Here is a 285,599-nt window from a genome sequence, read left to right as displayed (position 1 = left end):
ATAGCTGTATAAAGGCGTTTACCCAACCTAGTTTAAACAAGCGTAAAATACACCTTGTAGCGTGTTAAGCGAATGACCAAGATAACAGCTACTGGTATAGTTATTCAGACATGATAAACTTTCTGTTCGTATTACAACGCAGAACAGTCAGACGAGCAGACCGAAAGCTTTTGAAGGGAACATTTGCACACGTTTACAACAGGTGCAGCGCTATCATTAAAGTTTTGTGTTCTTTTTAGCTGCACCCGTGCTACATTGGCCGACGAGTAGACATTTTCCACAGGATGTCACCAAGTAGGCGGTAATCAGCTTCTGCCAGGTGAATCAGCTTTTGCCAAGTTTAATTTAAAACCTACTCAACTACAGCTGTTCCGAGTCATCCACAAGGCCACGATTGAAGAAGTTTACCCACGAAGCTAGATTTGCCAAAACGACGCTGCCATGTTGCAGACTCGAAACAAATTTAGATCCATGACCAAAAAAGGTTCGAAGAGGACGCCAGCGGTGAGGAGGTTGTGGTTGCGGCATCTTAATAAGCTTTCGGTCATTCACCTGGGATCGTTTGCTTTACTTTTTTTGTCGGAAAAAGGACTGTAAAGTAATATTAACCAAAAAGCGCTTTGTCACATGACATTATCTCCTCACACCGTGTTGTCCCTATCTGACACTGTAAACGGGTGGACAATACATCCTTTGGTGCTGCCACGGGGGAAGCAATTGTTATGAGAGCCATACTCACTACACTTCATTCCGCCGTTGCCTCGCGACGGAAAACGATAACGTGAAATCAACTTGTTGTACCTCCCAGCCTCTTTATTGCCTGCTTGAACATTTAGGCGTCTTCCTTATCACTAGTTGTAAGCGTACAAGTTCAGGCACACACTGAAACGAAGCCGGAAGAACGCTGCGTCGACAGCAGTTCAAAGGCGCCATAGACAACGAAAATGGCCTTCTACGACAGGCCGACCACTGCAACTTTTACGACACAATTGTGACCATCTTTGGAGATGGCATTCCGTACTCCGCAAATAGAATTCCTGCGCTGTTCTGGCGGTTGGCAGTGGCACACCGAGAAAAACCTTTGCTTGGTTACACTTCCCTTCCCGTCTTTAAAACCACAGAGTTTCGTACTAATATATACTAGATGTAAATTTGCCGCAACTGTCTAGGGGAGCCGCGCTTCGGCGAGCGTTCCGTCATGTACCGGGCACGCCCGTTCCACTTGTCCTTGACGTGGCTCCTGAACAGGCTGAAAAGTTGGCTCTGACTGGAAAAAAGCAACATTATAACTGCAGATGGTTCATCAACTTTGTTTTGTTATTATAAGTTGAACCTCCAGAAAAGATTAACATTTCAGCGATTATGTAGAAGCTTTGGGCACGATGAACAAGAAAAAATATGTTACCCTTTTTTGTTGATTTTGGCTTCGAGACAAAAACGAAGCCATATGGCAAGCTAAGCCGAGTAAGAGAGGAACGTCGCTAGCGGCAATAGCGCCGCCACGGTGGCCAGCGACTGCACCGACAGATTCCCCTCTAGTATATTAGTATGAAACTGTACGTTTAAAACGACCAACGACGCCGGAAAAAGCGCTCTCTAAGATTCGTCTTGTCCACACCTGTACGTGTACTATAGCACTCAATCAAACATTGCTAGCAAACATTCTCGCTCATGATTACAATACCCACGATAACTGAATTTCACCGAGGCAGTTTAGCTGTCGAAGATAAGCGAAATACGTTCAAGCAAGGAATTTCGGAGCGGCAATATTGCATGATTACCGATCACGTTTACTTGACACTTATTATCCCTTCTTTAAAATAAACGTCCTGGGTTTATGGGCAGTTTTGTTTTTCGTAGTGTACCAACTAGCAAAGTTTTGTATTCCACCCCAGTCTAACATGCTTATGAGGGGTGCCATGGGCTTTGAAAACGACAGTGTATATATACTTATATAACGGTGTCGAACCCGAGCCGAACCGAACCGAAAACCGGAATTGGACCGGTATTGTGGTTCAGCCCGCTGAACCACAGCCGGAACTAAACCAAACACACTAAATAACGGTGAACGGTTCGCGACGAACCGGTTTCACCGTCCGTGGTTGAGAACTTGTTGTCACTATCTTTCGAGACTTTTCTCTTTACGCATTTCTCGCATTTATCGCCCAGTTTTACCCTTCGTCTATAAACACGCTTTATACGCTCTCTTCCTGGCAACCACATTAGGAAAACCTTGTGCACAAATATTGCAACAGTATGTTGCTGCCGGTCGCGGTAGCAGGGTGCAAGGCTTGGATAGTGAAATGTCACTCTGGTGCAGCTTGCAGGACGGTTGAAGCACCCAATTGCCCTTCCGTCGGTAAGAATTAGCTGGGGCAATCAGTTCGCCATATTGATGATGTGCGCACTGGCCAAAGACTCCAACCGTAAATGCGCCTACCTGCAGAAGCATAAAAGCTGTGAAGTTTTGGTTAGTTGGAACATAATCGTTAAGAATGTAAACCGAGGGAACGCACACAAGAAGAACGGGACGCACACTTCCACTGACTACAGCAACGATGTGTTAATATTGTTTAGGGCTTGGGATCTGCACAAGTCAGTGGAACACAAAGAAAAAAAAAGAAAAAAAACAGGGAACGGGGGCAGGGGAAATAAGTTTCTGAAACGTACAGCGGGAAACGACGTGGGCCTGGCCATGCCAATACACCAAATATTAGGTCAACAAAATATTTTTGGACAGTAAAAACTTAGTTACTTGTTGTCGGCGGAAATAATACAATAAAATCTACCATCTACCGGAAAACTATTTAATACTTTCATAGAAGGGCGCATGCCTACGGACTATACAAAAGACTCGCAGGTGCCTAAACTTCATACTGTGTATATCGCAAACGATTATGTTCAGTGCGTTGTTGTAGAGAACTTAATTAATTGTCCTCTACCGGATAGTGTCCAGGCCATCATGACGGCACGAATGAAATGTTAATATGTCATCCGGCAAGGCCCCGGGTGAAACAAATTCAGGGAAGTTTGCACTCACCCGCAAGCTGTTACGTGAGCATTGGAGGACGCACAGTTACGTTTCAGTATCGTTGTTTATTAGCATAGCTGAGGTGCAAGTAATCGTTCATCGAAGAGCTCGTAGTCTTCTTCGGGGTGAGTGGTGGACGCAAATTCATCCTCAGCATTCTAGACTTCCACCAGCTCTTCGTCATCGATTCGAGACAACTGTGGAGGGATCTGCATGTCGTCCTGGGATGGAGTGGGACACTCATGCCAAGTCTCTAATTATCCATAATGGCTTCTAGAGAATGTGGCAGCCGCGGATACCACTCCCGAGAAGGCGCCTTTGCAACTTTAACATTAGCGGTGGAGTTCTTTTTTACATGCGCGGCAATGCTTCACGACAGTGCTGGAGTTATTTTTGTTGTTGTTAAAGCCACTACGCCAGCCCGGGTACTCGGCAGCCGCCACAAGGCACGCTCACCATTTTTGTCACTGCTTGGGGTAATTGCCAGGTTTTCTTTTTGCTGAAGGCACTCCGCGTGCCGAGGGCTCTCCACGGTCGGGACGAAGCAAGCGCTCATGGGCGCGCGCATTTCTCGGTATTTTTTTTCTCCAGCGGCGAACTTACGGTTTATAAAACAGCACCACTGTTGAAAACTTAGTCTGGTGATCCGAGCTCGGGAGTTGTTGGGCACCAGACCTTCGAGACCACTGTTTGCCACTGGATTCTTTCGTACTATGTATAGTCTGTTGTACAGAATAAGCTGCTCTTCGCAGGAGGATGCAACTAATTGTGTGTGCGTGTTATCGGGGCTGCGTGCGTGCATGTGTGCGCGCGTGTGCGTGTGCGAGTGTGCGCGCGTGCGTGTGTGCAATATTAGTGGAAGCTATTTTGTAAATTGTATTGATATACGGATGTAGGCAGCGTTCCCTCTTGGTTGAAGATTGACATGGCCGCATGCCCGATGCCGTGGTCTCCGATATTTCTTTGCTGCATTTATTTACATTTTTTGCTTGGGATGGTAAATGGACCATGACGACATAGCCCCCCTTGCCTTATTTGAGAAAGCCGGCTTTTAAAAACTCCCCTATCTCCATTATGGTCTCAGGGATGTTGTTTTCCCCAGAAAAAAATAAGAAACATTAAATAGCGTTGGAAGTTTTCGCTGCACAGCAACAGAGGGGGCGTAGCAAATTAAAATAATCGCGTACTATCTGCATACTTTTAGCGCCTTGTAAGAATTCAAATGGGACACCCCGCGTATAAAGATTCCTGGACGCGGTTTTGCAAATTGAAGTAAATTTCTCCGCCTACTGGAGGCGAAGCTCCCGCCATGCGTGATGTGGCGTCGCTTAGCAAGGCACATAAATGGCTGAGCCATCAGTTGTCAGAGTAATTGAGGTCGATTTGCGAAATCGCGTCCCTGAAACGTTTGACGCCGTGTAATAAAACAAAATAAAAGGCATCCATAAATCCCACAGTCATGTTTACTGGTGTAACCCTTGCGTAGTAACTATAGGGGCTGATGAATATCTGACCTAATCGATTAAACGTGACTTGAAACGCAAACTGCTTTTATGGAAAAAAGGAGTCATTATCATTACCCTATACAAGCCGACTAGAGGGCAAATGCCACTCCCATAGATCTCCAATTATCCCAGTTATGTGCTAACTCCCACCGATTTTTACCCGTAAACTTCTCAATATCATCTGCCCATCCAAGTTTCTGCGCCCCCCTGTCATACGTGCCTGCTCCAGGTGTCCACTGTGTTACCCTTAATGGCGAACGGTTTTCTTGCCTTCGCATTACATGCCCGGCCCACAACCATCTCTTCGTAATATCTACTGGTATATCCTAAAACCGCGTTTGTTTCCGGTCCTACTCCGCTCTCTTCTTCTCCCTTAATTTTAGACCTATCATCTTCTATTACATTGCTCGATGAGTCAACCCTTCTAGCGAGCCTTCAAGTTTCTGCCCCGTAGTTGAGTACCCATAATCTATAGCTCTCGTACACTTCTTCTTCAAGGACAATGGTAGGGGGCAATAATTATCTCAGAATGCCTGCCGAATACACTCCACCCTATTCGTATACTTCTATTTATCTCTGCCTCATGGATGGGAACTGGGGTCACAACTTGGAATAAGTAGATATATTAGCGTAAAACAACCGCTACCTCGCCACCTTTCTCGAACCGCTGTGTTCTCCCGAGGTTATTGAGCATTTATTTTTCTGCATATTAATTTTCTGGTACACGGTTCTATTATTCCTGTCCAGTGGGGTAAGCATGCTTTGCAATTTGTACCTGGGCTTACTTAGCTACGCAATGTCATCAGCAAATCTGAGGTTACTTATGTATTTCTATTAACGCTTACGGCCACCTTTTCCCATTCTAATGTTCTGAATACCTCTTCTAAACATGCTGCGAATAAAAATGGAAAGATTGGGTTTCCTTGTGCGACATCCTTGCTTAAAGGTGTGTTACTTCCTATAGAAAACGATGGTAGCTGTGGAACAATTGTAGATGTCCCCTAGTATTAAGACGTAATTGCTCGCTTTCAACTTGATTCCGCAATGACTACACGACTGCTGTGTTTTCAAGCTAATCAAATGCTTCCTCATATTCTATGAAGGCTATATAAAGGGGTGTAGCATACTCCGCGCACTTCTGTATCACCGGATTGATCGTGGGAATATGGTCCGCTGTTGAATAAATAGCCTTTTGCAAAAACATGGTTGTTCATTATGTTGAATGAAATCTACAGTGGCAGAAATTATGTTGCTAAGAACACTGTAGATGACTCACGGTAAACTGATCGGCCAGTAATATTTCAAGTCCTTCATGTTACCTTTCTTATCGAATAAGATGACGTTCCCATTCTTCCACAATTCCGGTACAGTCACCGTCATTAGGAATTGCGTATACAGGTTTGGAAGGTTTTCTAGTACAATGTGCATGACCCCGCGTCCTTCAATAGGTCGTCCTTGTGTGCATTGCCCCCTTGCATTTCCCTCAACGCTTTCTTTACTACTTCTGTCGTTACTGGTGGGATGTCTATCTCCTCTGAACTACTTCCTTGTTCGGTATTATCCTGGATGTCGCGGCTAGTGTGCAGATCAGTATAGAACCACCTGGCTACTCTAACTTTTTTATGCCTATTCGTGATGAGCATTACCGTGATGTCTAAGAGCCTACATCCGCTTTTCCACCATGCCTAAACGCCTCTTCACCGCTTTCAGGCTGCCATCGTTTTTTTACAGCATACTCGATCGTTTCCATATAATACTTCTATATGTCATCTGCCTAACGCTTATAGATTAGTTTCAAAAGCTCCGCCAGTTCCATTCTGCCAGCTGGGGTGGATATTGACATGCTTTGCCGTTTCCTAGTTAAATCTTTCGTCTCCTTGCAACGTTTACCAGTATCCTGTCTAGCCATCTTACCTCCGACTTCTACTGCACACTCTGCGATAATGAGTGTAACATTGTCGGTGGCTTCCTGTGTCGTAAACCCATGCTACCTCGGTTAAAGCTGAATATCGGTTCTGCAGCGCGATCCACAATTCTTCAACCTTCCGTCTCCATGATAGCCCATTGATCGGCTTCTTTTTCGTAGCAGCTTGTTGCGTTGAACGATGGGGTTTTGAAGAAGGCAATGAATAAATATAATGCTTTAATACTTTAGAGAAAGTAGCGGCCTGAGACCTCTGCCAACGTTTCGACAACGAGATTTGTCGAAACGGGTCGTGGTGCTCCAGTCCAAACGTCAGTAAAATACTGTATTTGTGTTTAAGAGCGATTCAACAAATATATATATATAAATAAATAAATATATATATATATATATATATATATATATATATATATATATATATATATAAATATATATATATATATATATATATATATATATATATATATTGTCACGGGATGGGTATGCACCCTCTAAAGGGAATATGGACACAATGGATTGGCCAGAGCCCGGACATCACTTCCCCGGTCAACGCCGTGGCGAATTGGAGATTGAACTCGGATTAGTGTTCAGATGAAAAATGCAGTTACGAGAAACTTGCCGCCACGGATAGCGGTGACGGCGTTTATGATGCCTGGCCCGGCAAAAGCAATCGCTGCAACCATGACGAAGCACCAAAGGTCCTCGAGCCACGTCGGACGGAAGGGCGGGGGAACACTTCTGGGGCTTCTCTAGGCATAGCTCGTTTCCTCTGGTCTTCATTCAGGTCTTTCGGGCTGGAGAACAAGGGGCTCTGGTCTCGACTGGGCTGGAGCGGCCCGGCGCGCATTTGTTGTCCTTGGCGGCTGCGTCCTCACCGAGACGACGCGATGCTTGGGACAGGATCGAGATGATGAACCCGCCCACTCCACCAAATGTAACGTGGCGGCAGATGACATGAACTATCTAGCCATGAAGAGATGAAATTACATAATGGTGAAGAACAATTTACATCAAGCCATAACCGAGCCCGACCTGGCTGCGTGGCGCACACAGCTCTTCTTCGTCGCCATCCGTGGTGATGGGCCATCGTGCCACAAGGATTGTCATGTCCCGAGGGTGCATACCCATCCCGTGACAATATACACACACACATATATATGTACACACACATATATATATATATGTATATATATATATATATATTTATATATATATATATATATATATATATATATATATATATATATATATATATATATATATATATATATATATATATATATATATATATATATATATATATATATATATATATATATATATATATATATGTAGTGGCGTTGCGGCACCAATATAAGCTCCTCAAGATCTCAGTTTATGCACGTATTACGCCAGCCAGGCGGCAGGAGCCTTGCAAGGCGTTTTCAGGTGGGGTAACGGGATGTTGGCGCACATATTGGGGCACAATCGTTCAACACGAATTTTCCACGTTTGCCTCACAGTTTTTTTCTTTTACCCACTTCGCCTGAAGAAGTGTATAGGGTTATTCACAATTTGAACGACAGGGGTCCGGGATTAGACAACTTTAAGCCTTCATATATCAAGTTGATTGCGCATCTCGTCTCTGAAGCATTCACCCACGTTGTAAATCTTATCTTTAAGACTGGTGTATTCCCATCGGTTTTGAAAAACGCCAAGCTAACACCGGCGTTTAAGAAAGGGGACAGACTTCACATATCAAACTACCGGCCCATAGCCGTATTATCTTTCTTTAGCAAACTTATTGAAAAGCTACTTGTTCTGAGGCTCACAAGTTATATATCAAAATTTAGCATAATATCGGCGAATCAATTCGGGTTCAGGGCTGGGTACTCCACTGAACTTGCTTTAATATTTGTAACTGATAAATTTAAAGAAACCATTGATGCTGGATATCTGTTTGGTGCGCTGTTTATTCACCTGTCTAAACTTTCGACTCTCTGAACCATACCATATTGTTTAAGAAATTAAATGCAATTGGAAGTGCCGGCCCTGCTCTAACCCTAAAAAAAGTTTTTTAATTGATAGGTAACAAACCGTATGCATCTCTGGTACTTACTCTGAATTCAAATTAACAAATATAGGCGTACCACAGGAATCTCTTCTTGGTCCTCTTTTATTTTTAATCGTCATCAATGATCTCCCGCAATGTCTTAAAGTTTCAAGTGGTGTACTTTATGCTGACGATACCACTATCTTTACAACTGATCTGAATTTAGAATCGCTAATTGTGAAGCTTAGTGCTGATAGTAATAATTTAGCTGCATGGTGTCGGGAAAACATGTTAACCATTAACTCGTCCAAATCTCGATTTATTATTTTTAGATCTCAACCCAAAATAATCCCGGAAAACTCTTCGATCTGCCTAAATGGTACTCAACTTCTTTGCTCGGACTATGCTGCTTTTTTAGGTGTTGAGCTTGATAAACATCTCAAATTCTAAAAACACATCTCTTTTTTAACTAAAAGGTAGCATATGGAATACGAATATTAATTAAGATTCGTACTTATTTTGGGTTGAAGACTCTAATTTCATGGTTCTATGCTTTCATTCATAGTCACATTAGTTATTGAATATCGTCGTGGGGCAATACAAACCCGACGCACCTGTCCCCCTTGCAACATATCCACAATCAAGCCATACGGATTATTACGCATAGTCATTTCCGTTGCAGTCCTTTACCGCTGCTTCGTGCACAAAGCATTTTATCGGTTTCTAATTTGGTTCAGTATTCTCTTTGCATCATAGTATTTAAATTCTTCAGCGGTACGCTTCCCATCGAAATTATCACTGCTAACCAGCTTCCCCTTCAGAGCTGCACTCGTTTTGCCCTTCATAACCATGTTTTACTTCCTAAAGCTCAAACTAATTATGGTAAACAAGCTGTTCATTTTTCGGCTGCTTACGAATGGAACTGTTTGCCTCACTTGACAAAAAGTGCTTCAGAGATTTTTTCTTTCAAAATAGCTTACGTGCTCATCTTCACTCAGTTTGAGTTCATCTTGTTTGCGTTTATCACATGTTTTGTTTGCTTTTTTACTTTGATTGCGCACTCTCAGTTTTGTAATATCTGTTTTATCGATTTCAACATAATGCTGCAACCACTGTTTGTTAAAACTTTCACTTGTTGATGCTTGTTTTATAGGAGGTCCCCCTGCAGTCATTGACTTCGGGACCTTCTCCTGTATATATCCATTGTGTGTTTCTTTGTGTTAAATAAACCACCATTGAATCGATATTTCGTGGGATATTCCTGTTTGCCTTCATATTTTCACGAGAAGTCGGTAAAGAGAAAATGCCGCATAGCTATGTAGTGCCAACCTCCCACAACGAAGAAGCGTTGCGAATGCGCGTGCCTGCGCGGGCTCCGTATACGACGCAGCGAAAATAAGCTATAAATACACTATTCCATTCTCTCAAAGTTATTGCAGTCTGTCCTGCCGACACGTAACCAATTTGGATGGATCCGCACACTCCACCAAAGATGTTACGTGGCTGTCAAACCATGATGAGGCAGTCAAACCACGTATTCAAAGCTTATTTCTTACCTAGCTAGAGCACGCAGCGGGCTTCCTCACAGCTTTGTCGTTGTCGGAGGTTGGGACGAGAGAGCTACAGTGCGTTGCTTGCTCATCATCTTCTTGTGACAGTATCCACATTATATTCCGCCACTGCTATCACCTGTGTATATCGATGGGGGGTTAATGCGAGGAGCAGGAAGTGTTCTACGTGTATAGTGAGCACCGTAGTTAAGCGGAGCCAACCGTGCCAGAAAGCAGTGGACAACTTTGCGGCACACAGCTTGCCAACTTCATCATACGTATCGAAGATTTTGGTAGGCATCGGTGGTATACCTATGCACAAGTAGATAGCCCCTGCCACCGATGTGTTCCTTTCTTTGCGAGGTGCATAACAGCTGCGTGAGCGGCGTGCCCGTCTGATTTCTCACGCCGGCGGGACTTGGGCTATGCTTGGGCGGCTCGTTTGGCAGCAGCGGCAGGGGTAACATTCAATTTGTATTGGGAATAGATCGCGTCATAGTCGAACGCACAGCGGCACACGCTACTCTGGCGTCATCTCGTAGCGCCTCACCAACGCCTCGAGTATCTTGAGCGGCCTCGACATACCGCCCTCCCCGTACACTTCAGCCGTACTTTCACATTTGGCTTTCCTGCCCGCTCTATCTCGTTGGCCTTCGGTGTGCTTTTCATTTGTTCGCTCACTACGATGCAGAAGGCAACGCCAAATTCCAGGGGCGGGGGCTTAAGAGCTGAACTCTAGAATAATCCGCGGCTTTTTCTTTTATCAGGCATTAAACGTTGAATGTTCGCTGATGTCGCCCCACAAAGGCAACAAACGCATCTGTTATAAACGCGCGAAGTCAGAAGAGCAATAGCAGTAGCGCCGCACATTGCAGGGAGACCCGGCGGCGAAGCATTGCTTCGGCGGCCTATAACTTAAGGACGAACAACTTTATGCAACATGTTTTTGGGAGTACTGCTGCCATCTCTGGGGGCGTCGTGCTTCCCAAGTTAAAGAAAAAAAAACCGATGGCGGGCTTTCGCCTTTTTTTTAATACAAGTATTTTCTTGCAGATTGGTTCAGATATAGCTGTCAGAAATTTTCTATCACTGACAACCTGCTCAGTATTGTAGGTATGCCGACAAATGGCATCAAAGTGTACAACAAATCGAGCGTCTGGTCCGATCTATTACTTCTTTTCGAAATATTTTCTACATGACAACGGAGACTTCCTTCCAAGTGACTGGTTTCAGCTCCTGTAGCTTTTCGTCTCAAGCAAAGGTTGGACACAACTCTTACATTACAACTCTTACATTTTCCGGATCTCGAAACTACACATTAATGCATACGCCAATTCATTTTTCCCCAAAACAATGAAAGAATGGAACGCACTACCAACAACCGTTATCCAGAGTGACTCTGTCACACAGTTTGAGGACAAATTGAAGCGAGTGATGTCCTAAGCAAGAAGTGCATTGTGAAAAAAAAATTCTATCAAAATGGTTGTGTTCGTTTGCTTATAGATATTGCTGTTAGGTGTGCTCTGTTGTGCTTCTGCGGTGGTAAATTCATACATACCAATTCATAGTGACAATACGGATGTATAGTTTGTATGTACTCTGTTTAATGTATTTCCTTCTTCTTCGATTTGTGCTGTAACCCCACCCCTGTAACGGCCTCCGGGCCAACAGTATGCCTAAAATAAAAAATAAAATAAATAAAATATTCCCCGCACAAAGCCCGAAAGCGGGAATAACACGCTGCCGCCGGAAACGCGGCGTCACCTTTGTCACCTTTACCATTATTTCCCTCTAGAAGCACGCCCATTAGGGTAAAGCCGACTTCCCTATGGGGCATTACCTGTATTTCACCAAATGCACCAAATTTCTAGAAGAAACAAATAAATCTTTCCTGGAACGCAGAGAATAACCAAAACGTATATAACCTTTAGTGGCCACCAGCGGACCCATTAAAAATCCGCACTAACGCTATTGCCGAAAACTGAAAATCATTGCGAAAAGGTGAGGAAAAGCGTAGTGCCTGAGCCCAAATTGTAGTTTCCTCGACACCTATGGCCGTTGCTTGTGCGAAGCCCCACTTAAGTTGGTAGAATAGCTGGGGTATCAAGGCATGCATAACGTGTATGATATCTCAATTAGCGAATTCTTGTTTTTTGCAGTTACTATAGACCAACGATCTAGCAGCCACGGCTACAAATTGCTAAACAAGCACTGCTTGAGCATGCTTGGTTGCCTATTAGAAAAAGTTTACAAAACACTACAAGTTATCAATCAGACTATTTTCAATCTCTATTTCAATTTATTGCAATTTTAATTTATTTACGACTAGTACGTGCATGTCGTCATATCCACAAGGCGTGGCAAAGGAGACCTGTACGTCTCCTTATGAGGCCGCCTCCCCCAGAGTAGAGATCGGGAAGCGGTGCATGAAATCAAAGAAACCAGAACTGTGCGAAAACTCTGCACTTGAGCAGAAAAACGAACTGCTGCTACTACTACAACTACTACTACTACTACTACTACTACTAGTAGTAGTAGTTCAGACACATTTCTAACTAGATTATTTTGTTTCAACATACCTTTGAAATGGGTGCAGTAGAGACACACTTTATCTGCTAACTTGCCTTGTTTTACTGGCTACTGCCTTGTAATCCCAAGGATGATTCCCAGAACGGGCTGGTGCGATTTGTTTTGCAACAATAAATCGAGCACATCCTTCGATCACCTTCACTTCGCTGTTAGAATTTCCCTCCTGCGTGTAAAAATCCCTAACACACACGGACGAAGGTTGAAGTGTAAGCAAGGAGGGAGGGTGCTCGGCGCCTTTTTGAAAGTCAACTCAAACAACCCTTCGCGCTACCTCTTTTGATGAAACTTATTTTCTGCCCATTTTTTTGGCATTTTTTAAATAAGTTCACCCTGTTGCTAAACTGCTTCCTCATGCTTTATATATTGGGCGATTCTGAAAAATCAAGTGCCGTTTACACGCGAAGCCATGTTTTCTCAACGATGTATAAATTAAACACAAAATACGGTACGTACAAACATGTAACCACTGACAGAAATAATTTTTATTTGAAGCACTGCAAAAGCGGCCGGATTTCTATAAATGCTCCAAATAAAGAAACTACAAAACTAAAGGAGGGTTGCTAAGTATGTGGGAATTTTCTTCACACAATACCTTAGAGGGACAGACAACCGGTGTTTGTCGAGTATTTATTCTCTATTCCAAATAAAAGGGCATCACTTTAAGCCCCTTGACTGGAAACGGTTTTGCTGATAACGTCCTAGAACGTTTTAAATCGGAATTTTTAAATCAAGGGGCGAACGTGTTCCTCCAAAAAATAATGCTGGCAACCTTGACATAGAGTAGCTCGGCACCATGCTTTTGTCGGTATGGAAAATGAAAAACGATATTTAAAAGCTCGTCCCCAGCTTAAAAAGTTTGAATCGCGGGATTTCCTGTTCCTTCATATATTTTTTAATGCAACGGTCTGTATGGCATATAATGCGCCAACTGTTGGGATAGACGACAGGTAGAATCTGACATCACGTAGTGGAGGTGGGAAGCTCGATTCTCCTCGAGTGCGTCGTTTCTTTTATGCTACCGTTGGCGTTTTTGGAAACTGAAATCAAATATTTTGTCAGAACAAACGCCCCTGACCTAGGACGTATCGTCAAAGCTCCTTCACTGGGTCTGTTTACTGAAGGCTGCAGTTGATTCTGGGCATGGAGGCTCAGTTAGCCACGCTGAGAGCAACACAGCGATGGCGGGCGGCGTGTCTTTAAAATTTTCAAAATGATGTTGAGAAAAACATATACAATTTACCCTTTTACAAATACTTGTATTAAAAGGATTTCAATACGTAAATAAACGTTTCAGCAGTTACAGTAGCTGCTAGGCTTGCAAGTCACGTGACAGGGACACATAGTGTAGTGTCAAGTTACGACACTACGAACCGCCACCCTTCTGATTTCAGGAAGTTTGCTGGCAAATTAAAATTATTTTCATCAATTTGTTTAGAAGTTGCTTGTGGTTACCGGACTATATAAAACTCTGGCTTTCATATGAGCTAGAGAACATATACGCGAGAAAAATCGGTTATCTGTCCCTTTAAAGTTCACCACATGCGCTTCATATTCCTCACATAAAGCACCTAGCGAAAATTCCTTACTTCTAAGGCTTTGCCGAGATTATGACCTAACTCTGTGTATAAAGGATTCATATTCAAACATTCAATTTTGCTGATGTTGACTAAACTAACTCTCCGTAAACCCCTCCAGTCTAGTGCCGGATTAGATGTTTCAGAGCAAAAAGATCGCAATAGTGCATTGTTGAATTTCGCTCCCCACAGCATCCAGAGGAACGTAAAAGAAGGGGCCCTAAAACTGAGTTAACCGTCCGGTTACTGCTCTTTAGCAAGCAGGCGTTAGGAATGGAGGAATGAAGAGGGGCACCATTACAACACTGGCAGTGGTTTTGTCACCGGCACCCAATCACCCGCAAGCGTAACGTCCCACATTCTGGCAAGAAAGTGGCCTGCGAGTAGTCATTTCTTCACATATGCCTCTCAGTTTCGAAATCATTTCTTTGAAGTTTGTAATAACTCCGGACCCATTATAGCTGAGTCCACCACGCCATCTAACAAACCAAACTACTATTTGGTCTTCATGATCAATTAAAAAACATGATATGCTCCACATAAAAAAATAAAGGAAGGTTATGGAGGACCTATTCAAGCAGTGATTAAGTGTACACGTACAGAAGAGTCACACATGTTCAAATCAAATGCCCCCTACAAAAAACTTTCAAGCACGTTGCGAGGTGCAGGTGTGTCTCGTGTATTTACGGCCTCCCAGATGCATTTGTTACCGTAATACTAAGATTGTTTGATATCAAAGACGCACCGGTCCTAACGGTGTAATTTTGTATCACCCCCCAAGTTCCTCAAACGAAACACTACCGCCGTGTTTGGTGAAAAGATGGCCGTTGAACTGCGTGCAGCCGGTTACATGTGTGACTGCCTAAACAACGTCGATTATGTATGCGTCGCATTCCTGAATACAGAAATCTTATCACTTTCAAATGTACAAAAGGGCAACCTTTTGCATTGAAATAAAACCAAATGTGCACCTATTGATGCAGCTAGAGCTCTCATAGCGCCAGTCTATATTACTGAAGAATTGATATGCCGTGAGCGATTTCGAATTCTTCAATTTGGGGAAAGCGCAGGGTGAAAATCAGGACACAGAAGAGAACGCCTATTGTTTCTTTGGGAGACCGTTATATCGAACACCAACGGACCCGGAAGAAGGTGAATAGGTATATTTTGTTTACAGGGCATGCATTACCTGTGTATTGCGCGGTGGCAGCATGTCCATCGAGCAACCCGTACCCACCGGAGGAGCTGTTGACTAATACAAAGTTGCAAAGTGGACCCTCCAAGTGTCATGCTTTCGACAAAAGAGCACGTTTGCCAACACAGGCGTTGGACTGAGACCGTTGCGTCGTCAGAGCTCGCAGATGCAATAAGCAACACTTCTGTGTCTTGATAGCCAATGATAACTTCCTAGAGCACGTGGGGCGTTTAAGTGCGCCTTGTTAACATCTGCATGAAGAGAAAAAAAACAGCAGCTACAGTGGTAAAACACAAAAGCGTGTAAGCAGGACCCGCGGGATATCAGGTGCACTCCGCGCAACGACGCGCTTTGCTGCCGTATAAAGGACCTGCGATAACGCTATACACTTGGGGACACTGCCGTTACGACACGTGGACGAAGAATGGGGGGGGGGGCGGGGCTGATACACTAGGGTCACCAGATTGCGATTCGAACGGTGTCTGGCGTTCGAAATGGTGTCTAACCACGAGACGTGCGTTACAAATCGCCGAACGATCTGCACTAACTTTTTTTAACGCGATAGGGTTATTAGGACCATTTCTCGGTTTTTCCGTGCCTGCTAGCCGTCCGCTATAATCTGTGCTCATCAAGCGTCCACGGAAGTACGTCATCGATGCTAACAGGAAACAACAACTTAGGCACACAGATACGAGGGCTTGTCCGATTCAGGAGCAAAGAGCAGAGGCATCTACGGGCTCTGTTCTCTACTGCACAAATTCCCATGCAATTCGCCATGTTTTTTTCCGTAAGCATGACGTAAGCACTCAGTGACGTAATGCACCTATAGCTGTGACGACATGCAGTGTAATTTGACGCTTCGCTCATAAAGATGGCAACCAAGTTATCAAATACTGCGCATAAAAGATGTAAACATACTTGGCACATACTATAAAACTTAAGACGGTAGCTGAGGCTTGCAAGAGAAACATTTCTGCAGGTCAAGATTGGATTCAACACCACAAAAAGATGGACTAGCGCTGATCCAAAAGCGACATAAATGCGGATGTTGAGCGAAAGAACATCACACGTTTTTTTTACTGTATCTCTTTATTTCCCTCAATCGCTTTTAGTAGCATAGGCTCTCTACTACAATGCAAGCGTTGTTGCGTTATCACCTTCCCGGCTGCCACGCCGCAACGCTATCGTTTGCTGCTCTGTTACAAGTTTATGGCGTGATCACACTTATTCACACCTCGACTTGGCTATTGGCTTTGCAGTACTCTTTCTATCTCTTGAATGGGATGTTGGCACTAAGTCATATGGTAGTGACCACTTCCCAACCACATTAACATACATAGGTAAAGGCCCGAACAGTTTACCCTCCCATAACAGGTTAAATGAAGCTAGAGCGAACTGGAGTACATATACAGAAACATCCAAACTGCACATACATCCATAACACACCTACCCATTGAACAAGCCGCCCAACTCCTCACTGCGCACATCCTCGCCGCCGCCGAAAAGTGCAGTCCCGAGGAGTCCGATGTTCTGTGCAACCCAAGGAGGCCCTGGTGGAATGAGGACTGTAGGCGTGCGCGAGAGGCCCACAACAAGGCGTGGGGTACCCTTCGCCGGTACCCCACGTCAGATAATTTCATTTCTTTTAATCGGGTCAAGGCTTCTGGGAAGCGAGTCCGCCTTGAGGCGAAAAGGGAGAGTTGGCGCACCTCACTCACTTCCATCAATTCATACACAGACAAACACAATGTTTGGACACTAATACGAAAACTAAAAGGACAACAGACACACAGCCTGCCCCTGGTTTGTACAGCAGGGGGCACACAGGAAGACCAGCCTAACACACTCGGACAACACTTCCAACACGTGTCCAGCTCAGCACACTACACCAACACTTCGAAGTCCTTGCGAGACAGTAACAAGTTGAACTCATCTAGTAACACCCACTTTTCACTTCATGTGCTGAAGGTCGCACTAGCTACTTGTAAACCTTCAGCTCCAGGTGCCGACAAGATTTTATGCACAACGATAAAACCCTTACATGCAGACACGCTTGAAACACTGGTTCACCTCTAGAGTAAAATAGTTCTTTCGGGGCGCCTTCCAGGTTCTTGGAGGGAGGCCATAGTAGTGGCCTTTTTGTAGAATGGGAAGGACCCTTCCTCTCCCGCAAGTTATAGTCTCATGGCCCTGACAAGCTGCCTCTGCAAGCTCTTCGATAAGATGATAAACAGGAGACTCCTGTACTTCTTTGAGTACAACGGTCTTCTAGAGAGCTGGCAGTCCGGCTTTAGGGCGGGACCATCTACCAACGATCGACTCGTTGCATTAGAGTCGTTTATCAAAGATGCTTTCCTCCACAGGCAGTTTTCTATGACGGTATTGTTTGATCTGGAAAAAGCGTACGATACCGCGTCGGGGCACGGCATCCTAAGCGTCCCGAAGTCCTTTGGCATGTCGGGTATGATTCTAAACACGCTTTCCAGCTGCATGTCTGAAGGAACCTTCCGTGTAAGGGTTGGAAGTGCACTATGTAGGGTCCAAGTGCAGGAAAATGGCGTGCCGCAAGGCGGAGTTTGGAGTTGCACTTGATTTATTGTAAAAATGAGTTCACTCAGAAAGGCATCGCCACCATCAATTTCGTCCTTAATCTATGTAGACGACGTACGATTATATTTTAAATTTTGGAACCTGTCTATCTGCGAGCGAAATTCTAGCTTGGTTTTAACAAGCTAGCCAGCTGGGGAGATAGCAACGGTTGTAAGTTGAATCCAGGAAAGTTCACTTGTGCTTTGTTTTCCGAAAGGCGTGGCATCCGGCCGGATCAAGAAATTTAACTCAGTGGTGTCTCGATTTCTGTCAAAAAGGAACACAAGCTTTTAAGTATAATCTTTGACGAAAAGCTCACATTCATCCCACATAAAACAACTAAAGCATAAATGCTTAAAAAAATGACTTACCTGAAGGTTCCCGCGCACATTTCTTTTTTGCTGACAATCAACCTCTTTTACGCGTTTTTACCAGCCTAATAGGTTCACCATTTGACTATGGTAGCGTTGTATATGGGTCAGCCACTAAAATATCCCTCAGAATACTGAACCATGTGCTTCATCTAGGGCACCGCTTGGAGTGTGGTGCCTTCCGGACTAGTCCTGCCGAAAGCCCCTATGGAGAATGCCACAAATCGAGCCTAGAACGTCAGCGAGCATACACAGGTCTTCTTTGTGCTTTTAAACTTTCACCCATGCCTCACCATCCTTTTAAACCAGTTTTTTATTATACATCCATGACTGAACTGCTAACTCGACCATCGCCCTCTGCGCCCGCTCTTATAGAGTTAGAAAAGAAGCGTCAGAGCTTGCGGTTTCGTTTTTAAATACCATCCAAACTTCTGTAACATAATTTATACCACCATGAAATCTCCGCCCTGTATTACGCGACACATCTTTCATACATACAGGAAAAAACCGAGCTCCGAGATGTGCAATTCTGCAGCCCTTCTTGTAATTTGCGGAAAAAATATCAGTGTTGTCAGTTTTATACGGACGCCTGTAAAACTGCCACCTATGTGTCCTGCACTGTGCATGGACCCGGCCTTAGTGTCACTAACACTTTGAATATTAATACTGGTAAGTTTACGGCAGAGACTTATCGTGCACTTCATGTTGCTAATCATATACTTCAAAGCCACATCCCAAAATCCATTATATAAGCAGATTCCCTCAGTATTTTGCGGGCATTGTCGTCAACTAAACTTAAAAAAACGACTTCAACTTGATATTCAAGGGTATTTTTTTCTTTGAATGTCCACAAATTTGAACTGGTCCTTTGCTGGGTCCCTGCCCACTGTGGTATAGACGGGAACGAAGCCGTTGATCGAATGGCTGCTGCTACACTCTTGGATGCAATAGACATAACCGCATCATTCTACACCGACGTGAAGCCACCCATCAGACAACAACTTCGCAAAACATGGCAAACACACTAGAGTGAACAAACAGAAAAGACGTTACACGTTATAAAACCACCCTTGGCACCATATACCACCGACACACGCAAAATATACACTGAAGTCGCCATGGCTAGATTACGGATAGGGCACACACATGCAACGCACTCGAACCTTCTTATTGGATGTCCAAGACCTCTGTACAGCAGGTGCGGACAGGCCCTATCCGTGATCCACATCATCATACAATGTAAGGCAGATAACACAACACGACGGAAACACTTCCCAAAACTACATCGACCACATATTCCACCACACCCGTCATACTTCATAACAGACGATCCTATGTTTTCAATCAAACGTGTTTTTGAGTTTCCTACCGACGTAAAAATTTTACGTCTCATTTCTTACCATGCACCTTGACAACCTTGCCCTTTACACCAGTCATCTTCATTACATTGTTTTACTTTGTTTATTTTTACTGAAATGTTCTACTTTTACTTTCATGTCGCTCTCATGTAATCATTTTTGTTCGGCGCTCTTTGCCCTTAGATTTAATTGCGCCATTAAAATCCAAACATAATCATCATCAGGATTCATTTCTTGAACACTGTTTTATAGATAGCGATTGAGTTGGAGAGAGAGTGGGAAGGTTGTTAAGAACGAGGTTGGAAGGAGGAAAGCAGAGTGGGCCAACAGTCGGTTTAAAGGAGCGAAATAGTGAGAGAAAAACGGAGGTGTGGTTATTGCGACAGGACCCCGCAGGGGAGAAAGAGGGAAGACTACTAGAGGGCCGGGAATGGTTTAGGCTGGGCTGCTGTTATGTAGGGCGACCTCAAAGGAGGCTTCCGGAATGTTTTGGGCAAAAGGGGCGTCTTGTGGGTGCAATGGCAAGGTTACTGAACTGTGTTTAAGAGAGAAAACTCGTCAACAACAGCCCCTATAGTCCGAAGAATTCCGTGTGAGGAGGCCAGTGTCCGTTGAAGAATAGAAGGTGTATCTGCAGGCAAGGTCCATGGGGAGCTTTGTGGTAGATTCAAGGACTTCTTTTCTGTCTTCTTTATTTCTTCCTTTTTCATTTTTGCGTGTGTGTCGAAAGTAGATAGTAAGACCAAATGTCGAATGTCGAGGGAGGCGCGTGCGCTTGCTGGTCGATACCAGCTCGAAGCAAGACAGGAGAAAAAAAACGAAAAAACCGTAATTACCCGATACTAACGCGCACCCTATTTTCCTGGCAAAAAAGCGAAAAAAACTTGCACTTCCGATTGTAACGCGCACGGAACTTTGTGAGCAAGAAAACGAATGCGAGATAGACGGGCGATTTATTTCTCGAAGTAATCTCACCGATCTCCCTCTTCGTCGCTCTCCGCTGACCACAGCATCTCGTCCTTGGTGCCGTCAAGCGCGTTCCCGATGCCACACTTCATAACGAACGTTCAACCATGGTCGATGGGATCGTGGACCACGCCTCGCACGCCCATCCTGCGAACTTCTCCAGAGGCGCACGCCTCAGCCGACCACTCGTTTTGAACGCGGGAGAGCCGCTGTGGCCATTGCTGTTATCAAGTGCGCAAGTGGAACGATTTGACGATTTGTGTGAACCCCGATAGAATAGCCTGGGCGTCTATGCTTCCTGCGTCCGAAAAATTGTTGCTTAATGCTTTGGCCCCATCTTGAGATGACGATGGGCGAGACGAAATTTCCGTTGTTTCGGCAGTTTCGGTTTCGTAGCCGATTCTAACGCGGATGCAATTTTTCGAACTATTTTTTCGGAAAAATGGTGCGCATTAGATTCGGGTAATTACGGTATTTGTATTCAAGTAACAGCTTTGGGGATGGGCAGGCTAGGTTGTTGCAATTTGAGACACCCGCTTTTTGTAAGAGTATTATTTTTCTGTTCGGTTGAGATACCGTAAAGTTTCTGAGCTGCCTTTCGAAGCATCGATTCCACCCGGCTCAAGAAAATTCAATTTATGGAGTCAGTACGAATTTCTCTATTTCCTGTCTCTTGAAGACAGAAAGTTTGACTGCAGAATATAGAACTTGAGATAATCGAAATTATGGTTCGGCTGGCTGAAGTTTTCGCGACTGCTATGAAGGCCCTGTTATGAGTTTCGGCCTGATGTCCAGTCAGGCGTAAGTTCGTAGGTTGACTCGTTCCTCCAATATCCTGCATTTGACAGAGTGAGCATTCTAGCATATACACGATGTTAGAAGAGTTGCACGTGAAGCTTTTATTATTTGGAACGTATTGCCTGGCAGTGCTATTGACAATGCAATCTGTGTGCACATGTTTTTAGGTCTTTCATCTAGGACGGAGGCAAGAGCTGATGACTGGTTCCTGGGTAGCGCTTATTTTGGATGCACTAAAGTGTCTTTTAGGTTCTTATTTCTTTTGTCGGTAACTCTTCGAGCTTCCGGCAACGTCGTTTTAAGTCGGCCATTACTGGCTAGAATGCGGTAGTATTTCCGCGGGATGTTGTTTATGTTAGGGAGCGCGTTTGAGAATTTGGTTATTAAGGCTGTTCGCGGGGCGCTTTCGTTTCGACGTTGTTGATTGAGGACTTTGTTCCTGTCTTGGATGAGCTTGGATGCTCTTTCGTGAGCCATATACGGCGAGCTGACCGGGTGATTCCTGCTTGCCAGGATGCACGTAAGTTCATTAAGGTATTTTATACATTCTGTTTTGTCATGGCATACTCTTATTTGTCTGCTAGCCTGTCCTACAGAGATACCTTGTTTGCAGTGTCGTGGGTGATGCTTAGTGTAGTCTAGGTACTGTTGCTGTCTGTTGGTTTCCTATCAGGCGTCGTTTTCAGTTTACCATTGACAAGAACAACAGTAGTGTATAGAAAGTTAACTTGTTTACCCAGGTACTAGCATGAGAACTTAACTGTCGGGTGCGAAGAATAAGGATGGGAAATTAAAGTTTCCATAGCCGTGCGGCCGTGCTCCAGAATTATGAAGATGTCATCTACGTATATACGGTAAACCATGGGTTTGAGGAGGATATACGTTAAGAGGGAAGCTTCAAGTGGTCCCATAAAAATGTTGGCGTAGGTGGGTGTGAAAGGAGTGCCCATGCTGGTTCCAAAAACTTCCAAGTAGTAAGGTGAGTCGAGCACGAAATAGTTGACAGTTAGAACTAATTTTTGAAAACTAATGTATATTCTCCAACGCATGTTGGCGCCGGTATTCTGCTATGGCCTTTGATGTAGCTTCTATTCCTTCGGAGATAGGATGTTCGTATATAGGGTGGAGACGTCAAGCGTGACCAGAAGGGCGTCAATGTGTATTTGCCTCCCATTGTTTATTCCTTCTATTATGCGGAGGAAGTGTGGGGTGTCGTGAACAAATAAAATTAGAGAAGCCGGAATGTCTGTAAAATGGTGATTCAGAAACACCGACAATGCTTCTGTGGGGAATTTATGTATTTTGGGGATGATGTAGAAACGTCCTGCTTGTTTGTTCATCGTTTTCATGAAGTTTACTTCTGTTGTAGTGTCTAATTCTCCGGCCATCACATCTGCATTCGTTGCAGGGATCGTGATCTAAGGGCTGGTAGTGGAATTGGTTGTTGAGCTGCCTGTAGGCCTCATCTTTATATTAGTCCTTTAGTAATATGAAAACATTATCCTCTTTGCAGCTTTAATGACTATGTCCGTTCTGGCTGCAAGGTTATTTAGAGTGAGTTTTTCTGAAGGGAACAAGTTTTTGCATTTGATTTCTTCGTTGTCATTAATATTTCTTTTGATACTGATTTTATATACAAATCGGGTTATGGAGATTCCTCGGCATCTGTCGTCCAAGTGCTTGGTGACCGCAATGCGTGGTCATTGATATCACTATTGTCTTGATTATCGGAAATAAATTGCTTTAGTTTTATTCTGCGGGAAAATTTGGTGTGATCCTTGTGCATCTCGTAACCATTCACGTGGTTGTTGGACAGCAGAAAGGGCGGCCTCGTTGTAGAATAATTTTTTAGGTTGTCTATAATGCTTCTGAAATATCTATAACGTTGCTGTTACACGTGACGACAACCGAAATGTTATCTTAGAATGAGGCCTCACTTTCTGCCCTACCAACCACCACGTGAATGAATACGAGTTACACAAGGATATCACCGGATTTTGCTGCAGTATGAGAATAAATGAATTTTTTTTCTGAGAAGCAAGACCATAGTGCCGTAATTGACCACGCACTTCTGGCACCAAGCACTTGGATGCCAGATGCCGAGGCATCTCCAGAACACCATTTGTATATAAAATCATTATCTAAAGAAATATTATTGACCACGAAGAAATCAAACAAACGCAAAAACTGACCCGCTCAGAAGAAGTCACTCTAAACAACCTAACAGCCAGAACGGACGTAATCATTAAACCTGCTGACAAGGGAGGTAGCATTGTCATCTTACCACTGTAAAAATATAAACAGGACTATAGGCAGCTTAACAACCATGACCACTACTAGCCTTTAAGTTATGATCCAATAATTGAATACAGTCAAACGATCCTTCGCCCTCTCACACATCGGCTGGCCAGAGAATAAATCACTACATGAGAACTAAACTTCATATGACCGAAGAACAAACAAGCAGGACGTTTCTACCTCATCCCCAAATCCATGAAGTCCTCACAGAAGCATTGTTTTGAGCTGACATTCCGGGAAGACCAAAAGTTGGTAAAAAAGTTCTCCCACCTCCCATTGCGAGAACCCCTGTGTAGGTGCGACGCATAGGGGGTTCCGTTGTTGTTTCCGTTAGGTTGATTCTCTCATCGCGTGAAACGTGCCGTGAACCCCCTGCCGCGGCTATGACGCAACGTGGCGCGGCTATGACGCAACACAATCCAACACAATCCACTTTAATCCAATCAAATCCAAATCCACTTCAAGCCAAGCCAAGCCAAGCCAATCCAAACCAATGACCCTCGCAAGAGAGTGTTCGCTATCGGAAAGGAGGGGGGGTGAGCGGCGAGAGCACAGCTCGCGCGGCGAGGAGAATGGGGGAGGGGTGTGGACGGACAACAACAACGCTGTATGGGGGGAAAAGGCGAGTGAATGAGATGCAGTCACATCTAAACCACTCCTATGGAACCATTGCTTCTGTTTTTGAATGGCCATTTCGCAGACATTGACTTCTTTTCCTTCATTTGTTCAGCACACCCCATACTTCCTCCGCATAATAGAAGCAATTAACAATAGTGGTAAAATACTCAATGGCGCGCTTCTGGTAACCCTCGACGTCTCCGCGCTTTCTACGAACCTTCCCATCACTGAAGGAATAGAAGCTACATCAAAGGCCTCAGCAGAAAACTTGCACTAACATGCGTTGGAAGTCTACATTAGTTTACTGAAATTAGTTCTAACTCACAACTATTTTGAGTTCGACTCATATTATTACTTGCAAGATTTTGGAACCAGCATGGGCACTCCTTTCACACCCACCTACGCCAAGATTTATATGAGACAACTTGAAGCTTCCTACTTAAAGTATTTCCCCTTGAAAACTAAGGTTTACGTTCTATACATAAATAACATCTTCATAATTTGGAAGCACGGCCGCACAGCCTGGGAAGTTTCATTTCGCATCTCAAATCTTCGCACCCGACCATTAGGTTTTCGTGCCAGTACTCGGATAACCAAGTGAACTTCCTAGACACTAATGTTGTTCTTGACAATGGTAAACTGAAAACAACGCCTAATAGGAAACCAACAGACAGGCAAGAGTGCCTGGACTACACTAATCATCACCCAAGACACTGAAAACAAGGTATCCTTGTAGGACATGCTACCTGACTAAGAAGAGTATGCAGTGATAGCACTGACAATATAAAACACCTTAATGAACAAAAGTCCACCCTGGCAAGCAGGAATCAGCTGGTCAGCTCGCTTGATATGGCTTACAAAAGAGCATCCAAGCTAGAAAGGGATGAAATGCTCAAGCAAAAACGTCGCAACGAAAGCCCCCCGCCACCAGCCTTAATACACAAATTCTCAAACGCGCTCCCTAATATAAAAAACAACATCCTGCGGAAATACAACCCCATTCCATACAGCAATGACCGACTTAAAACGACGTTCCCAGAAGCCACAAGAGTTACCTACAGAAAAAATAAGAACCTAAAAGACATTTTACTGCATGCCAAAGTTGGTGCTTCCTAGGAACCACTCATCAGCCCTTGCCTCCGCCCTAGATGCAAGACCTGCATCTACAGACGGATTGCATTGTCAATAGCACTGCCAGCCAATATGCAAAAAGTATAATTCACGATTCACAACAATACTTCTAACATTGTTTTTATGTAGAATGCTCATTCTGTCAAAAGCAGTACATTAGAGAAACGAGTCAACAGATGAACTGACTCCTGAATGGACATCGGGCCGAAACTCATAACAGGGCCTCCATAGCCGTCGCGCGACACTTCATCTGGCCGAACCACAATTTCGATGATCTCAAGTTCTATATCCTGCAGTTAAACTTTCGGTCTTCAAGGGAGAGGAAATACCGAGATTCGTACTGAATCCATAAATTTAATTGCCTTGAGCCGGGTGGAATCTATGCTTCGAAAGGGAGCTTAGAATCCTTACGGTATCTGAATCGAACAGAATAATAATGCTTTTACAAAAAGTGGGCATGTCGATTTGCACCAACCCTGCCTGCCCATCCCCAAACTGTTGCTTGAATACAATTGCTCTCGGTTTTTTTTCGTTTCTCCTGTCTTTGTCTGAGCCGATTTCGACATAGCACGACCACTCGCATCCCTCGACCTTCGGCATTTCGTCTTACTATCTACTTTCCACACACACGCAAACATTACAAAGGAAGAAAGAAAGAAGGCAGAAAAACAGTCTTAGAATCTACCGCAAAGCTCCCCATAGACCATAGCTGCGGATACACCTTATATTCTTGTGCGAACACTGGCCTCCCCACACGGAATTCTTCGGACTATACGGGCTGTTGTTGTTTACGAGTTTTCACTGTTACACACAGTTCAGTAACCTTGAAATTGCACCCGCAAGATGCCTCTTTTAGCCCAAAACTTTCCGGAAGCCCCCTTTGAAGTCACCCGGTACCACCGCAGCCCAGCTTAAAAAATTAAAAACCTTTTTTTCACGGCCCTCTCGCAGTCTTCCCTCTTTCTCTCTTGCGGGGTCCTGTCGCAATAACCACAACTCCGTTTCTCTCTAACTATTTGGCTCCTTTCCACCGACCGTTGACCCACTCTGCTTTCCTCCTTCGAGCCTAGCTCTAAACAACCTCTCCCCTCGGTGCGAGAGATGAACCCTTTTGCCTTGAAAAAGAAAAGGCGTTGTCGAAAGGTTGGCAGAGGTGTGAGGCAGCTACCTTCTCCAAAAAATTATTTATATATGTATAAATTTGTTTATATATATATATATATATATATATATATATATATATATATATATATATATATATATATATATATATATATATTTAGAGGACAAGGTTCACCGTAGCGGACGATGTTCGGGGCGACCGTATAATCGGAGGCTCGAGCAAAGAACGGCGTGAGTACACACACCATGTTAATGAGTATTCACAGAGATGAGGACGAAGTGTTAGAGCACGTTCGCTAATGATGATGATAATGTACGGATCAAGAGGAAGCACTGATGGCAGTCCGATGATCCCACACCAAGACCGACTGTGCCAACCGGTGCCGGTAGATTGCCCAAGGATGCTCACACTTCGCCGCCCTCCTTGCGGAGTCGGCCGCCTGGCCGCGAGTCATCCTGGAGCCCGGCGTCTGAAGGGCTTGAGGCGAAATACATGAACTATTTCGACGCCATGACGACGACGGTCTGTTACGGGGCCTATCGGTGCAATGCGGTCATTAACTCGAGAAGACTCTTCGAGGCCGACGTAAGGGCCGAGGAAACGCTGAAGGAACTTCTCACAAAGACCAGGCTTCCGTTCGGGGGGCCATAGCAGCACTTCATCTCCAGGGCGAAAAAAAACGAAGGAATGTGTCGAGTCATATCTTGTCGTCCTGACTTGCTGGTGAGCTTCAGTGTGAAAGCGTGCTTGTTCTCGGCAATATGAGAGCCGTCAAATGCACTGCTCATGGGTTGGTGAGTCAGAGGAAACAGGGGCGGAGAAGAAACTTGATTCGAAGGTATAGGAAAGTGAGCGGCCGAAGACGAGAAAGAACTGAGAGTAGCCAGTAGTACGCTGACGTGCAGTGTTATAAGGAAAGGTGACGAAGGGGAGGATAATGTCCCAGTTGCGATGGTCGGGGCTTATTTACATAGAGATCATGTCAGAAAGAGTTTGGTGGAAACGTTCGGTTAAGCCGTTTGTCTGGGGTGGTATCCGGAAGTAGTCTTGTGCACGATGTTGGAGGAACGCAGGACCTCCTCAACAATGGTCGCCAGGAAAGTTCGCCCGCGGTCGCTAAGAATTATGCGTGGTGCACCATGGCGCAAAATGATGTGATGTAGAATGAATTCGGTGACTTCTTCGGCTGTCCCGGAGCGTACAGGTAGAGTTTCAGCATATCTTTTCAAGTGATCGACCGCCGTCACTATCCACCGGTGACCGGACTACATGATGGGCAAAGGTCCATACAATTCGATTCCGACCGTCTGGAAAGACGCGAAGGGTCAAGGTAGGGGCTGAAGCAACCCGGAAGGGGGAGCCGTCGAATGTTTGCGACGCTGGCAAGATGCACACGAAGAAACGTATTTGGCCACAGTTGTTGAGATCCCAGGCCAGATGTAGCGGCTGCGGACCCTGTCATAAGTATTCGCAAATCCAAGGTGCCCAGCCATGGCATCATCGTGACAAGCTTCCAAAATCGATTTGCGAAGGGAACGGGGTACGGCAGGGACCCATTTGTGGCCGGTAGGGTGGTGGTTGCGACGGTGAAGCGTGCCATGCAGGAGCTGCAACTTGTCGAGTTGACGGCGAGCATGACTGTTGGGAGGTTGTACGCGGCCGGTAAGGTAGTCAATGATAGGACCACAGTATGCGTCCGCCCTCTGCAACGAAAGAAGTTCTGGAGGTTCTTCCACGGCAGGAGACGTAACTCGTGCTACTTGGAGTACGGCTTTCGGGACTTCCACTGCAGGTGACGGAATGGTGGTCAGAGGGCATCGAGACAAAGCGTCGGCATCGAGATGTTTCCGGCAGGACGTATGTGTGACGACGAAATCATACTGCTGCAGGCGGAGAACCCAGCGGCCTAGGCGTCCGGACAGGTTCTTGAGGAAAGACAACGAACACAGAGCGTGGTGGTCAGTTACGATGGTGAAGTGGCGGCTATAAAGGTATGGGCGGAATTTTTGAACAGCCCACAATACTGCCAGATAGTCTTGCTCCGTGATGGTGTAGTTTTCTTCAGGACTTGTCAAGGAACGACTGGCATAGGCAACTACTCGTTCCTGATTCTGGGCGTCCCGCCGCAGAAGGACAGCACCAAGGCCATGACCACTGGGGTCCGTGTGGAGTATTCTGGGGCTCTTTTCGTCAAAGTGGCGCAGAACAGGTCGAGACGTGAGTCCGTACTTAGGGGATTGAAAGGCAGCTTCAGATTCACTCGACCAGTCGTAGGGCGTGCCAGACTTTAAAAGCTTGCGTAAAGGAGAAGCAATGGCCACAATGTTACGCACGACGCGACGGAAGTAAAAAGCCAAGCCGAGGAATCTCCGTAGATGTTTTAAGTGGAGCGGACGAGGGAAATCGACTACAGCGGCGATCTTGCCAGGATCAGGTTCTATGCCCTCTTTGCTGACCACATGGCCCAATACCTTAATAGTCTGACTCGCAAAGGAGAATTTCTTTGCATTGAGCTGAAGCCCAGCGCGGACAAGGCACGCTAATACTTCTTCCAGACGCTTGTGGTGCTCGGTGAACGTGGAAGAGAATATGACAATATCGTCAAGGTAGCAGAAGCCCGTTTTCCATTTTAGGCCACGGAGAACTGTATTCATCATCCGTTCAAACGTGGCCGGATCATTGCACAGCCCGAACGGCATCATGTTGAACTCGTAGAGGCCGTCAGGCGTGGCGAATGCCGTCTTCTCTTTGTCCGACTCACGCAGCGGAATTTGCCAGTAACCGGACCGTAGGTCCAGACTGGAAAAATACTCAGCGCCTTGAAGACAGTCCAGAGCATCGACAATGCGAGGCATCGGGTACACATCCTTCCGACTGATCTTATTTAGCGCCCTGTAATCAACGCAGAAGTGCACTGAGCTATCCTTCTTCTCCACCAAGACGACAGGTGAAGACCACGGGCTTGCCGAGGGACGTATGGTCTTGCGCTTGAGCATGTCCGCCACATTCTCGCCAATTATTTTTTTTTCCGATGGTGAGACACGGTATCGAAAACGGTGAACTATGTTGGGGCCATCAGTTTCGATGCAGTGCTCGGTGGTAGAAGTCTGCGAAAGAGAGGGGGAGCACGAGTCGAAGGAAGCTTGGTATTTAGAAAGCACGTCTAGAAGAGACTTTTTTGGGATGGAGTGAAATCGGGGCTGATGACGGCACCAAGAAGAGGTGTGGGGAAGGCAGAAACCGAATTGGGTGGACACTGTGGAGTTACGGAATGTGGGAGAACGGCGGCAATTTCGTCATTAACTGCTCCAATCGTGCAACCCTTGGACAGCACAATTGGTTCTGGTGTCGTATTCTGAACAGTAATGAGTGCAGTACCTTGCGTAAATCGAACAAGACCCGCAGCGACTGTAAAACCGCGCAATAGCAAACGAGCAGAGGGCACAACAAGGACATCTCCCGGCTCCAGCAGAAATCGGCAAGATGTGCTCGCAGCTAGGAGGTGTAACACAATCTGCTGTCAAAGTCACTGACTCCGTTGAAGCGGAAAAAATGAAGTCTTCTGTATCCGAGATGTCGATGACGGGTTGACGACATGAAATGATAGCAGACGTGGAATAGAGAAAGTCCCAGCCCAATATCAGCTTGTGGGCACAGCACACAATATGGGCAGAGCACAGCACATAATATGTGGTAACTCCGGCGATCATAACCCTGACTGTACAGTATCCCGAAGGTGTAAGTGCAGTTTCATTAGCACCACGCAAAGATGGCCCTACGTAGGGAGTCCTCACTTTTCGTAGGCGTGTACACAGATGAGCATGGATAATTTAAATGCTTGCTCCCGTATCAATCAAAGCTTGTGCACGAATCCCCTCAACCGATACCGATAACATATTAGCTGGATGACGTGGGGGAATTTCAATTTTCGAAACTGGTGCAGTTTTCCCAAAAAAAACTGCAGGGCCTAGTTTCCTGCCAATTGGTTAGTCTCATGAGAGACAAGGTGAAGAGGAGACGACGTGCGGCGATTCGGTGACGGAGATCGGCGGCGCACTTCCCGGGAATCGTGATGAAAGTCCGGTTGGCCAGGTGGAGACGACGAGCGTCGCATAGGAGGCGTATAGGACCATGGACGGTAACCGGAACCAAAACGGAAGACATCCCGCTCGTTGAAATCGTAGCCGCGTCTTTCGTCTTGTTGGCGTCGCCTGCAGAAACGATATATGTGACCAGGGATGCCACAATAGTACCATGCTGGCTGGCGAGGGTGGAGGTCCTGGCGGGGGTGTCGCCACGTCGGCTGGAAGGTCTGCGGGCGGGATACTGCAGGAACAGCTGCCACAAACCCAGGGTGAGGCTGACAGGCGACTGGCGCCAACGGCAAGGGCGTTCGAATTACGACTTCGGAATACAACGGGTTGGTTACCGCTGTCGGCAGAGGGGACGCCGAAAGGCAGGACAGAGACGCCAGCTCCCCTTGAACTATTTCACGAAGCCCAGGTGCAGGAGCGCTGCGACGAACGCTGGCACTGCATAGTGATGGTTGGTTGCCGAGCTCTTCACGAATTATGGCAGGAATCATCGTGCGTATGTCATCATTGTCGAGATAGGCAGGTGCCAGCGTGTCATTGTGTAGGCGGATGAATTGCAGCTCGTCCAATCGTTGACACGTCGCGACCACATCGGGTACTGTCGCTGGGTTCTGCACAGCAAGGGCTGAAAATGCAAACTGGCCGATCCCCTTCATAATGTGACCCACCCGATGTGCCTCCGGCATATCCCCGTTGACCCGACGGCACAGCGCAAGAACGTCTTCTATATAGGACGTATACGTCTCTTGGGCATGTTGCACGCGATCATCCAGCTGTTTCTTCGCGGCGTCAAAACGAGCAGCGGATGAGCCAAATTTCGGGCGTATCTGCCCGGTGAAATCGGGCCAGTCAGCGATTCGGTGCTCGTTGTTGAAGAACCACGTCTTGGCTGCTTTGTCGAGGGACTACGAGACGTTCTGCAGCTTAGCGCGGTCGTCCAACCTGTTATAGGCACTGACTCGTTCATAGCTATCGAGCCACTCCTCAATGTCTTCGCCACGAAGGCCAGCGAACGATGGCGGGTCTCTCTGGCGGGCCGTAATGATACACTGCGGGTCGTCATGATACCCAGCGACAACCCGTGCGTTGTCGCTGAGCTGCAAAGTGGCACCTCTTAACAAAGGCCTGAAAACTCGGCCTAGCGCCCCGTTCTCGGAAGGCGTCCGTCCGGCGAGGGAACGGTGGAATGGTGGCGGACCGTTTCCTTATGCACGACCACAAAACGTCCTTTAATTGCCTCAGCTCTGGGAACGGGCCCATAAACGGGCTGAAAATGCCTTGTTCGCACTTTCCGAACATATGGCGGGACACTCGCTTTCAATCGACGGAAACGCGATACCTCCCGGCGTCTGGGCGTTTGCATAGTGACGGCTAGCGGCGGAAGATATATTGCCTTCTCACCTTCGTTCTACAACCCCACTTTCGGACGCTGTTGATCTTTTCGCGTTTCCGCCACCACTCGAATTCCTGTTCAGTCCTCTTCTCCCTTTCTTCCTTTTTTCCAGCCAACTATCTTGGCGTCTCTCTCTTCGATGTTCATTTATTGTTCATTTTATGTTCATTCTTTTAATAATTAAGATTTTCGCTTGGTGTTTGTGTTATTCACGTATGTTTGTGTGTGGTATCGTTGGCCATTCATAAACCCGCTTTCCACTTTCGACATATATGCTCTCTCCCGAAGCGACCGAAGCCATCATTCCTGTTCAAGACTTGTCTCGAAGTCGAAACGTCGAAATAAACCCTCCGCTGTTGCTGTTACTGAGGGTGCTTACTTTGTGTTCACCACACCTTCGGCCCTAGCGCCAGCATGAAAGTTGTATATATATATATATATATATATATATATATATATATATATATATAGCAGAACAGAGAGATACGGGACGAGGGACTCGGTAAAGATACATATCAAGGTTGCAGTCGTCATTGCCAGTGCTATTCGGCTTTTTTTCGAAATATATAATACGGCCGAATGACGTGTGCTTGTCACGTTTCTTTGATTCATTGATAAATAAGCGAAAATATAAGTCGAGAAAAAATCCGCCGTTTTCCGGGAGCGGGACTCGAACCCACATCTCCGCATAACCGCACCGGTTATGCGGAGATGTGGGTTCGAGTCCCGCTCCCGGAAAACGGCGGATTTTTTCTCGACTTATATTTTCGCTTATTTATCAATGAATCAAAGAAACGTGACAAGCACACGTCATTCGGCCGTATTATATATTTCGAAAAAAAGCCGAATAGCACTGGCAATGACGACTGCAACCTTGATATATATATATATATATATATATATAACAAAAAAATAAAGCTTGCAAGTCAAGTAAACCTCGGAAACAAAGGGGAGGGTTTCGTAGGTCATTGAAACAGATAAAAATTTGGAAATAAAGAGAGAAAGTGGAAAAAAATGTCCGCCAGGTGGTATCCGAACCTACGACCTCCAGAATACCGGTCTGGTGCGATAACCACTACGCTACCGGTGGGGCGATTTTACCCGCCACTTTCTGGGGTATTTATGTTTAGGTATTTTTGTTTCCTGTGCTTGGGGGTGGTAGCCAGCGCCACTCGGACTATCGGGGTTAAGGGGACTTTCTTTTTACCCCCGGCCCGTGACTCGAGTGTCTACGACATGTCAACAGTGGTCGACCAGCGTTGAACCCTCTTAAACTTCCTATGGCACCAAGACTGCCAGAACAGAGGTTCCCTGCTATGCATGTAGCGAATCAGTACAGGAAATGAGGGGCTCGTTGAAAATAACACAGACAATAAGTGTTGGCAGTCAAGAAAACCTCGGGAAGCAAAGGGGAGGATTTCTAGAGGATATAAATATACATATATATATATATATATATATATATATATATATATATATATATATATACAGAAAGATAGGTCAGCAGCCTATAACGCCAAAGGAGGCATAGGGGTGTGGTTAGGCACTTTTCTTTTTCACTACGGTTAATGATGTAAACATTTTTTTTTAACATACAGAAGAAAGAAAGAAAAACACGCGCCCAGAGTGGGGAGCGAACCCACGCCTTTCGAAAGGCGTGAGTTCGGTCCCCACTCTGGGCGCGTGTTTTTCTTTCTTTCTTCCATGGGTTCGCTCCCCACTCTGGGCGCGTGTTTTTCTTTCTTTCTTCTGTATGTTAAAAAAATGTTAACTTCATTAACCGTAGTGAAAAAGAAAAGTGCCTAACCACACCCCTATGCCTCCTTTGGCGTTCTAGGCTGCTGACCTATCTTTCTGTATTTCCTCAATGAGCCCCTCAGTTACTTACTATATATATATATATAAGGCAGAAATCAGGGTTGGCAGTCAAGAAAACATCGGGAAGCAATAGGGAGGTTGTGGTAGGTCAATGCAGAAAAGTGGAGAAAAAATGCCCGACGGGTGGGTTCCGAACAGAAGACCTCCATAGCGTAGTGGTGCGATTACCACTATGCTACCAGCGGGGCTATTTTCTACTCCATTTTCTGGGGTAGTTATGTTAAGGTGTGTATGTTTCCTGCGCTGGGGTGTTGAAGCCAGCGCCACTCGGACTACTCGGGGTGAAGGGGACCGTCTTTTTAACACCCTGGCCGTGGCTCGAGTATCTACGACATGTAGAGAGCGGTCGACCAGCGTTGAGACCCTTGAAGCACCCCGTCGCACCAAGTCCTATATATATATATATATATATATATATATATATATATATATAGCGAATCAGAAAATGGGAAATGAGGGGCTCCGTGAAATAAGACAGAAAATAAGGGTTGGCAGTCAAGAAAACCTCGGAAAGCAAAGGGGAGGTTGTGGTGTGTCATAGAAAGAGATGAAGAATTTTTTTAGTCGAAAAGAAAGTGGTGAAAAAATGCTCACCGGGTGGGATCCGAACCCACGACCTCCAGAATACCGGTCTGGTGCGATACCTACTACGCTACCGGCGGGGCTGTTTCCCTAGCACTTTCTCGGGTATTTATGTTAAGGTATTTTTGTTTCCTGCACTTGGGGGTGGTAGCCAGCGCCACTCGGACTACTCGGGGTGAAGGGGACCTTCTTTTTAACCCCCGGGCCGTGGCTCGAGTGTCTACGACATGTCGAGAGTGGTCGACCAGCGTTGAACCCTCTTAAGCTCCCTTTGGCACCAAGACTGCCAGAACAGAGGCCCTCGTTAAGCATGTAGAGAATCAGAAAATGGGAAATAAGGGGCTCCGTGAAATAAGACAGAAAATAAGGGTTGGCAGTCAAGAAAACCTCGGAAAGCAAAGGGGAGGTTGTGGTGAGTCATAGAAAGAGATGAAGAATTTTTTTAGTCGAAAAGAAAGTGGTGAAAAAATGCCCACCGGGTGGGATCCGAACCCACGACCTCCAGAATACTGGTCTGGTGCGATAACCACTACGCTACCGGCGGGGCTGTTTCCCCAGCACTTTCTCGGGTATTTATGTTAAGGTATTTTTGTTTACTGCACTTGGGGGTGGTAGCCAGCGCCACTCGGACTACTCGGGGTGAAGGGGACCTTCTTTTTAACCCCCGGGGCGTGACTCGAAAGTCTACGACATGTCGAGAGTGGTCGACCAGCGTTGAACCCTCTTAAGCTCCCTTTGGCACCAAGACTGCCAGAACAGAGGCCCTCGCTAAGCATGTAGCGAATCAGAAAATGGGAACTGAGGGGCTCCGTGAAATAAGACAGAAAATAAGGGTTGGCAGTCAAGAAAACCTCGGAAAGCAAAGGGGAGTTTGTGGTGAGTCATAGAAAGAGATGAAGAATTTTTTTAGTCGAAAAGAAAGTGGTGAAGAAATGCCCGAGTGGCGCTGGCTACCACCCCCAAGTGCAGGAAACAAAAATACCTTAACATAAATACCCGAGAAAGTGCTGGGGAAACAGCCCCGCCGGTAGCGTAGTGGTTATCGCACCAGACCGGTATTCTGGAGGTCGTGGGTTCGGATCCCACCCGGTGGGCATTTTTTCACCACTTTCTTTTCGACTAAAAAAATTCTACATCTCTTTCTATGACTCACCACAACCTCCCCTTTGCTTTCCGAGGTTTTCTTGACTGCCAACCCTCATTTTCTGTCTTATTTCACGGAGCCCCTCATTTCCCATTTTTTGATTCGCTACATGCTTGGCGAGGGCCTCTGTTCTGGCAGTCTTGGTGCCAAAGGGAGCTTAAGAGGGTTCAACGCTCGTCGACCACTCTCGACATGTCGTAGACACTCGAGTCACGGCCCGGGGGTTAAAAAGAAGGTCCCCTTCACCCCGAGTAGTCCGAGTGGCGCTGGCTACCACCCCCAAGTGCAGGAAACAAAGATACCTTAACATAAATACCCGAGAAAGTGCTGGGGAAACAGCCCCGCCGGTAGCATAGTGGTTATCGCACCAGACCGGTATTCTGGAGGTCGTGGGTTCGGATCCCACCCAGTGGGCATTTTTTCACCACTTTCTTTTCGACTAAAAAAATCTTTCATCTCTTTCTATGACTCACCACAACCTCCCCTTTGCTTTCCGAGGTTTTCTTGACTGCAAACCCTTATTTTCTGTCTTATTTCACGGATCCCCTCATTTTCCATTTTCTGATTCGCTACATGCTTAGCGAGGGCCTCTGTTCTGGCAGTCTTGGTGCCAAAGGGAGCTTAAGAGGGTTCAACGCTGGTCGACCACTCTCGACATGTCGTAGACACTCGAGTCACTGCCCGGGGGTTAAAAAGGAGGTCCCCTTCACCCCGAGTAGTCCGAGTCGCGCTGGCTACCACCCCCAAGTGCAGGAAACAACAATACCTTAACATAAATACCCGAGAAAGTGCTGGGGAAAGCGCCCCGCCGGTAGCGTAGTGGTTATCGCACCAGACCGGTATTCTGGAGGTCGTGCGTTCGGATCCCACCCGGTGGGCATTTTTTCACCACTTTCTTTTCGACTAAAAAAATTCTTCATCTCTTTCTATGACTCACCACAAGATCCCCTTTGCTTTCCGAGGTTTTCTTGACTGCCAACCCTTATTTTCTGTCTTATTTCACGGAGCCCCTCATTTCCCATTTTCTGATTCGCTACGTGCCTAGCGAGGGCCTCTGTTCTGGCAGTCTTGGTGCCAAAGGGAGCTTAAGAGGGTTCAACGCTGGTCGACCACTCTCGACATGTCGTAGACACTCGAGTCACGGCCCGGGGGTTAAAAAGGTCCCCTTCACCCCGAGTAGTCCGAGTGGCGCTGGCTACCACCCCCAAGTGCAGGAAACAAAAATACCTTAACATAAATACCCGAGAAAGTGCTGCGGAAACAGCCCCGCCGGTAGCGTAGTGGTTATCGCACCAGACTGGTATTCTGGAGGTCGTGGGTTCGGATCCCACCCGGTGGGCATTTTTTCACCACTTTCTTTTCGAATAAAAAAATTCTTCATCTCTTTCTATGACTCACCACAACCTCCCTTTGCTTTCCGAGGTTTTCTTGACTGCCAACCCTTATTTTCTGTCATATATATATATATATATATATATATATATATATATATATATATATATATTGTAACGAGGAAGGCTAGCCGCCATCGACGTAACGCTACCAGCACAGCTGCACAGCGGTTAAGTTGCAATAACTGCCAGGGAAGCGTATTACCTCATGCCACCTTCATCATCATCATGGCAAGACTCAAGGAGGTCATCCTCACCAGCGTGTTGGCTCGATAACTGAGCGCGCGTGGTAGAACCCTTTCGGACTCAGCTAAGCCTCTCTGCGTTTCAATGCCGTGCTGCCGTCCTGCCAATAATCCTCTCCATAATTTTGGTGGAGTGTTAAGGTTCCATCCTCGTCCCGCTCCTCAGGTTCACCCCGTGTACCCGCAAACCTGGAGCTCCGGAGTCGCACCTTGCATTCTACCACTGAGTCAGCCATGACTAGCGACACCCGAAACATGACATCGCCTTCGCCACCGTCTGTCATTCATCTGCTGCGGGGTGATCCGTGAGCGTGAACCGGCGCTGTTCACTTGCACAGAGAACCAGGATGTCGAAGATTATCTTTCGGCTTACGAGAGTGTAAGCTCCCACAACAAGGGGGACGATGCTATACAGCTAAATAACGGGAGTTTCTCTTTGAGGGGACTTGATGAAAAATGATATCACAACTACCCAGAGGATAGCGCCACCTGGACCGCATTCAAAACGAACTTTTCGGCGGTATTTGACCGGCCAGCGGTTCGCAGGCTTCGCGCGGAGCAGTGTTTGAGAGAGCGAGCTCAGCAGGCGGGCTATAACTTTAACAGCTACATCGAGGATGTTGTCGACTTTTGCAGGCGCGTGGATCCTTCCATGCCTGAGCAAGGCACGATCATACATATACGGCAGGGAATACATGATAATGCGTTCCAGATGCTGCTGGCGAAAAGCCCTCAAATGGTAAGAGACGTGATCAGCTTGTTACAAAGTTATGACCAGCTTCGGAGGCATCGTCGCCTCACTCGTCGCAGCTCTGTCGAGCGTGAGGAGCCGCTCTGTGGCCTGGCACTCGACGACAACCCCTCGCTACTGAACCGCATCAAGGAGCTTGTTCGTGAAGGTGTGGCGCGGCAGATCTCCCTCCTGCCTTGTACATCCCTGCCATCGTCATCGGTACCAGATCCTTGCTTGTAGTCGCCGCTCCGCCCAACCATTAGGGAAGAAGTCGCCGAAGTCTTGCCTAACACGCCGGCTGTTCCCCAGCCGTTGCCTGCAGCGGCGCCACTATACGGTGAAGTTGTGGCACGGCAGGCTCCTCCTACCGCTTACGTACCTTTACGCCACCCGCAGGCGCCGCCATATCTTCCTCCGGCTTCCTCGGCACCGCTCCACAGCAACCCATGGCGCACGCCCGACAGCCGGCCCATCTGCATCGCCTGTCGTATTGCCGCCGCTGAGTTTCCTCCTCGCTGATGTCTACCGAGCCCCTGCCTACCCTGTCTACATACCGAATCTGTCGAACCACGATACACAAGTGGATCCGTCGCGTTACTCTCATCCATCCGAGGCACCGACAGTTAACAACCGTAGTTCACCATTCCTGCGTAGTCGTTCAGTGTCCCCCATGCGACGTCGCCCCACCACTCCCCAGGAAAACTAGTCGCCGCAGTTCCCGAGGCAAGAACTGCGACGACCACGACACACGCAAGCCCTCATATTTATCCTACGAATGTGATTGACGTTTCCATTGAAGGAGCCGCCACCCTTGCGCTTGTTGACACTGGTGCCGCAGTTTCAGTCATGGACGCCAAGCTATGCCGCAAGATTCGAAAAGTGACGACCCCTGTTTCCGGTTTTCTCCTTCACACAGCTAGCGCCGAACAAGTTGAACCTCTCGCAGCATGCCCAGCCCGGGTCGATGTACAGGACGCCCTTTACATCATTGAATTCCTGCTTCATGCTCTCATATCACCTTAGGGTTGAACTTCCTGTCACGCCATCAAGCCATTATAGATTGCGCCCACGCTGAGGTTGTGTTGCTGCCCGTGTGTGATGCCCAGTTCAACGATTTGCCTCTACCCTCACACAAGCGCGTTGTTACGAAAGATACCGACATTCCTCCAAATTCAGCAGTGTCAGTACCAGTGTCTTGTGCCTCCCTCCTCAATTCTGCCATAATCTTCAACCCATCACAACTGTTTTCCGGGCGCAAGAACATTCCTCCGCCTTTCTCCGTTCTTTCCCTTGAAAATGGCTATTCTGCTATGTACATCACTAACCCATCCACGTCGGCGTTCACTGTGCTTCGCGGGAAGTGGATTGGTTGTGTCGAGCCTCTCGACACCAACATCCTAGCTGAAATCCCCGACGATCCATCATCGCTGCCAGTTAGTGCCCTCACACCTTCAGCATCGGCGCCCGGTTCCCAAGTTCTCTTTTTCTCTGTTGACTCTGAACTTCCAGCTCCGCAGCGTGATCGCCTCCTCAGTCTACTTAACCGGTTCCGCACCTCCTTCGACTGTGAGCAAACTTCTTTGGGCCACTCTTACACCATCATCGACAACATTGAAACGAGGTCCCACTCGCCGTTACGGCAACGACCATAACACGTGTCGGCCCCTGAACGTCGGGTTATGGAAGAACAAGTCGACGACATGCTTCATCAAGTTGTTATACGCCCTTCAAAAAGCCCATTGGCGGAACCCGTTGTCCTCTTAAGAAGAAATATGGCTCCATCCGATACTGTGCCCATTACCGTCGTTTTAACATCACTCGCTACGACGTATACCCTCTGCCCCGCCTCGATGACGCTCTCGACTCCTTGCAAGATGCTGAGTTTTTCTCTTGTTTCGATTTACGATCTGGGTATTGGCAGGTCCCTATGGCAGACGCTGATCGTCCCAAGACCGCCTTCGTCACCCCTGCCGAATTGTACGAATTTAACGTGATACCGTTTGGACCGTACAATGCTCCCGCTACCTTTGAGCGAATGGCGGACACTATACTGTGAGGACTCAAATGGAAAATATGTCTGTGCTACTTAGACTACATCGTTGTGTTTTCCCCAGACTTTGACAAACACCTCGAGCTCCTCGAACAAGTATTGAAATGCCTGACCGATGCCGGCCTTCAACTCAATCTTAAGAAGTGCCATTTTGCTGCCCAGCAGCTCACTATTTTGGGTCATGTTGTCTCGAAGGATGGCGTTCTCCCTGATCCAGCTAAACTTAAGCTGTAGCTGCGGTTCCCAAACCGACCAGCATGAAAGAACTACCAAGTTTCATTGAAATATGTTACTATTTTCGTCGATTCGTCCCTAACTTTGCCACCGTCATATCGCCTTCAACCGTCATATCATACCAAGCATCTTAGCGGAGACAAATACATTTCTGCTTGGTCACCTACATGCGATGAGGCGTTTTCCACGTTACGCTGCCTCTTGACCTCTCCACCCATTCTGCAGCACTTCGACACACGTGCGACGGAAATTCATATTGGCGCCAGTGGTGTCGCCTTGGGCGCTGTGCTTGCGCAGCGAAAAGCAGGGTTTGACGAGTACGTCGGCGCTTACGCAGCCGTACTCCTACTAAGCGGGAATCAACTACTGCCTCACGGAGAAAGAGCGCCTAGCCATCGTGTGGACCGGCGGCCAATTTCGCCCCTACCAATACGGTCGCCAATTCGATGTCGTGACAGACCATCATGCTCTTTGTTGGCAGTCTTCGTTGAAAGATCCATCCAGACGACTTGGGCGTTGGGCTCTTCTGCTCCAGGAATACGATATCCGTGTGATATACCGCTCTGGCCGCAGGCATGCCGATGCCGATGCGCTATCTCGGCCACATGTCCCCCTTGCTTCATGCATCTCTCGCCACTGCAGACAGTGTTGGCGAGCCCCTTCCTTTTGCCGACATGCCAGCCGAACAGCGCAAAGACCCATGCATTTCTTCAACTTTGGCTCTCCTTTCACGCCCGGCGATGGCACCAGCACTCCCGCCCTCCGCCGTCAAGCGCGCTCCTTCGCCATTCGTGATGAGCTTCTCTCAAGGAGGTTGTATAAAACTTCTGGAGTGGAGGGCTCCCATAGCCGGCAACGCGGGGAGGTGAAGCCAGGAAAACCGGTCGGCGGCCATGTTGCCGTGGGTAGAAAGGGCGCTTAGATGGTAGGGACGCTTAGTGTCTTGCGTGTTCCTTTGGGTTTACATGGGAGATACTGATAGCTAAGTTGGATTGCTCGATTAGGTTATTTGGCGGAAGCCCTTATTTCGCCTTTCGCATAAACGATTGACGTGATTCGAGCAGCGAATTAGCGTTTGCATCTGTTGAAGTGGTGAAGAGCCATGGTGAAGAGCCTAGTTCTGTGCTAGTTCTGTGCTAGAAACACCACTATTGCTTTGATTTCAATAAAATCCGCCGCGGTGGCTCAGTGACTGCAGCGTTGTGCTGCTGAGCACAAGGACGCGGGTGCGATTTTGGGCCGCGGCGGCCGCTTTTCTGATGGAGTAGAAAAGCAAAAACGCCTGCGTGTTCGAGATTTCGGCGCACGTTAAAGATGCCCAGGTGGTCAGAATTAATCCGAAGCCCTCCACTACGACGAGCCTCATCGTCTGCGTTGCGTCGGCGCATTAAAACGTCATAATCAATCAATCTTTCCTTTGAATAAACGTTTATTTGGTGTCTGTAAGGTTATAGGCCTCCCCTTAAGTATTAAAATTACAGGTTGCACACCATGGCAAGAGGTGCCGCCTGAAAACGGCTACTAATTCCCGAATTTCACGCTGGGAAGTGCGGTAACCCTCTGTTCTAGCGTGATTAGTGGGCGCTTGCTTGTTGTAGCAGCAGTGCCGGAATTCATTAATGTTAATCACGCAACTCTCACACCAAAATAAGCTCTGTCGGAACTGTGTATCGAGACGACTTGTTTGTAAACAGTGCTGCAACATGCAAGTCTTTTGGTTCATACAACATCCCCATTGATGGCACATGCACAAGGCCAAATTAAGTAGCATGCTGAGTTACTATGCGGCCCACACTTTCGAATTCTCTGTTTCCGTTCATCGCTGCCATTTCTAGCTTTTCCGTGTATTTTACAAAATGTATATGTAGTACCCTTGAGCTGGTCACAGGTGTTTCTTTATTCAGGGTACACAGTCCATACGATTGATGCCCATTCCGTGTCTCCCTCGCGCTGTTTTTTTTTCTCTCTTTTTCAGGAGCTCACTTAATTACATTCTCAACTTCGTTAACCACCCACATTCGCACGCGATTAGCCCGCTATTGAAAAGAAAACTGCGCGCAGGAGGTTACTGTTGGCGTTCACAGCCTCGCTAACCGTGTACGTTTGCACGCGAGTTGCGCCTGCTGTTGATTAACACGGAGACCAAGAACGCGGGAGAGCATTGCATCAATGAATTGTACAAAGCTAAGCCAAATGACTCGGCTAACCTCGCCTTTACAATTAAACTCCAATAAAGAAAATTCCCCCGCATTTCCCCGAGGGGGAGAATGTGAAAGTGCGAATGCATGGTTGTCGGCCCGCTTGCGGCGCTTGCGCTCGGCCCCCGCAGCCCACCGCCTCACCGCCTTCTCTTCCATCTCTTCCATCGGGTTTGTAGTATCACGTGTACACCACGCAGTTATCAAGCCGCTATAACGCCGCTGAGTCGCCAACGCACGCCGCTGACGACGTGTTTTAATGCGTTAAAGATATAAGGCGCGTTAATAACCCTGATATCAGCGTCGCGTCCGTGGCTTAGTCGGTAGAGCGTCGCGCTGCGGCCGCAAAGTCCTCGGATCGAAACCTGGCGCCGGATGCTGTTTTTTTTTTATATAGAGAGGAGGACTGCGTTAAAGATATAAGGTGCGTTACTAACACTGATATCAGCGTCGCGTCCGTGGCTTAGTCGGTAGAGCGTCGCGCTGCGGCCGCAATGTCCTCGGATCGAAACCTGGCGCCGGATGCTGTTTTTTTATATATAGAGAGAGGAGGACTGCGGACGCCGCTGCCGCCCCCGGCGGTGGAGGATTTGGGGTCGCTTATAAAGTGCATTCGCAGTTAAAACCCGGCGAGTACTCGCGTAAGGCGGGCTGAGCGCAAATCAAATATTCGACGGCACTGCCTTGGTTTATGTCGTTACTACACAGGGTGGTCAATTTTAAGTCGACCGGTTTTATTATAATTAAACGCTTACATGTCCGTCAAAATCACCTCTACAGTGATGTTATGCACCCAGGAAAAAACAAAGGAGGTGGTAACTATTGATGTTGGTGGCCTAATTAACTAATATTCATTATTATCTTTTAATGGCTGCATTAAACAGGCATGTTTGTATTGCAACTTAAGGCGCAATCGTGCTTCTGGGCAGTATCATTTAGCAGAAATCTTCAAGCGCATCTGTACTCCGAGATATTGATCTGCGAAGTTTAATTGCCGTTCGCATGATTACGTATGCGAGACAGTGAGGACCGGCACAAAGCCCCACCTGCCCATCCCACACACTTTTGTCACGTGCCTGCCGTGTATGGTTTTAAGGTTGACTACGGGGTGGAGATAGGCAAAAGTGATAACTGGCACCCATTAATTCTTGGCTGGCGTTATCGCAATCTGCAGTACTCGGAGTCGCTATCGAAACACAGAACAAAGGGGCGGAGCTCTACGCCGGTCTTCGTGGTTTAGCATGCGTAATCATGCGAAGGGCAATTAAACTTCGCAGTTCGGATGCGGTAGAAGAATTCGGCCGAATGAAACTGCGCAGAAACACGATTGCGTCTAACTTTGCAATACAAACGCGCCGGCTTACTGTAGCCACTAATAAATTAATTAAACAATGTTAGTTAATTAAGCCACCAACATCAATAATTAGCACTTATTTCTATGTCCCCCAGGGCGCACAACTTCACTGTAGAGGTGGTCTTCCCATACATCTACGCGCTTTACTTAAAAAAAACACCTGTTGACTTAATTTTGATCACCCTGTATATATCTGAGCAAACACTCAGCATATAAATTAGAGTGCAAGCATAAATTGCAGGACGCTTCATGTGTGCTGCACTTTATGCTTCCGCACTACTGCCATTGTTTAATAGTATGTCACATGTTAGTTTAATAGTAGCAAACAAACACGTGATCTCGCGCAGTCGTGCGACTACTGACCACCGCAACTACGAGTGAAAACATTTGCATATCTGCGTGAACAAGTGCGTAAACAGGTAGGTGGATCGACACCATACTGCAAAAATAGTGGGAAAGTGTACACTTATAACGCGGTAGTACTCGTTAGACACAAAACGAACTAAGCCCAAGGTTATCCCGGCGTCTTCTTCGCGCGATTAGCGCAGCCGAATGCGACGCACGAGCCCAGCATTGCTGATTTCTGCAGCTTTGTAGCGTCCGAAGAATATTCACGACAAACTGAGGCATAAATGCACTCATGCGAGCGTGTAACACCGCAAGACTTTCAGCAGGGAGCCGGCAGAACGCGACCGATGCGGTGCGGCTGCTGCGACGGAGTGAGTTTTTTGCCCAAGGCAAGATGGCGGCCGTCGGCGTCAGTTCCCGAGAGCCGTCTCCACTTCAGAAGTTATTACAACCTCCTTGGCTTCTCTACCGCCGTAGCATGGCCTCCGTGGTCGGCTGTCGGCGGCGCGCCGTTGCTCCGGCCGTTCCAATCGCCCGGAGAGAGCATAATTCCGAAGAGGCCGTTTCGCCGTTTTCTGCAGCTCCGCGACGCGCGGAGCCGATGGTTGAAATGAATGCCAGGTATGCTGCAACGCTTCTTGAAATGGCGTTTCCTCAACTTTCGCGCTTCGTATCGCAATAAAAAGAAAGCATATCTGATGTTATGGATGCAAAGCGACTCTTAGAACCTAATAATAATGAATTTATTTTACCTACGATTGCAGCTATGCGACTTCTTTAACATGTGCCTCATGACGCTTTCGACACACGGACAACATTCACTACTACCAATGGAAAATTTCTGGTACTTAAAAATAACGTTCGGTTCGCTAAAAGGTGATTATTTTTCAGGGATTTCTTATCCAGGCTTACGTACTTTATATGGTCAATGCAGTTCAGTAGAGCGCAGGGCGCGATCGCGTCATACTCACGACGGATGGCTGCGCTCTTATATGGCCTTCGAATAATTGCCTGTTGGGTGGAAGCACCCGTCATATTTTTAGGATTAACACGTTTAAAGAGTATTACGTTGAGCGATAGCCTCAAAGATATGGCAATCTGTTCTACACATGTGCGTTAAGCAAGTTACAGTTTCAATTGCAGTCGCAACAAATAAAACAACTTGAAGTAAGATGCACCCCGATTTCTTTGTAGTCTTAAACGTAATTCAGTGACCACAGGAAAGCCCAATTTTCCCTATTTTGGGCCCAACATAAAGACATTTAAATTTTCCATTACTGATGCCGAAGTCCATTCATGTTTAAAGCAATAATGACAGGTTTCATGTTTGCTTTGGACATGTACACACTGCAGCTGTTTTCAGAGGCCCGTTCTACCACACGAACATATGCGAGACTTGTCCCTATGAAAAAAAGGTTGGCGACAACAGTGTTTGCAAACTCATTTTAGTGTGACAGCGCACAACCTCCATAAAACTCCTCGTAAGATTTTCGGCGTTTTGGGGGGCAACCGAATGCTGGTTATGCTGCTTTCTTTAGATAGTGACAGTGTGTCTTTCGTTTTGAGAAAACCCATTCCCCCTCGGCACTGCCTTTGGCCCTGAGGGGTACAATAAATATATAAAAAAATAACTAAATAAATAAATAAATAAATAAATAAAGAAGGAGTAACACCATCGTAAACGGCGGCTAATAAACGCCGCAAAAAGCCAATATAAATATAAATCTTGTAATTAAAAAAAAGGCATGTGTGTACAAATATAATCAATAGGCTGCATAACAGGTGTTCTTTGGACGAGGTATCAAGCAAAAATATACAAATGTTCAACTTCTAAAAATAACAGGCAAAATCAAACACGACGCCAATATAAAAATGCAACCACTGCGCTCGATTGTTGTGCATAACCCCCCCTATGCGGAAATAAAAATATAACTGCTGTTCCAACAAGCAAGCACCCGATAATTCTGTAGCCGAGAAGTTTTCCCACCGAAATATCCGCGCACCTGAATGTCCGCAGGGCGATATCCTGCACCGAGCAAGCGCAGCAATCACAGAGCGATTAACGTTTCAGTGCTGTTCCTCGAAGCTTCTGAGACAAGCGGACTTTCATGGTCCGGTAGTTCCGTTTGTCAGCTCAACAAAAATAAATCTGCAACACAGTTACGCGAATTCCGGCCATGAAAACACGCAACTCAGGCCCCACAAAGCAGGTCAGGGGAGTAGGTGCAAGCTGCCAAACCATCGGCCAAAACCGCCACCTCGCGGCCCGTTGCGGAGTTAGCCAAATTACATGTTTTGGCTGGGGGACGCACCGAATGAGACGCCCGGAGCAACGGCACGGCGCCGACAGCCGATCACGAAGGCCGTGGCTGTAGCTACCTCTCCGAAGGCAGGAAGTGGCTGCTTGTCATCCCTTGCCTCTTGCGCTCTACGATCTGCAACTATTTTCACGCAGATGCGCAGTGTGCCCACTCCGGAGTGCTCAAGTCATACCAGCGCATCCGGCTGCGCTACTACTGGCGCGGAATGTACACGTTTGTCCGCAAGTTTGTTCGCTCTTGTGCCGACTGACAGCGACGAAAGTTACGACAGGACCCACAGGCAGGTGCTTTGCAGCCCTTTCCATGCTCAGACCGACCTTTTGATCATGTTGGTATTGACTTGTGCGGGCCATTGCCGTTAACGGCTACTGGCAACCGCTGGATTATAGTGGCCATCGACCACCTCACCCAAAACGCTGAAACAGCCGCATCACCAGGCGGCACTGCGCACGACGTCGCAAAGTTCCTTTTACAACGTTTACTGCTCCGACACGGTGCGGCTCGTGAACTGCTCAGCGACAGGAGCCGTGTATTCCCCTCCGAGGTCATTGAAGCGCTACTCGCAGCATACCACAATATCCACACGACCGCTACAGCCTACACCCCACAGACCAACGGCCTTACGGAGCGTTTCAAACGTACCCTGGGGCGATATGCTAGCCATGTACATAATGTCTCTTCGGACCACAAGAATTGGGACCAGGTCCTCCCATTCATAACGTACGCCTACAACACCACTCAGCAGGCCACTACAGGCTTTTCCCCATTCTTTCTCCTCTACGGACGCGAAACGTCGAGTCTCCTGGATACCATCCTTCCGTATCGACCAGACACCCCAGAATACGCGCTGATTTCTGAGACTACTTCACACGCAGAGGAGTGCCGACAGCTTGCCCCCGCATCCACTACGGAAGAGCAGCCACGACAAAAACACCATCGTGATGACACCAAGCCATCACCTGAATTTTCTCCCGGCGCTCTTGTCTGGCTCTATATACCGTCTACTACTGCCGGCCTATCCAGCAAGGTTCTTTCAAAGTACCACGGCCCATACCGTGTAGTGGACCGTACCTCTCCCGTCAACTATGTCGTAGAGCCACTGACGCCTCCGACGGATCTTCGCCGCCGCGGACCCGAAATTATCCACGTTCAGCGCCTGAAGCCGTACTACGACCCTCTTATTTTGTCGTGTCCCTAAGTCGCCAGGTTGGTTCTTTTCACCGCGGGGGGTGATTGTAACCAGGAAGACTAGCCGCCATCGACGTAACGCTACCAGCGCAGCTACACAGAGGTGCAGTTGAAAGAACAGCCAGCGGAGCGTATTACCTCATGTGAGCTGCATCATCATCATGGCAAGACCCAAGATCATCATCACCAGCGTGTTCGCCCGAGAGCTGAGCGCGCATGGTAGAACCGAGGCTCTCGGCGTTTCAACGCCTTGCTGCCGTCCTGCCAGCAAATCTCACCAGAATATAAATATATATATAAATATATATATATATATATATATATATATATATATATATATATATATATATATATATATATATATATATATATATATATATATATATATATATATATATATATATATATATATATATATATATAGTTAGTAGAGACAGAGACAACCGAGAAAGACGTAGAAAATAAAAATAAGTTTACTGACGTGGAAGAGGACTCCCTTTCTTCACAGTACAAAATAAGTTCGTTTCAGAGTTATATCTATACAGAAAATGTAGCAAGGCGAGGGCAAGGTAAGAGGAGGGAGAGTTGTAAAACGCATCACGATCGCGAGGTTCGTGAGTCCTACGTTATCTATAAGTTAAAATCAGCGTCGTTTGGCATAAATGAAAGTTATGGGCAATTGACATGTCTTTCCTCCGATTGAAATTTCGGCTGCATTTCTCCGGCTAGTGTTATGCCTGTTCATTTCTTTCCCTCAATAAAAGAAGGCTGAAGAAGCCGAAGAAATAGCCATTGCCTTGGCCCTTGCTGATCAAGACTCCAGGACAATTGTCAGTGACTCAAGACAAGCAGTCAAGAACTATGCCAAACGAAGGATCAGCCCTAAGGCCATCAACATCCTAGAGACAACAGAAATAAAAAAATGAAACGTCAGAACCAAGTGGATACCGGCACACACCGGAAAAGTTTCGGAGGAAAACACAAACCACAACGAAACGGCAAATGCTCGGGCGCGAGAGCTAACGGACCGCGGCCGAGAGGAATGCCCGGAGCTGTGGTACATCAACAAAGACAGAATGACAGGATACGATGAAATCACCAAACTGTACAGACTGGCAAGGAGAGAACTGCCACAACCACACAAGAGCCTAAACAGGAGACAGGCTGTCCTGTTCAGACAGCTACAAACAAGAACGCTGCCGAACCCAGCAGTACTACACAAGGTGTACCCGGACGCGTACCCAGACGACAAGTGCAAGGTGTGCCGTGACGAAAGAGCCACCATGGAACACATTTTGTTTGATTGCAAAAAGCATCCGGATGAAGCACGAAGACGGATATTCCCGCCGTCGCTCGAATGGGCGACGCGGACAGAAGACCAAGAAACGCAACTCAAAGCCATCCAGCGGGTCATCGAGGCGTTAGCCAGGCAGGGACTCGGCGAGCCTGAAAAGGCGAGTCGAGACACTTGCAGGCGCGCCAAGAAGACGACGTAGGCCGCGTCTAGAGCGCGCGCGCTTTACTGCAGGGCAAATAAACGTTTTTCCAATCCAACCAATCCAATTCCCTCAATAATATTCTCCCATGAGTTGGCGAGCTCCCGTAGTTGGTTATAGTTTTGTGCAAGCACGACGTTTTTTAGAACAATGGCTTCACTGAACCAAATTTGACGTACAAGTCTGGCCATTGTGTCCTGGGTAGAAGACTGCAGTACCATTGTTAGCTTTGATATTCTCACCTTGTATTTAATTTGTGAACGCGAGCGTGTATGATTGCTTTCGTGTCCTCTTTATTTTTTGTATTGTTGCTTTCTAATAATCGTTGCTGACCGCCTCGGCATTCCCTGAACTGGCGCCATGCGCCGACCAGATGAATACCACCTGCTGCCGCGTCAAATGCGTGCAACTGCCTGTTTTCTTTCTTTTCATGATTTGTTTGACCCTGTCTTTTTTTTGCATACCAATGTACACTCATATCTTCTTTGAAACGTCTTTTTTTCCGCGTGACTAATCTTTTTGCCCATGTCAAACACGTGCATGGGCATATCTTGTTTTGGCCCCTCTTCCACCTCCGTTGCCACGGGGGAGGGAAAACTACCTTGTTAACTTTTCCCCCGCTCTTTGTATACCAATCTACACTCATTTCCTGTCAAAACTACCTGTCCTACTGCTTTTGGGCGCCACCCTTGCCTCCCACCAACAGAAGCAACGTGTCTCCTATTTCAATGACCTTACCCGAATTCTTAGAACAGGTGTGTATGGGCAGATGTGCGCTCTTTGTGTGCATTTGCATATCTTCTTTGGAACTTCGTCGTTCCGCGTGACTAATCTTTTTCCGCATGTCAAACACGTGCATGGGCATATCTTGTTTTTACCCCTCTTGCGCCCCCGTTGCCCCGGGGGAGGGGGAAATTACCTTGTTATTTATTTTTTATTTTTAATTATTTATTTTTTCTCTGTTTGGTTCTTCGCTCTCTCCTTTTTTTCCCATGTTCGTGCCGCGTGACTGTGTGTTGTTATTATCCTTTTTATAATTTATTTTCCCGCTCTGTCTTCATTCTTTTGCTACCCACCAACAATGATCCATTTGTACAAACTCTCCTCCTCTTACCTTGCCCTCGCCATACTACATTTTCTGTATATATATCACTGTGAATGGAACTTATTTTGTACTATTAAGAAAGGGAGTCCTCTCCCTGAAACGTCAGTAAACTTATTTTTATTTTCTACGTCTTTCTCGTTTGTCTCTGTCTCTGCTAACCTTATTTTTTTCGCGCTCTGTGTGATTTTTTATCTTTTCAGACTATATATATATATATATAGAAACAAACGCCGGCAGTCTACAACGCCAAAGAAGGCATAGGGGAATGGTTAGACTATTTTTTAACGTTAGTGACAGTATTTTCTAACGAGCCCCTCATTTCTAAACCCTATATATATATATATATATATATATATATTGTCACAAAGTGAACTGGAAAATGAAGACGATAACGACGATGTGCTATACGGGGTACGTTCCAAACATCCCGACGGCACCATCATCATCGTCTTCCGGGGACAGCTATCCCGCACTCACGGGACACCCAATCGCAAGAGGCCAGCTACAGAGGCCGGCGGGAGGAGGCAATCGCGATGTGAAGAACGGGGAAGGAGCCGGTGTGTGGAGCGAGACCGGGACGCACGGCGGTCGGGCGACCAGACCCGTGCCGTGTCCCAAGAGGTCCTCCTCAACTGCAACCTCCAGAACTTCACCATCGCGAGAAAGCCGTGTCGCCGTGCGTGGGTAGGGGACAGCGACGCCCCAAGAGAGCTGCGTTCGCCAAAACGGTGCAACGGGAGCTCGGTGCGCGCGCTACTACTCCGGCCACCACACGCCACCTCGACCTTTTAACACCGAAGCATCACGACTGCGCCACCGGGACGAGAGGTAGGACGACCCCGTTCCCCCAGTGAACCCTTACTGTGTCCCCGCCGTTCTTTCCCAGACTTTGACTGTTTATCGGTTGTTGATCTTGTTAGTGTTTTCTATACCGCGTTATCGCAGTGCCCATCTATACTTCGGTTCCCCAATGCCGTTTAGTTTCTCTGTCCATACTGTGTGTATTTAATTAGGGTTTTGGGTAGAACATAAACGTGGTCTCGTTTCAAAACTTTCTTCATCTATTTATTATTGTTGTCACCGAACCTGACAATAATTATTCTTGTCAGGTTCTTAGTCGAAGCAAAGTGATAGAGAAAAGGACCAGGGATAACTGCGTTTATGTACCGGTAAACCCACGACAGACACACTTAACAAAGACACGTACCACCAAAAAAAAAAGAACAGCTTAACTATCCGGAAGAGGCCATACAAAAGTTCGAACACAGCGCACAGCTTACAGTTTCATGAGTCCCGTCGCATCGTCAGTCCAGGTAAGGCGTGGCGGCGTCGGTGTGGGCCAGTCGCGGCCTGGGTTCGTTGGTGGGGGCCCGCTCACGTATGGACGCCCCCTGTGGTGCACCGTGTTCCAGGCTCTCGCGGTTGAAGAGGACGCGGCCCTCGTGGACGCACGGTCTACCCCTTCCGATGCTGGAGTTGAGGACAGGCGGGTGGTAGGTGCGGATGTCACCCGTCGATGCTCGCCGCTACACGCTCGGGTCCGAACGCCCGACAGCCATGTATCTCCGCCTCGTTCCACACCCGTCTTCTTCTTCCTCCCCGTCACCGCATCCCTCCGTCGTTGCTGGCATGCGGTCATTGAATCCTCGGCAAGACAACGATGATGATGTTGGAGCCGACGATGATGATGTTCGGGGTGTCCGGAGCATATCCCGTGGAGCGCATCTTCATTATCGTGTTCACTTCACCTCGTGACAATGTCCCCCCACTTTAACATTTTTCCATGAAAAATGTCTTTTCACAGTCCTATGCACGCAGTTGCAGTAACGAACTCTCACATACTTGCACTCAAACACATCCCAAGGTAATACATCCTAGACAGACTTCCGTTATTCTATGCGCGGCTCAAGTAATCGGCGCCAATATTGTCTGCACCCTTAATGTGTTGCACTCGAAAGGAAAACTCCTGTAGCGTTAACGCCCAGCGTAGTACACGGGAGTTCTCCATTTTGGCCCTGTTCAAGTATAGCAATGGCTGATGGTCAGTCTGGATGATAAAGTGTGTACCATACAGATATAAGTGAAACTTCTGCACCGCCCACACAAGCGCTAGGCATTCGCGTTCTATAGCCGAGTACCCGGTTTCCCTGGGTAGGAGTCTCCTACTCGCGTATAGAACTGGGTGTAGGGTGTCTTCGTGTTCTTGCATTAGGATAGCCCCCAGGGCAGTTGCCGACGCGTCTGTGCGCACCACAAATTCCTTGGAAAAGTCAGGGGCCCTCAATACCGGATGGGTTGAGAGTGCTAGCTTTAACTTGTGGAAGGCACCTTCACAGCTGGTGTCCCACACGACTTTGTTAGGCATGTTCTTTCGCGTTAGGGCTACCAAAGGCTCAGCTAGCATCGCATAGTCTTGAATAAACTGTCGGTAGTAGCCTGCTAGCCCGAGGAAGGCGCGGACTTGCCTCTTGGTTTGTGGCCGTTCGGCCTCTAGCACTTTCCTCATTGTCGCAGGCAGGGGTTCTACCGCTCCAGAGCCGACGACATGCCCGAGAAACCCTATGCTTGGTGAGCCTATCTCGCACTTCTCTGGCTTTACCTTCAGGCCCGCTGCTGATAATGCCTCAAATACTTGGTTGAGTGCGATTACATGGTCTTCCCAATTATCGGTGGCCACCAACACATCATCGATATAGTGGTGAACATTGGGAATCCCTTCTAATGCACGCCTCATGAGCCGCGTGAAGACGGCCGATGCGGTCTTGATGCCGAAGGGCATAAACCGGAACTGGTAGTGGCCCGAACTCGTTGAGAAGGCGGTTTTCTCTTTCGACGACTCCGTTAATGGAACCTGCCAGTATCCTTTCACAAGATGAAATTTTGAAAAGTAGCGTTTCTTGCTGACTTCAGCGAAAACCACGTCTGTTCGGGGGATGGGTTCCCCGTCGGCTACAAGCACGCTGTTCAGCCGACGAAAGTCAATGCATATGCGGTAATATCCATCAGGCTTCTTAACCAACACCAGAGGGGAATTATAGGGTGACGTTGACTTCTCAGCAATGCCCAGTTTCAGCATTTCTTGTACTTCTGCTTCCGCTACCTCTTTAAGGGCGAAAGGTATTGGGTACTGGGGTGTGCTCATGGGAACGTCCGTGGTTAGTTCGAGATGGCAGTGCACCAAAGAAGTTTGGCCGGGTTTGCTTGAGAAGAGGTTGCTGTGTTTCTTAAGTATTTCCTTTATCTGGAGTTGTTCCTCTGAGGTGAGATGCTCAGAAATTGCTACATCTTCAACGCTGCGTTGTTCCTTCACGTCGACCGTAGGCAACGCTTGTTCCGCCTCATCCTCGTCCACTGCCATAAAAGCTGCGACGATCTCACTTCTGGGCCCTGGGTCACGTTCTTTGTACGGTTTCAGCATGTTGAGATGAAACAGCTGTTTCATATATATATATATATATATATATATATATATATATATATATATATATATATATATATATATATATATATATATATATATATATATATATATATATAGATATATATACATACGCGTCTGGTGCGGTGACCACAATGCTACCGGCGGGGCTATTTTCCCCTGCACTTTGGGTATTTATATTCAGGTATCTTTGTTTCCGGCGCTTGGAGGTGGTCGCCAGTGCCACACCAGGCGGGCTTTTTTTCTCCACTTTCTTTCTGTCTTTCCAAATTCTGTACCTGTTTCTATGACGTACCACATTCTCCCCTTAGCTTTACAAGGTTTTCTTGACTTCCAACCTTTTTTTCTATATATATATATATATATATATATATATATATATATATATATATATATATATATATATATATAGAGAGAGAGAGAGAGAGAGAGAGAGAGAGAGCAACGTCAGGGGGTCCCAGCTCTACCGCCCTACAAGAAACAATGTACACGTTCCCCTATTTCTGCGTCGATGTATTATTGGATCAAATTAACTGGGCAGTTGGGCTTGTCGGGTGTGGTACTTTGTGTTAAGAGTAATATGCTTCGGCTTAACTTTGAAGCGCATATTGCCGCAAATCTTTTTGGTGTTGAATCTGGAGTGCCTTACTATTGTGGATTTCGGAGTGTCGCTGGCAAGTCTATTCCGTTTACGTGTCTCAACGTTGCCAACCAACCCACGAGAAAACCCTCTTTGCGTCTTCGTTTGGTGTGAGACGAGGAATACTCACCCTATTTTCTCTTTTACAGCAAGACAACTAAAATGTCTTGTGTCTGTAAAAGACGCCCATTTTCCCTTTGTCCAAAATTACAGTCGGAAATTCAGCGGCAAAGTTAAAACTCTCCACACGGAACGTCACTGATTTTGTCCCTTGTTTACTGCTCTAAGAGATTGTCAGAATTGAACAAAAACTTTAGCGCCTTGTAAACTCAACAATTAGATAGACGCGACCGCATTCGCATATCATATTTTATCTGCACAAACTTAAATCTGTGGGGCGCATGTATAAAATTTCATTAATGCGGAATACTGTGTTGACTGGGGGCATTAGTGAGATTAGGGGTGGAGCTAATGGGAATTACGGGGATTGGTGCATTAATAATTTGGATTAGGGGAATTTTCTGGCCGGTTAACGTTGATGAGTGGGTCGGACCAACCTCAATATTTTTGGCGTCCTTGACATTCAAAGATTTTTGCGGCGAGCTCCCTCTCAACTAATAATTAAATTTAGTTGCGCACAAAATATCCGGAAAGTTTTTATTTGACGACAACCTAGATGCTACAGACTGATTTCCTTATGCACGTATTCCACTTTTATGTTGTTTTAAGCGTAAAATTGAGATCCTGCACTGAAGCTAATAAAGAGTGGCCTACTGCATATGTTATGTTCATCTAAGTGTTTTGAAAACGAGTATATATATGGCGTAAGGCTGTGAGAAGAAACTAGACTGAAAAAAAAATGAAAGGCCATCAACCAATTTCATGCGAAGGACATCTCATAGGGCTCTTCAATACGTACTTTCTCTTCCCTTGTGCAACCGTTCTGCAGCTTGGGGATACCGGCGACCATTAAGCTGCTTGTTACTTCACTAAGCCACTATCTTTCCTTGAACCAAATGGCTGTCACCCGTCGCTTAAGTGCCATTAGCAGCGTGCTACCGCCGGTGTTTCCATATATTCAGTGAGGTATTATAGCCGTTCATTTTTTCTAGCTCGTCTGTAAGCACATGAAACGTGGACAGAACAAAACCGCTCTACGTGCGACCTGCCACGCTTGACAGTTGAGGGTGACGCCGATGCCGGAGAGTTTTTGACTTCTAACACTTCTGATGATCTGGCGTTAAAGAATAAACCCCGCTGAAACTGTTGGTACGTAAAAAGCGTAGCAGACCGACCGAATATTTATTGCCAAATTTCGGTGCCAAAATAACTGAGCTTGCGCGCATGCGTGTGTAGAGATTTGATATTACCAAAAAAGATACCGGGCACCGGGGCGGTGTGAGAAGGGTACATACCTGACTGCCAACAGTCACTTTGCGAGCAAAACCATTTGTTTAGGCAAGGGGCGCCCGTTCGCGTTTTTGGTTAGGGTGCCTCGATATACGCGTACTCTTCATCGTGGGGAGGTGGAGACACGTATACTTTGGCTCCGCCCTTTTGGGTCACCTGCTCGGCACCTAAACAAGACGGGGGGTTGTAATTCTCTTTTGCTGCAATGCGCATTATTCGCGACAGTTTTGTTTTGTTATCGCTGGCCAGTGTTCGGCGTTGATCGCAACGACAGTTAACGACTGGTACCAAATGCGTCCGGCCAGCGAGATTACGTCTTCTTCGGGAGTGGTGATTGTGGGCAGCGCACTAAAACCGCATTCTTTCTTCACTTACAGCGCAGCTCGACGACTGGCTTCCTTCGGCCCGCAGAGGCTACGGGCGTGTATGCCGGTTCACTACAGTGAAAACACGTTTTATTTATTTCGCGCGGCTGGGTTTTGTGCGAGCAAAACAACATGTTTGTTGTCTAGTAGCTGCCCTGCGGAATGCATCTACCGTTCGTCATGGCTAGTTGTTACTGCTCATGCGACACTGCTCACTGGTCATGTGGTAGACCCAAAATATACTGCCTACGCGAGAACAGCGCACCAAAAAGAGATAAGAACTTTTATTTACGGCACCGACCATAAACGGTCCCATAAACGGACACTTGGCAGATCTCTTTGTGCGCGTTATTAAATTTATGCGCTGAGCAGTGGGATCCAAAATGGAGACATTGACGACACAGGACCCCTCCGATTTTGTCCCCACCTTCTACGTCGAGCTGGAATCAAGGTACCCTATTTATGGTCTTCCCGGCAGGCTTCCTGGGTACATTGGGGTTGTAGATAAATTACCGAGAAGTTTTGAAGCGGGTAAACTGCGAAACACCACAGAGATGGGGAGAAATATTGTTGCAGGCCTAGAGGTATTGACGCTCCAAAAAGTACAATATTCCTTAAGAAATGATGATGTTTTAACAGAATTCACGTAACTAGCTTGGCCAGGTGAAACAATAACGAATTATGCGAACATTCACGACCTATGATTGAAAGGGACTAACAAAACAAAACACAAATTCCTTAATTTAGGACTGGTTTGTACTGCTAACAATGATACCAATTTTGTTTCGGTATAACAACAATTCTGAAAAACAATGCAGAGGTGACTGCCCTTTCATTTAGCGGCAATTTCTTCAAGCCATCACAAAACCTGCTTTGCTGTACCGGCGGTCCCCGCCCTAGGCAACTGCAAATAAGCATGACTGGGAATTTCCAGAAGGTCTCTATTTCCGTTTGATCGTATCGCTTACATGCTAACGGAAAGTGAATACACTTATCCCTGTTTTTATTTCTAACCAATACGTCATCGTGCTTGTCCATATTACGCCACTATCAAAAAATTGTACATCCCTTTCATATTTTTTTAGTTTTAGAAACCCCTTCCATAGCTTAAATGCACCTGCGTGAGTTATCAAATAGATTTCTTTTAAACTAAAAAGTGTAATACTTTTCTTCGTGGCCCCTTAAACCAGTGGTGAAAAAGAGAGGTCAGTTGGTATACACATGCACATACACATATGTGTCAAATACTTTCCATCAGTATTATACAAACTCGAACGATAAACAGCTGTTCTCAAGTTTTGCTTTAGAGAAAAGCGTAATTGTGCGCGGCATTTTTTGAACAGCAGTTTTATATGCAATACACAAATGGCTTTTTCCGAGATTTATCACTCCCTCCTCCGTACACACTTGCAAGATTACAGGAATTTCCAAAACGAGTGAAAAGTTCAGATGCAGCCTTACAACTCTTTCTAGTATCTTCAAGGTGCCTAAAGGGCCAAATTTCAAAGAAAGTGGCAGTTAACGATTACAATAAGTTAGGCAACCTATTTTTCTGGATCGCAATTACCAACTTTTGCATAAACCATACGACTGGTTCCATGATCTCTGAGACACAGCTACGCAATAATAAACTGGCATCACTGTTATTATTTACAATATTTTATTCCTTCCAAATCAGATGTTATGCTTCTACTTCTGCTACTAAAATCACACGCAAAATTTCAATTGCATAATAAAATGTTACCTAAAAATTCGGCTTTAGGTACACGTATCTATTAAATCACGTCACTATTTCATGCGTAATATTTTACTATCTCTTTACCTTCCTTTCATGCACACCCTTTTCCCATACTACATGCCTAAAAGGTATAGAAACCTACACCACTCATATCGCGCATACACAGCGTTACAAACCCAAGGGGTGCGGCTCAGTACGTTTAGTCCTTGCAGTGTTCAGGCGAAACCGACTTTCCACATCTTGAACGTTTTGCCTTCGATGTACATTTTTCAGAAAAAGTAACTACAGTGATTTGTCGCGCTATTCCGCGTTAAACCCTTACTGGCAGCCAACCAGCCAATGCTCTATCCAATTGCAGTAAGACACGAATTTTTGGAAATAGCATTTGCTACCGAAAGCCATATTAAACTACGAACAAGCTGACTAGAAATGGGTGTCGCTGGAAGCTTTTAACGAAGACCTTCTCCGTGTTTACTGCCCTCAGATAGGAAACGTTGATACATGCTTCGGGCCGCAGTTCCGCCAGTCCGTAGAATCAAGCGCACAGGCGGATATACGTGCCCGCAATCACAACGAAAAAATCCATCTTCAAATTTCAATATATTTGCCATGCGTCCAAATCAATGGCCGCCGACAGGTTATGGTTACGGTTTTGGATGGTTATGGTTTAGCTTATGGTTTGGGATGATCATGATCGCTGCGACCCAACCTGCATATACTCCCATTCAAGGTGGTTCGATCTATGTCCTTAAGTGGGAACCACTTAACAAATCTTTTTCCAACTTATCGATTCTTGGTACCTGTCAATACAGTGCATGTCTGTCGAACAAATGTGGGCTAAAATTAGCCGACGGGACGACTCTAACCCCAATGCAGTTTCCTTCACTTGTGATAGTTTGTTAGTTCATTGCTGCTTTAATTGTGGGAGAATATTCGTCTTCAGGTACAACATTGCCGTATACGGGGGCTGTATGCTTATATAAAACGGCTGTAACCCTTGGTTTATGGAAACTATATTGAAATATATGATCTGGTATTTCGGCGCTCAATCCCCATTTTGAGGTTAGGTAGCTCACTGTGAACTTGCAAATAAAATATAATGGCTCTTTCATCTTCCATCAATTTAGGGGATTCTACAGGAAGCAAACGGACAGCCATCCCGATATTTGTCTGCTAGAATAAAACTAAAGTCCCCCAAAGTTTCATTCAGCTAACTAGGAAGTGAGCGCAAGTGCAACTCACACATAAATGTTTGTTTTTGCATAGCTGCGTCCACTGAGGCAAAACGCAATAGAACTTTGCTCCTTCTTCACACAGCAGATGCACTGATTACATTTTATTTCAAATTTAACATAGCTAAGAAATTTACGTACACTAGTACACAAGTATACACAAATCAGCATTTTTAATACAAAAAAAACAGACATGATGTGATGGCTCACAAATTTATGTACATTAGTACACAATTAAACAAAAAGCAACTTCTTCAATACAAAAGAGCCCGACAAGATGTGACTACCCGAAAAAAATACTGTAGGAACTGTGCCAAGCCACCCGCTGGGGGCGTAGGTAGCCCAGGGCTGGCGTCATTCTCTGTAGCACATTTCGTCAACACCCAAGAGTTAATCAACTCGGAATATCACTTGGCCAGCCCAAGCATTTCCGTAGCCAGGGGGCGCATCTTGGCTTTTTGGGCCTTGCCGATGGGCGTCCTTGGGACATTTGGGTTGTAGATGAAGTACCGGGGAATTTTGAAACGGGTCAACTGGGTAACAGGAAAACATGTGCGGAGAACAATTACAACAGGTGTAGATGTATTGACACTCCCAAAATTACAATACTCCTTATCAAAACCATGCTGTCGTATCATGTTTCAGTAAATCTCGAGGCCTAGCGAAACAACAACCAATCATAGGAGCCTTCAAGAGCTAGGCTTTAAAGGAACCAGCTACAGAAATACCAGTTCATTGATAAAAAAATTTTTTCACTTATCAACGAACTCAATTTTGTGACAAAGTAGAACCCAGTAATCGAGATGCGAAAGAAAACGCAGTATCCGAAGCCGATGCCGGTCATGTTTTGGCTACTTATTCATGTCACCAAATCTAGTTTTCACTACTGGCAACCGCTGAACAACGCCACTGCCAAAACACATGACTAGGCGATTCGAGTGGTCCTATACTACTCTTTCATCGCTTTAAAAGTGTCGCTTAAATGCTAATGTGCTGTTAACACACTTAAATATATTTTAGTACTAGGCAAAATTACATAAGAGAAGGTCAAAATTGCATACGTTTTTATTATATCTGTCACTTTTGTTTTCTTTAGACAAGTTTTCGTAGCACCAAGGCAGGTGGTAATGTTAGGAATGACAGTTGTTTCAAATTGAAAAATGTTGTGTTTGCCCTCATGTCCGTTTAGCCGTAGCACAAAAAACAATGGTCACAAAAGTACGTACACGCACATCTGTCTCAGATACTTTGTATCAGTATACTGCAATATCAAAATGAATGCCATCTGCTCTCAAGTTTTGCGTTGGAAAGAACGGCAGGCGGTGGTGCGTAATGTGAATGCCAGCCTCACTTGGATATACTAAAACACCTTTTTTTCTGAATCTATCATCTCTTTGTCCTTCGACACCTGGAAGACTGCAAGGATCTCTGAAACTATAGAAATTCTCAGATGCAGCGTTACAGCTCTTCCTTGTATCTTCAAGGAGCATAAGGGGCGACATTTTAAGCAATCAGGTAGTTAACCAATCAAGTTGTGACTTAAGCGACCTCCAATTCTGTAACAAAAATACGAACATTGCGTGACCATACAAACACTCGATTCATGGTCTATCACACACAGCTGCTCAGTATCAATCAGACACCGCGTTATTATAAAATCATGCCATTCATTCCCCACAGACGTCATGATCCTGGGTGTGCTAGTATACCAAAACGTAAAATTCCACTAGCACTGTTAAGCGCTTTCTAAAAAATTCGATTTCCGCTAAGGGTACTTATAAATTTACGTCAATATATAACGCTTTACATTATTATATCTCTTTAGCAGGCTTTCATTCACACCCATCTGCAATACTGAGTGTGGGTAAAACGTTCGCCAATCTACTAACGCAAGCGTAACTTTAGAATTGCAAGCGCTGCGGCTGATTTTATTATTCGTTTCTGTGGTTAGCGAAATTGATTTTCCACTACTAAACAACTTTGTCTTTGCTATACATTTGTCAGCAAAAAGTAACCCCCGGGATTTTTTGTGCTCGTCCCCTGGAAAGATTTACTAACAGCCTGACTGCCACTGCTATATTTAATCACAGCAACACAAAGTTTTCGGGGAAAAAAACGCTTTTCTACGAAAAGTCGAAAAATCTATGGACAATGTACAGCTTAAAACATTAGGAATTTTATTCGGAATCTGCCATGCGACATAAAATCCTCTTGCTGACCATCAAAGTTGAGTGGCAGGGTGAAGGAATATATAAGTACTGTTTTATTAGAGGCTAATTTATGTCTTAGTGGTGTCTTCAATTTCTGCACGTTTTTATGGCTCTTTTCGAGTGATTCCCTAACGCTTTCATATCCTTGTTGCATAGAGTTTCTTTGTCAAATCTGAGTTCAAACTAACCTCTTAACAATGCTGCGGACAAGTTATTGAGTATATAAAAGTTGATATTGTTGACCATTTATTTTTATATAACTGTTTTGTACACTGCTTAAACTCTATTCGTTTATGAATTGTTTCTCGGTACTAGTCATGCCGCTTTATGTAGCTAATGAATAATTGTCGCTCCAGTTCTCCTGTAACGCCGTTAATTATCTTGTTATACGCGGTCCCTCGTACAGTGCTTGCAGTTTCAGTACCTCCTTCCGTATTGCGTGCGAAGAATGAAACTGAACACAAGTATGAAATGGAAGCTTGAAAAAACGAACCATACACCATGGGCACTGCCCACTATGGCGGAAATATAATATTTACACCTTTATACAGCTCAGGAACCTTAACGCTACCTATTCTTGGTAGCGCCTCTCAGTGAAAAAGCTTCAAAACACCTGGGTTCTTATTAGAGGTACAAAAAAATTTTAGAGCTATGCACTCCAGCTACACAAGAGCTGATTAGGTCAACTAGAAAGCCCCAGGGATTTTTCTGCTAAATCTTCACACCGGAAAAGTTTATTATAAATTATTTCTCGCTTGTAAAGATTTCTTCACCGCTGATTTGTGCACCCCGATTCTGCAGTTTTAGATGGAGTAAACAAGCATTAAAGTGCGAAACAGAATATTAACTTCATGGTCAAACAAAAGTTCTCTTGGGTTCACATGGTTTTTTGAGGGCATTTGTTTTGGAAAGCCTAGCTATTATTTGAAACAAATCACGCATTGCTGATTTGCAGTGTCTAGATCGAGTCTGTCGTAGAATACCTACCGATTTTAATGACCTACTTGTCAGACTAAACGTGAAAACAAGGTTTTGCCCATTGTAAGGAGCATCAGTACCAAAATTTTTTGTACTTGTGGTGAGAGTAAGATTTCAAAATATTATATTTAAATACCTACAGTAGCGACACCTCGGATCAGCCTGAATGATTATGTATTGCGTTGTCCTATTAAGGTGAAAAGCTGCTCTGTTGCAACTGCCAAACATCGACTCTTTGGTTTTTGGAGAGACCATGTCAGTAAGATTGGAGTGTTGCAAAGTGCTCCTAAGCATTGCGTCTATGCGTACCCAATGTTTTACGTTGTCAGCAACATCGTTTAGTGCAACTTCAACTGTGACACTGTACTTGAATAAGGCAAACAAAGTTTGACGAAATAAATTCAGCATGTGACAATGAAGATAAAGACGGAGAATTTCAGGCCTAATTCTAGTAAGCCAGGACTATGGGTGCGACATCGTTTTACTACGGTATCCTATCATCGATTTAATTAACGATGACCACGCTCGAAGGCCTAGTTACAATCGACACCATTTTAACAAATGTGCCACTGCTCCTAACAGATATTTTCGACCGTGCAGAACCCATCATGTATTGCGATCTGTTGTCCCATTTTGCACTAGGCCTGAAGATAATGGCTTGGTGAACGCTTCACGTGTATTTGCGTGCATTGAGACTTACACAACAAATGTCCATGATGATGGTTCGCAAAATACTCACACATAGCGATTGCAGGTATAGAAAATTGCCCTCACAATTGTTCATTAATATGTATGAAGTTCAAATATTTCATAGAAATATATTTTTTAAACGGTGAGATTAAGGTGAGATTACAGTGATTGTTGTGTCTGGTGCGGATGACGATGAATTGATATTTAATGGCGCAAGCCCATCTAGGGCAAAGAACGCGCAAACAACCGTAATTCATTGCCATATGTAACCTGAAAATCTACAACCTGTTAGTAAACGTAAAACGAAACAAAACCAAGGAGAATCAAGATTGCTGACTTGTAGGACGAGTAGGATTATGCATGATATGACAACAGCTACAGAAATTTTATCTCTGTTAGAAACTAAAAACGCGCTTCTCAGGAAAGATTGGTTCCTAGGCTAAAAATGTGAGGGGATGGAGTAGAATGTGTCATCTCTGTAGTTCAGGAAAATGGTTACTCCTTGTGGTATCAACTCCCAAGCATGTTATTAGGATGGGAATCACTGAGAGGCCCTCCCCACACTTGCTACACGGGGGTCATTAAGATCCACTGAGCAAGTGGGAGTGTGCCGCGTGGGTGCGGCTTGTCAGTAAACCGAGCCTAGGCCACTCCACTGTTTCTATTGCATGTGTCGGTAGTGTATCGCCCCGAGTGTGGATTTATTACATTTAACTCGTCTGTTTGTTCACAAAATATGGTATGCGTGTGTTGTCTCATGTGTGGCTTGACGTCAGGGTAGGGTAGCGTTGTTATGTCCTCGAATTTCCTGGACTCCACCTCCTGAATACGCGATATCAATTTGGTACAGAATGAAGGTCTTTATCCTGCTCCACCTCCTTATTAGTGTAGCAGCAGCGCCATCGCAGCGTAGCCTGGAACACATCACAGGAACAGGTCCAGTATTTAGGCGTACATGGACATGACAGTGTTAAAAACTATATTGTAGATGTGATGTTTGAGAAGCTTGTGTGGTGCCAATGCTCGGAAAATGCTCAAAAAATCTGTATATATAGTGGACTTTCGAATTTTGTGTTCAGGAATGTCTTGTGCACTAAGCAGTATGCCATATGCTTCCGACAAATAAATTGTGGTGTTTATCTTCAGGGTTGCGCACGCATCAATGTTTGGCCCGTGAGCAGCACAAGACAAAATGGTGAAAGTTGTTGTTGCGTCACTGTAAAACTCTCGTCGTCGATATTTCTACTGCAACGACAAGAAGTGCTGTAAAATCATGCATCTTAAAAGCGTTTGATGGAAGAGAAATCACAACAGACAATTTGCAGTTGACATGATGGTACAATGGTAGAAAAAGATGATGTGTATACACCTAAAACCTAATGGAAAGAGTAGAAGCTTCCTCTCTCACTCTCAGTGAGAAGGGCGAAGGAACACATGGAGGATTTAAAAACAGCTGCGTTGAAGAGGAATCGTTGAGGACAGGCTTAAAAGGATGGTTACATATTATTACAACCATAAAAGCATGTAATAAATGTATATACATTCATTGATATTCCAGGGACCATTAATTACATTAAGCACACAGACTCTTGAGCGGGCTAGGGCGGAACGCACCAGACTCAAAGCGAAGGCGTAAGTGGAGCAGTGGATCAATCATCTTTAGTGTTGTTTTTGAGAGCGACCCATACACGACACTACCTATGTGCTACCGAGACCCGACAACGGTGTTATATACACGGACAAAAAGATCTCTGTAAGCACCATAGGACTGCTGCGAGAGGAGCTTCAGAATGTTTATTGTTTCTAGGCATTTAGGTAAAGGTTACTTGATGCGCGGAAGAACGCCCGTTTTCCATAAAATACGACACCTAAAAACTTGCGCTTTTCTACAGTAATTTATGCCCAATGGAGGCTAATCTCAGGGTCTGCATGAATCCCGCGCTTGCGGTTGAAAACAACGCAAGTCCTTTTGCTTGGATTCAGTTTAAAACCATGTACGAGCACGCAGCCAGCACGTTTCTCAATATCAAGCTGTACTTGACGTTTGCAGCTGACAGGGGATAGGATTTAGAGGATATTTGAACATCGTCCACCTATATCGGACAGGAGATGGCTGCTGGCAATGCATGTCGGTGTAATTTTATCGTAAGTATAAATAGTGTGCAGCATAAAATTCCACCACCCGGCCCACCATTATCCTGCACATGCATCATGAACAGGGCGGACCCATTCTTTACACGAAATTTACTCTTCCGCATGTAACTACAAGTAGTTATTAACATGCTACTTCACACACCAAAAGACTTAAGGTCGCTAGGGTTGTGGTATCGCCAGCTGTGTCGTAAGCAATTCCAATATCAAAAATTCCCGTAAGGCAGAACTGGTTAGAGGCAAATGCATCTTTTATGTAGGATCAACTCAACAAGTTGATCGTTGGTAGATCGCCCCACTCTGAAGCCTGCCTGGCAGCTCTCGAGAAGACCATTGTACTACGAAAGTGCACGAGCCTCCGACTTACAATGTTCTCAAGCAGTTCTCACAGGCAGCTTGTAAGGGAAATGGATCGATAGCGGATGGGAAAGAAGGGTTCTTCGCCTCTTTTAGGAAAGCCACTTCTATGGCCTCCCTCCAAGACCTTTATATTTGCCCCCAAAGCCATATTTTGTTGTACAGGTGTACCAGTGTTTCAAGAGTATCGGAGGGCAGGTGCTCTATCATGGAGTACGTGATGTCGTCTGCGCATAGAACTGAAGGCTTAAAAGTACTAAGAGCATTGTCAGCTCATGAAGTGAAAAGGGTGTCACAAGACGAGGTTGACATAATTACCTCCTAAAGACTTCTTTTCAATAGATGTTTTGTGCTTCGTTAAAGTGTTTGTGGAGTGTGCAGAACAGGGTCGGAAGCATTGTGCAAGTGTGTTAGCCTGGTATTCAAGAGTGTCCCCTGTTGTGATGACCAGAGAGGGCTGTATATCTTTTTACCTTTAAGTTTACATATTCATGTACAGACTTTGTCGGTGTCAATGTGACAGTTTATACGTATAAGGAATGCTCGCCAAATCTCCCTTTTTGCACCACGGCGCATGCGCTTCCCGGAGTGCTTCTGAAAGTTTGAAAGATATGAGGTTATCGGACATGGGGCTTAAGCGAAGGACGCCCCGCGCCTTGTTCTGGGCCCCTGGCTCCGCCTGCAGTCCACGTTCCAGTAAGGCCTCCTTAGGTTGCGCGTCGCACCAGAGGCCCGGGGAGTAGACTTTTCGGCGGCTTCGAGGATGTGAACAGTGAGGAGTGGGGCGGCTTCGTCAACCCGGAGGTGTGTTCTGGATGCGGTGGGTAGTTTTCATGTTTCTGTCAATAAACACCAGTTTTCTCGGGCTACACGGAACCTCGTATGGCAAGTAGAACTAGTGGACTTATATATGTTAGTGAGGTACAGAAGTGGCCGCTACCGAACGCGTTTGTGCCCACTTCCCACTCAAGTGATGGGAAGAGAACTGTCGAGCCAATCCTACATGGAGGTGTGAAGACGTTTTGTGTCCTATATTGTAGTATGTTGGCTGTTTCTTATAAAAATACATGATCCAGATGTGGTTAAGGTTTTCTTAATGAGACGAGCTCGGGCATCTGGGCGGGAAGAGCACCAAAGACGATTACGTGCATTGAGGTCGCCTATACGTATGTATGCTTCATGCAAGTGATCTTTTAGCACCTGAACATCACAACTGGATAGCTAGCAATCAGAAGGGATGTAGATGGAGCAAAGTGTCATTAGCTTGTTAAATACGATTATTATGACTGCAACCAGCTCAACGAGAGTGTTTAAATTGAGAGTATTGCATAGTATGGATTTCGGGGAAACAATAGCCACACCCCCCGAGGAGTGCGCACACCCTTCTCTGAACTTTCTAAATATACCCTTAAAATGTTCAGGAAGTGTCTGTGTATGCTGTGTAGATGCGTTTCATCAAGACACATTGCACTCGGTTAAAAGGCATGCACTATCTCATATACATTGTCGAGATGTTTGATAAGGCCTCTAGAGTTTTCTTGTTCTAGATTTTCTTCCATTACTTACAATTTAAAGAGACTGTGTATGTCCGCGTGGTTGTGTGTTTATGCATGGTCTTTCAGGGCATTGACTCTTGTCTTTCTTGGTTTATCTGGAGGTTTGGGCGATGGTACCTGTTCCTTCTCCTAAGATGCAGAGAGAAAAAGTCTGATCCTCATGTCCGCGACAGATCCGGCTCTTTGGATGCCACACCTTTCTGGGTGCTTGTTGCTCAAACCGCCACCGCCCAGGCTGTCAGGGGTGCCAAGTATGACACGGGTATACAGCTAGATTGAGAGCAGCGCGGTCGTCCCCGTGTCCATCTCCTTCACGGCCGCAGTTGTACTGGGGGCCGACGGAGCGGGGGCGAACGGAGCAGCCTCGCTCCCGATGGAGACGGTTGTACCCACAACCGTTGCTGACTCAACAGGCAGTGTGGTGACAGGTTTGGCTGCCGGAGACAACCTAGTCATGTGTGTGGGTCGGGCTACGTCCGTCTCGCTAACCTGGGCCACGATTAAAACCAGGTGCCGCTCCGCCCCCCGGCGAGCTGGGTCGGCGTACCTCTCCAGGAAGAAGGAGGCGAACCTTATTCACTCCTCTAAGGAGGAAATGCTCTACTGACTTTTACATAATGATTTTTTTCTTGTTGGAATGTTTCATAGGTCCGGGAGTATGACGCGTGCGGTCCCGACAGTTAGGACATGCGAGGGTGGTAAAGTTATAGTTGTCGGTGGTGTGGCCCTGTGTGGTGCATTTCGCACAGGTTGGTTTGCCACAGCAGGAGCCTGTACCGTGCAAGAACCGCTGGCCCTTGAAGCAGTGGCACGGGTTAGGGTTCTAGGAACGTGCTCCGATCCTAATGAAACCAGCATATATGCTCCTGAAGTTTTGAATCGGTTGAAAGTCAAGTTGATATGTTTTGTTGGTACTTGTATATTAGCTTTGCGGATGGTGATTCTAATTGCGGCTGTAACACCTTGATCCTTCAGGCTTTCAAGAAGTTCAACCTCTGTTTCGTTCAGCAGATCTGGCTCAGGTATCACACCCTTCCAGCTGTTAAAGCAGTGGTGGGGTGTGCCACTGATCTACCAATCTATCATGTGGGTTTAGGTCAGGAGACTTGTTGCTTGCTGCTCTGTGTTTACCTGGACTAAGAATACACCGATTCTGAGTTTCACCTCGTAGCATTTCCTAACCCTTTCAGAAACTTTGACACAAGGATTACTGAATGAGATGAAACAGGTTTGATTTCTCAACTGATTCAATAAAAAACGATGATAGTTGTCCAGTTGCCAGAGAGTCATGGTTGGCACGTGTGGAAAGGATACTTCGTTGCGGCCCCATGTCAGTGGCCAATTATATATGGGGGTGATTTTAGGTTTACCATATGGCATAGAAAAAAGCAGGGGACGGGGGTATTTTCTTCGCTCGGTTTACCCTTACCCAGAGAGACGTCTTGGAGCTCCCTGTCTGGTAAACATACAGGAAGCACAACCACCGGAGCCGGGTCCACTGCTCCTGCGGGCACCGTTTGTGGTCCCTGCCCTTCACCTTAAAACCCCTAACCACGCTAGGATACAGTGCGAGTAGGGGGGTTCGGGGTAACAGGTGTCGGCAATATTAAACCATGAATACTCAAGGTGTTTCGTGCGGGGACGGGCCAGGAGTTGCACAAAGCCGTCTACATAACGGTGACGCTATGTTTCTGTCAACTTCCCGACGCTAAAACCAGTCATCCAGATAAATGAACCGCAATGAGAACTTACTTTAATTCATTGCGTGGGAAAAGGTTGTTTAGTAAAACAGTTCCAAGAAGGCACTTCCTGATTAACCATATTATTCCTGGCAAAATACTTTTAGAGAACAGATGTGCACTCACACCCATTCTAAACTTGAATTTGAAGCGGGCTTACCTTGTCCTTGCAGTATTCCTTCAGTTCATCGTCGGTGACATTCGCTCCCTCTTTGAGCACAACCCATGCGCAGACCTCCTCACCCATTCTTTCATCCGGCACCCCAATCACCTTAAAAAATAACCAAACGTCATCATTATAAATGAGAATTACTTACAAAACATGCAGTTAATGACTGGTCTCTAGATTTAAGAAAGACGAAAGGAAGCAAAAAGCCTCTACAACCACCTCCCAGTCATGACAATACCGCCAGTAGCGCGCAAAGGGGAAGCTTAAACACGAAAAATGTGTAGTAGTGATAGTATTTATGAACGGTATTTATGGTGACAACTACACTTGCATTTGGTGAATACGATACTATCGTGGAGCGCAAGGAGGTTATCTGTGCTAATCACGAGCTAGAGTTAAAAGTAGCCTAATTCCTTTAATGGGTGGAAGCCCAGCGCTCCAAGGTCGAGCTCAACGAGCACCTCACCTGGCAGTAATTACACGCGTCCCACACGGCAGCTCACAGACCTCGCGATTTTGTGTGCACGGTGCGACAGGCATCAACAAATACTGGAGTGTGATAAACAATATGTTCCAACTGGAGCCGCGACAGAATTTTCTGCGGAGTTGCGGAAGGCTCAGACACATAGGTGGACCAACAGGAAAATAAAAAAGCGCTTACTAAGAAAACGACGAACCTCCAGTTTAACAAATTGCAGCATAGCGATCAGAAACACCTCACAGGGAACGTAGCTCACAATATTTGCAGAAGCTGTGCCTCACCCACTTTACAATTGCTTGCTGACGCTGTTTAAGTTGTTAACCGAACGCCCAACCGAAACGGCTTCTAACAAAAACGAGTACGTGTATGGGTTGTGAAACGTCAGTTTATAGGCATGCAATATCTGTTCTCAATCAGGCATTAGTGTAAAATAAACTGGTCTAAACATATTAAAACACAATCCTCAAAAGCACCGATGTTTTCGCATGTGCGAAAACAATAGCGAAAGCATGACCTGCGACACCCCAGACATCACAGAATTTTCGAGGTCAGCAATGCTGACAGTATCGCCGAAAAGAAAATTACGAAAGAACTTGCAGGGAAAGTGGCATCGCTATTGAAATGAAAATAAAAAATTTGGAAGTAATCAGGGTGTATGCGTTTGTATTTCGTCTGAATTTGACAATTACCGTGGGAAAGGGTAAAGAAAAAAATCCCACGTTGTGAAAACTAAAACCAATTCAAGCGGACGGGGTATTTTTAAGGGAAGCTGTTTCGTAGTGCTTTTGTTCCCTCCATTAGGGAGTAATCAGGAAATAATGAACGTTGAAAAAGACAAAGAAGAATGTATTCAAAGGAGAGCCTAACCTTTCACTTGTGGGTATGCGGCACGAAATAAAAATTCGCGAGGGATGGGGGAAGAGCAGGGCGTAGGAATGCTTGAGTAGCAGTTGTGTGCGCTGGACATCTGTCCACGCGTGGGAAACAAGAGAACTTCAGCCACTGACTTCACCAGTGCTAACGTAACGCGACGTCTCGAGCTCCCGCCAGATCATCACTGCCCATGCCCAAGTCACAGGCCATCCGTTCCTGCCGCAGCTTCAGGCGCCCGAGGCCTGCGCCTGGCAGCCTTGTTTTTGTTCATTATCGCAAGGTTTGCCAGGTCTTCCGGTGGGCCAGCTGTTGCTGCAACAGTGCCGGGCATCTGTGCCTGAATTTTCTGTACGTGCTCCCGCGCTAATCCTCCGGGTAGCACACTGCTTCTTTCTGTCAAAGCAGTGGTGCTACGGCACTCTTGCGCCGTCTCATTAAAACCCCGAACGGAGCCTTCTGCACGCCGTGCTTAATTACCGGGGCCACACGAAGTCATTTGGGGAAGTTCAAACACAGCCACTATCCTTATCGCAGTTTTCTTCACCTCTCACGTGTGCTCCTCTTGTCATTTAGCACCCACCTTCTTCAATATAGTATGATTCCTGAATGACAATGCTAAATGATTTCTTCGGTATGTTCATCGTTGCTAAACCCTCAAAGGTAGCGCCCCTCCTACCATACGGCGCATTTAGAAACCTCAGTTGCAAACCCCGCACCAAAGCCGAGCTTCTGCGCATTGTGAATCACCCGTGAGGTAGCACGGAATTACTTATGTGCTCAGCGCCATGTATGTGTACCACACATAGATAGTGAAGTGCGGCTTTTCTGTTTTGTTTACTGATTTTCGTGGGCACATGGTATGGAGTTTTCTTTTTCGTAGATTTCTCTATTATGCTCCGTTTTATTCAAATGTCAAGCACGTAGAATTCGGTGTTCTGAGCGGTGTTGCCGTAAGACTGTGGCTGTGTGTCACCTATGATGTTCAATTTCAGTATCTGCCACAACCTCTATTAAATAGAAGATGTCATTTGCGTGTGCCAGTTGTTGGCGTAGACGCGAGTTTGTGCTGAAAAACAAAAGCAGATTTCACCAATCAAGCGTCTTGAATGCACGTCATGGGCCCCTTCGGCGAGCCGCACGCTTTTAACAGGACACCCACGATAAATGAAGCAAAGTTGTTGTGCACACTCTTTTGGGTAAAAGTAAGAGCAAATGCGGTTGCACAGAAAAACCTCCAGAACCCTTGAGAATGCACGAATCAGTGACTTTGGCTATAAATGACCACAGGACGACGATCACCGAAGTTAAATATCGGTGCATGTCCAAACAACCGCAACATTGGATTGGTTAGGAGAGGTACAAGACTCATACCACCTATCGAAAATATGTCTCATCCTCAGTTCAAGCACGGTACCGGTGGCGAAGCCAGACACTTTTTCGTGGGGAGAGGGGGATGCACTCGACCAGAAGATGGGAAGGGGATGTAGGAAAGCAAGACTTCTTGATCATTGTTGTTCAAACCAAGCTTGAAATAACTGACAAACGTGGGATGTGGGTATTCTAAACGCTATCAGTAAAACACACCTTAAGCAGCTAAGATTACAACGTTTAGGTTTACGACGCCGCCCTTAATTCCGTTCGGGGTCTATGGGTGCGGCACCTGTGATTCGTTTGGCTGAAGGGCAGGCGGTTATGCCGGCACGCGCTCGTCGGCGCAATCGTGAGCGTGCTCGTGAGCGGAGTTCGGACCCAGAACTTCATCTGGCGGAAGTGGAGGGCAACATTAGGGGTTTATTACCAATAATCGCGTGTTTTTTCATTTTCCTTCAGAAAAGGGACAAATAATTTTTTTAATAAGCTATGAAATACAGTCGAGCATGATCATAAGGTTATCGCGCGAGCATTCACCGGCCAAGCGTGCCGAGATCCTAGCGGTTCATTTTGGCACCATGCAAATTATGATTTCCCGCTGTCTTCGCTCCCTTGTTGTCTGTTCAATGTTAGAACAATGACCTCCATGACCAGTTTGCCACCCTTTCTGTATCAAGGTTAGCTTCGGTGTGATTAAGCAATGACGTCGTTGCTTTTCATCCACGCCGACCATAACAAAGTTGGCAGGGGAGATCTGCTAAAGTGTATGTTCTGCCTCCTTCATTTGCGCGAGCTGCGCTCCCGCGTTAATCTTAAAATCGCACTCCACTGTATTTGCGGCCTATTCATATAATGTGGCGGTGAAGCAAAAAAAAAGCATCGTGCTTTAAGCATCGTGCTTATAGCACGATGCTTAAAGTTCTTCCTTTTACAAGCCGTTGGGTCTAACAGACACGGCTTCCATAAAATTGCTTTTAACAGAAAAAATGGCCAGAAAATCAATGAATAATCCCGAAAAAGAAAGAGCGCCAAAATAAAGGTAAGTGTACAGTTTAGTTAATGTGGAGGCAGTATAAGATGGGCAGAAAGCAATACCTTTCATACCCAAGATATCAATAAAATGCAACAGTCAATGAAAGGCGATGTCGGTAGGAAAATAAACATATCAAGGATTGGTAGTTGACTGGACAAGATTCGGTGACATGCAGTCTCAAGTTTTTACACCTTGCACGTTATTAAAGACTGCAAATGACAGGCTAAAGTTTTGACCACACTTATACGCATTTAAGTCCAGTCCTGATGTCCCGCTGTTTCCCGGCAGTACTCTTCCTCTAGCAAAACACCGAGACTGCCTCGATCAGCTAGCGGAGGGGTCCCGGCTCAGCTCCGCGTTTTCGGCAGGAAATCCAGCAGGAGCTAATCGGAGCCGGTGACGTCCGCGCTTTCCACGATTGAATATGTCTACATGTACAGTATCTTGTGTGCCTACAGGGATCAGAATTTGGCTTAATCGTTGCTTTAATCTTTGCACCAAAAAGTAATAAAGCTGCAGGTAAGCGCATGCAGTAGAGGTCAGGTGGTTATTACATCGAATTGAACCGCACACCCACCTGTCGTGACATATTTTTAGGCGGGGCTTGGGCCCAGTGTGCCTCCCCCTACCTACGCCGCTACACTATACCACAACCTTTTAAAAATACCTAGAAAGGCCTTAATGACATTCCTAGGTATCTGATCTCCTTCATCTGATCTGATCTCCTAGTATCTGATCTCCTATGTATTTGATCTCCTTCACTTCCCCAAGGGCTGCACAGATACGTGTGTTATTCGTGCTGTGTTATTCGTGCTGCCAAGCGTATATCTACCTGGAACGTTGTGTCTGCATCCCTATTGCAGCCCAAACTTCCATCTCAAGGGCGCTCCGAAAAGGTTTGCAAGTTTTGTTGAGTCAGTATATTCCTTGCATACACTGCGGATTGCACACATGTTCGCTTAGCTTGAACTGTACCCGTGCAGTCACTTCCAGAAGAGCCGAGGGCCTCACTTCAAAGGTGTTTCTGCCCTTCCAGTATAGGCTTGCTTTTCTCATTTCAAAAGCTCCTTAGCTTGTGTTTATAATCGCATTAATCCTCTGCGAATTGTGGTGCAAGCCAAAACCTTGCAAATATCTTAGAATGATTTGCTCGGTTTTCTTCCTAAATATACCTACGGGCAAAGAGCTCCAAGGAACCTTGCAACGGAAGCCCCAACTTCTTAGAAAATGATATTGTATAGACATGTACAAGAGGAGTGCGTGCGAGATCAACCGAGCTATATTTTATTTAGCTATACCCAATGTTAGCAATCCCCGAAGTTTGGCGGAAGCCGCTTAGACAGGAACGACTCATCTGTATTTGATTTGTCAATGCAGCTTCTCCGCATGGCCACACAAACTGATCGAGCCATCCAAGGGCACAGTGGGCCTACGCTATTTTATAAGCTGCTCAATTGCAGCATTTCATTGAATTTTCTCAGTCCATTACAACTGTTTGGCATACGCAAACAATCTGAACAGGAAATTCTGGAAAGGCGTGCGCTCACCAGGCTTTCGTGTACGGCTGGGTAGGTATTGAGTACGTCTTCCACCTCTCCTGGAAAGATGTTTTCTCCCCCACGGATTACAACATCTTTGATCCTGCTTACGATTGTCACGTATCCGTCTTCGTCCATCACGCCGACATCACTGCACAAGTCAAAAAGGAAGGTGCGTTCGTTTAAATCTACCATTAAGTCCCCGGATATTAGCTGACTGCAGGACGATAAAATTTCAGCTAGGTTGAGACTTCCGCAATAAAGAAGGAAAAGACCACTCACGATGTTCAATGGTTGATGGTACGCGATTATGATTTTTTTCCTAAATGTTTCTAAACAGTGTAACTGGAGAATAATAAAATCTTCCCAAATAAAGCCTACACTTTTAAAACAAAATATTCAACTTTTCTGTGGTCGGTATAGAGGTCCCCGCTTCAATAAATTTCAATTGTTTAGCGAATGTCCCAAAATGATAATTTCAAATCATAGTGCGGCATAGAGGTAGGGTGGACTAAATCGTCACGGTGAGCAACAGCAACGTCCACACAAGAAAAACAAAGAGGGGTAAGAGCTCAGATAGAAGAAAGCGTTAAGGTTTCTATCACACTCAAATATAGCATACCTCGATAAGCCTAATATAGGGAAGAATCCAGAAGCAGTAATTGCTTTAACTATTCCATTTACCTCGTTAATTTCGTGGTCCCAACAGACCTGCTGCCAGTATCGCTACCACAACCTGCAGGACTAAAGAAAATCCCTATTCATACTGTGGTGCAAAGCGTTCTTTAGATTGTGTTCTTTTTGTACCAGTGAAACAACAATTAGCGACAACTTTCCATTCTTCTGCATAATAAGAAAATTAGGTTGAAAGTGCAATTATTACAAATTCTTGATGTAAGAGGCTCTGTGCCATGATTACAAATATATTGCTTTTTCGCAAGCTTCAAAAAATTATGGAGACCTTTGAAGCACTTCGAGCAGCGGCAACTCCCCATTCCGCTGATGTCTACATAAGGTCACATAATCTTGTATTTCTGATGTAGCCGGGCCAGAGACCGAAGGCACAGCTAAAACTTTTGAGCAGGCTCTTCTCATGGGACCTCTATTACGTGAATAGCAACGTGACTTAAAAAATCGCTGACAGTATTTGTTTTTGTGCAGGCTAGTGTTACATTATACCGGCAGATACTACGCCAATTGAACAGAAAATTCGGACTTTACAACAATTTTTGCAAAGTGTCGGTTAAAAAGGCGTCTTTCATGTTCGAATAGAGAATAACTTACCAAGAACCAGCACTCAAAATTCAACAAAGGTGTACATCCTTACATAAGCGTGCTATACAGGCGGATAATGCACAAATAAAGTAGGTAAAAATCAACAAAAAATGTTTAGCTCGACTTTTCTGCCGTCACGACCAGAATTTACTTGCTCTTGCATAATAAGAAGACTTCCAAATCAAACGAAACATGTAGTTTATACGCTCAAACTCCACCACAATGAAATATTGGCCTTTTTTTAGAGAGCCCGCCCCTGGATAGCGCTAAAAGACGGACAATCCAAAGTCATGCCTTTATTGGCAACCTGTTGCCGAGAACCATGCTTTGTGCACCATGTTTGTTTTGTTGGGAGCACGTGCCTGCTCACGGTCATCAAATCCTGTGCCGAAAGTGGACCATTCGTTTGTTTTGCCTGTCGTTGTGTCACACCCTGCACCCATTTTGATACGAAAAAAGCATAACCCATTCGCGATACACCTTGTTAGTTCTTCTGTAAATAAAAGTGTGATTCTTTGAATAGGAATCTCATTTAATGTTCACTGTCAAGGAGTACATTCCCCGATAAACCCAGCAGACTGAACGCTACGACAATAAGGAGATGTTTTCAACTCCTTAAGGCACTCCTTTTTGTTGCTGTCGTGCCTTTGTTATATGGAAAATTGCAGAGCACACGTTCACTGCAATAAAGTTTGCTTACTACGAGAAGCTTGTAGCGGACGTGACTACATACCAATTTGTCAAGCTCAAAGGTCACATTGTTGTTCATTTCACTGATTTCACATTTTCATAAACAGGCATGCGTCTAACTTTTCACGATAGGTTTGCATAAAAGTATTTGTATCAAATACACTATTACCAAACCCATAAAGATTTCAGCTAATCACGTCATATAAAATTGCCGCTATTCCTGCACAGAAAAACCAATTCTCACGGAATGTGTATATTATATCACTTGTCACTGTCTTGGATAATGTTGGCAAACTAGACCCAACTTGGTGCATTGGGACATGAAAATGCATTTTATGTTTGGAGTAACAGAAACGGAACATGGTTTTGGAGGGTAAAATATTGAAGAATGCAGTATTATTACAAGTGCTGCAGAAACGAAGCAAGCTGCATCCAATCGAAGGTTAACCGGGCCGTTCAGCTAGCATAGGCATTCTTAACTCGCGTCATAGTCCGAAGGCGGCAATGTTCCAGTACATTTCGAAATTCAAAATCTGAGCATGAAGCTGAGGTGAAATGTTTTTCATAGAGTTTTTCCTGCATTTTATTACTTGCTTTTATGCTGCAGTACGTAGAGGTATTATTCAAAACCACGCATTACTTAACATATCATAAAATATTTAAAGGGAATGTTTATAACTTCTGCAGGTTTCGAGTCACTGAACAACCAGAATACTGCAACATAGCAAGAAATCTCCTGTCATTATTGAAGACATTGTAATGGTGCCAACGCAAGCCAGAAGTGTTCAAGCATGACTGATTATCCATATAAAAATCCTGCAATAAACAAAACATGCAACATTTGCAGGAATGTTCTACATTTTTCATACAACTACTAGTGGTAGTACAGGTTTTTTAATTGGCTGAAACACACGTCGACCTAAATTGAGGCAACAAAAAACACCTATGTGTTAGGTTTGTTAGCGACGTAAAAATCTTTCGGTGGTTTACACACGCATCTTACTCCCAACTGTGGCGCAACACCTACCTCAGGTGTAGTTTTGGTTGCAACACCCTATTTGAAGTTTGTTTAATTTATGCACCCGTCTTTATGACATACTCCCAACGACTTACAAACCATTTTCTCTTGTGAGTGACATATTTCTACTTATATAATTTACTCACCTCCGCGTAAAAGCAGCCCTCAACCACTAATTGTAGTGCCTAGAAGTTTTACAGCACAAGACGGAAGAATAAACTCCCAGCTCCCCTCGCGGGAACCCCTGTGTAGATGGGACGCATAGGTGGAGCGGCGAAGGGACCGCGTTTTATAGCGCGCGTAACGTTGAGGGGACTGCGCAAGCCGGTATCAGTCGATAACGACGTTGGCGTACTTGTAAAGCGGCGTGGACTCTAGGTGTTTGAGCCAAGCGTGGATGTTGCTTCGCCGGAGAACGGCACACCGGTTATATGCGCAGCGCGCCCGAAGGAGAGGAAACCGCGGAAGAGAGAGTACTGCACATGCGCCGACCCCAGCGCGTCTGCCGCGGCTATCACGCAACCCAATCCAACACAATCTACTTAAATTCAATCCAATCCAAATCCAATCCAATCCAACCCAAGCCAATCCAATGCACCTCGCGAGAGAGTGTTCACTATCGGAGAGGAGAGGGGGTGAGCGGCGGAGAGCGCAGCTGGCGCGGTGAGGAGAATGGGGGAGGGGCGGACAACGCCGACCACGACGACGCCGGACGGACAACGCGAGTGAATGAGATGTTCTGCATCTAAAAAGAAATGTCTTACCCTGTCTTGTACCACCCGGCGTTCGTCATGCACTCCCTTGTCTTCTGCTCATCGTTGTAGTAGCCAAGGAAGACGTTGTGCCCTCGACACCACACTTCCCCTGGAGTGTGCACAGGCTGCTCCCGACCAGTAACAGGATCCGCTATTTTCATCTGCGCCAGTAAATGTAACATTACATACAAGTTTAAACGGTTTCACTCACCGAAGCTTCACCTCGGCAATGAGGCACACAGAAATCGATGATCTGGGTAATTTTAACCACCCGGAGAAAATTAAAGTGCAAAATGGCGACACACTGGTTTGTTTTAGTTTCGCTTCCGTCAGAAATAGCGCCGCGGCGGCGGCGATCTCGAAGCGTCCTTGGGCACATAAACGCAACGCCTTAGGTAGTGGGCCTTACCAATGCCAATTTAAATACCGCAAATTAGCACAAAGCCGTAGGTACTGAAAACAGCACGGTCAATTTAAACATAGATGTCGTTAATATAAGGAGCAAGGGTATGTGCTCCGGAGATAGCCCACTGCGTTGCCCCTCTGGTATTCACAATAGAAGTAGTCATAGATAATACACCTTCAACACCCTACAAACAGAAAAGCTGGGGGGGGGCGCTACTAAAGAATATAACGGGCCAAATATTTTCAGAGGTGAAACGGGGACTGGTGCTTCACATATTGAAGCTTCAAATATTAAAATTTAAAAAATGAGGTACACATATTTGAGATACAAATCTGACGGAAAATAAAACTTTCAGGCCCTGCCTGATTCTCGGAGCATTCAGGTGTAATAAAAGCTGTTTGCATATCTGTATTGAACATAAATGTAAATTAAGCAGTTTCCAATCAGCGCGAAGCTGACAGGCGCGGAGGAATGATCCATCAAAGGAGCTATCGCACCTCTCCTGAACAGTTTCACTACCAGCCTGGACTTTATAACGAAAGTGCACAGGAGAGGGCACCGCATCCCTTCAAAATGCATTTAAAAAGACGCGGGATAGAATTTTAAATAGTTTAGGGTAACAAATGCGGAAATGCAGCTATTTTTCTTATTTCTAATGTTGGGCACATATTTGCAGTCTAGCTACTGCAGGCCCCATAGCAACAACGCAGCGCAGATCTCTGGCAACACTTTGCATATGATCATCGGTTGCTTGCGAGGCGCAATGGGATTGACATCGATTTCGTAACGCGACGAACCCACGTTCCATACCATCAGAGAAAGCGGTGACCTTTGCAAATCCTATGCATCGCTGAGCGACGCTGGGTGACTACGGCGGCTAAACACCGTGACCCCGGACGAGCCACCACAACACACCAGGCCTTCAATTGTCTCCGCACCGAATTGTTTCACACAGAAGCAGGAAAAATTCGCATATCCAGATGATGCCGATGGTTTTATAACTTGTTCAGGCACTTTCGTTTTCTTTGGTCGTGTGGCTCTGACAGTGTCCTTGAATATTTCTTTGCTTTAAGCCTTCATTTGAGGAGACAATTACAACATCATTACATTTTTGGTTCGCACGCATTTCGCATTTGCGCAACAAAGTTTTCGTTGCGAGTTAGTGCCGTATTGCCATTTTTCCAGCAAGATTATGTCATCATTAGAAGTGACGGAACGTGACACAAATAGCAATAATTACATTCCTACATTTTGGAGGTTGCATTCTGGTTGTGCGGCCACAAGTATAGCGTGTATAGTAAACGGAATTTGTGTCCAGTAATGTAATTACTCGGTTTCAAAGTAAAATGCATAGGTTGTTTCGGCACGTGTACACATGCGTTGTTAGAAACCAGTTTTCCTTTAGAAAGCACAATTTTTGTTTCTAGTCCAGCGTTTTGACTATTTAGAGCGGAGAAACGAAAGGGGCTGTGATGACTCTTTGTGATCCAAAAGCGAGGTATTTTTCCTACATAAAAATGAATCCCTGCAATTGGACACTCAAACTCACACCCACTCCTTCATTCCACTGTTGAATCGCGAAGTAACAGTAAAAACAAGGTCTCTTTCCTCGATGTCAGGTGACCGATGTCAGCTGGCCCTTAGGCCACACGACGTGCAAAACTGTTCTATCACTCAACCGCAACAATAAAAACGCACTGAATAAAATATTTGTTCCACCGAATGTGCTTAATATTTCGAAGACACCCAATTTATTGGGAAATCTACAGTAAGATTTGAATACAGTAACACCGCTTAATTCCTAATATCGAGTGATTAAAAGTGTTTCCCTGTCATGTGCACGCGTAGACGAATCAAACACACGTTAACAAAGTATCACTTATAGTGCAGCCCAGTTTTTTCAGTAGGAATTACTATATAACGAGTCTTCACTCCATGTCGGAAACTCAACACATGGAGACATTACAAAGTCCTGACTTTCAAAACTTAAACGCCATTACTGATTACAATGCACGATGTACAATATTTATTCAACTCTATGCATTTTTGAAGCCGTCACTTCCGATGCAGGAAAAATATTTTCCGCACTACGAACTTTAAAAGTGATTATAACCGAGTCCGTCCTAACGTGCCTACAGTACCTTCTGGCGGAAACTAAATATTACACGGAGAGAAAAGACTCGCGTGGATGAAGATTTCGCATCCATGTACCGAAATGACCCTATAAAAGTTAGGTAACCGAAATTCAAGCCCAAAATACTGTTCTCACCTCGAGGTAGGCCAATGGCCTGCCGACAGTGTGAATCTGCTTGTCATCTGGATCATGTTCGGACACTATTGTCATGGCGGCGGTGAGTTCACTGGCCCCGAATCCAACCTAAGGAACCGTGGGAGAGACGTACCGCATATACTTGCATAAAATTGACACCATTATTTTTTCAATCGAGTACTACATTTATTCGCCGACATAACAATGACACACCAAAATTGGTGCCGTGAGTGCGGTACCACGTGAGGGATCGCCGCATTCAAAATAACAAGAAGATTCATGAAGGCTGAGGAACATACACCAAATGCGGCGCACACTACGCTGCGCCCTTAGTTAAAAAGATGTAGTTAAATACCGATAGCGACAGCACAGACGACAGCAGCCGAAAGGACAACTGCACAAAAAATTCCCCCGCACCTCCCCGAGGGGGATTGTGAGGATGCAGAAATGCGAACGTCGAACGCAACGTCCTCGGGTACCATGCGAGGAAGGCACCGCACAACCTTCGATACGTCGATGGGCACGTTCACCGCCTGTCCCTTGATTCCAAACTGCCCGTTGCCTCGAGTCCGGCGCCTGATGCTCATGAAGGGGAGTCGAGGCGCGATGACCCGCTCTTCGACCGGGTTCAGATCGGGAAGATGCGCCTGCCGAGGAGGATAACGGTAGCAAAAACTCACGCAGCCCTCCTCTTCGCAGCTTTGTCTTCTTCTCCTTCATCTTCTTCAGCGGTTCCCCTACGGGAAGATGACGATGGTGGTTGAACGCGAAGCTATCTCGTGCTGGATTGTTTGGTTGGCCAATCCCAAGGAGCATCATGCCACAATCATTATCAGACGCGCTGCGGACGGCGGCCAAGGGACGCACGACAACCCCCTACTATAATGCATTTCTGCATAAAATTTCTGGCCATTTTACAACGGGGCTATCTTTGTCAGTCTCGTCTCACCGCTGCTTAGCAATGGGGCGGTATACCGGTTATATGTCTGCGCTTTAGTAGAAGGCTATCCACTATACTCTTAAGAGAGGCAACCACATGGATGGCTGCGAAACAGGGTTGACAAGTTTCCCAACTTATACCCAATCCGCCAGCCCGGCAAGCTGAAGATTACTATAACATTTGGTGGTCCTTACGCCGGCCAATGCCCAGCAAGTTTCCGCACGTTGGAGAGGTGGTGCTTAACTACGTTAAGGATAGTGCACAGTTTCATCAAACCACTCCTGGCAAGCTCCCTTGAATTATTAGAGGTCGATTTGCTCGGAGAGCTGGGAGATGTAGCCCGAGATGGCAAGGTAGACTCTCACGCGGCAGTGTTTGATAAAATTTGATTACAGCTCAGATTAAGCTTGACAACGCTGGCAGATAAACGGGAACGGTGCAATTGGCGAATGTCTGTACATAATTGTGGATTTTTACAAAAGTAAGTATTATTAGAAACTGCAGGTTCCATTACAACATCCGACATATGAATCAGAACCCGCGACGTGTTTACATTTTTTTAATGGCACCTTATCATCTCTTCTTTAATTTAGCCCAGATATTATCTTTACATAAATGTGCAACCTAGTCTGGTGTACCAAACGTCACGTGCCGACACGCAACTAAATGTCCTTGTTATTTTCCTTCTCCTGTGGCCACTGTTTACTCCGAATATATATATATATATATATATATATATATATATATATATATATATATATATACACAGTTGATCCCTGTCATATCGAATTATTGTGCATATCAAACAGTCTAAACATCCCCATCAAAATCCCACGCAAGAGAATAGCACTGTTGTACGGGTGTATCCAACTCCCGGTCATCGGCACATTCGATATATCGAAAGCCGCGTTCGGCAAATGCCCCTGCAAGTGCGCATCTCCAGGGAGAGCTCCGGGCCACGACTTCTCGCTCGCGCTTTCGCGATCGGTGAGAGAGAGGCTCCGTCGCATCGCCTGAGTGACCTTGGACACCCGCATGGTAACGAGAACGCGGGAAACCGGCCTTACCCGCTCGGTGTCTGCGTGTTTGAGCTTGAGCGGTGGAGCGGTGACTGCGCTTGGTCAGTGGTGGCCCTGCCAGCACAGGGATACAGGCGAGGTTTGGTGAATGTTTGTTTTCTTTGCGGCACCGGGCCACGTGTTTCGGAGCCATGGACGCTGAAAAACGGAAAGAATTAGGATTTTTCATCGAAGGCGGACATCATTCGACGGGTGGAGGCCGGGGAAAAGAAGTCGTCGGTTGCGGAGGCGTTCGAATACCTCGCAGCGCCTTGAGCACAATACTGCGCAGAAAAACTGACTTGAAGGTGAAGGCAGCGTAGTCCGGACGTTCTGCAGCGTGTCGCGTGCGTATACCGGAATATGACAACGTTGAGAAAGCCCTGTACGCCTGGCTCTTGGACACTAGAGCAAAAAATATTCCTGTGGGCGGCCCGATGGTCATAGAAAAGGCGAAGTGGTTTGCAACAGCGCTAGGAGAAAATGACTTCACTGGTGACTGCGGCTGTCAGCAACGCTTCGAAAACAGCTCCGGCATCGTCGGGAAGACCCCGTAGGGCGTAAGCGGGGCAACTAGCAGCAACAACAGCATTAAAACATGGCTGTCCAAAGAATGGCCAGGTATTTGCGACAGCTTTTCGCCGTCGCAAATATTCATTGCCGACGAAACTGCCCTGTTTCGGCAGATGCTGCCGAGTAAGACGTTGGACCTGAAGGGTAGCAAATGCCATGGTGGAAAAATGAGCAAGGTGCGCTTCTCCATTTTCCTCGCTGCAAATATGGACGGCTCGTGCAACGTACGGTCGTTCGATTGCCAAGAGCAGCGTGCCACGCTGCTTCAAGAACGAGAGAGGCCTCTCGGTTCGCTACGCATCCAACAAAAAAGCGTGGATGACACGCCATCTGTTCACTCAGTGGCTGCGGGCATGGGATACCGAGCTGCAGAACTCCGGCCGCCAAGTTCGTCTCCTTCTCGACAATTGTTCGGCCCATCACGTCGCCATCCCATTGAAAAACACCACCGGCGAAATTTCGCCGGCCAACACTACGGCAAAGCCACATCTCAAACAAGGCATTACCAATGCCTTGAAGGTGGCATATAGGCGACGACATAGAGGCTCCTGGTCAACCTTCGTTTTGGAGTCGAACTCAAGGTAGACCTCCTTGGAGTAACGCAGATGCCGACTGGCGCCTGTCATAACGTCAAAGAAATCACAGTCGTAAACTGCTTGGGCAAAGCGGGCTTTGTGGTAGCTCCAGAGCAGACGTGTCCAGACAACGAAGACAACGACGTTGAGCGCCTCTTCAGTGAATTTCAAGCGATCGTGGAGATAATGGCGGACATCGCCGTTGCCGAAGAAGTGGACCCCACTAGCGACTCCGATGAAGATACTCAACCTCCTACCGCAGCTGAGCTTGCGTAGGCGTTCAGCGTTATTCGCCGCTGCTGTGGCGCAATAGAAGGAGCCGGACTTTCGCATTCGGACACCATCGGCAATATTGAAGATAGTTTAATGAACTTCATGATGCAGAAGAAAAAGCAGTCCAAGCGCAGGGACTTTTTTCATGCTAAATAAAGTGCTGTGGTCGTCGCGCTGTGTTTTGTATTTTCTGTGCTTTGAAGAACAAGGAAAGCTACCGCTTCTCACAATGTCAGGCAGCAGGCAATGTCAGGCAAGCAGGCAATGTCAGACAATGTCAATGCACATCACATCTCAGTGATGTGCGGAGGTTTGGAGGTTTCAAATAAGCTTCAGATAGGCATATTCTGTATCGAATTATCGATATGTCTAAGTATTACCCGATCCTCTTGAAGGTTGATATATTTGGAATCGGCCTGATTATATATATATATATATATATATATATATATATATATATATATATATATATATATATATATTGTAATGAACCAGACCGCTTCCTAGGACACCATGTTTTTTCTCTGGCCGAACGAGCTCCACGCTTCTGCTTCTTCCTTGTCATCCAGTCAGCCGCCGTTCTCTTCGATCTGTCGGTAGATTGGCCACTGAAGATGCTCACAGCTTTTCTATCGCAACGCTTCGCGCCTCTACAATATATATATATATATATATATATATATATATATATATATATATATATGAATTAGAATAGGAAATGCGGGCGCGTTGAATTACGACAGAAATAAGGGTATAAGGGTTGGCTGAGAAAAATGCCTCGGAAAGCAAACGGGAGCATGCGGTAGGTCATTTCAACAGATGAAAAAGTTGAAAAGACAGATAGAAAGTAAAAAATGGCCGCTTCGAAGACATCAAAATGTGATTTTGTAACGGTGGTCGACTGCTTCTATCATGCTAGACGGAACTTGGGCCAGTGAAGTCAACCTTTATTGCGGCACAAGCATGTCTCAAGCAAAAAAGCAATACATAAGACATTCTAAGCCAAACTACATACCTGGACGAAGTCCTAACCATTTTTCACCAAAATGAAATTAAATTTTCTATCCTTAATACGTGCATGCTAATGATCCTTTACTGCAAAAGGCACAAAATTAAAACTTTTCGCTGCAGGGAATTGCGATACCACTGTCGACGCATTAGCTTTTGTGTGTGTGCCAGTGAACAGTACCTTATCGTTCCTGGTATGACCCTGAAACATTTAGTAATACTGAAAACACAAGAGTTCCGATCTAGTCTTTGCTTTGGGTTGACCAAAAAACAGAAGTGACTATTATGACTTTAGAAACAGCGACAAACGTGCCTTAGGGCAAATGTTTTATTATTCTGCATCCAGAATATAACACTTATGACACAAATAAAAAAAGGTTATGCGCTCACCCTGACCGGAACATTGAGCTTCTCGCGGATCAGTTTACGGACCGCAGGCGTCACAATGTTTCCACCAGTCTCAGCTGCAAAGAGTTATTTGCATTAAAAACACCAAGTCTCTAGAAAAGAAAATTAAATAAACTACAAAAAAGTGATTCATGAACCAGTGACACAGGACGGCTGACAGATCTGTCTCGCTAAATATGCTTCCGGGTAATATTCTGGTTTTGTGTGCGCGCAACCAATAAAAATTTTGTAAGGCTGCAAGATGTGATATTTGATTTTGAAGCAGCAACGAGAAGAAGAATATTTTGCGATAATTGTGGCACATAAAATCAAATTTTTGTTAAATGGAAACAAATGCTAAGCGATCACCCACAATAATCTGAAATATACAATATCTCAAGCGTGCTGAAACTACTATGGCGTCCACAAAAATAGGATCATTTAAAAGGGCCGATATATTTTCCAATGGCATAAGACAAACATACGAAGCTTCTCCACGACTTATGTTTGTTCATGCTATTCTATTTTATACAAGGACAACTTTTATTCCATATCCGCTCCTTAACCTCAAGCTTTTCAGAATTAGGGCAAAGAAGATATATTTTTACGAGCCATGACTATGCATTTTTTCTTTAAAAAGAAAGTCCAAAATCGAAGTTCTATGAGGGTTGTCGTTAGGTCTGGGCAGAAAAATTAACTTAAATGGCAAAGAAAGGTGTGAAAAAATGCTTTTATACACCCTTGAAGAAATACAGCGCAGGTATAGCGGAACCCCCACCCCTACCCCCGGACTACTGGGGTCATTCTATCTTTCCTCGTACAACGAATGAAATAAATTAAGCAGAAAAGACTGGCACAACGATTTCCCTCGCACGCGGGAACTAAAACGTTGAAGGGACCATGAGGGAAAACAAATTCTACGTTCGGTTCATTCGAAAGATGGCCTCGTTAAAATAACATCACACGACGATTATTGTACACTTCACACAAGCAAAATAAATAACAAGGAAAACGGATATAGCTATGCCACTCACCAGCTAGTTTGACGCATTGAGCTTATGAGGCTATATAGAGCTCTTGTTACGACTCGCTGAAGCAGAAAAGCCCAACGTAAGTTGAACTAGAATTGTGGCGAGATACGTATACCTGAAGTGAATCATATTACTTTGCAGCAGTAAGAATGCTTTTGAAAAATGGACGTTACAAGCCAACGCATAAACATACAAGCACTAGCGCGTACGGTGCGCTATGGTGCGTAAAAAAGCCATCGGGTGCATTGGGCCTTCTGACAAGACTCTGGCCAACTGGCATCAGTGACACTCCCAGTAGCGTGACCCTAATTGTTGCACCACACCGAATATCTCACGAACGATTATGAAAAATAACAAAACTACAACAGGTATTTGTCTGCTCCCGAGTGAAACGACTCTGCGAATCGAGAATTGTGCCGAATCGCTGCGCTATATAGAATGGTGGGTGGTTATTAAGGTTTGCGACAGCGGCACCCTCAGTCAAAGTATATATGGTAACCATTCTTTTGGGCACCTGCCCATGATGCGTCACTACCGACGACACAAAACATAAGTTTCTGCAGACTAATTGACATTTAGGCTTACATTGTTAATTTTGGTGTGAAGATATCGTCGTTTTGCTGCCGAAGGAGTGCTCATATTCCAATAAAGCACAAAATATTTCGATTAGAAGAACCACGAATGTCTTACTGGCATCCTTAAACTTGTGTTGTGAAAACGACAGTTGAGCCAACTATATTATTTCAGAAAACTAAGGCGAACTTTGTGGCCAGTGGGCATCATGAAGCACACACTCAGTGAACTAACCTTCCGAGTGCCACAAATGAATGGCTTCTTTGAAAAATGGCCGAATAATACTCCCTGATGCAAACGTTGATCGCACCGTGAACTGCAGCCTTCCCGGCGACGACGCATTGCTGCTCCATCGGCGTCGCGGCCCTCTATAGTCTGGCGTTGGCAGTACTGAGCCTCTGCTCGGGTTATGGGCTGACTATGCTCGCGCGCTCGCACAGTAAAGGGTGCATACACTTATATTGGCGTCGCCTATTTGCATGACTCACTCCCCGGCGCAGCAAACACAAGAGGAAAACGGCGTGCTATAATTGTCTTTGCGATGCGGTTGACCTGCGAAGTTAAATCTTCCTTTTTATTTCGCCTTGGTGAGCCTTCTTGCAAACGAAACGAAGTAAGCTGTGTTAATGCCACGCTGCTGCGCTACGTAATGCAACGCCCAGTCTTACCGAGTAATTGTTACTGCTCATCAGGAACGGTTTGTTGGCCATTGAGTACCCCTTGAGAGTACAGCTGAAACGAGAACTCCGCACCGGGAGCATCCTCGCACACTAAGACACCGGACCGAACACGTTCAGCGCAGTAGTTCCTCTAAGCGTTTAGCACTTTCACCCCATGTTCCGTCCCTGGGAAGTAGCGGTGCACCGTGTTGTTAAAAGCCCCTCTACAGCCTCGGCGGCGGGGGCGCGGCGCTTCATCGAATCACCCTTGCTTCGGTGGCTCTTTCTTCGTCGTTGAAATTGATAACGCCACCACCGCTACTGTGGCGTTAGTTCTAAGCTCAGGGCCTTCATGGAGAATGTCTCGCGCGGCTGCGCCCTCCAATCACACTTTCGCCAGAGTTCGTCCTCCCCCTTTCTGCTCGCACTATACGTGGTGTCCCTTCTCTCCGTTACAACCAGGCCGACGGAGAGGGACGATGCCAAACCAGCGGAGCGGACGTTTAAAAACTCTGCTCTAAAAGTTTATATCGGTGTCTAGAAAAGCTTGGCTACACAGTTGTTGTATTGCGTTTCCGATCTTCCACATTAAAAAAACGATTACCAGCTTAAAAGATCACCTTTCTCCAAAACTTGGGACTTCGACGATTTCTGTGCGCAAACCGGCCTCATTTGCTAAATAGGGATCCCAGGGGCAGTTTTAGAACACCACACGCACCATCCCCTGCTCCTAAGGAACACGTAAATGGTGCATTGCACGAAAGCCATTCTCCTCAATAACACGGTCGAAAGCGGAATCGCTCAGTGCGATACAGTTGGTGCTAAATTATGTCCTACTCGCTGTAAAGAATAGACTTCTGTGTGTTTTTGGCGAAGGCTTTCTCATTTCCAACAAGGCACAAGTTCATGTGCCTGCTTTTATGAAACACGTTACTCTTAGTTTTTAAACTTATAAATTTGTTTTGAATATACCTGTAGTGTTTTATGCGTGCATTTCAAGAAATCCTCAAAAAAGTATTAAAATATTTCGTTCCATATCCTAATATCAGAAATATCCCCACAGCGTTCATATTTATTAGCTTAGAAATTTAAGCATGGCCGTATAAGTGGCCCGGCAAAAGCAGTTTTTGTGGGCAACCATTTCTTGAGTCGAGATTGAACGCTCAGAAAAAAACTAGGGTCAAAATGCATACGATTCTAGGGAATACTCAGTTTTACGTATTAACATCTTAATTGCACTTTTTCGACATATCCTTTAAAATGCTTTGAAAGTAGTTCGTTAAGGACACCCTTGTGAAGGTTCGGCGCTTTTGCTGAATAGATGGTTGGCATGGCGATGCTCCACATTTATATGTACATGCTAACAAAGTACTTAAGTACTACGTAAAATCGGTAATCAAACATGAGAGAAAAGATAAACCTGAAATCCGTTGTAACAACCATAAAAATAACAAAAAGGAACAATCCCTAACCATCCAATGAGCACTCAACTTTGGCGACATAAACTGGCAGCTCGAATGCTATTCCGCACTGTTTGGTCTCTACTGCTGAGGTAATTATTTTGGCACACCATATTAATCCTGAGCCGCTGACTGCAAGCGACTTCTCCTCTTAAATAGAATATATCCGGGATCGAAAATGCATTCGTAATATATATTTGTATTATGGGCGATGCCTCTCTTTCCCTGTAATACCTGACTACTTTCTTGTAACAAATTGTTCCTGCATTTTTTTATTGGCAGCCTCACAAGATGTATACATATTAGACAGTCAAATGACAGCTAAAACAATTGCATAGTCATAATGTATTGGAGCTCTTCCCAAGTCAGCTCAGCTGGTGCATAAATATTGTTCACCTGTTCATTGAAACAACTTCCACATATTATCCGAAGCCTGTGTATATTACAAGCAGCCCCACGATTAGTTCTGGATATTGACGGCTTTACCTTCAGCCTATTATGTTCTTGTAGGCCATACAAGGCAGGACTGAATGCGAACTTCCTTAGGCAGTTTCCTATCATCTCCATTAAAACAAACGACACACAAGATCGCCACTGATGATGCGTTCCGGATAGCACTCGTTCGTCGTCGTCATCGTCCTGGCTGCGATGTCACAAATTAAAACTTTCTACACATGCATGCGGATACGCCACAGTTTACCTCCTCTCCAAAGAAAGCATCAGCCAGATGCTAAGGCGGGAAGGATCGGAAATTTATTTTCAACCCATCAGGCCCTCGCGAAGAATGGTTTCCTGCGAACGATGTGGACAACCTCAAGTCGACGACGAGAGCGCATTGTAGACAGGGAGTCCACCGGAGTAACTGCATACGTGACGTCGCTAAGTTGCTGTAGTACTCTGCAGGGCCCGAAGTAGCGCCTGATGAGCTTCTCGCATAGCCTTCGACGTCCGATCGTGCTCCATACCCAAACGTTCTCACCAGGCTGGAAGGCGGCATGCCTGTGGCGAGCGTTGTAAGTAGCAGCATCATGCAACTGTAGTTGCCTGATTCGATGTCTTGCGAGCTGTCGCATCTCTTCCGCGCGCTTGGCGAACTCCTGCGCAGTCTGCGTCACCCAAACCGTCGTGACGGAGCCGGGCATCTAACAATGCGGTTGTCTCGCAACCGCACAGAAGAGCGAACGGCGTTATGTGCGTGGCTGCATTGGCTGTATTGCATTGTACGTATTGGCTGTATTGTACTGGCTGTATTGTAGCCAAAGTCCCGTACGGTAGAACTTGGTCCCAACTCTTGTGTTGCTCGTTGATGTACATGCTCAGCATGTCTGCAAGTGTTTTGTTTAACCTTTCGGTCAGTCCGTTTGTCTGCGGATGGTAAGCTGCTGATCTTCGGTGGGAGTACCGGTGAGGTTTATTATGGCGCGCAACGAATCTGCGTTGAATTCGGTACCCCTGTCTGTAATCACCATTGCGGGATCATAGTGGCACAATAGAATGTTTTCGATGAAAAAGTGTGCCATGTCGAGAGCTGTGAAACGCTGCAGGTCTTTCATTTCGGCGTATCCGGTAAGATTGTCGGTCGCGACAAGTATCCAGTTGCATGTCTAAATCTCCAAACAACGCAACACTTGAAAAACACGAAACAAATGAAGGGAACCCAAAAAAACAAACTTCTGTATCTGGATTTGAATTTGAAACTTTGAAATGAACATTTGCACTGGTGTTATCAGCCTAGCTCCGTGAAGCCAATTCTGAGTTATGTGTCGGAGGCATTCCCAGTGGGTAAAACGTGGAAGTGCAAACTCTCTGTTAGGTAATGTCTTTGGATAGGCCATGTGTGCATTGGTCAAGTGCATGGATGGTCAAGTGCGTTGCCTCCGAGATGCCGGTTTCCCTAGCAATGTTTTGAGATCAATATATGAAAAAAATTATTTATCATCGTCATCAAAAACAACAGCCTTTTAGGTCCACTGCAGGAGGAACGCTTCCCCCATTGACCTCCCCCCGTTTCTGCCCTCTGCTGCCCGTGTCCATTCCTTGCCTCCGAATTTTCTTACATCTCTCAATCGACTTAATGGCCTTCGTCTTCTTGTAGTCCCGTCTCGCGGAGTCCACCTGTTGACCGTTCATTGTACCACATGGCCAGCCCAAGTCCATTCCTTTTTCTTGACCTGAACTATGATATCATCTAGCCTAATTTGTTCCGTAATCCAACCTAAGAACCTAATCCAACCTAAGCCGAGCGCAGCGTTGCCGAACCCGGGCGCATGCAGCCCTTGACCTCTTAAGCAGAGATCGAGGTAGTGAGTTTATCGAGCGGTAGCGAGGTAGCGAGAGCGAGGTAGCGAGTGTCTGACGCGGTCGTGTCAGACACTCGCTACCTCGCTACCCCCCCCCCCCCAACACACACAAATCTCCACCCCGAGAACACGAGCGTCATTTACGCGTTCTTCAGACGAATAACTTTCCCCATCCTATCCGGCTTCACCTTTTTACCCGCCAGACCTCCCCACTTTACCGATTTTTGCGGAGAACCCAGAAATATACACCATATATTCTGAGGGTGTGGCCAGTCCCCACTGATTCCCCCCAAACCTGAATCTTTCTACTGCCGAGCTTTGGGAGACCACCTTGGCGAGTACCGGCCTGGACGACTAGATTCGGCGGGCTCAAAGGGCTGTCGATGCTGCCCGCGCTCAAGGCATCCTGGACTGAGGACGCCACCTTCAAGCTTGAGTAAAATCCCCTCTGTTGATTTTAATAAACGTTTATTCTCTCTGTCTCTTTCTTCTGCAAACACTCATATTTTCTGTAGAAGGATGGGGTTTGGCTTTTCAAAGCTCAAAAATCTCAAATGTTTTATTTTTTCAGTCCTATTCTGTTACTCAATATTTTGCTTTCATACAGAGATATTGCGGATTATATCGTTGAATGGGGTAACGCTGACGATGGTCATGGTTCACCTGTCACCTTTACAATATTTTCAAAATCGGGCAATTCGTATTATTACTAGTAGCTTCATTATGGTAGAATTTTATTTGTAGAAACTGCTGTCGTGAAGTTATTATTTTACTATGACGGGGGGGGGGTATTGGTGCTTCAAGTTCTCGTTAAGAAATATTGATATACATCCACTGAAAACTAAATTGTGCAAAGTAATAAATCTACTAAGCTTACTGCTAATAAAAATAAGTTTCTGCCTAAGACCGGCAGTACCTAGCCCCAGAATTCGTATTCTCAAATTGTACACCTGTACCAATAAACCATCATGATCACCGCCTTCCTTTCCAAATATGATTGATTGTGGGGATTACGCGCCGACGCAACGCAGAAGATAAGGTGCTCCGTAGTGGAGGGCTCCGGATTAATTTTGACAATCTTTTTTTTTGGCTTCTTGGCCTCCGGTTCGTGTTATTGGCGCTCTCTTTCGTTTCCTGCGGGGCGACCCTACGTTTTGCGTTGGGTAGCCCCCCCCCCCCCCCCCCCCCTGTGCTTCTGGACGCCCTCCGCCACCTTACTGCCCGTCTCCTTCGTCTCGCCGACCAAGATGGCCTCTATGCAATCCGCTGCCGTGAAATACCAGCCACCAGTCCCGAAGGCGCAATGCTTCAAGCTTGATGCCCCCAAGGATGCTTCCGTTGACGACATCATTGATGCCATCGAAGACGTCGTGGGTCCCCACGGCCTCAAGGGCCTCCAGCCCCAAGGAGGCATGAAGTTTTGTGCCGCGGTTTCGTCCACTGCTGCAGCTAAGAGCCTCAACGAGCGTGGTGCCATCGTCGTGAATGGCACTTCGTTCCCCGTTACATGCATAGGTCCTCAGATCGTGTACGTCACCATCTATCGTTTCCAGTGGTACATGAACGACCAAGATCTGGGAGCAGCCCTGTCGCCCTACGGCAGGGTGCTCAGCGTGCACTACCCAAACTTCAATGGTCGGCCGCGCATTGAGAACGGCGTTCGTCTCCTTTGTATAGAGATGAAGTCACCCATTCCAAACTTCCTGTCTGTGCGAGGATACAAGGTACATTGCGAGTACCGGGGCGTAAAGAGAGTGTGCTCTCGGTGTGAACGCGAGGGCCACAACCGCTCCGACTGCAAGACGCCGTGGTGTCCTCGGTGCGAGGACTTCGGGCACGAGTTCGACTCATGCTCGGCCGTGTGTCGCTGCTGCCGGGGAGACCACGCCATGGCGGACTGCCTGCGGCCGCGGTTTTACGCAGACGCAGCGAGTGAGTTTCCCGAGCTTCCTCGCGGCGCCAACGAGGCTTCGCAGGCGACTTCATCCAAGCGACAGACGCCACCCGAGGACATTCCTTGCAGTTCTGTGCCTTCGAGCGATGACGACGCCTCGAAAACCACGACAAGCGTTGAAGAAACGCCAATGGATGACGTTGAATCATTGCCCGCACTTGACAGGGACACGTCATCAACCAACGAGCTTGCTAGCCAACCCACTGCAGCGACAGCGGGCAGCTCATCCACCGATGATTCCTTCTCCCCGGCCAGCTCTTCGGAAGTCGACACAGAAGAAGGAAGCTCAGCGGATCAGCGTAAGCAGCCATCTTTGTCCAAGCCTGTGGATCAAACACACGTTCCAGCGGCCAAGGCCCGAGGTGCCCGCAACCGAGGACTCCGCGTTCCCTTCAACGAGGACGACGCCAAGCCCGCCCGCCGAGAAGCATCCAAGCCCTACCACCGTGATGCGACGGCAGCAAGTCTTCCGGCTGGCCTCGCACTACACCAGGACGACGCCTCGCTGCCTGCCGACCCACTTGTCTTGACCAAGCAAGCACTCTCAACACAGAACAAGGACCCGCGCCTGATTAACACAATTAGCCAGGTTGCGGACCTATTGGACAGCTCTCGTGTGGACAGCAAACGCGAACATTCATCGGCAACCGACTCGGATCACACGGCAGACATAAGTAAGAAGCTGTGTCTGCCTATTTCTAACGCCAGTCCAGACTTGTAATTGAAGGGGCATCAATGGGTTTCGCAGCCTTTATTAACGTTCTTTTTCTACCGGAGCCCTTGCTATTCGTGCCCAAGGGCGATGATTCTCGCTGGCGAGCAGGGGAACACAAATTGCGTTTACAGGCTTCGCGAAATTTCATTGATGCCTCTTTCATAACATTGTTCCTTATTTTGTTTTTTGTTGACCCCAGCGGCTATCATTGGGTCCCTTCTGGTTGTTGCTCCGTTCCGGGTCGCGTGACATCGTTCCACGTTGACACGGCCCCTATCGAACCACCTATATAGTTGCTCCGTGCTCGCGTGCCGCTCATGTCACGTGTAATTTGTTTTGTTCTATTTTGCGCCTCACGAGGTGCGTTCGCTACGCCAGGCCCAAGGAGCTCGTGGTATGTTCGACGTGCGAGTCGATCACTGAGCTCAGTGCAGAAAGAAAGGAGCATCAACGCTAAGTAGCGCCTTAACCTTTTATGCTAGTGCACTTTCTTTCCTTGAACGCCCAAGGCTTTCGAGACCAGGATAAGCAGAGGGAGGTTATGCACTTTGCTCGAGCGCGAAACGTTGATGTTCTTTTCTTGCAGGAGTGCAATTTTCGCACGCCTCGAGATGTTTCCCTGTTTAAAGAGCGCTTCTGTGTTGACGCTTTTTTTTACATTGCCGAACTCGCCTGCCTCAGGAGTTGGCGTAATATTTTTGCGACCCAGTTTGCGCCAAAAAGCGCATGCCACCTTTGGGTTTGACGGCAGAACGATCGCGGTCGATTTTTACCTTTTTTCTCGCCGAGTACGTGCTGTAAACGTGTAAGCGCCGGCACAGCGTCACCTTTCTACAAATTTCTTTCCATCGCTGGATGTTTAGTTACTCCACAGTTACCCCACATTTTTACTGGGTGATTTTAACTGCGTTTTAGACCCTGTTCGAGACCTTCGGGGGCCGGGTCAGGGAAGACCGCGGCGCGGCGCGTGCGCTCTTGGTGATTTGGTAGATCAATTTAGACTGAGTGACGCTTAGGCGCAGACCCACGGCGGTACCTTCGCTGCAACTTGGGCGAGAGGAGCGTCCGCCAGCCGGCTGGACAAATTCTATCTGCCCACAGAACTCAGTCGATACCTCGAAAGCTGCGAGGTGCTGGTGTTTCCGTCTGGCACACCTCGTATTTCCGACCATTCTCCCGTCTCCGTAAAGCTGGTGCAACGCGGAACCATCTCCAGCCATGACATGTGGCGTATGGACATCTTCCTGCTAGCGGATCCTGATAGCGTTTCTTCTCTTAAGGACCAGCTGAAACCCGGGCCGCAGAGGAACGAGTGGGAAGACTTCAAGTCGAGTTGGCGCAAAATACTTATGGAGGCGGGACGCCAACGTAAAGCGCGCACCTCACGAGAACTGGATGAGGCTTTGAGGAGGTTGCGCATCATAAAGAGCGGGAAAATGACATTTGCCATGCGCGACTATGAAGGTCTGTTGAAGGCGCGCTACGAGAGGCTTTTGCGTCAGTCGTCTAGCGCAGTGGGTCGCGCATTCGTGCAAGGCAGGCCTTTGTCAGACCCGTCGGCACTAAGGTATATTAGGGAAAGTTCGGTACATGACGTCGGCCGAGCGCACGTGCCCCACGTTGTGTTGCCGAACGGCGCCGCCAGTTCGCGTCCAGCCGACATAAGTGCAGCGTTCACTCAACAAATCAGGGAATTTTTAAGGTGTCAGGAGAGCGCGAATCTTCCCCGGAATTTCAGGAGAATATTCGCAACTTTTGCGGTGAGCTTCCACAAGTTCCCAGTTCCTTAGCTGACACTTTGACCGCTCCTGTCTCTTACGAGGAGCTCTGGGATGCAGTCGGAAGCATGAACCAGTCCTCAGCCCCGGGGCCAGACGGCATCCCATTGAGCTTTTACAAAGGCTTCTTTTCGTGCCTGAAGGACCCGTTGTTAGAGATGGTGAACGCCTTTTCCACCCATGGTGTGCGGCCACTTTCTTTTAAAGAGGGCAACATAGTCCTTATAACGAAACCAGGAGGGGAGCCGTCAGACCCACGAGCATATAGGCCTATTACTTTGCTGAATACTGACTATAAGATCGTAGCCACGATAATTTCAAGGCGCCTCTCCAAAGTGTTGCCGCACGTAATGAGCCCTGCCCAGACATGTAGCGTGCCGGGGCGCTCGATTTTTTCGGCCCTATCTCTCACCAGGGACTTGTTCGCATTCGCCACTCGAACAGGCATTCCAGGCTGCTTTGTATCTCTGGATCAAGCTAAAGCCTTTGATCGAGTGGAACATCGTTATTTGATGGCCGTTCTTCGCAGCTTCAGCTTTCCAATGGAACTTACTACGAGGTTAAACCTCTTGTACCGTGGCCTCACTACCCGACTCCTCGTAAACGGACAACTTAGCGCCCCTTTCCCAGTTGAGCGAGGGATCAGGCAGGGGTGCCTACTCTCCCCCCTACTTTTTGTCCTGACAATCGACCCTCTAGTTAGACGCGTGGTGAACTCTCCTGGCATACGCGGCTTTCCCCTTCCCGGACAGGCCCAGGTAAAAGTGTCAGCGTACGCAGATGACGTGTCCCTGTTTTTGCGGGACGACAGCAGCTTTACCGCGTTCTCGCGCCTCTATTCCAAATACAGCGAGCTGTCTGGCGCGCAAATAAACAGGGGTAAGAGTAAGGCACTGCGATTCGGAGCATTCACGTTAGACCTTTGGGGAGAAGTGGAGTGGATCGCCGCCGTCAAAGTCCTTGGTGTAACGTACCACGCCTCGGGGGAGGTGGCGCGTGAGACATGGACGGGAATTGTGAAGAAGGCCAAAAAGCGCCTGTCGGTGGCTGCGCAATTTAAACTGTCCTTTACGGAGCGCAGCTTCGTAATTAAAGCATGCGTTTCTTCCGCTCTTTATTACGTTGCGCGCATAGCTCGTCCACCCCGAAATGTAGTGCGGAAGCTGGAGAGCAAGTTCTTCTCTTTCTTTTGGGGAGGAAAGACGGAGAGGGTAGCTCGGGCTTTCATGCGGCTCCCAACCAGCATGGGGGGATACAGCCTTCCATGCATGTCGACAATGTGCAGCGTCCTGGCGTTGCGTAGGTTTGTAGATTTGACGCGAAACCCGGACTACATAGGAAGCAGCTTTCTAAACTACTTCCTGGGCACATCCCGAGGTGTGTTTTACAGTGACCTTTACATCGGCCCTTTGGCAGAGGAACCGCCGCCGTTCTACACCTATGTCACGGAAACCTTTCGAGAACTGTTAGCACAGATCCCCGACTTGCAAATTTCGGACATTGCCCCAAGCGAACTTTGCGAGCAACTTGCTGTGGCGGAACTCACTGCGGAGCAGAAAGCGCGCTCTAAAAAGGCGCGCTGGAGGCAGCTGACTTCTTCGGTCCTCCCAGCGGACGTCAAAGATTTCGGGTGGGAGCGTGGTTGGGGCGTTCTGCCCACTAGAGACCGCTTGACAGCGTGGGGCGTAACTCCGTCAGCGCGGTGCCCTCAATGCGGACAAAATGAAACTTTGCGACACGCAATCTTTCAGTGTTCTGTAGCGAGGACGTTTTGGACGCTGATGTCTAGGATGTTTAAAGTACGCCTAGGGGAGCGCACAAAATCTCGCGATGCCCTAGTAACTTTTCTGTTATGTGTGGGGGCCCTGGTTGTGTGGAGGCGTCGTGGTGTCGCGGCACTCCGGTCCCGGCCTCACAAGGCTATGTTCCCCATGTTGCTGCGTATGCGCGCGCGTCTGTTCGAAGACCTGGAAGCGGAGCTCGCAACGCTGGGGGAAGAGGCGTTCCTCCTGCGTTGGTCGTGCCACTTCATCAAGGTCAACAACGCACGTTTGGAAATAAGAATAGTTGAATATTAGCCCTGTAACCATACTAAAACAAGTTAGAATATTAGCCTTGTAACCAGACTAAATACGATACATAGTTATCTGCAGTGTTCACTTTACATGTGTGTATCTGTAACTATGTAAGACTGTAGCACTTCCACTCACATTCGTGGTGTTTCGACCCTGAAACTACTGTTCGCGTTTGCCAACAACTCGACTTTCTGTTTATGTTGTACCCTGCGTGGTACAAAATGTTGCAACTTGTGTGTAGGCCAGCGGCAGCCACTTCTGGATTGTTGTTTTTCTGTGTTTACCTTTTGTCATGTATATTTGTCACCCGATGAGTAGTTCCATCGAGGCATGTTATGTATCTGCTTGGATGGACAAATAAACCTCTTCATTCTGGGGATCTTTAACGTGCGCCCTAAATCTCGGAGACACGGGCGTTTTGCTTTAGCCGCCACCAGAAAAGCGGCCGCCGTGGCCGGGAATCGAGCCCGCGTCCCGTGGCCGGGAATCGAGCCACTGAGCCACCGCGGCGGTTTGCTTTAAGAGTATGTTTAACCGTCTTCTGTTGCATAGTTCACTACCTTACGGTGTGTTGTGATTGATTGTTTTGTAAAGTTTTGTTCGTTTACGACAAATTTTATATGCCGGGTAACCACCGAGCTCTTTTGCTTTTGTGTACACTTTTGTGTCATGGTAAATGGCAGACACGTATAATGCTGCGTTAATTGTCCACACAAATGTATTTTTTCTTAATTTTTTTTAGGTTGCACTTATTCCCTATTTATGCTGCATTCACTTACACGAAGTTCCGCTCCAGTTACAGCAATTGTTAAGTTTGTTTTCATATAATTAGTTCCTACAGTTCACTGCGTTGACTGTATCTTCGCGTTGTCATAACTAATGCAGGGTCTTTGCGCTGTCGGTTCAATACGGGATCATTTTGTGACCCTTGTCGGTATAGTACATTTTGCAACGTAATCTTGGAAAGCATTAAAAAACAGTTTAAGAGAGTCATAGCTACACAATGTTTGTTATATTGAAATTAGAAAATTATCGCTTCGTTCAATCAACAGTGATATACGCGGTGTAACTAACAGCCTAAATGTAAATAAATCTTCTTCCTTCTACAATCGATCGTTTTTATAATAAAATTGGCTCTAAGAAGGTTTCAGTGAACAGTGGCTTCTAGAACGAAATAGAATACAAAACACTATGATGTAATTTTCTACTTCACTTCAGGCGGTTGGTCACTAGTGAAATGTTTGTGTATATACTAGAAGTGGCAAACCTGCCATGAAAACTAGTTTAGCCAAAAAATCCTTTTCAACTCGATTCCCGGCCGCGGCGGCCGCTCTTCTGATGTAGGCGAAAAGGAAAAACAGCCTTGTGTACGAGATATCGGCGCACGTTAAGATCTCCAGATTGTCAAAATCAATCCGGAGCCCTCCATTCCGGCGCGCCTGATCGCCTGCGGTGCGTCGGCGCGTTAAACCCTCCAATCAATCATATCCTTTTCAACTATAACAGCATTATAGCACCAATATTTTTCTTACCTCTTTGTAGTGAAGAAATATCGTAGTGTTTCCTTAAAGGACTATTGATGATGTCCAGATACATTGTTGGCGAGCCGCTGATATCAGTACACCTGGAAGAGAAAGGAAAATGTTTAGTGCTTCGAGCGGAACAGCCGAACGATCTACAACGCCTAGTGTAATCTTTGAAAGGGGAGGGTGGATCTGCGAAAAAACGAGAAATAACAAATCTTAAACCCACGTCACAAGTACATAAAATCCGAAAGCTTGAGCTTGCATTCTAAGATTTATAAAATTGATAAGATTGATACTGCTGAGATAGAAAATGTGCCGAGGAAAGCTGTTAGGTTTATTTTTAACACTTATTACTGGCGCACATCTCCATCAAACCTCTTACAGTCAGCAAACATGCAAAAATTGCAGGCCCGACGTTACCGGGATACGTTAGAACTATTCTATCTGATATATTATGATAAACTCGGCATACCCAAAACTAAGTACATTGAACCGATCCAACTGCGGTCAACACGGTCATACCACTCAAAAAAGGTCGAGGAGGTTACATGTCGTACAGACGCTTTCAAACATGATTTACCGTTTCGCACGGTTGACTCCAACTCTGTACCTGCGTTCCTAAACGAACTGCCATAACCGTTTTTTTACAGTTGGTATTTCGGTAAAAATGTTGCGGTCTGTTCCTCTGTTGTTTTTACTTTGCAGCGAGTACGTTGTGACCCTACCTATAACATTTTTTCCAGAAGTTTGTCATTACCATGCCTTGTAACTAGCTCTTCCGCGCATACAAGTGTGTGTGTATAACCATGTCGATATTTTATAGTATTGTCCGTTGTATAATACCGCGACCTGTCTTTCTCCTCACTGTTATTTTGGTGAGTGTTCTTGTACCACTTTCACGCACTCCTCCTTAAAGGATCCATGAAGAGAAATTACAACTTTGTTTAACTTTAAAGAGTTAGGCTTCAGTACCTCCCTCAGATCCATTCCGGCCGCGAAAGATGTTTTTTAACCGATAAACACACACGAAATACTTAGGAACTTTCAAATTTCCCGCCACACTGACGAGTTAGCGGCGCGAGGGACGTCTAAGGGGCCAGCACTAAAAACATAATTTTCATTGGGTGAGGTGCACGTTAGCATTCAAGCGATTCAATCAAACGTAACTAGCGGCCCCACTGCAATCGTCCAGTCATGTGTCCTGGCCATTGATTAGTTCGGCCGCCGTTAATCGCACAAACAAGATTCTGTGATGTCATAGAAAAGTTGCCGAAAATTGGCTAGCGAGACGCCATAGCTCCACACGTTTTCTTTAATATCTCCGTTATTTTTTCGAAGTTTGCGAAGAAATCGGTATCATTTTTATCAGGACAAAGAAGCCTTCCTAATGAACTAAACTTGTATTTTGTCTTCATGGCTCCTTTAAAGCCTGGCAATCAGGCTAGCAGTATGTCAATAAATAAGTAAATAAATAAAAAAAAATAAGTAAATAAAAAGTAAGTGCAGATACTTTAATGTGGAGGGCTAGTTATAACCATCCAGTTTTATCCGTGGTATAAGATGTTTTCGAAGATATTACTGTCGTCTTCAAAGCGTTTTTTCAGGTCAGTTTTTGTGACATCACGATGGTATAGCTTCAGGTGCTCGAACAGTTTTCTTTATGTTCAGGGTTTTTTTTTTTTTTTTTTTTGCACTATGTACAATTCCCTGGTTGCGCCTCTCATGCCTTTGGCAGCGCAATGTATAGATTTCTAGTGTCCTCCACTTTTCGGAACCCACCACAGTTACTTTACGATTTACAAAAGGACACCTTGACATGTCAGTTTTGCATTCACCGTCTTTCTACACAACCAACCAAAAGTGCATATCTCCTTACCAACGACACATAAAGTATTTCCATATTATTGCACTCATTTTCACAGCTTCGAACATGACTATTTCTAGACCTCTAAAGCAGACTTATACTGGTATTATTAAAGAAATGAAAATGCGCAGCTTGTAAGCCTCATGTCTACCATGCACCCCAAAATGCCGGTTGGGTTGGAGCTTTAAAAATGTGCCCCAAAATTTCTCCTCATTCCACAAATTGGACATTCGAAATATTTTAATTTCGTGTGGCAACCATGAGAGCGCGTGCTTCCTGCTATTGCAAGTTTTAAACCCGACGTTTAACCTCTCTTCATTTTATGGTTTACAAAGGCATCCACCGAAATGCTCCATATCCACGTAGCGTCTATGTTACGGTCATGGGCTATAGAGGGCTGTTAGGCACGCCATAGCTGTAGGACAGGGAACAATTTAGAGGTATGGGGGATCGTTCACGTTCACCAAAATCTATATTCAAGAAGGTCCGTTTTTCGCTTCCATAAAAAAAAACAAATTGCTTCTGGGGCCACAATCAAACCCACATATTCTGGCTCAACAGCACACCTTAGAAACTGAGCTACCAAAGGAGGTGAATGGGATTCCCCACCTCTAATGCTTGTTTTGCTTGTAAAGCGACTCGAAAGTATACTTACTTACGTCTGCCATTTTCAGTTCTTACTGCATCCTATGCTGATAGTAGAGTGGTCTGTGTAACGTCTACTTTTCATAAACCAAAACTCCTCTGCCACCATTGCTTACAAGCGACTACTACCTTAAGCACACCTGTATTGTTTACCCACGCATACAGAAAGAACACAGGCACGTCTTTTATTCGTAACAGTTACGTTAATAACCTAACCCAATTTAGATACCATAACAGAGAAACGATAGACAAAGCGTGGTAAATCAATACTAAAACCAAGGTGAAACATAAGAGTATGTAGTTCATCAACCTGTGCTGCTGAATTGCTTTGAGGGTGGCAGCCAAGTCAAAGCTGGGACTGGGAACCACCGACTTCATTCCGGGAACCAGCGTTCGTCCAAGAACAACGCTTAGTCCGTAAACGTGGAAGAAGGGGAGTGGATTGCAGCATATGTTTTCCTACAATATCGAAGAAATCAACAAAAAAATACAGTTTTTTTTTGCTCTCGTCAGAATACTTATAGCCGTTAGTTATGTTACCAATGTATGTTAGTTTCATCCACCAGCAATTTTGTTCTTTTTTGTAAGCTAAGGGCACTCAAGAATTACGTGCATCTCTGGATTTGTATGTTGTTTCAGAATTCACTATCTCTACTCTGTCTTCAATGGCACATTTTACGTCTGAATGTGTGCCTGTACGCGTGTATTTATCGGAACAATTTCACTCCAAGTTCGAATGCATACTGTATCAGCTATGCATTGCGGCTGCGATATTGAGCACGAAATGCTACAAAGTGTAGCGACCGAGGGGCACCTATGTAAGGTTAAAGGAACTAACAAAATGCAGCGAGGTAGTTTCGTTCTCTGAGCGTTCTGGGCTGACGCCATTATTTTGATTTGGTTTTAGTCATCGTGTTTTTATCGGTGTACTGAAGGACTGAAAGAAGAGAGCACAAACTATATATCCCTACCAGTTTAGAAACTATTATAAAGATCTAAGTATAGTAGACACCCACTTATAACACTACGTCTAATAGGGGTCTTACAGAAGACCCTAATCATACGCCTAGTGCACAGATGGTGAGCTCAGAGAAAGCTTGTGGTTTCAGCCAACGTTCTGACCCCACCCGTTCCACTATTACTCTCTTGTCACTTATAGGTCAACTTGAGTGTCGTCAAGAATTTTTCAGATACCGCATTTCATAAGAGCTACTGCTGAGCTCAAAAGGTATGTTTGTTCGAGCATCGGGAGTCCAGCTACAGAGCACCGCTGGAATGGGCTGTTTCATCACTATGGTAGCTGATACTACTGCGCTTCCTGGCTGAGTATTCTACGTAGAATAATTTGATCGGGCCTTCAAAAGGCTCAATATTGCCAACGCCGATTCTCACAAAAGCGATTTCATGTCGCCTAGAAGTACCGCAGGGATTTTTAAAAAAAAGAATGGGGTTTAATCTTCGAAGCTCCGCTTGAGCTATGACGGACACCATGTTTGAGGATACCGAAATAATTTTGACCACCTAGGTATCTTATAATTGCGCCAGAGGCTGCACCCACGTGCATTTTGTTTTCTTTTCGCCGCGATATGAAATAGACCATCGTATCAGAGATAGAACATAGCAGTTTTTTCAATGCGTCATTCAGGTATCAGCGTACAGCAAAATACGCAAACCTTCACGTGATTTTAAGCTGTTCTACAGGCCAAGCAGAGGTACTCTGTCCATCCCCATGTATACAGGTATGACACAACGCTCTTCAGACAGCTAGCATTTCTCAGCAGCACCTTCCGCTTAAACACAACGTATCGCGGAAGCTTTGAACCAACACTGGACAGGACGACATTATAGCGACCATTTCGTGGTTACTCGGCAGTACGCAAACCTGCTTGCAGCTTTTCTCCTGCACGGTGAGCCCAGAAGGCATGTCAAGGTACACCAGCGTCATATCATCAATAATGATATTGAAGATTTGCTCCATTCTGAAAGTTAACATCCTTTTACACCTTCCTCACGTGCTGCTAAAAAGCCACACGTTGTTTGTCATCGCCTTGAGGGACCTTCTACGACAGTCATGTCCAGCGACGTAGAAATACCAAAGTAGCCCAACTGCAACAGGGAAGGCAGTTTTTGCTGGCCTTAAAATCTTTCCACAAAATATCTCTGCCATTTGCAATTTCTCTTGCCTTTCTTTGTAACCGGTTCACCTTCACGGCCAGGTGCGTACAATATTGGTATTGCTCGAAAGCAGAAAACTGCTACTCATTTTCAGCAGAGACTTCATCAGCCCAGTTTAACCCCTCAGGCAACTGCCAGGAAAACTATGTATCTTTTACTTTCTCAAATACCGTCACACTCTGAACGCTCGCCTAGCGGCCCAACTTTCGAGAGTCTTGGTGGTTACAATAATTCGACAACGGCCTGCTGAGGGTAGATTGCTGGCTACCGGCTGGAAATGAATATCGGCATTCAAGGAAATATTCAGAGTCTTTATATTGGGCGCACTCACTGCAATTACGGTGCTGTAATTGTAGTTTGTAAGTTGTAAATGTTTGCGGTGCTGTAAACACTTAAAGTGCGTGTTCTCTAGTTTATCGGTTGTTCTTTCCAAGTTTAAAAGGACATGAAATTCAGAGGGTATGCAAGGTACGATGGCCACGTGGAACCTTTCGCGTAAATACTCAAAAACAACTGCCTTCAATTTTCGTTTCTCTTTCCGCTTCGAGCTATAACCTACCTGTGTGGCTTCTTCGCTTAGCTGTGTTATTGCCCTTATGAACGGCTGAGCGTCACACATTTTTATTCCTCTAAGCAAAATATTATACCGGTTCATGGGAATATATTCGCTTTGTTTAAAGTGACGCTGGGGTTGCATTTAGAACTGATAGCAGACACCTGCAGAATTTCGGCAAATCAAAAAACAAGGCGGTGTTTCGAAACACTACCTTCAAGAGATTGCCTCATGCAGGAAGAATATGTTAACTACAACTGTCGATTGAAAATACTACAATGGATGCTGTAAGTTTCGTGTAGTTAGTTCAGCTAGAACATGAGTGGCAGTGAAGGGTTAAAGTGTAATTTAGACCAACTAACGAGCGTACATGAGCTTTGAAGACCGAAATTCAAATAAAGAACCATTACCAATTGCAAATGTCACATTAAAAACGTTTACTTCCTGCAGTACTAAAAACTAACGACACCTCGTTGTATACCAATGAGTATGTAGCCTACTTGCACCAACACAATTCGACACTTCAAGCTTATCATACCGGTGTCATCAGAACACCGGACCTGTGTACTGATGTTATGTGAGGTGACCCTATAGGCTTGAGATTGAAGTGCCCGAATACCTTCTGCTGTGGCTAGAATAAGCCTAATAACGGGGCATGCATACACTTTCATCGCAAAAAAAGCTAATAAACCAACTAAATATTATTGAAGCTTTATGACCTAGGTTATGGAGGGGGAATTAGTGGTCACCTTGACTTAGCTTAGACCACTGGGAATATTGAAAATCTGAAGATATGATGAGACGCAGGCATTATTGCCTCCCCTCCACATCGCAAAGCAGCTACCGTATTAGGAATAGAACCTCTGACGTCATGCTCTGAGGTCTTATCTCCTGAGCCAGAGTCGTGCTTGATTTGGAAACTGTCGGATCCTAAGGTATAGTTCAGTGCTACAAGTATCTGAAGAGAGAATTTGACTTACCTGTGAGAATTGAACTCTGTGGTCAAGGGCAATGACATTATTGACAAAGCTGTGATGGCTCAGGACCGCTGCTTTGGGGTTCCCGGTAGTGCCCTCAAAAAGAAAGACGCAGTACACTTCAAGACTCAGAAATGTTGATAAAAACTCTATGTTTTTTTCCTTATAAGTACCCCATTTCTCACAACTCCCAAGGGACATGAATACCAAATAAAAGTTTGGTTCGTTACAGACCGCTTTCTCACGATAAAAATGAAGCCAATTTTGACACATACTTCAACCCAGAAATCAACATATTAGGCAAAACAGCAGGAAAACAGGCGCTTTCTATCCGGATCTCTATGACGTGAAAAACCTATATTGTGCAATGGGAATCCTCCTACCAATACCACCATTACGATACAAGCCTGGGGAGTTCTAGTGGGTACTTAGTTCCATTTGTTCTTGTCACTAGAGCGTTCACATGCAGCTAACAGATAATGATTACGTGTATCCCTCTTTAGCATTCCTGCTCACGTAATGCAGCCCAATATTAAAATGTTTATAGTTTTTTGCATTTTATGGCAAAAACCTATTTCTAAGAAATATCTTTAACCGCTTTAACTGAGCCTGAACAGCTACCAAAGGGGGGTTACTTCTACCCACAAACGTTGTATTTTGGGTTCACGGCCTGTTTTATGTGCACCCAGAAAGGATGAGCTAATTAACCACGCAGCTCACAATCGGAACGTCAGTTTTTCAGGAAAACGGCCCAATATTTGGCATTCCTCCGTCGAGAGGTACCCGCGCACGCTCTAACATAGAGAATGACTTTGTTTATGGTATGGTAGGAACGTAAATAACACGTCTATTAGCCCAGCTCATTAGATACCGCCTTCAACTCAATGCATTTAAAATCTGCACAGGGTCTGTCTCCTATCCACTATAGAGAATTTTTGTGAAGATCCATGGCTCTTTCCACATTACATGAGCCCTCATAAATGTGCCAAGCGCACCTACAGAATAAAACTTAGGCAAAGTAGTTGAAACCCAGCGTCATAAAAGGGAGTCCCAGTATAACTCAACTTTCATATTTCTCCTCTTTCCACTTGTTCATCACGGAGCAGTTCATCATTTAAACTTTCTCAAAATGAAGTACTTTTGAACGGCCTTATTGTGCTACCATACAACTCTGCTTCTATTATTATTTCAAAAAACTTCAAGAAGTAGACTGATGTGATCTTCGACAGGCGTTCGCCTCCCGCCCCCTCCCTACCTCTCCCCTCCCTGAAACTGGGTGCTGCAACGTAGCGCGAAGCTGTGGGTAACTGATCCTGCATTTTTCAATCGTCTATGAGTATTGTCGCGTGCTATAAACATGCATTTGCTGAGCCGGAATTCGTGAAGGAGACGACCAGGTCGGTACGAGCAGCCGGAGCATTTTGTGGGATAGCTCGAGCACAGGGTTCCAAGAGCGAAAGCCAGAGCTCTGAATGAAGATGACGAAAGAGCACGCGCACTCAACCACTTCTTCGTCCTCACAGTCATCTCTTGGGGCCGGTGTTAAGAAACACGTCACATTTACCCCCCCCCCCCCCTCTTCCAAAAGAAGCATCGGCACGATGCTTGTGTGGACATACAGACAACTAGAGCGGGTGTGTTATGTCCTTGAAAAATAACGTTTCATGAGCACTAAGTGCGCTACGTCCGGGCGCAAGGCACGCCGTCTCGTTGAAGTGCATTCTTCGGGAACCACGGTGTAAGTGACGTCGCTACGTTGTTGAAAGACCCGGTAGGGACCGAAGTAGGGCTTTAGAAGCTTCTCCGGCAGCCCTCGACGTCTTATTGGGGTGCACACCCATACACGGTCGCCACGATCGGAAGCGGCGTGTCTGTGGCGGGCGTTGTACTGGAGAGAATCCTGCAGCTGCTGTTTTGTGATCCGATGGTACGCTAGCTGCGGTGCTTCTTCGGCTTTCTGGATGAAACTCTGGACATCCTCGTCGCCGTCGCCGTCATCGTCAGTCAGCATTGCATCCAGCATGGTTTCTGCCTCGCGTCCATGGACAAGTGCAAACGGTGTCATGCGCGTTGTTTCTTTTCGGGCGGTATCATAAGCAAATGTCACATAAGGAAGAATTTCGTCCCAGCATTTGTGTTCCACATCAACGTACATGCTCAGCAAGTCAGCAAAGGTTTTGTTCAACCGCTCGGTCAGGACGTTCGTTTGCGGGTGGTAAGCGGTTGATTGCCGGTGGGAGATACCTGTGAGATTCGTTATGGCTCGTACAAGGTCGACATTAAACGCGGCTACCCCGTCTGTAATAAGAATCCATGGAGCACCGTGGCGAAGAACGATGCTTTCAATAAAAAACTGGGTCACGGAGAGTGCTGTGCAGCGCTGAAGCGTTTTCATTTCTGTGTACCGCGATAAATAATCGGTGGCGACAATTATCCACTTGTTGCCTGCATGAGAGGTGAGAAAGGGTCCCAAGAAATCCATGCCTATCTGCTCAAGCGGCCTTTTCGGTACTTGAACCGGTTGCAGTAATCCAGCTGGTCGGCCCTGCGGAGTCTTGCGTCGTTGGCATTCACGGCACATCCGTATGTACTGCTTCACGGTGGCGGCAAGGTTCGGCCAGTAATAATTCTGTTTTATCCTGGACGTCGCCCGAGCGTAACCCAGGTGGCCAGCCGCTGGGTCGTCGTGGCACGGCCGCAGTACTTAACTTTGCAGACACGCGGGGACAACTAGGAGGTAGTCCCTTCCGCAAGGAGCAAAGTTTCGCTTCTAAAGGATGTTGCGCAAGCAGAAGAACTTCAACCTGCGTGCAAAGGGCCTCGGAACATTGCTATTCCGGCCCTGTAAAAAGTCTAAAAGAGGCCGCAACTCCTCGTCCTCCATCTGTTGCTGAGACAAGATGGTACCGTCGAGCACTACGAGGAAGGCCGTGGCGACATCGTCTTTATTGTCGGCGTGCTCGACTGGCGCTCGTGAAAGGCAGTCAGCGTCAGAGCGTTGCTTTCCGGACTTATAAATCACCGTGCGAGGAGGGTTTTGTACGAGACCTGCGAACAGCTGTTCTTTAACGCCGTGCATCCGGTATCGCAGCTTCCTAGGCCCCGATATTTCAGGGTCAACTATATCGATACCGACAAATCAAGGAAGGGCAGCGACGACCTGCCTGTTTGCCGAATTTTGGTTTTAAAGGTATAGTTGTTTTTACAAACGCGAGCCCGGTTGTGGTGTCACTGCTGTTTTCTAGATCGTCGTAGCTGGAGGAGTTTTTCCATGCCCCCAAATCACAAAAACGACTATTACATATTTTCGCGTGCTATATAAACACGCAGTTGCTGAGCCGGGGTCCATGAAGGAGACGACCAGGTCGGTACGAGCAGCCGGAGCCTTTTTTGGGATAGCTCGGGCACAGTTGTTGTTGTTGTTGTTGATCCTTTTCTAGTGGGTTCCAAGCGCGAGAGCCAGAGCTCTGAATGACAATGATGAAAGAGCACGCGCACTCAACCACTTCTTCGTCACAGTCGTCTCTTGGCACCGGTGTTAAGAAACACGTGACAAAACATATTTGGAGACATGTAACGTTCAGTACTGGCAAATCACTCGTCTCATACCACAAGATTACCTAGCAATGACTGCTGTTTTTAATAAGTAAAAATGATAAAAACAAGTAACTTTCTTTGGAATTCCACATATTCCAGACAATCCCCTTCAATACAGGAGGACATTTCTGCGGTATGTATAAAAAAAAGTAATTCCGATTTCCTCTTTCGCCTCAAAAAAAGCTCGCCAAAAGTTTTGCTGATGCATAGTAGGCACGAAAAAAGGAAGAAACCTAGTTTTTTTTTTCGATAAGAGTTCTATTCACAAAATGGCAGATCGTTTACATTAGGTAAATCACGCCTTCCTTCTGCAGAATTCGAGTAAGTGCGAATGGCACATTCAACAAAAGATTGACGGGATTGCCTTGCAAAAATGTATAATAAAAAAACTGTAGTGAGTAAGAAATGGTACACAAATTTTATGAGTTTTACTTTGCCTCAGTACTGCTTGAAAAGGCATTAGGGATACATGCCGCACAGGTAGAATGCACTAAATCAAACTTTCAGAAAAAAACGCCTTCGGTACTTACAGAAGTAAAGACGATTGTAAATGGGTCGTCCATGCCCACTTGTTCTTGAGCCGCCTGTAGGTCGGCTTTTCCACCCTCTGCCAGTTCTCGTAGCGAGAAGCAGCCACTGCCAAAACACGTAAGGAAACGTGATAATAACGAGTGTAGCTTTCGATCACGAGTCCGTGAATGTTGCAACAGCCGTTAAGAGCATCATGATAGCGCAACTGCAAATTGTGTCACATGCAAACGTTCTGCAAATTGTGACATACATTCATGCTGCAACAGGGTATTGCCACCCAACCCTCGCTTATAAAACACTGAACACTGTTCAGGTTTGACCGGAGTGGTATACGGAGTTAACGAAGAAAGGTAGCTACCCAACATTTCTGCTGTTAGATAACGACACCGTGAATACCCGACGGCCTAAATGGAATGTTTAATAAACTAACAAGCTTAATCAGCCTGTCTTAACACAAATACGTAGTTTACCTTATTTTAGTGCTGCCCCCTTTCCTTTAATTGGTCCCTTCATTCACGAAGGCTTACAAGAAAAAATGAATTTCATACACAAAAACACGACAGCCTTTCGTCGGAAATCTGTTGCAAGGTGCTTCTAAGCAGAAATGGTGTATTCGTCCCTGCAGTGCCTCCATTTACCATTTTCGTAAAGCAGCAAAATCATGCAAAATGGGTAAAATCTCACAAATTATGCGAGTTAACAGGCTTGGTTACCTTGATTGTCAATAAATACGACCCGCCACCTCAGTATAATCTCAACAATATTGGTTAGTCTGCCCGCCGACATAGTGTTTCATTAAAAATGCCTGTCATGTCAGTGATTAAAACAGATGAGAAAGACACACCGTTCTACGGAAGCCCCCTTGCACGGCAGTCACCACGATATGCTTTGAAAATTTTCTAGGAATTAAGTTGCTACTTCAGCACCATTTTATTGATAACATTTTTTTCCTAACTTTTTCTTTGTCAAAATATCTTTTTTTTCTTTGAAGGTAAAAGTGATAAAGTGGCGACCTTTGATTGCGCCCACCGTTCGTCTGCATGATAGGGGAGTGCGCACTTATTCTTACATGTTTTATTAAAATGACAAAAAGGCGTTATCAGGCAAGAAAAAATCAAACAACGTACTTAAGTGTCCGACAATTTAAAGATATTTTGTTTCGTAGTAAAACACTTCAGTAGCAAATATTATAAGACTCAGAAGGCTCTGTTGTCAATCAGACCAAAAAAAAGTAAGTAGAAAAGCTTTTCACCAAGCAACAGAAAAAAACATTATCAGCAAAAATATTCCCTAAACACTTGGTTGTTAGAAAACGTCTATAGCTCTATAGAAACAATTCGAATGCGAAGCGGTCAAACAACACCGCAGTGACTGCATAATCATTAACGGGCATGAAAAGATAAAAATGGTTATATTCGCTTTAGGAAGTATATCACTACTTTGCAAGGCTAAAATAGTCAGCAGAATAACGTTAGTACACAACTAGTTTTTTGGCAAGAAAAGGGAAAAAACGAACAGCCACCAAAAATAGAAAAATTTTGGGTATGAAAAAAACGTCTTTGTACAAAACACTAGAAACGTTTGGCAGCGTTCTAGTCAAACATTGAAAATACCGAAAAAAGATTTTACATACAAGCAAAACAAAAAAAAAGCTGTTTTACTGGGTGCAAAAAAAATTATCAAATAATTTTATTGCTACAAACGATTTTAGGAGCAAATTTCTTCAGAAAAGTTAGTCGGTCTCTCAGATATGCGAAGTGTTTTTAGCCGTACGGGTTTTATTCCAGAAGGCTGCCTGCTGAAAGCCTCAGGCGGCAGAATAGCGAAATTTTCAGAGCTGCAGCAGCACCCTCTCTCCCATAAACTTGCACCATCTAGTAGAATAGTTCTCGCACTGAAAACCTTTATTACACTGTTCCGCAGCAGCGATACAGGAACCGAAGATTAGATGCCAACAGCGCTGCGCCATTACGGCACCGTCCAGCGTGTTGCGATGGCGGCACCCTACAATCACGGGACCGGCACAACTAAGAGCAGTGTGGCCGACCAAGGCTGTGCCGTGCAACTTTAACACCGCGCTGTAGCCTTCTGTGCGTTCAAGCCAAACTTCCGTAGCGTTCTCTTTGCAGCTCTTGCCGTTACGGCAACAGGTGCCGCGCCGGTGTGACCAAAGCCTCTAAGCACTTGGTACTTCGCTGCACATCGGTATGTGAACGTACAAATTACTGCACACGGCAACACTACCCGCCTGTTTGAGAAAATGAGACGCGGAAGGCGCGAACTACAACGATATCGGTGATTTTCTCACCGCGCCTTAATGATAGCACAGTTTCTGAACGAGATCCGTGAAGGGTAATGTGGCGCTAATGTTACAGCGAAAAGGTCGATTCGACAAGGTGAGGCAGCTTCCGAAAAATGTCCCTTTTGGTGTGAATTTTATTTTTGGCTTTAAAAAACGTTTTATTGGCAATAAACACAATTACACCTTCCGCGCGCTAAAAAACACTACAGAAAGGGTTGCGAATATTTGTACGATATAATGTTCTTGAACACATAGTTATACAGCATTGCCTTAATCTCTTCTTTTTAGCAGGAGTACGCCATGCATACTTCGCTCCCAATTTGGCTGGACCGTAGTAGACGTTCCTCACAATATTTACCTTTTCGAAAAGCCCGATACAGTATCGAGCTCATCAACCATAGGAGGGGGCAGATTGGAGAGCGAGTGGAGATCACCGGGTAATACTATTCGGTGGTAGAAGTGAATTTGTTGTGTCGTTTTGTTGATTTATTTTTCAATTCATTTAATTTCTACAACTCTCTGGTTTGGTCGTTTAGCACGCCCTCATTGACATTTGGTAGCTGCTGGAAATGTTTACAATAACCGCTGTAGCACCTTGCGACCTTCGCTTATTTGGTTGGTGCCGGGATCAACAAGACACTTTTGTAGCGGACGGAAGTGCTGAAAAAGAGGACGTGTATCTGAATTTTAAGCTCACTAACCAAAAACTTCCCAAGACTCCTCCCATGAAAAAAGTTGTGCTGATGACTGTTCTGAGGAACTGACACTGCGATAACCCAATGCTTCGTAGTGGTTCTTCCTCCTTTCTCACAAACAAGGAAATGCCATACATCGCTCAATCATGACGTACTTTCCGTTGCTTTCAACAAAAGAGCGCGAGCAGCTAAAGACAGTTGTCTAGGGCATTAAAAAATAACCTTTGGTATGAACAGGGCAGAAAATAGGTGTGTCAGCGGGGCTCCGAAAAAAAAGCTGGACTTCCAATGGCCTAAATGAAGGTCGGTGAATTAGAGCGACTTATTTTTAACGGATCATTTTCAACGACCTGTATTTGTTTCAGGGTGGCTGCTGGTTTGCGTACCTTGAAAACCCATAACGTTTGAGCCCCAGCGTCTTCGCTAGTGATTGCCTCGTCTCTGTGGATACTGATGATTGTAATATCCAGAGGAATCGTGGCAAAGCCAATCAAAAAGCTATAGAAAACTTTTGCTTCTTCAATCGTTTTTTGGCCTTCATGCTCTGAGGCAGCAGACTCCAGTATGGTATAATTTTATTTTATGAGAACAAATACCAGTTCGCAGAGCTGAAGGTAAGCGTAGCCTTGCCGACGCTGGCTACAATACAATGGTAAGTGATCGTTGCATGCTTGTTCAAGAACTATAGGCTCTTCTGATTTAAATAGTGCCAAGGCTTGTTCATGGGTTTAACAACAAATTAAAAGCAACAACGTTGGAGCAACAAAGGAAGGTCAATTTAAGTGATTGGAATAACCTTACCATATGATACAAAGATGCGAAGCAATATGCTTATTTTCATATTACAATGACATTATGCTTACACGCTTATCAAATATACAGGGGGCCTTCTACCAAGTTCAAGAAAAATACAGCGACGGCCTTCATCATTTTGAAAGACGCTTTTGAAACTATATTTTGCCATATACTCCCAGGGCAAATTTAATTTACATATCTCCTCCGTTGACTGCCTGTTTGCCAGTCATAACAAGGCATTTAAAATACACTGTTATCGATGCTTTTAAACGAAATTTCTACTAATATCTAATACTTACGGTAATTTACGGTCGCCATCAGCAATAACCGTCTTCAGGGATGGGTACCTAAAAAAGCACAAGAAAGGTGTAGAAACTGTTTCGTACAATCAAAATCAGCGTCTATATGCAGGCTACAACTATACACATCCGACCACAACCGTGCTACGATGCCTGAGTCAATTTTTTGCCTTAGAATTTTCTTATTTCCTTTCTCGACAAAGGTATCGTGCCTCCCCCTCATCCATTCGGAACAATCGGGAGCCAACTTCTCCCACTTAGGGCCGATTGGTTACCTGTCTTCCGCATTACATTCTCTACACAAGGCCATGTATTTCTATTAATTTGTGAAATTGTATTGTTACGCGCCGCAGACATGGATATTTAGCAGATATTTTCGCTCCGAATGCTTGGCGGTGAAACGCAGCCGAAGTGCAGCAAAACCGTCTCCATTCTTCTCCTCTATATCACACCGATGATCCCCAAACCTCTTCGTTATTCTCGTGTAGTCAGACCTGCGAAATGGTAATACTGTCAACCTGACGTTTTTCACTTATGCGAGACCTATCCTATCGCTGAGCAGTTACAGGACGCCAACTCCTATACCGAACGCCTTGTTACAGGACTCAATCTAACTACCTAATTTTTCTTTGGCGGTGGAATGATTTCTACACAAAAAGTTTAACACGAAGCCAAGTGGAGAGCGAACCTATGTGAATTCCTTAGAAAACACCATTTGCTTGTGGAGTTTTATGACATTGGTACAATTGTAACAAAGACAACCGTAAAACAACTTTTGCCGGCCTCACTGCAACGATTTCGCTCTGAACAACATGAAAATAAACCAAGTTTTACATGAACAGTGTGGGATAATAATATACATTCGCCCAAGCTTTCCATTTTAACTAACGGATCTATTGCAGTGATTGCGACAAGACCTGTATTTTCCCTTGCATTCTTAAACATTCTGCCCAATACAATGGGTGCACCGATGTCTGCAATGTGACTCAAAGCCGTGACATGTAATTAGTTCGTTGCCTATTTTTGCCAAGTTTGGTGCAGTTGAAAATAGCACTTTCATTTTCTGGCATTGTAAAACCGTTATTTCGCACTTATATTTGCATATTCTACTTACTTTCGGCAACCAGAAACAATAGATCACGTGCCACAACTTGTTTACCAGCGCCTGTTGAAACATGTCACACAATTTCCACTTTGCTTAAACACAAGGACAATAATTCAGCAAAATTAAAAATGGTTAAGCTATGCATTAGCCGTAAGGAATAGCTGACTTTTCATTCTATTCAAAATTACAGATTGTACACATCGCCAACACCTGGCCTTCGACTGACTCGTGTTAATGTATTTCGCGTAGAATAATAAGTAAATTAGATTTAAAACCTGGTTGATTGAGAAACGCCAAAACGTAACACTACAGGCAATGTTTCAGTCCTGAGCACCAAAATGTGCACAGGGCAGCCACACCTGCTGCGAGTTCTCAAAGCAGAGAAATGGGGTACTTTCCACACGTGTCCGCTCAGGATGAAATGTTGCAAACCCTGTTAGATATAGCAACTTCAAACCCCGAGTTTAAGCTGAAGAGTAACTACATTTTTCAAATTCTTGCAGAGCGAGTAATGTCATTATGTATATACCATGCCAGTGTAAATATCTTTTCCGGCATTATAAAGAGGCCTGACAAGCGCAATTCACCAGTGACGTGTACAAAACACCCACAGTTTTTAATTGCCAAGTTCGCAGTTCACGTGTAGCAGGGATGGAAATTTTTAGAAATCGCGCAGAGCAGAGCTTAATCACTGGAGTAAGATATTTCAGCTGTTCCACAAACCTTCTTAGCTTTTACGTGCTAATATTTTAAAAAAAATTAAATTTACGAACTACAATAAACCAAGCAGATAAGCAACGAAAAAAAATGGCCACTTATACTATTCGCTTTACTGAGAATTTCGTGGAAAGACTTTCTTCGACTGCCCCGTCTGCCTCGTAACCCTTTCTCCGTTCTCCTCTCCCCTTCCTTGAGCCCTTCTTCCTTTCTCGCTCGCCTCGTTATATCTAGTGTAGGTTTATTCAGCGCCATTCAACTTTCGCGCCTTCGCACTCCTCGCGCGCCATCTGCTGGGAAAGCCGCCAGCTTTTTCCTTAATTTCCCTGGTTCAATGGCGTGTCATCAGTGGAGGCTGTGCTCTTTTTGAGCTTACTTTTATCTCGCATGGGCTGGAGCCTTTTTGCGCCATTTTTATCGCTTTAACGCGTTGCGTTTTACTGCCTGAGGTAAAAATAAACCCAAATGAACGCCTAAATGAACGCGGGTACGATATGTTGCGTACTAACGTCTTGCCGCAGATGTGCCTTAGGTTTCCTTTCCGCTAAATGATCAGAGACATCTATGACTTGCCACATTAGACTCACTAGTTTGAACAGGCCTGCAAATATAAACTTCCTGTCGGCTACTTGTTTCTACTTTTCACCTGGAGGCTAAAGCGAGGGTCGGACAGACAGACAGACAAACAAAACTTTGCCCGCTTGAGTAGCCAAGGAAAGACTATGGTCTGTAAAATAATTATCTCCCAACTGGCACCTAGCTTGTAACAACATCCTGTCTTTTTAAAATTAATTTTACTTTGGCAAGCGCTCCAATGCATGGGCAGGATGCCAAATGTAGTGGTATCTGGATCAGGCATGTCAAGCATGCCACTGTCATACACTACCACATTTATGATAGTGCCGCACACAGGTTGTCCCAACTAGAATGCACAAAGATTATATAAAGGATCAATAGCGTATCTCAAAGAAAACCTGGTGCATAATATTTCCCGACCTGTGGAGTAGCCGGTAGTCATTTTTTTCTTTATTGAAGTTTCTTGGGTAAAGTTGATATATGATTCTACCCGCCGAGTGCACTCGGAATGATTTTGGTGTAAATAATGCACTTGTATGTACTGAAAATGATATCCAACTGCGCTATTTGCATGTATGTACTAATTCCGTACTCCTTTTTTTCTGACAATCAAAGAAACCCCATAAATTTAATATTACTATGTCACGGCGCTCCAAACCGCATCGTAATGCAGCGCCACCAAATAAGCTGATCGAAGCACCTGCTTCGACAGTCACACGCCTCAAACCCCTTCATAATCGCTTAGAAGGAGAAGAAACAGCAGGTTTTACAGGGCCGTGTGGCAGGTAAGCACAAAATAGGTCACCATTTCGTTGTTTCTTTTCTTTATTTTATTTTGGCTAAGGGAGAGCCTGTTCGAAGTTACTGCTTAATGATGCAGTAGGGAGCGGCGACGCGTGGTATTCTTCATATTTCATGGTGTTTTTAAAGTTCGAACAAATGAGTATGTAATTAGTACGTTCCTGAAAATACCACAAATATCCCGTGTGGGTACCTGCAAGTGCCTCATTGGCACTTTAGTGATGGGGTGTGTACTTCTCTAGTTAAGTATTTAATACCAAACATCTAATTAAATTTCATTACCCAAACAAATTCCTGGAGCTACTCTGTTGCACAGGAAATGTTAGGCACTAGGTTGCGTCGAGTAATGTCATTCCACATTTTTGGAAATCTTGGTGCATGATAGTTCGGACACCCTCTATACTTCTCTTAATTAGTGCATGGCAGAGTCATTGAACCAGTCTTGGCCACGTGACGCCGCCCTTGGACTTACTATTGATTGATTGTGGGGTTTAACGCGCCGACGCAACGCAGGCGATGAGGCGCGCCGTAGTGGAGGGCTCCGGATTAATTTTGACCACCTGGGGATCTTTATCGTGCGCCGAAATCTCGTACACACGGGCGTTTTTGCTTTTCGCCTCCATCAGAAAAGCGGCCGCCGCGGCCGGGAATCGAGCCCGCGACCTCGTGCTCAGTAGCGCAACGCCTTAGCCACTGAGCCACCGCGGCGGGTCCTTGGACTTACTAATACTGCATCCTAAATACAGTGGGTGAAAGGAAGATAACACCTGAGGATAATGAACCTGTTAACTGTACCAGCATACGACCGGTGGGGAAAAACACGGAACGCATGCCCTTTTTATGCAGTTTCATTACCTCTTTATATGTCACATATTTCTATAAAAGCAAAACTTGGCCGTGTCTCCGCTCCTTCCGTTGAAAATGTTGACGAAAGACGATAGTCGACTTGCGCCCCTGGCAAGTAAATGTCTCTCTTCTTTTTCCCGCGCACCTCTTATGCTGTTCCTATCCCTTCTCGTCATCCCAAGATAACCCGCTATAGGTTTGCTCAAGTCAATTTAAACTTACCGCGTTCCACTGCTTCAAGTCGGTGCCTCGACCCCAGCGCTTCGGTACGGCACACACGCACGTGAATCGAGGCACCCTAGTACAACGTTTATAGAACCACGCTGCCCTACTTCATGAGCGTTCCAAGTGGAACGTGGAACCCGTCTAGTGGAACCTTTCGTTGCTGTTGCCATTTGATTTTTCTAAATGGCGCCAGGTAGCGCGGGCAAAAGCAGGCGACGATTTTCTGCAGTTGATCTACTATTTTATTTCCTATCGCGAACAACAAGCGCCGACGAATTTTTAAATAAAGGAACACTGCAAATGTACCTTATGTATTGATTTTCTGCCTTATATTTTCGCATTCTCTTGTTCTTGTTCAACAATGTTGACAAGTATAAACATTAACACAGGGTTAGACGTTAGACGTTTAGATTTGGCTGTCGTCATATAAGACCATTGAGCAGTTTATCTTTCACTTTGGCAGGGTAGCTGAATCGAGTAACAGAGAGACATACCGACAAACCAAAATTTCTGCGTTTAATTAGCCCCATAAAGACTTGAAAAGCAGCAGGAAGAAGGCACTGAAAAAAATAACTTCATTACAGAGACAATTACTTTAAAACACACGTTAATTACAATTTAGTACCCGCTGAAACTGGGTTAGTGATTGCGTATCATATCAACATACCACGGCAACAATAGCTGCATTTTCCTCCAGCAAAGCATTAAAGGGGCCCTGAAAGGCGTTTTGAGCACACTAAATGAACTAGCGCAATCGTTAGATTGGGTCGTCAACGTCATCTGTGCCAAGTATTACTCTTTTACGCGCAGCGGAAAGCTCACACTTTTGTTGCAAAGTTTGTCGCTTTTTTCTCACCCTTTCCTTCGTGTTTTTGGACGCCGCCATCTTCACATGTCTACATCATCGATTCCCAGATGTTCGTCATGAGCTAGACATCCTGCTATTGGGCGGCTTTTTCACGCACTTCCGGCAAAGAGATGAGTCGTCTGCTCAGCGTCGGCTCGCCGGCTGATCTGCCGGCGGAGTGCCGGAGTGCTTGGACATTTTACGACAAACGAAACAAGTGTAAACAAACGTTTAACCGTTTGTATTAAATGCAGCACGGCCATAACACGACATGGGTATTCCCTTACCTGAGTACGTTCCGTAAAGAAAGCGTTGAAGCCCCGTGGCACTTCTTTCGTGCAATCGCAGAGAACGGCCTGAGCCGAATGCCCGGGTTTGACGCATACATTTTATTCTACTTCAAAACAATCCAGAGATGGGTTTCGAACGAACGCAACGTCACAACATGCGTTGCAAGTCTGAACCGCGATTGAAAGACGATGGGTTGCCTCCTCCTGCCCGTCGTAAATTCGGCACTCACCTCGCGCGCGGTTTGCGGGGACGAACAGAAGGTCACTTAACTCCGGCGCACAAGCCGAGATGGCTTTTAGCCACGCACACTGCACATACCCCATGCGAAGTTGAGTCGTACGTCGCTCGAGAAAGGTAACCCAGACCATGGGAAGCAATATCCACCCGCAGAAGCACAACGTCGCATTGCATCGCGAAACAAAGACGTCCACAACACACACACACACCATCGCCTCCTGTAATGTCAAACGCATCTCGCACTTCCCAATGGGAGTGGGTGGTACGCCTGCAATGCCCACATGTCGCGAGGTGGGGCCCCGAGCTGAACCGGGAACACGCAACCGTAACTGAGTTCTACAGTGGTTTGTGCCTTGTTGTCAAGGCAACCGATGTTTGAGATTCTCAAAGAAGTGGCGCTCGCTCCAGCGCTAGAAAGCTCAGAACCGCGGTGGAGCGTGCTTTGCCAACGTTGCCGCTCTCCACCACGCGTCGCCCCAAGCTGAACTGGTCACATGATTGAAGGGTTTTGTGCACGGGTTCTGTATCGATTTAAAATGTCTTTTTCACATGCCGCCGGCAGGAATTACGACCGCTTCAAAATAAGACCCGGCACCAGCGGGGCCACATCTGATACGGCACTTTTTGCATAAACAGTGTCGGTGCATCAAAGGGAACGAGCGCACGATCTTCCCCGTACGGCTGCGAGTTCGCCGCCGATAAAAGGTCTCGTGCCACCGATAGCAACTGCACCAACGAACACCGCGAAAGGGCAAGGCGAGGCCGCCGCACACATGCGGCCAGATTTTTCGTTCGGTTTTCAAGCCTTGAGCGAAGTGCGGAATACATGGTGTCAACAAAGCTTGCCCGTAGCAGACGACAGTAGCAGCGCAATAGCGGAAGTACGTCACCGCTGCGGAGCGCAGCATCATGGGAGGCAAAGCTCGCGCGCCGTCAACAGCGGAGAGTAAGTCGAAAGGAGGAGGAAACCCGGAGCGACGATAATGCGCGGTTTTTGATTTACGATTTCTCAGCTAATACTCATCGCTTTAACAAAATTCTTGCGGGAGGAGATTGCAAATACATTGCTTTATTTTGGTACATGTACATCCATGCATCGGCGGAAGGTATTTCAGGACCCCTTTAAATATGAGGCACCGCCCATGCCTATTCAAAGTGAAATTCCGCGCAAATATTATCTTTCCGTGGAGAACAAAAGATTCGACTGCACGATATTCTGCTCACCACTAATGCTGAAGCACACAGCAACGAACCGACGGAAAGATTTTGTGTTGGAGACATTTATCTTTCTGGTGTCTGTCAGTGGGTTATCTGGAAACGCACTGGATAAGTACCGCTCTGTGACGCGGTTTCTGCAATTTATCACGTACTTTTTGGGCTGATAAAATATGGTAACATCCTTGCAGATCGCAACAACGCCTCCATTTTGAAGACTTTTTAATTTACGACACGACTTTGGTCCGTTAAAGAAAGAGCATCTATTGTAGTTTCGTGCATATGTACTGCTTATAGGCAATTGTTATAACCGCCCTTAAGGTTCCTTCTAAATGTGGCAGTGATTTTCATCTTCGAGCCAAGGTCCTAACGCAAAATGCTTTACCAATCCACGTCTAAGCTCCCGGTGCATTTTATAAAATGTACCTACAAAAAAATTGAAAAAACTTTGCACACAAATCACCGCATTGGTTCATTGCTACCTGTGGGTATCTTGGGGTGATTATAAAGAGAATGGCATAATCTTCCAGCTACATATGGAATCTTTAGGTGCGCACTGCCTGTAAAGCTTAGGGCAGTTCAAGTATTTCACTGGTGTCCACGACAGTAATCTACTTCTCACTTTTTCGAGTCGAGCTCTCCAGGCTTGGAATTCCTCAGCTCAGGCACAAGTGAACAGAGCACTTCGTAGTAGTCGAACACCTTGAAGGGCTCGGCAATGTATATTCCTTTGAAGTCTACCTGTGATATGGAAAGGTTGCGTTTGTTGGCACGAGAAATTTATCCACCATAGGTTCATCAGAAAGTCTTACAAGAACCTTTTCAACTTTAAGGACGCTGAACAAACAGGAAAGGCGTTACATATTTTTCCATGAGAACACTAAAAATTAAAAAAATAATTGCTTTGTAACAATGTGCCTAATCTCCACTTTTGCACAGAGCGGGTGAACGTGCACGCTGAAAGAGCCGCAGCAAATAGACAACATCTTATGCAGAAACTGACTGTGCAAGATTATTTAGCCTTCCTTTCGTTTCTTGACCCATCAACACTGAGTGATATCAGCATAAATTCCAGGGACCTGCATATTAAAAGGTAGTTTCCAAACCTTCGCCTTACTGTGAGTGAGATTCGCATTACACTAATTGGCGCCATATTTTATTGTTATAACCTAACTCCCTTGTAAGGGAAGTAACGTGTGGAGAAGAAAATTACACTGCCATTTCGGCTTCGTATAGTTTCAACTCTAGCAGAGAAAAAACAGGAGTGACGACATTTCTCGTTAAATTAGGCGTCAATTTTAGTCCCGCTGATTTGGACCAGCTCGCGGAGGTTTGATTTCATATGCCAAAATATATTTGGAACATGTGGCAGTCAACCCAGCCTTCTCCACACTGTTCACTTCTACACATTGCCAGAAATAATGATCTTTAATAAATAACAAGGCAATTTCTCAGTGTTCTCTGCGAAGGGCATTGTGGTTCCGAAAGAACTTTACAAGTAAAATAACAATAGTTGTGTTTTTCAGTTCTAATATTATGTTAGTCGTGGTCTTGGCTGCTTGGATCAGAAAGAATGTGGGGCCGCACACCAATTAATAACAGTTGTGTATCTGTACACAATATTATACAATGAAAAGATGGTTATCAATCAAGAACGCCCAAAAAGCAAAAGAGGAAAAGGTGGTTCGTGACCTTAGCAGTGACTTTCTCTTGTTAGTGAGCTAACGTTAGCTCACTAACGCGTTAGTGAGCTAACGCAATTAACTTGCCCGTTGCTAACGCAACGGGCAAGTTAGGGTGAAAACGTGAACACGGTGCCACCATGCTGGGGGTTACTTCCTGCAATCAAACAAGAAATGAGCCTTGGCAATACTTACAGTGTTGAGACATCTCTCGACTTCAGATGCCGTGAGAGCAAAGTGAATGCTTGCCTGCAAGAAATTTGAAATTTCAGAATTCTTAACTTTTGAAAAAAGCACTACCTGAATAAACACGGTTTGTTTCCAAGAGATCTTTGCACATCAAGTAATAGAATGCTGTTTGTTCCTGGTTAACTAGTATATGCAATACGTCCTGAAACAGCTAATGGGGAGTAAAAGCGTAGGATGCTGTACAGGTAACCGTTCAAAAATATTAAATTATCTGCTGTGTGACGTCCCCGCCCAACTTATTTAAATCTTTTTCAAGTTTGGGGCAATTTTACGTGGTCGTTGCTAGGCGCCTCCAGCGATTAAAATCGCGTCACATCACATAACTTTAATTCCTTCAAGCTCCCTCTACTGGGTGTTATATTTGGGTAGATTATTGAAATAAATTTATTTTATCGCCGCAAGTTTTTCTGTGTGAAAGATAATTAAACAGTTGGTTCAAAAAAAATCTCCATCATCAGAAAATAGTCACAACGGCGTCAGGAATGTCAATCCAGGCCTTTTTTTCTGTCGAAAGTAAGGGCATACAAAAAGAGGTTGTTTTAATACTTGGCGAGGCGACTTGCAGCAGATTGCTATGGCGGTGGGATACGCGGGCTGGTGGCACAAAGTGCGGTTCACGGAGCGGGCTGTGAAACAAAAATGTGAAAAGGGAGGAGTCTACAGGTGAGGACATCAGGGCTTAAAACAGCCTCTTTTTTTCAGGAATGATAGACTGGTACCATTCTGACAAGAAGAAGGAATGAACTTAAAGAGTCATGTTTTCAACTGCGTGGAGTGGGTCGATTAGGTACGCATGGTGTAGCCTCCACTTGGCGGGCGCATATTACAATTTATACTGGATAAGAATCTTTTACGCCTACAGCTTCAGATTCGCTGGAGCGTGACAAAAGCGACGCTTCAGAAAAACTCAACACTTGTTTGCAGATCATGTTAGTAATGTACCCGCACCAGTTCGATCATTGCGCAGGGGTAACTCAGATATCCTCATATGATTGCACGTCTTCGACGGTGGCGTTAGCACTCATGTACGGAAACAAAACGTGGTTGTGGGGGCAATGAAACGAGACCGTTTGCCATTTATTAGGATTGGGTTTCATAGGCCTACGATCACAGCATTCTTGCACGTAGTTAACATCATTTTGCATAGTGATTTCGTCAGGGCAATTAGTGGTTGCGAAATGCAATAACTCCAAAGCTGAAAATACAAAATGCATATGCCTGTCCCAATGAATCAAAAATTTTTTATGAAGGTAGCTATTGTTCTTGCAATGTTTCAACCACTCATAGAGGGCTAGACCCGGTACCCACGCCCCCTTAGTATTCATTTGGGAGAAAAAACTTCTGAGCCATCTACAAAAATAAAAAAGCCTTTTTTAGGAATTAAAAACCGGCACGCAACACGACGGGATCACTCAAGACAAACCGCTTGGTCATCTTCGATGCCCAGTGTCCATGCCGCATATTGTCGCTAGGAGATTTGCCTCAACAACTTCGTTACTCACAGAGGCAGCTGCTGCATACCCTATTCTGAATTAAGGCAATTGGACATCATGTATGTCGATGTCGGAAGAACCGAAGAGGAAGACGATACTCTAAGAAATCGAGGGAGTATTTGAGAGTTCAAAAGTCATTGCACTCTATTGAACGTTGCTGCACTCCCGTTTCCGCAAGCTGCGGTGAGTTGGATGCAATGTTCCCTCCATTTGTGGAGGAAGAGTAAACCTAACGGCTTACTATTCCCGTGTGGGGCGCCGTGCAGAGTAAACCTGGGCATCTTCTCGGTCTCTCCACTAGGCGTAGTAAAATTGAAATTTTATTCTTGTTCAGTGTGGGAGTAAGCATGGAGATGCACTCCTGTCATTTACGCAGACCAATTCGTCAGCAATGTTTTAGTTGCATACGAATATATTATATAATGCAGTTGAATAAAAATGCGCAAGATTACTTCCGCTGCGCATTATAAACGTGCACGTGCAAGCATATTAATACGTCTAACGATTGCACACAGCGTTCGTGACATAAATGGACCAACGCATGTTTGGTTTTTTTGTTGTTGTTTTTCTTTGCCGTGGGTTCGTTGTGGTTATTGATAAAGTTTTACCGAACATGCATCACAAAAGGTGCGCACCAATTCCAGCGAAACTGCCGGCAATTTCGACTCATGATGGGCGCGGCACCATGCGTGCCGAACATGTGTAAGTGTGCAAGACGTCGGCGCCGATAGGGACAATCTCTCGCGTCTACAGAGAAAACCGGCACAGGTGGTGTTCCACCCAGAGCCGGCGGGCGACTGACCGATCGTGCGAGACTGATGTCCGGTGTTACGAATCGGCCGCGCCGCGAAGTCCATATGAATCGACCGCGCCGCGTACTTTCCCGCATCCCTCCTCGGCTGTGCGGCGAAGCCACTGCGTGCGCATTTCAGCCGTCAGGCGCCACCATGTTGGTGACTCATCATTCAAGTTTCCACAAGCCGGTCCATACGCCTCGCTATCGACGCGTCGTTTCAAACTGCGGCAGTTGGCGACGAGGCGCGCCGAGACTCGTTCAAGGACACAGAGGCCTCGCGATCTCAGCGGAGTCCTCCTCTCTCCCCTCTCTCGGACTCAACGTGCCCCGAGTCTATCGACTGCCTACGAACTCTGGAAAGAGCGTTGTGTGTGTCTCTGATTCTCGTGGCGTGCGTAAAATGCAGAGGGAAGGCTGTTTTGACCATTACGGCTTTTGTGAATAAGTAGAAGCCGCCAAGCGCTGCAATCCATTCCTGTTTGAGCAGCAAATCCATGCTGTTACTCTGCTCGAGTCCTGAATTGTAACCTCGCCCGTCGGGGCATTGTTCTTTGGCTTCGACTCACCTCTCGCTATGAAGTAAACAGTTACGTTAGCCTACGGCTTCTGGCCTTCTTCACGGCTGCAACAGCGGCTGGCCGCTCGCTTCGCCATGCTACCACGTATGCCGGAGGCTGCGGAGCTCGGATCGGGTCGACTCACCCGGTCGCAACACCGGCCGAACGCGGAATACACGCCTGCGCTTTGAAAACAAAGGGCTACGGACGAGGTGAAGGGAAACTGTCGCTTCCTGCAATAGGGGAAGTTGGACCTGCCCCTATCGTCGTACTTGCTTCAATACAGTACGACGCGTGCTCGTTAACTGCTTGCATGCCTGTGCGTCATCGCCAGATCACGAACACGGGACCAAGCCGATATATTCGTGCGTGCGTGCGTGCGTGCGTATGTGCGTGGAACCAGTTTTTCTTTCGGACGAACATAAGAGCCACAGCGCTGCGGACGCCAAAACCGCACTACACGTACACTTCCCATGCGCCCGCAATTGGCTGGAGATCATTTGTGCCATTAACGGCTGAAACTTGGGATCTTTCGCTGGTATGACGACCCTGGATTTATCTACCTGACGAAGAAATGCTGCTGAGAAGTAGAGGTAAGTGGGTAGTTAACCTAGTATTGCCTTATGTATTTAACGAAGAAGAGTTGCTCTCTTAAGTTTGTCCGCGTAAGCGGTTAACCCTAACGTTTTTACCTCTCATTTTGACCGTTGCGTAAATTTGAAGGGCGGATTTTGCACCCTTGTGCAAACAGCATCAATTCTCGCACCATTTCAATCCCTTTGTTTTGTGAAGAGTTGGTATCCTAGCCGGATGTTTCTGCTAGCCGGACGTTTTCGCAGGAAAAAAGCACGGTCCCGAATTGTGGCAGCGCTATCCTGTGCTCTGAGCTCGGCGACTATGTTTAGATTGGCTGCAGTGCAGTGGTTGTGGCTACCTGCACGGCGCGAAAGGATTCTTTACAAAAGGTTGTGTGATAGGGCGGCGTGTAGCTGTAGATCACAATAATTTAGTTACTTCGGCGCGTACAGCATCAGTGTGAAATTCTTTCGAGACACATATTTTGCGTTTCGATCGAGGGCCCAATGGAAGAAAATGGTACTTTTTGCGGGTACGCCGCGCACTGTTAAGTGGTAACTACATACATCTACGGCCGCGATCGACGACAAAAAATAACCCAATGGGAAGAGCAAACGTATATTGTGGCCGACACAGGCAAGGCAGAAATTTGGCGGCGTATCTGCTACTTTCGTTGCGAATGTCGAGAAAAGACGTCAGTCTTTGTCGACATTTGCAAAATAAATGCCTCCGCTCGCTTTCGCGCTCACCTTTCATGCTCTTCATCTTCCTCTTCCGTCGCGCTCCTCCTAAGGTAAACACGCTAAAGGCTTGCTCAGGTCGGTTAAAATTAACAGTACTCTACTGTTGCAGGCCGGGTGCCTCGATATCCGCGACGCCGTACGGCGGAGACGCGTGTGAATCGAGGCGCCCTTCTTTTGCCTTTATAGACCCACGTTGCTTTACTCCACGTGCGTTCCAACCAGAACGTAGAGCCTACCTAGTGGAACCTTTCTTAACTGTGGCCGCTGGATTTCTCAAAATGTCCCCAGTAGCTTGCGACAGCAGTCGACGGAGTGAATTTTTTTTTCTGCAGTGGATGTAGTATTTCATTTCGCAAAATGAAGCAGCTTTGAATTTATGTCTTAAAGCAACACTGTAAATATAACTTACGTATTAATTTTTTGCCTCATATTTGCGTAATGTCTTGCTGAACAATGTTGACAAGCGTGAACATTGTACCGGGCTTAGGACGTTTAGATTTGGCTGTAAGTATATAAGACTATCGCGATGGTGTTGTTTCATTTTGGCCGGCTGGCTCAATCAAGGCACACAGACAGACAAACCAAAATTTCCGGGGTTTGGTAGCCCAAGAAACACTATCCTCTTTAAAAGTTTATACATAGGTCGCCGCCGTCGGCGACAGCGACGGGCCGCCGCCGTCGCAGGCTTTTTGCCGGCCAGAAGTAGCCCACAAGCGAGCGGCAACGACGATCGACAACGGCGGAAGGCATTGCGGGCGTTCCAATAATTTTTTTCGCTTGCCGTAGTCGCCCACACTGTCTTCTTGTTATACTCGCTGAGCTAGCACTTTTGCTTCGCTTGTCGCCGCCTCTGCATGTGGTTACCCCTTTAATGTTCGAGCGCTCGAATCGTTCAATATCGAGCCTATATGTTTCCATTAAATGTTGCAACCACCAGCGTAGAGGCAACAGAAGCGCACCAGGGAATGAAGAAAACAGTAGCCATGCTACCCACGAGCAACTCTTCCACACCGAACTTGTGAATGTATTAACAGCAATATGTTGCACTCGGCTGAGTCCGAGGAAACAAAATGCAAATTAATTAGGGATTACCTTACAAAAACAGTTACTACTCACACTTTGTGCCATTTTTTGTCTATCGGTAACTATGGTTGGGTAAACAAGGCAAGCTACAAACATCGAAACATACCAGCACTAGTGGGTCTGGCGCGCACTCTATAGGGAGACGCTGCACAGATGTAGGGCGCATTGTCTGACATGGCATTAGGCAAATGGCACAAGCGACACTGCAACTTTAGGGACCCCGTCTGAACAGTCATGGCCACTGTTTCACGAAACGATTACTATCAACCGTAAAAAGAAGCCCGCTACAAGTCTAGCCAGAGAGAAAAAAGAGTGCACACAGTGGTTCTTGAGCAGTATCAGTTCACCATATACAACGCAGACGGTAACCATATCAACACAATGCCTGTTTTGCCATTGGCGGCCGCATTGGGCAACCTACAAGCTTTCATTTCAGGTATATTGTCTGAAGACCAAAAATGCGATGGAGAGGGAAAACGAAAATTTTGGATTACGTCGTTGTATGTCTCATTGAATAAAGCACTGTTTGCTGCCGGACAAGCGCTGAGGTAACGATAAAACAGGAATTCTTTTAAATGAAACATTCCTGTACCTTGTATTCGTGGCCTCTTGTTCTTTCGAAGATAAAAAACTTGTATTTTGGCTTTGTTCTTCTGTTGAAAACTAATGTGATAGTTAACTCAGCTGCATTCCGCCCACAACTTACCATTCTTTAACCGAATAAATATGAAAGAAAGGTTGAACTTGGAAATTTGGTGCCATGTGTCTTATTATTCCAGGGATGCGATTGAGCAACCTCCCAATCTTGTTTGTTGTTTGTGGCTTTGGCCCGCGCCGCCAATCGCACAAATATAATTCTGTGACGTCGTAAAAACATCGCTAGAAAGTGGCTGTGGAACCGAAACTGTTGAATGTTTTCGTTAATATCCCTATTGTTTGTTTGAAGTTAGCGATAAGATTAGTGCTGTTGTTATCGGACACAAAATAGTATTTTAATGAACCGAGCTTGCATTTTGTTTTCATCGCCCATTTAAGCAGTGAGGTGGTATTCTATGTAGTACCCGACGCGACGGCTCAGTAGCTAAGGCTTTGCGGTGCTGAGCACTAGGACGAGGGTTCGATTCCCGGCAACAGCGGCCGCTTTGCTGATGGAAGCAGAAAGCAAAAACGTCCGTGTGTTCGAGATTTCAGTGCACGTTAAAGACCTCCTGGTGGTCAAAATTATCCGGAGCCCATACGGCGGGCCTCATAGCCTGTGCAGCGTCGGCGCGTTAAACCTGATAATCAATCATTATCTGTAGTAACAATCAGTTTCAAAGCCGGTTTCGAAACAAAACAGACTTCTTTGTTTATCACGCCGTCAGATTTTGTTCATATTTGGTCTTTCACGTGGCGCACATTACGCGGTAGCTCAAAACTGGCCTGCATACATTGGTATAGCTATGAATGAAGAAGGGCAAAGCACGTCATACCAAGGGTTCTTATAGGTGTTGTTAAAACAATAGAAACATAGTCTTGCATAGTCAGTTCACCCAGTATATTTTATTGGGCTGGTTAGTATATTGGGCCAATACCCTCTGCTTCTAAACTATTCGTCTTCCCGGGCATAGGTTGCAGATTATCTGCAACAGTAGTTTTGAGTGCCCAAGGCACAAGTTGAGACATTCGTCTTCTGCTAAAGCATTGGCAAAGCTGGTAGGGCTTCCATTTTTTACACGGAAATCTTTATTACTCCAGAGACAGACCAACAAAACTCCACCTTTGGTAAACATCTCGCAATGTCAATCTGACCTTCAAGCTTAGCCACGTTGAAGCCAGTGTAATATACAGTTGCGCGCAGTAATGGTCTAATCACGTGTTCGTTCCAACTGGGTGTGCAGAGAGGAATACGGGGCAGTGATGCAATAGGGTGGCTGCATCTAAGGTCACTGCGCATTCACATTTAGACTTGTGACAGTGCCACGGAGCATTAAATTCCTACACGTGTTAAATGCGCGCTCTCGGCGCAAAAGCTAAGGTATCTCCCAATAAACTTCATTTAACGTTGTTCGACCTCGTCAATTTTTTTGCGTTGTAGAACTTATCTTTGCTGGTCCACACTTTCTGCGTGTGTAGGAACCAGGGGAAAACGCTACTTGCCTGAGTATTGTTTTCTCTGGAGAGAGCCCCAAGGCATCAGCACGAGTGGCCTTCGCATTCGATACACTTCACAACAGCCTCGGACATCGTGTAAGGGTTCGCATTGTTGCTCTATGTGTTTAGCCATTCAGTGTGGAACACGCGCCAGAGGCTAAGCGCAACTTCTTGCTCTGGAGAAGTTACTTCAGCTCAAGCCCAGTGCCCTCGTCCTGCCAGTTCTGAATTCTGCCACCAACATTCAGAACCAGTCAGGTCGAGCGTGTTTCGTTTAGTACGAAGTTATGGCTTTTTTAATCTTACCAGCGCAACCTGCGTTTCAGGACCACCACTATTAAAAAAACTCAGTGGGAATATTTTCTGCGGTTTCCTATTGGCCCACCAAAGTATGAAGCGTTTTTTTTTCTTTCCAAATGAGCCAGATCCACCTAGCTCGAATTTCAGAAACGAGCGGAAGTTTGTTGTCCGACATGAATTAAACGCAGAGAACGCTATTATATGATAAGTTTTACGTCTCAACTAGGGGGAGCTTATGGCCACAAGTAATAAAAAAAGGGCCCATCTCCCCGCGAGGGGGACTCGAGTAAATGCGTCGCATAGGGGGTGGGTGTATTGCGTTAACGTTTAGTGTTTGGGGAGTTGGTGGTAGTGAATGCGTTGTATCAGCTGCTTCTTGACGTAGTTTGAATGAGTCAAGGATATAAGGCGCGTTCGTAGCCTTTCATTCTGTGTCGGTTTTGTGGCGCAGTGGGAAGAGCACCATGTACCTCGCGTTCCGCCCACAGGAAGTGAATGCGTTGTATCAGCAGCTTCTTGACGTAGTTTGAGTCAAGGATATAAGGCGCGTTCGTAGCCTCCGATTCTGTGTCGGCTTTGTGGCGTTCCGCCCGCAGGGTCGTGGGATCGAAACCAGGCGCCGGTAAGTATTATTTTTTTATATAGTGTAGGGGGAGGGGTGCGGAGCTGTTGTTGAGAGCGAGGAGGGTAGCGTGAGGCGGGAGAGGAGGAGTGGGGGAGAGGGCGCACCTGGAACGGCTGTTGCGGACGCCGAGGCACGCCAACGCCGAGTGACATCGTGAGTTAAAAAAATGCTGTCCCTTTAAAAATATGTCATGAATTTCAGCAATGGTACGGTTGTTACGTTTTGGTCGAGCTGGGTTCCAGGCCGACGCAGACAGCCCACGCCAGATGCCGAAGACGCCACGTGTATTGGGGCTCACTTGCCGACAGAAGAGAGAAAATAACCCAGCCGCGGAGCTCGCGTTTTCTTTTAAGTCCCGCCGTCGCGAGGGAGAGTGGGAAACGGCACAATAATTCCACGTGCGCTGCGGCACGCGAGAACGCCGATCAGTTCTGGCCGGCGTCTCCCGTTTCTTACTCGTGCGCTCGACTGCAGACGCTTCGGAATGACTGGTCTTGCTTCGACGCTGATTGAACGCACACAAACACACACAAACACACCTGCGCTCTAGCGCCACAGCTATCGGCCGGTTTGGCTGGTTCTAACACGAGCGTTCCAGTGCAGACGCTTGGCCAGATTGAAGGTACGCTTGCGCTGCAGCGCAACAGAGTGATATGTTTGGATTTTGCTCATACTGAATTGAAACACTCAAGTTGATGCGGCATTTTTAATAAACTTTATGTAAACTGACTTTCAAGCATGGTGCGATTGAATTTTCATGGAAGGCATTAAAATATGCAACAAGGCTTGAAGAACATTAGCACTATACATTGGAAACAGGCGAGTACTCTGGACACCATTACCAGGTCTTTTCGTATTCTTCCCTAGGATAATTTTTGGACACGGCTGAAGGCACTCACGCAGTGAGCAAGCTCTTCGATCCTTTGCCATGAATTTCCAAAAAGCTTCACAAGAAGGCTGTTCGTATTTTCTTCTTCACGTCAATTAATTGGTTCGCACTCTAAGAAGGGAGGGGGGGTCAAAGTAGATCTGTCAGTGCTGGTAAGCGGCGGCTATTTACTTAAGTACCAAACTTGTAAACATGGCAGTAAAAATTAAACATAACCTGACTTATTTTGTGGGGACGGATTAGACGAAATGAAATTATTGTCACGTCTCTCTGTTTCATTTCGTTCTCTTCTTGCGTTCACATCGTCCGTGACATCTGGGGACTCATCTTTCGCAGATCTCCTAATAACCGTCTGACTTCATAATAAGCTAGCTCCGAAAAGCAAAAAAGAGCCTTCCGAAAGCACCCACAAAACTGTCTGAACAGTCGAGCCAAAAGCAATCTCACATTTCGCAAATGGATTTGGATCATTTGACTCGTGAAACTCTTGCTCATTCTCCATTCAAACCACGATCCGCGTACACGTTTTCAGGGCGTTATCTCACCGATTTTTCTGCCACCTGTTTTAACGGGACACTGAAGTGAATTTGTCAAGCTCCCGTTTTTGCTTGCACTGCGTAGACTGGCTCAAATTAGCACACTTTTCATCGTTTATCCGGTTGACAAATCGGTAATTATTTTACAAAGCGCGAAAGAAGAAAAACTACCATGCGCGGTTTGCGGCGGCCGCACCAACTAAGGCTGCGACGTTGGGAGGAGGGGCGCCGTGATTGGACGATGACCAAGGTTAGCAATCAAACAAGTTTCGGTTTCGGTTTCGGTTCTGTAAAACATAACCAATGGCGTTGTTGGATGGGCATTCTCAATATCTCAGTAATCATCGTACCGCGCTTCTGCCATGTTGTCGGCTGTAAAATGCACAAGATAAGCCTCCCAGGACGGCTTGTAGTCGTAGCATTCACTAGCTGAGACCTACGCAGTGCATGAACGCCCTCCGCGTACCCGCAGACGCCCAAATGTCGTGCGCTTTTCCCCCATATTTGGAGCTTGCCTCCCTCATGCCTGTATCATAAAAAGCGTGTTCGCACCAGGCCAAGGGTCTGTTCATTCTGGCATGTGCCCACTGCCTGCAAGCAGTCGGTGCTTATGGCAACAGCACGCCAACGAGAACTCGCTAGCGCGCCAGTGCCAGCCTGCGCGCGTTTTGTGAACTAGTTCGTGTAGCCATGAACGTTGCGGCCGAAAAAAAGGTGAACTCAATATAGAAAACATCGGCGGAAAACAAAAAAGTTAACTTACAAAAAAAAAAGCACGTACCCGCAGGGATTTGAACTCGTGACTTGCAAAATACTTGCGGTGACATACTTAGCACCTCAGACAACTCAGCCACGGAGCGGGATGCGAAGGCCTGGCTAATATAGGGTATATATTGTATAACCGGTTTACACTTTTATTTATTTTTGGCATTTCAAGCAGCTTAGGTGACTATTTGTTGTACTGCGCTCGTGCAGTAAGCGTCGCCCGAGTTTCCACAGTAGCTCACGTCTAGCAATTGCATTTCGTAGACGGAAAAGCGTTCGCAGATGCGTAGTCGTGCTGCTGACCGCTGTGCTTGTTCGCCCAGCGCAAAAAAGTGCTTCCCGCGCCCTAGTTTTACGCTGTACGGTAAAAATATCAGTTGATTTTATTTGCTTAGTACCTATATTGACTTCGCTGACTCTTCTCCCGCCTTCAAGAGGCCTTATGTTTTCCTACTGGCGTACCAGTCAGCGAAGCGTCGCATGTGCGCTTGTGCAGCGCTTGTGTGATTGACTTGGAGCTAGATACAGTGTACAAACAAACCAAGTAAAGAAAGGCACATTCTTCCATTCACAAACGTGTCCTGGCTTCGTTTCAACTAAGCGAACGAATTGCGAGCAAGCAATTTTTTTTAACCTCCTGGACTGCGACGACCCGCCGGCGGCCGGCGGACGAAACGCTGGGCCGACTGACTCTGTTGGCCGGGGAGCCGTGCAGTAGCGCCGCAGCTAATTGCCAGCTCATCCCTTCCTGACGTCACACGAAAACGCCACAGAAAATGGGCGAACGTAAAGAGAGGAGGACAGCATTTTCGAATTAGTTTTTCTACTCAATAAAATCGCGTAAACGCGTCTAGAGTGGTCGAAACATGGCCTGGGGACTCCGGACTACAATTTCCGCTAGTAATCCCGCAATGTTTACATATCACTTCAGTGTCCCTTTAAGGGGAAAGTCGCTAAGATTCATTTTTCCCTGCAGTTTTATCTAAGTTTCGGATTCGGGATATGGCTCATTAAAAAAATGCCTCATATATTTCTGGCAGATTTTTGTGTCAATGTCTTTATGGTTGATGGCATCTTTCAAAGCGTTAATAGTATTCCAAGTGGATTGCTTTTAGTCCCACAGTTTTGTTTTCTAAAATTCATTTCTAAATACTCTCTTTAATGTATCCTGAATACCAGCTGGCTTTCCAGTCAGTGTTAACAACTCATAATGTAGACAAGGCCCTTTTGTTTTAATTTATTACTGCTAACTATCCTCCCACTGCTTGATTTGTACTGCAGCTTTTCGTGATAATGTCTGTCCCTTTTTATTCGTGGGTGCTCATATCATATTACATTGTCGTAATTTAATGTTCTTTCTTTCAGTGCTCTCGGTAGCTTTGCTGCATTTTTATTTCTGAATTTTTCTCGAATGTGCCCTATCGAGGACCTTTGTCTCCCCCTTTGCGGAAGGGTGGTAAGAACCGTTTTTGATTCTGGGATGTTTTAATTCCACACAAATTCCCTTTTGTGTGAAAGGGCGGAATTAAACGATTGCTATGCGGTAGTTTCATGGAAAATAGAGTCTGAGTTCGTTTATCCCGACATTTTTAGTTTTAAAATTCTTTGTGCTTTGCTCTTTGCTTCTAACTGTCGACAGGGCCGTGTTGGCGATGGTGGGGTGGTAGCGGGCGGAGCGAAAACACGCTGTCTCTCAGAGACTAGCAGGAAGATTCTGGTGCGAAACAGCATGCTTTCCAAGAGAGTAAACTAGCACCCTTCTGGAGTAGCCGTTAGCGCCTCAGCCAATACAGCTTATTCAATCTTAGAAAGACTGACGGAACGCCGCCTTGAAGGTGGCATTGTAATTCTCATACAGGGTTCATGAACTCCGCCTCGAAGGGAGTAAATAACTCCCACGAGGATTATTTCGTATTTAGTTTTGCAGAACCACGTGCAACCAGATGTAGTAGCGGAATTCTTGAAGAATGAGTTAAATATGGGACAACGTTTCTTACTCCTAGACATAGTGCCCAGCGCTCCTCGACTTGTTAGAGTGGAGGCTCGGCCCCGGCTAAGACTCGCGAGCTAGCTACCGTCCGGCAGGAGCGGCTCGTTTCTCGCCTAATTGAGCACGTAACGTTATCTGCCACGTAAAATCTGCTTCTAGCTGCCACGTAACATTATTAATGTGTGAACACCTCCTGAGAAGCTAATATTGAAACTCTATCGCACTTAAAGCCTTTTTCCTTTTCCTGAATGGTGCGCCGTTATGAAATGGTGCGCACAGACAGTTACATCACTCAAAGCCGCAATTTTAGCAGATATATACAGTCTGATGTGTTAAACACAATATGCGAGACGACTGCAACGGTAAAGTGTATCACCTAGCTAACCACAACACCAGGAAAGTTCGGCGCCCCAGCTTACGTTTTTTTTTTGTAACGATGTTCCGTCTACAGGTCGCTTTAACTAAAATAGACAATTTATTTGGCGCGCAACTTGCGCTTCGTCATAGTAGAAAATTCCTACAGATTCTATGCACGCCTTATACCGTGTTTATTTTTGGAGAAGCCTTCGAAGATGTTTCAAACAACGCATGCACTAATTGCATTAATGACTTCTTGGTCTCAAATTGTAGTGCCAGCTTTTATCTCAGCAAGACTGAAATAACACGGCAATTATTAACCCTACCTATGCAAGGGTGGCAGTGTTGCTTGACAAAATTGATTTGCTTGGGTGACGAAACAACTTCCAAAATAGGCTCTCAAATTAAATGTATTTTGCTAGCAAAGTTGTCCAGCAACATATAAAAAAATACCTGATCAAACAGCGACAGTTCTGGACACTGAAGAAAGCACGTGATTTCATTGCCCCCTTTGGCGAGGTACAGCATGCATTATACAATAGAATTTTAAAGTCGCATATATAACACGGTAATCTGTCGCTCCAATAGCGTGCCACCGTAATTGCCGCCGTAACAGCTGGCAACGTTACTGTTCTCCTACTTGACCAAGCTCGCCACATAACTTTCCTTTATCTTTATGCCGGAATAAATAAAAAAACCGGATATAATTATTTTCTTGTTTATTTAAAAAAAAAAAAAGAATCCCTCACGAACAGGTATTTCGTATTTCAGCTAATCAATAAATAACCTTCAAATATTTTTACAACATGTTTGCTATTCTGCAGCCATCGACACGTTTTCAGCGTGTTCACGAGCCATGCCAAGGACAACTTCAACGTTCTTATCCGGTACACGATGGCAAGCTCGCTGATGTACAGGTCGCCAAGATTCAAGGGCCAGATGTATGTATTATGAAGGTATTAGCATGCATCTAGTATACTGTGTGTATGCAGTATGTATCTAGTATGTGTTAGTACGAAGCTCTATACTTGACATTATTAAAGCCTTCCCCCGCACGAGCAGAGATGGCTCACTTACTGAGACGATCCCAACTTTGGCCATAGCTCCTGCAATGAGAACCCAGTTGAAGGTGTTTGGAGACCAGATGGCCAGGGTGTCTCCCTTGCCAAAGCCGATGGACAGCAGGCCTCGTGCCAACTTGTCAACCTACGCCAAATAGTTGTAAATGATGAAAGCTAATAAAAAGTCAAAGTTAGGTCTGCTTGAGAAACAGCACACGGGCATTGGGCTGGCGAAGCTACAAAAACATGAAAGTGATTCTTTGAACCCCTCACTTATTTGAGAGTTAACGCGTGTAGTGGAAGGAACTCATAATTGGCGCTTTCGAATTTACTGTAATTATCTTCCGTGCAAAAAACACATTTTTTTTTATTTCGCCTAGTCCTATGAAAGGATTAAAATCGACACTGAGAAGTACCACGAGTGGGAAAAGAATAGACGTTAGACAATAAACCATAGAAACAATGAACCATGAGCTAATACCGGTGTAATTTTTTCTATTGCCAAGTAATGTGCTCTAATGATGAACGTCTAGTGAAAAGTGCATGGTCAGCCACCAGGCGACAATTAAGTGAGAAGGCCTTTACATGCCACAGAACCGGAATTCAAGGCGACACTGAACAAACTAAACCTAACTGTGTATGGTACTGGACACCCCGCACTGTCCTGTGCTTCTGCGTAACAAGATATGCTACAAGTAGTAAACATTACTGTATGCGACGTGTAATCCTGGAATTACGGAAGCTCCTTTTGCAGCTGCATGCTCACAACGCCAATAATGAGTGAAAATAGGCGTGGAACAAGGCCAGCAATACTATAGCATGGTAACTGTATTTGTTACAGAATTGTCACTGTATAGAGCCGCAAGAGCATCAAAAGGTCCAGAAGCTCTTTTATTTTAGCCACAGTGAGTAATGCCATTCAGAAAGGTTGTCCTCCAAGTAAGTCATATATCACGAATGGCTGCCTCATTACGATTTACACACACATCCTCGCCGCCCACATGCCAGAAAAACTCCATTTAAATCGTTTCCGTAGCTGCAAAAAAAGTACACGCCTTTTTATTATATTGCTCTGTCGCACAAGAGAAAATATAGCTTCGAAGAATAATTTCGTTGCTTCCTTACGGCACTTAGGACTGAGGCCCCCCGCTTACAAACATTAAAGGTTAATTTTGGCTTTTGATGAAACATTAAAAGGGGACAATTTTTTATTGTGAGAGGGCTATACTTATCATCGGATAAGCATACGCTCAGTAACTTAACATCGGATAATTATAACGTCCGTGTCTTTAGCGGCGCTAAATCTTATTGCCATGATATGAACCAACTCGCCCAACAACACGACTTACTGCAGTGGACATAGTGGGCTGTTAACGATGATGATGATAAACACCTGTAAAAACGATATGAGACACTCTCAACACAGATACAATAAAACCTGCTTAATTCACGCTGCAAAGGAATGCCATCCTAGTTCGAAATAACGAAAGTTTTAAATAAAGAAAGTGCAAAAAACATCCTAGTACAGGGCGACTAAAATGCAGTGAGCAACACTAACAAGATTGTGCTTGAAAGGGTTTTGTGGTTGAAGTATGCCTTTTGCCCTTCAAGGCGCAAGCCAACACTTATTTCTCTACGAGTTAATGCAGCACATCTCATTTTTGCTTCCCTCAAAACTCAAGATTCCGGCCGTACTCAGTGTGATCACGTCTTCAGGAACGGAGCGCCACACTGGTGCCCGGTCTTCCTTTTCCCCATTTTCCTCCCACTCTCGTCACGGCCGTGACCGATTTTGGGCATCCGATCTCAGAAATGATGTCATCTGTTCGAGCACCGCTTACCACAGCACTCGGGTGCAAATCGACGCAGTCCGCTCGGTTCCGCCAAGACATTTGTCTTTGGGTATTTAAAATATTTTTGCAAATTTTCACTCTGCTATCTGTTCGTCTATCCTTTCCAAAGGGGACGCAGCCTTATGTGAAGGCAGCGGGAACGTTCCTCCGACCTTATGCTACGCACAAATTTGCCGGTGCGGTGGCTTGCGTTACCTACTTGCGTTACAATTAGCGGGCTTTTTATGCATTGGCTTCTATCAATCTTGGCCGGACTGAACCGCACAGTTAGAAGTATTCTGAAATTTGGTTTACGGACATTTGAATTAACAACGTTACACAGTAGCATGATAATGTCGTGGCGCAGCTATTGACACTTCCAGATAAAGTGATTAACTAAAAAATTGGCGCCGTTTGCACTAGTGAGGCAAGTCTAGATAAAGAGCACAGCTGGGAGTCAATTTAGCCTATTCCGCTCTTGCTAAATTTTGCTCAGTTTTTCTACGCTCTGCAAATTGCTGTTATGGTTTCCGATATTCTTAGTAGGCTACGCTAACGGTTGAGGGGTGAGACCAAGTTTAGCCTGATGTTCTGAGATGATGTTACAAGATGTTCTGAGGCAGAGATACGACAGTGTTCGGGTTGTTGTTCTTTCTCTAGAGTTCTATACTGTTTCGGCTCATCTTTCGCTGGAGTCTTAACGATGTTATCGGCGCGGAGCAGCCAGGAGCTCTCTCGCCGACGCGCCCGCATTCTTTTATGCGGCGCGTTCTTTGAGTAGAGATGGGCCGGCTGCGAAGCTAGCCCTCGACGTTGCTCGAAGCTGAGCCCGACTAGACTTGAGGCCTGCTGGGAGGCTAGCACCGGAGTCTAGCGCGTGCCGTTCGGAGTAATCTGACGCGCACTGCTCTTGCACTCTCCCTCTTCGCAGGAGGCAGGCAGCGCGCGGGTATTCTTTTTTGACACTTTTTTTTTCACTAGACCCGACCACGCTCAAACCTAAAATGTTCTGCTGTTAATAATCTTCAAACACTAATTTTTTGCGTCTACAGCAGTAGGTCAACAATACTCATGTTATCTTTTGAATGCAATAATTGGGTTGGCCATGTAGTGACATGAAAACAAAAACAGTAAACCATCACGGCAACACATAAGCTGTACACCGAAGTACAGGTCCAAGGGAGAAGGAAGGCATTTACTCTATGGGAGCACAACATAGGAAAATGTCCAGTCAAGGCGTGGACCCGGACACCGCTGGAAGAAACAGGGTGGAGTTCGATGGGGGACGTCCTCGTCATGCATTGAACCTATATCGGCTGTTGGTAATGATAATGATTATTATTGTGATAGATATTTTACTTTAACTCATGCTTGCAACCCCGCCACAACAGCTAAGACGCACGTACAAACATTCGTCTCGACGATATATGCCCGTTCGGAAGCAAGGTTCGGATGCTAGCTCACCTGCTCTTGGAATTGCGCAAACGTGCACTCCTTGTCTTCCTGCACGAATGCCCAGCCAACGCTGTCACTCCATTTCTGGGCAGCGCAATCAATGTGCCCTCCAACCGTCAGAGAGGAGAGCGGTGTGGTACATCCCTCATTCCAGTAGCTGGAAGTGGTCTTCTTGTCTGCCGAAGAGGAGCTGAAACCGTAGAGAGGCAAGTGTAAGCTTAGAAACGCGAACCTACACAATTAGGCCACTCGCTTCATATTTGGGAATATAGATGAAAATACCTGGCTTAATTCGACCGCCTTAGACTGCGCCGACAGTGTTATTTCACTGTGGTATTTCTCTGTTCTGCTAAGAAGTGCGAAGCAAACTAGCAATTCTCAAGTAAAAATAAATGAATGTGTTTGCTTGTAACCAGAAGTATTAATCAAGAAGCAAGGAGAAGTAGGGGGAGAATGTTTTGTGGAGCATATTGAAAAACACGTCCGTCCAATTATCACTAATTCGACAAAAAAAACTAAACCAAATGGTGTGGAGTACCTTATTCTAGAATACAAAATAATATCAAACCTACAGTCTTCCCTTTTAGACAGTAAACAATGTCTTTTTTACTCTTCTGTATCCTTTTAATCAAGTTACAAAACTCAATGGTTGGTAGTAGATCTATGTTTAGCATATTTCACGTTTTTAATCTCACATTTTGCTAAATTTTACATTTGCTGTCGTATTTTCTGTCACTCTGGTATTACGAACTTCCGAGGCATTTTACCAACAGCTAAACCGGGCTTTTTTACGTTTTAAACACGACATGCCAATTTCCCCCCGATAATGGTGTTTCGCAATGATTGGGAGCCGATATCTAGCCGTTGATACACTGCGGGTGCATTAACATTCTAAACTTCACGTTAGCGAGCGTGTTTCCCTTTGGGTCAAGCTGAAAATTTTGATGTGTTTTGTTCCGTCTGTCAACATGGAACCGCATTGCACGTACCAACCTTCTCTTCTACTCAGTGGGCCTGCATAGGCACATTGGGTCAGCCGGAATGTCGGAATTACTGTATGTAGTTCTGAACACCCTCCTTTCCGGAGTGTAACCTATACTTTGCAGCGCCTTAGACGAAAAGGCAAGATAAAATCAGCTGCTACAGCTGTTCAAACGTGATAAAGATGCGGTTTCAGTTTTGAAGTGTAACATTGAGAAGGAATAGACAAGAAGCTTTAGGACAGAAAATTTGTACACTTTGCAAGAGATTCGTTGGAATCACGACGTCATGAGTTTTTGTATGCTGCACTCTAGAGCGCATTGGCCGACCGATAGCAATGTCACATGGTATGTCCCTTAACGGAATAATGACCTCCGGCGAGGTTCATTAGCTTTTGCCGTGTTTACTTTTAACCTACTAAGTACGGCTGTTCCGACTCTTCCTTGAGGCAACGATTTCTAAATATTACTTTTCATCTTGGCCTTGCCCAAAAACACGACATGTTTCAGGCAAGAAAGAAATTTAAATTTATTACTACTGTGGCGTCGGCGATGACGCCGGCAGCCGGAGCTGTGCTTGCGGCTGCCTATTCAGCTTCCTCCTGATTCTAATCGTATAGCAAGCGTCGTTGCTCTGTGGCAGAGCGCACTGTACGTAACATTCATCAAAAGGCGCTTTGTGTAGTAACGTTGTCTCTTTGTAACGCGTTGTCGCCAGGTGCAACTGTAAACGGGTCGAGCATAGATCTGTTAATGCGCTTGAGGGGACGGGAAAGAATTATGAAACCCGTACTCGCAGCACTTCGCGTTACCGCTGCATCGCCACAGCTAACAAAATCGTGCATACACATTGGAGTAAATGCCAGCCTCTTAATTGCCCATCTTATCAATTGAGCGTCTTCCTTATCACCCGTTTTAAGCGTCGATTCGTGGGCCCGCCCTGAAGCAAAGATGAAAAAAAAGCTACGTCGACAGCAATTCCAAAGAATGGCTGGCATGCCATCACAGGCTGACAACTGCTACTTTTACACCTCAACTGTTATCAGATTTGGAGCTGGAACGGGCCGGCCCCTTTGGTAACTGTAATTCATTGTCCTTTTTGAATACCGACATTGGCACGCCGAGATAACGTTTTGCTTGGTTACGGTGTTTTTAACAACGAAGCTGTACAGTCGGCCAAATCTTTAACTGGCGTGCGCGAGCGGCGACTTTTCTGTGCGTCAGCGCCATATGACGGAGCCATGCTGCAAGCTGTTTGAGGCTAAGCGCATGCCCAGAAAGCCGCGCTCAGTTGTGCCCATCGTCTGCTAGGCTGTTCCTTCCTTAGCGCGTCACCCCTTATGAGCGCACTGCGAATGATCCAGGCAGCGGGGTAAAGCGAATGGCTTTGCTCTTATTTTATTTTCCCAAGATTAACGTTGCAGCAATCAATGGAGTAAATTTCAAGATACGCCGAACACGCCCAATGATGAGATAAGCCGAAGACCATGGGTTACTTATTTATTATTCTTTGGGTTTTTTTTCTTTAGATGCCTACTTTATAGCTTCGGCTTCAGCACGTTGAAGATATCAAGCGCGCATACGACTGATAACTGCCCTTAATACACACGAGAAAGCGTTTACGTCACAAAATAAAAAATGAGTGAACCCTATTCCTCAGCTTATCTCATGAGTGAGCGTGTTCGGCGTATCTTGAAATTTACTCGATTGATTGCTGCAACGTTGATCTTGGGAAAATAAAATAAGAGCAAAGCCATTCGCTTTACCCCGCTGCCTGGATCGTTTGCAGTGCGCTCAAAAGGGGTGACGCGCTAAGGAAGGAACAGCCTAGCAGACGATGGGCACAACTGAGCGCGGCCTTCTGGGCATGCGCTTAGCCTCAAACAGCTTGCAACTTGGCTCCGTCATATGGCGCTGACGCACAGAAAAGTCGCCGCTCGCGCACGCCAGTTAAAGATTTGGCCGACTGTACATGCCGACAAATATTCTTTCGTCGCACCAAAAAATCCCAAACTTTAAGATAAAGTGGAGAGAGGGTTGCAAGCCCATGAGCAGGTGTTAGGGGTCCGCACCTTAGGAACCAATTGTTGTTGGGGAGGTCCCATGAATCAAAACCTGTGTCTGTACCCCGTCAAACCGGCAACCTAACCTCTGGGACACATTAAACGGCTGCGGAGCAAGGTTGGCAGCGCCGGGGAAAAACAAAATGTGCGGCCATTTGGAAACAAAAAAAAAACGGTTCATGTGGGCGGAACTGAAACTGGGTCACTTGCGTTGTGAAACCGGCGTCTATCCGATTACGCTACCGTCGTATTCCGGATGCACAGCATTTCCTTTGGGATCGTTGCGTAGGCATTCGCTTTGTACTCGGCCGCGGGTTCTAGCGTGCGCTTACGCGGTCAACACGGGCAGAGATGTCGAAGCCTTTGGACGAGATGATCAGCGCCTGCAAGTCATGGAGTCCTTTCAGCGGCCGCTTTGGAAATTAATGCGAGGTCTAACAGCCGGGTCTCCGACCAAGGTAGCGGGGCCACCAAATCTGACGTTATCCGAGCCTTGCACCACCAGTTATTTTTCCTATCCTTTCTCATTTTCTCCTGTTGTGTTTCTGCTTTCCTGCCGTGGCTCCCGGAGGACGACCCATGCAGGTGCGGAGTGCTGCCTGCTCTGAAAGTTCTCAAGGCGGACACTAGGAGGCTTAACTAGATAGGCGCAACAACGCTAGGCAGGCTGCTTGGTACACAAATAGCACTGCATAACCAGAGGAGGATCGGGCCACCGTGGTGTACGAGTTGGCACCCACATCCTTTGAATAACCGACGCAATTATTTCTTTCTCCTCAAAGAAAAGTGACGCACAAAAGGCTCCCGTCCCTCTTTTGCGGGCATTGAACACACAAGCAGTTTCACGTAGTCTTCTACAGCGTGCAACCGGGTCACTCAGCTTCTGAGAGCTCGGTAATCTAGCAATAAAGGATGAAACAAAAATGAAAACGCGCAACTGATTGATAAAAGTGGAGCTGTTGAAACTTGCCGTAATGTGTGGCGCGTAAGCCATGTTCAGACTATTGACGCAAAAGCCATATCGTGATCTATGGACGTAAAGAAACTGCGTGTCACGCAGTTCGGTTGGCTGAGACGTGAAACGACGTCACTCTTTAAAAGTTATTAGGACAATTACGGGAACAGTCTGAACCCTGCCTAAGGCTTTAAAAATACCAAGAAAATGCCCAGAGCTCCTGGGCGCGTGCCTCACGCCGACGGCCCATCGTCCCTTGCTCCCGCAGTGGAATTGAAAAAAAAATACTAGCGAAAAACCGAGGAGCGCATCGCGTTGCCTAGCAACCAACAACGTCACAAATGGCGCAACACCATTTCCACGGAACCTCCCCACGAGTCCAACAACGTCTCGCATGCGTCGTGCACGTACGCGTTTCCGCTGCGCCCCAGCTGGCGTCAAGCGCTGCCGCGCTTGTAAAGCTTGGCATCAGGAACACGATCACACCGATTTATATGACGATGGATACTGCTAGCGCAGTGCAAAGCGACGAGGTAACATGTAAATAAACCATTTCAAACCTGCACCAGGCGTGGTGAAGTGTCCTTCAGTGCTCACGTAGAAATACATCATGCAGCTTCGCTATGGCTCAAGCCTTGCGCGACTTAGTGTAATGTCCGACAGTTTATTTTTTTTGTTTCTGTTGTCCGAATCAGCGCAATCTCTAAGAGCCTGTTTTTTTATTACATTATACCATAAAATTGCATTTGACGCAGCCCGATTCAAGGAGGTCCCGATGTAACGAATATATTGCCATCCCCGTTAGACACCCACAGAGACCAATACTTTGATTAACCCGAATATGTCCCGATTTAACCAACCTTTTCCCCAAAAAATGCAGCTCAGAAAGTGTTCCCTTTCTTCTCTTTTGTAAAGAACGTTTCAAAATTGATCAATGGAACACCAACGATAACGTCGCGGAGTACCTTTGCCAGGCTTTTACGAAACTGCGCGGAGCAAAACGGGAGTTCTAATTGTTTAATTGTTAGTTGAATTAACCAGACGGGGTCAGCAGCAAAAAAACGTTTCCGTCAAATTTTTCAGGAAGTGCTTTGTGTTGTTCGTTCGCCATTGTTCTGCGGGAACTTCTTTTGCTTCCGCCTTTCTTTTAGGTCTTTCTCTGTAGAGCTCAAGATGTTTTTGTGCAAAAACGACACAAAGTCCAACTTGTTAAACCTACAGTCCGTATTCGCGGTGACATGTTTGAGTGGCGACCCCTGGCTCTGACGTCGGCTTAGGGTCTCGCGCTGTTGTCGTCTGCTACACTCCGCTTGTGGGAGGCATCAGTACCTGCTCTAGAAATACCCCGCTTTGATGCTTTACTGTATTAAAAAGCGCATTTCTAGTAATTCAGTACTTTTTTCCGGCTTCTGACACATCTGAATAATTTCAAGCTGTATCCCCCACAAGTTTGCAACACAGCAAGAGAGAGGCAACAACTTCCTTCGGAGTATCGGTCAGAAGATGGGGTCTTACTCGTCCTTTCTAGCTTGTTCGCGCGGTTCAACGCTCAGAGCAACTCGATAAATATTCAAAACGCGTACGCTTCCCTACAGTATTTTTGAGATGCTCTCATTGAGACTCAACAGTTTAATGCTACGCACCAAGCAGCGGGCCCCTATTCGCACATCGTACAGCAGCAAATAAAGCGGCTGTCTTCTATTTCTTTCTCTGAATTGTATAAGATGAATGTTTTATTTTTTTTTTGTGGCCAGTGCTATCATTTTTCTGCACCGTCACGAACGCCTTATTAGTGGGTTTTGAGCTTCTTTGCGAGGCTCACAAATATTGTGTGGATATTTTCTTCAGGCTGTATGGCGTACATTCCCTGCTTCACATATTGGCTTTCCATATGACTGCGTGCAAGAAGGTGTATATTTGCAGCGTGAGTGGTTTATTCACATCCAAATACAAACAGAAGGTTTGGTCTACGCCCCCGCTATCGCACCTCAGATAACGTTGTCCCGAGTACTCGAAGGCGGGTTTTGTGCTCCGAATTTCTATCGTAACCATCGTTATCATAACTAACTAGCTCTCAACCTGAGCAGTTACGACATGATTACGGTGTTGATGGCTAGATATAGTCACCAACGAATACAATAAATAGTATACGTGCATATATATAACAAGAAACGAAACCCATGAATATTTCCAAGCAGCTCTTTATTGTTTTCCACCTTTTATTTCCAGGCGTAACGAACAAAATTAATCCTACTCTGTTGTCCTGGACTGAGGACCCGGCCCACTAATCATCTCGATTTTATAATTAAATAAAGTTTTCTCCTTCTCGTACTCCTCCTTCTCCTCTTGAGTGCAGCTTTCCTGTGGTGCATATATGAATATTGAGATGTGGCTGTGGGAAATGTAACGAAATATCCCTCCAGCTCTGAACGAACATAGTGTTACTGTATCTTTACCGTAGACGTGGCTCGTTTTGATCAATAAACGATCATACTGGTTAGAAGTCTGTATAAAACCATCACGCGCCTATACACACAGTGGGTTATCCGGAACTCAGCCTACAGTTTTAGGGGCCCATAGTTCATGACGGCCCACTTTCACGCCATGACAACGTAAAGTGCTGTGATACAATACTTTCGAGCCTTCGTAAAGTTTGCAAAAACTGATTTACCTTACATGCGATTACCGGGAATCGTAATGCGTTCTGCCAAAGCCGAGAGCCGCGAATTCTGGAATTTGTTTTGGTCTTGAATTTAAGCTGTTCTCGGCTACTGGCAGCTGGCTGTTCTCTTTGTTCGATATATTGGTTACAACAGAAGCACACGCCTAGCTACGACTCTTCACGCTGCGCACAAGACCGGATTCGCAAAGAATAGGGCGACGCCGGCAATGTTTCTTCCGTAGAGGTATCGAAAACTGTACGTTAAATCACGCCTTGAGCTAGCGTAGGTGATTTTAAGTTTATTATTATGATGAAAAGTTACGCACACGCACAATGTGTTGCGGACAAGCAACAGATGTCAAACAAGCGCATAGAAACAGCAGGGAGAGTGATCCCGAGTGAAGCAGACGACAAATGCGAGAATCCCTATGACGGCGTCACGGAGGCGCCCTTCGCAGCGCCGCCCGTGGTCGCACTCACCTCCAATAGCATTGCTACTCATGTGGTGTCCGCAATCAAGCAAGCGCAGGTCTAAATATTGGAACGTGCCTGTGAGACGTGGGGCCTGCTGAGTCCCGTGCACCAGCGTGAAGATGCCTGGGGCACCTGTTATGCATTCCTACTTTGCGGCCAACATGAATACTACTGATGATGAAAGGTTCAGACAATGAAACGCACGTTCGCACGCACCGCAACAGCAGCAGGCTCGTGAGGGGGCTCAGAATGATGCGCTTGGATCACTGCGAACTGCTTGGCTTCACTCTGAACCGGCCCAAATGAAACCTCAAGAACGACTTTCCCTTTTCGCTACAGCATATTTTTTTTAGGGGACGAAGTGCCCGTCGGGATAAGTTTCACCGACTACGAGAGCTCCGTCGCAAACATGGCCACTTGGGAAGTTTTGGATTGCGGAGATCTTTCGGTGTGTAGGAAGCTTGCAAGAAGTTGCGGCTGAAGACGCTGACGAAGAAGCCCAATATAGAAAAGCTCTCGTGGCGACACCGGTTCAGGTGAGGGATGTCCTTGATTTGCTGCGGATATTTGCCGGAATGCACGAGGATACAACAACGCACTGAACGCACTACAAACTTACGGCACATCCGTACGGCCGTTGCTTGCAAAGCTCATGCAGCCAGAGACCACCGACTTCTTCAGTGGAAAATAGAACTGTAGTCCCCAGGAGGCTTTTCTTGTTCACGTAAAAAAAATTGTGGTCTGTTTTCATACGCGAACGCCGCATTTCCAACAGCATTTACGCTTCGCAAATACGATGACGCATAAGCTTGCTGCACGCGCTACATTATATAATGCAGTGTACCGAATTAAGAAACAAAGATATGCTTAACTCTATTTACCGAAGTTCTCGATTTAAGGAAATAATTCGCTTGTCCCATCAACATCGTTACATCGAGTTTTCACTCTACTTCAAATACCCTTCTCGTCCACTCTTGGCCACCACCGTAGTTTAAGCATTGCCCCTTTGGTCCCGTTCGCCTGAACTAAGCCATTGTTTTGAAAGTAGCTTGAAAGGGTTAGAGGTTCTAAGGAAAACTTAGATATATATGTTTTATTTCCACCAAGTGACAATGCTATATATCTGCTCTGTATAATTCATCTGCTCGACCCCTCTTCGCGCAAATATTGTTTGTTTTCTTGTTGAAAGTGCGAGAGCACCAACAATAACCTGTAAGAATGGAGTTAGAGCGTACGGAGTTATATGGAGTTACAGCGTGCTGGAGTTATAGCGTACGAGGCAGCAAGCCCGTGTGCGGAAATGCTCTTTGAAGCTGTATCGATTGCTACAACGGGCCAATCTTGCGCAAATATTGCCCAAGTACTTGAGTTTGGAACTGCTTCAACATCAATTTCTTTGGACGTTAACAGCGGTTCTTACAATTCCCGAGCTTGGATCAGTCCGCCGTATTTATTTCTGGCTATGTTGACTGACTGCGACGATTTTCGCAGCTGTGTAGGAAGGCGAGAAAATATATAAAAAATGCGTGGTCAAATATCCTTAGCGGTATGTGCAACAGCCATATCAAGCTGCTTTCCACAACATGGCTTAGCCCAGGCGAATGTAACAAAAGGGGCAACGCACAAAATACGAAGCTGGCCAATAGTGTACGAAAAGAGTCTAGCTGTATTTATTAAAAATACGGGCTGCAAGAGAGTGCGCTGATTTTTGCAGAGAAAACGGAAAATTCATTCTCTTCTTATTTTTATCCCATCCTTCCAGTGCTGGATTTCCCATCTCGAAAAAGCTGACCGGCCAGGCGGCGGGCTGTAGCAGACGACACGCGGCTGCTCTGGGCTCATGCGGTGATTTCCCATGTGCAGACTGCCTCCTCCGATTATTGCACCTTATCGGCGGAGTCACTGGTCGGTAGCTTTGGCTAGTATCGGTTTCGAAACTTGGGGCGATCCTAGCGGCAGGGTGCTGCGGCGTAGCATTCCTTTCCCTTTCCCTCAGCGTTTCTTTGTTTCTACGCAGTCCATGCTTCTGTCCCTCCCGACGGCTGCGCAACTGCTCACCAACGCCGTTTTTTAAAAACGATAGTCTTTCTTGGGCTACTTAAAACCAGAAATTTTGGTCTGTTTGTCTGTCTGTCTGTCTGTCCGTCTCTCTGTCTGTAACTCGATTCAGCGACCCGGCCAAAGTAAAATGCTTACAGCACAATAGTCCTATACGCCTCGAGCTTTGCGATCGCTGCGCCACCTGCCGCCGCTTCTCCGCGGCGTTGACGGGATTCGCGCTGCGCGGCTGATAGGGGCTCATGCAATGTTTTGGTTCTCTTTCGCTTCTTTTTGCCCTTCCGCGCCCTGAAAAGCTGATCATGGTGGCGTCTGTAAGTAAATATTACGTTTAAGGCACTTCAAAAGCCGCTGCGTCTTGGTAGGGTGCTCAAACGCCAGCAATAGCTATCCAGGAACGCGGTCCTGCGCCCTTCTTGGCCGCTGTTACGGGCGTCAGCGACAGCAGCATCATACCATCGCATTCACCTCCTAATACGTGCGGCACAAGTGAATTCTTTTGCCGCCTCTTTCAGACCTGATACTGGCCCGTACAGTGAAAGGTATGTTTCGTTTTGCAGCGCGGACAACGAATGCGGCCTCGTTTCGAATAAATGTGTCGTAAAAAATATGATTGGGGCATGTTATTACCTAATACCTGACAATAACTTGTGCCTTTTATAGAAAGACAGGTCACGAAAACATGTTCAGTATATTTCAAGTCTGTGGGTCGTTAAATATGTGCACAACCCCACCTGATAGCAAAGACCAAGGAGAGTTAATGAAACCACGGAAAAATAAATGGCCTGCCCAGTCCGGAAGAAACACAACAGCTCGTGAGGGAATGAAAATCTTAGTGCAGCTTCCGAAATGCTAAAGACCTTCTTCTAATCTTCAGCTGGGTAGGACTCACGAGACCAACTAGTGTGCGAAATGCACTGCTATGTCGCGAGACATGGGGAGGTGGGGCAGGTGGGGGAGCGGGACGCTTACCTATCGTTGTGTACGAATGTGGAGCGAAATCAAGGAATGAACGTTTTGGTAATCACACACACAGGCTACGCGTTGACCTTGCTATAGTTTTTAGACTTCAACGAACAGCTGATCACTCGCCGGACGCTTTTTTTTTAAGTATACAAGGTCACAACTGATAAACGGTGCCGTTAGAAGAGTGGGATATCTGATAAGGCCCTCTGATTTAAGTTTGTGCTACATTCTGCAGGCTTCCTGCGTCGTATGACTATGCTTCAAAGAAACGTTTAGTTGCAGATGCGCATTACTCTAGATGCTCTTCTCCGCGCTGCTCGCGGATGATATATATAGCATACATGAATGTTTGTGTACGCTCAGCTCACGACAATATGCCCCGGCATTAATTTCTTCTTTGTCGTGCGCTGATCCCGGGTATAATTTTGGATTATCCATCCCACTTATTTCGTAGAACGTTCATGAAATTTATATCCACGGTAGTGATCAATATCTGAGGTATGATATTGGCAAGCACAACTGGCGTGCTGTCACGTATGAATGCTCCGTTATGTTATATAAGCGCACAAAACTGATTTACGTCGTAGTGTATAGCCATAAGATCACCATTTGAGGAAAGTATGCTTACAGAGACACTGTTAGTAAATTTCAGGGCAGTGGAATCATAATCATCTCCATGTGCATATCCCGGTTTCGCGACGCCGACTTGTGACGCACATCTGGCGCTTGTACAGACCGAATGTACCAGACTATGACCGCGTCACACACATTTACTCTCTCGTAAATGTGCCACATTTGCGAACAGAGTGACTTCTCCACATAAATATGTATTTCCAACGCCTACAAATGGTAAATCTCAGTTGTAAACGGGCTCTGAAAGCAGCGGTAACAGTGGGGAGCGGGCCAGAGACTCCCGCGGCTGCTTTCGAAACGGGCCACTAGGGGGATTTGAGTGGCGCCCCTACAGGCCGCACTCGAGGCGTATATACTCACAGCCAATTGTAGATGTCCAAGCCGGTGAATATGTTTATACTTGTCAACTTTCTTGACAAGAACAAGACATTACGTAAATATAGCACAGGAAATTACTACACATGGGATATTTACAGTGTTCCTTTATTAAAATATTCCTGGATGCTTGCTTTTCGATAGCAAATCATATTCTACATCTACTGCAGAACAACGCGTACCGCCTGCTTTTGCCTGTGCCACCCCCTGACGGCATATGAGAAATCACGCGGCAACAGAAAAGAAAGGTTTCACTAGCTAGGTTTCACGTTCTGCTTGGAACGCACGTCGCGCACGGCAACGCAGTTTATAAACCTTGAAGTCGGCCGCTTCGATTCACGTGCGTCTCCGCCGTACTGCAGCGCTGGCATCGAGGAATCCCGCCTGTAGCAGTGGAACACGGTAAATTCAAATCGCCTTGAGCAAACCTTTAGTGTAATTACCTTAGGACGAGCTAGACGGAACAGCAACAGCATGAGAGGTGAGCGGGAAAGCGAAGGGGGGCATTTCCTTGGCAAATGTCTACAAAGACTATTGTCTTTTGACGACATTTGCGACAAAAGGAGCAGATACGCGGCCATTTTTTTTACGCGCGTCTTCTAATTGTGGTGCTGCCTGATTTTCTCCTAAGGGTTCGGTAAGATCGAAGCTTCGGTGGTTTTCTTCAGGTGCGGCCATGTTTTTTCGCCTCCTCGTCCAGCGTCTGGGGTCGGCTCCTGCTTACAAAGGTCTCTGACCTTTCTTTTCGATACGACCTCCGGTATGACGTGCACCGGGTATCTCTCGAATACTGTATGGGGACAGCATCCGGCTTGAACCGGAGTTTGTCGCGAGGGATCTCGTTCACAACGCCGTTCACTGTTATCTTGAAGGAACGCTCAATGCAATTATCATCAAAGTGCTTTTGACGTACTACCGCATTTGGCGTCAACTTCCTCTCCGCTGCATTGATCCGCTTCTCCAACTCTGACAACCGTGAAGGGTGTGGTCTCTACCTCACAATATGCACCACCCTAGCATTGCATAAAGCATGCACTCATGCACATTGCGAGGAGCCACCGCGGGTTCGAGCTATTTCAGAACGCTCACGGAACTGAGACGCCGTCGCGCCAGCTCAACACCGCCTCTGTTGGGCAGGTGGAGTAGGGGGCGACAAAGGAATAAGCCCAGTGTAGTATATCAGAAGGCGTTTATTCGCGCCAACCCCTTAAGTTGCATCTCAACATCCCCGTGGGTGAAAAGGGGCGATAGGCGATCTGGCGCCACGCGCAAGAGTGCGCGCCCTCGGCGCGCTGAACCGGTGGGCTCAGCAATAAGGGCAAAATCTGGGGTGCTGGACGATGGGCTCGCAATAGAAAGACACTGTCCTTCCGTTCCCAGGCGCGTACCGCACGGCGCGATCGTCGAGTGTGAGGTACGGCTAGTATGTGAGTGAACGGACTGAGGATCAACCGAAGGCACGGGCCGGCAGCCGGAAGGGCTAGCGGGCTTAGAGCCGGCGCAAAAGAGCTGCGACCGGGCGGTGAGGAAATAGTTACGCACCTTCGGCTGTCCTCCTGAGCGTCTCCCCGAACGGGCCCCCGCGCAGGGCGCGCGTTCGCGTCCCGGCGAGGGTGGTGTTCGGGAATTGTTCAAACAGGCCAATGAGGTGAGGTTAGCTCCAACACCAGGGCGGAGCCCCCGCTGCGTGACAGTGTTTTATCGCCGCAACGGTTGCAGGAGTTTTAGAAGACGGCTCGGCTCTACACAGTGGCGCCGAGACGAGCCGGCAACTCGAAGGAGAGAGGGGGAAAAGAGCCGCGCAATGACAGAAGCCTAGCGATCGCGCAATGGCTCGGGCGCCAGGACCCCCACAAGGGTCAGTCGATGTTTCAAAGAGCGACACATATTCCCTGTTGGAACGGTACCCGCTAGTGCACAGCGGAACAAAACACTTGCTTTCCTTTCGCCGCTTCTTTACGCTTGCCATAATTGGAGCTGAAGTTGGCACACACGCATTCAATAAACAGATGACAAAGGCATCAGCATAAAAGTAAAACACTTAGGCAAAGACGAGGACGCGCGTACGATTCCCGGCCACGCGGTCGCTATCTGATGGAGGCGAGAAACAAAAACGCCCGTGTGTGTGACATTTCGGCGCACGATAAAGATCCCCAGGTGGTCAAAAGTAAATCCCCAGCCCTCCACTACGGCGTGCCTCATCGCCTGCGTTGCGTCGGCAAGCTAATAAACCCTACAATCAACAAATAATTACTGGAGGCAAAGAAGGTGCGCACACCCAGAACCAGACATCCACAATATAGAGCGCGATAGCAATAAATGAGCCACCGCAGCCGGCGAACCAAACGTACCAACACGGAAAACCGCGGCGGAGCGATAGCGGTGGCACTATGGTCTCTAGAAATATTTAAGGCACGCTCCGTATAGACCATTCCAACCAGGGCGCCGCAATCTTTCGTGCTCAGCGCCCTCTCGTAGCTGGCCGATTTTCTGGCTTGGGCGTTTGCTCCGCGGCGCATGGGCGACAACGGCGGCTCGGTGAAATTTGCGTTGTAGGGCGTTTTACGTTCATTCCCGTAATATAATTTAAATAGGAAAGTTGTTGCGTAGGACCAGTTCAAGCGATCTGGCTCAAATTGGTGGCTTGTTGGGCCGCGGGGGAGCTGAAATTCGCCTCGAGGTAGCGTGGTCCATGGTGGGTAAACGATTCCGTGTCGAACATATGTTTGCAATACTTCGACACATTTTTTTTGTTTGCGTATGTGTGTCCGTGATAGCGTATAGCGGGTATTTTCATCGCTTTACTCCAAAAACTGCTGTTTGTTAAAACGATCTAACCGTTATTCGCTCGGCGACCATGGGCAACAAGCAGAAGCGCGTGTCAGTGTAACAGACTTCAGGCTTCATATCCCTGCAGGGGTTAATACAGGTAGTTTTGGGTGAGCTTTTGCAAGTATTTGGCACATTAAACAGTTTGTATTACATCTTATCGATATATGAACACCTTACCCTCAGCCAGCACTGCCGCTAACTATAAACAAAACTTCCTTTCTCTAGAATTTTGAGCTGCTCTATAGAACAATTTAGCCATGCATCTAATGCACAACATAAATAAAATAAACGACACAGCTCCTGGAGAGCGCATATAAGGACATATTAAGCGTCCGCCGCTAGGCAACCAGATAAGCGTTCGCTTTTGCGTTGCTTAGTTAGATGTAGCTGACAGAGACATTACATTTGGGTGACAGACTGAACTCTTGGCTGGAGTGAGTGAATGAACAACTTTATTTTGCCCGAATCAGGGATGGGAGAAGAAAGGAGGTAGAATCCTCTTCAGTAGCCCCCTTCACCCTTCCCGTCAGATTTTCCGGGTAAAGGGACAACCTAGGGAGGTGTCACTGTGAAAATCGCCATGCAAGGCCAGCCCACGCAAAACGTGGAGCTGCGTTTACCGCAATGTACCCGCAGCAATGGTGGAGATGTTACTAATACCACCTCCGGCAGAGGCAAGTTTTAGTGAGATATTTAGGTTTGAAAGAAGGAAGAAGAATTTGCTGCAACTACTCCAAAGTAGGTGTACAGAAAGAGCTCAGCAGAACGAAATTGCCTTAAATCTCGCGTGTTAAAGCACACAAGCAACTCAAAAGATCCTAGACTGGCTCATTTATTGCAATTTCAATAAAATCATGCGTAAAGTAGGGGTAAATCCGCACGCGCGATGCGTACAGAGCGTAGTCAAGGCAAAGAAGCAGCCGCGCCAAACCCGCCTTGATCGGCGCGCACTCTCCAGAGAGGGGGAAAGGCGTCCCGCGCCCCGCGACCGCTGCGTGCGAGAGTACGTTTCCCCCTCGCCCGATGGAACGGTCTATATGATGTTTTTTTTTTTTTTTCCACAGCTTTGGTCTTTCGCACGTACGCGGAACTCCCGCCCGCACGCACGCGGGCATGAGATCGCCGAGCAGTCGAATACAGGAAGGACGGGGAAAAGCTGCCGCCAAACAAACACGAGGGATGCGGTGGAGTCGGAGACCGCCGCCGGCGCCAACGTTTTTAAGTATCCATAAACGTTGGCCGGCGCAGCCGACCATGGAGGTCACGTGCTGGTCCGACTCCGGCGGCTTGACATAGGGAAACGGCGGAGGGAGCGGCTTCAACGGAGGTGGGCTTGCGAATGCTAGCTGCGTGACGTCATGCCGTCTTCTAATATTTTTTCCTCCATGCACTAGCCAGTATATTCCAGGCACTATACACATACCAAAGAACTGGCGGCGGCCATACCGCTCGCCCAACTTTCGCGCCTGCGGCCATTCCCGAGCGGCCCAGGAGGCAGCGACCGGCTGCAGGCGTAAAAGTTGGGCGAGCTCCAGGTGCGGCGGCCGGCACGCTGCGCTCCAGCGTAAACGTTGCTGCGGCCCGCCCCGGCTGCCGCGGAAAAATGACGTCAGCAGTGCCCGCGACGTCACCAAGCTCCCTTCTCCCTCGCCACTCGTTGCCACTGACGATTGATACATTTTTAACATGGAAGAAAAAAAATGTCCTCCATGGTTTTTCAGACATGTGCCACTAGGGGCGGATTTGGCGTTGTTGGCGCGAATTGTGCGGTAACATGGTGGATGCTACAGAGGCCAGCCCGTTGCGGAGTGGCGACTCCTCACCACTTATTCAAAATTCTTCGCGGCGCGTTGCAGCCACGGTCTCGCTGGTTCCCTTTAAGAGAGGACTGCAATGTATATAGGAAAAAGCTTCGCTGGTCGGCTTCCACAGCGACAGTGGAAGTGCACCATTCCACGACAGGAGGTGGCCACTTTCGTTTTCTATAGCGATATTCGTCATCATCATCATCAGCCTTTGGACGCCCAGTGCAGGGCAGATGCCTTTTGCCGGATCTACGATTGTCACGGTCCTGTGCTAACTCCCACGAGTTTATGCCATCAAGCTTCTTGATCTTCTCTGCCCATTTAACTTCCTGCCGCCCCCTGCCACCCTTGCCTTCTCTAGGGATCCACTCTGCTATCCTTAATGACCAAGGGTTATCTTGCGTTCGCATTATATGCCCTGCCTACACCTATTGCTTCTTCTTAATTTCTACTAATATGTCCTTAACACGCCTTTCTTCCCTAAATAAACTTCTAAAAGGTTATTATTGTTATGTGATTTTGTTATTATTGCGGTGCTATTACGTTATTATTGTGTTAACATTGCGGATAGGCTGATGATATGCGCCCAATCTGTGTCTCTCCAGAACGAGAAATTGAAGCTCCACGTCGGCGCCATCCCCCGGGCATTCGAAAGACTGACGGGGTAACTGGCAAAGCCGAAAACACTGCCACGATCATTAAAAGTCAACCCACGTTCACAACGAAGTCTGTTGTCGTAGCCAAACAACGATAGACGTAAAGCTACTGTATGTATGGTGTCTTTTACGATATTTCTATGATGTCTCCGATTTTCCTGCATCCATTGCGCGATTGCCACCAACTTAGTAAATAAACACCTGTACAGCACACCTGTGGTGAGCTTGCGTAGTACCTACTGCACGCGCCCATAAGCTATCTGCTTTTCCCAGCCAGCGGTAAAAGTTTCATGTCATCTGTGTTTAGTACCCACAGAGTTTTATACTAATACATCCTAGAGGGAAATCTGGCGCCACTATCTAGGGGAGCCGCGCTTCGGCAAGCGTTCCCTCATGTACAGGGCAGGCACGTTCCACTTGTCCTTGGAATGTCTCATGAACAGGCTGAAAAGTTGGCTCTGGCTGCAAAAAAGGCAATAATGTTACTGTAGAGGGTTCATGAAATTTGTTTTGTTATTCTAAAATTGAACTTCCAAAGAGATTAAGTTGTCATGATTATGTAGAAGCTTTATGACGGATGAACGAGAGAAAAATATTGCCCTTTTTTGTTGATTTTGGCTTCGAGACAAAAAAAAAGCCACGTAGGCGAGAAACATCGCTAGCGGCAGTGGCGCCGCCTACGGCGGTCCGCGACTGCACCGACAGATTTCCCACTTGTATATATTAGTATGAAACTCTATTGCGTACCCGAAGTCTACGTTGGCGAAATTTTGACAATCAAATCAGTTATTTCGAGTTCTTAAAACCCGAGCATGGGTAGGTGTGCCTGCGCGCACTTTTTAACTTGCCTTTGGGCAAGTTAAAACACGTGTGCGTTTTTATCTTTTACACACCCTACATTCTTGCTCAGCACAGAAGTCACCAAAGGTTGCAATATCTGTCCCCCTCCGAGCGACTTTTACGCTGCTTGCGTTTATCAAACGTTTTTTTTTTTTGCTGCTTCTTGCTTCATACTCACTTTTTAGATGTAGATTTCTGTTATTACTATATTACGCCGTGCCGTCAGATCACGCGGTTGCAGGGCTTAAACAACGCGCTAAGAAGCCAGGTTTGTAAAGGCTACGGACAGTTAAGTTTGGTGATGATTGATAGTGGTATCCCTTTTTTAGCGGAGTGATGACGCGTCATCTTACCAATTAAACTAAAAATAAACTAATAAACGTATGTTTCGTACCATTAGGCACAAAATACCCATTTTTTCTGTTACAGGTGGTAGCTGTCCTAGGCAATATTCCCATCTCTGCTTTTCGTCCACCGGCATTCTAATCTCGTTTTCGTCACCTCGACAGCCTTGAATTTAACTTCCTCTATGCTACCCTTAAATACTACGGCTTCTAGAAGTCGATTATTTCCCTCTAGATTTGGACGGATGCCCTCGCATTCTAGCGCTATGTGCTGCATAGTTTGTTTCTTTACTGCAGCCCATGCATACCCAATCACTTTGTGAATACTTCCCATAAAAGCTCTTAGTCTGCCAGCAACGTGCTTCAAACAGCAAAGCACTGCGTATGGAATTATCGCAAAAATTTTCCTTTCTGATGTCTAATTTCTCAGCCCTGTACATCTCTAACAAAGTTTTAGCTTCTATTTTGTCTCTCCATTTATTCGTTCCTATTTGCCTTGCCTCGTTTTAAATGCGAATGCATTTATTAGCCGGGGGTTGTCTTGCTCCGTTGGCCGGCGTGCGCCTGCATTCCTCCAGCGCGAGCGCACCACATGAGCGCGCGCTTCGTAGTTCTGCCTTCGTCGTCGTCGTCGTCGTCGTCGTAAATGCCAATGCATTTCTTAGTCGGGAGCTCGAGACGCCGTTGCCGCGCAGCTGGACGCGGCTATGGAAAGTGTGCGCGTGCGCTCCAAACCCTCTGACCCCATAGTCTTGGTTGGCGACTTCAACGTTGACGTGCGCAAGAAGAGTGGCGAGTGGCTGGGCGAGTACATGCAGACCAGGCACTCTATGCATTATCTCTCTGCCGGCTTCGACACGTGCCCCACTACCATTCACGGGAGTTGCATTGATCTGGTCTTTACGCGAAACTGTGACGCGCGTATGCTTCTCAAAGACCCTTTGACCGTGCACTTTAGCGATCACAAGGCAGTGATTGTGGCCGTCAGGTACAACGATAACACAAACAGGTGCTGATGAATAAATGATTACGTTCACACTCTCGTCATTAATTACGCCATTACTCGCAACACACTCATCGGTGCACCCAATGCATTCGCATTTCTGCACGATTCACTTCGGGGAGGTGCGGAGGAATTTTTTTGGTTTATCTTGGCTGTCTTGGATTCTCCACTGTTCTTTCCGTATTTCATCGCTAGACTTATAGCCTTCCTTAGCCACTGCGTGTCCACAATTTCATGTGTAGGTACCTAAAAACTTTAGCTGTCCACCTACGTTGATCCAATGCTCTCAGCCTAATCTCAAAACATATTTTACTCTGCGCTTGTCGAACTTCAAACGACACCCAGTTCATATCTCCCTGCATTGCTTCGTTTGTTGTTTTTCCATGCGGTTCTAATGCGAAATGACCTACCGTTCTCTGGTTCACTTCAAGGCCTGCTAGAGCGTCTGATTTTAGGCATAGGGCTGCATTCGCAAATGTGAGACGCGGAACCACTACCCCCTTCCACACTCCTCTCACTACTTCATATTTGTTACGCCCCACAGAGCTCTATGCTTCATATAGCTACGTTTAGTTTTTCCTTACCCTTAGGTTTCTCCTCGTGAGTTCTTAAGTAGTTATCTCCTTCGTTTATCTACACTCCAAATATTTATATTCCTTCACTCTGCGTAATTCGATATGCTGGATTGACACTGCGTAGTGCTAGTGTCATTTAAAACCATTATTCCCGATTTTCCTGCGGTAGAATTTAACCCGAGGTCAGTGGCTTCCTGACCATTCACATTTATGAGCCGTTCCGTATCACTCTGGTTGTCAGCTAAAACAAAAACGTCGTCTGCGTATAACATTTTAAGAATGCGCTCTTGTACCACTTCGCCTTGCAACATATGGGTTAGGCTGAATCCTACTTCACTTTCTTTCAGTTTCGTTTCTAATCTTGCCATGTAAAGCATAAACAGTATTGGGCTTAAAGGGCATCCCTGTTTCAGTCCCCGATGGGTGTTGATCTGCTGTGGACATTTCTGCCCTTCCCATGTGAATACCACTCTGTTTTATTTATAAAGTGCTAAAAGAAACTGTATTAACTCGTCATGTAATCCCTGTAGTTTCAGCATTCTCCACAGCAGTTCTCTGTTTACGTTGTCATATGCGCCTTTAATGTCCGAGAACATAATCCATAATGGTCTATTCTGCTCTTTCCAAATTTCAATGCACGGTGTTATCACGAACAAATTATCATCCAAACGCCTGTCTTGTCTAAATCCATTCTGCAGTTCCCCAAGGATTTCGTTTGCTTCCATCTATGCTTGAATTTCTGATTTTATCGCCTGTATTACGGATCTATACACCACTGACGTTACTGTTAGTGAGCGGTCTGTATGAATGAATACTGGCTTTGTTACCTCTCCCTTCATAGCGAGCGCAGCGCCAGTCGCGGCAGACCCGCGCCACTCTGGGTCGGTCCCGTCGTGCCGATCGCCTTAAGCATCCGTGGACGTGCCTTCGCGAAGGCGGTTGTCATTACCTCATTGGCGCGCATACCTGCTACATATTGCAACGAAGTCATGCAGAAATGTTATATAGTAGCGGGAAGCCTTTAAATGAAACGGGGCGCTGATGGAATGCTGTCGCGTGGCTGTCGAGAGCGTAGGTTTACACAGCTGTGGCGATCGTGTCGAAGGCTTTGATTTCTCCCGCGGATTTTTCTCCTGCTTTTGTTTTAGATATAACGCCATGGGTTCTGCATCCTAAAAAGGCTACAGTAAGGGAGCGGATTACATGCTGCTCTTATGTACGGGCAGCGTATTGCGGGCATATAGTTTCTTACAGTATACACTAGAGAGGAATCTGGCGCTACCGTCTACGCGGCTCACATCAAGGTCGTCTGTGTCGTCATGGGCCGCCATTATACATCGCGCTCGCCTTGGTTTCATCATTCACTTGGATTGAAACGCGTTAGTGACCGCAAATTTAAACAAAGTGCCACAAAAACGCGAAGAATAGTGTGCAATTATGAAAGTGAAAAATAAAAACCGGCTGTTTTAAAACTAAGAAAAAAAGAAGTAAAGCGTATTTTTGCCGGAACGGTTGTGCCTGCTATTCCACAGGCCAAGGTTGTAGTTACAAACAATGTTATTATTTGGGGGTAAATCATTAGAGAATGAAATCTTATTAATTTTACCATTATTTCAAAAAGGAAGTTGTTTGAAGAGTTTCGAAAGCTTTTTGAGCGTGCCTATGAAAACGTTGCCTTCATGGTGAACAGGTGCACCGCGACCACCAGCTAGTATAACAAGGAAAATGAAAACGTGGCGTTAAACAGTCGCGGACGATGACAAGATAGGACGCATACAAGGGCCCGTATCTTGTCTTCGTCGAAGTACGTTTTGTTTCTTATTTTAGTCGGCTACAAATTTCGCGGCGGCATATTACCCGCTCAGTCATGCGTCCTTCGAGTGCGGCATGACCAACATCAGGTGCGATCACGCACTGCCTGCTGTTTCACAGGACACGGCTACCACAGAACAGGGACGATTTCGGCTTCCTTGTAGCTCGTAAACGTGTGAATGCATAGTGAAGAAAGCAAATTCCAAAAACCGCTTAATAATCCAGTTGTCATGCCAAGCACAAGCCAAAAAGGATGTCTTCCCATGAACCCCCACGACGACATGGCTTACGAGGCGCAGTTTCCTCTCTAGTATACTTACTAAGAAACTCTGTGATTGCGTAATGGTTAGCAGGCGCAAAATACACATAATATATAGCGCATTAAATGTTTTGACGACAAAGACCCCCAAACAAGGTCATAACAGCGTAATTTTTCAGAAAGTGGTTCTACTCTGCTTCATGCAATATTTCTTGTGCTTAGATCGTTGTATTAAATATTTGTAACGACGTATGGGGCCGACACTTAAGGCGTTGTAGTTCCAAAGTGTTCCGTCAGCTATTGAATAGCATAAAATCGTCTGCTCTTCTTGCAACAGAAAATATGAAATTGTTTTCTAAGCCACTGAAAAGCTACAAACATAAGACGTGCGGCAATAAAATGGGGAAACGCAGGAAGAAATTTTCGCACAGGTGGATAAGGTAGAGGAAGACAAACTTTATCCCATCCGCTGTGATTGCGGTCACAACCGGACCAGTGAGCGATCTCCTCAGGGAACAAAATGTTTTTCCCGCGACTTTTGCTTCAAAGGTGTTACCAATAATGAAAGCGCTACAACATTTTCCAACATAGTGTAACGGAGTATTTTGGTCACATACTGCCGCTACTGTAGCATGAAGATTGCAGTGAAGAAGTCGAAACGTTGAAGAGGTTTTAAAGGTTAACTTGTTTACTTTACTGATGACATTGGTGACATTTAGCACATACGAACTTGAAACAATTACACTTATTACATAGATGAAAAAGACAGTCAAAAGAGTAAGGGTACTTAGCGGGACATAGCTGGCGGGCGAAGGGCTCCCGGCGGGAGGGCACGACGACGGGCGGCAGAGTTTCTGAAGTGAGCTGGTGCAGGCCGCCCTCTCGCGCTCGGCTCAATAGCCAGAGGGGCCGCGCTATATTTGCTTCAAGCTGTCCGGTGGGGGACGTATTGGGGGAAAAAGCGCATCCTAGCGTGTGCGGACTGCGTGGAAAAAGGCTTTCTGCAGCCAATCGAGGAGACGCTTCTTAGCTCCAATCAGACATGTCCCCGCCAAAGTGAAATGGAAAAAATCACACACAGAAGACACAAAGTTCAAACTCGAAGGCGCCCGTTTCTGGCAAAAGAATTACTGGTGAGAATAAAGTAAAGGTATACCAACTCGAAAAGGAGAAAAGACAGGCGGCCGTTTGAACGCGACCGAGGGTCGGAGAACATAGCGGCCCGCGTAGGCGCGCAACGGGGGTGTCGGAGACGCCAGTGCGCACGGTAACAGAAGCCGAGGCGATGGTTCGCTTCCCCCAACAGCCGCGACGCTCGGTTTCTCTCTCTCTCTCTCAGTCGGTCAGCGCGCAGACACAAACTTCGCATGCGCTTAGAAAAAAAAAGGGGGCCAAGGCATCGCCGCGTCCGAACCGCTTTTACACACAACACTTTGGAGGAAGAGCCCTGGCTGCGGGCACAGAACGCAAAAAACGAACGAACAACATCAAGAGCCCTCGGCTTCGCGACAATAGGTCTCACGACGGGCCCGTCAGAGTAGAAAGAAAAAAATAACCGAATATGAGCCTTCTGTAATTTATTCCGATTTGGATATTAGTCGTTGTGCTTACTCCTTTTCCCACCCCATCACCCAATAAAATTCTTGTGGTAGCCTTCTCTTGAAGAGTTTCTTTTTTCTTTGGGAAGGGTGCAACATAGACCGAAAGCCATTTATTTTCCCTATCCATAAGGCTGGAAAGAGGATAGTTTTCTGTCTTATATTGCTCCTGCATAATGGAACGACCATACATGAAAACCAGATAACACGTCGAGCCTGGTGCCCCCCCGTATTATAATGCTGATGTTACATTTGAAGTCGGGGCTTTAACATCGGCATTGGGATGTATGTCAAGTCTCGAGGACTGGAAAGTCCCCCAGACTTTTTATTCCACCGTACATCCCACCTTTTAACGTCAGCACTCCCACTAGACGCAAACAAATGCGAATTTTCTACTGCTACGTGCATGGAGCATCACATTTGTATCAACGACCGATGTGTAACACCTCTATGATCTAGTTAGTAGATCTGCAGTCGCACGTTCACTCACATGGATGGAATGCCCTACGGAAGCATCGCGCAACATTATTGCAAACAAACCTCCTCTTTGGTAGATTTAAAAAATATCAACTACGCCTTCTTTTTGAGTAAACAATGCCGGTCTTCACCGAGTTTTTACAACAGGCAGGATGCACTAGCGTTTCTCTTGTGGGAATCACGGCCAGACGGTCTTTATTTTATTTCCCATGCGCGAGGTGAACCGAATAAATCCTTCTTCATTCACCTTCACTGTGGCGCAGAATTTACTATCACGTATTTCGTTTTAAACACCTAAGCGGCGAGTGATGTCGCGCATCTCGTGTGCAAAAAGAGGAGCGCGCCCAGCAAGGAGCGTACTGGCTTGCAGGTAGCGACCCAGTGTCGCCCATAACTGCCGACGGTGGCTCTGGGTATCGCGGCCTCCATGTCACCCTCTGGTCGCTGTAGGGTGCCTATACCTACCTGCTCAGCAAACCAGCTCACCCAGTGCTATATACCTACCAGGGGTGCAACGAGAGGAAGGAAGGCTTACGGGTTTTTAACCCCCCCTCCATCCCTCATCTCCCGTCTCCGAATTTTGCCACGCGGTCTGCATGGCGACCAGCAAGCACCTAGGCCGGAACCCATCCTAGGATTTTGTCAAGAACGCTGGAATCCTGTCTGAAGAGCGCATCCGCCCTCCACTGATGGCCCATTTCCCTCCTGGCATGCCTACCTCCTATGCAAGGACTTCATCAACGCTGGTGTTCAGCAAGCGCGGGCTGCGCTACGCCACGGAGAGTCGCTGCTCAGAACAACCTATGCCAGTTTTGGAGCGATACCGAAGGCCTGGCTGATTCAGTACTCCATGCAACCAGGGCCGCAACCGCAAACAAGTGCGCTAGCTACATTGGGCTTCGTCTTCCCCCCTCCCCCTGGTCGATAAGGTGCGAATTTTACTGCTAATTCACTGCTGCCGCGCCGTTCTTGGGCAAAGACGGTCTATTGCCACACCTACAAAAAATGCTTTGCTGCACAAGCGGTGCTGCAGCTGCAAATTTGCAGTAAAATTCGCACTATCTAGAACGGGCTCTCTGTATATACGTATACTTTTTTGCCAGTGACACGTTTGTTACCCTGATCAGAATATAATCTTCTCGTTTTTTTCTCACGACAATTCTTCATTTTGACGTAGATATGCGTGAATAATTTTGGAACATATTGATTGTGGGGTTTAACGCGCCGACGCAACGCAGGCGATGAGGCGCGCCGTAGTGGAGGGCTCCGGATTAATTTTGACCACCTGGGGATCTTTAACGCGCGCCGAAATCTCGTACACACAGGCATTTTTGCTTTTTGCCTCCATCAGAAAAGCGGCCACTACAGCCGGGAATCGAACCCGCGACCTCGTGCTCAGCAGCGCAACGCCTTAGCCACTGAGCGACCACGACTGGTGCGATAACATTTGTGCTCATGTAACTGGGTTACCCACTCGTGTAATGAATCAAACTTCTGTCTACATGTTGGTTCCCAGACATTTGCAGATTCTCTACATCAAAATCAGACAGGAATGTCATGCATGGTCACAGCATTCACGCTAAAATATGTTTAGGTCTATTGCAGTTACACATTGGCGAAGGGTGGATTTGTAAAATAACATGGAATGTAATATACAATTTTTACTCAGACTGAAACGTACAAACGCTAGAGATATATTTAAGTTGCATTCCTGTTTGGAAGGCAAGCAAACACAGAAGCTTATAATAAAAAACGTTTGCTAAATTGTGCCAAGGTTTCTTTTTAAGTGTTTTTTGTAATGGTAAACTCTGCACACGTCCTTTTTCTTACCCCTTATTTTTTTTAATGCTACGGATTATAATTTATTTGTACAGTGAACAAAGAGTCGTATAGTGCGGAAGCCTGAAAATTTCGTTTTGCTTCTCTACATCTTCGGAAAAATTGAGCCTGCGAAGCGGTTTGGAAGGCTTCAATCTCGGCACACCGAATCATACGGCCGTATTCATTGTTAATCACAGCTCAAAGGACGGGACAGACAGAAAGATCAACCACTGGACAGTCTGTACCGTCCTTTCTGTCTGTCCCATCCTTTGCGCTGTGATTAAGTATGAACACGTACCAACTCGCCCAACTTGCAACTGTCATACGGCCGTTGTTGCGGCGCTTAAAGCACAGACTTTGTTAGCGCCCATACGGAAAAAAAAGCAAGCGCGAAGGCGGATGTAGAAACCTGGAACATCTAGCGATTCGTGCACAGTTAATGATGTTATTTGATCTTAGCCCGTTTACAACCTTGCACATTACCTGTGAAGTTTGCGGTGGTGGCATATCCGCCGAGCAATCCGTCCCCATCGGAGAAGCTGCTGGGTGGCGCGAAGTTGCGAAGTTGAAACTCGCAGCGCCATGCAGTCTAAGAAAACGCACGTTTGTAAAAACGATGGTGTTGAACACAACCCGTTGCGTCGACACAGTTTGTGGATGCAACCAGCAAGAATTCCGCGCCTTAGCCCAATACACCTCCTAAAGCAGCTTGACAATCGACCCGGCTGGTTCACATGTGCAGCGCAAGGGAGAACAGCAGCTGCCCCGGTGAAATCCGACGGCTTGTCAGCGCAACAGACGCGGCCAATGCCTTGTGCACGCCTCGGGACGACGTGCTTCGCCGCCGTCTAGGAAACACGACCGATAAAACGACACACTTGCTACGGTGCCGTGCGCTCGCGCTGCAGCAGGAGCGGTTGATAGCGAAGGTCACATGGCTGCCAGTCAAGCAGCGTCTCTCGCTCTCGCTGGACTGCTGCCAAGGTTGAACGGCGAGACGGCGTTACAAAACGCCGCCCGCCTTCGCTCCGGATGCTTGTCAGGCATTTGCCAGGCATGAATTTATTACTGTTACGTGCGGGTGTTGCAATGCCCGAAGTCCTGTCGCAGCGGTTTAGACACTAGAACCTTGTAATGGAACGAACACTTGTTATTTAACCTCACACATGCCGTAGGAGCAATCGTTTTTAATTCGTGCATACACGTTGAAAACGCCGTTCGCGGCACACAGACACAAACAGCGTTTACAGTTTACACATCGCCGGTGGACACGTTGTTTAAAATGTGGCCCAGGATGTAGCCCCGTTCGAGAACACTGCCCGTCCGTTCCAGTAAACATCAGGGGCGCCGTGTTTCCGCGTATTGTTTTTCTGCGCCGTTTGCGTCGCAGTACTGTCGCGTGCGATTTGAAGGTAATCGCGCGAGCAGAGACCGACTAACGCCCCCACACGGCTTGTTTTACTCTTTCTGGTTCCTGGTTTACGCATTGTTTTCTTCCTCGGTCGCTGTTTATTCCAGCAGCCATGACTCCAGCAGCAAAATCAATAACTCCTTCCTGTTTTTTTTTTTTATCGCACACGCAGCAACGACGTCCCACTCGTGGCATTTTACAGCAGTTCTCGAAAAGGTGCGCAGAAACACATTCTCAGGAAATAGTGCACATTTATAATAATGGGTGCTATCGTTGCTCACGATAACCAAGAAAAAATGCACACGTGATTGCAACCCCACAAGATCACCACAAAGCAGAAAGGGTGGAGTGGGGAGTGATAACTGCTTGACGGAACAGCGTCCGAGAGAGAGGAGAATGCATAAACTAGGTCCCACTCGCTCCGAAAGAGGCTGCGCGGGGGTGTGATCGCCTTTATCGGTCGATGCTCGCGCGATTACCTTCAAATCGCACGCGACTGTACATTACAGGTGATCCCAAAGTTAAACAAAGCAGGGCTGAGCGGCCCAACGGCGCGGAACTGCATGTCAGCGCGATCTATGAGAGAGGCGCTGCAGATAGCAAGGCTTCGGGGCCACGGCCGGACTCGACTCGACTCGAGAGTGCGGTCGAGCCGGGGCATAAAGTTTTATATTCATATACGCTAGAGGGGACACTGGCTCTAGTGTCTATGCGAGCCGCCGAATGGCGGCTTCAATCCCCCAGGAGGCGGCCATGCCCAGGGGTGTCGGAACCGGGTGTGCAGGGGGAGCGACGGCCTCCCCCTAATGCACAAATGGGGGAGCACGGCTCCCCCTGTCAAAGGGCACCCGTAGACTTTCGCTGATGCTTCGTCAAACAAAAGCTCGCTGACTAAAGACCAACGATTCCGAAATTGGTGGCTTGCACAAATAAATAATTCTGCGGTTCAACCTGCCGTTTTGACACTATTGCGAACTCCGAGCGTGGGTGTCTGTCTTCTTCACTCGCTCTTAAATAGCTGCTTATGTTTCACTTTCATGTAAACACGACTCTTCATAATGTCTATTAACTGTTAGCACTGGGGTACCCTGTAGATTTACAGAGAATATTCAAGTTACTTTCAATGCTTTGGTTCTAACGCGGCGGGTTAAGACATTTTTTACTGCTCTGTACCATCTGTGATGTTGGATAAAACTTTGATGGTATTTCATTTGGTTTTACGTCGGTGATCAGGCTTACTTGTTTAGCCTATTCACCTGCAATATTGCGCATGCGTGAGTCCTCAAGGTTAAATTGATGATGATGGTGATGTTTAGGATGGTGATGATGATGGTGGTGGTGTATGGTACAATATTTTTGGCTCCGCCAGTCGAAAAATAGTTCCGACGCCACTGGCCACGCCTGGAGGATGCGAAATTTTCGAACTTGGCTTGACCCAGCAGTTATCTTGACTTGTCTCAAAATACCTTTTTTTTGGAATACAAAAGCTATAACTACTGCTAATTGGGGTATAAATTATTAATCGTTAAAACAAATGGTTTTCCCTTTTAATTTTATGTGGAGGTTTACAAGAATTCTTCTATTAAATGGGAAGACATTTGTAAAGTGTAGACACGGCTTAGCTTAGCGAGGCCCACGATTAGGCCGATTAGGCGGCCAAGCGTTGGGTTTTTTTTTTTTTTTTTTTTTTTTGCGTGCGAGTCGGCGATGGCGTGCGGCTGAAGCAGGGTAGCTGTACTGTATTCCACTAGTTTGCATGGTAACGGATGGTGACAGCGATTGCGCGTGCGCCGTATTCACGCCAATAATTACAGGCACCTGATAACCAGCGGAAAAGGAAAGCGGAAAAGGCAACCTCATCTGGCAGATGATGGTTGCATTGGCGGAATCGTTAGGTCCGTGCGACCTACGATCCCTTGTTTCGCCGCTCTCTAACGTGATAAGGTGCTGACCACAAAAAGGCCCACAATAAACTTGGTTGTGACACACCCACCGGACGAAGCTCCCGCGATAATATTTAGAGAAGAAAAATTAGACTGCTGTACACAGATAGTTAATGCTGGTAAAGGTTTTTTATTTGGCTTAGCCGCTGACGCGCTCATGCTGTTCTCGCAAGCATCGTCATGAACGGGACTAGGATGGAACAGCTCGCTCGTACCGTATACCTTGTACGGAATCCCGAGTTTGGGTCCGTCTTCAGATGTGCCGTACAACATGACTAGTTCTAGTATAGGGGCTACAGCGCTATGCTACTGCTTTCCGCATGGACTTTATTCCAGCCGAGCAGTTCTTGCTAACTGCAGCCACTGGAATCGGGGGCAAACAGCAATTATACCCCGGATCGAGCCATCGACGTTTTTGAAGCCAAAACCGAAACTGATGGCAAAAAATCCGAAGCCCAGTGCACATAACAACCGCGAAGTCTCAAGTTAAACAAAGTTATAAAATCATGAGTGCACGTCGCACTATCCGCCCTATGGTGGTTGAAAGATTGCAGCGCCAGAGTCTCCTCTACCGTGTATTAGTATGAAACTGTATGCTTCGGGGGACATCCTGCTGACCCATATCGTTGTACAAATGCTCTCCCTATCGCCGGCTCTAGCGAAATCGTGCTGCGGCCGTCCATTCTCCTCAGGGGCCCTTTGCGTGCTTATGCAAGCATTTTATTGCCCGCGTCTTTAGCAAAACTTAGTTTTCAGAAGCGCGATTTCTGTATCGTTCGGAATTCCGTCACTTTCACTCGGAGTGAGTTTCGTGACTTGTGATTCGCTCGCTGGCGAGTTCGCGGCCTCAATGGGTTTAAACGGCCGTTGATGAATTTGTCAAGTGTGGCCGCAATCACGTTTTTCAAGTGTGGCCAAAATAATGCTTGCCTCAAGGAAATTCACGAATGCAACACCAACAACAACAACAAAAAAAACTGCATGCAGGTATTGGCTACAATGCTCTCACCACCCGAATACCCAAATTGGCTCTCTACGGAACTGCAAAAGTCAGGTCGTTGAAATCAGCTACTTGACCCCAAATGGGCGTATTACACGGGAGGAACAAACAAAAATAAATTACCTTAGAAAGCGATGCCTTGCTCAAGGCCGTAAAACTTAAACGTGCCATGCTGACAAATTACAAGATTGTTTTAGTGGAAAGATTTCGTATTTTATAGTGCTCCTAGGGCACGCCCGGATGCAAACGATATTTTATTCACTGAGAAATTAAACAGTTTAAGTTCAAATTTTGATTTTCCCGCTAAAAGTCGTGTTTTCGTGGTCTGCAATAAGAACACAGGAACCCACCGCTCTGCAGCGGACTTCGAAGCCTCTTTTACCGTAAGCGAACCTACTTGGCGCACTATACCGAGGCAAGCCATTTTCGGCCTCTGGTTTGTTTTTCACCACATTCAAACATGGCTTGTTTTTGCTCAGGGAGAAAATAATCGTTGGTGAAATATAGTACTCGCTCAAGAAATATGGTCAAGTAAGACACCGTTGCTTGCATCAATCGGCCAGTGTCGCCTGAGACAACCCCAACGCCCCGCAGTCCTGTGCATATAAACAAAGTATAGTGTGCCCACTACACACAGCAGTACGCTTCGGTACATCTATGTTTACGTGTGCTTTCGTAACTTCCACTGGTCGTCCCACCATTCTTACTGCTTTAAAGGGGTCCTGAAATACCTTCCGCGGATGCATGGATGTACATGTAACCAAATAAGACAATGTATTAGCAATCTCCTCCCGCAAGAATTTTGTTAAAGCGATGAGTGTTAGCTGAGAAATCGTAAATCAAAAACCGCGCATTATCGTCGCGCCGCGTTTCCTCCTCCTTTCAACTTATTCTCCGCTATTGACGGCATGCCAGCCTTCCCTCCCGTGATGCTGCGCTCCTCGGCGGTGACGTACTTCCGCTATCGCGCTGCTCATACTTCCGTCTGCTACGGGCAAGCTTTGTTGACACCTTGAATCCCTCACTCCGCTCAAGGCTGGAAAAGCGAACGAAAAATCTGGCCGCATTTGTGCGGCGCCCTGGCCTTGCCCTTTCGCGGTGTGCGTTGCTGTAGGGCAGCACGTGATTTGTTATCGACGGGGAACTCGCAGCCGCTCGTGGAGGTTCGTGGGCTCGGTCCTTCATGCCCCTCATGCATCGCGCAATGTTTATCCAAAAAGCGCCGTATCAGATGTGGCCCCGCTGGTGCCGGGTCTTATTTTGCGGTGGTGGTAATTCCTGCCGGCGGCATGTGAAAAATACATTTTAAACCAATACAGAACCCGTGCACAAAACGCTTCAATCATGTGACCAGTTCAGCTTGCGGCGACGCGTGGTGGAGAGCGGCAACGTTGGCAAAACATGCTCCGGCGCGGCTCTGAGCTTTCTAGCGCTGGAGCGAGCGCCATTTCTTTGACAATCTCAAACATCGGTTGCCTTCGCAACAAGGCACAAACCGCCCCAGAAGTCAGTTACGGTTGCGTGATCCCGGTTCAGCTCGGGGCCCCACCTCGCGACATGTGGGCACTGCAGGCGTACCACTCACTCCCTTTGGGAAGTGTGAGATGCGTTTGGCATTACAGGAGGCGATGGTGTGTGTTTGTTGTGGACGCCTTTGTTTCGCGATGAAATGCGACGTTGTGCTTCTGCGGGTAGATAGTGCTTCCAATGGTCTGGATTATCTTTCTCGAGCGACGTACGACTCAACCTCGCATGGGGTATGTGCAGTGTGCGTGCCTAAAAGCCATCTCGGCTTGCGCGCCAGAGTTAAGTGACTTGCTGTTCGTCCCCGCAACCGCGCGCGAGGTGAGTGCCGAATTTACGACGGGCAGGAAGCAACCCATCGTCTGTCAATCGCGGTTCAGAATTGCAACGCATGTTGTGACGTTGTGTTCGTTCGAAAGGCATCTCTGGATTGTTTTGAAGTGGAATAAAACGTATCCATCAAACCCGGGCATTCGGCTCAGGGCGTTCTCTGCGATTGCACGAAAGAAGTGCCACGGGGCTTCAACGCTTTCTTTATGAAGCGTACTCAGGTAAGAGAATATCCATGTCGTGTTATGGCCCTGTTGCATTCAATACGAACGGTTAAGCGTTTGTTTAGACTTGTTTCGTTTGTCGTAAAATGTCCAAGCACTCCGGCACTCCGCTGGCAGATCAGCCGGCGAGCCGACGCTGAGCAGACGACTCATCTCTTTGCCGGAAGTGCGTGAAAAATCCGCCCAATAGCAGGATCTCTAGCTCATGATGAACATCTGGGAATCGATGATGTAGACATGTGAAGATGGCGGCGTCCAAGAACACGAAGGAAAGGGTGAGAAAAAAGCGACAAACTTTGCAACAAATGTGTGAGCTTTCCGCTGCGCGTAGAAGAGTAACTTGGCCCAGATGACCTTGACGACCCAATCTAACGATTGCGCTACTTCATTTTGTGTGCTCAAAACGCCTTTCAGGGCCCCTTTAAAAAGAATGTGCCCTAAATTTCAGCGCGAATAGCTCGTTCGCCAAGCTCATCATCTCTGCACAATATGCGTTTGCTTTTGCCGGCCTGCGCCAATCGCAGAGCTTGCTGGCATGACATATGTTCTGTTGCACGAAATGAGCTAGTGGGTCGCATGGCCATTCTATTTTTTTTTCTAATTATATATATTCTTTGAGCGAAGTTTGCGGGAAAAATGGTGTCAGCATGATTCTAACGAGGCAATATTTTGAATGAACAAAACTTCTGGGGTTGTTTCATGGCCCCTTTAAAAGGGCCATAAAGATAAAATACAAGTTTGGGTCATTGGAAAGGCTGTTTTATGCCGATAACAATGACACAAATTTTATTGCAAACATCGAAAAAATGCTGGGGATATCAGAAAAAACATGGGAAGCAGTGGCAACACCCAGACCACTTTCCAGCAACTTTTCTATGACGTCACATAAATTTGTTTTTGCCATTTGCGGCCGCCGAACTAACCCATCGCTAAGACACATGACTGTACGATTGTAGTGGCGCCTGTAATTCCGTTTGATTGCATTACTTGAGTTCTAACGCGCAGTTAACACGCTGAAAATTACGGTTTTAGTGTTTGCTCATAAGACGTCACTCCTGCCCATAACACGTCCCTGTAGCGGGAAAAATTAAAGTTAGTCAATATTTGTTCCCTTTTTTTCTGGTTAATTAAGAGGGATCTTTCATGGTTGGAATAGATCTGAGAGAGGTAATGAAGCCTAGTTCTTTCGAATTAAACAAAAGCTGTTTTTGTCTTTAGGGACCCTTTAAGCCCCATCCACACTGCACGCCAGTCAATTCCTTCAGGGAATTCCAGAACGGTCTGTGCGGCTGTTCCAGTAGACTCCCAATGGTACTAAACAGGGTATAATTAAGAACCTTCATTTGGGAGCTGCCTGAAATTCAGTATATAAGTCGTTTATATAAGTATATAAGGCGCAAAAAGATAATTCTACAACCACGGGAGCTGCATTTACATTGGGTCTTCTATAGGCTCACTCCTCCGTTTTCTTTTTTTGTTGTTGTAGTTGTTTCCTGCGCAGAGCCAAAAAAGCCACTCTCAACCTCCTCCCTCCGGCAAAGTGTTCTCCTGCAGCGCTTCATATTTGGTACTCGTTGTCGTACATTGACCCTGGAAAAACGTCTCCTCTATTCATGCATTTGTGTTTGTGTTTCCAAGCGAAGCCGAATTTGCAAAGATTGGTGTGAGCGCAGTCTTTGAAAGCTGGCTGTCCTACAATGCGTGTTGTAAGGTGAGGGATAGTCAAAAAATAAACAGGCAACGATAGCCGTGAAAGCAAGAAAAGGAGATCACTTACTACGACAACGCCATGTGTGACAAGCGTAAGAGCGATGACCGTATTCGGAAGCTCGAGTACCGCGAAGCAAAAGACGGAAGATATCTTGTCGCCGTTGGTACGATTCCTTCGACATCAGCCACGGCGTGACGGCGCGGTCTGATTCGGATTTTGTGGCTAACCAATAAGCCACAAATAGCTCCACTGGTCATCCTTCTTCACATAGTGAAACGGCACCGATTTTCTTCGACCTTATAGTAATCCGCATGGGCGACGTAATTCAAATTACCGATAAAGTCATCGGGTAATACACAGTTGTTGTGGTATAAAACGTAATGAACCCTCAGAAATAACAAATCAGAACACCTCGTTTTAAATATTACTAATTGCGCTTTCTTTCGTACGGCACGTTTCCAAAATATCGAAGTTCTCTCGGTTACGTTCGCTTACACTGGGATATAAAAGCAATTTGTGATGAAGTAATTAGTGTTCAATAGGCTCACTTACTCAGTGTCGCTGAGCGCCCCTATTTTGTATAGTAAAGGTAGTGACAATACCCCTCTGCAATTATTTTTCGTGCGTTCGTCTGAACCACGCGGGTTCAGGGTGAAATTTACCAAACCCTTTTAACTGGACATTGCGCAATGAACTCGCCGCCTAACGAATCACAAATTCCGCAAGTCACGCAGACGGAAAACGTTACATTCCTGATGACGCCGGAAGCCCAACTCGCTGAAGATAAATGGCCCTGTTCTTGACGCAGTTAATGAACCGTAGACTGTGAATTCGCGTGCTTCCGAAACGGAAAGGGTGCGTCGTGCTTCCGCTTGACAAAGCGGCTGCGTGCGTGCTTTCGTCATTTTACGCTACATGGCGTTTAGTAGCACCAGTTCGAAAGTATGCCGTATTTCTCTCTACTGAAAGCGCGTGATTGTTTCCTGGCAATGAATAACCAAACAAAATGCAGCGTACATGACAACGTAGGACCGTCTGGGCTATTCACAAGAATACGGCTTGTAGGACACGTCCTTTCTGGGATTGGCTGAGAAGACCTGGCGAATTATAAACAGTAGGCAAGAACGTTGACGCCAAACATTGGCAACGACAGCCTTAAGAAAAGTGAGTTTACGTTACGTAACGGCTTGCAAATGGTCACTACCGTCACCGTGACATAGGGTAAAAAGTTCCACCGAATTTGGAAGCCGTAAATTCCAGTGAATTTGCAGCAGGCGCAATTATGCACAGCTGCGGTCTAAAACTGTTTTTTGGCCAAAGAAGTAATATTTTTCACTGTTTCCCAGTAAGCGATAATCAAGAATTACAATAACGTCCCTTATGCAGTTTTTTGTTAGCAATGAAACAGCAATTATTTGTTTGCCGCGCAGCAGCTGAAAGGAGCAGTACAAGCCAGCCTCTCCATCTCAAAGCACCAAACGCGTGGCATTTGCCCCTCACTCATCCTAGTACGCTGGTGGGGAGCATGACCGAATTCAACAGAAAAAAATCACACCATCCCTCCGAAGGGAATAATGAGGTGGTGCAAAGCGCGCCGCAGCGGCTTCGCTTTCTCGCAGTGTGGGATCCACTGCTCGACGCTGGCGTTTCGAAGCGGCTTCACTTTCTCGAAGTTTGGCATCCGCTGCTCGACGTCGACGTTTCGAAGCGGCGTCGCGTTGCCGAACGCCATCTGGATCCGCTGCTCGGCGTCGACGTTTCCGTTCTGCATCTCGAGCTCTCCACTGCGCAGCCTTGTCTTCAGAGGTGGTCGCGGTCCTGGGAGTGAGCTGGCTGGCGCTGGTTGAAGGTGTGCCAGCCAGTTCACTGACAGAATTGTTGGCGTCCATTCAGTTCATCGGACAAGCAGCAGCCGAGGGAGCAGCCCGCGGAGAGGAGCAGATGAGGAGCAGCGCGCGCGCTATCGCACAGCTGGTGGGGAGAAGGGCAGGGGTGGAGCAGCGCGCGCGCTATCGCACAGCTGTTGGGAAGAGGGGGAAAGGTGCGGACGGACGCCCACGGACATAGCCATGACCAAGAGATGCTTTGCATCTAATATAACAAATACATCTGATTGTTTTATTTATTACTGCGCTGAGTTCCAGCTTGACGAATCAGTGAATCGGATGCGTCGGTACGCTCCGCCGTTATAAAGCGTAGCGTTTCGGTGACCTTACCGCGTCATACAACCGATCATCAAAGCCGTCTTTTTCTCTAATCATGCCATAAACTTGTAACATAGCAGCAGACGATAGCGTGGCGGCGGTGACGGCCGGGAAGGTGATAACGTAACAAAGCTTGTATTGAAGCAGGAACATGGACTAGGTTGTCAAAAGCGATTGAAAGAAGAAACAGATAGGGTAAGTATATTTTGTGATGTTGTTTAGCTCAACATCCGCCTTTCTCTCTCTTTTGGATCAGCTTTAATTGATCGGGTAGCGCTGTTGATGCCAATTTTAAGGTGACAAAATGTGTTTTTGTTGCCAGACTCACCTGCCCTGCGAATTTTTATAACCCATTCCAAGTGTTTTTATATCTTTCATTCGCAATATTTGGTAGCTTAGTTGTGTTGTTTATATACTAAGCTTCGTATTACACTGCATGTCGGCTAAGCTATACGTGCATCACATCACTTATTGCTACATTTTGCTTACGCAAATAACATGCCATGTTCACCGTGAATTTATGAAGTAGATAACAGGGCCCCAAGTTTAAGTCACGCAGAGCGGCAAATAAACCCTTACATAAACCATTCTAAGCGTCCCTGCTGAGCATAAACAGCTGTAGCCCCGCTTCGCTCGAGCCGGCGAAAGTGCGAGCGTCAGATAATCGTGGTAGGAAGGCTGGACGCGCTGGCGGACTGTCGCTTTTTCTGGCGCATCTGATCGACCGGGCAAGGCGGATCGCAGCAGCAAATGGGGCCCTGGACTAAGGGCACCACCCTCTGAGGGCTAGATAGCCTGCTTTATAATAAAGGTTTCTACTACTACTACTCGTACATTTTCGCCCCACATCTACATTCATATTTCTCCTGTTTGGCCATCACTAGCATGCTGCGCTTAATTTTTGGGTCACCTGTATAATGGGGTCCTTGCCCGGTTCTTTTTTATCCTCTCTCTGCTGTCAAAATGGCGAACCTAAAACGTATACTGAATGCTTTACTTCAATAGACCGTAGCGAGTTTTAGGTGACCGTTTTTCACGGTCCGCTCCACTCCGATAGCAAGCGGGGGCGCCATTGCGCATGCGAGGCGCGCATGGCCGCGAACGGCATTGGCTCTGGTCGCGCTGACCGTGCCGCCGATACCGCAGCGGACCGTCGAAAACGGTTAGCTAAAACTCTCCAGTGAAGAGTTGTAGTTTCACGTGCGTAGCGAGCTCACGTACGCAAACGTAAAACGTGTACGTAGTCCACACGCATCTAGATTGAAAATATTACAGTTACACGTAGGCAACACACGCCGCGCGTAGGGATCCTGGATGCCTAGTACCATCTACGAAGAGACACAAACACTGCTGTAGCAACTCAGGATCTCCGTAGCCCCCTGCTATGAGGGCGACAGACGCTACTTCGTCAGCCGTAACAGCTGAAAAGTCGCTGTTCTATCTGAAAACCAAAGCTGTTTATCGATTTAAACTTGAGGTTATGGTTACAGTGGGCAAATGGAAGGCAAAATCAACACCCTAGAACATGATATTGCACTGAGGGATTAGCGATGATGCTGTTTCTGCTGCGACGCGGGAATGCACCGCGCCGACATGTTGGTCAGACGGAACCAACCTGAACACCGCAACTTAACAATACGAATCTCACGAACGTCCGTGAGACCACCGTAGGCTCTTTGCGTTCTGGGCCTGCGCACCGATCACATGTGAAAGTTCTATGAGCCTAACACTAAAAGCGTCTAGTTTTGTCTCGGACAATACGTTTGTCTTTAAAACTTAAGCCCTTCGTCTGGCCCGTTCTTCCGCAAAGCACTGTGTTTGAGTGTAGGCCTGCGTCTGTGTGTGTGTGTGTGTGTGTGTGTGTGTGTGTGTGTGCGCGCGTGCGAGTGCGACAGAGAGTGTGCGCGCGTGCGTGCAAGCACACACACACGCGCGCAGACACGCACACACACACACAAGACACGCAGACACGCACACACACACACAAACGCACATATACAGACACATAAACAAACAAATAATTTGCAAACTTATCCTACGTAGCATTAGAGGTGACATTACTGCGCCGCCATTAACACGGTTCGGCAGCTGACAGCCAACTCAGATCTGCAATTCTTGCTGCATATATGCCTCCACAAACGGCACCCATAACGTTTGCGTCACGTATCTGCGATAGAGAATTGTAATAACAACGTGCTGTCCCAGCAGGCCCGAGATTGAACGAAATTCGGGAGGCACAAGCTGTGGCTACGCCCTCATAACACAATGGTAACATTTCGAGGCGGGGTTCAAAGGGGTTAAGAACGAGGTTGATTATATTGGCTGATTATGCGCAGACATCGTATTTGGTAATAATGGAATGCAGCGACTTAGACGTATAGACAACAAAAAATCAAAAAATAATCTGCAATAGCTATTCTGACGTTATTACCATCACGTGGTTTGGCTTAGAAAGTATAACAGTGTGAAAGAATAGGCAAGAAGCTTCATGAAAGAAATTTTCTATACGTTGACAAGCGATGAGTTGGAATAATTACGTTATCTGCGATTGTATGTTGCACTGACGGCACATTGGCTGACGGATAGCCCTTTGAGATGGAATGTCGCCAAACCGAATAAGAACCTCCGGCGAGTTTCATCAGCTTTTGCCGTGTTTATTAAAAACCTACTGAGTACCGCTTTTCCAAGTCATCCTTGAGGCAACGATCTCGAAATACAGTCGCCGACCATGTTTTCGGACGCCGAAAATTCGGACCCGCTTGTTTATTCGGACACCCTTGCTGCACGGTCACTTGTCACATTGAAGCACATTTGTGACGATGAAACGTAGGTCACTGACCAAGTCAAAGAAGCGGTTTGACGTTTCGGTACCTCTACGGGTACCTTGATCACAATGAACATGTGCGTGGAAAACGAAGCTATATATTGGGCATGAGGCGTCGCAATGAGGTGGCATAGATACGGTGCAGATTGCCGTCTGTTCTGTTGATAGTGTCGGCCGTCGTCTGAATGATGAGGGATTCGAGCAGCAATCGGGAAGACAGATTGCGCTCGGTTGTCAGAACTTTCGCCTCGTCCCAGTCGACCACGTGTCCCGTTTTCTCACAGTGCGCCGCCAGTGCGCTTGTTCTTGCATGGGCCTTGTTTACGCCGTTCCGGTGCTGCGTTAATCTTCTGTGAAGATTGCCCGTTTCGCCAATGTACACTGATTTGCAATCGGCGCACGGAATCTTGTAAACAACACCTGGGAACTTGGAGTGTGAGAGGGGGTCTTTTACGTTGACGAGGTCTGAACGCAGTTTGCTAGTTGGCACGTGCGCGATGTGCACACCGCGTTTCTTGAAAATGCGTGCGAGAGCTTCACTGATATGTGGGACGTAGGGAACCGCAGCACGCTTTGGCGCGCTTCTTGTGGACGCTTCTGCTTGCTCACCTTGATGCATAGTTGTGTTCGTCGCCCTCTTTGCCTCTTTTCGGATAAAGTGCTTTGGGTAGCCATTCCGTTGCAGGTCTCTTTCGATCTTCGTCAGTTCTTCTTTCAGGCTTTCCGGTTCAGAGCACGTCCGTTTTGCTCTGTTCACAAGTGACGTCACCACTGAACGTTTATGAGACATGGGGTGCACCGAATGGAAGCTCAGGTACCTTCCGGAGTGCGTAGGTTTCCTGTATACGCTGAATGATAGTCCACTCGGGGAGCGTTTTACGAGCGTGTCCAGAAAAGGAATAGAGCCATTGGATTCCTCTTCCACAGTAAAGTTGATTGAAGCCTCTGTATCATTCAGATGCTGTAGGAAGCGTCGAACATGCTGCTTGTCCATGACGCAGAAGCAATCGTCGACGTACCGTACGAAGAGCTTCGGCTGTGGTTGAAATGATTCCAATGCTCTTTCCTCAATCGCTTCCATGGTAAAATTTGCGGTTGTGACCGAGATCGATGCCCCCATGGCCGTCCCAAACGTCTGCTTGTAGATGTCGCCGTTATACGTAAAATACGTATTGCTTAGGCAAAAATGGAGGAGCTTGCAAAGCTCGGCGGCATCAAACGGAGTGCGGTCCGGAAGCCTTTCGTCAAATTCCAAACGTTTTCTGCAGGTTTCGACTGCCAGTTCGACAGGAATGCTTGTGAACAGTGAACACACATCGAAAGAAACCACGACGTCGTCATCTTCCACAACTATACCCTTCAACTTGCCAATAAAGTCTTCCGAGTTTCGTAAATGCGTACCTGTATTCCATTCCCCACCAGCGGTGCAAGGACCTTGTGCAGGTAGCGGGACAACCGGAGGAGCGGCGAACGTGTAAAATCCACAAGTGGACGTAACGGGGTTCCATCCTTGTGAATCTTGGGAAGTCCATAAATTGCAGGCGCAGACCCGTTCGTGCAGAGAAGGTGATAGTATATGCTTTTCGTTGACGGGGGTAAGCCACTGAATATCTCGGAGAGCAATTTCTGCAAATCCTTTTGAATTCTCAGGTGGGATCTTTTGTAGCTTTGGAGTACGTCGTACGGTCCTCGAGTTGTGCCGACAACTTGTTCTCGTACGCAGAGTGGTCAAGGACGACTGTAACGTTTCCTTTGTCGGCAGGGAGCACAGCAATATCTGCGTTCGACCGCAGAGGCTGAATGGCCTTCTGTTCCGCTCTAGTGATGGCCTGTGCATCTCTTGATCCGCGCAACCTGGAGAGAACACCGATGGCGCTTGTGCGTACTTCATCTTGTACGTCTTGCTCCAGTAGTTGAAACGTCAAACCGCTTCTTTGACTTGGTCAGTGACCTACGTTTTATCGTCACAACCATGCTCTTACCTGACCAGACGGTATTCCGTCAAACTCTGGACTATTGAAGCACATTTATATCCATGACCGTTAGTTCGGCCGTCGCAAAGTGCGCGGTTCGATTTTCTGGAGTCTATCTTTGGTGCTGTTGAAAGTTTTGCCGCAGAATACCACCAGTGGAGCAAGGTGTCATCAAGAACTTCAAAACGCACTGCCGATCGCACCTTCTGAATCGTGGGCTTTTGTGTGCGGGAAGTGACATAAGCTACGTTGTGAATGTACTGCTGGCTATCGGCATCTTGCCAGATGCTTCAGGGCAATGACACGGGACATGATCCGCAACTGCTTTGGGCATACGGGATTTGTCGTTGGCAGTGAGAACAAGGATAGTGACACAATCCAGAACCACACAGCTGAGATGCCCTGTGCCGCAGCATCCGACACCTCCGTGCTAGCGGTGTGGATGTTGGAGCGGCTACGTTTGAAGATTTCACCAACATCGATAGTGCCAACCTGCCGCGTGCCGAGTTGGATGATGGCAGAACCGTACGCTGGGTCCTCGAACCGGCGGAGGTTAACAGCGACAGCGATGATGACATTCCACCAACGCCAGAGATCTGAAATACTGATCTGAAATGCAACGACGGACAGACGCTGGCGGAAATGCAAGCGGACTCATTCGCGCGTAGGCCTCCGTACATACGCGCACACGTACGTTTTTTTTTTTCAGCCGTCGGGCTAATGGAGGTTTTTTTTTCAGTGAAACCTTTTTTTTCGGACTTCGGATTATTGGGGCTAATGGGCGGTTCCCGTCTAGTCCGAAAAACGGTCGACGACTGCGTTACCTCATCATCTCAGTTTGCCCAAAAACAAAATATCATGTTTCAGGCGTGAAAAAAATTTAGGTTAATAAACAATGTCTCGTTGGCGAGGACGCCGGTGATGTCGCAGTAGTGCTTGCGGCTGTCTGTTTATTTTCCTGGTGTTTCACCGCTTATAACACGCGTCATGGCTTTGTCACATAGCGCACTATAAGTGACATGCACGAAAAGGCGCTTTGTTTAGTAACATTAACTCCTGGCAACTGGTTCTCGACAGTTCCCACATTAAACGAGCGGATAATAGATCTGTTAATGCTGTTGAAGAGTTGGGAAGTAATTCCTATGAGAACAGTGCTCGCAACAAATGGTGTTACCGTTGCATAGCAATTGTTAACAAAACCAGCAATCTCAATGGGGTAAATGCCAGCCTCTTTATTGTCTGTCTTATCATTTAAGCTTCTTCCTTATCATCAGTTGTAAGCGACCAAAGTTGGGAATACACTGCACCAAAGCTGGCAGAAACATACGTCGACCGTATTTCAAAATTGCCATAGACAGCGACTGGCTTGCTATCACTCCTGGCGACTGCTACTTTTACGGCGCATAACTGTTATCAGATCTCTAGCTGGAACTGCCTCTTTCACTTCTGCAATGCATTGGCTGTTTTGGAGGCTGAAAATAGCACACCGAAAAATCTCTTTACTTGGTTACAGTGCTTTTACAGCGTAGCTGTATAAGCCGAGTAGTATTCGGTCGTCGCACCAGGAAAGCCCGAAGTGTGAGGGAATGTGGCGAGAAGGCCACGAGCCCACTAGTCCGCACCTTAAGAAAAAAATCGCGCCAATCCACCCCGTGAATGTGGTTGGAAAGCAAAGCTGTAAACGGCACCCATAACGATTACCCATACGACGTCCCTTGAATTCACTCACATCGCTCTACAAATAGTAAAACCAGAGAGAAGTGAAATGCACTTAACCACACCATTTATTACTTCAAAGAGATATTCTTGGTAAGGTTAAATCAATGCATGATGCATGAACGGTGTTTGGTTGTGTTGTATTGGTGTAGCACAAGAGTGGAAACTCTTTTTATAAAATTAAGGTAAGCTCCAACCCGGTGTTAGACGATCTGAGTTCTCCGTCTCTGCGCCGCGGACGGAGGCGACGAGATTTGCGGCAGAGAAGGAGGAGGACGAGGAAGAAATACTTCTGTTCAGATTTCTGAAGGGCCAAGAATGCAGCCCTGGGGAGTGATTCCTTCTTCTGTGGGGCCCATATGCAGTCCGCGCGGCCTGTGTTCTGTCCACCCACTGAAGCTGGGTAGGTAGAGAGGGCCTGGACAGCAGCATCTCCCATTGCTCTTGTTGGGTAGTTGACGGAAAGAGAGGAGGGTGCTCAGGGCTAAAGTCGCACACCCCGATTACGGGGCGGAATGTTCCGACTTCTAAGAAAAATTTACATTCAGCGTCGTAGCGATTCGGATACATTAAGTGAAGACGTGTAGGCTGTGGGAAGGAGCCCGGATTGTATGAGCCGTAGGGTAGTTTGTTGTTCTCTGGAAAGGTCAGGGTAAGTCGAAGGTACGGTCTGTCTCAGAAGGCGATAATGCTGGGTTATCTCCCTTAACGGTACGTGCGGGTGACTGTCCTCGTGCAGCTCCATAGCACGGGAGGTAAAAGCGCAGGCTTGTTGGGTGGGCGTATTTGTTTCCCTTCATTGAAGCGTGAGGGGGTGTCCAGACGAGCTGAATGGAACCGTTTGGGGAGTGGTTTTTTAGCACGTGCGTGCAGGTCAGGACACCCAACCTGACTGGTAATTCCAGTAGGCTTGCTGGGAATCGGTGACTACCCTCCGAACCCCTGGTTGAGTGAGAGCCAAGGTGATGGTGGCTGCCTCTTCTGCTGCCATCATTTCTTGGATCCTAAGCGAGGTACACGCAAAGAGGTTGGTTCTGGAGGTAGCCACGATGATGGCGTATTGCTGCCATGGATGTTTTGGGGCGTCTGTGTAGATAACTGCATGATCCCCAGTGAGGGTGGTGTTTAGCGCTTGAGCCTTTGCTTTTCGGTGACCCTCGTCATGTGAGGGGTTCATATTTCTAAGCAAAGGGGGCATCTTCAGTTTTAGTCGCCAAGAGTCTGGGAGTGCGTCAAGTGTAGGGACATTCTAGGCTGCCCAGCCAATCTGGTGAAGCATGCGGTTACCCACCGCAGTTCTGAGTCGGACTTTCTGGTTAGAAAGATGGCCTTCTATCAGCTCTTCCACCGTGTTGTGGGGCCCCGTGCTAAGCAGCCTCTGTGTGGACGCACTCATGAGAAGACCAATGACCTGCTCGACCACCTTTCTAATCATTATATAAAGCATCTCTATGTCTTCTTTGTCGAGAAGAAGACAGGGGTTTGACGTAAGTGACTCTCGAGAGGACAGAAGCTTCAATTAATCGAAAGATACCGGATTCGTTTAGGCCTCGCTTCTTGGTGGCAACTCGCCTGATCATGTGTATGATTTGATTAATGCTGTTTTTGAGGCGCTGCAAGTAGTTGTCACTCTTGGTGTTAGCCTCGAGATGTAGGCCCAGGATCTTGATGCTGGGGCTTGGAGTGATGGCTTCTCCATGAAGGAGTATTTGAATGTATTCCTTGGTTTGGCGTGAGGGCGGACGACAAGGAGCTGTGATTTGTTACGTGAACACTGGAGGCCACAGGCTTTAGCGCATTGGCGTACTAGAAGGGAGATGCCATGCATTGGTGTGAGCTTCCTTTAATTTTTGTAACTCTTAGCACATGAGCAAGGTGCGCTCAGGGCCGCTAGACGGGCGTGAGTGGTCGCGTGACGCTTTCACGTGGCCTTCAGCGAGAACGCAGGTGGTAAACCCGAAGATGTGCTTGGTGAGTACACCACCTGTCTTCCCCGTCATCGCTTGGGCTCGTAGCTAAATCGGTAAGACAACGGGGTCTCGCTTTGTTAGTCTACTAGTTCCAGGTTCGATTCCCGGTGGTGCCGGTAAACTCTTTTATTTGTTCGCTGGAGTTTTCTGGTGACACCAACGGTCGCGAAAGAACCCTTGGGGGGTAGAGGTAAAAAGCTTTGCTTTAAAAGTTGCGATTATGGAGCCTCTGGGAACCAAACCCGGGACTTTACGCCGTCAAACTGGCGACCTAACCTTTGGGGTGCACCCTAAAGGGCCTTAGGGCACGGTGTTACCAGCGGCGGGGTGGAATAACATGTACAGCCATTTGGAAAGGGAAAAACGTGTTCACGTTGTCAGAACAGAACCTGGCTACCTCCCGTTATGAAACCGGCGTCTATCTCATTAAGCTATCACCGCAGTCCGGGCCCGCAGCATCTGCTTAGGGTTCGTTGCGTGGGCGTTGTCTTTGGGCTTGGCCGCGGGTTCTAGCGTGTGCTTACGCCGTCCGCCTTGGGAGAGATCCTGGCTTGCAAGTCATGGAGAGCTTTCAGCGGCAGGTTCGGAAACAAGTGTGAGGCGCAAGAGCCTGGTCTCCGACAAAGGGAGACGGGCCACGTGCTCTGCTGTTTTTCCAACCTTGAACCACTCGTGCGAGCTTCGCCAAATTTTTTTTCTTCTTTTTTATCTTTCTTTTCTCTGGTTTTTCTGTTTTCCTTTTCCAGGCTCCCGGAGCACAACCTGTGTGAGTGCGCAGTTTCGCATGCTCTTGAAGTTGCCATAAACCAGGACACCCAAGGGCTTACTAGAAAATAATGATATTATTAATTATAATGTGCACTCAAGCTCTTTTACATGGTAATATCCAGCCCGCATAAGGCAGAGAGGCTTGTGCGTGGGGCTGGGTAGTATCGGCCAAATACATAGGCACGAAAGAGAAACGACATTGGGAATAAAGTTATAAAAAATAAAAAAAGCAAGCAATAAATAACATTAAAGAAAGAAAAAATAAGGAATAAGAAAACACACCGTGTTGCATGAAGTCAAAACATTTTAAAAGCACGAAGAATAAAATGTTGGTTTGTGTTGGTTCAAAAATTGCGATTCAAATAAGAGGAGCACAATCACATGTACACACAGTATATAACCCTTGTCTTATTCAATAGCAGCTTCACGGATCGATGCCTTGAAATATTGTTTGACTTGGGAGGCACAGTTATCGTTCGTGGGGGGAGGAGGGAGGCGTCTATTTTATTAAAGTAAAAGGGAACGCGCAACCGTGTTTTCTTCCCGTACCCGGTCAGTACTCGAGCAGCACAAAACGTTCAGTTTGATGCGGGAACCGTGTTTCTTTTTTGTAAACTTTGAAAGGGCTGTATAACAACTTTTTTAACAGGACATGAAACATTGTTGTTTTTTTCCCGTGAACAATATCAGATTCCTTCATCACAATTTCTGTTCGGCCTTCATGATGTGTAGAGCCGTATATAATGTTGAGCGCCATTTCTTGCACAACGCTATTTAGAGTCTTCAGTTTATAGAAAGATACTAGGCCATAAATAGTTATACCATATCAAATGATAGATTCTCCTAAGCATTTGAACCCACTGTTTTTACAGCTTGACAACAAACCGAGCGAAGCGCTTGCAAATGAACGTATACCACTTGCAAGCGCTTTGCAAGTTGTTCTACATGTAAACTACCAGATAAAGTTCAATCTAACTGCAACCTAAATACTTAATCTCATGTACAAGGTTGACTGGACGGCAAGAGTAATTATAACAGCGCTAGTATGTAGAAATATAGATGTGCTCGCGACAAAGGTCTATTAAAGGGTCACGGAAGTGGCTTATAAACATTGCGGGATTACTAGCGCAAATCGTAGTCCGGAATCCAATGACCATGTTTCGACCACTCTGAGTGCGTTTCCGCGAATTTATTTACAAGAATAATCAATCAAAAAATGCTGTCCCCCTCTCAGCATCCTTCGCCATTTGCTGTGGTGTTTTCGTGTGACGTCAGGAGGAAATGCCTTTGCTTGACTAGGCTACTGCACGGCTCGCCGACCTTGCGACAGAGTCAGTCGGCCCAACGTTTATTCCGGCGACCGCCGACGGGTTGTCGCAGTTTGTTCGCTCAGTTGAAACTACGCCACAACACGTTTGTGAATGGAAGAATGTGCGCTTCTTTAGTTTATTGGTTTGTACACTGTATCGAGCTTCAAGTCCAGGTCGCTCCAAACAAGCGCTGCACAAGCGCACATGCGACGCTTCGATGACTGGAACGCTAAAAAGAAAATTTAAGGCTTCTTGAAGGCGGGTGAAGTCAGCGAAGTCAATATATGAACTAAGGAAATAAAATCAACTGATGATTTTACCGTATAGAATAAAACGTGGGAGGAGGACGCACTTTCTTGCGCTGGGTGAACAAGCACAGCGGTCAGCACCACTACGCATCTGCGAACGCTTTTCCGTCTAAGAATGCAAATTCTAGACGTGAAACTTTGTGGAGATTTGGGGTACGCTTACTGCACGAGTGCTATACAACAAATAGTCAGCTAAGCTGCTTGAAATGCTCAAACTAAATAAAATTGTAAACTGGTTATACATTGCATACCTCATCTTTCAAATGCCGGCAGCACTGGCCCATGGCCGAGTTGTCTGGACCCGAAGGCATGTTATTTTGCAAGTTGCAAATTCCAATCCCCGAGGTTACTTTTTTTTTGTAAGTCGAATTTTTTTTGGTTTTCGGCCGATGTTTTCTATACTAAGTTCACCATTTTTGGGCCGTAACGTTCATTGCTCCACGAGAGGGTTCGCCGAACGCGCGCACAATGCCACTGACGCGCTAGCGAGTTCTCGTTGGCGTGCTGTTGCCATAAGCACTGACAGCTTGCGGGCAGTGGGCACAGGCCAGAATCAGCAGATCCTTGGCTTGGTGTGAACACGCATTTTACGATACAGGCATGAATGAGGCAAGAACCCCATAGAGGGGAAAAGCGCACGGCATTTAAGCGTCTGCGGTGACGCGGAGAACGTTCATCCACTGCGTAGGCCTCGGCTTGTGATTGCTACAATTCCAAGCAATCCTGGGAGGCTTATCCCAGATATTTTACGGCCGACAACACGGCAGAAGCGCGATATGATGATTACTGAGATATCTAGAATGGCCATCCGATAACGTCGTTGTCATGCATGTTGTTTTACAAAACCGAAACAGAAACTTGTTTGAATGCTAATCTTGGGCATCATCCAATCGCGGTGCACCTCCTTCCGACGTCGCAGCGTTTAGTTGGTGTGGCCGCCGCTGACCGCGCATGGTAGTATTGTTCTTTTGAGCTTTATAAAATATTTACAGACTTGTCAACCGGATGAACGTTGGAAAGTGTGTTAATTTGAGCCAGTCTATGCAGTGCAAGCAAAAACAGGAACTTGACGTATTCATTTCAGTGTCCCTTTAAGGGCTATGATAACATATCAAGTTGGCTTTCGATTACAAACATGATTATTATTAAACCAATTCCATTAGAAGAAAAACTTCCTCTTGCGTAATACGACCACTCACACATTAATTGTAACGCGGTAAAACAACAGCAGGATTGTCCGCATACATGTAGGGTTTGGCATTCAGTGGCAAGGAGGCGAAGTCTTAATATAAATGTTCACTAAAAGTGGCCCAGAAGCGATCCCTGTGACACACCTGTAAGGACGCACAACGTTTCACTAAAACAATGTTCCATGCGAACACACTGGACGCGATTCGACATATCGTTGAAGAAAGATCTAGCGCAAGGTCCTCTAAACCAAATATTCGCTATTTTCTGAAGGAGCAGCAGCTCGATCGTGTCAAGCAGCTTCTCGAGGTCTAAAAAGAAAGCAGTGACGAGGTTGTGTTTGTGGATCTGAATGCACACATAGTTGTTTAAATCCTCTAGTGTGGTGCTTGTGCTAAGTCCACTTCCGCACCTGTACTGGGCTCTACTGATTAGGTTATGCGTTTGGCAGAACGAGGTCATACTTTTGTAAGATCTTCTCTATAATGCATAATATTGACGACTCAATTGACATTCGCCTGTATGTTGTTGTGATCTTTTCTAGATCCTTTTTTGATGAAGGGGTCTCACAACGCTGACTTTCATGTCTTCCGTGATTAAGGCGGTGTTTAGGGTCTGATTTCTAATATTAAGTAACACGCTTTTGAGATGACTGAAGTTAAATACGGAATCTCCGACCCTGACTCTGTCATAAACTGGTGGCTTCGTTAGTGGCATTCTGCGGATTGCTTGCCATAATTCGAGCTAATAACTTCTGGTACGTAGGCAGAAAAAACGCACGACGAGCGCCTCTGCAAAGAATCTGGTTTTGCAGTACAGTTTTAGATGCGAAGCATCTCATGCTTGGGGCTGTGTCCCTCCCTCGTTGTCGTTGCCCGCCGTCCGTACTTTACTGCGCATGCGCGTCTCTTCAGCACCGTCAGCGTTTGGGCTGATGTCAGCGCAGTCCACTATAAAAAGGAATCGTCAGGGGGCGCCCGGTTTCGATCCCACGACTCTCTGGCCACAACCGGAGGGACGTGGTGCTCTCCCCACTGCGCTACAAACCGAGACGGGAGCATGTGCTACGAACGAGCCTTAAGTCCTTCACTTAAGTCCTTCACTCATTCAAACTACGTCAAGAAGCTACTGATACAAAGAAGGCACGCCAAGCTGAACGTGAATGGAAACGACGAAATAAAACTAATCAGAATTTCCGTCGACCCCATGGCTGCTTCGCAAACTACTCAGAGTTCCCCTACGGGAAGATGGTGTAATTTTTTTAAGTTCATTAGCCGCGTGTATTAATGGCTCGTTAAATTTATTTGCCAAGCCATCGAGAACTATAGACGGAAAAGAATATCTAAGATTTTCATCCAAGTTTTCATTTGGTTGCATACCCGGGATAGTGTTTGCGATGTTCAAGTTTTCTTTATGTTCCTTCGGCAGCTGAAAAATTGAATGCGCTGCTTGTGTTTGCGACGGTGGCGCAAACACAAGCAGCGGCGAGCCTTGCGCCGCCGACTCGAACTCCTCCGCACTGAAATTACACGAAACGCCGAATACATCACGCGGACCAACTGGTACCAACTCTGCGACGAAATGCAAGTACCCTCAACATGCGGCGCACCTGGGATCTATAACGACAGCTGCTTGACCCTTCCAAATCCGAATCCATCCAATCCTTACGTATCACACAGCTTCTCCACAAGCAAGATGGCCCCGAGCAAGAAATTATATCCCGCCTCAAAGCCCTATACATACCGACCTCTAATTCCTTCGAGCCACCCATTGCACGCTACGCCGGAGCTCCAAACCCCAGCCTCGATGCTGAAATTTCTCGCGAGGAAATCGTACAGGCAATACGTTCCCTGCGCCGCTAAACCGCACCAGGCGCGGACGCCATTACTAACAAGCTACTCCGACATAGTGAATATACTTCTATTGATGATATCACCACTTTGTTTAAGTTCCACTGGGAGCACGGCACTCTTCCTAGCTCGTGGAAACACGGAAACATCTCTATTTACTAAACCAAACAATACTCTTGCACTTGAACATTTCCGCCCTATTTCGCTCACTTCCTGCCTAGGCAAACTCTTAGAGTATGCCATCAACACCCGCCTTACTGCTTACCTTGAACAGAATCAGCTACTAACACCCAATATGATTGGTTGTCGCCCTGGCCTTTCGACCCAGGATGCTATATGCTCCAGATTCACGCTGACATCCTCGCCCAGCCACCTCAATCCGACAACGACGCCATCCTCGAACTTGATCTACATAAAGCTTTTGATCATGTCTCCCACCACGCCATCCTAGACTCCATCAGCCACCACAATCTTAGCAGTCGCCACACACCTACATAACAAACGTTCTAACCAAACCGCTACACCAGGCCTCGGTTCACTCCTTTCCACAACTTTCCCTATGCCCTCTCGCGGCACGCCCCAGGGCACCGTCCTTTCTCAGTTTCTCTTCATTCTAGCTATGACGCATCTCACTCGCGCACTTGAACCCACCCCCAACCTCTGACCTGTGACCTATGCTGACGACATCAAACCATGGGTGCCCTGCCGTAGTCATGCCATGATCGAAGACACCACGCAGATCATTGGCCTCATTAAACGCATCACGACCCGTAAAATAGTCTAGTTTAATCTGAGTGCCTCCACCTCCTTCATAGCTTCCTTATCTCTCGCTTCTGCTACCACCTACCGTACGCCACCCTCACCCTCACTCAGCCGCAGTCCCTGAACGCTATTTTAAGACGTGCCTATCGTGCAGCGCTTCCCTTGCCTACATACGCCCCTACCGAACGACTTCTTGCCCTAGGTCTGCACAACACGGTGACGGAGATACCCGAAGCGCACCGCACCGCCCACATCACTCGCCTATCTCAAACGCACACCGGCCGCGGCATTCTTGAACCAGCGCATCTCAACCAGGCCTCTCAACTCAAGCTTGGACGTTCCCTGGTTTCCCTATAGGCGGCGTAAAAATCGACGCCCCACGTGACCAACCCCCAGCGGAGCTTTCGATCATCAAGTCCACCAGACGGCGCAACTGAAAGGTTACTTTTGGTAGAGATTACAAAACATTCATTCCGTGACTCATAGAGCCAACAAAGTTCGCTTACAATGTGTGTTTAAAAAAATTCACAGCATATCCACGGGGTGAATGATGATGAGTGGGCGAAGCTCCTGAGGGGAAATCATCGGTAAAACCGTGACTCTTCAGTGAAAGTTCGCCCACTACATCTCTGTCCGAACGTAACGTCTAGAAAGTCTCGCTTAAACCGCGCGTCGGCACCTTGGGTCTGAGCTCGCCTGATGCGTTTTGCAGACGCCTCACGAGCTCTCACTGCATCGGGGTCTGCCTGCCGATACGCGCGCTTTCTCGCCGCTTCCCGTTCTCTGACGTTTTGGAGATCCTCTTCGCGCCGCAGCCGTGCCGCTTCGCGTACGGCAGGGTCCTCGCGCCATTGCCGTGACGCTTGGGCCTCTCGTTCTCGAACGCTGGGATCTTGGCGGCGGCGTCGCGCAGCCAGACGACACGCTTCGGCCTCCCGCTCTCGTACGGCAGGATCTTGGCGGCGGCGTCGCGCAACTTCACGGAGCGCTTCTGCCTCGCGGGCTCGCACATCTGCAGCCTTATCCATCGGGCGACTCCGAGCGCGCGCCAACAGCGAACGGATTTTATTACAACGCTCCCCGCCATCTAGTAAACAATCCAAGAACTAAACTAGAGGTAGCCACGCCATCTAGTAAACAATCCAAGCGCATCTTTTCATCATATACAAGTACCGCCATCTAGTAAACAATCCAAGAACTAAACAAGAGGTAGCCACGCCATCTAGTAAACAATCCAAGAACTAAACTAGAGGTGGCTACATACATACGTCGAGGATGGACAGACCCACGCCTTAAGGAGCTTCGCCCCTAAAATGTTATTAAAAATTTCCGCATCAAACATCCGTTGAGTAAAATTGTCCGCAACGTTTTACGAACAGCCGACTGTTGCACCACCTCGCTTTTGAATTCGCAACCACAAGCCGCCAATTCAAATTGAAACCGCTGCAACGGCCTACCGTTTCTACTTGCGCAGAGCACTGGTTTCGTGACTGAGTGCATCAGATGGTGAGAGGACTGGCAAAACACGGAAATTGAGTGCTTGCAGAGCGACAAATGTGGGAAATTCCGCATCGGAAGACAGCTTCCGAGGCCAGAATATTTGTTTCTTCCAACAGAGGTTGAGTGTTATGCACTCCGCTAGAAAGACGGTGCAAACAAAACCGTTGTCGCCGTCAATACCTCATTTGTGCATGACTTCCGCTGCAATATTTTCTTACTACATGATTCAAGTATAAAATCTGCATTCCTCGGAGTTTTTGGTCAGGGTGCATGCGGAGGTAGCAAAACAAAACTTGAAAAAAGAGAAAAACCCTTAAGAAACAGCCTCTCAACTGTCCTAGCCACTATCGAACATTTCTGACTATGTAGAACCCGAAAAGTTGTGGGCGTATTTGCCTCAAAAGGTGTGGCACCATATCGGATAGAACTTTTGAGGCTACCAAAAGACAGCAATTTGCCCAGGCTTTACCTAACTCTTGCCCTTCTGTTTTGACGCGTTACTGAGCATTTAGACAACAGGGCTTTGCTACAACTTAAGTTGGCTTCATAGAGACGTGGTGATTCCAGTTAGGTTATATTAGCATGCCATGTGACAGCTGATGCTTGCGTCAGGGTTAATACATGTGAACTCAAAAATACTGCATTTTTTTGTTTTCAGAGGTCGGTGTTCGCTTAGACATTGTGGCTGAACATTCAACATTGTCGGGGCACGCAACAACTGCACCAAGGACTGGCAGGCCATTTCAACTCTTCGTGCTTGCCTCATATGATATGATATGATATGAAATGAAATGACTGGCAGAAATGACAGTTTGAAACATTGCAAAACCAGCCGGATATAACTAAACGCTCCCAATAATAAACAACACGAAAAGGGATGTGAAATAACCAGAGAATTTTCTCCGCAAAGTAGCTTACAGTCTACCACCTCCGCTTCATATCCATCACATTCCGCTGCTCGTAACGAGGCCTCATTGCTAAGGCTTTTTCAGGGTAATGTTGTATCGAGGTGCATGAAGGAGTCAAGGCGACAAAATACAAGTTTGCTTATTTTGGGGGAACTTCGTAATGGTAAATCCCTCCAGTTTGTTACGGGAAAACATTTTCTACGAGCAAAAAAAACGAAAACAATAAAACGCTTTCCTTTACGCTATACCTAGGGCAAGCAGGGATTAAATATAAGGAACACTAAGAATGGCTTATCTGTGCGTTAGGTGCCCGTTAGGATTCGGGACTTTCATCTAGCGGAAGAACAGGATCCACAAATACCTTTTCAGCGGCTGCGAATCGCGCACTCGACTTTCGTTATAACATTGCGGCGAAAAAGTGGCTGACGAGTTGCCACTGATTCATTGGTTTTTCTCAATATCAAAAGGAATTTTGTTGAGTGGGCGATTGCATTGAGGCTAATGTAACTATGTCACCCACTCCCCCTAAGCGATAAAACTTGTGTCCGCATAGCCGTTCCAAAACATTTTGATATGCTGTACATCAAAACAACACAGAAATGTTATGCACAGTCAGTCTTGAAGCAATAATAGGTTTATGTGTAAAGCAATCATCCATGATCAAGTTATTCTAGTTATAGAAGAAATCACACGCACCCAAACAACAGGATGCTCCCTGAGGCTCGCACGTACAGGAACTAACATATTTTTTCAGACATTCTGATTATATAACATGTTTCAGGAAGCATAAGAGAACGTTAATTACAAGGGTTTTTCTACGCAACTTATCACCTACTGTGCTGATGTTCCAGCAACAAAAACACAAAGGTTTACAATAAAAAAACTTAGCTTTAGCTTTTAAAAAATCATATAAGTAAGCTTCCTTTATAAAAGTCTCAAGTTTGTAAGCGACTATTTGCTGAGCAAATAAATTCTGCTACTTTAAAAGTTGCAAAACTGAATTTTGTTATTAAGAGACACAAAGCTTGCACACATTGGGTGAGCTTTAAGTTTTATTTCGCTTGTGTTACATGTTCAGAGAATTTGAGCCTGCCAAGCGGTTTCGAAGCCTTCAATTTCGGCACATCGAATCATAGGCCCGGAGTTGCAGCACTTAAAGTAAAGTACAATTGTTGTTAGCGCCCATATACAATAAAAAATGAAAATATAAAGCTGGACACCGAACACCTGTTGTTTGCTTGCGTTGACCACTAACAGCCAACATCCACCGATTCGTGCACAGTTAAAGATGTCATTCGATCTTACCCCGTTTATCACCGCGCACATTACCTGTGAAGTGCGCGGTGGTGGCATGTCCGCCGAGCAATCCGTCCCCATCGGACAAGCTGCTGGGTAACGCGAAGGGGCGAAGTCGAAAGTAGCAGCGCCATGCAGTCTCAGAAAACGCACGTTTGTAAACGAAGGTGTTGGACACAACGCGCTGCGTCGACACAGTTTGCGGATGCAACCAGCAAGAATTCCTTGCCTTAGCACATTTCACTTCCTAAAGCAGGTTGACAACCGACTCGGCTGGCACACATGTGCAGCGCAAAGGAAAACAGCAGCTGCCCCGGTGAAACCCGACGGCTTGTTAACGCAACAGACGCGGCCGATGCCTTGTGGACGCCTCTCGACGACGTGCTTCGCCGCCGTATAACCAAACCAATGATAAAATAACACGCTTGCCACGCTGCCGTGCGCTCGCCTAGCAGAAAAAGCAGCGGTTGAAAGCCGACTGTCACATGGCTGTGAGTCATGCAGCGTCCGCCGCTCTCGCTAGAAAGCTATGAAGGCTGAATGGCGACACAGGCGTTAAAAAACTCCGCCCGCCTTTCGTTCCGGAAGCCTGCAAGGCCGTTCGCTTCGCAAATTTATTCCTGTTACGTGCGGGAGTTGCTATTCCCGAAGTCCTGTCGCAGCGTTCTAGACTTTGGAACTTTTTAATGGAGCGAACAATTGGTTTTTAACCTCACACATGCCGTAGGAACAGTTATTTTTAATTCGCGCGTACTCTTTGAACACGCCGCTAGCGGCACACAGACACACACAGCATTTACAGTTTACACATCGCGAGCGGACACGTTGGTTAAAATGTGGGACAGTCGTCTGCGCAAACGCCAAAGCCGCGCAGTGCTGTGCTGCTAAACCAAGCATAGTGCGCGCAGTACCAACACCAGTACGCATTGGTAGTTCTATGTTTACGTGTGCTTTCGTAACTCCCACTGTTCTTCCCGCCATTGTTACTGCTTTAAAAAGAATGTGCCTTAAAGGGGCCCTGAAAGGCATTCTGAGCACACTAAATGAACTAGCGCAACCGTTAGATTGGGTCGTCAACGTCCTCTGTGCCAAGTATTACTCTTTTACGCGCAGCGGAAAGCTCACACTTTTGTTGCAAAGTTTGTCGTTTTTTTCTCACCCTTTCCTTCGTGTTTTTGGACGCCGCCATCTTCACATGTCTACATCATCGATTCCCAGATGTTCGTCATGAGCTAGACATCCTGCTATTGGGCGGCTTTTTCACGCACTTCCGGCAAAGAGATGAGTCGTCTGCTCAGCGTCGGCTCGCCGGCTGATCTGCCAGCGGAGTGCCGGAGTGCTTGGGCATTTTACGACAAACGAAACAAGTGTAAAACAAACGCTTAACCGTTTGTATTGAATGCAACACGGCCATAACACGACATGGATATTCTCTTACCTGAGTACGTTCCATAAAGAAAGCGTTCAAGCCCCGTGGCACTTCTTTCGTGCAATCGCAGAGAACGCCCTGAGCCGAATGCCCGGGTTTGACGCATACATTTTATTCAGCTTCAAAACAATCCAGAGATGCGTTTCTAACGAATACAACGTCACAACATGCGTTGAAAGTCTGAACCACGATTGACAGAGGATGGGTTGCCTCCTGCCCGTCGTAAATTCGGTACTCACCTCGCGCGCGGTTTGCGGGGACGAACAGCAAGTCACTTAACTCTGGCGCACAAGCCGATGGCTTTTAGCCACGCACACTGCACATACCCCATGCGAGGTTGAGTCGTACGTCGCTCGAGAAAGATTATCCAGACCATGGGAAGAACTATCCACCCACAGAAGCCCAACGTCGCATTTCATCGCGAAACAAAGGCGCCCACAACACACACACCATCGCCTCCTCTAATGCCAAACGCATCTCACACTTCCCAATAGGAGTGGGTGATACGCCTGCAGTGCCCAAATGTCGCGAGGTGGGGCCCCAAGCTGAACCGGGATCACGGAACCGTAACTGACTTCTGGAGCGGTTTGTGCCTTGATGCCAAGGCAACCCATGTTGGAGATTGTCAAAGAAATGGCGCTCGCTCCAGCGCTAGAAAGCTCAGAGCCGCGGCGGAGAATGTTTTGCCAACGTTGCCGCTCTCCACCACGCGTCGCCCCAAGCTTAACTGGTCACATGATTGAAGCGTTTTGTGCACAGGTTCTGTATCGGTTCAAAATGTCTTTTTCACATTGAGCCGGCAGGAATTACCACCGCCGCAAAATAAGACCCGGCACCAGCGGGGCCACATCTGATACGGCGCTTTTTGGATAAACAGTGCGCGGTGCATCAAGGGAACGAGCGCACGACCCTCCCCGTGCGGCTGCGAGTTCGCCGCCGATAAAAAGTCATGTGCCGCCAGCAACGTACACCGCGAAAGGGCAAGGCCAGGCCGCCGCATACATGCGGCCAGATTTTTCGTTCGCTTTTCCAGCCTTGAGCGGAGTGCGTGCGGGATTCATGGTGTCAACAAAGCTTGCCCGTAGTAGACGCCGGTCTGAGCAGCGCAATAGCGGAAGTACGTCACCGCTGCGGAGCGCAGCATCATGGGAGGCAAGGCTCGCGCGCCGTCAACAGCGGAGAGTAAGTCTAAAGGAGGAGGAAACTCGGAGCGACGATAATGCGCGGTTTTTGATTTACGATTTCTCAGCTAATACTCATCGCTTTAGCAAAATTCTTGCGGGAGGAGATTGCAAATACATTGCTTTATTTGGGTGCATGTACATACATGCATCGGCGGAAGGTATTTCAGGACCCCTTTAAATTTCATTGCAAATAGCTCGTCTGGCAAGCTTATAAGCTCTGCCTAATTTTTGTTTGCTATTGCCGGCGTCGGCCAATTGTCAGAGCTGGCTGGCATGACTTAATAGGTTTTGTTGCGGGAAATGAGCTAGTGGGTCGCATGATAATTCCACACACACACACACACACACACACACACACACACACACACGCACGCACGCACGCACACGAACACGCACACGCACACACACGCACGCGCGCACACACACGCACGCACGCACACACACACACGGACACACACACGGACACACGCACACACGCACGCACGCACACGAACACGCACACACCCACACACACGCACACACGCACGCACACACACACACATACGCACGCACGCACGCACACACGCACGCGCACGTATACCCACACGCGCACGCACACACACACACACACACACACACACACACACAAACACACACACACACACATGCACACGCACGAGCGCACGCGGAAATACACTATAGGCAAACGTATGGTAGAACTAGAGCTAACTTTACGGTACCGCCTATTAAGCGGGTTTAGCAGCTTACAGCCAACTAGGATCCACAACTTTCGTTTCAAAGGTGTCACCAGAAATCGCGCTGTAAAAGCTGAGCGATGTATCTGCAATCCATCACCGTAAGAAAAAACAACGTGCTCTCACAGAAGGCCTGATATTGATTTATTGATTGATATGAGGTAGTGGAGGGCTCCGGATTAATTTTGGCCACCTGGGTACCTTTACCGTGCGCCGAAATCTCGTACGCACAGCGTTTTTGCGTTTCGCCTCTGTTAAGTTCGGGCTCCGCATGTAATTAATGAAGGCCGCCGGTGGCCCATGTATTGGCGTCGCCTCCGCTGGTAGCTACTTTCCCGTGTCCCTTTCATGTAGCCGCACGGACGCCAAGTTCGGAGCCGCGGAGAGCGTGTGTTGTGCCCGTCCTTTTGTGTGTCAAAGGACGGGGGTGCTTAGCCTGAGTACCTCTGTCGCGCCGGAGGTGGCTTGGTCATTCGGCATAACAAGCTGACGGGAGGCCAGATGATCGTATCTCTTAGTGTTGAAAGCGCGCGCCGTGTAAGTTTGGAAAATCTTCGACTACGGCGGCGGGCGCTCTTCGTCGACGGGTCGTTCGCCTCGACGATGGTCGCTCCGGCTGGCAGCGTCTCTCCCCGTGGTCTGTCCGGGTGGGCGGCGGCGCCCCTTCGTCTGGGAGGGAATTAGCAACCCTCATTGCCCGCGCGTCGCGGGACAATGGGGACGTCGCGGGAGGCGCCGCGCGGAGGGGGGTCAGCCGCGCGAGGACCGCTCCGGGCCCTCGGCTTGGCTGTTGTTTGTGCAGATGCCGCCCGCTTAACGTAATGGATGGTTCACTTAAGGCCGCAGATGTCCTGTATTTTCTGACCGGGTGTAACAGCGTGCGTAGGAAACGCACTTTGAGTGCATAAGAGAGAGGGTTAGGTCACGTGACCGCAGGTGGGGACACATGTGTGATTGGCTGGTTCCTGTGGCCAATCAATGGTTTCTATTAATTGTTTAAAGGGTTTTTCTCTCTTTCTTGTACGCCCCCTTTTTGGAGGCGGGGTTTTTGTTATCAAAACCGGAGTGTTGGGTTTTCTCGGGGGTCGGTCAAGAGGGGATCTAGTTCAGCATAGATCTCGGCCGAACAGGCTGCTGCTGTCAGAGTGACAATGTAACCGTCACTCTGACGTGATGTAAACTTGGAGTCATGTAAATAATGTAAATAAACCTAATATCCAGCAAGGAAGGCAGTCCTCATCCCTCACCCGCTCCAAGCATCGGTCGTCGGTCATCGGAGCGAGTCGAGATGGTCCTCTCGGCTCGCGCATCAAAAGAACATCCCTATTTCGCCTCCATCAGTTCGCCAAGAAGATGGAGAGGCGAAATTTAACTGCCTCCATCAGAAAAGCGGCCGCGGCAGGCGGGAATAGGAACCGTGACCTCGAGCTCAGCAGCGCTACGCCTTAGCCATTGAGTGAGCGAAAAATGACCAAACAGCCACTGTCCTGCCGCTCTCTTCTACCCTTTCCCGCTCTGTAGCGTTCCTGCGTGCTTTCATGTCCGTCAGCGAGCGCCGCTTAACGGAAACTATGCTAAATATTTGAAAGTTTGTATAGCGTTCCCCAGGCGGCGCTCCTACGCCTTCTTGTTTTCCACCACGCCTGTCTATCTTGAAGAAAATTGAGAGGGTGTTGATCTTGGTCGGTCGCTGATAAAACCGCCTTCGCCACGGCGGACGCCAAACCATTTGTGCTACCGCAGGCTGATGCCAGCTTTGAGCGCCCATCTACTTGGATCACAGGCCCTAAAATTTTCTGAGTGGGGCATCCCCCCTCTCTACGCTCCCCATTTCGGCAATATTTTGCCGCTGTAACTTGAGCGCACAAAAAGGAGGACTGAACAAAGACGCGAAGAGCAGCGCCGGTCTTCAGTCGTCGTTTTTTTGGGAGCTCAAGTTACAGCTATAAATTGTCACCAACTAGCCCGCCTTTCCATGTTATTGTTTTGTCCTCTCTGTTCGCACTCTGCTTCGGTACGCAGTTTAAAAGGGCCCGTGCAATTTTTTTTTTAACTTTTCTTGCAATCTTAAATGCCTGCAGAAGTAGTCACCCAACACACCCAGTACCTATATTAGGGCGTCGCAAAGCACCCCAGCCAAAAATTCCTGCTCTATGCCCATCAGATAATTTGTATACTCGCTCAAAAGATTTTTCTGTCTTTCCCGGTCTTGACGTACTTGGACGGCACGAATTACGTCACAGGCCATTGTAACAGCTGTTGGCCAGTTTTTCTTCGGATGCAGCAATAAACGCTTTTTGATAGCAACTTAAAAACAAAGCCACAAAAACAAAGCAGAACTGGAAGGCGTATCTGGTGCGACGAGCAAAACACGCAGTGCCGCTCCGTTCTGGCGATAACTATAGTTTTCGCAGTGGTTCCAGACGCGAAGGAAAGAGTGAAAGCACTTATCGAAAGTGTTGCAGTGTCCCTTGAAAATTTAAGACTACTATAGATGCGTGTGGACAGCGTGGCTGGACCCTCAGCTGCTTCTCTTTTTATTTTCTGTAATCTTCGGAAATTTGCAAGCACGTGATACCTTTGGAAAATATTGGTAGAAGTAAACGCCTGAACAAAAAAATGTGCATGCAATATTTTCTTCCTTAAATCCTCCGGAAAGAAAAATATCAGTAAAATAATGGATGCACCATCCGAAAATATCGTTTTTCTGTTCGCTATGTGTCTACCCTATAATTAATATGTTCTTACACTATTTCAGTTCAGCCTCCGTCAGTTATCTTCGGAGAAATGCACCAAGTATGTAGCGAGTAACACGTTGAAAGATATCTTCAGTCCGCCCTAGAACTTGCGCCCCGTCACGGCTAAGATGTAAGCGAAATGGCTCTTGAAACTCAACAGGAAAGCTCACAGGCACACGTCTTAGAAGTGGGTGCAGTTTTCGGGACTCGCGAGCAGTGACGTAAGGCGAGATGTCTATCGGTGCGCGCCACATAGCGGATCAGTCCCTGAACTAAGCATCCCTACCCTTCCCATTGAAAAGCGAACTACGCGTTAGGCAATGTTGCTGCAGGCGGCGTTGCACTGAGGCACCGCGGCGGGTAGGCCGAATATTGTACTGGGGAGCTATTCTAGAAGTGCCGAGTTTCGCCTACTCCCGAGTTTCCAGCAGGCTTGGGTGATAAAAATAATGATAGTGGAACATCCGACCCACCTTGAGCAAAACCACGGGAATCGTGCGCAGCACGCCTGGCATATTCAGCGCGCTGTGTTGGGGCCGCTTAAGTAGAGAAAGTACGGCGTGTGCTATCTTTCGTATGCAGCACGTTCTGAAATCATTCTCCAATACTCAATTCCGAGCATGAATTAGATAATCCAACCGCTACTTTGAAATCCCCAGCATGGCCGTTGGCCACGCCCGGTAAGGGGCGGTATGTTTCTCTCGGTGTTCTGTTCTTCCACTGAATTTTGTTTGCAACGTGGCCTGAGGGCAGTCCCAGTGCAGCTCTGCGCTAGCGCAAACCAAGTAATCAAGCGGGTCCGATGTAGCGAATAGAACGCGCCCTGCTCCCGACCATCAAATATGACTTTTGTTTACGGCTTGCTTGAGTGTGCACGGCAGGCGGTTATTAGAAATCGTCCCGTGTCAATTGAAGAGTGTGTTTGAGAATTAGCGAGTGTGTTTTGGGCGTTGAAGTTGTGTCATTAGTCATCGAGTATGTTTTTACGGTGTATCAAGAAGGCTCCCATGAGAAAATCGTGTCGTTTTTGCCTCTCCTGTAGCTTGTACAATAGTGACCTCCAGTTCGGACCGAAAACCCGCGCGACCGTGACACCGATGATGATGATGATGATTTCTATTGGTTTCCCCTTTGTATCGGGGTGATGACATGTCATCTTACCAAAAAAGACTAATATACCTATGTTTTGCACTTTTGGTTCAATACTAGCGCTGCTTAGGGCAGGCACAAAAAGCTTATTAGGCACAAAATACTTTTTTTTTTCTGTTACAAGTGGTAACTGTCCTAGGCAATATTCCCCTCTCTGCTTTTCGCCCACCAGCATTCTAATCTTCTTTTCGTCCCCTCGACAGCCTTGAAGTTAACTTCCTCTGTGATACCTTTAAATCCTAGGGCTTCTGACAGCCCAATATTCCCTTCATGTAGATTTGGATGGATACCCTCACATTCCAGCACGATGTGCCGCATAGTTTCTGTTTCTTTTCCGCAGACCACGCATACCCCATCATTTTGTGAATACTTCCCCACAAAACTCTTAGTTCGCAGGCAACCTGCTCTAGCCTCAAAAAGCAAAGCACTGCCCTGGGAATTATCGTAGAAATTTTCTTTTCTGATGTTCATCTTCTCAGCCCTGTACATCTCTAACGACGTTTTGGCTTCCATTTTTTCCCTCCATTTATTCGTTTCAATCTGCCTTGCCTCTTTTTTGGTTACCTTGGCTGTTTTGGATTCCCCACTGTTCTTTCCGTATTTCATCGTTAGCCTTCTAGTCTTTCTTAACCACTGTGTGTCCACGCTTTTCAAGTATAGGTACCTAAAAACCTTAGCTGCCCACCTTCGTTGGCTGACGGTGGCCTGGGGAATTCATTTTGGTTTTGTGGTAAGTTCTTGTCGCTGCTGGGGGGCATCAAGTGACGACTTAGTGGTTACAACGCTACGCCCCCACAAAGTGAACGCCATGGGTGGGTGTGGATTCGGTTGTAACACCGCGTTCCCGAAGGGGATGGATGTGCTTGACTGACATTAGAACTCGGAGGAAACTCGGGCATGGGTTTGCACGGCCGAGTTGAACTCGGGACGCCCGTGGTGGCCGGTGCAGCGGCGTGGTTTATATTTATGGTCTCCGTAGCACGCATATTTCGGCCCCGACAGGTCTTTTAAATTGAATAGGAATTTAGAGCCCGTTTCTTTATCTCGAAAAGTGCTTTGCAATGGTTGTGCAGGTGTTTGGCGACAGACCCCCGTTTGCGACGACTTAGAGGCGGTTTTAGCTCCATGACCGTCGAGAAGCAAGTGTAGTGTGCGCTGCGGCTTTACGCGGCGGGCAGCTTTTACAGAAGCGTTCGTGGCGACCGCACCATCGACCGCCACCGGTCGACTCTCAGCCGGTGTGCGCAATATAATCAATGGAGACGTGTTTTAGAGACCTCGCCTTTCTTTTAGGCGGTTTGGAGACCATGGTTTCCGCAGGTTCCTACCGCACGTCTATCCGTCTGCAGCCGCAGTGTGCGCTTCAGTTATAGTCGGCTCCCAAAGCAGTTTCGAACAAAGCGTTGCGTGACCGTGTGTTTTGTTTATCATCAGCGCGCCTCAGTCTCCCTCGAGGGGTTGCGTAGCGCGCATTTCTTGAGAAAACGTTACTAACAGGATAGCTTATACGTATTGCATATGCTGTAAAGGAGACAGTCGACGCAATGATAGTCGAGTGAGGCGGTGTATTCGCAGGGGTGAAGCCGATAGGAACGCAGGTCCGAGTGTTGAGATAACCAAGCTCGTTTCTCGGGCATGAACCTTATGGGGTTCATCTTCTTCCCCTGGCACGTGTTTGGCGAATATCCCCGTGTCTGGATTGGACACAATCCTGCCTTCCTTTTCCACATGGTTGATGCTGGTACGGCGAATACCCCGATGGATTGATGGCCTGTTGCATCTTTTAGTATCCTCTCTCCAATACAATCAACGGCGGGTGCCTATTGTGAGTGGCGATCTTAACACCTTTCAATGGGTTTTGTTCAGCGTCACCGTCGTGTGGTAGGAAGCAGAGCGTGGAAAGCGAGTAAAGGGGAGAGTTATGAATTCAAGCAACCACGTGACGCCAGAGGGAGCGTTAGCGGGAGTGGGAGAGGCACGAAGGAAGAGAGGGTAGTGAGAGGATTGAACTTTACGGAAAAAAAAAAACGATTGTGGAGAGCTTCTTCGAACAAGAGCGGTAAAAAGCAAAATGAAATAAAGCAAACAAACGTGAAAAGTCGTTTTCCTTGTTGCTATTCCTTCCTTCGTAACGCATGGCCACTTGTGGGATGGGCCCAGAAATTGGACCTCTGAGGAATTAAAATGCCCTGTTCACAAAAGTCGTAACACTGTGGATTTGAACAGTAATAGTTGTATAATAGTGAGTACAGCGTGAAGCCTGAACGTGATGTCACGGGAGTAGGACAGGTGCACACCACCTTCGCAGATCCCCGATTCTAGGGAGGATTTGGCGTGATACAGTGTGCTTGCACACTAAGACGAAGAAATGAAAGAGAAGAAACTGACGCAAACACTCAACCGCAGAAGAAAACCCGTTTAAAGTAATCTGTTCCAAAAGAAAAAGATACGAACGCAAGAAAAAAGGCGCAAGTACAATAAATTAAAAAAGAAGTTGCTAATACTTCTCACCAGGATTTCGCCTTAACAGCACGTAAGAAGACAGGACCGCACCGAGGAAAGTTTGTGTCGAAAATCGGAGGGTTTCGATAAAGTAAACCGAGCAGCAACTTTCTTTAATGTGGCGCGCTTTCATCACCCTCTATCTTTTTTTTTTTGTCAGTCGACCATACTCATGTGATTGCACTGTCTGTCACCAACGGCATAAACTACTTAGGATTAAAAATTTCAAAAAAAGCTCATTTGAACGCATGAAATAAAAAATAAAATGATCTTTGTAGTTAAAAACAGATTAACCAAGTAAAAGTACAATCAAATAAAGTAGTTGGATTTGCTTGTCCCCAGTAGCCACCAGTGCATCAGTGGAGCGACAGAACGCACTGAAAGATGCGCCACGCCCTAGTGGCGCATCCATGGCGCGCGCTGCCCTGGACCGATTACGTCACCTCAATAATCAGCAAATAGCATGAATCGCACTTTTAATGCGTTTAACCCTGCCCCGAAATATTATCATGACCTTATTATTATCACCACAGCTCCGCCTTGCCCGAGTTTCACTCAAACTCGGGCCTTCTGGAGTAGCACCCCTAAACTCGTAAAAACACAAGCTCTGTCTACGCCGACATGACGTAACGGTAATATTTCGAGTCGCGGTTTTATCGTGTTAAAAATGAGATTCGTGATATTTGCCGATATCGGCGGTGACGTATAACTTGTCCAGGCAGCGCGCTCTAAGGAGGCGTGCCTAGTGTGTAGCTGCATTTGTATTTGATGATTATGAGGTTTAACCTACCCAAGTTTGAGTGTGTGAATATACATACAATGCCCTAATCTTGTACAATGCCCTAATCGTCTTTTCTATATTCGCAATGTTTTAGCATCTTATATTCTCTATTCCCTTAAAATGGATTGCTTCGCAACATTGGGCCCTATACTAGCCTTTGGCTATGAGTCGAAGCAGTTTTTTTAAATATCTTGTTGGAACTGAAAGTAAAGTGAAATGAAATGAACGAAATGAAACCCGCCGACGCTATACTGGGTATGACGCACTCCATTGTGCAGGGCTGCGGATTATTTTGATCACCTGGTGATCTATAATCTGCGCCGACATCTCGAACACACGGACGGTTTTGCTTTTGTCCGCCATCAGAAAAGCGGCCGCCACGGCAGGGAAGCTAACCCGTGTAGTTTGGCTCAGCAGTGCAATGCCTTAGCGCTGAGCAACCATGGCGATTATTTTTCAGTGCGTTCTCTCCTCCCCCTGTCGCTCCGCTGGCTCCGAAGAAGGGGGGGGGGCGGGGGGCGACCGAATCCAACTAGTTCACTTCATTGCAGTTTTATTTTTTAATTTTTATTTCACTACAAAACTAATTTATTTTTCATTCGAGGCGTTAATGTTCGTTTTTTAAAACATTTTTCCACTAATAAGCAGTTCTGTCTGACAGATAATGCACGCAATCACAAGAAGCACAGAAAGCAATCACATGACCATGGTCGAGTAGCAAAAAAATATAGCTTGTGATGGAAATGCGCTTCATTAAAAAAACTTGCTCTTCGGTATTACGTCATCCAAACCTATGATTGCTTTCCGATACAAAATTTACTTCGGACACATTGGTCTGCCTCACTGCTTGGGAGGCGAATGGCTGGCGCTAGGTTTTAACAACTTCTTTACTGATAAACTTTACGTGCGTCTATTGTATCGCTTTTGTCTTTTTGTCTTTTGGCAAGGATTGCATCGATTGCCTTCTTTTCTCCAATACTGGGTGTGCGTCAGTTACTCCAATTTTATTTCTTCGTCAATTACGGCAGCACATGCCATAGCAGCACTAGAATCGGGGTTCTGCGCGGCTAGTGTGCACCTTTCCTAATCCCATGCCAATACCTTGATGTATTTTTTCGAACAGCCGACTGGTGCACCACATCGCCTCTGAATTCGCAACCACAAAGCCGCCAATTAAAATTGAAACACTGCAACGGCCTTCCGTTTCTATGTGCGCGGTGCACTGGTTTCGTGACTGAGTGCATCAGTTGGTGAGAGGACTGGCAAAACACGAAAATTGAGTGTTTGTAGAGTGACAAATGTGGGAAATTCCGCATCGAAAGACAGCTTCCGAGGCCAGAATATTTGTTTCTTCCAACAGAAGTTGAGTGTTATGCACTCCGCTAGGAAGACGGTGCAAACGAAACCGTTGTCGCCGTGAATACCTCATTTGTGCATGACTTCCGCTGGAATATTTTCTTATTACATGATTCAAATATAAAATCTGTATTCTTTGGAGTTTTTGACGAGGGTGCATGCGGAGTTAGCAAAACAAAACTTGAAAAAAGAGAAAAACCCGTAAGAAACAGCCTCTCAACTGGCCTGGCCACTCTCGAACATTTCTTACTATGTAGAACCCGAAAAGTTGTGGGCGCATTTGCCTCAAAAGGTGTGGCACAATATCGGATGGAACTTTTGAGGCTACAAAAACAGTAATTTGCCGAGGCTTTACCTAACTGTCGCTTTTCTGTTTTGACGTGTTACTGAGCATTTAGTCAACAGGGCTTTGCTACAACTAAAGTTTGCCTTCATAGAGACGTCGTGATACGAGTTAGGTTATATTAGCATGCCTTGAGACAGCTGATGCTTGCGTCATGGTTAATTCGCGGGAAATCAAAAATACCGCGTTAGTTTGTTTTGAGATGTCGGTGTTCATTTAGACATTCTGGCTGAACCTTCAACATTGTCGGCGCACGCAACAACTGCACCAAGGACTGGCAGGCCATTTCAACTCTTCGTGCTTACCTGATATGAAAGACATGCGCCCGACTGGTGTGTTTATGTATATTTAACTCCCACTTATATTTGTTTCTCAGAATTTGTGTGACATGATTCTCTTAACTAGTCGTTCTTCCAATTTAATTTACAGTTTTCATTCATTCCTTGTTTTTTTTTCAGATACAACCAAAGAACAACGAAACAGGCACCGGAAGGCGACCACATCAAGTTCTCAGCACGAGCAAATGTAATATGTTGCCTGCAGATAAATGTTACAAAGTGCCAGGTATTTTCCCCAAATGTTGAAAGGAAGGTGATCATATATCAATGCGTCCATACATGTGATGTGCATATTTCTGAGTATGAATGGAATAGTTGTCGTTCAATTCAAGAACACGATATTCGGTGTCTAAAAACATTTAACTTCGGGCGAGTATTCGGTATACTGCAAATACTGACACGTATCGAAATGTGCGATGTGATATTGTTGCGTAGCTAGATACTAAGCTCACTCTAGCCCCGAAATGTAACGTTTATTAATACATCTTTATGCGTTCACATTGGCAAATGTAAGAAAGCAAATGCGGGTTCTAGTTCACTTTCTTCCATTCCCTTTCCCTGCTACTCAAGGGTACTTCACTTTCTCTGTACATTTACAACACTTTGCACAAAAAAAAATTGCTGTATTACCAACTGTACAGCTACTGTTATCAGCCTAAAAGCAAGTTCATGCAAGAAGCTGACAGGAAGTAAACTTTATTGGAGCAGCTCATTTCTGATAGACACTGTGATTCTACGGTCTGGTGGTCGAGCAGGTGTCTCCTTTGTTAATAGCGCTGTGTGGACCTTGCAGGTGGGCTTTAAACGTTTGTACACAAGGAAATGTGAGGGGTCAGAGTCTGTCTTGGAGGTCTGGAGATGTAGTACACCGGGTCATGTACAAACAGGCATTAGCGTGTGTCAAAATTGGGGAAAGAGGAGGTGTGGTGCTTTGTACCTCAAGGGCAGATTGCTTTAGCGAGTTGGATGGGTTGCCTGCGAATACCTCGCAAGGGCTTTTTGTATCGAAAACAATAAGGGAGGCCACTGTTATACTCAGTTAGTAAGCGTGGGAAAATCCCAGTTCCCTCCAGGGCACAATTTTACATGTAGCACCGACTGCAAATTGTTGCACAAGTGGGTGAAAACTATTCAATCAATGCACCATGATGTCACTCCCACAAATAGTGCAAGCAGGCAGGTCTTGTTCTAAATTGCAAGGAATGGAAGATGGTCGATATTATTGGTTAAACCTACAAGCAGACTAAGAACTTTAACTGGTGTACCGAACTGTATAGAGTAGTCCATGCATTGCAGTGTGAAATCTGCTTACTGATTTCCATGGTTTTTTTTACATTTATCAATCACTGAAGCATAAAAAGTGCTTTTAAAGGTTTACCGTCAATACAGTATCAGGCCATCCACATTACTACTGGCAAAATTGAACATTCCATTTCATTTATTTACACCTCAAAGGGCATTAAAAAAGGGCGGGGGAGCGGGGGCTCTTGGCCGAAGTATAGTCAGCGTTGCAACGCATACCAAAAAATAAGACGATGAGAACAAAAAGAATACAAAAATAACTAAGGTGAAATTCAACTCATTGCAGCAAACGGTGTTAATCAGGGTAATGGAACTAACAATGTGGCTCTTCGACGTGCAAGTGCGAGTCAACACAGGGTGCGTAATACGTTATTGGGCAGCTTGATTCTGTAATCATATTTATCCTCTCTTCCTTGTGGAAATTAATTTTCATGTCGTATTTTTACTGTATAAATATGCAGGTAAATATATTTCGTCCGAGCGTGTTTAATTATATTCTATATGTCATCAGCAAGTGAAATATCTCATTCATGAGTATTAAATACCGCACTAGAGCGTAATAAACAGCTGATACCAACGTTACGTATATCCTATTGTTGAACGATAAAGCTGCTGTTTATGCCAGCATCAAGTATTATAATGGGGCATGCAAGCAGCATTACTGCAAATAAACTAGTTAGCAATTTTCACGCAACAGAGCATATCGGAGTATTTTTAAAAATTTCAAAGTGTTGGTAAAGAAAGACATATTTTTAACGCCGTAGATGTTTTTTTTTCTTTTTCTTTCAACTTGTGATGCTGCTTAGTGCATGCTTGTGGCCTGTCGCACCCCCCCCCCCCCCCCAAAGAGATGGAGAAAAGAACGCCATGCCTCAAACACTCGCTCACGGATTTTAGTTCCATTGCTACGTTCAAATGCAGATATGTTCGCAGTAAGCGATAGAGTTCGCAATAACTATCGCTTTAATCCGAGAGAATTTCAAAGCGTATGTGTCATTCGTAACTTGTTCCGACGTCCAAAAAGAAAAAAAGATACGGGCAGCAGAATATTGGAAGCAATGTGCCCTTCGTTCGAAATCTTACCGCAAGTGAACGAGTTGTTATGGCAACAAAAATTATTGTCACAAAAGCGACGTACAATTGCAGTGATCGAAAGGAAATGATGTCCTGGCCTCTGTAAACTTGCGGATGTCAATAAACGATTTGTTCTCACGTGTTGCTCACTGTGGTCTGTGCCAGTCGAGGCCATCCGGTCACCTGGCGTAACATCACTTCACTAGCGCGGCGCAAGTAAACACGCCGCCAGCGTGCCAGCCAGGAACCAGCAGGAGCAGCGAGCCGGCGGCCGCCGTGCGAGGGCAGCTATGTTATTAAGGAGCTCAAGCGGCCTGTGCAAAAAGCATCAGGCATGTTTACAGCGCCATCAAGCGGGCGTCCTAGGCAGTTCACGACGCCGCCACTACGCTTTTTCTGGCAGTACAGGCAAAGCTAGACTTTTGCTTCTCTAAAATCCTCCCTGTTCTGTGTCTCAACCCCCCATTTTACTAGATTCTATGGCTACCATCTTTATTAATCCGCTCCAGCATCCACGTCAAACCCCCTTTTCGCAATATGAATCCCACTTTCACATTGGTCGCCATTCAGCCCGTGCCCACGATCATCTCAGACGCTACCCACTTCCCCGAACGACCTATATGTACACGCGGCTGAGTATCCGAGCAAGACCGCTTTCGCCATTGCGGTCATAGGGGCACCTGGCGCCGACCTGCAAGCTTCAGCAACGGTGCTCACTTCAACTTCGGGCACCGCGCACGGAGGAAGCGGCAATTGCCCTTGTTCTTACCCAAACACCCTCCCCTCTCATTATTGTTAGATTCGCAACCCGCCGTCCGAAATTACCTCAAGGACACCATTTCATCACTGGCCCTCCAAATTCTTCGTACGCGACCCCCTTCCGAACCCGTGACGCTGCTGTGGACCCCAGCCCACACCGGCTTAGGTGGTAATTAGGCTGCCCACAACGAAGCCCGAGCTTTGACACAGCAGGGAGGCGCTTCATTCACACGTACACACGGAGTTTCCCATACGTCCCATTCGGCACTGCTCACATACCGACACATTACCCAACGTTACCGCCCCCTTCGCAGAAAACTTCCCCCTTCCCACCCCTCCGTCGCAGCCGAGGCTGCCCACATGAGGCGCCTTCTTCAAACGCACTCGTTTCTTCACCGCACTCTATTAGTGCATACGTACCCTCACTTCTTTTCCTCTCCCAACTGTCTCCTGTGTGACGCGCCGGACACGCTCTATAACTCGCTCTGAGAATGTCCGATCGAACCTTTCCCCCCTCTACCCTCCCCGATCTTCTGGGAACAGGCTGTGGGGTGCTCGGACCGCGACCGCCAAGAACTAGTCACCGGTCGGGATCTCGACGGCGCGGTGGCCCTATGGGCCACCACCAATCCAACACCCTAAAACAAGAGTTCCAAATAAAGTGGATTTTCTCTTTCTCTCTTCCTTTTCAATATCTTTCTTCATGTTTTTTAAGCATATACACGTTATATTTGTTCGTTATTTTCATGTTTCCTGAAGGGGTATTTCTAGTTATGTACAGAGAACAGTAATCTGGAAGGACAGATAACAATTTTGCCACATTTCTCGAAGCATGGGAATAATTTTTTATAAAATGTTTTATTTTCGTGGTGCTCGACAATTAGTATATCTAATTTTAGGTTAGAGGTGATAATTACAGTTCATAGATTCAGATTACACTTATGTATATTGTGAGGGACTCTGACCCCGCTCCCTGCGCTCTTCAATACCTTACGGAGAATTTCTCAGAATCAGCACATTATCCTCAGTGCTAGCTCCAACGCACCTCCGCATTATCATCCTCTGTTCATAATCATCATCACCACTTGGAGGCTTCCTTCATCCTACTGTCCGAATGAACCGGTCACGCTTTCCATCTTCTCTGAATATTATCAGTTAATAGCTATGTATTGATTACATACATTTTTAACTACTTGAAAAATCATAGGGGGAAGGTTGAGGTTCATGTTGAGCCCCCCTCTCGGACCACCCCTCCTCCACCACGCGAGCGAAATTTCTAGCTGCGCCACTGCTTCGCACGGCTGTTATTCCGGCGTTAATTTATTCATATCATGTAGGAGGCAAATGAAATCGTAATCAGAAACCGAAAACACAAACGTCCATCCTCGCCAAGCGAAAACTTAGCCTGGCCTGTGGCAACGAGCGAGCACTACAGCGTGCCCTTCTAACAGGTATTCCCTGGCCCCTAACTTACAGGTAACATACTAAATAATAGCTGACACAAAAAATGCATAGTGTGCCGGCATTTTCACTGTTGCAAATAAAGGGCAGAATAATGTAGGCGTGTTGCCAATGGAAAAACAGCCACGCGTTAAGTCCCGCAAAAGACCACAGCTCCCTTCAAACCGACACTGGTGATCATAGGGGAAACTTGGGTCCTTGAATGAACCTTTTGCCGTAGTTTCATGACCATAAAAGCTAAACCTCGTGATCACAAGAAATATTCCCACGCAAGGCTCGCGAGATTTTTTTTTTTTTTTTGCAACGAAACATCCCCAACATCTTTCGGGAGGCTTTAATTCGCTGTTACTATTTTCCTGAAAGTCTTAAAAAATGAGCGAGAACACCGTGAAAACAATTGAGGCACGAATAAACAGGACGCATATTAAACGCCTTTTTCTACACAAACTCAAATGAACTCTCCGCGCTACCTGTTTTGATGCAAGTTATTTCCTGCCGCTATTGAGGAATTTTTTTGTCATTAGTCGCCAATGTTCCTCACCGTTGTCCTCATGCTTTATATATTCTCCGATTGTGAACAATCAAGTCTTCTTTAGACAAAAATCGCTGTTTTTTCTACGCTGTTCAATATAAAGACAAAGTAGGGTATGTACAAGCGTACAATCACTGAAAGAAATGACATTTTGAAACATTGCAAAACCAGCCGGATATGACTAAACGCTCCCAATTATAAACACACAACATGAAAAGGGATGTGAAATAACCGGAGAATTTTCTCCGCAAAGTAGCTTACAGTCCACCACCTCCGCTTCATATCCATCACATTCCGCTGCTCGTAACGAGGCCTCACTGCTAAGGCTTTTTCAGGGTAATGTTGTAACGAGGTGCATGAAGGAGTCAAGGCGACAAAATACAAGTTTGCCTATTTTGGGGGAACTTCATACTGGTAAATCCCTCCAGTTCGTTACGGGAAAAGATTTTCTACAAGCAAAAAAATCGAAAACAATAAAACACTTTCCATTACGCTATACCTACCGCAAGCAGGGATTAAATATAAGAAACACTTAAAGAATGACTTATCTGTGAGTTAGCTGCCCGTGAGGATTCGGGCGTTTTCATCTAGCGGAAGAACAGGATCCACAAATACTTTTTCAGCGGCTGCCAATCGCGCACATGACTTTCGTTATAACTTTGCGGCGAAAAAGTGGCTGACGAGTTGCCACTGATTCATCGGTTTTTTTCAATATCAAAAGTAATTTTGCTGAGTGTGCGATTACATTGGTGCTAATGAAACTATGTCACCCACTCCCCCTAATCGATAAAACTTGTGTCCGCATGGCCGTTCCAAAACATTTTGATATGCTGTACATCAAAACAACACAGAAATGTTATGCACAGTCAGTCTTCACGCAATAATAGGTTTATGTGGACCCCAATCATCCATGATCAAGTTATTCTAGTTATAGAAGAAATCACATGCAACACACAATACAATGTACTCTGATGCTGGCACGTACAGGAACTAAGATATATTCTTTTGCGCTTTCCGATTTTATAAAGCAGCTTTATCGAAGTGTCGGAGGCGGTTCATTGAAAGAGTTTTCCAACTGGTATGTACGCAGGCAATCACGTAGTGTGCTGATGTTCCAGCAACAAAAAAAATTTATAATAAAAAAAATCTTTAGACTTTACATAAATTGTATAGGTAAGCTAGTTTTATAACAGGCTCAAATCTGCGTACGACCATTTGCTTAACACATGAATTCTGCTACATTAGAAGGTGTAAAAACGAATTATGTTATTCAAAAACACAAAACCTGCACACATTGCGGCAGCCTGACGTTTTGCTTTCGCTTGGCTACATCTACGGAAAATTTGAGCCTGCGAAGCGGCTTCGAAGCCTTCAATTTCGGCACGCCGAATCATACGGCCGTAGTTGCAGCGTCTAATGAATCAAACTTGTGTCCACACGGTCGTTCCAATGCATTTTCATAAGCTCAACATCAAAATCCCACAGGAATGTTATGCATAGTCGAAGGCTCCAAGCTATAATATGTTTATGTGTAACACCGTGGCGCATGAGCAAGTTATAACAGTTATAGAAGAAATAATATGTAACGCACAATACAATGTTCCGCTCAGATAGGTATATACGAACGATAACAAATTTTGATTATTTATGACTTCAGAGTGGGGCAATTTCTAACAAATGTTGGACATTGTAATTACGCAGATAATTTACCGTGGTCTAATGTATTATGGACAAAAAAAAAACACAGGCGTTTATTATAATAAAAATAGATTGCTAAATTGTGCCTAGGTATTTTAAACTGTTTTTAAATGGGTACAATGTGCCTGCGTCCTCTTTTAAACGCTAATTTTACTTGTGATTTGAAGGGTAGGGATTATAATGTTATTTCTGGAATAAAAAAAGGTCATACAGGGCGGCAGCTAGACGATTTCATTTTTCTTGTGTACACCTTCAGAGATTTTGAGGCTCCGAAGCGGCGTCGAAGCCTTCCATTTCGGCACACCGAATCATACGGCCTTAGTTGCAGCGCCCAAATCACAACTGTAGTTGTTAGCTCCGATATGTAAAAAAAAAAAAAGAAATTCAAAGGCGGACACCGAAAACCTCTTGTTTGCTTGTGTTGGCCACTAACAGCGAACATCCACCGATTCGTGCGCAGTGAACGATGTCACTTGATCTTACCCCGTTTATCATCGCGCACATTACCTGTGAAGTGTGCGGTGGTGGCATGTCCGCCGAGCAATCCGTCCCCACCGAAGAAGCTGGTGGATGGCGCGAAGTTGCGAAGTCGGAACTCGCAGCGCCATGCAGTCTCAGAAAACGCACGTTTGTAAAAACGAAGATGTTGGACACAACCCGTTGAGTCGCACAAAGTTTGCGGATGCAACCAGCAAGAATTCCGTGCCTTAGCACATTTCACTTCCTAAGGCAGTTGACGACCGACTCGGCTTGTACACATCTGCAGCACAACGGAAAACAGCAGCTGCTCCGGTGAAACCCGACAGCTTGTCAGCGCAACAGACACGGCGGATCCCGTGGGCACGCCTCGCGACGACGTGCTTCGCCGCCGTCTAACAAAACCGATGACAAAACAACACACTTCCTACACTGCCGTTCGCTCGCGTTGCAGAAAAAGGAGCAGTTGACAGGCGACTGTCAGATGGTTGGAAGTCAAGCAGCGTCTGCGGACTGCCGCTCTCGCCACTCTCGCTGAACTGCCACTGGTCGGCGACCTAGGCTAGTTTCAGTTTCGAAAATTGGGGCGATCCTAGCGGCCGGCTGCTGCGGCGTGGGCCTTCCTTTCCCTCAGCGTTTCTTTCATTCACGGAGGAAAAAAGCTTTCCATGCTTTCATTCCACACCGTGGCTAGAATGAGAAAGTGTGAAATTCGCGGAGCAGCGTGCATGGTGATGGTAAAAACGCGTAGCCAAAATTTGTTTTCGAGGGTGGCTAAGGTTGTTCTCATGCCCTCTTCCCTCCCGTTCGGAAGCAAAAAAAAAAAAGCGTGGGTGTCTCCAAGCGCCTTTGAAGGCTATGAACACGTATACAAGAAACATACAAGCATATACAAGCCACCTTAACACCCTCAACGCTTCCGCGCCTCCTCACGCATGCGCAACAGCTCACCGGCGCCAAGGTATTTTTTTTTTCTCTTGGTGCGCACGGCGCGCCAGTTCGGTGCCTTCGTGAGCGAGTTGCCTAAGCGCCTCCACGGGCTGGAAGATTCGCTTCATTATAACATATATTCGAATGTATTCTAAATATTGGACAGCGGAGAAGGGAGCGTAACCAGTCCTGCGTAGCTCTGTGGTCCAGCAACACAGGGCGAAACAGTTCGACCAAGTTTCTCGTCTTCTCCAAACACCACAGGCAAGCACATTAGCTTTGTACAACTTATAGCGCATTCCTGAAAAGCCGACCGATTCCACTCTGCTATTTTCAAAATACTTCGCGCATGTAACGTGAAGTTCATGAGACATGTCAGTCGTCTTGGAGTGGAAACTAATGGGCAAATATCTCCTAGCACTGCAGGTACGCAAAATTATAATGGAAGTAAATGCGCCTTTGGTGGCCACATTCTTTCGCGTAAGATGAATTTATGGTGGCATTCCGTTTTGTGATTACCTTAGTAACTGCTTCAGCGTTGGTTCAAGACACTTATCAATGCATTTTTTGTTGTTTCGTGCAGCGGGTATGAGTTTTGGTTTGGGCCCCAAGTTGAGAACGGTTTGCGACTTCATTGGTCGTTTCCACCGGTGACTCTCCTCCACCCTACGAAGTCATCACAACACACATGCTCACAAAGAAGGCAAGCTCAACTCTACGGGCCTTTTGCTGTTCACGGCGTACCTACTACCACGGCCATTGGTGGCGTCGAGGGGCTGCGCCCTAAGGATTTTTTATTCCGCCGTCTTGCTCCAAAACGTGTATTTGCGGCGAAACTGCGGCCAAGCGTTGCTTCAGTGCTCAAAACATCTGTCGTAAAACCGCGGTGTTCAATGCCAGTCAATTTGCACAGGGAGCAGTGGAAGGCCAAGCCGAAATACATGCGGTGTCTGCAGCCGCCATAGCAAGTGTTTCGCTCATTAAAAAAAATACGATTGCAGCCTACGCTGCTGCATCCGTGGTTCCATGTAACCTGCGCGCCCGCGCCTTGTCATCTTATCGCGAGTGGGTTTGCTGTTCCATTGCTCTGAAGTTAGAGTTGTCATGTCGTATCGGACAGGATGATATAAGAGGCGCTGCCTAGACACGAGCTAGTTTGTAACAACCTTGCCAATATCTGGAAGTAATGAGCTCGGTACATGCGGCTTACAATTCAGGAAAGCTTTTTTTTCTGCGTGTCTTCTCCCCCCCGCCTTCTCTCCCCCCCCCTCCTCCAAGATACGCAGATTGTTCACCTTCCATTAAAAGAAAAGATGGGTGCGTTCGATTTGTGTAGCGATTCTGTGCTGTGTTAGACGACGTAGTTCCGCATTATTTTTGTACGTAGATATAATCCAGCAATGAGTGGTCACTAGTACGGTCATTGTGTTGCAGCAGTTTTTTCTCGCTGCGTTTTGTTGGTGTGAACATGATTTCTCGGAAGTGTATGCAGGTTAATGGTCGGGTCAACGCTTTCTTTCAGAGTTTGCATTAACTGGCTCGAAAGGCAGGGCTTGAAGCATACGTGTGCGTGCTTTCTTTTAACTTATAGGTTCCCAATTGTGTCTCTGAACTGAAATGAATTTTTTAATGTCTAAGGAATATTCCTGTCTCGAGGTGAGCCGAAGAGATAAGTATATGTTGAGTTGAACTTTCAAGTTGTTTTCTTCTCCCGCCAAGGTGCGCGCGAAACAAAATCTGTGTAGGGACCAGAACTTTCGAAGTTCTTCTTTCGTAATCACGTATTGTGTACCTAAATGTGTATGTAGCACGTTTTTTTCCCTATTGGGCAATATTGTATGCCGAAAGTTGCATATGCCATATTTTTGCTAAGTCCAATACTGTGTACATAAAATGTATGTGCAATTAATGAGTGTAGTACAGGTGTTTTCATGACTTCGAATCAGAGACCTCCTCATATAAATTTTGAATAAAAGAAAAGCAAAAAGAAGGTTTGTGTAACGCTCCAATTATTATCGCCACAAAAACAACAATTCCACACCAGAAAACACACTATTACCCACATGTTTTCTTCGTTCAATTATTAAACACCTTGCTGCACACGTACCAAACGTGGGCGGGGCCATTTCAAGTCATCGCCGCCGCTCGTCCAACTTTCGCGCCTGGTGCGATTGCCAAGAAAGTGTTTATTAAAGTGAAAATATTTACAAGGCGGAGTTTCGCCTCTCGACAGAGGGCACAGGTCTCACTGTGTCATTGCCGAACGGGGGCCCTATACTCGACTGCACGAATTGCCGGCAATTCGCCATGGTTGCCAACAATTTGCCGGAAGTCTTTTCTAATTGGCTTTCAGTTTTGGTCACGTGCTTCCGGTTGACAAAGCGGTTGTGTGTGCTGTAGTCATTACAACGTTTTATGGCGTTTACGGGCAGCAGTTCTAAAGTTTGCCTTATTTCTCTTACTCAAAGCGCATACTTTTTGGCCGGCAATGAAAAACCAAACAAAAAGCACTAGACCTGACAACACAGGCCTGTCTTTGCTATTCAAAAACAATAATGCTTGTAATTTACGCCCTCTTTGTGATTGGCGGAGAAGGCATGACGTAATTTAAACAGTTGGCGGGAACGATTACATCATGCATTGGCAACTTCTGCCTGCGTAAAAGTGATGTAATGCTACGTAACATCCTGAAAATGGCTGTAGTTTTTGTCGCAAAATACAACAAAAATAGGGCAAAAAATTTCCCGGCTTTCGGCACGGGGAAATGTCCGCCAATTTGCAGCAGGCGCAGTTTGCCATGCGCGCTGTTTAAAGCATGTTATAGTTATAATTATAGTTTCAACTACTTCCAAGTCAGCGATCATGGAGCATACAAATAACGTGCAGTATTTTGCTTTCATGTTTGGCAATAAAATAAAAGTTTTTGTTTGGCGCAAAAGCAACATAAGAGGGCAGTACAAGCCTCTCCATGACAAAGAGAACCTAATGCATGACATTTGTCCATACTCGTCCTAGTAAGCTATTAGGTCACATAATCAAACTCAAGAGAAAAATAACAAAGAAAAATGACTATTTGGTTCATTACAGTTCCGATTGAAGTCGAGCTTGACGAATGAGTGAATCGGCGACATCAGTGCGCTCCGCGGTTATCAGGCGCAGCGCTTCGCTGCTCTAATGGGTCATAGAAGCGATGGCCGCGGCCGTCTTTTGCTGTGATCACGCCATAAATTTGTAACATAGCAGCAGCCGATGGCGTGGCGGCGGTGGCGGCAGGGAAGAAGATAACGCAACAAAGCTTGCATTGATTAAGAGAGCCCAGCTATGTTACTAAAAGCGATTGAAAGAAATAAATAGATACGGTAAAAAAATTTTGTGATGTTCTTTAGCTTGACATTCGCCTTTCGCTCGCTTTTGGAACAACGTTACACGATCGCCTTGTGGTGTTGACGCCAAATTTGACCTCCAGAAATGTGTTTTTCTTGACAGCCTCATCTACCGTCTTAATTTTGACAGTACATGCCAAGTGGTTTTACATATTTCTTGCACAATATTTGATACCTTGGTAGCGATGTTTGAGTGACTCGTCAAATTACACTGCTTGTCGTCATAGCTATAGGTGCAGCACATCACTGATTGCTTACGTCCTGCTTGCGCAAAAAAAAAACATGGGCGAATTGCTGCCAATTTGTCCAGTCGAGAATAGGGCGCCGGCCCATGAGGAAGCGACCGGCGGCAGTCGCGAAAGTTGGGCGAGCGTCTGCAGCGAGGCCAGCAGCGAGTGCGACGTCACCAACCTTCTTTCTCCCTTCGCCACTCATTGCCATGACGATAAGTGCAACGTTTAGCAAACGCCACGTGCCACTAGGGGAGGATATGGCGCGGTTTGTGCGAATTACGCGGCCCCACGGTGGATGCTACAGAGGCCGCCCCGTGACACTGTTGTGAAGGCTCAATGTCGAGACAGGCGTTAGAAAACGCCGCCCACCCTTCGATCCAGAAGCCTGGGAGGCCGTTCGATTCACAAATTTATTCCTGTTACGTGCGGAAGGTGCAATCCCCGAAGTCCTGTCGCAGCGGTCCAGACACTGTGTCCTTGTAATGAAGCGAACAATTGTTTTTTAACCTCACACATGCCGTAGGAACAATTATTCTGAATTCGCGCGTACACGTTGAAAACGCCGTTCGCGCACACAGACACAAACAGCGTTTACGGCTTACACATCGCGAGCGGACACGTTGGTTGAAATGTGGCAGAGTCGTCTGCGCCGAACCCAAAGCCCCGTTGTCCTGCACAGCTAAACCAAGCACAGTGCGCGCAGTACCAACACCAGTAACCATTGGTACTTCTATGTTGGCGTGTGCTTTCGTAACTTCCCCTGTTAATGCCGCCATTGTTGTTGCTTTAAAAATAATGTGCCCTAAATTTAAGCACAAATAGCTTGTTCGGCAAGTTTATAAACTCTGCCGAATTTCCGTTTGCTTTTCCCAGCCTTCGCCAATTGGCAGAGCTCGCTGGCATGATTTCCAGGGTTCTATTGCGGGAAATGAGCTGGTGGGTCGCATGACCATTCCACACACCCCCCCCCCCCCCCTACACACACACACACATCCACGCACGCACGCACGCACGCACGCACGCGCGCGGAAAGAAACTATAGGCAAACGTATGGTAGCAATAGAGCTAACTTTACTGTACCGCCTATCAAGAGGGTTTACCAGCTTACAGCCAACTAGGATCCGCAATTGTTGCTTCTAAGGTGTCATCCGAAATCGCGCTGTAAAAGCTGAGTTAAGTATCTGCAATCGATCACCGTAAGAAAAAACAACCTGCCGTCAAAGAAGACCTGATATTGATTGATTGATTGATTTAGGGTTTAACCCGCCGACGCAACGCAGGCGATGAGGCGCGCTGTAGTCGAGAGCTACGGATTAATTTTCACCGCTGTAGTATCTTTAACCTGCGCCGAAATCTCGTACACACGGGCGTTTCTCCTTTTCGCCGCCATCAGTAAAGGGGCCGCCGCGTCCGGGAATCGAACCCGCGAACTTGAGCTCAGCAACGCAACGCCTTAGCCACCGAGCCACTGTGGCGGGTAGGCCCGATATTGAACTAAACTCGAAAAAACACAAGCACTGGCAACGCCGACATGACGTAATGGTAATATTTCGAGTCGTATTTTAATGGTGTTAAAAATGACACTCGTGATAATTGCCGATTATGGCGGTGACGTATAACTAGTCCAGGGCAGCGCGCTCTAAGGAGGCGCGGTTAAGTGTGAAGCTGCATTTCTCATTGATGATTAAACCTACCCAAGCTTGAGTGTATTGCAGCGAACAAGGCATTGGGTTTGGTTGTTTATGTTTTATTTTCACTGCCACACCGCGCCCGGCTATGCTATCTGTGTCTCAAGCGAAGCGCGTGTTTCATTGTTTATTTTGATGCCGCACGAGATATCTCATTCTGATACGGAGAGCGTTTCGCCCTAACGTCACTAGCCTCGAATAATCTTCTTTGATCTACAATGTTCTGGATGTAAATCGACGGTTCGAGAAACACTCGCGTCGAAACGTAAAAGCCTGAAGAGCAGACGCCGCGGTATTCCGATATGCGACGCTCGCTTGCGTACGTCACTCTGCTGACTGCTGCTTCGCTGCCTGTGTATTCTTTGAGTTCTGTTTTCCTTGAAGACAACTGCGTTGTCTTTGACATAGTGACAATATGTTTGTACAATGCCCTAATCTTCTTTTCTATATTCGCGATGTTTTTGCATCTTCTGTGCTGTATTCTCTTAGAATGCCTTGTATCGAACATGGGGCCCTATACTGGCCTTTGGCTATGGGTTCAAGCAGTTTTTATCTATCATGTTGGAAGTGAAAATAAATGAAATGGAATGAACAAAATGAACCCCGCCGACGCTGCGGATTAATTTGGACACCTGTGGATGTATAATGTACGCTGAAATCTCGAACACACTGGCGGTTTCCTTTTTATCTTCCATCAGAAAAGCGGCAGCCGCGGCCGGGAAGTGAACCCGTGTAGTTGGGCTCAGCAGCACCTACAATGCCTTAGCACTGAGCCACCGTGGCGATTATTTTTCAGTGCTCAGCTTGAAAAATCAGTGCGTTCAGTGCGTTTTTCAGTGCGTTCTCTTCTTCCACTGTTGCTCTGCTTGCTACTGGGGTCAACCAAACCCAACTACTTCACTTTATTGAAGTTTTATTGCCTTAAGTTCTGTTTCACTACAAAGCTCAATTATTTGTTATTTCAGGCGTTAATGTGAGATTTTTTAACGTTTTTGCAATATTAAGCAGTCTCTGACAGACAGATAATGCAGACAATCACAAGAAACAGAGAACGCAATCATCATGACTAAGGCCGAGTAGCAAAAAGAATATAGCTTGTGATCGAAACGCACCCTATTAAAAAAACGTTGTTCGTTATTACGTCATCGAAAACTACGATCACTTTCCGATACAAAATTTCCTTGATGCACTTAAGCCTGTTTACCTGCTTTGGAGGAAAATGGCTGGCGGTACTTTTTAACAACTTATTTACTTGTAAACTATACTGGTGTCTTTTCCATTGGTTTTGTCTTTTGGCACGCGTTGCATCGATTGCCTTCTTTTCTGCAATACCGGGTTTGCGTCAGTTTCTCCTATTTCTTGTCGTCGTTAATTAAGTCAGCAAGAATAATATCACATGCCACAGCAGCACTAGAATCGGGGTTCGGCGTGGCTGGTGTGCACCTGTCCTATTCCCATGACAATACGTTCAAGTGTCACGCGGCACGCACTATCTTGAGACTTTTACGGTTCGAATACATTGCGTGATGAATATTGCGAACTGGGTACATTAGCTCCTCAAAGCACCCAATTTCGGGCCAATCAACCAAGCGGGCATGTGCTACGAACAAAGGAACAGCAGCAACGACAACAAGTTTCCAGATTTGTTTGCTCTTCACCTCTGGTTTTCGACAATTCTATCTATGGTTGTTAAATTATTTTATTTAGTCCAATACCCACACTCTCCTCGATTCCTTCGCCCTATTTCCCTCCTGCGTGCCCTCCTTCTGGCATCACGCTGTTTCTTGACGTATCAACTCTCCCCTTCAGTCGCTCCCAATACTCTGCTTCGTGCCAGACGACGACCAGTCTGTATGAAAGGCGTTGTAATGCGTAGAGATCATCTTATAATAATACATTGCAGCGTATTAGTCGAATAGACAACATACAATCAGCTGCAATAGCTATTCAAACGGGAAAAGATATTGTTCGGCCTAGAAAGTATAAGATTGTGAAAAAATAGAGCATACTCTTTAGGACCTGATATCTGGTATACGTTGACAAGAGATGAGTTGGAATCATTACGTCATGTGGGTGTATGCTGCACTCTGCGGCACAGTGGCCAATTGCAATTTCACATAAAATTCGCCAAACGCAAAACTGACCTCCGAAGAGATTCAATAGCTTTGGCCGGGTTTATTTAAAACCTACTAAGTACGGCTATTCAGAGTCACCCTTGAGTCAGCGATTTCAAAATATTACCTATTAACTTGCGTATGCCCAAATAAACGACATTATGTTTCAGGCGAGAAGGAACTTTACCTTCATAAACAGTGTCGCGTCGGCGATGACGACGGCGCCGTCACAGTTGTGCTTGCGGCTGCGTATTTTTTTCTGGTCATTCACCTCTTACAGCAAGCACCATTGCTTTGTCGCACAACACTCTATACGTGACATTCACGGCAAGACGCTTTACGCAGTAACATTATCTCCTAACAAACCATTGTCGCCAGGTCCCATTGCAAACGGGTGGAGAATAGATCTGTTAACGTTGTTGGGTTGATGGGGAGTAATTGTTGTGAGAATAGTACCCGCAACGCGTGGTGCATCGTTGCATCGCAGCGCAGCAGCTAACAAAACGTGCAATCAGAATGGGCTAAATTCTAGCCTATTTATTGCCTGCCTTATCGTTTAAGCGTCTTCCTTATCATCAGTTCTCAGCGCCGAGTGTTGCGAATACACCGAAGCAGAGCTGGGAGAAACCGACACCCACAGCAATTCAAAATAGCCTTAGACAACGGCTGCCTTGCTATCACTGCTGAAAACTGCTACTTTTACTTTTATGCCACATCTGTTATCAGATGCGGATCTGGAACTGCTCCATTCACTTCTACAATTCATTGGCGGTTTTGGAGGCAGAAAATAGCAGAACCAAAAAATCTCTTTACTTGGTTACACGGCTTTTACAACGAAGCTGTATAGGCCAAGCAATATTCGGTCGTCGCACCAAGAAAGCCTGAAGTGCGAGGGAATGTGGCCAGAAGGCCGCGAGCCCACCAGCAGGTGTTGGGAGTCAGCACATAAAAAAAAACACCAGTGGATAGGGAGGTGTTCGGAATCAACCCAGTACGTTTACGCCGTCAAACCTACAACCTAACCTCTGGGCCACCCCAAAGGCCCGAGGTAGACGGGTTAGGAGCAGCGGATACCATAACATATACAGCCTATTCGAAAGGAAAAAAAAACACTGCCTGTGGTCGGAATGGAAAGTGGGTCCCTCGCGTTATGCACCCGGCGTCTATCCGTTTGAGCTATAATCGCATTTCGGGCGCATAGCATTTCCTTTGGGTTCGTTGAGTGGGCGTTGGCTTTAGACTTGACCGAGGGTTCTAGCGCGTGCTAAAGCCATCCGCCCTGGGAGGGATGTGATAGCCTGCGGACGCACCAATCCTGGCGTGAAAGTCATGGAATCCTTTGAGCGGCATGTTTGGAAATAAATGTTAGGTGCAAGAGGAGGGTCTCTGACAGAGGGAGTCGGGCCACCGGCTCAGCTGTTTCTCTAGCATTGCTCCCCTAGTGCAAGCTCGCCATTTTTCCTATTCCTTGATATACATCATTTTGTTGTTCCACTTTCCTTTCCAGGCTCCCGGAGCCCAACCCATGCGGTGCGGTGTTCTGCATGATCCTGAAGCATCCATAAGCCTGCGTCCTAAGGGGCTTACTAGTAGGAATAATAATATACAATCAATCAATCAATCATGTTCGTTTACGTGCCCAGGAACAGCCAGAGGCCTGAGTACTAGCGCATGGATAGTTAACTAAAAACAAAATACAAGAAAATTATTGCAAGAAACAAACAAGCGATAAGACACACACCAATTGCAGCAGTAAAAATGACACAAGTAAAACACAGGTGGAGAAAAAGGTGGGCACAGGTTAAAAAAAAGATGCCTTTGTGACTCTGCTTGTTGTAAAGACAGCACAACAAACACAGCAACGAAATTCGACCCTAATACGACAAAAAACAATGGCAAAAGTATTGAGACAAACGATAAGACGAACAAATCATAGGACACAGTTTTAAAAATCGGCAACTATCAGTTGGTTAAATCAGAACCGCGGAGAAACTAAGTTCAAGCAATCGAGAAAAAAACATCAACGACAGACACCTTATACATGTCTAGCATACTGTACTGAACTTTTTAGTACGGTAAACCTTAAAGGAACTTTGAAACATGTTAAGGAGTTCAAATAAGCAGTTGTAAGAATTCTGTATTCTGCCCAAAGGAGAACGATTTGGGTCGCGCACAGCTGTCAAGCAAGGGCGATGAGACATGGTGGGCCTTTTTGGAACACTAAACGTTAAACAGCTAAGCAAGTCTGCCTAAGAAAGGTCACCATGAAGAATTTTGTGAAGGAATGTAAGACCAGCACGCATATGTCTGCAGATCAAGGAAAGGTTAAAAGGAACTATGGGTAAGCCAGAATCAGCACGCAGACTGTGAATGTGATGACGGTGCTTACATATGGATACAAACTTCTTCTGCAAACGTAAATTTATTCCCTACTAGACCTGGAGATGCCGTTCCAGGCAACACAGGCATATTCAAACTGATGGATACATATTGTATTGTATATCATCAGAAACGAATCTGGAGAAGAATATGCCTTATAATTTTAACAAAATAACAATCAATCAATCAATCAATCAATCAATCAATCAATCAATCAATCAATCAATCAATCAATCAATCAATCAATAAATCAATCAATCATGTTTATTTACGTGCCCAGGAAGAGCCAGAGGCCTGAGTGCTGGCGCACGGGTAGTTACATGAAAACAAAATACAAGAAACATATAGCAAAAAACAAACAAGTGACAAGACACACACAAATTTAAGTAGTGAAAATGACAGAAATAAAGCACAGGCGGAGCCTGGGTACAGGTAAAAAATAAAAAAAAGAAGATGCCTATGTTGCTCTGCCTGTCGTAAAGGCCACACGACAGGCAGAGCAACAAAGTTTCACAGTAATACAACAAAAACAACGGCAAGGGTGTAGAGACAAATCATAAGACGAACTAATGACAGTAAACAGTTTCAAAAATAGGCAACTATCAGTTGGATAGACACAACCGCAGAGAAACCAAATTCCAGAAAAAAAAAGAACGACAGACATATCATAGGTGTTTAACATACTGTATTCAACAGCGCTGTACGGTAAATTGTAAATGATTTCTGAAAGATGTCAAGGCGTTCAAAGAAGCGGTTGTAACAATTCTGTATTCTGCGCAAAGGAGAATGATTGGAGTTGCGCGCAGCGGTCAAGAACGGGAGATGCGACATGGTGGGCCTTTGTGGTACACTAAACTCTAAACAGTTAAGCAGGTCTGGGCAAGGTCACCATGAACAATTTTGTGAAGAAATGTAAGGTGTGCACGCATACGTCTGCAGTTCAAGGAAAGGATGGAAGGGACTATGGGTATGTCAGAATCAGGATGAAAATTGTGATTGTGATGACGGTGATAAATATGGATAAAAACTTATTCTGCACACGTTCTATTAATTCACTACTATATTTGGAGATGCCGTTCCAGGCAACAGAAGCATATTTTAAGTGTGGTATACATATTGCATTGTATAGCATTAGAAATGGATCTGGAGAAGAGAATTCCTTTGTAATCCGACACACATTTCCAAGACTTCGGAGTGCTCACCGGGTGATCACCCTAATATGAGTAGAAAAAGAGCGGGTACGGTCGAAAAGCACCCCTAGGTCCCTAATCTCCTCAACCCTTTGCAGAGGAGCTCCCTCAATACTGTAGGAAAACAGCAGACGGTGGGTTTTCCGGTTGTAGGTGACAACCTTTGTTTTAGTGGGGTTTAAAATTAGGCAGTTTTTCCTGCACCAGACCGATAATTCCGACACATCTCTCTGCAAGGCACAGCAGTCCTGAACACCGCTAATGTGCCTAAATAGTTTGACTTCATCAGCATACAGAAGAAAAGAAGACTTAGTTAACACTGTTGACACATCATTGATAAAGACAGAAAACAATAATGGACCCAGCACGGAACCCTGGGTACACCACTTGTTGCAGGGTAAACCCGACTTTTTGTAGTTAACATCTACATAAAAGGACCGGTCAAGGAGATAGTTGGACAACAAGGCAACAAGGCTTGCGTCTACACCGGACTTAGCAAGCTTGTTAATTAATAACTGATGGTTCACCACATTAAACGCCTTACTGAGGTCAAAATAAATAACGTACAACTGGCCGTTTTCACAAACTGCAGCCGAAGCCTGTGTCATAAAGCTTGCAAGATTTGTGACCGTCGATCGACCCGAGAAAAAGCTGTGCTGATTTGGTATCACAACGTTCTTGACGCAGACAGCAAGAACTTTGTGCACAGCTGACTCAAAGAGTTTTGAGGCGACACAAAGGAGTGAGATAGGGCGATAGTTAGAAACGGCTGACTTATCACCAGACTTAATTATTAGAAAAATTCGAGCGATCTTCCATGCACGAGGAAATTTACCTAAAAGTAAGCAGTTATTATAAATGGAAGTTAAGAGAGGCACAAAAATGTTGCCGTAAGCCTTCATGAGGGCTGCTGGAATTCCATGTGCACCACAGAAAATGACGGTTTTATCCGTTGAAAGCTATCTTTAACAATTTTTTCATCGAACATATGTGTGTCAAAATTAGAGTTATTAAACGATAGGCGTTCGTCGTTGCCATCTAGCAGTTGAAAGACAGAATGAAAGTACTGAGCAAAACTGGTGGCAACATCCTCAACCTCTTCATCATGGGAATTAAGCAGGCTAACGTGTTCTTTAGACGAATTAGAACGGCCGCGTACATACCTGCAGAATTCAGCTGGTTTCTGAGAGGCAGCAGCCTCTAACGATTCTATATAGAGCTGGTGGTCACGCCGGTAGAGGATTTTACAAAGTGAGCCATACCGATAATAATAATAATCAATCAATCAGGTCAATCAATCAATAATAATAATAATCAATCAATCAATCAATCAATCAATCAATCAATCAATCAATCAATCAATCAATCAATCAATCGATCAATCAATCAATCGATGTTTATTTACGTGCCCAGGAACAGCCAGAGGCCTGAGTGCTGGCGCACGGGTAGTTACATGAAAACAAAATACAAGAAACATATAGCAAAAAACAAACAAGTGACAAGACACACACAAATTTAAGTAGTGAAAATGACACAAATAAAGCACAGGCGGAGCCTGGGTACAGGTAAAAATAAAAAAAAAGAAGATGCCTATGTTGCTCTGCCTGTCGTAAAGGCCACACGACAGGCAGAGCAACAAAGTTTCACAGTAATACAACAAAAACAACGGCAAGGGTGTAGAGACAAATCATAAGACGAACTAATGACAGTAAACAGTTTCAAAAATAGGCAACTATCAGTTGGATAGACACAACCGCAGAGAAACCAAATTCCAGAAAAAAAAAAGAACGACAGACATATCATAGGTATTTAACATACTGTATTCGACAGCACTGTACGGTAAATTGTAAAGGACTTCTGAAAGATGTCAAGGCGTTCAAAGAAGCGGTCGTAACAATACTGTATTCTGCACACAGGAGAATGATTGGAGTTGCGCGCAGCAGTCAAGAACGGGCGATGCGACCTGGTGGGCCTTTGTGGTACACTAAACTCTAAACAGTTAAGCAGGTCTGTGCAAGAAAGGTCACCATGAACAATTTTGTGAAGAAATGTCAGGTCTGCACGCATACGTCTGCAATTCAAGGAAGGGATGGAAGGGACTATGGGTGAGTCAGAATCAGAATGAAAACTGTGATTGCGATGACGGGGCTAAAAAATGGATAAAAACTTCTTCTGCCCACGTTCTAATAATTCACTACTAGATTTGGAGATGCCGTTCTAGGCAAGAGAAGCATATTCTAACTGCGGTATACATATTGCATTGTATAGCATTAGATATGGATCTGGAGAAGAGAATTCCTTTGTAATCCGACACACATTTCCAAGGCTTCGGAGTGCTTTCCGGGTAATGAGCCTAATATGGGGAGAAAAAGAGAGGGTACTGTCGAAAAGCACCCCTAGGTCCCTAATCTCCTCAACCCTTTGTAGAGGAGCTACCTCAACACTGTAGGAAAACAGCAGACGGTGGGTGTTCCGGCTGTAGGTGACAACCTTTGTTTTAGTGGGGTTTAAAATTAGGCAGTTTTTCCTGCACCAGACTGATAATTCCGACACATCCCTCTGCAAGGCACAGCAGTCCTGAACACCGCTAATGTGCCTAAATAGTTTGACATCATCAGCATAGAGAAGAAAAGAAGAGTTTGTTAACACTGTTGAAACATCATTGATAAAGGCAGAAAACAATAATGGACCCAGCACGGAACCCTGGGGTACACCACTTGCTGCAGGGTAAACACTAAAGTTTTTGTAGTTAACATCGACATAAAAGGACCGGTCAAGGAGATAGTTGGACAGCAAGGCAACAAGGCTTGCGTCTACACCGGACTTAGCAAGCTTGTTAATTAATAACTGCTGGGTTACCATATCAAACGCCTTACTGAGGTCAAAATAAATAACGTCCAACTGGCCGTTTTCACAAACTGCAGCCGAAGCCTGTGTCATAAAGCTTGCAAGATTTGTGACCGTCGATCGACCCGAGGAAAAGCCGTGCTGATTTGGTATCACAACGTTCTTGACGCAGGCAGCAAGAACTTTGTGCAGAGCTGACTCAAAGAGTTTTGAAGCAACACAAAGGAGTGAGATCGGGCGATAGTTAGAAACGGCTGACTTATCACCAGACTTAAATATTGGAAAAATTCGAGCGATCTTCCATGCACGAGGAAATTTACCTAAGAGTAAGCAGTTATTATAAATGGAAGTTAAGACAGGCACAAAAATGTTGCCGTAAGCCTTCATGAGGGCTGCGGGAATTCCATCTGCACCACAGGAAAATGATGGTTTCATCCGTTGAAGGCTATCATTGACAATTTTTTCATCGAACATAAGTGTGTTAAAATTAGAGTTATTAAACGATAGGCGTTCGTCGTTGCCATCTGGCAGTCGAAAGACAATGAAAGTACTGAGTAAAACTGGTGGCAACATCCTCAACCTCTTTACCATCGGAATTAAGCAGGCTAACGTGTTCTTTAAACGCCTTAGAACGGCCGCGTACATACCTCCAGAATTCAGCCGGTTTCTGAGACGCAGCAGCCTCTAACGATTCTGTATAGAGCTGGTGGTCACGCCGGTAGAGGATTTTACAAAGTGAGCGATACCGACTAAACTCCGCTTTCCACTTGTCACGCCCAGAACGCTTGGCCTTTTTGTGGGCGCTATCCTTAGTTTAAGCGAAATTCGAAGTTCTTTAGAAAACCAGTGGGGAAATTTGGAAGAAACAGGCTTATAACAAGGGATATACTTTTCCATGCCACTTCTGACGATTTCGGTAAAACGTCGAACCTGTTCGTCAACATCATTGACATCCAAAACAATAGACCATTCAGCAGATGAATAAAAGTGATACAGCCCAGCATAATCTCCATGCTTGAAAGCATATCGCGGCACTGCACAATTGTCAACGCCGCCAGAGCGATGCTGGGTCGCGACCGAGACAGAAACAATAAGAGGGGGGTGAAACTTGTCGGGGTGCACAAGGGATATTTCGGAGGCACACACTTGTACGTTTTTTAAGTTTGAGAAGCACACATCTAGAACATTACCACAAGAGTTTTCCATGCGGCAAAACTGCTGCATGGAGGTGAGCGATCGAAAATCTAATAGCATGCTGCATTTCTGCTCTGCATAATGGTTTTTGTGCTCAAAGGAAAGACTGTTCCAGCGAATACTTGGGGTGTTGAAGTCTCCAAGTATAATGAGCTTATGGTTGGTTGGAGTTTGCATTTGAGACATTTTCTATGGATGTGAGTGTTCGATTAAATTCAGAAGGTAATACATCCGGGGATATATAGAATGCACCGATGAGTAGCTTCTCGCCCTTCGTGAGGCCTACCTCAAGCCAGACTTATTCGTCTAGGGTCTCGAGGTCAGCACGCCGCATGCACTGCACTGAATGGTCAATGGCAACGAGAACCCCACCACCTTTTTGTTTAGGTCCAGTTAATTTTCTGTCGCTTCTAAAGATTTCATAGAAGGGAAATAGTCGGAAGACGAGATATCATCGGAAAGCCAGGTTTCAGTAATGACGACAGCAGAAAATTTAGATCATACAATATTTCTAATAAATTCAGAGGAATATCAATCAATCAATCAATCAATCAATCAATCAATCAATCAATCAATCAATCAATCAATCAATCAATCAATCAATCAATCAATCAATCAATCAATCAACCAATCAATCAATCATCAATCATCAATCAATCAATCAATCAATCAATCAATCAATCAATCAATCAATCAATCAATCAATCAATGTTTATTATAGTGCCCAGGAACAGCGGAGGCCTTCGTGCTGGAGCACTCAGAGGGGAAAATGCAGCACTGTAGTACATCAACAATTTGTTAATAAACACTCAGTGAGCAAAAAAAAAGAAAGAAAGACCCACAAAAAACGGCAAAGAAGATTAGAAATAAAATAGTGCAATCCAACCGACTTTACACAATCAAGTCGTGCTGGCGCACAGAAAAGGTATAAGACAGCAGTGAAATGCATCAACAGCTGGCAAAAGAACAGTGAGTGAGCAAAAAATCAGAAGAAATAAAACTTCAAAGAAGAATAAAAATACCATAGTGTAATTTTAGGCAACATTACACGATCAATAAAACTGTAATGTCTGGTCAATTGCAAGAAGATATCTTACGAAAAGCGTAACTATACGGAAGGGTGAGTGAAAAGAAGAAAGTTTTTACAAAATTCGGAAGCGTACATTTTCAGTTTCAAATGGACGCATGAAGGGAATATGGCAACTTTGAATGATAAAAACGCCAGAAAAAGAAAAATTCTACGATTATTACAGTCGCAGTATCAGCACAATACACGAATAACCAGGAACAAGAACAAGCTCGGTGAAGTCAATGCACACGTCAGGACGATAAGTGAAGAAAAAGAGCACTGCCAAGATGAACCTAGTGTGTCAGAGCTGACAACCCGGCCAAAAACTCCCGAAGAGGACGCTGAAAGATGTCGAGCTTCTCGGAGTGAACATTATGCAGATGCTGCATCCTTTGAAGAGGAGAACGTGTGCTGAGAGCTCCAGCTGCTTTAAAAGGGTGGGCGAGACTTGCAGTTTTTTGTGGAACGCGAAAACTGATTGATTAAAGCAGTTCCGGGCATAAAATATTACCATGAAGCAATTTGTACATGAAAAGAAGGTCTTAGTGGGTCCGCCGGGAGCTTAGAGAAACAGTTATAGGGAGAGGCTCCGAAGGAAAACGATGCCTAACTATTGATGAAAATTTGGTCTTTACACGCTGTATACGTTGACAGTTGGAACTAAAGGTTCCATTCCAAACGACAGAAGCATATTCTAGTTGAGGAATACAAAGCGTTCTGAATAGTTTTAGGAATGAAGAAGGAAACCGGAATTCTCGAGAAAACCTGCATACAACCCCAAGAGAGCGTAGCGCCCGCCTAGTAAGTTGAGTGACATGAGGTGAGAAAGTTAAGGCACTGTCGAAAAGCACGCCGAGGTCTCTGATCTCTTCAACTCTAGACAAGTAACCGCCGTTAATACTGTAGCAAAATAAAGTGCGGTTCGTTTTCCTGCTATAAGACATGACCTTTGTTTTTGTAGAGTTAAGATTTAATCTATTGTCTGAGCACCACTTGGAAAATGAGGATATATCTTGCTCCGGGGCAATGCAGTCATTAATGGACTCAATCCGTCTGAATATTTTAATGTCGTCAGCGTAAAGAAGGAAAGAAGACATCTTAATTGCGCCTGACACATCATTAACAAAAATGGAGAACAAGAGAGGCCCCAACACAGAGCCTTGAGGCACACCGCTTGTTGATCTGTACAGAGCAGACGTCTGCCCGTTCACGCTAACGAAACTGAACCGGTTATCTAGATAACTACCCAACAATGCCACGAGTGGTGTATCAATTCCTACCTGTAAAAGCTTTTTAAGTACCAGCGTGTGGCAGACAACGTCAAATGCTTTCCTCAAATCACAGTAGACAACGTCGAGCTGGCCCCTCTCAGAAATGGCTGCCGAGGCCTGCTCCATGAAGCAGGAGAGATTAGTTGTTGTCGACCTTCCTGATATAAAGCCGTGCTGTTTACTTATAAGAAGATTCTGTATAGAGCTTGACAGTAATTTGTACAGCGCTGTCTCAAACAGCTTGGAACAAGCACAAAGGAGAGAAACTGCTCTGTAGTTTGTTGCATCCGATTTTGAGCCTGACTTGAAAATAGGACGCACTCGAGAAATTTTTCACGCGAGAGGGAACACGTTTGTTTTTAGACACTGGTTATATATCACCGTCAAAACAGGTACAAAAATGCTGCCGTATGTTCTGAGAATAGCTGGAGGTATTCCGTCAGCTCCACACGACAATGACGGTTTGATGCGCTTTAGGCTCTCCAAAACCAACTGCTCGTCCAAAAGCACTAAGCTAGAGCCTTGTACGCGATTTAACAATATGTTCAGTTCAGAGACGTCACGCTGGCCGCATGTGGCACTGAAGTGCTGAGCAAAGTGGTTGGTGACATTATGAACTTCTTCCCCAGAGGAATCTACAAGATTGATAAGATCATGTGAGTTGTTCTTACGGGACCACATGTATCTCCAAAATGTTTCAGGCTGAGAATTCGCACTACTCTCTACAGAATCGAGATAGGAGCGCTGGTCCCGCTCATAAAGGTTTTTACATAATTTACGGTAAGAGCAGAAGTTCTGTTTCCATTCGTCACTCACGGTTTTCTTATACTTTCTGTGGCAGCGGTCTTTTAATTTAAGAGTCGTACGAAGTTCTTTCGAAAACCAATGTGGGTGCTTGGAGTTGTTTGTACTTGGGAATAAATTGGTCCATACCGCTTTTGACAATTTCGGTGAACCGTTCGACCTGTGCATTGCAATCAGGGAGTTCTTGAATTTTCGACCAATCAAACGAAGAAAAAAAGCTATACAAGCCAATGTAATCCCCACGTGCATAACAGAAGGGAGAGAGTTCATTATACTTTAGTGAGGTACCACAATGCCGAATCGAAACGGGAGCCGAAACTGAAAATGGAGGATGAAGCTTGTCGGGTTTGACAAAAGAGATATCCACCATTGATACTAGCGCGTTCTGAATGTTTGAGAAGCAGAGGTCTAAGATATTTTCGGAGCAGTTTTTGATGTTATTCAGTTGTGCCATGGATGTGAAATCTAGGAAGTGTAAAACAATGCGAGATTTTTGCTGTACGTAATAATTGTAATGCTGGTTAGTTAGACTGTCCCATTGTACACCAGGTGCATTGAAATCCCCCAGAATGATAAAATGGTGATTTTGGTGTGAAGCGAAAAATTCTTCTACAGAAGTAAGTAGCTCATTGAACGAAGAAATAGAAACATCGGGGGGAATATAAAACGCCCCTATTAAGAGCCTCTCGCCCTCAGTCAGTCGGATGTCCAGCCAGACACACTCATTGTCGCCCTCAAGGTCTTGATGCCTCTTACACCGAAGACCACAATCGACCGCAACTAATACGCACCCTCCCTTTTGTTTAGCCCCAGTAAAATTCCTATATTTGCGGAAAACTTGGTAATTTGGAGGGAAATAATCATTTGAGCTAATGTCGCTACAGAGCCAGGATTCAGAAATTACAATAATTGGAAAATTTGAGGAAAGTACATTAGCAAAAGATTCGGACGCTTTAGTGCGAAGGCCGCGCGCATTTTGATGGTAAATGTCCAGCCTATTGTTAGTTTTTTTTCATCGTGTGGGACATCAGTGGAACAGAACATTTCGGCATGCAGCTTTCCGCGGAAAGGTTTGAAAAGGCAGCCGTTCGGCCAGAACAAAAGATCGCTCAAACGATCAAAGGAGTCCTCATCGACCGTAACGCAGAAGGAAGAATATGAACTGTACTTAGTCTTCAGCCGCTGACAAGCCAGAGGTATGACATGTACCGTCGAAAGATGCTCCGTCAGTTGGGCTGAAGTGGTGCACGGTGACAGTTTAGACACGAAGATCTGTCTCGGACGCTTAGATGGACGAACGACGGAGATGCTACTCGCATCTGAAGCACCCACACACACTGCACTCCCTCTGCGTTTGTTTGACTGGGCCGAGTCGTTGGAAGGTGGCTTGCCGGATGCATCATTTAACAAAAGGCAAGCCTCGGAAGGGGCTGGGGTCAGCTGCTCGTTCGCTGAAAGCGTAGACGCTGCGTTTATCTTCGCCCCAACAGTGGCAAAGGATGAAAGGTCCACTCGCTGCGTGGGAGGGGTCGCCATCGTCACATTGAGCTCAGGTGTCGAAGGGGGGGCAGGCCGTTTGGGAGGCAAGGGACGGTAACCGCGGGAGGCGCTCCCCTCGAAGGCTGCGAACCTCCGCCCGCAGAGAAGCAGTTATGCCTGACTGCTGGGCGAAAGCACGCGCGTTCTCCCTGCTCAGGCGGTCGTTGGCCTCTCGTAGCTTTGCCACCTCGTACGTCAGGAATGAAAGGCCCTCGAGAGCGTGGAGCAGCATTTCGCGGATGTCGGTTGCGTCCCCTCCAAGGTCGCCTGGTCGAGGAGCGCTGTTCTGAGGATCGGGTGGCTTCGTGGCCGGCAGGCTCTCGTGTACGGAATCGTCACTAGGCCTACTCACCACCTCCGACGCCGAACACAGGCACAGATTACACTGCAAGGGCCTCTCACCAGTCTTCACAGCTTGCCGCTCCATGTCGGGCAGCTGAATACATTTGGAGTGCGCACGTTTTTTGCACGATGTGCATCGAAAATACTCCTGTCTGCCGTAAAAAACAGCGGAGCACAGCACGCAGACATCTGTGCTGGGCGCCATCTTTCCGCCCAGCACAGATAATAATAATAATAATAATAATAATAATAATAAAAATAATAATATTAATAATAATAATAATAATAATAATAATAATAATAATAATATTACTTTATTGCCCTTGGTTGTGACAATACAGAGTAGCGGGCCGGTCGAAGCCGATTTGGCTCGAGGGACAGGGCCCGGCAAGTCGACGGAGCGAAACAAATGAAAGGCAAAGAGGTACATGTAGTCGCCGAAAACTCAGAAGGAACGCCTCAAATAAACGTAAGTATGTATACACGAAAAACACTTCATTGGTTCAATAATTTCACCAAAATTGTTAAGTAGCTTATACAGCATACACATTCAACGTTTTCTTAAGTTGCATTTTAGAGGATGCAGCAAAAATATAATCAGGCAATTCATTAAGCTTTTTTGTGATATAAACACATCTTCGGGCCATACCGTATCGAGTACAAGAACGGGGGGTAACCAAACGAGGGTGATTTCGTGCAACTCGAACAGACTTATGTTCAACCTTGAAATCAGAAACGCAAAAATGGTTAGTAACGACCGTCCGAATAAAGAGAGCATCAAATGAGGGTAAACACAAATTTTTGAAAATGTCGGTAGAGTTATACATGGAAAAACCATAGGCTATAGATTTTAGTATGTTCTTTAGTATAGCATCAACTCGCGTTTTCCACCGTGATGAACAGCTAGCAAAAACAGTGATCCCATACCTTAACACACTCTATGCGAGTACATGAGCTACACTTTTCTTTATATGCATGGGTACAAAAGTTTTCTTATTAAACAGCACACAAGCCATTTTACGAAGTTTGTCACAAACAAACGCTAAATGATGTTGCCATGATAATGCACACTCAAACAAAATTCCCACGTACTTTACATATTCAACATATTCAACAAGGTTACAATTGCAAGGGTGAGTATGACAATGCAAGTACAGAAGAATATTAATCAAAGTAGTTTTTAAAGGGTTCCGGAAGCAGATAAATTTAGTTTTATTGGCATTTATAGCAATTCTATTTAGCGAAAACCAACCTACAGCATTACGTATGTCACTTTGTAGAAATCTTATCGCTGTTCCATAATTAAGATGTTTAGCAAGTAGTACGGTGTCATCGACGTACTGGAACACCTTTCATTTATGAATTACGGACGGAAAATGATTAATGTAAATATCGAATAGCAGAGGAGGTAAAATTGATCCCTGTGGCAGACAAGTTACTAAAGGAAGAGGACTGCTGAATTCGTGGTTATTATCTGTAGTTACGACCTGATACCGACCACTAAGATATTGATTCAAAAGATCATAAAATGGCCCCCGGAAACCTAATAGTTGTAGTTTTTGTAACAATATTTTGTGGCATAATAATAATAACAATAATTAGATAGCTTATTCAAGGTCTTATATACTGTAATATCCAGCCCGCATAAGGTAGAGAGGCTGGTGTGCGGGCTGTGCAGTCCCAGTTAAATACAATGAGCTGAAACAGAAACAACATGGTGAGGAAAAACAATTATAAAACAAAAGAAAAAAGGACAAGTGTTAAGTTCAGCCACCCCAGTTAATGAAAATCGCCAAGCAACTAGGTATGGTTCGTTAGGTGCAGAGTGTTTACTTTTATTGTGTTTGTTTTCACGCCGGTCGAGATGACTTGGGCGTGAGGAGAATTCGCGGGAGCTTTTTTTTGTTCCCCGCACTCTTGGGTTCACCCGACGAGCGCGCACGGACAGGACTTATACAAATGCGTCGCTCACCCAGCAATAGTTAAAAGCGATGTAAAAGTTTTTAAAGGACGCTTTCGTCTAGTACGTTCGGAAAACGGGCGGATGAGGCCGTTGACATTGCAACCACTGCGATGACCGTTATGAGAATGCCCTAATCGGACGGGAGCTGGCTGTCAGTCAAGGGGTCAAAGTAGGGAAGAGGGCACTAGGCATTCTGTCTACCGCGCTTACACAGCTCAAAGATACTAGGCGAAGTTTCCATTCGCTCAATGTTGGTCAGGCCCTGGCGACTGGGTGGGTGGGCTGCGTCACTGGGTGAGGGCGTTGGGCAGCTCGGATTCGGCGGTGCAAGATGCCATCATCTCTCGGGCTGCCAAAGTCACCGGGGACCTTCCTCCCTCGGTCACCACCCCTCCCCAGAATTAGCCCTTGCGGCAATAAAAGTTTTGTCTCTCTCTCTCTCTCTCCACGGGTAAGAGACCTTGCATTGTTGCAGGCTCGACGTATGCACAAAACAAATGAATTTTGGCGGCACGAGGCAAAAGTATTGGCGCGAAGGGCATGGACAATACTTCAAGGCGAGCCGCCCGAGAGCGGATGGCCGTCGCTAGGTTTGCTTTCAGTTGGTTGATTTTTATTTGTGTTATATTTGTGTTTTTCTGAAAAACCTGCGTGTTTCTGCATGAGAGTGAGAGAGGTGGGTCACATGATTATATTGAACCCACCTAGCTTTGTTTGTCATTGTGGTCAATCAGTGGCCTTGTGTTGGGTAACCAATGAGCCATCCTCACCCCCACATTGTGGTGTCCGCGTTGTGGGCGTGGTTTTCTCGGTAGAACCAAAAGGATTGATGTTTTGGAGAAAAATGAGACGAGAGCGGTGAGTCCCGCTCCACGCGGGCAATTAAAGTAGGTCCCTACCTTGAAAAAGCCATTTTTTGAAAAAAGATGCTTTTTTAAATTTAGCATTTTCAACATCCTTGCCTATTGAAGAATATTTTGCAAAAAATTATGCTGTTATTTTAATCGGTTCAAACGTTACGATCATTTTTAACCCCTCCGAGAAGCATCCGAAACCGAAACTGAAGGTTTCCGATTTCAGAACATCTGCCATGTCATCATAACTGCCTATTCGTAAATACGTTACGTAATGCTTATTTATATAGGTACATTCTAAAGCTTTTGGACACATTTTGCGGGATATTGTACATTCGATTTATTTCTAAATTTCTACTCTTGTTCACGCTGTGAGCATTTGCGTGGCTTTGCGTTTGTGTCTGGTTGTCTGAGATTTTTCGTATGCCATTTTAAGCTCGCGGGTTTAGTTCGAGCCTTGCAACAAGATAGTTATAATACTTTATAATCTGCAGTTAGAGTTATATAACGAGGATGGCGTGCCTGACCACTGACTTTAACAGTATGACGGATGCCGCAAGTGAGCCAACTGTAAGACGCAAAGAAAGCAAAAAAAAAAGTGCGCTTCAGCTCAGTCAAAAGAAGATCGTGCCGGTTACAAGGAGGGCGCGACTTATGTACCTGGCGGATTCTAGCCGCATTGACTGTTTTTGATTGTATGTGAAAAGGGGCTAAACTGTTAAAGCCATTTTTCTCAAAACCGCATATTTCGCATCCATCAGTTACGCGAACAGTTGTAACTTTGCTCCTACTAATTTGTTTGGGACGAAAATGTGCGTGCTGTTTCTTTATATACGGAACTACGGAATAAAGTAGAGCGACTAAAAAATATTGTTAACTTTTCATATGGTGGCCAGCTGTGTGAAAACCAAACCTGCCGGATATCAAATTTTTTAGTCTTTATATGGTTACCAACTTCGGTTAAATATTTTATAACTGTGGTGGTTAGATACACAAATTATTGACCTCATTACGTTCCTTCCAAGTTGTGTTTGAATAACACCTACCATTTTGTAGTTATGACTGTTCGCGCAACACGCATATTTTCGCGCATTTTGACTTATATAAAGTTTTTGTTAGACATTTTTAGCAATTTTATCCTTTTAAAGTTGCTATTTGTGTAAGCTTTACAAGCGAAAAATATTATTGTAACGGTTAGGCTACACTTGTAATTTTTTTCCCCAATTGGCGACCTACCTTAAGCGATCATGAGCCTTGAGATTCCTAAATACGTAATATAAATATAGTGTACATATTGTACATCTTGCTTTTGCTTGGAGTAGAACGTCGTCGGCTACTTTCCGCCGGCTAACGAGCCAGGGAATCATCTGTTCAGCATCGCTTCAAGGATCAGCGGCCGATTGACATCTTTGAATTTACCTGCAAGCAAGACAGAACACAAAAGCAATAAAAAAACAAACAAAAATAAAACACGGCGTTGCAGGAAGTCAAGCCACTTCAAAAGCACAAAAATATTCTTCTTGTTGGTTCAGAATCTACCATTCAAATAAAAGGAGCACAATCAAGCTTAAACACACTCCAAAACATGGTATTGTTCAATAGCAGCGTCGCGGACCTATGCCTGAAAATTTTATTTGGCTTGGGAGGACAGTTAATGCTCGGCAGTGCGCCTATTTCATTAAAGTAAAAGGTAACGCGGAACAACCATGTAATTTTTCGATAGCCGGTCAATACCCGAGGAAGCCGAAAACGTTGAGATTGATGGACGCACCGTGTTTTTAGATTGTATACTTTGAAAGGGCTGTAGAATTATTTTTTTAGAGCTGAAATATTAGACGTTTTCCTATGAAAAGTATCAGATTCTTTCATAACAATTTCTGTTCTGCCTTTATGATGTCTAGTGCCCTATATAACGTTGCGCGCAATTTTGTGTAGAATGTTATTAAGAGTGGTCAGTTAACAGAAAGATGCCTGGCCATAAATATATATACCTTAACTAATGATAGATTCCCAAAAGCATTTAAAAACCATTCTTTTTATACCGAGACAACAAATCCACCGGAGCGCAAACAAATGAAAAACAAACACCGCTGGCAAGCGCTTCCCAAGCTGTTCTATACGTAACCCCATGAAAACGTTCCATCGAATTGCAAACCGAGATATTTAACGTCACGGACAAGATCGACTGGACGGCAAAAGGAAATATCCTCTCGCGTAGGACGACCACCAACATAATTATTCCATCACGTCAAAAGAAGAGCAGTATCCTAGGCATACATGTAAGGTTTGACATTCAGTGGCAAGGAAGCTCTGTCATTGAAATAAATCTTAAATAAAAGTAGCCCAAGCACCTCTCCCTGTGGCGCACAACATTTCACTAAAATAATTTTCGATACGAACACGCTGGACGTGATTCCACAGATAGTCCAAGATAAATCTGGCGTAAGAACCTTTAAACCGACATTGGCTAATTTCTCTTCGAGCCCGGAGAGGAGCAGCAGAGTCTGGGGCCCTGGAAGGAGGGCACCACCCCTAAGACAATCGCGACACCTCCTTTTTTTTTAAATAAAGGTTTATCTCTCTCTCTCGCTCTCTCTCCCTAAGAGCAGCTCATGGTCGAACGTGTCGAATGCCTTCTGGAGGAGTAAAAGAGTGCAATAACGAGGTTGTTTTTGTCGATATGAATGCACATATAGTCTTTGAAATCATCTAACAAGCCGGTCGTGCCAAGTCCACTTCGGAATCCATACTGGGCTGTACTGATTAGGTTATGTGTTTGGCAGAATGAGCTCATACTTCTTTCGAATATCTTTGTTGAAGCAGCGAGGCGAGGACCGTGGGGCGTGAGTGCTTCTTTTTAATGACGGATGGGATTTTGCATACATATTATTCATCTTACTGTAATACATATTACTGAATACTGAATTGAGATTAGCCTATAGTTGTTGCGGCCTTTTCTAGATCTTTTTCTGTGAAGAGGTATTCCAACGTTAACTTTCGTATCTTTCGGGATCATTCCGGGGGTTAAAGTCTGATTTATAATATAAAGTTGTACGCTTTTCAGATGACTGAAGTTAAATAATGAATTTCACTCCCTGACTCTGTTATACCCAGGTGGCTTAGATAGTGGCATTGTACGCATTGCTTGCCATAAATAGAGACACCTGGCCTGTAGGCGTAAAAAAGGCTTGACTAGTGGCTCTCCAAAAACTCTTGTTTTGCAGTGTCCTTTTAGATTCGGAGCATCTCATGCTCGGGGATGTGTCCCTCCCTCCCTTGTCGTCCGCCGTCCGCACTCTACTGCGGATGCGCGTCTCTTCAGCCCCGGCAGCGTTTGGGCTGACGTCAGCGCAGTGCACTATAAAAAGAAATAGTTAGGCGGCGCCCAGTTTCGATCCCACAACTCTCTGTCCTCAACGGGAAGTACGTGGCGCCCTTCCCACTGCGCTACAAACCAAGACGGAAGCGTGTGCTACGAACGCGCCTTATGTCCTTCACTCATTCAAATTACGTCAAGAAGCTACTGATACAAGGAAGACACGCGAAGCTGAACGTCACCGGAAACGAGGAACTGAAAACAAATGGGAACTTCAGTCGACCCCATGGCTGTTTCTGATAGTACTCAGGGTTCCCCTACGGGAAGGTGGTGTAATTTTTTAGGTTCATTGCGTGCATGTATAAAATCCTTAGTCGATTTATTGGCCAAATCATAACAACCTACAGACGGAAAACAAACTGTAAATAATTATCTAAAATTTCGTTCGCTTCATGCCATATAAATGTCTGCGACATCCAACGTTTTTTATGTTCATTCGGCAGCTGAAAAATTGACCGACCTAATAACGACCCTTCGCTAACCTGATCTTTGCAGTTATTGTATTTAAAATAATTTTGTATTAGTCCTTCTGAGGGCCATCGCTGGGGTTCACACGACACTTCTTTTGAAGCCCTTTTTAGAACTTATAGCTCCATTACTTCACTATCTATACAAGGAGAGGCAGGGGGCCTACGTTTGAGCAATACTTTCTGTGGTGAACACTCATTCGAGTTTTTCAAACAATAATTTATCCTCCGTTGTATGCTCGCGGAAAGTTAGAAAGTCCCAGTTTAAGAGCCGTATTTTCTTGAGAACATTTGTGGCATTTGGAATTACTTTCCCTGCTTAATGACAGGAAGCATTACATTCTTATTTTAAGAGAGAGTTAGTTCAATGAAATAATGGTCTACGACCTTCTATTTAATAACGCATCAAAACTTCTCATGTATCGGCAACATAATGACAATGTGATCTTTGCAAGTCTGTGTTAATTTACTTCCGAGAATTTCTTCCCTTGTGCAATTTTCATAACGCTCTACAGACCATGACTTGCTATAAGGGTGAGATGACCATCAGCTGCTAGGGTAGGTATACTAGGAATATTAATTTTCAAATCCTAAACCAGTATCACCTTTGCTTCGGTTCCGTGTTTTATCAAGAGGCTTGAGAGCTCTTCAAGAAACAGTGCTACATGGTTACTCGGAGGTCTGTACAAGGCATAAAGCGTCAGTTCGGGGTTACATTAACCAATGAACAGTGCAATTACTTTTGCCTGAGTTACCACAAGTTCAATGCTTTCGCAAAACCAGCTACTTTTTACAAACACTAGTACACCACCTACTTTTCTATATTGCCTACATAAAGAAAAACACTGAAAAACAGGCGCAATAATCGTCTGTGATGTTGATCTCCTTTAATATCAGAACGTCTAACTTGGGCAAGACTGTACGGAACACTACAAATAGCCAGTCCCAGTTTTTCTCCAGAATACGGATAATTACATGCAGTAATTTTAACAATACCTTTAACAAACAGCACTGCTAACCAGATGAGGATCTGCCCACCTTGGTGTAGGAGTTGGCACACACAACCCTTGAATGACCAAAGCAACAATTTCTCTTGTCTTAAAAAAAATTAACGTCCGAAAAGACGCCCTTCCGTCTTCGCCGGGTACTGGCCACAGAAGTTCATTTGCTATAGCAGACATTCAAACATACCTAGCACATAATGTGCCTACGATTAGGATACTCACTGTTGCGGATTTTGGGTGATGCATTTGAGCTGTTTCACTGTGCAAAATATGTTGAAGCGAAGTATTTTGGACAGACACATATATATATATATATATATATATATATATATATATATATATATATATATATATATATATATATATATATATATATATATATATATATATATATATATATATATATATATATATATATATATATATATATATATATATATAGTTACACAGCATTTAATTCTGGCCATATTACCCTTCTACGAGAAACACTCAGTTCCCAGAGCTTCATTGTAATAAAGAAGAATTGGGTTCTGAGAAATGGACGGATATATGTTCGACTTGCTTGACCAATGTACAGTTCTTAAGGACGTCGTCCATGCAAGTATATCGAAGGTCGTAAGAGCCTTGGTGGGCTCTATGAGGGAGGGAAACGGGATTTTGTCGCAGTTGTCCCACGAACGTTATGGCCGAAAACCGAAAGTCACCGCGAAAATTTTATTAGTTCACGTAAGCCTTACTGTCCGAAGACGAATCCTAGTCTTCAGCTTACAAATACCCACCGCTTGTGAGATGCACCTACTGAAGTATAGGGAATACTTATACTATCAAAGCATTATTACGTGTGCGAAATCACAGCACGTGAAGTTTTGTTCTTTCATTTACGATATACAAAATGATTCATTGATAGTGAGGTTTTACGTGCCGGAACTGAACAGGTTATGAGGCACACCGTAGTGGACTTCTCTGTATTGATCTGGCTACCTCTGGCTACCACCCTCAAGCACAAGAAACAAAAATACCTTGAGATATATACCCCAGAAGGTGGAGGGGAAAATCGCCCCGGGCGTTAGCGTAGAGGTTATGGCACCAGACCACTATTCTGGAGGTCGTGGGTTGGGATCACACCTGGCGGGTATTTTTTCTTCACTTTCTTTCTTTCCAAATTGTTTATCTGTTTCCATGACCTTATCACATCCTGCCCTTTGCTTTTCGAGGTTTTCTTGACTGCCAACTCTTATTTCTGTCTTTTATATATATATATATATATATATATATATATATATATATATATATATATATATATATAGGACAGAAATAAGAATTGGCAGTCAAGACAACCTCGGAAAGCAAAGGGGAGGATGTAGTACGTCAAGATAAAGAATTTGGAAAATAAGAAAGTGGAGAAAAAATGCCCGCCAGGTGGGATCCGAACTCACGACCTCCAGAATACCGGTCTGGTGCGATAACCACTATGCTACCGGCGGGGCTACTTGAGCCTCCACTTTCTGGAGTATTTATGTTCACGTGTGTTTGTTTCCTACGCTTGGGGGTGGTAGCCAGTGCCACTATATATATATATATATATATGTATATATATATATATATATATAATATATATAACGTCTTTTTTTGAAGTAAAACATTCAGAGGTTGAGAAAGGTGTGGCCAAAGCCAGGCTGTACCATCGTTCCACACGCGGACGCCAAGCCCATACGGCCTTTATTTGTGTTCCCATATGCCAGTTCAACCGAATAACCCCTTCTTCAATCACCTTCAGTCTGTGTCAGAATTACTCTATAATGTCGTACTTCTCTTTAAACACAAAAGTTTCGATAAGTAAGCTGCAACTGTGTCAAGAAGAGGAGTGCGCTCCAGCAAGGAATGTACTGACTTTCGGATACTGATCGAGCATTGCATGTATCTTCAAAATGTGGTGTTTTGTTTCGTGGGTCTCCATGTCCCCCTCGGGGGTCTGCCTTTGTGCCATTACCTATTTTCTCAGTGCACCAGGTCACCCAGTGCTGTATAGCTACCAGGGGCGTAGCGAGGGGAGGGAATGCTTATGGGCCTCGAGCCCCCTTCCCCTACTTCAACTCTCCAACCTCCCCCCCCCCCTTTTACCGCACTGGTATGTACGGCGCCCAATGCAAGCACCTGCGCCGGTACCCCTCCTCGGATATTGTCTAGAAACCTGGAATCCTGTCCGAGAAGCGCACCTACTCTCCCTTCGTGGCTCATTTCCCTCTGGCATGCTTACATCCTATGCAAGGCCTTCATCACGAGGGCTCCGTGGCTGGACGGCGACTCGCTGCTCCGAACAAACTAGGGAAGTTTTGGGGCGTCACCGCAGGCCAGGCTGCTTCAGTACCTCCATGCAACCAGGGTGTCTAACGGAAACAAGTGCGCTAACCACTTCGGACTGCATCTCCCCCACCCCCCGCCCCTCGAATTTACTTGTGAATTTGGTGGTGCGGTCCTGTTCTTCCATGAAAATGATCTATTGCCACACCGACAAAAATATGTTGCTTTGCCGCACGGGAAGCGAATTCGCACTATCTAGAACGGGATTTTTGTATAATTGTACACTTTTTTCCAGTGACACTCTTGTTTTGCTGATGCGAATGTCATCTTGTCGCTATGTTCACCACAAGTCTTCATTATGACTTCTTTTGGTGCGAGTAATTTTGGTGTATTATCCGCTGCACGCGACAGTTGACTAGGTGCTCCTCCGCGACATATACGCAATAGAGACAGCGGCGTTAACATTTGTCTCAAAAACTCGCATGCATGCAAAAATGAAGAAAAAAATTCTCGGAGAAAAACGCCGCTTTAAAATGAGATGACCACCGCGAGTTTGTTCTTTCGTGGATTTGACGTTGATAATTAGCTCCATGCTTTGATAGTTATACATAGTCGTTTTTTCCATCCAAGTTTTTTGCTTCTTGTTTGTTAACCATACATGTTTAAGTTGTCCAATATTTTCATGTTTCTTTGAAGCGTTATTCTTTCTTATGCAGACAAAACAGAAATCTGGAAGGAGATATAGCAATTCTTCCGCAATTATCAGAGTATGGGAATACGTTTTGTTAAATATTTTTTTTCGTTGTTCTCGAGAGTTAGTACATTTTTTTCAGGTTAAAGTATATATTTCCAGTTAATAATTTCAGATTGAAATTTTTTATATTATCATTGAATAGTTATGTATTGATTACACATGTTTAACCACTTGAAAAATGATAGGGAGAAGGTTGAAGTGCAAGTTTAGCCCCCCGCTCAAACCAACTCAGGGAGCGAAATTTCTGGCTTCGCATCTGCTGTATGTCGCTTAGAATGCCGGCGCTAGTTTATTCCTATCATCTAGGCGGAAAATGAAATGGTAGTGACAAACCGAAAACGCCAACGTGCACCCCCGCCACACGAAAACTACGCCCGAATGTGACAACTAATGAATACTGTAACATGCCTTTGTAACGCGTGTGGTGGGTTCTACCTCACAGATGTGATAGAACATAATTGCTGACACAAAAAATGCGTAGATTTCAGGCGTTTTTGCTCTTGCAAATAAAGGGCGTAATAATATAGGCGTGTTGCCAATATAGAAACTGCCAGGCGGCAAGCGCCGCAGAAGACCGCCGCAGCCTTATAACCGACACTGGCTATCCTAGCGGATGCTTGGGTCAGTGAATGAAATTTTTTGCCGGAGTTGCTTCACCATAAAAGCACTGAAGGAATATCCTACTGCCTTATTATCCCAAGAGACATTCCCATGCAAGGCTCGGAAGATTTGTCTTGAAACCAGACATCCAGAATATTTTTCGGACGGCGTTATTTTGCTGTTACCATTTTCATTATTGTGTTTAAAATTAAAAAAAAAAACACGGACAAAGGTTGACATCTAAACACCAGGGATCGTACTATACGCCCTCTTCACCACGACCTCCACGCCACCTGTTTTGATGTAACGTATTTCCTGCTACTATGGAGGAATTTTTCTTTCATCAGTCGCCAATGTTCCTCAAAGTTTACGTTATGGCTTATATATTCTTCTAATGGAAACAATGAAGTCTCCTTTAAACACAAAGCGTCGTTTCTCTGTTTAATATAAACACAAAGTGGGGTATGTAGATATGTACAACCACTTTCAATAATGACACCTTGAGGCATTGCAACTCCAGCCGGATTTACCTAAACGCTCCCAATAACAAAGGAACATAATTAAAAGTGGGCAGAAAATAACCATAGAATTTGCGCCATAATTTAGCTTACAGTCAACCACCTCTGTTTCATATGCCTCACATACCGTTGCTGGTAACAAGGCCCTATTGCTAAGGCATTATTAAAGGGGATTTGCGGCCACAACGTACAGCTGCTAATTTGTCGTTTTTTGTTCAATAGATTCCGGTATCACCTCACCGGTGGCATGTTCAACTGCGTGGGCCGCATCGCACCTCATCTGCTTGGTTGCCTCGTGCCGCGAAGAGAGGGTGCGCGGACCTGACGTCACAAGTTGCGGCGCCACCGGAGCCTACGTAAGGCATCATCGCTGCTGTCAAGACGGGATTTGCGGCCACAACGTACAGCTGCTAAGTTGTCGTTTTTTGTTCAATAGGTAGGCATAGTTTTTAGCACTGTGTTCTGGCTCTGCTTGTTTCTTGCGGCTGCTGATCCCAATTTCGTTTATTTTGAACCGATGTCTCAGGACTAAATGGGTGTAGACGTGTGCACATACCGAGCGCGCATCGGCTCGTTTCTAGCACGCCGTGTACTCGTGCATGGTGGTACCGAACGTTTTGTCGCCAGTGCCGGCCTTGTTCGCGGTCTGTGCCCTAGGGTCACCTCGATGCTTTCCGCGTGCCTCGTGCTTCTTCTGCTATGTGCAGGAGATGTAGAGTGTAACCCTGGTCCTGAGATAGAAGATGTTCTTGTGCTTCTGAGAGAGTGTCACGCCGAAACCTCGGCCACTTTGCGCGAACTCAAACTAGAAGTTACTAACGTCATTGCTAAAGTCAACTCGATCGAAAAAGCAATCAGTAGTGTTCCCCAGTATCATGGCCAGTTTACTGCTGTCAATAATTCTGTTCAGCAGGTCAAACAAACCGTAGCAAAAACTAACGACGAGCTAGTCGAGGTTGTTGATGACATGAACAACATGATGCGACGAAACAACTTAATCGTGAAGGGTTTAGACGAAGTAGAACGCGAGGGCTATAAGGAATCGGAATAGATCGTGCGAGAGTTCTTCTCTACTCACCTCCAGCTCGAGGTCGGTGACATTGAATGCGCTCACCGAAAAGGCCAGCGTCGACCAGACTCCAAGCGTCCTATCATAGTCAAATTTTTGAACTTTAAGGCTAAATCTGAAGTTTTACTTAATGCGCCCAAAACTCAAAAACCTCGAATGGCCCAAGGTTTGGCTGGAAGAGGATTTTTCGCCTAAAATTGAGTTAGCACGCAAAAAGCTCCGTGATTTCGTGAAGTCAACCCGCACGGAAAATGAGAAATATAATATTCGCTTCAATAGCCTCCACTTTCGTAACAGTGTCTTTCGGTACAACCCTACTTCAGATTCTGTCATCAAAGTATTCCCCACTGCACAATGACATTCCGATTCAATTCCTTCTCCAGTAGCCGTATCAGAAAAACTATCGATAATACTAGCAAATTTCCGCAGCTTGCTCCCTAAAATAGATTTTTTTGAAAACCTACATGCATACTTGTTCATCGGACATAATCATTGGAACAGAAACCTGGCGTTCTGATGTCATCACAGATAGTGAATTAAGATTTCCTCGCCCGTTTGTTACTTTCCGCAAAGATAGAACTGTCTCTCGGGGAGGAGGTGTTATTATCGTGATCAAACAGGACTACCAGCCATCACTTATAAAAATCGACTTCCCTCTCGAACTAGTCTGGTTTTCTGCCACCATTGGATCTATCAAATGTGTTATTGGGGCATGTTACCGCCCCCCGGATTGTCAGAATGACTTTGTTGAACTCCTAAATGAAACGCTTGAGGAAGTGTCTGCCAAGCTCTCAAATCATATTATAATTTTAGCTGGTGATTTTAACTACCCCGATATTGAGTGGTCGAACTTGCATCTTAACAACCCTTACAACCGTGCAGAATATCTCCGTTTTCTTCATTTCACTCAAATTTACAACCTAAGTCAGCTTGTGCAACAGCCCACCCGTGGAACCCACATCTTAGATTTAATTTTAACAAACCACCCCATCAACGCCAACGTTCGTGTTTTGGAAGATATTAGTGACCATAAACTCGTGCATTGCTTGCTATCGCTGCCACGTCCAGATAAAACTATAAAAGAAAAACGCTTGCGGAACTACGCGTGCGCAGACGTCGATAAAATGAACAGCATGCTCGCGGATTTCACCCTTCACTTTCACAGACACTTCGAGAATAGATCTACTAACCAAAACTGGTGCTTGTTCCGCAACAAACTAAAGGAAATAGAAAATGCCTGCATTCCCACACTGACCGTTAAAACACAAAGCAATGATCGTTGGTTTACACGGGATGTTAAGCTCTGCCTAAATAAGAAAAAAAAAAGAGCATACAGGAAGGATTCGCGAACCAATGCAGTTGCTGACTGGCTAAAGTACAAACAGCTCGCTAAACTGGCACAGACGGCGGTTGTTGAGGCCAAGGATAACTGCATTAGCTCAACTTTACCTACTCTATTAAAAACCGATCCAAAGAAATTCTGGCGCACGGTAAACCCTAAGCAAACTAACTCATTCCTTGGATTAAAAAGTGCTGATGGCAGCTTACTTTCACTCAGTGAGTGCGCTGAGACTCTAAATAACCACTTTAGTGAAGTATTTACTAAAGAACTACCAATAAATGAGTCAATAAACCTTGCTGAAATAGCAATAAGTCATCCATTTCCTGAAATAGCCATCACCGCAAATGGTGTAGCCTGCGCTATCAATCACCTTACCCCTAGCACCAGTCCTGGACCCGATGGTATCACTATTAAACTACTGAAACTCACGATGGATAAATCATCCTTTCTTCTAGCTCTAATTTTTCAGCAATCACTTGACTCAGGATGTATCCCAGACGACTGGAGAATAGCAGAAGTAACTTCAATTTTCAAATCAGATGATAGCTCTAGTCCTTGTAATTACAGACCAATTTCTATTACATCAGTTTGTTGTAAGATATTAGAACACATACTGTATTCCCAAATAATGACCCACTTGAACCTAAATAATCTTCTCCTGGAAACGCAGCATGGTTTCAGGCGCAATAAGTCCTGCCAGACACAACTATTTGAACTAATAACTGATCTCCACACTTCGTTTCATTCTTCTTCTTACATCGATGCCATTTTTATAGATATGTCTAAAGCTTTTGACCGCGTGCCCCATAAGCGATTACTGCTTAAAATTCACAATCTCCAGTTGGACCTAAACACTACTCGTTGGATTCAGGCATTCCTAAATAACCGCACTCAGTCAGTAAAAATAAATAATTTCTTATCTAAAAGCGTGCGCGTTAAATCTGGGGTACCACAAGGCTCTCTTTTGGGACCCTTACTGTTCCTAATATATATAAACGATATAGCTAACAACATAGACTCCAACATACGCCTTTTCGCTGACGACTGTGTGGTTTACAGAACAATAGTTAATCCGGATGATGTTGTTACTTTACAATCTTATCTAACAAAGTTAACCAATTGGTGTTGTACATGGCAAATGGTAATTAATACGGATAACACAAAATATGTAAAATTTTCTACAAGTACTGATCAATCCCCTAATAGTTACATAATTAATCATACGCAAGTTGAACCAGTTTCCTCATTTAAATATTTAGCAGTTATTCTTAATGCAAACCTGACTTGGAACTCTCACGTCGAACTTATCATTACCAAAGCGCTGAAAAAACTTGGCCTCCTAAAGCATGCATTACGGCAGGCTAACTCTGATAACAGGCTTCACGCTTATCTTTCGCTAATTAGACCTTCATTAGAGTATGCGTCAATAATATGGTACCCCCACCATCTTTATCTTACAAACTTACTAGAATCCGTTCAAAATAAAGCTGCAAGGTTTACGAAAAGAAATACGAACAACGGACGCATAGCCAAAGACGGATATTGTACCGTGTGGCTGCAAAGTCAGTAAATTGCGTACATGCGCTCTTTTTTGATAGCGTTTGAGACTGCTGTCTACTGTTATAGGAAATGCTTGATCGAGAATCGACACCGGTCGTTTATGTTTAGGCACTTCTTCCCGTTCTGTCGCCACACAGCAGAATGCGAGTCCCTGTAATCTGCTATATTCAGTCGCCAACCGCGCAGCACCGTGATTGCAGATAACATGATGCGATCAACAATCATCCTGCTCAGTGGTAGCCGCGTGAAAAGGCGCTGAAAAATAAACGACCATGCGTCGCTTCTCCATCAAGCATTTACCTTAAAATAATGATTGATTGTAGGGTTTAACGCACCGACGCAACGCAGGTGATGAGGCGCGCCGTAGTGGAGGGCTCCGGATTAATTTTAACCACCTGGGGATCTTTAACGTGCACCGAAATCTCGTACACACGGGCGTTTCTGCTTTTCGCCTCCATCAGAAGAGCGGCCGCCGCGGCCGGGAATCGAACCCGCGAACTCGAGCTCAGAAGCACAACGCCTTAGCCACTGAGCCACCGCGGCGGGTTTAGCTTAAATGAAGGTATGCCGCAGTCTCAAATGCTGTCGAAAAATTACACATGCCAGTGCGCAGTTTACAGACTTTGCTGCCGGACGGTGCAGCATACGTCGGAGGTTGTGTGCTCCGTTGTTCGGATTTCTTTTAATCCCGCCGGCACGGTGTAAGTGTTCAGGCAATATTATGTTTATGGGTAGCGCAATAATTCATTTGCAAGTCGTTCTAATTATAGAAGCAATAACGTGCAAAGCACAATAAAATTATCCCTCTGCTGGCTTGTATACATGTAGAAACGAATCCCTCCATGCGTGTAAACTCTTATGGCCACCAGAAAGAAAATGTATTAATAGCCGATACAAAGACCCGCCGTGCTAAATACTAAACGGGTCGCCTAAACAATAAACACTGCATGCACCACTTGGCAACTCTATAACACCACTCACTACACAACAGTTGACTCTACAGTTCTCCACAGTTCACTAGTACACACAACACTAGAACCACTATAACACCGAAAGATGACTGTAGATCACATCCTCGACAGTTCACGACAATACATCACCATCAATACAACCGTAAATAGGGTAGAATAAACACTTTTATTTGCTTGTTTACCACACGAATCAGGGGGAGTTTCAGAGAATTTATTACAACCAACATATCAGGGCGCAGCGACTAGGGATAACAGCGCTGCCCTAAGAACAGAAAATTATCGAATCAGTTTGCATGCAACATGGTCATTCTACACAAAGCATAAAATTTTTGGCACCGTCAACAAGCTACTAGAAATCAAGACACACAAATTTCACCAGTGTTCAAAGAAATAGTTTATAAACTATACTGTACTCAGTACGGCACTAGAGTGACGCTCAGGATATTGCTCCTGACCTCTATAAAGCGCGTAGACCAGCGTATAAGGAACGCTTCTTACCCTAGAGCTGCCAACTAATGCTCTAAATGACTCATCAGAATCGACCGGAGACGCCACAGCAGTGGGAACATTGCCCGTTGTGGCCGTGCTCGAAGACATGCAACACCACGATTTCTCCACAAAACAAAAGCACCAGCCCACATCAGAAAGTTGACCAACACATCATTTGAACGAGTGTTCATTCGAAGTGTGAGTGCGAACATCCTGCTTAATACAGTCCAGAATGTTGCCGCTACACGACAGTAAAACAAGGCATGTTCTGATGTTTTAGTGTGGCCGCAGTGCGGACCCATGCGGAACGCACAACGCCGAATCTCGCCAGACGGTCACACGTCGGGAGACCTTCCCAGCCACGTAACAACCCGAAATCCCGACCATCAGCCGGAAGTGTCACCGAAGTCAACTGATTACAATGGACACCGCGTGACCTTCCTATCTTTTGGTTGTCTAATCGGGTTATTGTGACTTTTTCGCACCGTTCACTTGCCGTAATTTCCCTTAAACGTAGGCTTGGCAAGGAAGACTGGAAATTTCGCATCGTTTTTTAAAGCATACGCGTAAAATGGCGGCGGCTGCTTAGCAGAAGGACCGGCGATGTGCTCTTCATAAAATAATGACCTGGAAATTCCGAGAAAGTACTGTAGCAGCGCCTTCCCTGGGTGCTCGTCTGAGTCTACAAGGTCGATCACGGCATGTACGGCCAGCACGTTGCACATGGTTTGCAAACAAGGCAGACTAAACCCACCCATTGACTTGGGCAGCCTCATCTGTGCTCGTGACACTGTTTCTGTTTTGCCCGCCCCGAAGAACGATCCAAACTTTGGGGCGAACTGTCGGGTGAAATGGCGCGTTGGTTTTGCTACGCCCTACATAAAAAAAGGGCCGCCGAGACGGACGACTTAATTAAGTAGCTTTGCTCAGCAAGAAAAAGCCTGAACTTTCCTGCAACTGCAAGACGCTGCTCCGCAGTCTCTAGGAGGTGCTTCTACGTACTACGCGCTACTTCACTCGAGGAATGGAAAACCACACCTAGAACTCGAACAGCCGTCGCCCATTCTACGTCGCCCCTCCAAGCCAGACACAAATGTACCGAAACGCACGGCCATCGTTTTCCCCTGTTCAGTCGTGCTTAGGACAGCTCAAAGCACTCATGAAATAGCCGCATAAACGCTTGGTAGCTGTCCTCACCCGGAATGAACAGGGACACGTCGTCCGCATACGCGGACACATTAACTTGGCCCATGCGTGGCAACGGAAAGCCGCGGATGGCAGTGCTTGAATCAACACCGGGGAGCAGCTGGTCAAGACAAATTACGAAAATGCAATGGTGACAAGGGGCAGCCCTGCCTTATCCCACAGGTGACAGAGAACAGAATACTTAAAAGCCCGTTTACAAGGATTCCACCGCTCATGTCCGAGCACAACAGCTCGAGCACAGCTACAAAGTCTGGCGCAAAGCCATATTGGCGTAAAACGCCTAGCAAGTGTCGGTGCTCCACTCTGTCAGAAGCGTTCCCTTGATCGAGAGAGGTGAAGCACCCAGAAGCGCTAATCTATGTCGCGTAAATGAACAAATCGCGCGTCAATGTGAGGGAGGAGAAACTTGCGCCACCTGGTACGCTGCACGTTTGCGCTTGGCTTATGATATCGGATAAAACGGTGCTGGTGCGTCTGGCCAAAATGGATGCTACAATCTTGTAGTCAGTGTTCGGTAGTGTAATCAGTCGATACGCCAGCGGCTGCGTAGGATCCCCGCCTGGTTTTGCGATCAAGATGACATGGCCTTCACAAAAAATGTCAGGTCGCACTCCGCGCTGGAGAAAGCCATTCACCATGTCAAGGAGCGCCTCCCAAATGGCCGAAAAAAACTTAGTGTAAAATCCAGCAGGGATACCGTGAGGCCCAGGCGCCGACGCACCGTTCAATTTTTTACACACTCTCTCAAATCGTCGGCATCCACAGGAGCACACAGCAAATCAAACAAGTGATCTGGCACGCATGGCAGTACCCCACAAAATGCGCTAAGCTTGTCCTCAAATTCCTGTGCATCCCAAGACACGCTCTCGGTCGAGAAAAGGGTGGCGAAATGTCGCACGAATAGCTCGGCTATGTCTTCATCACTCGGGCTAACCGACAAATCGGCGAGTGTAACTTGTCGAACAGCGGCTAACCCAATCTCTTCAATCGACCCAGCTTTAATATGACTGAGTACGGAGACGTCTGAGACTGGCCTGCCCAAGGTCTGCGCACGGCTCGCCGCTTTGATGACTGCTGTAAGAGGGACTCGTAGCGTACTTTCAGCAGGTTGACGTTGTTCCGTATCGCGAAGATTAAGGTGCCCCCTCTCTGTACGATGCGAAGTCTCCCCAACGTGTCGTTAAGTGCGGCCGGGATGCGCATTTTACGCGCACGACCCTCCTTAACAAAAAGCACGCGCCAGTGGTCCTTCGAACTGTACTCGCACAGAGCAGTCAACGAAGCCTTTAGTGCTGCGGAACTGTCCCTGTCGGTTAGCAGACGCTCGTCCATCCGCCACATCTGGTGGCAGGGTGTACAGTTCCCAAGGTTAAGTGTTGCTAACACAGGCCGGTGATCAGACACGCGACGAACTCCAGCCGGTAAGGAGAAGACATCACAGCATCCCACGTAGCAGCTCAGCTCGCGTGGAAAATAGAACTTATCTAGCCGACTGCCAGATTGTCCTCTTTCCCAAGTGGCGAAAACCTGTCGCCGTGAAGCTGCACCCACGCGTCATCAAGATGGAATTGACCGATGAGGTCCTTCAATACCCGGGCACCACTATAGGGCCGACCTTGCCCAGGTCCCCGCACATCACGCTGAGTGTCGGTCACACAATTAAAATCGCTCACCAAAAATGTTGGGTAAGGTTCGAGCATGAACGCGTCAAGGGATGCAAAAAAGTAGGACGAGTCAGAGTGCTACGCAGGTGCGTACACTACAACGGCTCGCACGCGACGAGCGAGAAAGAAAAAAATCAACGGCAAGAACGCGCCCTCCTATCCCAAAAGTACAATGAGCCTTGCGGCGCGAGCTCTCGCGCAGAAAGATGACGCCTACGCCAAAAGCAATCCTCTCTGACATGGTAGAAAAAGCTTCAACACAAAAAAATTGGACACGTATCTGCTCCTTTCGTTGCAAATGTCATCAAAAGACGATAGCCTTTGTAGGTATTTGCCAAGGAAATGCCCCCCCCCCACTTCGCTTTCCCGCTCACCCATGCTGATCCTGTTCCGTCGCGCTCATCCCAAAGTAAACGCACTAAAGGTTTGCTGTAGGCGATTTGAAATTACCGCGTTCCACTGCTACAGGCGGTGTTCCTAGATGCCAGCGCTGCAGTACGGCGGAGACGCGCGTGAATGGAGGCGGCCGACTACAAGGTTTATAGAACCGCGTGGCCGTGCTCCACGTGCGTTCCAAGCAGAACGTGGAACCTAGCTAGTGGAACCACTCGTTGCTTTTGCCGCGTGATTTTTGATATGCCGCCAGGAGGCGGCGGTTTTCTGCAGTAGATGTATAATATCATTTGGTATCGAAAAACCAAGCACACAGGAGTCTTTTAATAAAGGAACACTGTAAATATCCCTTGTGTACTACTTTCCTGTGTTATATTTGCGTAATGCCTTGTTCTTGTTCAGCAAAGTTGACAAGTATGAACATATAAACTGGGCTTAGACGTTTATATTTGGCTATGAGTATATAGGACTATGGCGCAGTAAGCATTTTACTTTGGCCGGGTGGCTGAATCGAGTTACAGACCGACAGACGGACAGACATACAGACAGACCAAAGTTTCTGTGCTTAAGTAGCCCAAGAAAGACTCTCGTCTTTCAAACGCGGGCGAAACAAAAGAATGTCGCGTGGAGTACGAAAATTGCAATCCTGCAAAAAGAGAACGTCAACGTGTTGCGCCCGGGCATAGTGCTTGACCTCCCTGTGTTTGTCTATGTCCCGTAAGCCATGAACATTAAACGTAAAACAACGCACCAGCGTACGCTCGTCGTAATGAAGCCACAACTCACATTAACGTCCTCTTTGCTTATACTGGAGACGGTACCATGTCCAACGGTTTCAGAACTAATGAGTACAAATTTAATTTTTTTCGTTTTTAATGTTATAAGAATAATAAAATGCTCTCCTTTACCAAAAACGCTTCGTTTTTGTTAGCTTATATACCCATTCAAACATTTCTTAAAAATAACACGTCCATTCACCTTCATTTTTTATTTTACTTTATGCCGTCTAAGTACGATCAGAAATTTTAAAATAGAATAAACAAAACACAAACGCACCAGTAGATGGAACTTTTGACTTTGCTTGTACAAATTTTCGGAGCATTGAAAATTGGAGAGCAGTTTCGAAACCTTCAATTTTGCCGCACGGAATCTTAAGGCCGTAGTTCAAGCCCATAAAATATAATTGGTAATGTTAGCGCCCATCGCCGAAAAAAAAAAGTGCAAAGGCGGACGCAGAACACCGGTTGCTTGCTCACGTTTAACACCAACAGACAATATACATCGATTTGTGCACAGTTAACAAGGTCATCTGATCTTACCCTGTTTATAACCTAGCGCATTACCTGTGAAGTTTGCGGTGGTGGCATGTCCGTCCGAGAAACTGCTGGGTAACGCGAAGTTGCAAAGACGGAACTCTTAGCGCCATGCAGTCTCAGACAACGCGCGTTTGCAAACGAAGGTGTTGGACACAACCCGTTGCGTCGAAACAGTTTGCGGATGCAAACAGCAACAATTCCGCGCCTTAGCACTATTCACTTCCCAAAGCAGTTTGACGACCCACGGGGCTGGTTCACAAGAGCATCACAACGTAAAACATAAGCTGCCCCGGTGAAACCCGACAGCTTGAAAGCGCAACAGATGCGGCGGATAACAAGCGACGACTTGTTCCGCCGCTGTGTAACAAAGGAAAGGGAAGTTGCTACACTCCCACACTGTCACATAACATCCGAAGGAACGGTGAATAGGCGATGGTCACACGGGTATGAGTCAAGCAGCGTCTGCCGCTCTCGCTGGACTGCTGCCAATGTTCAATGGCGAGACAGGCGTTACAAAAACGCCGCCCGCATTCCGCTCCGGTAGCCTGCCAAGCCATTCGTTTCTGAACGTTTCCGCCTGCTACGTGCGGGTGTTGCAATTCCCGAAGTGCCGTCGATGCGGCCTAGACGCTGGAAACGTTGTAATGGAGCGAGAAATTGCATTTTAGAGTCACACATAGCGTACGAACAGTGCTATTTTTAATTCGCGCTTACACGTTGAAAACACCGGTCACGGCACGAACACACACAGCCTTTACAGATAACACATCGCCGGTGGACAGGTTAGTTTCAATCTGGTACAGGATGTGGCCCCGTTCGAGATCACGACCCCCCGTTCGCTTGAAGCTGTACTGAAAGCCATTTCTGGTATTAATATTGTTACACAGTTCACTTCCTTTACTCAACAGAATGCAGTGGCTGAAATATGAGTAGACTGCGACGCGTGTAACTTACTTCAAATGGTCTGATTCATCGTGCCAACAGAACATCGCGCGCAGCGCTGTGCGGCAAATGTATATCAGCGGGACCTCACTCCGTCAGAGGGAAAATAAGTGATGTGCCCGTCTCCCTCCAGCGCTTGTCAGAATGTCGTGACGTCTCTTGACGTGCGCGGCCCGACGAGCCGCGATTGGCCGCTGGCGCGTTCACTATTGACACACGCAGCCAGAGCTTTAGACATAACCAGTGCCCAGAAAGACACTGCTGCCAAAAATAAAGTTCCACACGTTGGCAAAGAGCCCGTAATAAAGCCAAGAATCGCCACAGAAGCCGACGTCATGTCATTTATTGATAGCGGTAATCGAATTCCCGCCTCACTTCTTGGCCTAACGTCTTCAGGCAGCTCATCCACTCATCGCCGTCAGCGGGGCGGTCGAAACAGCCCCTCCTGCGGCCTTTGCGTTGTTTTGACGTCCGCACAAAACGGTGAGGTCATTCCGTGATTCTGTCACCCGCGCCTTTCGGGCCGGAACCGCGGAAAACCAAAACGTATAGTTTTCAGGCCGTTTAATTCACTAATCTATCGCTCGCTGAAGTATTAAGGGCGAAGGCCTTTAGGACCTCGCAATGTCCGTGCCGTTGTCTGGTGTTGTCCGCGCGCAGCTGATGATGATGATGATGATAATGAAGTTGATGTAGTGCCTTAACCCCTTGAAGCGGTTGGGCACCAAAAGAGTGTCCCAGACGGTATTACGAAAAAACGGCACACACACACACACACACACACACACACACACACCCACACACACACACACGCACACACTCACACACACACACACACACACACAAACACACAGGGGGACATAAAAACACAAGAAAGTTATCGAAAAGTTGTTTCACGGTGAGCGCGCGGTGCTCCATGAGCGATCGCACACGCTCACATCAGTTGGCGAGGGCAGCACAGAAACAGAAGTCATCGACGAAAGATATTACACGGTGACCGGTCGGTGATCCGCGCGCGAATGCACTCACACCATTTTCTTCCTCCATGACTCACACACACACTGTTGACGAGGGGAGCATAGGTTGTCGGACAAAGAGAGTTGTTTCACGGTGAACGCACACTGTCCGCACATCATTCTAAGTCATCTATTCAGAGCGGCACACACTGTATTATCATCCGAGCGCTACTGCACACAGCATTCTAAGCCATCTATTCAGAGTCGCACACACTGTTGTTAAGGTCCCTAAAATTACTAAGGTAGCGCCATCTTTAGATCTCGCCGCCTTTCGCCCTCGCCCGCGCTCCTTTCTTACTTCGTTTTTTGTCATTTTCTTTTTCGCCGGCGAACGCCGCGCGCCATTGGCCAAGGGAAAAGTCACTTGGTTTTTTTTTTTTTTTGCTCCGCCGCCGGGTCGCCTCGCCGATGCCTCGCCGGCTGAGACATTGCGCAACGCCGCCGCTGCGACGCCATTGCTGGCTTCCGAGCCACCGAGCTTCAGTACGGGCTTTATCGTAGGCGCCAGCTAATAGCAAAGTAGGAATTAGCTGCTCGTTTCGAAAAAATGTCGCACCGGTGTCGTTTTATGTTGCTTCTCGGTGCCGATGTGTTGTGCCTTAGGCAGCGCGAATATCGTGAGGCAGGGCACAAGACTTCGTTATTCCGCCCGGGAAACGCGACGCAGAAAGGAGAAAAGTTTGGTTGCATAGATTTGAGCAGGCATACTTCAGGCCGACGCTGCCATCACTCTTTAGCGAGGTAAATTTCTGAATGTTTGTTCTTGCTCTGCTAAATTCTGCGCCAGCTTGAGCGGTCATTTACGAAGAAATGCGTATTCCCTTCGCGACCGTCGTCCACTCTTTGTTCTGAGTAGGCATTGCGCAAAGCGCCGGGTTCGTCCCGTCGTAAGCTTTGGTTTGGATAAGAGGCCGTGCATTTGTCATGTGCGCGCTTAACTTCCAGCATCAATATCAGCGGCGTAGCATGTTCAGTCAGTTGTCGTAAGGTTTTCGTGACGCGAGAATTGTTCACCTGAATTCATGCTTGTTTTGGCCGACGGCAGCTTGCGTCTGACCATGTATCGTGTGCGTTCCGAGTGCGTGTACGCTCTTTTTGGCGTGAAGTCATGTTTTGTGTGTTAGCTACCCGGGTGGTATTATAATCCCGTTGTTATGACATTGGAGTGATTTGCTCCGTAATATGGGCTTGGTCGGTGCGGCGCAAATTGAGGCTGTTGAGAGAAAAAAAATTGCGGCTAGGTAAAACAATTTAAGGCCAGCTAATATAGTGACCGCGCCGTTGACGTACGTTTGATTCGCAATTTCTGTTATCGCTTTATTAAATTCGCCCACGTTTGAATGAGCACTTCAAATGCATATTCGCACCGTAATGGCTGTACGCCCTTTATTTCGTGTATGCACAGAGGAACGTTAATTACGACTTACGTTTGCATTACACGTGATGCCGTATATTTGCAGTGTGCGCGCTTACTTCACCTTAGTAGTCAATGGCGCAGCGTATCCAGTCATTGCGATTTGAACCAAAACACAATGGGCGACTATATTATTTTCAGCAGACGTATTTTTGTCCAGCAAAGCGCTTGCTAAACGGGTTTAGTGTAGCGAGTTGAGCGGACGTGGCACTGAGCAGATGCGCGAACACGAATTTGACCATGCTACGGTAGAACGGTCACTAACTCCCTTCTGCAATGCATTATTGCCTATATTTGCGGAGTGTTTGTGGCGCATCTCAAACTCGGTGGCGACATTTTTTTCCCTTCTCAATAGGATTATTTCACGGATCAATTTGAGCAACGGATATTGGAGAAGCTTGGCGTTAAAAAAACTAAACCCAAATGCCACTCCCAACATTTTTTCTCACGGGAAGCCACGTCAGCAACACAAGCCACCTGCACGACGTCATTACGGACGTTTGTTCCAATAAAATATCTATTTGGTGACACCAATTCATTTTTGTGATTTATTGTTTCCTCTTGATAATCATCCTCTTTTGAATTTTTTTCGGGTGTATCCCTGTGTTAGTGCATGCAATGTACAAATATGCCAGAATATATCCCAGCACAAAACAATTCTGTCCAGGCGCCCCCATTAACAACGGCTGTAAACGACCGCGCCCGGTGAAAAAACGTATTGCATGATTAATTAACTGCAGTAACTAGTTACATATTTTTGTACCTAGAGGGACTCAATCTCTGGTTCGTATGAGAAATAAGAGGCCACAAATCTGTAATTTCACTTTACCCCATCGATTGATCGCAGTATTTTCTGGCGCGTATTCCCAGAATTACAAGTCTGCGTTTTTCACTCGGTTCGCACATGAACGTACGGCCGCGAGTGCAGTTTAGTGTATCCGGCTGCGAAGTCGGGGAAGCAGGGGCTTTTCACGTCGCTGTACGTGCACACACGCACAACAGCATGTGTATGTTTTTAATCTACTCACAGCAGTCTATAACGACATGAAGGTGAAGGAAACATTTCTACAAAAACGGCAAAACACTCTAAACTGCGCGTAATTAAGGTCGGATGTAGGTAGTTAGCAAAAGCGGGCGCAGAGTGAACGCCGGTGAGGATTCACAATTATCGCAAGAAAGGCGAGTGCAAGGACGCCAGCGCAGCGCTCGAACTACGGCATTTGCGAATGAAGCGCTGTGTATACTGCCGTGAACCATGCGCAAGACCTCTGTGTGGTGATTGCACGACCACAGTCACGCGAATGCAAGAACGGAACTACCGTAACAGAGCAGTTTGAAATGTCCACGCTCGATCCTTTCGCATTCACGAGCTATCCTGAGCTCGTGAATGCGAAAAACCGCGCTGTGCGTATGCGCCAGCGGCATCCGCCCCGCAAATATCCCCTTGTAGACAAAAATATAAAACAAAACACTATCACTCAGTGCGTGTTGGTAAAACGGGGCTCTAGAAATCCTATAAATGCTACCAAAGAGCGATTTCGGCGCGAAAACAAGAGCAAACTGCAGCGAGCGCCCTGAAGCGTAGCGAGGGCGTCTGCTCTCAAGTGGCCAACAAATATGGCGGCACCGGCACGGAGTTAAAGGGACCGCGGCGCCGCGGGTGAGGGGAAAGAAAAAAGAGGAGGGCAGCGGAGAAGGAGGGAGCAGTTGGCGCTACCTTAGTAATTTTAGGGACCTTCACTGTTGTACCATCCGCGCGCCATCTGAGGAAAGCGCCGCAAAGTGCAGTGGCAAGGAGCGCGAATTTCAAAGGGTACAAAATGCAAAAACCAAGCAAAAACCGTGAATTGTCAACGCTAATTGGCAGAAAAAGAGCAGTTGCAATTACAGTTGAAACTACAGTGACTACAGCGGGCTACACGAGAGGGCGTTGCGGTGCAATGTGTATATAAGCGCGTTTCGGAATGAACAGACCAACATCACGGGAACGTGCATAGACCTCGTCTTTGCCAAATGCAATCTAGCCGCCCTCGAACAAGGACTGTCTCTGCACTTCACCGATCACAAGGCAGTGATCGTGAAAGGGAAACACAACCCAGAACTCGTCACAACGTACCGCCAATACCGTCAATAAATCCCTGCATATTGTCACGATGCCAAAAACGACGCAGTTGTCTTCAAGGAAAACAAGTTTATTGTAGCGAACTTGTGCTCCCCTAGCAACTCAAAGAACACACAGGCAGGCGGCGAAGCAGCAGTCAGCAGAGTGACGTACGCAAGCGAGCGTCGGTAATCGGAATACCGCGGCGTCTGCTCTGCAGGTTTTTATCTTTGGGGCGAGTGTTTCTCGAACCGTCAATTTACATCTAGAACGTTGTTCATCAAACAAGATTATTCGACGCTAGTGACGTTAGGGCGAAACGCTCTCCGTATCAGAATGAGACAACCCGTGCGGCATCAAAATACAGCATGAAACACGCGCTTCGCTTGGGATACATTTAACATAGCCGGGCGCGGCTGGGCAGTAAAAAGAAAACATAAACAAACCAAACAAATGCCTAGTTCGCGGCAATATATACACTGCACACACATTAGTCCATCCATTATTGCATTTAATGCGTGATATTTCATGTCAATTCAGCCTAAATCGGGCCAATCAAATCACACATCTTCATGCTTTGATCAATGCCGATGGTGCAAAGCACTCGGATGTGAATTGTCTTTCTTGTGGTGATTGCCATTTACAGTGCATTTACTGCACCTCAAAATTATTTAAAACAAACACTGCATCAGCTCGCACAGACGATGACGCTCATTAGACAGGCAATACATAACTTCCGCCCCAGTGGATCGCCCCATCGGCATCGTTCCTGGCGGGGAAATTTCTGATTTTTTAAAGTTTTGTTTCGTATTGGCAAGCCTGTTAAGCATTGATACAAATCAATAAAAACGGAACACAAAATTTTGATGCCAGTACTTCTTTAAACTTCACGGGCACCCCGGCATCGCGTCTCGTTTTACGGCGCCGTCGGCGTCACAGTACGTTACAAGCGATCCAAAAGTAAAACAAAGCTGGGCAGCGGCTGCCAAACGCCACAAAGCTGCATGCCAGTTCTGCAGATGGGAATCTTCGCGTGGTCATCCGGCCGACCAACATCGATGAACAAATGCTCTCCCTATCACCGGCTCTAGCGAAATCACGCTGCTGCCGTCCATTCTCGTCGGGGACTTTATTCATGCTTGATGCAATCATTTGATTGCCCGCGTCTTTTGGACAACTTGGTTTTCGGAAGCGCGATCTCTGTATCATTCGGAATTACCTCACATTCACTCCGAGTGAGTTTCGTGTCTTGTGATTCGCTCGATGTCGTGTTCGAGGCTCATAGGGTTTAAGCGCCCATTGATGAATTAGTCAAGTGGGGCCAAAATCATGCTTGCTCAAGGAGATTCACGAATGCAACAAACGGCAACGAAAAACTTCATGCGGGTGTTGGCTACAATGTTTTAACCATCGAAATACCCAAGTAGGTCGTCAACGGAAGTGCAAAAGTGAGCGCATTAAAACCAGCTGCTGAACCCCAAATTGGCGTATTACCAGGGAGGAACAAACATAACGTAAAAAAAATATCTCAGAATACGATGTTTCGCTCGGGGCCGCAAGACTTTAACTCTGTCCACACTACATGGCAGTAAAATCCCCGCCGGAACCCGAGAACGGGTGTGCGGTTATTTGAGTGGATGCCACTAACATGGATATAATTAAGAACATTAATTGGGGAAGTGTCTTAGAAGTGTATAATTTGTTTTAATCATAGCACAAGAGCCAACTTCTGTGGCCCTAACAAGATAATTGGAGAGCCCCCGCGAGCGGAAATGATGCGTTGAATTATACAGCGGGGCGGTTATAGGCTAACTACGTTTTTTTGTTTCTTCCGCACAGCCAAAAAAGGTCCTGCCTCCGGCAAAGTGTTCTCCACGAGCACTGCATATTTTGATTCTCGGTGGTGTATATTGCCCCTGGAAAAAAGTCTCCTCCAGTAATGGATCTGTGTTTGTGTTTACAGGGGAAGCCGAATATACAAGAATTGGTATGAGTTTGGTCTTATTTCAGGTGGTTTTCCCACAATGCGTGTTGTACAGTGAGGGCACGTCAAAAAATATATAGGCGGCGATAGCCGCGTAGACATCACTGACTACTACAGGGCCGTGTGCGAGAAGCGTAAGAGTGATGTCCGTGTTCGGAAGGTCGAACACCGCGAGGCAAATACGCAAGACGTCTTGTCTGCGTGGCTAGAATATCTGAAATCTGCCACAGCGTGACGGCGCCGCCTGAGTCCGATTTTGTGGCCAACCAATAACCCACAAATAGGTCCACTGGTCATCCTACTTCACACAGTGGAACGGGATGATTTCTTTCGGCCGTTTGGTATACCGCATGGCAGATGTAATTGAAGTTGGCGGTAACATCATATGGTAATAAACTGTTGTTTTGGTATGAAAAGTAATGAATCTTTAGAATTGAAGATCTACAACTGCTTGTTTCAAATGTTACAACTTGCCATTCCTTTCTACACATTTGCCAATTAAAAAAGTTCTAATAGCTATGTTCGTGTATGTTGGGTTATAAAGGCAATTTGTGTTGAAGTGACTGGTGTTCAATCGGCTCACTTATTCAGTGTCACTGAGCCACCATATTTTCTATAGTAACGGCAATACCCGTGTGCAATAATTTTTCGTGCGTTCGTCTGAACTACGCTGGTTTAGGGCGAAATTTACCAAACCCTTTTAACTCAACATTGCACTATGAACTCGCCGCCTAACTAATCGCTAATTCCGCAAGTCACGCAGACTCACAATGTTACATTCCTGATGACGCAGGAAGCCCACCCCGCTGAAGATCTCGCTGAAGATCCCCTGTTCTCTACATATTACATGAAACGTCAACTGTGAATTCGGTTGCTTCCAAAAGGGGAAGTATGCTTCATGCTTCCCGTTGACAAAGCGGTTACGTGTGATTTCGTGATTTTGTCTCTGCAGTACGTTCACTGGTACCAGTTTTAAAGTGTGCCTTATTTCTCTCTACTGAAAGCCCGCAGTTGTTCTCGTTATTTCTTAATTAGCTGACCCCTTCGTTTATCTACACTCCGATATATATATATATATATATATATATATATATATATATATATATATATATATATATATAGGGAATCAGAATAGGAAATGAGGGGCTTGTTGAAAATAAGATAAAAATAAGGGTTGGCTGTCAAGAAAACCTCTGAAAGCAAAGGGGGGGATATGGTAGGTCATAGAAACTGATAAAGAATTTAGAAAGAAAGAAACTCGAGAAAAAAAATGCACGCAAGGTGCGATCCGAGCCCGCGACTTCCAGAATTCCGTTCTGGTGCGATAACCACTACGCTACCGGCGGGGCTATTTTTCCCCTCCACTTTCTGGGGTATTTATGTCAATGTAATTTTTTCGTGTGCTTGGGGGTGGTAGCCAGCGCCACTCCGACTTGTCGGGGTGAAGGGGACCTTCTTTTTAACCCTCGGGCCGGGACTCGAGTCTCTACGACATGTCGAGAGTGGTCGACTAGCGTTGAACCCTCATAGAGACACTGAAGTGAATTTGTCAAACTCCCGTTTTTGCTTGCACTGCGTAGACTGGCTCAAATTAGCACACTTTTCATCGTTTATTCGGTTGACAAATCGGTAATTATTTTACAAAGCGCGAAAGAAGAAAAACTACCATGCGCGGTTTGCGGCGGCCGCACCAACTAAAGCTGTGACGTTAGGAGGAGCGGGCACCGTGATTGGACGATGCCCAAGGTGAGCAACCAAACAAGTTTCGGTTTCGGTTTCGGTTCCGTAAAACACAACCGTTGGCGTTGTTGGATGGGCATTCTCAATAACTCAGTAATCATCGTACCGCGCTTGTGCCACGTTGTCAGCTGTAAAAATGCATAAAGATAAGCCTCCTAGGACGGATTGGAATCGTAGCATTCACTAGCCGAAACCTACGCAGTGCATGAACGCCCTCGCGTACCCGCAGACGCCCAAATGTCATGCGCTTTTCCCCCATGTTTGGAGCTTGCCTCCCTCATGCCTGTGTCGTAAAAAGCGCGTTCGCACCAGGCCAAGGGTCTGTTCATTCTGGCCTGTGCCCACTGCCTGCAAGCAGTCGGTGCTTTGGCAACAGCACGCCAACGAGAACTCGCTAGCGCGCCAGTGCCAGCCTGCGCGCGTTTTGTGAACTAGTTCGTGGAGCCATGAACGTTGCGGCCCAAAAAAGGTGAACTCAATATAGAAAACATCGGCGGAAAACGAAAAAGTTAACTTACAAAAAAAAAAGCACGTACCCGCGGGGATTCGAACTCGTGACTTGCAAAACACTTGCGCTGACATACCTAGCGCTCCAAACAACTCGGCCACGAACCCGCGCTGCCGACCTTGGAAATATAAGGTATATAATGTATAACTAGTTTACACTTTTATTTAGTTTTGGCATTTCAAGCAGCTTAGGTGACTATTTGTTGTATTGCGCTCGTGCAGTAAGCGTCGCCCGACTTTCCACAATAGCTCACGTCTAGCAATTGCATTTCGTAGACGGAAAAGCGTTCGCAGATGCGTAGTCGTGCTGCTGACCGCTGTGCTTGTTCGCCCAGCACGAAAAGTGCTTCCGGCACCCTAGTTTTACGCTGAACGGTAAAAATATCAGTTGATTTTACTTCCTTAGAACCTATATTGACTTCGCTGACTCTTCCACGGCCTTCAAGAGGCCTTATATTTTCCTACTGGCATACCAGTCAGCGAAGCGTCGCATGTGCGCTTGTGTGAAGCGACCTTGACTTGGAGCTAGATACAGTGTACAAACTAACCAAGTCATCATCATCATCACCAGCCTATCTACGCCCACTGCAGGGCAAAGGCCTCTCCCATTATTCGCCAATTACCTCGGTCCTGTGCCAACTGTGACCAATTTATCCCCGCAAAATTCTTGATCTCATCTGCCCATCTAACTTTCTGCCGCCCCCTGCAACGCTTGCCTTCTCTAGGGATCCACTCTGTTACCCTTAATGACCAGCGGTTATCTTGCCTTCGCATTACATGCCCTGCCCATGTCCATTTCTTCTTCTTAATTTCTACTAATATGTCTTTAACACCAGTTTGCTCCCTGACCCACTCCGCTCTCTTCTTGTCCCTTAATGTTACACCTATCATTTTCCGCTCCATTGCCCGCTGAGTCGTTCTCAATTTAAGTTGAACCCTCTTAGTGAGCCTCCAAGTTTCTGCCCCGTAGGTGACTACCGGTAAGATGCAGCTGTCATACACTTTCTTCTTCAGCGACAATGGTAGGCTGCTATTCATTATCTGAGAATGTCTGCCATATGCACCCCACCCCATTCTGATCCTTCTAATTATCTCTGCCTCATGGTTTCTTTACTAACCAAGTAAAGAAAGGCAAATTCTACCATTCACAAACGTGTCCTGGCTTCGTTTCAACTGAGCGAACGAATTGTGACGACCCGTCGGCGGCCGGCGGACGAAAAGCTGGGCCGACTGACTCTGTCTGAAGGCCGGGGAGCCGTGCAGTAGTGCAGCCAATAGCGAGCTCGGCTTCTCGCGACGTCACACGAAAACGCCGCAGAAAATGGGCGAGCGTAAAGAGAGGAGGACAGCATTTTCGATTTAATTTTCCTACTAAATAAAATCGCGTAAACGCGCCCAGGGTGGTCGAAACATGGCCTGGGGACTCCGGACTACAATTTGCGCAAGTAATCCCGCAATGTTTACATATCACTTCAGTGTCCCTTTAAGCTCCCTATGGCACCAAGACTGCCAGAACAGAGGCCCTCGCTATGCCTGTAGCGAATGAGAATAGGAAATGAGGGGCTCGGTGAAATAAGACAGAAAATAAGGGTTGGCAGTCAAGAAAAACTCGGAAAGCAAAGGGGAGGTTGTGGTGGGTCATAGAAACAGATGAAGAATTTCTCCCATTCCTGATTCGCTACATGCTTATCGACGGCCTCTGTTCTGGCAGTGTTGGTGCCAAAGGTAGCTTAAGAGGGTTCAACGCTGGTCGCCCACTCTCGACATGTTGTAGACACTCGAGTCACGGCCTGGGGAATAAATAGAAGGTCCCTTCACCTGGAGTAGCCCGAGTGGCGCTGGCTACCACCCCCAAGGGCAGGAATAAAAAAATACCTTAACATAAATACCCGAGAAGGTGTTGGGGAAACTGCCCCGCCGGTAGCGTAGTGGGTGAACTGGCATTTGTGTTCCCATATGCCAGTTCAACCGAACAACCCCTTCTTCATTCACCTTCAGTGTGTTGCAGAATTACTGTATAATCTCGTAGTTCGTTTTAAACACAAAAGTTTTGATAAGTAAGCTGCAACTTTGTTGCAAGGTGGGGAGTGCGCGCCAGCAAGGAATATGCTGGCTTTCGGGGACCGACCAAGCATTGCACGTACCTTCCCAATGTGGCGCTTGGTGTCGCGGGTCTCCGTGTCACCCTCGGAAGTATGCATTGTGCAATTACCTATTTTTTCAGCGCACCAGGTCACCCAGTGCCGTATACCTACCAGGGGCGTAGCGAGGGGAGGGAAAGCTTTTTGGGCCTTGAGCCCCCTCCACCTACCTCAACTCTCCAACCTCCCCCCCTTTTACCGCGCTGTCATGTACGGCGCCCAACGCAAGCACCTGCCCCGGAACCCCTCCTCGGATATTGTCTAGAAACCTGGAATACTGTCAGAGAAGAGCACCTACTCTCCCTTCGTGGCCCATTTCCCTCCTGGGATGCTTACATCCTATGCAAGGCCTTCATCACAGGGATCCATGAATGGACGGAGAGTCGCTGCTCAGAACAAACTAGGCAAGTTTTGGGCCGTCACCGCAGGCCTGGCTGCTCCAGTACGTCCATGCAACCAGGGTGTCCAACAGAAGCAAGTGCGCTAACCCCTTCGGATTTCGTCTCCGCCCATCCTCCCCTCGAATTTTCCTGCGAATTTGGAGGTGCGGTCCTGTACTTGCGGGAAAATGATTATTGCCACACCTACAAAAATAGGATGCTTTGCCGCACGAGAAGTGAATTCGCACTATCTAGAACGGGATTTTTGTATAAATATACACTCTTTTGCCAGTGACACTCTTGTTGCTCTAATGCAAATGTCATCTTCTCGCTATGTTCAACACAAGTGTTCATATGACTTATTTTGGTGCGAGTAATCTTGGTGTATTATGCGCTGCACGTTACAGTTGACTAGGTGCTCCTCCGCTACATATTCGCAAAAGAGACAGCGGCGTTAACATTTGTCTCAAAATCTCGCATGCATGCAAATATTAACAAAAAAGATTCTTGGAGGAAAACGCAACTTTAAAATGAGATAACCACACGCGAGTTTGTTCTTTCGTGGATTCTACGTTGATAATTCGCTCCATGGTTTTATAGTTATAGCTGAAGTCGTTCTTTCCCTGCAAGCTTCTTGCTTCTTGTTTGTTAAGCATACATGTTTATATTTGTCCTATATTTTCATGTTTGTTGAAGCGTTATTCCTTCTTACGTAGATAAAACAGAAATCAGAAAGGAGATATAGCAATTCTTCCCCAATTATCGGCGTATGCGAATACGTTTTTTTAAATAGTTTAACTTCGTGTTCTCGACAGTTAGTACATTTATTTTCAGGTTATAGTTGATATTTCCAGATAATAATTTCAGATTACGATTATGTATATTATCATTGAGTAGTTATGTATTGATTACACATAATTAACCACTTGAAAAATGATAGGGGGAAGGTTGAGGTGCAAGTTTAGCCCCCTCTCAAACCAACCCTACCCCGCTCAGTGAGCCAAATTTCTGGCTTCGCATCTGCTGTATGTCGCTTAGAATGCCGACGCTAGTTCATTCCTATCATCTAGGCGGAAAATGAAATGGTAGTGACAAACCGAAAACGCCAACGTGCACCCTCGCAAAGCGAGAACTACGGCCGACATGTGACAACTAACGAACACTTTAACATGCCTTTGTAACGCGTGTGGTGGGTTCTACCTCACAGATGTGATAGAAATAATAGCTGACACAAAAAATGCATAGATTTCCGGCGTTTTTGCTCTTGCAAATGAAACGCACAATAATGTAGGCGTACTGCAAATAGAGAAACCGCCAGGCGGCAAGCGCCGCAAAAGACCGCCGCACCCTTCTAACCGACACTGGCGATCATAGGGGAAGCTTGGGTCAGTGAATGAAACTTTTCGCCGGCGTTGCCTCACCATAAAAGCACTGAAGGAATATCCTACTACCTTGTTACCCCAAGAGACATTCCCACGCAAGGCTCGGAAGATTTGTCTTGGAACCAAACAACCAGAATATCTTTTGGACGGCGTTATTTCGCTGTTACCATTTTCATTCCTGTGTTTAAAATTAAAAAAAAAAACGCACGGACAAAGGTTAAGATCTAAACACCAGGGATCGTACTATACGCCCTCTTCACCACGACCTCAAACGAACTCTCCACGCCACCTGTTTTGATGTAAGGTATTTCCTGCCCCTATGGAGGAATTTTTCTTTCATCAGTCGCCAATGTTCCTCAAAGTTTACGTTATGCCTTATATATTCTTCGAGTGGAAACAATGAAGTCTCCTTTAAACACAAAGCGCCGTTTGTCTACGCTGTTCAATATAAACACAAAGTTGGGTATGTAGATATGTACAACCACTTTCAATAATGACACTTTGAAGCATTGCAACTCCAGCCGGATTTACCTAAACACTCCCAATACAAAGGAACATAATTAAAAGTGGGCAGAAAAATAACCGTAGAATTTGCTCGATAATGCAGCTTACAGTCCACCACCTCTGTTTCATATCCCTCACATACCGTTGCTGATAACAAGGCCTTATTGCTAAGGGATTGTTAAAGTAACGTTGTAAAGATGTGCATGAAGGGGTCAAGGCGACAAAATAAATGTTTCCCTATTTTGAGAGAAATACATCTTGGTAAGTCCCTCCACTACAATCAAGGAAAATATTTTCCATGAGCAAAAACAAATCGCGAACAAATAAAATGCTTTCAATTACGCTAAACCTTGCCTAAGGAGTGATGTAATATAAAGAACACTAAAAAATGAGTTACCCGTGTGTTTGCTGATCGTTAGCATCCTGGCGTTTTGATCTAGCGGAAGAGGGGGAACCACTAAGACTGGCGGTGGCTTTTGGTATCGGCTGCCAATCGCGCCGACTTCTTTTGTAACATAGTGGCCAGGAAGTGGCTGGCGAGTTGCCATTGATTAATGCTTTATCAACACCAAAAGTATTTTGTTAAGCCTGCGGTAACATTTTTGCTAATGTAACTGGGTCACCCACACTGTGTAACGAATCAAACTTATATCCCCATGGCCGCTCCACAACATTTTCATATGCTCTGCGGCACAACAACACAGGAATATTATGCACGGGGGCGGGGGGGGGGGGGGGGGCTTGAAAGAAATAAGAACAACGCACGCATAGCCACAGACGGATGTTGTACCGTGTTGCTGAAAAGTCAGTAAACTGCGTACATGCGCACTTTTTTGATAGCGTTTGATACTGCGGTCTACTGTTATAGGAAATGCTTGATCGATAATCGACACCAGTGGTTTATGTTTAGGCACTTCTTCACGTTCTGTCGCCACACAGCAGGATGCGAGTCCCTGTAATCTGCTATATTCGGTCGCCAACCGCGCAGCACCGTGATTGCAGATAGCATGATGCCGATCAACAATCATCCTGCTCAGTGGTAGCCGCGTGAAAAGGCGCTGAAAAATAAACGGCCATGCGTCGCTTCTCCATCAAGCATTTACCTTAAATTAATGATTGATTGTAGGGTTTAACGCACCGACGCAACGCAGGTGATGAGGCGCGCCGTAGTGGAGGGCTCCGGATTAATTTTGACCACCTGGGGATCTTTAACGTGCACCGAAATCTCGTACACACGGGCGTTTCTGCTTTTCGCCTCCATCAGAAGAGCGGCCGCCGCGGCCGGGAATCGAACCCGCGAACTCGTGCTCAGAAGCACAACGCCTTAGCCACTGAGCCACTGGGGCGGGTTTAGCTTAAATGAAGGTGTGCCGCAGTCTCAAATGCTGTCAAAAAATTACACATGCCAGTGCGCAGTTTACAGACTTTGCTGCCGGACGGTGCAGCATACGTCGGTGGTTGTGTGCTCCGTTGTTCGGATTTCTTTTAATCCCGCCGGCACGGTGTAAGTGTTCAGGCAATATTATTTTTTATGGGTAACGCAATCATTCATTTGCAAGTCGTTCTAATTATAGAAGCAATAACGTGCAAAGCACAATAAAATTATCCCTCTGCTGGCTTGTATACATGTAGAAACGAATCCCTCCATGCGTGTAAACTCTTATGGCCACCAGAAAGAAAATGTATTAATAGCCGATACAAAGACCCGCCGTGCTAAATACTACACGGGTCGCCTAAACCATAAACACTGCATGCACCACTTGGCAACTCTATCACACCACTCACAACACAACAGTTGACTCTACAGTTCTCCACAGTTCACAAGTACACACAACACTAGAACCACTATAACACCGAAAGATGACTGTAGATCACATCCTAGACAGTTCACGACAATACGTCACCATCAATACAACCGTAAATAGGGTAGAATAGACACTTCTATTTGCTTGTTTACCACACGAATCAGGGGGCGTTTCAGAGAATTTATTACAACCAACATATCAAGGCGCAGCGACTAGGGATAACAGCGCTGCCCTAAGAACAGAAAATTGTCGAATCAGTTTGCATGCAACATGGTCATTCTACACAAAGCATAAAATTTTTGGCACCGTCAACAAGCTACTAGAAATCAAGTCACACAAATTTCACCAGTGTTCAAAGAAATAGTTTATAAACTGTACTGTACTCAGTACGGCACTAGAGTGACGCTCAGGATGTTGCTCCTGACCTCTATAAAGCGCGTAGACCAACGTATAAGGAACGCTTCTTCCCCTAGAGCTGCCAACTAATGCTCCAAATGACTCATCAGAATCGACCGGAGACGCCACAGCTGTGGGAACATTGCCCGTTGTGGCCGTGCTCGAAGACATGCAACACCACGATTTCTCCACAAAACAAAAGCACCAGCCCACATCAGAAAGTTGACCAACACATCATTTGAACGAGTGTTCATTCGAAGTGTGAGTGCGAACATCCTGCTTAATACAGTCCAGAATGTTGCCGCTACACGACAGTAAAACAAGGCATGTTCTGATGTTGTAGTGTGGCCGCAGTGCGGACCCTGTGCGGAACGCACAACGCCGAATCTCGCCATACGGTCACACGTCGGGAGACCTTTCCAGCCACGTAACAACCCGAAATCCCGACCATCAGCCGGAAGTGTCACCGAAGTCAACTGATTACAATGGACACCGCGTGACCTTCCTATCTTTTGGTTGTCTAATCGGGTTATTGTGACTTTTTCGCACCGTTCACTTGCCGTAATTTCCCTTAAAGGTAGGCTTGGCAAGGAAGACTGGAGATTTCGCCTCGTTTTTTTAAAGCATACGCGTAAAATGGCGGCGGCTGCTTAGCAGAAGGACCGGCGATGTGCTCTTCATAAAATAATGACCTGGAAATTCCGAGCAAGTACTGTAGCAGCGCCTTCCCTGGGTGCTCGTCTGAGTCTACAAGGTCGATCACGGCATGTATGGCCAGCACGTTGCACATGGTTTGCAAACAAGGCATACTAAACCCACCCATTGACTTGGCCAGCCTCAGCTGTGCTCGTGACACTGTTTCTGTTTTGCCCGCCCCGAAGAACGATCCAAACTTTGGGGCGAACAGTCGGGTGAAATGGCGGGGTGGTTTTGCTACGCGTGCTACATAAAAAAAGGGCCGCCGAGACGGACGACTTAATTAAGTAGCTTTGCTCAGCAAGAAAAAGCCTGAACTTTCCTGCAACTGCAAGACGCTGCTCCGCAGTCTCTAGGAGGTGCTTCTACGTACTACGCGCTACTTCACTCGAGGAATGGAAAACCACACCTAGTACTCGAACAGCCGTCGCCCATTCTACGTCGCCCCTCCAAGCCAGACACAAATGTGCCGAAACGCATGGCCATCGTTTTCCCCTGTTCAGTCGTGCTTATGACAGCTCAAAGCACTTATGAAATAGCCGCATAAACGCTTGGTAGCTGTCCTCACCCGGAATGAACAGGGACACGTCGTCCGCATACGCCGACACATTAATTTGGCCCATGCCTGGCAACGGAAAGCCGCGGATGGCAGTGCTTGAATCAACACCGGGGAGCAGCGGGTCAAGACAAATTACGAAAATGCAATGGTGACAAGGGACAGCCCTGCCTTATCCCACAGGTGACAGAGAACAGAATACTTAAAAGCCCGTTTACAAGGATTCGACCGCTCACGTCCGAGCACAACAGCTCGAGCCCAGCTACAAAGTCTGGCGCAAAGCCATATTGGCGTAAAACGCCTAGCAAGTGTCGGTGCTCCACTCTGTCAGAAGCGTTCGCTTGATCGAGAGAGGTGAAGCACCCAGAAGTGCTAATCTATGTCGCGTAAATGAACAAATCGCGCGTCAATGTGAGGGAGGAGAAAATTGCGCCACCTGGTACGCTGCACGTTTGCGCTTGGCTTATGATATCGGGAAAAACGGTGTTGGTGCGTCTGGCCAAAATGGATGCTACAATCTTGTAGTCAGTGTTCGGTAGTGTAATCAGTCGATACGCCTGGGTCTGCGTAGGATCCCCGCCTAGTTTTGCGATCAAGATGACATGGCCTTCACAAAAAGAGTCAGGTCGCACTCCGCGCTGGAGAAAGCCATTCACCATGTCAAGGAGCGCCTCCCAAATGGCCGAAAAAAACTTCGTGTAAAATCCAGCAGGGATACCGTGAGGCCCAGGCGCCGACGCACCGTTCAATTTTTTACACACTCTCTCAAATCGTCGGCATCCACAGGAGCAAACAGCAAATAAACAAGTGATCTGGCACGCATGGCAGTACCCCACAAAATGCGCTAAGCTTGTCCTCAAATTCCTCTGCATCCCAAGACACGCTCTCGGTCGAGAAAAGGGTGGCGAAATGTCGCACGAATAGCTCGGCTATGTCTTCATCACTCGGGCTAACCGACAAATCGGCGAGTGTAACTTGTCGAACAGCGGCTAACCCAATCTCTTCAATCGACCCAGCTTTAATATGACTGAGTACGGAGACGTCTGAGACTGGCCTGCCCAAGGTCTGCGCACGGCTCGCCGCTTTGATGACTGCTGTAAGAGGGACTCGTAGCGTACTTTCAGCAGGTTGACGTTGTTCCGTATCGCGAAGATTAAGGTGCCCCCTCTCTGTACGATGCGAAGTCTCCCCAACGTGTCGTTAAGTGCGGCCGGGATGCGCATTTTACGCGCACGACCCTCCTTAACAAAAAGCACGCGCCAGTGGTCCTTCGAACTGTACTCGCACAGAGCAGTCAACGAAGCCTTTAGTGCTGCGGAACTGTCCCTGTCGGTTATCAGACGCTCGTCCATCCGCCACATCTGGTGGCAGGGTGTACAGTTCCCAAGGTTAAGCGTTGCTAACACAGGCCGGTGATCAGACACGCGACGAACTCCAGCCGGTAAAGAGAGGACATCACAGCATCCCACGTAGCAGCTCAGCTCGCGTGGAAAATATAACTTATCTAGCCGACTGCCAGATTGTCCTCTTTCCCAAGTGGCGAAAACCTGTCGCCGTGAAGCTGCACCCACGCGTCATCAAGATGGAATTGACCGATGAGGTCCTTCAATACCCGGGCACCACTATATGGCCGACCTTGCCCAGGTCCCCGCACATCACGCTGAGTGTCGGTCACACAATTAAAATCGCCCACCAAAAATGTTCGGTAAGGTTCGAGCATGAACGCGTCAAGGGATGCAAAAATGTAGGACGAGTCAGAGTGCTACGCAGGTGCGTACACTACAACAGCTCGCACGCGACGAGCGAGAAAGAAAAAAATCAACGGCAAGAACGCGCCCTCCTATCCCAAAAGTACAATGAGCCTTGCGGCGCGAGCTCTCGCGCAGAAAGATGACGCCTACGCCCGAAGCAATCCTCTCTGACAGGGTAGAAAAGGCTTCCACACAAAAAAATTGGACACGTATCTGCTCCTTTCGTTGCAAATGTCATCAAAACACGATAGCCTTTGTAGGTATTTGCCAAGGAAATGCCCCCCCCCCCCCTCGCTTTCCCGCTCACCCATGCTGATCCTGTTCCGTCGCGCTCATCCCAAAGTAAACGCACTAAAAGTTTGTTGTAGGCGATTTGAATTTACCGCGTTCCACTGCTACAGGCAGTGTTCCTAGATGCCAGCGCTGCAGTACGGCGGAGACGCGCGTGAATGGAGGCGGCCGACTACAAGGTTTAGAGAACCGTGTGGCCGTGCTCCACGTGCGTTCCAAGCAGAACGTGGAACCTAGCTGGTGGAACCATTCGTTGCTTTTGCCGCGTGATTTTTGATATGCCGCCAGGAGGCGGCGGTTTTCTGCAGTAGATGTAGAATATCATTTGGTATCGAAAAACCAAGCACACAGGAGTCTTTTAAAAAAGGAACACTGTAAATATCCCTTGTGTACTACTTTCCTGTGTTATATTTGCGTAATGCCTTGTTCTTGTTCAGCAAAGTTGACAAGTATGAACATATAAACCGGGCTTAGACGTTTATATTTGGCTGTGAGTATATAAGACTATTGCGCAGTAAGCATTTTACTTTGGCCGGGTGGCTGAATCGAGTTACAGACCGCCAGACGGACAGACATACAGACAGACCAAAGTTTCTGGGTTTACGTAGCCCAAGAAAGACTATCGTCTTTAAAACGCGTTCGAAACAAAAAATTCCCCCGCATTTCCCCGAAGGGGAGTATGAGGAAGTGCGAAGCACGGGGTGATGCTATGAGGGGGAGTTTGTTGAAGTTTGGTGGCATTTTGCCGGTTAGTTACATTAACATCCCCTCGTGATCACGTTCGGCTTAACACGCCTCGTTTGTCCCTCTGCGGAAATCTTGGTGAATTAACGTGTATGTTCGAGAGATGTTCGAGAGGGAATGTAATCACACACACACACTCACACACACACACGCAAAGTAAAGTGAAACGACAGTATTTATTTCAGCACTTGTTTGTGTTGTCGTTGTATGCGACGGTCATTACGACCGCCTTGTGTCCGCTAAAGTGGACCGTTAAGGGTTGTTGCACACGCAGTTATCAAGCCGCTATAACGCCGCTGAGTCGCCAACGCACGCCGCTGACGACGTAGTTTGAATGCGTTAAAGATATAAGGCGCGTTACTAACACTGATATCAGCGTCGTGTCCGTACTTCCGAGATCACCGAGATGGCTTCCTCCAGGCGGCAGTGCAAAATGTATGCGCGTTGCACCTCGCCCCTGGCTCGCAACAGCGGAGCTCCTAGGTGGTGCCCGTGCAACAGGTTTTTACAGAGAAGTGGCGGGGGCGGTGGCCCTCTTACAGGAGCGCTTCTCGTGGGAATACCTCAGCTCAGTGAAACCAAGGAAGCTGTATTGGGACCTCGTAGAGCAGACCCTCCCACCGCCCATGTACCGCCTGCCACCCCTTGGTCGGCCGAAAAGTGACGTCCTGCGGCGAGTACGGAAGCTCCCTATCCTGACTGGCTCGAAGGACTTTTTTCTTCCGCTTTCACACGTGTATACTGCCTACAAAGGCAAGACAGGAGGAACACGGTTTTTTTTTTGCCAGGAGGGGCCAACTATCTGCTGTGCGGAGGGAGGGAAACGGCCGAGCACGTATTCATGGACTGTAACACGCCGTTCTACTTCTGGGATGAGCTGCAGTGCTCCTTCAACACGCGCTGGAGAATCACTTGGACAAATCTGAAGTTCCTAGACGCGGCCTCTGAACGCCCGCTCCTTCGCGACTGTGTCCACGTAATAGGGCTCCACTCGCTATGGAGGGCGAGAGTCGACGCCGTCGAATGTACTGAGCGCCCCCGACCGGCGTGGCGACACTTCGTCCAAAAGGCACAATGGGCAATTGCCGCCCTCGACGGGGATGAGGCAGACTCCGAGCTACGCGACGCACTGGAACGGGGAACGCGAGCACTCATGGATTTCAAGTCACAACAGCAGAGGAGATGGGACGCAATTTGAGGGCTAGCCCCGGGTAACGCTGGTGTCCAGTTATACCAAGATATGGCTTTACCCAAGACCTCTAATTTCTCCCTTCCCTCTATCCCGTTCACTTCAAACTTTGTGCAATGACACAGTAGCCCTGTTGGCAATCTCTCTTGATTAAGTTTCACAAACGCTCTGTGACTTCGCGGGCAATACTCCCCGATTGGCTTACAGTTACTTGGCAAAGCATTCTGACCCTCTCCTCGCATGATAGCCGATCGCCTCATTTTTATGTTTAAGTGAAGCCATGTTCTGATGCGCTCGGAAACCACTGTAATCACTGCATACTGTTCTGTATATATTTGTAAATAAAGTTATTGTTACCAAAAAAAAAAAAAAGTCGCGTCCGTGGCTTAGTCGGTACAGCGTCGCGCTGCGGCCGCAAAGTCCTCGGATAGAAACCTGGCCCCGGATGCTGTTTTTTTTTTATATAGTGTAGTGGCCTGGCTGGCGCGCCGAGAGAGGGTGTTGCGAGCTGGAGAATAGTAAACGAGCTTTAAGAGAGTAGGCGAGGGGTGAGAGAAGGCGCTATGAGAGCGCCCTCACGCGTCGGAAATCCTGCGCCGTGACTAGGCACGGTAGCTAGCTCCGTTGCTAGGCTGCGGACGGAGGACGGCGGTGGAAGCAGGAGTAGGCCCGACTAAGAAGTGCTTCGCACTTAAAAGAATGTCGCGTGGAGTACGAAAATTGCAATCCTGCAAAAAGAGAACGTCAACGTGTTGCGCACGGGCATAGTGCTTGACGTCCCTCTGTTTGTCTACGTCCCGTAAGCCATGAACATTAAACGTAAAACAACACACCAGCGTACGCTCGTCGTAAAGAAGCCACAACTCACATTAACGTCCTCTTTGCTTATAGTGGAGACGGTACCAGGTCCAACGGTTGCGGAACAAATGAGTACAAATCTAATTTTTCTCTTTTTTAATGTTATAAGAATAATAAAATGCTTGCCTTTACAAAAACGCTTCGTTTTTGTTAGCTTATATACACATTCAAACATTTTTTAAAAATAACGCATCCATTCACCTACATTTTTTTATTTTACTTTATGCCGTCTAAGTACGATCAGAAATTTTAAAATAAAATAAACAAAACACACACGCACCTGTAGATGGAACTTTTGACTTTGCTTGTACAAATTTTCGAAGCATTGAAAATTGGAGAGCAGTTTCGAAACCTTCAATTTTGCCGCATGGAATCTTAAGGCCGTAGTTCAAGCCCATAAAATATAATTGGTAATGTTAGCGCCCATCGCCGAAAAAAAAAGAAGTGCAAAGGCGGACGCAGAACACCGGTTGCTTGCTCACGTTTAACACCAACAGACAATAGCCATCGATTTGTGCACAGTTAACAAGGTCATCTGATCTTACCCTGTTTATAACCTAGCGCATTACCTGTGAAGTTTGCGGTGGTGGCATGTCCTCCGAGCAATCCGTCCCCGTCCGAGAAACTGCTGGGTAACGCGAAGTTGCAAAGTCGGAACTCGCAGCGCCATGCAGTCTCAGACAACGCACGTTTGCAAACGAAGGTGTTGGACACAACCCGTTGCGTCGAAACAGTTTGCGGATGCAAACAGCAACAATTTCGCGCATTAGCACTATTCACTTCCCTAAGTAGTTTGACGACCGACACGGCTGGTTCACAAGAGCAGCACAACGTAAAACATAAGCTGCCCCGGTGAAACCCGACATCTTGAAAGCGCAACAGATGCGGCGGATAACCCGTGCACTCCTGGCGACGACTTGCTTCGCCGCTGTGTAACAAAGGGAATGATAAAGCAACACACTTGCTACACTGCCACACTGTGGCATAACAGCAGAAGGAGCGGTGGATAGGCGATGGTCACATGGCTGTGTCAGGCAGCGTCTGCCGCTCTCGCTGGACTGCTGCCAATGTTCAATGGCGAGACAGGCGTTACAAAAACGCCTCCCGCATTCCTCTCCGGTAGCCTGCCAAGCCATGGCTCGGCAAAACTGGATGCCACTCACTCACACTCACTCAAAAAAATACATTTACCCTAACGCACTCACTCGCACTCGCACTCGCCACTCCGCCCTCACCACGCGCACTCACTCGCACTCACGCTCGTCACTCCGCCTTTACTACTCACACTCACTCGCGCTCATGCTGGCCACTTGCCCCCACCACTCGCACTCACTGACGTTCACGGTCACCACTCCGCTCTCACAACTCGCACTCACTCGCGCTCACGCTCACCCCTCCACCCTCACCACTCGCACTCACTCTTTCTCACGTTCTCCACTCGTCCGCACTACTCGCACTCACTCCCGTTCACGCTCACCACTCGTCATAACCATTCGCACTAACTCGCACTCACGCTCGCCACTCCGCCCTCACCACTCGCACTCACTCCCGCTCACGCTCGCCACTCGTCCTCGCCACTCACACTCACTCGCGCTCACGCTCACCACTCGTCGTCACAACTCGCATTCACACAACTCCCTCAGGCTCACCACTCATCCCCACTACTCACACTCGCTCGTGCTCACGCTCACCACTCGCATTCGCTGCTTACACTCCATCGCACTCGCACTCACCACTTGCAATGACCACTCACACTGACTCGCAATCACCACTCCCTTCCTCCACTCACACGCACGTACAAATATTTTCGGTCATGAAATACTTACTGATTTGAGCTAAAATTTACCTTTCTCAGCAATGGGGTCTCCCTTTTTCCTAAGTATGTATTCGGTTATTATAAGCACGTGTCTTGATATGTCACTTTCAAAGCGGTAATCGTTGCTGGATTCTTTTACGAAATGAACATATTCTCCCAAATTTGCCTGAAGCCATTCATCATAACTTTTTATTATTGTCTATGCTATTTCGCCCAGATTCTACAAAAGAAAAAACACTGGAAATTTTCACAGAGGTGGCAAACATAAAAGAAATAGTCCAGTTCGGAAGAAAAGCTTAGAAAAGCTCTTGCCATCTGTCAAAATACTGGCTAGCGCGCGCAAATATTCCTATCTCGAAGCGCGCTAACCGCGCTACTAAAATTGCGCACTCAATTCGCTCTGGACAACCCTCCAAACGGTTTATTTCAAGGGTAATCCCAGGTGAAAGGGGCACATAGGACAGTGTCCAGCAAACGACCGGCACGAAAAGATTGAAAACGGCAAGCAAGGTGGAGCAAGGCTACTGGAGCGCTTGGCCTTGAGCGCTTGGCAGAGGCAATGCGAGGGAGAGAGGCGGCGCCGCGTGGTCGCCGCAAATCGGCGCCGCCTGACTTTAGCGTGGGCGTCCTCATGGAGACGAGTTGCCTGGCGCCCTCTTCCTCCCTAAACGGCGCCAGCCTGCCGCAGAGCCAAACCGCTGCTTGATCCTAAACTACACCGTCCTGCGCCCGCACCGTGTGCTGAGACAAGTTCACGTCGAATGTTTATACGAAATAACGGGGAGAATAAGTAATCGAACACACACACGTAGACGTACGCACACGCACGCTCGCACGCACACAAGTACGAACACGCACGCAAGACACACGAAAACATACACGCGCACACGCACACAAACGCACATGCACGCACACACACACCAACGCACTTGAACATGCGCGCGCGCGCACACACATACGAACTCGCACTCACGTGAATACGCACACGCACGCACGCACGCACGCACGCACGCACTCATTCACTCACTCACCCACTCACAAATTACGCTATCTGACTGCTGAGAACGCTTACTATTCGTCACACCACTCAAGGGTCACAGTACCCCTACGCCATCGGAACGCGGACAACGACGAAGTCCGCATGAAGCGAGTACCATAACAGAGCGCCGCCGTAACAAGTAATGACAAATACTGATACGTTTAATACGCCAAGGCCCCCATAATGAGCTACCGCTTCCACAACACGCAACTCGCCCATCCGAACCGTTTCGCAATCCTGATACGCGAATCTGTGAAAATCTGCGATACCTTTTCAAACGATTACCGGCACTCACAATTTGCGCTTCAGAACAGCCGGCCATTTGACAGCTGCAGCAAGCCGGACAATTATGTACACCAAGTACTACGGCACTAGACCACGGTGCTTCCTAATGCCTCCATCGCAGCGCTCAGCGGTAGGTAAGTGCAATCGCTTTATTGTGACGACGTTACCGACACTAATTCCAACACAAAACACTGCGAGCCAGACACATTATTCGGCGAGAGTGCGCGCAACACCCCCTCAATGAGTCATGACAGTGAGAGTATCAGCGCATTATCGCGTCAGACGTCCATCTAAATCGTACTCCTCAATCAACAGGTAACTGGAGAGTTGGTTCCACGGTGCCCTTATTATAAAGGGGAGTAGCCACATATTCCCGAAGCTAAAGGCAGTCGTTCCATTAACTAGTGGCTGTGCGTACGAGTGGATATCGCCAGCAGCAATTACCACAGCAAGCGGCAACTGCGGCGAATGCCAACAGCGAGTGATGCTCACCTCGGTAAGCCCCGCACATCGCGCAAGAAGCGCTCGTTCACTCGCCACTCATGAGTGGTGAGCGGAGCTCGCCGCGAGTGGAACTCGCACTCGCGAGTGGTGAACGGGGCTCGCCGCGAGTGAACTCTCACTCGCGAGTGGTGAGTGGGGCTCACCGCGAGTGCAACTCGCACTCGCGAGTGGTGAGTGGGGTTCACCGCGAGTGGCTTTCGCACTCGCGAGTGCTTAGCGGGGCTAGCTGCGAGTGGAACTCGCACTCACGAGTGGTGAATAGGACTCACCGTTAGTGGTGCTCACACTCACTCGCACTCGCACTCACCAGGCCAAAACGACGGTGAGGCTCACTCAGCACTCACTCGTGAGTGGTGAGTGAGGGTTGTGTGAGTGCACTCATGAGTGAGTTTGCCGACCCATGTGCCAAGCCGTCGGCTCTGAACGTTTCCGCCTGCTACGTGCGGGCGTTGCCATTTCCGAAGTGCCGTCGATGCGGCCTAGATGCTGGAAACATTGTTATTGAGCAAGAAATTGCATTTTAGACTTACCCTTAGCGTACGAACAGTGTTATTTTTTATTCGCGCTTACACGTTGAAAACACCGGTCACGGCACGCACACACACAACCTTTACAGATAGCACATCGCCGGTGGACATGGTTAGTTACAATCTGGTACAGGATGTGGCCCCGTTCGAGAACACGACCCCCCGTTCGCTTGAAGGTGTACTGAAAGACATTTTTGGTGTTAATATTGTGACACAGTTCACTTCCTTTACTCATCAGAATACAGTGGCTGAAATATGAGCGGACTGCGACGCGTGTAACATACTTCAATTTGATCTGAGTCATCGTGACAACAAAACATCGCGCGCAGCGCTGTGCGGCAAATGTATATCAGCGGGACCTCACTCCGTCAGAGGGAAAAGAAGTGATGTGCCCGTCTCCCTCCAGCGCTTGTCAGAAAGTCGTGACGTCTCTTGACGTGCGCGGCCCGACGAGCGGCGATTGGCTGCTGGCGCGTTCACTATTGACACACGCAGCCAGAGCTTTAGACCTAACCAGTGCCCAGAAAGACACAGCTGCCAAAAATAAAGTTCCACACGTTGGAAAAGAGCCCGTAATAAAGACCAGAATCGCCACAGAAGCATCCATCCCGTAATTTATTGATAGCGGTAATCGAATTCCCGCCTCACTTCTTGGCCTAACGTCTCCAGGCAGCTCATCCACTCATCTCCGTCAGCGGAGCGTGGAAACAGCCCCTCCTGCGGCCTTTGCGCTGTTTTGACGTCCGCACAAAACGGTGAGGTCATTCCGTGATTCTGTCACCCGCGCCTTCCGGGCAGGAACCGCGGATAACCAAAACGTATAGTTTTCAGGCCGTTTAATTCACTAAACTATCGCGCGCTCAAGTATTAAGAGCGAAGGCCTTTAGGACCTCGCAATGTCCGTGCCGTTGTCTAGTGTCGTCCGCGCGCAGTTGATGATGATGATGATGATAATGGAGACGATGTAGTGGCTTGACCCCTTGAAGCGGTTGTGCACCAAAAGAGTGTCCCAGACGGTATTACTAAAAAACGACACACACACACACACACACACACACATATCCAGAAATCTGGGACAGGAAGCTTCTAGTTCAGCTGGTTGGCACCACGTGGCGTCTCAACCTTCAAGATTTCAAACTTCCCGCGGTGACGTAATCGGTGATGCGGGAAATGAAAATTATAAGAAAAAGAATTCACGTTTCCAGTAGCGGGCTTTATCGCCGATCGCCTTTCCGTGTGTGGTCCTTTACCTACACCTCCCGTTAAGCACACCGTCATGCCAGCACTGCTGGTGCTTTTGATAGCGACCGAGGCGACGTCGCTATCAAAGTGAAGTTACTTTTGGCACCGTCGGACGCCGTTTTTTGAGCTCTGCGGAAAATAAATGCGCCGGTAAAAACAAAAGACGAGAGAAGGGAGGAGGAGCATTATCCTTTTTATTTGTTTCTCTGGGGGCTAGGATAGCTGCAATAGCCCGTCTTGCTCATGCGAACGGCCAGCGTGGGTTTCGGCGCAGGTCTAGACCAGTCGCTGTGAATAACTCGCCGTATATGTACGCGTCAACTTCTTGAACATCATCGCCATCATCTTCATCACGTCATCAACTGCCGTAGCAAGTTAGGCATTTTAGCCCAGCTAACATCGCCAGACTTCATTAAAGATCGCGCTCTCTCTCTCTCGGCGCAATAAAATTGCTATCAAGAGAATTAGGTACTGACGACCGACCGAATTTATCGCCGGCCCGTTCAGATATAAAACTCGTGTTTGCTGATATCAAACCGTCCTCGTCGCAAGCCGAACCGGCCAAGCCGGCGGAGCAAAAGTCGAAAAAAAAAGTAATCAATGTACTCGGTAGGTACCAATAAGTAGTTGAAAAAGGTTCCGAGACCCTTCCGCCCCCCCAGACAGTACGTTAGGAAGGCGAAAAACCTCAAATATCCAAATCGTAGCGTCCGCACCATCCGGCCAAAAACCGGCTACGAGTAGGGCGCGACCAAGGGTGGGGTAGGCGGGCAGACGTAAAGTTGAATAACTCGGCAACCCTAGGGCCTACAGAAACGTATAACCACTCGTTGCGGCCGGCAGAGCAAGGGTTACCATTCTTTAAGGTTCGGACCCATAGTGCCTAAGATAAGCAGGATCAACGCACAGGCGGCGTTGGCAGGATTCACAGACGGAAAGTTGAGCGTCCTGACGTCACGTGACTATTTACAGTGGGGCCCCTCGATTTACCGTCTCGGACTCACCACGGACTCCCCGAGCAACAATCCGGCATTCATTTTTTATATGCATTCCTATGGCATGGAGAATCTTCGGACTACCTGCGGACTATCCTCGGTGAGTCCGA

General features: G+C 46.4%; 1 protein-coding gene and 2 non-coding genes across 5 annotated transcripts; 1 reads left to right on the top strand and 2 right to left on the bottom strand.

Moving 5' to 3' along the window:
- Positions 1–35,070: 35,070 nt before the first annotated feature.
- On the bottom strand, positions 35,071–35,143 carry Trnat-agu (transfer RNA threonine (anticodon AGU)). The gene has a single exon. It is a non-coding gene; the product is annotated as a tRNA-Thr (tRNA).
- A 1,866-nt stretch (positions 35,144–37,009) lies between these two features.
- On the top strand, positions 37,010–37,082 carry Trnat-ggu (transfer RNA threonine (anticodon GGU)). Its single transcript has one exon. It is a non-coding gene; the product is annotated as a tRNA-Thr (tRNA).
- A 22,327-nt stretch (positions 37,083–59,409) lies between these two features.
- On the bottom strand, positions 59,410–256,830 carry LOC144149912 (medium-chain acyl-CoA ligase ACSF2, mitochondrial-like). Of its 3 annotated transcripts, none has more exons than XM_077681646.1 (16): positions 256,712–256,830; positions 140,099–140,279; positions 136,819–136,947; positions 122,845–122,898; positions 121,590–121,708; positions 114,108–114,155; positions 110,016–110,121; positions 105,892–105,984; positions 102,494–102,642; positions 99,681–99,772; positions 85,607–85,680; positions 80,790–80,897; positions 78,124–78,275; positions 74,386–74,527; positions 69,072–69,182; positions 59,410–59,763 (listed from the first exon to the last, which is right to left on the bottom strand). In XM_077681646.1, exons 1-16 carry the CDS (start codon positions 256,792–256,794, stop codon positions 59,638–59,640), a joined length of 1,767 nt encoding a protein of 588 aa, XP_077537772.1. In that variant the 5' UTR covers positions 256,795–256,830; the 3' UTR covers positions 59,410–59,637. The 3 variants fall into 3 exon arrangements, with proteins under 3 accessions (XP_077537772.1, XP_077537771.1, XP_077537770.1); XM_077681645.1 differs by lacking the exon at positions 256,712–256,830 and adding an exon at positions 213,885–214,400 and having other exon boundaries at positions 59,411–59,763; XM_077681644.1 differs by lacking the exon at positions 256,712–256,830 and adding an exon at positions 165,761–166,236 and having other exon boundaries at positions 59,412–59,763.
- Positions 256,831–285,599: the final 28,769 nt, after the last annotated feature.

Source organism: Haemaphysalis longicornis, unplaced genomic scaffold (assembly GCF_048455015.1).
Source record: "Haemaphysalis longicornis isolate Haplotype H1 unplaced genomic scaffold, Haemaphysalis longicornis Haplotype H1 scaffold_8, whole genome shotgun sequence".
Taxonomy (NCBI): Eukaryota; Metazoa; Arthropoda; class Arachnida; order Ixodida; family Ixodidae; genus Haemaphysalis; species Haemaphysalis longicornis.
The sequence above is the reverse complement of the archived record's forward strand: the minus strand, read 5'-3'. Positions and strand labels throughout refer to the sequence as shown.

Excerpts from the sequence above, each read along its gene's own strand:
- LOC144149912 (XM_077681645.1), bottom strand. The coding sequence starts at position 213,985 with ATGGCGCTGCGAGTTCCGACTTCGCAACTTCGCGCCATCCACCAGCTT. Across the intron at positions 122,899-136,818 it reads CCAAAGTTGGGATCGTCTCA|GCAAGCATTCACTTTGCTCT; the intron begins GTAAGTGAGCCA and ends AATTTCTTGCAG. Across the intron at positions 59,764-69,071 it reads AGGAATACTGCAAGGACAAG|TTGACCCGTTTCAAAATTCC; the intron begins GTAAGCCCGCTT and ends CCTGTTACCCAG.